At 37.4% G+C, this 202,567-nt stretch overlaps 2 protein-coding genes across 2 annotated transcripts; one reads left to right on the forward strand and one right to left on the reverse strand.

Annotated features, from left to right (window-relative positions):
- The first annotated feature begins 2,019 nt into the window (after nt 1-2,019).
- On the forward strand, nt 2,020-202,155 carry SYN3 (synapsin III). Its single transcript, XM_026694961.2, has 14 exons — nt 2,020-2,160; nt 19,187-19,601; nt 37,039-37,096; nt 38,954-39,045; nt 51,092-51,248; nt 55,424-55,513; nt 163,849-163,911; nt 179,586-179,728; nt 182,856-182,930; nt 188,435-188,537; nt 196,107-196,241; nt 199,063-199,135; nt 200,126-200,408; nt 201,537-202,155. The coding sequence occupies exons 2-14, from the start codon at nt 19,288-19,290 to the stop codon at nt 201,667-201,669; spliced, it is 1,719 nt and encodes a 572-aa protein (XP_026550746.2). The 5' UTR covers nt 2,020-2,160; nt 19,187-19,287; the 3' UTR covers nt 201,670-202,155.
- On the reverse strand, nt 60,146-97,791 carry TIMP3 (TIMP metallopeptidase inhibitor 3). The gene is made up of 5 exons (XM_026694962.2): nt 97,374-97,791; nt 69,446-69,528; nt 66,319-66,430; nt 65,563-65,684; nt 60,146-63,810 (listed from the first exon to the last, which is right to left on the reverse strand). Exons 1-5 carry the CDS (start codon nt 97,495-97,497, stop codon nt 63,613-63,615), a joined length of 639 nt encoding a protein of 212 aa, XP_026550747.1. The 5' UTR covers nt 97,498-97,791; the 3' UTR covers nt 60,146-63,612.
- Nucleotides 202,156-202,567: the final 412 nt, after the last annotated feature.

The following is a 202,567-nucleotide window of genomic DNA, read 5'->3' on the forward strand; positions in this document are numbered from 1 at the left end:
AAACTCCAGAGATGTTCCTGAGACAGGAAGTCTAGTCCTGCCCAGAATGTAATAAGGGTTAACGGAGAGGCAGTTTCTGTAAGCAACACCAGAATGTTTCCTTCCTGCCTTCCTTACAGGATTAGGCCAGTAATTTCTTCAAACAACCGGTTCTCCGAACTGCTTAGAACGTTAACTGTTTCTAGTGAATAGGTGTGAACTGGTAGAATCCCACCCCTGACCTACCCTATAAAATACATCTAAAGAACTAGATGGCCCCAACCATATTGTCATGCCCCTGGTGAAGACTGACTCTGAGGAAGAGGAGGAACAGCTAACAGGGTAGTGGAAGTGTGGCTCCAGAGGTGGTGGAGGAGGCTGGGGAAGGGCAGAGGCCGGCTGAGCATTCAGAGGACGTAAATCATTTATTTACGGTTTGGATTTTGTTACGTTTGTGTTACACTCTGGGTCATCACAAATATAGTCTTTCACAAAGCATTAAAGACCTGGCTGTTCTACTAGGCATTTAGGCAAGAAGTTTGACCAAGCTCTGTGGTTAATGTTGATTTATTGTTGATTGGAACTGCTGTTTGTGACCTCAGACAATTATGATTTGGATTGTATATCACCCAGAGTTACTTCCATGGGATGGATAACCATATAAATCATTTCAATAAATAAATAAAATAAAAATATTGACTTCTGATTAGAAAGATACATCATATTATTTGTTCAAAATACCATTATTCTGCAAAAATAGGAAGTTCATTTATATCAAATTAGATTATTAATATAACTCACAATTGATTAGGTACTAGGGAACACCTTTCAGGAGGTTTTACCTATAGTTTCCATCAGTGGTGGGATTCAAAAAATTTTACTATTGGTTCTGTGGCCGTGGCTTGGTGAGCATGGCAGGGGGAAGGATTCTGTGAAATCTTCATTCCCACCCCACTCGAGGGGAAGAATATTGTAAAATCCCCATTGTCTCTCCACCCCACTAACCTGCTTTCCAGCTCTGTTCTCCTGTGCAGGGCAACAAAGATCCAGTTGGGACTCGGGAGGCAGAGAATAGATGGGGACGGGGCCAGTCAGAGGTGGTATTCCAAACTACTCAAAATTTCCGCTACCGGTTCTCCGAACTACTCAAAATTTCCGCTACTGGTTCTCCAGAACTGGTCAAAACCTGCTGAATACCACCTCTGGTTTCCATAATCCTCCATTATTAGGAAGGCTTAGTCTACAATGCCAGGCAGCCTTTGTCCAGATTTCAAATTAGATGGTATGACAGTTTCCATATTACATCAATGGTTTATAGTCCTCTCAAGATCAATGAAGGCTCCAAATTTTGTAGATTTTTTAAATGCTCTAAGTTTTCTGAAAATTTTTTAGTTGGGTTTATCTCTTTCTTTCTTTTTTAATAACTCAAATACAAGTTTGGTAACAGGTCCAATAATCAATAATGATATAGTAGGAAATGTCATATCCTAAACTGTAATTGAAGGCATCCAACTTTGATTCAACAATTTCATTCAACATTTGGAATGTTGAATGAAAATTCAACATTCAAATTTGGAAAGTATTATGTGCAGAAATTCAATTAAATGAGCTTCAAGTTTAATCTCCAAACTGAATTTTGGCACAGCTTTACAAAAAAAAATGAGATACTGACTGCATTGTTCATAACATCCATCAATTGACATCCATCAATATATAATTTTCTTTTTTTACAAAAAAAAGGCTAATAAAAAGTTTTATAGTGCCACTGAAACAGAATCTCAATATCCATTTTTTCATTGCTATTACTCAATGCCAACAGCTCCAGCCTAGCCTACCAGTAAGGTGACTTCCTGCATCTATCAGTTGAGGGCTCTTCTAATGCAAAAGTCTTTAGGGAAAAGACTTCTCTTTCCCTTTCCAGCAGCCTCTGTGATATTCTGCCTGCCCACTTGCTGTTTTACTCAATAATTTATCCTACTCCCATGATCATCGAGATATAAGGAGGGGCCTGATTTAACTTACTGCCTGCTTTGAGCCAATCAGGCAGTCAAGATGCAGTAAGGATGCAGGATGACAGTGTACATGGCTAGTGTGCAGCCTGCAAATGTGAAAGAGAAGCAGAGACGTGCAGATTAGAAAAGAAGAAACAGATGCAGAGGCAGTACATTGGCAAGCTGGAAGGTAAGGCTGAGGATGGTTGTCTCAAGGATTAAACAGAACAATGCAGTCAAGTGCATGAGAATCGTTTTAGCCAAAGAATGTTTTTTCTATTACGGGGCTTGAGGGGAGGGGGAGGGATAGGTGGGTGCCTCATGCATGCAGCTGACATGTAAATTTATACTGCCTTTGTGTCTTTGTCTGCCTACTTCTGTTCTAAATTGTGAGAAGATAAAGAAGCTGTTATGCCCACCACTGTTTTCACTGTGTTATATATTGCATGTTATCTATAAAATTAAAAATAAGAACAATGGACAATCAAACCCACCTTAAGGCTAATAGAATGAGCAACTAGAGTTTTTTTTAAGAAAATACAAATTATTAAAGTCCAACTATGCATTTTTTTTTTTTTACATTTGTTACCATTTCTACCCCCAAATTACAAAACAGGTCTTTCTTTGAAGTAAGACTGTATAAACTGAGGGATTTTGTAGACTAAATTAAGAAAAGGAAGAAACTGAGGAGGGCAGGAGACTTGGACTGACAGACGAAGCTGCAGGTCGGATTTTACAGCCTCGTTCCAACTGCATTTTTTCAGAAGTCAGTCTATTTGCTCTCAGTGGGGTTAGTAGCATAATCCTATGGATTATACTCTTTAGTGTTTTCAGCAGAGTTAGCCTCAAAGTGTGGTTCCTTTCTCCCTAGCAAGTGATCTGTGCTTAATTTTGCACCTTTATAGTAGAAATTAACCTGGTGAAACAAAACTAATACTAATAGAGATTATCTCCCATGATTTACACAAATTCTAGACAGGAACCCCACTGATGCAAAACGAAGTCTGTGTCATCTTCATGACCAACTAGGGCATTGCAAGAACCTAATCTTCTACTTGAATATGAGTAAAATTTAAACTTGTGAGAACCTGAAAGCTCCACAGATATCATACAAGAAGCACACAGAGTGAACAAAATGAATTAAACATTGTTGTAAATTTTTCTCTTTTTTTTCTTTTCTTGTTTTAATGTCAGGCAGTATATCTCTAAGGATGACTCCCTGGCATACTGTATATGCCTGACATTGTGGGAATTTGGAAGCATAGTCAGGGTGCAATGGACTCTGACATGATAAGTGCATAAGCTGTATGGGTGTGCTTCAAAACCCATGGAAAGTATGGGAGCATGTATAAAGTGGCGCTTTTTGAATCTTTAAAGAAACTTAAGTCTGTTCCCAAATGCAGTATTGCTACTTCAGAAACCGCTGTTGCTTTTGTCATAGTGCTCTGTATGTTCTGTTATATATGCTCTATTATGACTATTTTAAGGATTTGCAGCACCCTAGTAAATAGATCAGAACATGAGCAGAAGAAAAGAATAAAGGGGAATCATTTCACGACACTACAATTCAGGATTATCTAACAAATTCATGAACAAGAGGACTGTGAGTTAAAAGAAAGTATTAGTTGCTTAACAACTGGAATTCATTGTTGCATGATGTGGAAATAGCCATTTGTTTAGAAGGCTGTTAAAAAAAAAACTGTTGGTCTATTATCATAGCCTTAGGAAGGCCACATCTGGAATACTGCATCCAGTTTTGGTCACATTGTTACAAAAAAGGTGAAACTTTGGAAAAAGTGCAAAGAAGAGCAGCTAAGATGATTAAAGGCCTGGAGACTAAAACATATAAGAACAGATGCAGGATTTGGGTTTGTCTAGTCTAGTCTAGAGAAAAGAAAGACTGGAGGGACATGATAGCAGTATTCCATATTTGAGAAACTGCCACAAAGAGGAGGGAGTCAATTTATTTTCCAAAGCATCAGAGGGCAGGATAAGAAACAATGGATGGAAACTAATCAAGGAGAGAAACAACCTGGAATTAAGGAGAAACTTCCGAACAGTGTGAACAATTAACTAATGGAACAGCTTGCCTTCAGAAGTTATGAGAGCTTCATCACTGGAGGTTTTTAAGAAGAGATTGGACAGTCAGTTGTTTGAAATGATATAGGATCTCCTGCTTGAGCAGGGTCTTGGACTAGAAGATCTCTAAGGTCCCTTCCAGTTCTATTTTGATTAATATCCCAAAGGTGCTTTTTAAAAGAAAGCTGGACTTTCTTTCCTTTCCTTTCCTTGAAGATGCTTCTCATCCAAGAATCATTTTCACCAAAAAGGAAAACAAAGATAGTCCAGTTGCCTTTTGCAAAGTACCCTTGGGACAACCATGACCTGTATGACCTAGAATTTCTATAGACATTTTAGTCTATTAGTGATTAATCATGATAGCCAAAATAAAATGTCCCATGATCCTGTGTATTTTTGCATTAGAGAATGACAAATATTAGCCCAACTGAGATCAAACTACAACGTAGCTTTAACAAAAAATCCAATCACAATAGCTCAATATTTAAAATTGATAATATTAATATTTCATAAATATATGATACACATACAATTTTTGTTTCTGGTCCACAATTACAACACAAAGTCAAAAAGCTTTTTTGACACTTTGTAGGTCCCAGCATTTTTCTGTTTTTGCTATAATCTTCTCAGAGTTTAAGACTGATTCAAGACATTGAAGATTTTTTTTCAAATTTTACAATGCAACATTTCATTTAAAAAGGAAAAAGTATGCATTGTGGAGAAGTATGTGCAGAAATGTGTATAATGATATTTTATAATATGCACATTGCATTTTGTTCAGCAAAAACACTTGTATAAAGGTATGTTTATTAGAAAAACTGCAAAGAAAATGTATATATTATGAGACAAGTATGCACAGTTTGTGTAAACATAAAAAAAACTGAAACAGGTGTGAATATGGGTTGAACTGAAATTAAACATGGAAAAAATAGAAGTGGAATAAACCAAAACTGACAGATCCTGTTAGGTAGGAGGAATTAGCCAGGGAGCTGTCCATAATAAGCATTTCTGCAGTAGGATGCATAGTATCATCTAGAATATAATAGCTATTTAGCGGAGTGATTGTAATTTCATAAGTGTTCACACAGTTTATTTTAAATTGTTGTCTGCATTCCACCTGTATATGTTCTTTGTTTTGACAACTGCTCACTATTGTACAGGTATTTGTATTTGCATTACTCATTAGTAACCACACAGGTACTGATCACCAAATGTTTTTTCCCTGTATTTCTCAGCCTTGGAAAACTTTAAGATTATGTGGACTTCAACTTCCAGAATTCCCCAGGCAGCTGGGAGCTGAAGTCCATATATTTTAAAGTTACTAAGGTTAAGAAACACTGCTCTAGAGGGATTAAAAAGTTCCTTCCAAATTTTTATTTGGGACCAAGTAAGTAGCATCAAATTAAACTTAAGTAAATAATGCAAGTGAGTCAGATAGTAAGGAAAGCTGAAAGATTTTGTCACACTGTACTTGATTTTTCAAAATACATCTTGAAAACATCAAGGTTAATCAAAATCTTCCAAGTCCAGCCCAAGTTGAACCCAATATTAGCAACTCTAAGTTCAATCCAATATTTATTTTCTGTGATAAAATGTGGGTGTAATGTGTGTCAGATGGTCACTCACTCAGCATGTAAAGATAGATTCGCTTATGATCAGAATAAGTAGCATGGTTCCCAGAGTGAAAACTCAACTTTAATTCAAGTGAGTTCAATCTATCAAGCAACAGCAACAAACTTTCAGCTTGTTAGAGAAAGGTGAACACCAGCACACTTTCCAGAAATAATGTCAAAAATGCAACAGTTATATCAACACTATCAATACAATCTTTAGCTGCCTAAAGTTAATAATGGGGTAGACTCGGTAGAAGAGTGGAAGATTCAGTGAATCATCTCCATGTATAATCTCATTCCATGGTGTATGGAAGATGTCCTAGCAATTTACAAACTTTTCTGCCTCCCTTATATATTTCTGAGTGGCAAACTTGTGTATGTCTTAGTTGTTACATCTCTGTTATGCATTACCTAAAACTACCAGGAATCTCATAAAAATAGCATTCTATAAACCTTGTGTGTTCAGGAGAGAATTTAGCTTTCTACTCTTCTTCAAAATGTGTATTTATTATAAGCTCGGTTTCCTACTGCTCAAGTAAAAGTAATCAATCTGAAAGGAAAGACAAAACATCTTGATTTGGTATTATGTAGCTCAAGAATCATTCCTTCCTCTGTAATGAATAGGGGCCAGGACAACCTAGGCATTGTGCCTTGGCAAACAGAAATCAATGCTAAGTGCTTTGTGCAATCAGATTCAATAACATGGGGGAGAAAGTGTAAATGACTAACAGTGGGATTTATTTCTGGTAGTTGCTGTCTTATGTATCATGTAATCATTCTAAGTGGTAATTCAGCAGAACTTGTGTTTCAAAATAAACTTTCTCCAACTTGGCAACCTCCAGATACATTGGGACTATAACTTGTAGAATTCCCACAACCAATTGGCTGGGAAATTTATGAGTCACAGAATAGAAAAAGCTGTTCAAAATATTTATGTCAGCTCAAGTAATATAGAGCTTGTGGGATTTCACACAGGACATAAATTTCATTGAACATGGGAAAAAATACCATACAAACTTTGTACTAACTTACAATTTAGGATTTGTAGTGGATGGGTTTTGGATTTTCTAGTTAACCTAGGATTGAAGAATTCTGCATAACATGACTATAGGGTCAAGGGAAGTAATAGGAAGAAATATAACCAAGTTAGTATTGCAATGTATCTTTAATTGCTTCTTTCAATTTTTCTGTCATACCCCAAATCCCAATGAAGTGTTTTACTGTTGGTGGAAAATATGCAGATAGGATTAAAGGATATGGTATTGTAACATCTGCAGTCCAAGGGATGTTAAAGCAGGAGACAGAAACTAGAAAGCAATTCCCCCTACTCTCTTATAAGCGTTGGCATAATTTTACATCCTACTTGCAAAAATATAAAGAAAAGTTGTTTTGAGGCAACAAAAGTTGTTATCTGACCACTGTATGATGGAAAGAGAGGAACCTTAACTTTATCCAACAAGATTCTTATTTGTTCTTACATTGGTATCTCTGACTGCCTTGTGGATTTGAACAGGATAAAATAATTGGAAGGGCCTTGGAAGTCTTCTAGTCCAACCCAATGGTCAAGCAGGAGACCGTGGCCTATACCATTTTAGATAAATGGTTGTCCAGTCCTTTCTTAAAAGCTTCCATTGTTGGAGCACCCACAACTTCTGAAGACAAGCTGTTCCACTGGTTGATTGTTCTCACTGTCAGGAAATTTCTTTTTAATTCTAGATTGCTTCTCTCTTTGTTCAATTTCTATCCATTGCTTCTTGTCTTGCTTTCTGGGCTTTGGGCAGTAAGTTGACCCTCTCTCCTCTGTGATACCCCTCAAATATTGGAACACTGCTATCATATTTCTTCTGCTTTTCTCTTAGTTGGTTTGTTATTTTTAACAGATTATTTTTAAAGTCTTTAAATCTGTTGTTACTTATTGTTTCATCTATTATTTTATATTATATTCACATTCAAAAGATTATTGTTTAGAATATGCTAAATGGGGTAAAATAAACAACTCATAAGAAATAGAAAAACTACACAAACACTTAGATTGAAATCTGAAAAATATATGAATTAAAATAGGTTGGGTATTAATAAATTCTGCTGCAACCTTCCATATTCTCTCATACTTGAGAGTAAATCCAGTTGAGCATACTAGAGCTTATTTTTCCTGTGTAAACAAGAAGAGATTTGTGTATATTTGTAAAAACAATAATGTAAACATATTGCATATTTTTTTCACAGAATTTTTATGTGCCCCTATGTAAACATTTAAATAATATTGAAATGCTGCTTCTGCATCACTTCCATTAACCAGGAAGAGATTTGCATTAAAAAGGAACATCAAATAGGTTTAAGCAAGCAATTAGAGAAATAATTTCTCAGCTCTTGAATTCTACAATGATATCACCTGTAGAACAGTGATGCTATTTCAGGAATGAAATGAAATTATGTTTGTTCAAGGAATTAGTATGATGTATGTTCTTCTAATATGTACTTCAGTTTCCACTTTTCACCATCCTTTGTCATCTTCATTTTACTGTTTAGATTAAAAACTTCTTGGAAAGAATTGTTATCTTCCTATATAAATCAGTATATGAGTAATAGTAGTACATAAAGGAGTAGGTAACAAATTATTTTTGCGATACCAATTAATGTGATTTCTCTGATGTCATTATTTTAAATATGGTTAAACTATGTATTTTAATGTCCAATAATTTTTGAATTTCTGCTTTGCTTTCTTCATTCAGGAATGCTTGCAGAGCATAAAAATACTTAAAATGGCGGGTGCAATTCCACAATTAAAGCCACACCCCTTTTTAATATGCATTCACTACCCATAAAAGGGGGTGAGACTTCCACTGCACACAATTTCACCTACCAACTTAATGCTTTTTATTCCCTTGAGGAAACCTCCTCTGCTCATCTCTTGCATTTTAGGGCATTTTCTCCTCAAAAACATGCTTCTTCCATCATTTTTATTTTTGTACCATACAAAATCTGTTAAAAAAGAGAAAACTTAAATAATTATACAGAATTATACATAACACAGAATAATACATAATTCTTTGGTTATGCTAGGAATGTTAGAATGTTAGAACTTCACAAATCAGGAATGTCTCCAAAAATAATTTTGACCAATTAGATCAATTATATTAAATCATGGTTCATTTTTTTTATAGTTGACAGAAGTGAACACTATTTGTAGAAGTCATGGTCACAACATTCATGTAACATTGATGTAAGGATTATGTCCTTGTTAGAGAGTCAAAACATGATGCTGTTCTTCTACATATCAGTCTCACTATGAACAATGAGTTGAATCGAATGAAAATAGGCTGTTATATTATCACTAAAATTGCATTGCTACTTTCTCTTGGAAAATTTATCAAAGATAAACTGATAAAGAATTCAGCAGCAATTGTAGCTTGGTCATGAGATAAGAAATTTATTACTGGCTGGCTGCATCCATTATTTACCTCTTCCCTGGCATAAGCATTATGAGTAAAACAGGCACGTTGCCAATGGTCCCTAGGAAACAATATTATTACCAACCTACTTGTGTTCATGAAATCCAAGGTCATTATCCCTATTAATTGCTGTACTGAAGCTTTAACTAAATGTTGCTCTAGGCTGCAGTGACATCAAATCTGTAGTTACAAGTAGTATACAAAGCTGTACTAATTATGGTGTCTACTTAGGAATTAGGAATTATGTAATTGCTTGTAAACTATGCAGCTTAGCTACTCTACACATGCTCAAGCTCACAAAAACTTAATGCCTTTCAAGAAAAAGTGGAAAAGGTGCTGCTGAATTTTTATTTTATTTCTGATCACCATATACTAACATGGTTCTTCTCCTACAACCTATAGTACCTCTGTTTGCCAGTGTTTTTCAGCCTGGGCAGTTTTGAATGTATGGACCAACTCCCAGAATTCCTTAGCAGGCATGCTAGCTGGGGAACTCTGGGAACTGCTCTATGCTTTCTCAAGCCAGCTCAATCAATGTTATAGGAAATCTAAGTACTATATTGAATGTGAATGGTTCCAAACTTCAGAGAGATTATTTTTGCATTCAGCATTGTTTCCTTCTCCCCCTGTAACCATTTGGGGCCATATTTAAAGCCCAAGAGTATGATGTCATTATATATGCTAAAGCAATGACAAAAATAGTGCTATCAGGCAAGCATGTGGGCATAATTCAGTCAAGGAAGGTAGGTGGGAAGATTACTTTCACTTAAGGAAGAGAAAGGAAAGAATATTGTTTGAAGTTACAGATTGGGATATGTTATAATTTTGAATATTATCAACTCTAGATGCATTCCACTTCCTTGAAATATACATATTGAGTATGTAAATGATGAGGTAATATAGTTTTCTCCCTAATGTACTACCTACTGCATTTATTGAATGGAGCTGTTTCAGTTTTTATAGTTAATATACAAGAGTAATGACTGTAACAGTTATTTCACAGTAGTGAAATTCACAATTTTACCATCCTCTCATGGTTTCTGTCTGTGGTTACATGGTTCAGTGTTTATGAAAGTACCTCCAGCAAGGGTGTCTGTAACTTTTACTCACATAAGATCTGGTTTTTTATCTACCTTAAGGGATACATAAATTGCCAAGTCAAGGGAACAGCACCATTCATTCATCAACAACAGTTAATGCCTTCATATCCCACTCTTATATATTCACCCATAATTTTGTTTCCCTCCCTCCCAGTGATTCTTAACAGATCACCCAGAGAATCAACAGCTCTTTCCCCCCAATCTACAAATAATCAGTTTGCAAATTTCTTGTGTCTCATTGTGGGAAAATAACCATTTTAAACATTAGTGAGAGAAGGAAGTCAGATAGAAACCTACTTTCCTAACTCACAGAGGACAAGGGGCAGTAGAATAGAAAAAGTCAGGGACTTCTTTCCAATTCCTTCCTTGCCTACTTTGAGACTGTTACTTCAGGATCCGACCTTCTGATTTTGTTGTCTACCACACAGGCAGAAGCTGCAGACCCTTGTATTTTGCCTCTCCTCTTGTGAGATTGTAGGTGAATACAGTAAGGCTGATTTCATCTAAATAAATTGGTTTCCCCCTGCAATGTACCTCTTAGGGCAGGGGTGTCAAACTGATGGCTTGTGGCACACTTGTTTCCTGGCCATGCCCACATCTGGTTTAGCGAAGGGCAAAAAAGTTGTGATACATCACATGACAACATGAATTTGATACCCCTGTCTTAGGGTATCTTAGCTCAGGATTTCTAGATATCTGCTGAAGTCTACTGATTTCCCAATGATATTAGCAGCTGGAGGTCAGCAATCTGTTCCCCACTTATTCAGCCAACCAGCTGATCAGGTTAGAGATAGAAAACTGGCAGAGTACATTTACTCACCTTGTTTATTGCTGAAGCTTCTGCCTCTTTTAACTCTTCTATCACTAAATCATTATGTTTATATAGCTTAAGGATTAATTCTGTAACAAAGAATACAAAGCTGCATAAAAATACAGCTCCATTCTGATCTATTTTGCCATTTTTCACCTATCTGAAGAAAAAGCAATGACTCTGTAGTCATGCTGCTTTCTATCCTGGCCTTAATTCTCCAACCATCATTGGAGGGTCTCTAAGGGATATTTTTCCATTCTCTCTCTTTTGCAAATTTAAGAGAAAAAAAACTCAATGAGCAAATACAAACAGTTTTACTATCTGTGGTAATAACAGAAAAAAAATGTACATCTTGTAATAGCCGGTGGTTGGCAAATAATTTTAGACGGCCCCCAATGGGTACTTCCTCATAGTTCCTATTTGGGGCGGCGGAAAGCCCTCTTTCCCACTCCGTAGAACTGCCTCTTGGCTTGTGCTCCCCATCTATTTCTGTCCCCAAAGTCGGATCTGTCCAACCGCTGCCCTTGTCTGTATACTGATGTCCTCTGATATCTTGAATAATAGCCCAGGACTGAGGACTGCTCCAATTGAACCAGTAGAACAGGGGTCCCCAAACCTGGCAACTTTAAGACTTGTGGACTTCAACTCCCAGAACTGTTGACTGCCACAGCAAGTTCCTACAGTTTTCTTGGCAAGATTTCAGAAGTGGTTTGGTATTACTTGCCTGGAAAGATTGAGAGAATGATTAGCCCAAGGTCACCCAGCTGGTCTTGTGCCTAAGGCAGGATTGGAACTCATGGTTTCCTGGTTTCTAGCCCTGTGTCTTAACCATAACAAACCAGCTCTCTTAGACACCTTATCCTGACTGTATTTATTGGAATCATCCATTTACAAGGAACCCACATATGAGGTGCCTCCCACTTCATTCTATAAATGCAGTAGGGATGATGCTGGTAATTTGGGCTGCATATGCTACCATATGCATTATCAATAAATGCTAAATAGTTGTCTGTCTTCTATTTTGATTAGTTGCTGTACTTAGCTGTACTGCCCACTATTACATGAAATAATAACAATCCAACTCATGAACCAGTGAAAAGTCAGTATGTATTGATTTGGTATGGTCAGTTCTTTTATTTCAAGTATAGGAAATCTCATTGGGCTTTTTCTTCAGAGTTGATTCAATGATGGCATGTAGAGTAGCATGACATGTGAAAAATAACAGGTAAAAAAAGATGTGAAAGGGATGATGAAATATTCAATAAAAATAAAGCCCAAACTTTGTGAACCCTTCTTCCTTTTCTCTAGTTTTGTCTATCTCTACTACTTTGCTTCACAAAATATGAACAAATTTCAGATTTAGTAGCTGGTCTAAAGAGATCCGCTTTTGTATTTATCATATAGGTAGAACCAAAGTCCTTGCCAATCGTTAAACTCACAATGTTTTGGCCAGTTCAACTTTTCTATAAATACAATTTCATATTATGTAGTTATATAATTTGTTTTTGCATTTACATAGCTCAGTGCATGTCTAATCTATTGATTATATTATACAATAAACTTTTCTTCCTTGTCATACCATTTAATGACTTAGACAAAAAATAATAATTAGCCATTCAGTAATAAATTGTAGGAAGGAACAACCTGAAAAATATTGTCCATTGTGCAGCTGAATTTTTGCTTTCATCTACAATGGGATTGTAAATCCAAATAGAAAAAAGAAAGAAGTGGGTAGGGTCCAGGAGCACAGCAATATAACTTGAAAAACATTTAGTAAGATTAAAAAGGAAGAAAGCACCATAATCAAAAAGGTAAGAAAATATAGATCCTGCCAGCACATCTCTCTTTTTCATTTATGAGCTACCTGGATTGCCCTGTAGAATGCAACATTGTTATTACCATTGTCTCACGAATAGTCAGAGGTCTATCCAGGTCAGTGGTTCATTTAAGTCATAGACATAAACTTTTGCAGCTTTTCTTTGGACAATCACAAATCAAGCACCATTTTGCAGAAAGTAATTATTATTTTTTAAACTGGTCATCAATAATTCTGAAAATACCTAATCAGCTATCTCCCAAGTGTAAAATGTTTCTAAAAATAAGAAAGTTTTGATGAGCAGCATTACTCCTGTTTTGTCCTCGTCAACCCCTAGAAAAGTTTTCCCGTTATCTGTCAATCTCTCTTGGAGATTACAAAATCTTGGATTTCAGCCCTGAAGTCCAGCTCTAGCTAAATCTGGCAAGGTTGGGACTAAGAAGAAGCTTCTAAGAGAGTACCTGTAGTGATATAATCATTAACAAACTCAGCGGTTAAAGACACTAACTTGTATGCTGGAAAGCTGACAGCCCAAGTTTGAGACCCAAGCATAGTGTGATGGGTGAGCTCTCACCCTTGCCCCAGTTCCTACCCACCTGAAAGTTCAAAAGCATGCAGCAGATAAATAGGTATCAGTTTGGTGGGAAGGTAACAGCATTCCATGTACCTCTGTGTATATGTCATGGGGCCTCCGTCCTGGCCCCATGACCACAGAAATGTCTTCAGACAATGCTGGCTCCCTTGGCTAAGAAATGGAGATGAGCACCACCTCCTAGAATTGGACACAACTGGACAAGAGAAACCTTTACCTTTAACCAAAGCAAGGTGAACCATATCAGGGCCAGTAGGAAGTATTGACGGCTGAGAAACTGTGTTTCATTCTGTACCTAGCGTTTGCCTTAGAAGATTCGGAATACAGTGGTGATAGTGGCAAGAAGAAAAATAGTTTTTTGAAGGAAAAAGGATAGAATCTTGCAAAGAAGATATATCTTTGAGAATAAGAGAGGTCAGGTGTAGAGAAGAAAACAATGCATGGCATGGCACATCATGTTCTCTTTAGTTAGAAGAGTCCATTTTGATTGTGATATGAATGTAAATGGAACAAGGGCAGGTAAAAGGAAGAAAAAATATTGTTGACTTGATCTGTCACTGAGCTTCAACCTATGGCTGTGGATTTTCTTACACAAGAAGTTCTTTATACCTATCAATTTTCCAAGAAGAAGATAACAAATGTGAAAAACAGATCCACTTGCCAGGAATCTTTAGGAGATGGGAATTGGGTTGAAGATCTTAGTTATCTTTTTAGTCTGATATGTATAAATGCATGTGCATTAGTAATGCAGCATTAAGAAAGTCAGTGGATGACATTGTCCCGAAAATAAGACCTGGTGCCTTTTTATGGCAAAAAAAATAAAATAAGACAGAGCCTTTTTTTCAGGAAAACATGGTATACTCAAACATATTTTGTTGAAGTTCTATTATATTCAATTTTTTATATTCTCCCTGTAAATGGAAAACTACTATAGCATAAAAGAAGCTAGAGAAGATCTTTGGGTTATCTTCCCATCCCTTGGGGGGGGAAAACATTACTTGTTGAATAAAGCAGTGAAGTCTACTCTCTCTTCATCTAGATTCTACCATACTGTTCTGCTGCATAAGTAGACTAGGCCATATAACACAAGACAAAAACATAGTTTATTATAGACAAACTTTGAAGTTTGTAAAGTGGGTGAATAGAAGCTAAACGTTCTAATTTTAAACACTCTTATCCAGAATTTGCATTACTGGAAAGGGAAAGATAATGTTAACTTGTGCATCCATTTTAATTTTGTAATTGAGACATGTCTGGAAGACTGGGTGAGTTAGTGGAGGGACATAGTGGAAGACAAGATTTGAGATTTCAGTGTGGCAAAAAAAACCAAACAGATTTCTATGTACAACTCAAAACATTAAATAATTTCTCCAAGGATTTGCTATGAAATATTGCCTGACTTAACCCCAGCAATGTTAATAATTCAGCCAATAATGAAATTGTATTTGTACTCCCTTGAGGCTCCTTTCTATTTTATGCATTAAAATTCCTTTATTGCTTCAAAATAAAAGCCCCTTAGAGATTAGAAATTGTGGCCTATTTTGTTGTTGTTTGCTTTTCATTTTGCTTTCTGAGAATTTCAGTTTAGAAAATTGATTCACAGGAGACTAAAGGAGTGGGCAGTAGGGGGAGAACCCTGATGATTTGTAAAAATATTTGTAGCAGTAATAACAGTAATAATTCTCCATTTATGATCAAACAATCTGAGGACAGGGAAGAAGAAAAGAGTATGGTAGTTTTTTAAAAATGGTAAGCAAGCAGTGAATATAATAGAGGAGAATATAAACAACAGCTGTTTTGGGACTCTACTTGGAAAACATATAGTGATAGAATGATATTTATCTGGAATAATTCAAATTCCAAATAAATATCTATCCACTGTTGATGATAGGTTGCATGTTCAGCCTATAAAACAGAATTCTGTCTTGCCACTGCAGGAATAGAAAATGTAAATAAGCAAAACTATGATCCATTTATAATAAAAGTTAATGTATAAAGGAGTCAATTGCTCTGTATTAGCGTTTTCCCAAAAATCTTCTAATCTTTTGTCCTCAAAAGCTGGTCTGACCAAAATTTTTAATTACCTCAAAGTATCTGGCATTCTGTCACATCATTGCCTGAATTCTGGTTGTCTTGCAGTAGGCAACACTTTACAAAAGATACAGGGAAAAAATCCCTCTGTTAGGAACTAAAACAGATTTCAAATCCACTCTTATGAATAAGATCACTAGGGAAGAATGGACACTATTTCTAATGTACTTTTCATTATGAAATTGTTTTTATCACTTCTTGAATACCTGAGGCATGTTGGATAGCTCCAAGAGAGAAAATATTGTTCTCGCTTACTTGTCCACTGCCATAAAGACAGCAGTATATTGATTGTGTGCTGGGGAATGGTTGTTTATTAGAAATAGATTTGTAATGTAACACATGGACTGTTTGCTCATGGGAAAGCAGTACTGTAGGAGTTTAGTCAGAGGGTGTAACTGAGTGAGTGAAGTTGAGACAAGGCCTTTCCCATCATTGCTGCCTCCAGACAGGTTGGATTAGCAATTGTTTATGGGAATTGAGATTCAGAACATCTGGAAGGAATTAGATGGGGAAATATGAATAAAGAATAGAGTTGCTGGTTGTGGACAGTGTATACATTTAACAACAGGAAAAAAATAGAATACAGACTTAATTGATTGAGAGTTGTTATGTAAGATGTTGCCTAATACAATAAGTGAACCAGATCTCTCACTCTTTCAAAAAGCAGTGTAAATCAGAGAATGCTGTTTCCTCTGGTTGGAGAAAAAAAGATTTTAGTGATGAAGATCTCACTCAGGAAAAAAACGTCTTTTTTCATGTGTGACGAACTGGCAGTCTTGTAATGGAACTAGCTCCATGGAGAATTCTACCCAATGTTCATTATTATTATGTTTGTTACTATAACATTAAAAGCTACATTATTTGAACATACCTTTTGATTGGTTTTAAAGATGGATTCTTCTGAAGGTGGCAAACACTGCTTCAATCTCAATTACTAATGCTGTAATCTGGATAAAATGCATCATTGGGATGGGAGAGAGGGTGAAAGGGACAGACAGAAAGAGAGATACAATGAGAAAAAACAAACAATAATTAAGTAAATAAAATAGTGCGCCTTACTTTCTGTAAAAGCCCTCTCCAGAGCATCCTCTTTTTCAAAAATTTAAAAATTTTAAAAATTTAAAAGAGGGCAATCCTACTTTAACATGCCTCTAGAATAATAGAGATGATAGATAGATAGATAGATAGATAGATAGATAGATAGATAGATAGATAGATAGATAGATAGATAGAGATAGATAGATAGATAGATAGATAGATAGATAGATAGATAGATAGATAGATAGATAGATAGATAATCAAACAATCTTCCAAGCAGGACCATATAACATGGCCTTGGGTAACAAGGCCAAGACTAAAATAAGGTGAATCTAGAAAGAAGATTATTATAGGAGAAAAACTGAAAGTCTGTAGAGATGCTCAATTATCCAAGTCATGATTATCCCAAAGGTGCTTTTTAAGGAGGCAAGTGTACTTTCTCATTTTTCCTTTGAAGACATTTTGCTTCTCATCTAAGAGTTTCTTCATCTTTGATTAGATGGTGTGGAATGGAATGATTTATATTCCTTGCAGATAGCTGGTCATTTGCATCTTTTTAGAGCATTGATGAAGCACTTGGAGGTTTATCTGTGTCCTCAGAGTCACCTGAGTAGTGCTAATGGTTCTTGTAGTCTGCATTTTTTTCTGGAAATACATTCATATTCCCATACCATTCGAAGGGTGTTCATCCCAAATTGAATAGCTAAAAATCTGTAGAGATTCTCAATCATCCAGGTCATAGTTGTCCCAAAGATGCTTTTTCAGGAAGCAACTGGACTTTTTGTTTTGTTTTTTCTTTAAAGACTCACTTTTTATCCAAGAAGCTTCTTCAGCTCTGACTGGATGGTGGGGAATGGAAGGGTTTATATTCTCTTATTACATACATCTTTACCTTTTGTTTCAGTGCTTCTCAACCTTAGCAACTTTAAGATGCATTGACTTCAACTACCAGAATTCCCCAGCCAGCATGAAGTCCATGTATCTTAAAGTTCTTAAGAGTGTACTTCAAAGGATAATCTCTCCCAATAAAGGAAGACCTTGTCCTATTGTGCCAACCATGATTCCATATGAACTTTTGCTTTAAGGCTGTTGTTGTTCAGTCACTACATTGCTGTCTGTCTCATGGACCATGGCATGCCAGGAGTTTTCCAAATTCATGTTCGTTGTATCGATGAAATTATCTAACCGTCTCATCCTCTGCTGTCATATTCTACTTTTGCCTTCCATCTTTCCCAACATCAGGGTCTTTTCCAATGAGTCCTCTCTTCTCATTAGGTAGCCAAAGTATTTAAGCTTCAGTGTCAGTATTTGTCCTTCCAAGCAACAGTCAAGATTGGTTTCCTTTAGAATCAACTGATTTGATTTAAGACTAGATCTCAGCAAATACTGATTACGTTGTATACCATCCAACACAAAAGTTAGAAATCAGAAATAAAAACAACATGTTTGTTTTCAGATTTTTTAAAAAAAAATGTACATATTTGTTTTTCTACATTAGATTGCATCCATATCTTCTATTTTCTTCTATATTTTTGGGATAAGAATGCCTTCAGCATGTTCCATCTTAAAAATTGAATTTTTATTTAAGAAATGCAAAGGCAAAAGGGAGTGACAAACAATGCATCATTTTAGGCAGGCTTTGAAAAATGTAGATAGCTTCTGTAATTTTAAAAGATTTATTTCTCCGGCACTGCTGGTTTTTATTGAACTGCCTCTGGCTTCCCTGATAAGTAGGCATTACAAAAGGCCTTTGCAACTCACTAAGTTACCAAGATAGGATTCTTTTATCATCAGAAGAGAAGTTGTTCCTATTGTTAAAAAGTATTTACAGATTCAAAATTATATACCAAAATATAATAGCCGGAGGATGTTTCTCTTAAAAAATGTTCAATTTCATGACTAACTATAATTCTTTTCAATGCAAGAAAGATCAGCACGTTTCTAAGTCAACTTAATGTTTCCTACATTCAACAGTGAGCTATCAAAATTTTATAAAAATATACTTGGCAAAAAAGGTATAGTTTTGGGAGCATAATTGTTCTTGCAAAATGTATGCTAGTGCATCGAAGCATTAGTGTCTTGCTTTTATATCAGTCTATATGTTGAGTCTAAGAATAGACTTTTTATGCCCAGTATATGAGTGTGAGCCAAAGAAATCATTAAATACATTTTGCATTTAATTAATCAAATTGCTTATCTATAAACAACTATTCATGACTTTAATTTACCTGTACAGTCTTGTGAAATACCTATATATTTTATTAATTTGCCTAGATGTAATGCATTACTTTTCATTTTTAGCCTGTTTTTGAATGTTTTTGCTGTTTCTGTAATATGATTAAATCCATGTTTCTTTGCACTGCCAGTGTATGGTGATCTTCTGAATTTTACTAGAAGTGCATGGGAGCATTCCCCACAACATCCATGGGTAACAGGTGAGCTAAGGAACTGCGGGCAAGACCACATGGCCTACATCACTTTATCTTCCTTTGGAAAATACAAAAAGAGCTCTTACTGCTATCTTTTTCAATCACCTGACTCCTGAAACAGTTGTCTTATTGGCCTTCTGGTAGGGCTCGCCTGCTAGTGATTGATTTAAAAGGGTTTTCTCTTACATTTCACAGGTGAGAATTAAAGAAAGGGACATCGTACTTGTAAAAACTCAAATAGACCCTTTAGAACCTATATCTGCATTCTTCGACCTTGCTTTGGGAAAGTTTTCAGAATGAATTTCCTGCGAAGGCGTCTCTCAGACAGTAGTTTTGTGGCTAACTTGCCAAATGGTTATATGATGGACCTTCAGCGTCCAGATAATTCCACCAGCAACCCTGTTTCCCCAGCAACAGAGAGGAGGCAGCAGCCAATACAGCAACCAACTGCTCTTTCTTCTGGTACCAGCATCTTCAACTCCATCTCCAGTGCCATGAAGCAAACCACACAAGCAGCTGCAGGACTCATAGAGCAGTCAGCAACTCCTGCCCCTGTAGCCCAACAGAAACCTCAAATTCTCTTGATAATTGATGACCCCCACACAGATTGGTAAGTAACCACATTTTGTGTCTTGTTTGTTTCAGCTGCAAGTAACCCTGATAGTTCTGAACTCAAATTGATTAATGCCTCTGGAATGCACGACTCAGATAAATTTATTTCTTTTGCATACCACATACCATATTCTGAATGTGGATCACAGTGCCTTAGAAAATGTAAAGCAATGTCTAAAATATATAATGCAAATGAGAAATAACAGGTGGCCATTAATGTAACAGCATATACAATGTCATTTATTTCAAAAGAAATACGACATTATTAACAAAGTGATTGAATATCTTGGAAAGGTAGCTACTGGGATTCGAAGATACATAACAGATTGCAAGGTTATAGTGTCTGTACTGCTTGCAATATAAATAATTATTTTATAAACAGCAGTTATCTGTTGATATTTTTCATTTGAAAATTGGCCACTTTAAAAATCTAAATGACTTTAATCCAGTAATATTTGAAGTGCCACTGTGCCATCTATGAGAATATTACTCATTGTTATTTAAATTCTTTGTATCCTTTGTATTGTAGGAGTCTACTTGGTGGATATTTAAGGCTGAACCCAACAACTTGTTTATTTTATTCTTTCTTCCTGGCCGTCTATCAAATGCTTTTTAATTGTAATTTGACTCATAGACTGAAAACTATCAGGAGCCAGAATGCTTATCTTTCTGTTTTAGGGAAAAGTAAGGAGAGACAGCCACCAGTATTTTACCAAATACTTTTGGAAAAAAAATTATGCTAATACTTGAGTTTTCTTAGGATAGATTTGTCTGCTATCTTTTGTAAAGGAGGGCAAGTTTGTGTGTCTCGCCCCTCCTAACCTGTTTATGATTTTTATGCTCCATGTAATTACATTAGTAGGGCACCAGGTGTCAGTACTTCTTCAAGTACCTCCTCATACAGGCATACGTATAGTAACTGCGTATTGAGGGCTCTGCAATCTCTTATCTTACATATTGTCCAATGGATTTTCAGTCCAATAAGCAAAATGAGCAAACATGCTTTTCTGCTTGGTCATACATTGAAATGTATGGCCAAGCTTTCCATGGATCATAATATCATTTATTCACAATATTCCTAAATATAGGAATAGATTAAAATTCAAATATTTTAAAAAGCTTTTCACATGTGACAAAAGCAAGAAACCAATAGTTTTCAAAATGTGCTAAATTAAAAATTTGGTGACCCCATATCTCTTGGCCAATGGGTGAGGTACAATGAATGTGGTAGATCAGAACATCTGAAAGACACCCAGGTTTCTTTTCCTAGCTGTGACAGAGCTTACTTTTCAGTGGAACAGAATGCATAGCAGGGATATTTATTTATTTTTGCTCATTTTTATATCTTTTAATAAACTAGCTATTCATATGTAATACATCCCTGTAGTTCAACTGCAGAAAAGTGCACACTTCTTTCTGCTTGAAAGGTTTATTTTGGAGACTTTAATTTCCTAAGAGTACCTGTCAGAATAGGATTTTAAAAGTCCAGGGAAAGGACTACAGATGTATATTCAAAGCATCAGGAAACAGAATGGCAGAACTCCATGTTACTGCATGTCAGCCAAATCTAGGCACGTGACCCCACTCAAGAGGAAAAGTTCCACCTCTGGCAATTTCCTTGCCAGCACTAAATTAAATTATGTTCTTTCTAGACTGAATTCTGACCACATATTAACCTTTTCCAGCAAAATCAGATTCTGGTTCTATCATTTTTGAGGGGTCCTTGGTGCTCTCTTGATTGTTTTCTTAAAGATGTTTCATTATCCAACATAGGTAACATCAGTGCACCAAGTGAACCAAGCTCAGAGAGCACCAAGGACCCTTCATTTCAACTCTGAGCTACAAACATAGATAGTTTCCCCTGGGAAGAATTCTTACAATTAATTACAATTACAATTAAGAGTCCATCTGGATTCTTAACCCATTAAAATTTCTAAAATTAACACTCTAATCACCCTTTTGCTCAATGTTTTGTAAATTTTTTTGCAAATACTTAAACTCATAGTTAAAACTCCTTTCTTACAGGAATGAAGAAAACTCATTCAGTAAATCAAATAAAACTTGCCATTCCAAAGGTTCTCAAGCTTTGCAGAGAATTTTTTTAAAAAATTCAATCCAAAGTGATTAAGAGATGAGGCTCGGAGTAATCTTATGTCTCTATAGGCTACATTGATGGCCACAAACCTGAAGAAATCTCATACTCTTAGATATTTACAAGCCAGCCACAAAAATCTCAATTCCTTCCATCTTCTCATGAAAATCAACTGTCAGGAACATATATGGGCAATTTCAAGATTTCTCCTTTGTCCAGGGAGATTACTGCAGTCTCAGTATAGCATACAGATACTGTTTTCAGCCATAATATGGTCCCTCTCTTCCAGGGATGTTAGTTCATCATGTCCTTACCAAAAGCAATCAAAAGCTTGCTATCTAACATTTCAAACTGTTGCCAATTGACTTCTTGTAGGTGTGTTCATGTAACATCATGAGATTCATATATCTTTGACAGGTTAATTGAATGGAATTTAAAAACATGCTTAAATATAGCAGATCATACATTTATTTTGGACTTATTAATGTGCCCATAGCATAAAGTACTAATGATACTTTTTGTTCCGAACTAAGCAGGCTTGTAAGCCTGCAAACCTGACTAGCCGTTTCCAAGCAGGCTCGTAATCCTGCACTTTTGATTGGTTCGTTGACAGTGAGTGGCGATTGGTCAATTGGGACTGATCTGATTGGCTAGTTAACGGGCTGCCGTGATTGGACGCTCCAAGCGCGGCAAACTTAAACCATTGGACGCTTTGACAGCAGCCAGCTCTATAAAAGGAGCTGCTGTTGCTATTCTTTTTGCTCTGCTTCCTGAAGTCACTAATAAAGAGTTGAAGTCACAATTCGATGTCTCGTCTCCGTTATCGCGCCTACCCTCCGAGATAGAACATTGGGACTCGTATATGGACAGGTTCCAAATGTTCCTGGAAACCAATAATCTGAAGGATGCTACGCCTGGAAAAAAACGTGTGGTGTTCCTAACGGACCCGCCGTTTTTAAAATGGCAAAGGCATTAGCGAAACCAGCTGAAGTCAAAACTATGGATTGGGACACCCTCGCTCCCATTCTCAGGGCTCATTACGCCCCAGCGGTTCCAACCCTCATCAGAAGACACGAGTTTTACCAGAGGGACCAACGGGAAAGCGAGAGCATCAGGGACTTTGTAGCTGACCTAAGAAATTTGGGTGGACTATGTGGCTTCGCGAATCTGGAAGAAGCCATGAGAGATCGGATTGTCCTGGGTCTAAGAGACCCCACCATCCAAAGCAAGATTATGGCAAAAGGAGATATCACCCTCGCAGATGCCATAGCGGATGCTACTGCAGCAGAAGCAACCAGGAAGTCAGCGGCTCAAATGCGCCGAGCGACTGGATCCAACCGCCATCTCGCCAGCGACATCACAATGCCCACAGAAAGACACACAACAACAGCCCACCACGAAGACATCGAGTCCTCATCAGAAGGTGAAGAAGAAGAAGTCAATAGACTCAGATCAGAGCGCGACCAGCGAGACCAGCGAGGTCGAAAAACCAGCTACCAGTGCGCCGGATGTGGGGGAAACCACCCACGAGCAGATTGCAGGTTCCTAGACGCCATCTGTCGTACCTGTGATAAAAGGGGCCACATCGCCAAAGTCTGCAGGAGTAAACGGGTATCCAGCCCCAAGAGGAACGAAAATACCTTCCGGCAGACAGCGGGCAGCCACCCATCAAGCCGGGACTGCCCGAACACTCAGTGGAGCCCGTACAATAGGAGCCGAATGCTTGCCGCCGCTACCAGACGAGAAGAGGCACATCAGACCGTCATTATCGGCCACGCATCATCAGTGGATGCAAAGAAAATCCGGGTAAAGGTCACCATCGAAGACAGACCATGCATCATGGAAGTCGACTCCGGGTCGTCCCTATCAATGGTCTCCTGGAAAACTCTCAAGCAACTGATCCCTGACATCCGTCGTCAGGATCTCCGCACCCAGAGACTCATTTTAAAAGACTACCAAGGCAATCGGATCCCAGTTGCTGGTTCCAGTCACGTCCACGTCTCGTTTAAAGACCACACCGCAACTCTACCTCTCACCGTCGTTGACAGAGACAGACCCAGTCTATTGGGATTACAGTGGTTCACGCCATTAGGAATCGAATTGGCAGGCATCAACCAGACTGTAAGCGAGGACTGGGAGGCGGCCCTCATCCGGGATTTCCAAGATGTCTTCTCCGAGCAACTAGGCAAGTACAAGGGGTCCCCCATTTTGTTTAATCTCCGCCCTGACATCGCACCCATCTGTCTAAAGCCATGCCGAGTTCCCTTTGCCCTCAAACCGAAAATTGATGAACAATTGGACAAATTAATAGCACAGGGCATATTAGAACCCATCGACCACGCCCGGTGGGAGACCTCAATAGTAACCCCCATAAAACCTGACGGGTCCCTGAGAATTTGTGGGGATTACAAGGCCACCCTGAATCACGCGCTTCAACAGAGCGCCTATCCAGTACCCGTGGTCCAACACCTTCTTCACTCACTCAGGGGCGGAAAGGTATTTGCTAAGCTTGACCTGGCCCAAGCGTATCAGCAACTACCGGTAGATGCAAAGACCGCAGAAGCCCAGACTATAGTCACGCACAGGGGTGCGTTCAAATGTAACAGACTCCAGTTCGGAGTAAGCGTAGCACCTGGCATTTTTCAAAGTTTGATGGAAAGATTGCTACAGGGCATAAAAGGAGTCGTACCTATTTCGATGATGTATTGATAGCCGCCCCTACACGAAGTCAATTAGAAAACGTCTAAGAACCGTCCTACAAAAGTTCCAGGACTCAGGACTCAAAGTCAAGAGGGACAAGTGCCAATTATGCACTGAGAGGGTTGAATTCCTTGGCTACCTTCTTGACAAGCATGGTATTCACCCTACCGAAAAGAAATTAGCAGCTATCAAAAACGCTTCAAGACCCAGAAACAAGACAGACCTCCAAGCCTTCCTGGGCCTCATTAACTTTTATAACATCTTCCTACCCCAGAAGGCGACTGTTGCTGAACCCCTGCATAGGCTCCTCGACAAGAAGGCTTCCTGGTTTTGGGGACGCTCGAGAGGAGCAAGCCTTCCAACAAGTCAAAGACCTCCTCACATCTGATGCAGTATTAATCCAATATAACGAAACACTACCCTTGACTGTGACGTGTGACGCTTCACCTTTTGGAGTAGGAGCCATCCTGAGCCACGTTCTACCAAACGGTACAGAGGCGCCTATCGCATTCTTTTCAAGAACTTTGTCAAAAACTGAAAGGAACTATAGTCAATTGGATAAAGAAGCCCTTGCTATTGTATCCGCAATTAAAAGGTTCCACGAATACGTATATGGACGATCCTTTTCTATAATCACAGACCACAAGCCATTGCTTGGCATATTGGCAGGGATAAACCAACTCCCACATCCTATCACCAAGAATGACACGTTGGTCGGAGTTCTTAGCCGCATACGACTACCAGTTAAGACATCGACCGGGAAAGCCATTCCCCATGCTGACGCCTTAAGCCGTTCGCCATTGCCTGAGTTCCTAGATGACCCAGCTCCTACACTTTCCACGCTACATATAGAGATGCTTCCCTCACCTCCACTAACTGCGCAGGATATCGCGTTAGAAACAAAAAAAGACCCTTGTCTGGCACGAGTCCTCAGCTGGGTGGAGAGGGGATGGCCAGAAATCAAAACCAATGACAAGTTCAAACCCTTCAAAAACAGACAGACAGAACTATTCTCCCAAAAGGGGTGTGTGCTATGGGGAGACCGAGTAGCCATTCCAGAAAAACTTCAACGCAGAGTCCTGGAAGTGCTGCACGATGGACACCCGGGCATCGTACGTATGAAAGCGCTGGCAAGGAGCTACGCATGGTGGCCAGGCATGGACAGACAAATCGAAGTTTGGGTTGCCACCTGTAACAAATGCCAAGAAACGCACGCAGCTCCACCAAAAGCACCCCCAACGGAATGGGAAACGCCCAGGGGTCCATGGTCCCGCATCCACATCGATTTTGCGGGACCTACAAAAGGCCATACCTTTCTGATAACAGTGGACGCCTACTCGAACTGGCTCGAGGTGAACAAGATGAAGACCACAACCACAGAAGCAGTCATAAAAAAACTAAACAGATTGTTTGCAACACACTGTAAGAATTTTACAGGTGACCCTTTGTGGGTCCCTGCCAAGATAACACAAATTACAGGCCCCCGTTCCTACCGATTAGAAACCACAGATGGAAGATTGTGGAAGCGCCACATCGACCAGCTGCATTCAAGGCTACTAACTACCCCCTCCACGAACTCTGACATCGAAACCAGAGGGGGAAGGGAAACCGAGGATTTTGAAAACGAAATAAGACCTGCCCCAGGACTCGCTAGCCCGCAGTCAGCACATCCAAGCCCAGCATACTCACCTGATGACGAGGACCCATGGCAGACGGTCGTTTCCCCAGGCAGCAGCAGCCAAGTGAGGTCAGCAAGTTCGGAGGACCCAGACGACAGGGACATCGTTGTAGGCATCCCTGAGTCACCTCCAAAGATACCCAGCATAGAAGCCAGGTCACCGTTAAACAACCCACCAGAACCAGCATCCGAGCTAAGGCAGGTTGAACAACGCAAATCAGGTAGACAGGTGCGAAGACCTGCCTACCTGCGCGAATACATCACCCCTCCCCTAGAGGGGAGGGGTGTTCCGAACTAAGCAGGCTCGTAAGCCTGCAAACCTGACTAGCCGTTTCCAAGCAGGCTCGTAATCCTGCACTTTTGATTGGTTCATTGACAGCGAGTCGTGATTGGTCAATTGGGACTGATCTGATTGGCTAGTTAACGGGCTGCCGCGATTGGACGCTCCAAGCGCAGCAAACTTAAACCATTGGATGCTTTGACAGCAGCCAGCTCTATAAAAGGAGCTGCTGTTGCTATTCTTTTTGCTCTGCTTCCTGAAGTCACTAATAAAGAGTTGAAGTCACAATTCGATGTCTCGTCTCTGTTATTGTGCCTACCCTCGGAGATAGAACACTTTTCATTCATTTCATTCAATGATCATGCCCACTAACGGGTGGAAGTTTTACAGAGAGAGATCCAAACTCAAAATAAAAAGGAATATTAGTGGAACAGTCTGCCTCCTGAAGTCATATGTGCTCCATCACTGAAGGGGCTTCAAAGATTGTACAGCCATTTGTATAGGATAATTTGTTCTGCAACCAGAAGTCTTCCAAGGTCCCTTTCAATCATATGATTCCACAATTCTGGTTGTTTATATTAGAAAGTGCTATTATTTGAACTCAGCTAAAACTAAATTAAGCTCATTGCAATGACTAGAGGACCTCTGACTGGAAATGCTTCATTCAGAGTATAAATTTTAATCGCTGCTCATCTTACATGTCTACATATGGATTATTCTGAATAGGGAAACAAAAATGCACACTTTTTTCTACCAAAAAATAAAAAATAAACCGCAGAGAAAGTCTCTGTGGAATTCTAGGGGGAAAAAACAATATTTAGAATTTCCTTTCAACAAGCATGTCAAAAGAAAATAAATCCTGAGTTGTAGTCCTTGAGTGTTTGCCATACAAAAGAAAAGGTGACTAGGAATTGTTACAAATGATGTGCACGTGCACACAAACACATACACACCACAAATATATCAGATAGTAGCTCTGTCTGGGTGTATCTCCAAAGTCATGAACTACTGCACGTCTTTTGCAATTTTTCCTTTGTAAATATTATTAGTGTGAAAATACTAATAGTGTGCTTAAATATATACTGACCAGGGTCATTTTGATATGAGAACAGGTTTAACCTAAAACTAACTGATCATTTTCAAAATGCATTCAGTAGCACATTTCTACCCTGCACAATATTAAAAACAAACCCACTGCAGTTCTGAACAAAGCAAATCAGGTGCAGAATTACCGCACATGACAGCTGCCTAGAGATTTTGAGCCTGGTATAAAATTTAAACTATAATCAATTAATGCCTTTGATTCCATGTAATTTTGTCAAAGTGTCAAGACCAATAACACTTCTCACATAACTGGGTAGAGTTTCATAAGTCTGCTGCCACTTGTATTTATACTTTTTTATGTAGTATATATTTAAAGCAGCATAGGATCCAGTTTTCCTCGCAAAAAAAATAGCCAAGAACTATAAGGATTAACATTGATACAAAAATAGGCTTTAGGAGTCTGGAAAATATTTCCTCCTAGGTTATAAATACAGTCATGTGAGTCAAATTTGGTAGCCTAATTACTTTAGCAGAGTTTCCTTAAATGTACTACATTTAACCCCCTAGGGTCTTGTTTGGAGTATGCTACTGGAAAGTAACATACTTTGCAATGTTTCGCTAAAATAAAGCTATCTGTTACGTAGGAAGCATAAGAAAGTGGTTCATTATATATTATTAAAGAAATCTATTATTAAACCTTAAGAGAAACTAGAATTCTGAAAACATTACTTCTAATGTTTTAGTTCTTGAACAACTATTTTATATTGACATTGCAAAGCAGCTCATATATTATTATAACACATTATAATCTTCTCAATATTTTTTAATACTGCACAGTAGTAAAAATTACCCATTTTGGCCATAACAAACATGATCCTAGAAACTCTTGCTGTCAATTTAAAGTTTACAAAATGATGTACCATGTTTCTCCAACAATACCCCCACCCCCCATAGGAAGGCCCAGCATGTTTTCTAGGCTTGAGGTGAAATTAAGCCCTCCCCCAAAATTTAGGCCTATTTTAAAACATGTGAAATGGAGGGGAAGGTGGGGAGGAACTTGCCATTAGGAGCACCCCGTGGGCAGCCATGCCTTGCCGCCAGCTGCTCCTAACAGCCAATCATGGCGAAGTGCAGAGATCTCCCTACCCCCACCAAGTGCCTTTGCTGCAGACCCAGGTATGGTGCTGGCTATAGGCTGGGTCAGTGGGCGGGTGGTGGTGGCGTGGATGTTGGCCGCGATGGCGGCGTGGCACTTTGTGTCACGGGACCTTTGTTGGCCACTGCTGGCAAAGCGATGCTCCTGCAGGAGGGCAGGCAGTTCTCATTGGCAGCGGGGTCTGTCCCACCGCTGTTGCTTCTGCTGTTGGAAATGGCGCTGGCGAGAGAGGTGCCACTGCCAGCAGGAACCGTGGAAGCTATGGCGGCAGCTCCCTTGCCTGAGAAGCGGCTGAAACGCTGCCAGTGGAGGAATGCGCTTGAACCGTTCCTTCACCCACTGGAAGAGCCACTTCTCCACTACTGCTGGGCCGCAATGTCCAGCAGGGACTTCAGCCTCTGCGTCTTGCTCAATGGCAGCACTCCGAACGTGGCATAAGCTGCAGTGAGGGAAGAAGGGAAAGTGACAGTGGTGGAGGAAGCGGCAGCGGCAGCTGACAAAGGTCCCATGACACAAAGTGCCCTGCCGCCACCAAGGCTGACATCCACGACGATGACGCCCACCCACTGACCTGGCCTGCAGTCAGCACTATACCTGGGTCTGCAGCAAAGGCGCTTGGCGGGGGTAGGGAGCTCTCCATGCTCCGCATGATTGGCCATTAGGAGCATCTGATGGCGAGGCATGGTTGCCTGTGGGGCGCTCTAGGTGTGTGTGTGGGGGGGAGAATTAAGTTATCCCAGAAAAGATGGCCTAGCCGTTTTTTCAAAGGTCAAAAGAAAATAAGGCCCGGCCTTATTTTCTAAGAAACACTGTAGAATGTTTTCAAACTTTCAAAAACTCTTAATAAAGTAGGTGTATGAGGTTACATTAATTGATGTTTATTCTCCTACTCTTGGGTTTTATTAGTTTAACTGTACTTATTTTGGTTCTTAAATCATCATGGAGTTTTTAATTGTTGTCTTGTATGCTATCCAGATTCACATATTTATGAGATGGGTGGCTATATAAATCTGCTAAATAAATAAAATAAAACATGATGTTTAAGAAAAGTGATGGTAAAGCATCTGCAAGATACAGATAGAGACCACTTCCACATGGTCACTGTTATCTCTCTTTGAAGATGCCTCAGAACATTATAATTGAATGTCTTATAGTGGGTCTATGATTATATTCACCACACCAATTATGGAAACACTTGAGTTAATGTACATTAATTAGGGAACACAGAAAGTTCCCTCTGGCCAGAAAACCCCTTTCTGAATCTTATACTGCCATGTTGTTTATTACAAGCAAAGAAAAGAGTGATGGCACTCAGTAGACTTGATGGTTGAGAAGAATGGAAAAGCAATGAAGTCAAGAAGCAGGCTTTGGTAGGAGTTCCTGCCAATTAAAAAGCATTCTCTACAGGGGTGGGCTTCAAAAATTTTAGCAATGGGTTCTCTGCCCAGTTGCTGGATGGGTGTGGCCATGATGGGCATGGCCTAGTTGGCCTCCTGCACCATGACAGAGGGGCATTTTTGCCCTCTCCGGGCTCCAGAAGCTTTCCTTTCCAGCCTTCCCGAACTTCCAGGGGGCTCGTTTTTCACCCTCCCCGAGCCGCCACATGTGCCCTGCACTTACCTTCATCCAAAACGGGCTGCGTGAGGACTCCTGGGAGGAGCAGGGTAGGATGGGAGGAGCCACCCAGGAGTGGGATTTGGGGGTTCTCCGAACTGCACAAAATCTTAACTAGGGGCTCTCTCAAACTCCTGCAAACCCCCAGCAGCCCACCCTTGATTCTCTACCCAAGCATGCAGAGATTCAAATGTTTTAAAACCACAGTATTTCTTTTTTTTTTTTTTTTGAGATTTAGGATTTTTTGGGAACTCCAAAAATGTTTTGGTTGGGGAAGAACAACAACAGAATAGGAATGAAGGGCTGCCATAGAAATTTTGTACCAAACTTTTGAAGTCCCTGTAGATAGATTCATAGAACTGTTTTTCAAGGTGCAGTAGTGAATCAGTTCTGAAATTTTATTTCAGAAAAAGAAAAATGAAATAGTTTTATTTCTAGAAAATAAAATCCAGCAGTTAAAATCAACCTTCCAAAGAAATAAAGTTAAAAAAGAAGAAAAATTGGAGAAACTGTTTTCCAGGAGCCATGAAACAAGATGCTTTGCTTCAAAATGTGAGGCAGCTGGCCTCCTAGAATCTCGGTTATCTGCTTTTTCTCCTGGCTCTTCTACATGGATGGTATACTAACAGCCAGACCAATTAGGCACTCAAAGCAATTTATTCAGAAGCTCCAGGCAGCTCCCTGACTGTGCCAAGTCTTGGCACAAGATACGAGCTACTATATGCAATAAGTTACACCATTTCATTTTATTCATCAATGAGTTGGCAGTTCTATGCAATAGCACTAAGCATAAATTGGAAGAATGTAATTTATAGTTGTCAAAAGCCTTCATTCCACTCTCTCTTTACTGAACATCATGTGATTTATTGCTGAAAAATCCAAATGGTACACAAAACATATGCCATATTTTGGGGGAGACTAGTTACATGTATTTAATTTATTTATTTAAAACATGTAGCCACCATCTGATATAAAGTTCCTAATATAATATAGGAACAAACACTTAACATAAAATTATAATATGAACAGCAGTGGCATGAGTTGCATTCATAACAAGCTGTGAAGATATTAAAATTTTAACATTTACATGCACAAAACAAACCTGAAAAGGTGGTCATCATTTGCATCAGAACATTATGATGCACATGTCATCATTTGCTACCTCCTTTTTTCCCTACTCTCCCCATTCCAAGACTGTGGATTAGTGTGTTCATAGAAATAGCCTTCCAAGATAACATTATGATTATGCAAGCCAAAAGTGCAGCTGAACTATTAAAAAATAAACTATCATGGTTTAGACATCTGACAATGATATAAAGAAGCTATAGAAAAGATAGGCATAACTTGAAAATTAGGCTTATGCTATGGGAGAAATCTGAAGGCACAATGACATATAAAGTATTGCTAGCAGCATCTGGAACTGGAATTCAAAGTGAATTGAGCCAGAGCTCAAAGTGACTAAGGATTGGGTGACCAGATAGCTTTCTTTCTTCATCTTTCCTTCTCAGCAATAAAGGTAATGATTGAAAAGGGGGTGGTTGAGAAGACAAGAGTGGATTTTGGCATTAGGAAAGATAGATAATGCTAATCCACTCTGCGGCTGTCAGGTTGTGGTTTCCTTAGCCTGTTCATGTCTGCTTAATGAGCTCCTTAAGTGAAGTGTGTGCAGTTGCAGATGGCATAGCTTCAGGAAATGACTTGCTTTGGCTGTTAGCATACACATCATTTTATACACTGATTATAGCTGAAGTGGATTTATAAGTTGAACCACCTGCTAAAGCAGGTCGGGCATGTCACCCATGATAATAAAGCAGATATAGTTTGTAGTGGACATGTGGCTTGAGCCCCAGGAGTGAACTTCAGCTGTTTATTGTCCTCATGGGGTTTTTAAGTTTCTTTGTTTCCAAATCTCAGCTGGATTGTTTCCACTGAAAACAAATGCATTACAAACATTTCCATGCTGTGTGGTGTTATAACTATTCCTGATGTACTGTTTATAGCAGGGGTGTCAAACTCGTGTCGTCGCAGCGGCGTCACGTGACGTATTGGGACTTTTTTCTCCTTCACTAAAATGGGCTGAGTGGGGCCAGTACGTGACACACCTGGCCAATGGACTGTGAGTTTGACACCCCTGGTTTATAGGGAATAAGCAAATGATATACTAGAGTAATCTGAATATTATATAAAATAAAGTTGTGTCAGCATGGTTTTCTGTTCATGCAAAGAGTTCACTCAGCCAAGAGAGAATAATAGCACTTTAAGAGCTGTCTTATCATTTGTCCATTTAGTTCAGTACTTTCTGATATAGAAGCTTCCCCAACTGTTACAACCTATAAACATTTAATAAGATGAGAAACTGGTCATATTGTTGTGCTATAGCTTCATTTTCACTTAATCTAGATATAGATGCAAAAGGATATGGGTGACACTAGTGTCAAAGGAAATATGAATTAGTCTTCCTTCTCCACATACAGTGCATTGCCAGCCCAATAGGCTGTTTAATTCAACTCATACAATACCATTGATTTTCCTGCCAACCAGCCAAAGTATTCTTATACCTCTCTATATCTTTTCTTGAAGTGCTTTTAGTTCTAAAACAATGGAATTAGATCCCTAAAATGAGTAGGCAGATTAGCTAAAGATGGTTATAACTTAGAACAATTGTAGCTTGTCATATGGATTCTATCTTTTATTCATTTTGTATTGCTTTACTGTGCAAATCTTGCATTCCTTTTCTGCTGATTTTTTTATATTGATGGTTTTTATTAGATATCAACAAAGCTTTTTTGCCCCAACATAAAGATGTCCTACTTACTGTTTGCTAAGAATTTATCCTCACATTCTCATTGCTATCTTGTCAAACATCACCAACTTTTCTTAAAATTGGCCATGTCTGAATTTCAGTAAGGAACCATCAACACTGTCCTAACAGAATCACACACTAGAGATGTATACACAGCAGCAAAGCATGATTCTATTTTGGATGCATGATAACTGTATTTTGGGACCATCAAGATTTTGAGTAATAGAATGGGAAGAAAGCTTTGCAAAACAGGCTACTTGGGTGAACTCAATATTTAAATTTTTATTATTAAAAAAGTATAATTACAAAATAACCTACAATAGTAGAAAATATGGACAGGCAAATAAATTACAGTGTTTATTACAGTGTCATGTGCATCAGTAGCAGCCAGTTCTGCAAACATAGGGGAATGCAATACTGATATCATCAAACTTTTTTTCTGGAGAAGAATAGAAAACTTGTTGATTGATTGATTTCATGTCATTTCTATAGCTGCCCCTCTGAGCAAACGACTCTGGACAGCTCATAATTCAAAAATATATTACAATTAAAATATTTAAAACATTTTAAAACAGTAAAACCCATTAAAACATTTAAAAACATCTAATTCCAGTACATACAAAACAAATGTGCACAGTGCTCTCTGAGGAAGCTTGGTTAAGAATAGCACTGCATCCATCCATGCATTCCTTTTCAACTCTTTCATAATTCTCTTCATTCATTGCAAATAAAATAACAAACAGAAGTGGGGGGAATAAAGCAGAAAATAAACAGAGCAGTACACCAAGAACAAAGTGACTATCTGACATGAACAAGATGATTATTGATAAAATATGAGCAACAAACAAAGAATACATTTTGTTCCATATAAATAGTCCTCTCAGTTATACTATTTGAAGTTTGTAAGGAAATAAAATATTAGCTATATTGATTTTTAAATTAAAAAACAGCATTACCCTACAGGCCAGAAGACTGAACATTATAACTGTCTGCAGTTAATCGAGGAATAAGAATTTCCATTCTCCACAGGAAGTATTTTATAACTGGTATCCCTCTAGCTCAGGATAACAAACTCAAGGCCAGGGGGCCAGAACAGGCCTGTAGGGTGCTTAGATCTGGCCCGCAGGGCCACCCTGGAAACAATGAAGGACTGGCCAGCGGTGCCTCTGCCAATGAAAACAGAGCTTGGGAAGGCCAGACACAGTCCTGTTTTCGCTGGCAGAGGGTTGCAGGAGGCAGTCACAGCAAAAACAGAGCTCGTGAAGGCCATGTGCGGCTCTCCCAAGCTCTATTTTCAATGGCAGAGGGTTGCAGAAGGCCATTGCAGCCAAAAATGGAATTCGGGAACCCATTTTTGGTGGCAGAGCACTTGGGCCACCACAGATGCCCCCGACACGAGTGACGTTGAACTGACCACACCCATTATGGCCATGCCCCCCCCCCCAGTCCCTTCAAGGTCAAACCCAGACGTGGCCCTCAATGAAATTGAATTTGACACCCCTGCTCCAGCTACTGTGCCATCCTATTCATATTCTTATGTAAAAATTCAGATTATCATTCCTGGTCTTTGTTTTACTCTTAATTTATGAATTATTGATAACAATAATAAAGAGAACTAGTTCCAAAGAATTTTACCTACAGCCTCAGGAACATACTGAAAGAAAATGATGGGTTAGATTACAAATAATAGAGGGTTGTTATTAAGATGAATGAATAAGAGCTATCAAATAATTGGAAATATAGCATTATTATAAAACTTAATGAGGGCAATTGGCAAAAGTTAATACAAGGCGCTAGCCTGTGAGAATGAACCTTCTCTTCTTTTGATGTAAAAAATGCTGGAGAGAAGAAAAAATCCATACAGATCAGCTTCATAAATGCCGCCTAGATGGTTCCTATGAGGTTATTTTAGACTAAAACTAACAAAAGATTTAAATTGCAAAATGTTTTTTAATATGTAAACAAATCAGGAAATTAAATTAATTTAAATTCAATTCAATTCAGGAAGTTTAAACAAACGAATTGAACAATCCAGTTGTCCTTCTTTGTCAATGGAAGGATATGTAGATTTGCTTACAAGTTCATAATCAGCCAGACCAATGTTCTTAAGTTCCTTAAGATGCTAAACATTTCCTGCAGGCAATCAGTTCCAAGCAGTAACACAATAAATGAAACCACATGGTTATGCTGAAGTACTCTATACCAGTCCCTGAATCTGCAAAAAGTAAAATAAAAAAATGCCAGCATAAAATTTGCATCCCTATCTGCCTTAGTATGGAGGCTAGTGAGTGAGAAAAAAAAAAAGAATCCCTTACTATAATGTGGGGTAAAGTGGGTTGAATAAATATATTTAATTCTAAAATGGAAATGTCTCACACTGAGATGTTCTGTGGAAATTATTACCATAGAAAGAGCCAGAGCAGAGGAGATAACAAACCAAGAGCTATAATCGATTTGTCTATGGAAAATATACAGTCAATTAGTATAACAAGACAAAATATAGTTGAAGGAATGTGAATTTCCCTATAGAAATTGCTTGAGAGGGCTAATTTAAGTTCTTAATGTATGACCAAGGAGTTTACATGGAATAAAATTAAAAAAAAATGTGAATTTAATGCTAAAATCTATATAGCAACTCAAGAACATGGAAGAGGAAATTACAGTAGAGAGAACCATGTTGCTGCTAGAATGCAACTTCATGCTGTAGTATGTGTCAGTCAAGCTGATTGATGAATATCATCACCACAGCAGGGAGAATGTAGGCAAGGAGTCAAAATGGGATAGTTCTCGAGCACCAGGGAGGAACAGATTGAAAGAGGCCCTGCACTGTTTTCACAGCAACAAAGCAGGGCAGCTAGAGAATGACTGCTCACTCTGGTAGACTGAGGATCACAAGAGGGGAACTGCTGCAATGAAAGAGGTAGTGAAAGCTACAGCTAGTAAAGGGAAGAGAACAAATGTCTATAAGTCACAGTGGGAATGCTTCAAAGCAATCAAGGTAGACAGTGAACCCAAGGGTACATAGATTCTAAGGCCAGTGGAAAAATAAAGCAAAAACAAAGAAATATTTTTTTTCAGGCTCTGTTTTCACCAGCAGAGGGCTCTAGGAAGCTGTCACGGCCAAAAACAGAGCCTGGGCAGGCCGGGAGTGGGCTCCCCACGCTCTGTTTTCACTGACAGAGGGTTGCAAGAGGCCATCATGGCTGAAAATGGAGCCCTGGGTGGCGTGTGGCCCTCCCAAACTCCATTTTCACTGGCAGAGGCACCATGGGCCGGTCCTTTGCTATTTCTAGGGAGGGCCTGCAGGCCAGATCTAAGCACCCTGTGGCTACATCTGGCCCATGGGCCTTGAGTTTGATACTCCTGTTCTAGACATATATAAAGCAATGTAATAGATTTTTCTTCCCCTATTCCCTCTAGTGGCTTTCTGCTATTCTGCTTCACCACAATGAAACTGGACATAATATCTTTCGATGTAATTCATGAACCAAATAAAGATATTTATTTCTTATCTTGGAAAATCTGAATTCAGCTAGACTCATTTTTGCTAATGGAAAGCAACAGTTAAAGAAAAGACAAATATAACATTATGAGGAAACAACAGAAAAACCGGCTGCAGCATGTTTGCACTATGGATAAGGAGTCATAAGGATTGAGTTCATTGATCCCCATCTCCTTATACTTTAGCCATGCTCATGTTTCAAGTCAAATTATATTATTTAAGGTGCTAAAAGAGCCCATGGTTACTATACCATATGGTATGCTATGGTATATAAGTATTAACTATATATACTATAAAGTTACTATAAACATCAGTCTCGCAATAACATAATCATTTCCCCTCCATTTTAGAATGTTAAACCAGGCAGTTTATATGGGTTAAATTAAGATTTCAGAGAATCTGTTTTTTTTAAACGTCTTGTCTAAATCATCCAAAGCAGAGAAACAACACTAAACAAACTTGTAAATCATATATTTTTTCAAAAAAGCCCAGATGAATGGGGACAAATAAACTTATTTAACGCATACTCTTCCTCTTTCTTTCTCCCCTCTGTTTTTTTCCTATAGGGCTAAGTATTTTCAAGGAAAGAAGGTGAATGGGGAATTTGAGATCCGAGTGGAACAGGTCAGTGAGGGGAAAAACCCATTCTCAAAAAGCAGTGCAGGCATTTCATTCACTCCTGGCTTTGCAGGTGTCAGTTAGGAAGAGATTTTTATCTGAAAGAATACTTTGGAGCTTGCTTACCTCAGATTTAATTGACTTTTCTGTTATGGTAGAGTACAGAGTGTACTGCCACACACCTACTTAACCATGCTGGAGAATGTTATACTTTTGTTTGATGCTGAGTGGAAATGCTATCTTACTCAGAAAAACAAGTTGTTGTTCCTATTAGAAAAACTACTCTGTTCTGAAGGGGGAAAAGTACAATGTTTTATAAGTGAAATGTCCAAACAATTAAACCTTGTGGAAAATAATTTAATATTGCTTCAAAATATTCTGGGAGAAATTTGTAATACTATCACTACTACCTAACTTCTATCTTCCCAGCATGGCTAGCTTATAATTTGTTTTTGTTTTACTTCATCTCTGATGTGCCAAACCTCACACTGTTGACGTAAAACAGGTCAGGCTTTATTTCTGACTTTTTGCTATGAAAAAAGGTTTTTTAAAAGCTATCTTTTTCCTCCCAATAACACAGAACCTAAGGCTAACTGATTTGGTGATTCTGGGAGTTGATATCCACACATCTCTAATTTGACATGGTTAAGAAACACGGTGTCAACTAAAAAATATACCTCTTTGGTCTTTTTAGTTGTCAGCAGAAAGGGAGTTGGGAAAGTAGGGCACTCCTTAAATGCTTCAGATAATTGCTCTGACAGCCGAAGCTGTTGGTGAGGAAGATTATTACTGGAGAGCATGATTGATGACTCTTGGCTATGGATGTGTCCCATTGGAGAATATACATCCAGAAGTTGGGGGAAGACCAGGGTCAAATGTGAAATGAATGATGTGTCTTAGTGTCGGCTACATCCAGGTAACGCTGACATGGTCCCTCCTAATAAATCATTTTTTTTACTCTGAGAGATGCGGTTAGAGACTTACTATTTGAATGGGGGTGTATTGTCGGAGCCCTGACACATGGGTCCTTGGTGTCATGTGCTTTTTTTTGTAGTCCAAATTGGGTAACTCTTCTTCACCATTCTACAAGATATTTTAGTCTACACAAATGCATTAAATAATCTACAAGCCTAGCGAGAGAAAAAGCCTAGCCTTTTGTCCTGTCTATTCCACAGTTCTCAGGTTCGATGAATTTGCTGAACTATTTGTATAAGTAAACTATAGATTTGTTCTAAAACAACCTTTCCTGATCTGGTGGGCTTGTGGGATGTGGATTAAGGTTCTTGAAGTACAACTGAACTGGAGAAACCTATTTGGAATTAGTCTAGCCTGCAGTCATTTTGCAATGTTGTTTCTTATGGTCAGGCATGAAAAAAAGGTTATTTTTGAATGATTATATAATGCAATGTACTGCCCAGATTCACTACGCTCTAAAGTTGTTCAATGTTTTCAAATGGAATTCTCTCAAAATATAATGAAAATTTTGGCCAATACCACAAGCGCAAAACTTTGTTAAGTTTATAGCTGGTCAGTGAAGCCAGATTTCAAAAATAAACCCAGATGTGATGTTTCAAGTCCTATTTAAAGATTTTTCCTGTTGGATATGATGATGATGATGATGATGATGATGATGATGATGGTGATGATGTTGATGGTTGCAGTAAACCTAATTCAGTGTCCACTTATTAGACTATAAACACTTCTTGAGTGTTTCCTGTGCAAAACAGCACTAATTAGACATGCCGCTGCTGTGGAAATCTTGAGGCAAACATTCCATTTGAAAGAGAATTTTGCAAATAGGTCACTCTATTCTGTGTGTTTTGTTATCAAGTAACCCTGTGTTCTTTTATTCTTCCACTTCAGGCAGAGTTTTCAGAACTCAACTTGGCTGCCTATTCAACTGCTGGCTGTATGGTAGACATGCAGGTCATCAGGAATGGCACAAAAGTGGTCAGGTGACAAATATTAGAGTTTTTGTTTCCTTCCAATTAACTTCTTTGTCCTTGCTGTTTTTTTAAACAAATGTGTGTTTCTCAAGTTCTGTCAATAAAGAATAGATAGTTGCAAACAACTTGCTATGGCCTTTAGCAGTAGAAAAAAGATCAGTCCAGTTTGTGGTGTGTTGATTGTTAAAAGGGATTTTTCCCCCAGAAACAGTTTCATTTGTTCAGATCTTGGAAAATGAGTACAATTGTTGTGAAACAAGTGTCACAACCATGCTGGTAAGAAATCCCATACCAATATATAATTATATAATCTCAAATGCTGATGAGGACATGTGCATCTCTTTGGATTAAAAAATATAAATAAATGTATTTTGTATTAGAAAAGTAGGCTGGTGTCTTGCTTTTATAAGCCAGAAAGTATTGTTGAAATATGATTATGTCACATAATTACAGATAGTAATTGAGCCCAACATTTATGTTGCTAAGTGAGATATTTGTTCAGTGCATTTTGCCCCATTTTACAACCTTTCTTGACACAGTTTTTAAGTGAATCACTGCAGTTGTTAAGTTAGTAACATGGTGGTTAAGTGAATCTGGCTTCCCCATTGATTTTGCTTGTCAGAAAATCACAAAAAGTTATCATATGACCTTGAGGTACAGCAATGGTCATAAATATGAACCAGTTGCCACGCACCTGAATTTTGATCACATGATCATGGGGAATGCTGCAAAGATTGCAATTGTGAAAAAGAAAAAAAAGTCGTCTTCCGGTTTGTCGGCTTCGCGAGCGGCAGGGATTTGCGAAGCTGCGCGATCCCTGCCGCGCTAGTTGTTTTGGGGCTCCGACCCAGCCGGGCACGGAGCTAGGCTGCCTGCAGGGGCAGCTGAAGGTAGGGGGATCCGGAGAAGGGTTTGGGGTGCTGCAGACTCCCTCCCTGGCCGGCAGAACTCCCTTTTCCCAGGACGGTGCAGCGGCGGTCTGTAATGGCCGCCACAAAGAAGCTGGCAGCCGGGTAAGAATGCGCAGGAGGAAGTGGAGAAAGTGCTTGAAAGGAGAAAGTTTTTCTTGGCTCCTAGGACTCTAAGACATATCTAATAAAATTCCTGAAAAGTATGACTTTCTGAATAATACCTGCCAGAAGAGGAAAAAGCGGCTGTGAAGGTGCTGAAAGGATAGCTTTCCTCTTTTCCTACGGAATAAATAACTGGATATTAAGAAACCTATTTCTTTTAGGTGAAAATTGGTTTTAAGCGATGAGTGGGAAGAGAGAGGATTAAAAGAAAACATTTGTATGCTAAGATTTGTTGGAGCAGATGCCTTAAGGATTTGAAGACTAGAATATATTGCAATAAGATTTTAAACAGATTTGGACTTTCTTTCTCTTGGATTGATATTGCCCCAGAAGGAGAAAGTGAGAATTCTGCCTTGGTTTGGACTGACTGATAACTTTGGGACTGTTTTTTTTTTATTTTATTTTCTTTTGAATATTCTGGTTGTTGTAAGAAGAAAGAAGGGGAAAAGAAAAGAAAAGATTTATAATGGCTCTTTCTGTTGAGGAACTAAGAAAAGAATATGAACAAGCAAAAAAAATGGTAAAGATGGTGTGGAAGAAGCTTTCCTTTTCTTAGAAATGGCGCTTATTAATTATCAACAAACATTACAACAGATGAAGACAGCAGAGGAACAAGAAAGAAAGAAAGGAGCCATCTTTAATGAATCTCAGAACTTGATCCAGAAAGAAGGAAGAGAGAAAGAAAAGAAAAGAAGAGAAAAGAAGAAAATTAAAGGACTTAAGGACTTAAGATCTAAAAACATTTAAGAAAGGGAAAAATAAGGTGCAAAACCAATATGATGATAGTAAACAAAAGGGAAAAGGAATACGACAGAGAAGGGAAGCTGGCAAGGCAGAGGCTAGAAGAAGGGGGTAGAAAGGTTTGTTGGGAGAAGAAAGAAAGGGAAAAGGTGGAGAAAAGCTACAATGTCTTGAAATTAAATGAAAAAGAAACTTTTTTTTGGATAATGGATAAAGTATAATTTAAAAAAAAAAAAGATTTTGCAAGGTACATAAGATGAGATGGTAGTATTGTAATGATTTAAGAGTTGATAAGAGATTAAAATGTTAAAATGTTTAAAAATGATTGGCTTTAAAACTTAATAATAGGGGAGGTTTAGAATATTGTTTTAATTAAAGAGTTTAATAAGACTATGGTATTGATGTTATTATAAAATTTTATTATAGTATTTTTTTTTAATATTTGGATTTATTGTCTAATTATGTACTTAATTATGTTGGATGTATTAGTTAGATAGAATGTACCAAGCAAAATCGGATTGGGTATTAGATATTATTTTAAAGATTAATTTGATTAACTTAGGGGGGAGATAGAAAGGCATCATACTCTGATTAATGATTTCAGGAGAAACTTATTTTCTTTTTTTTTTATAAGGAATGAGACAAAGGGATGATAAAAATGGACAAAAGATATAAATATAATGATTCAAATTAAGATGATTAATTAAGATAGAAGTAAGAAGTGTGAAACATGTGGGGAAGTTAATATAGAAGGCTTAGAATGGTAAATAAAATAAGTAATGATATGTAAGATGAGCATGAATATAATTGAAGTCCATGAAGAGAGAGACACCTGGGTCCAAGTTACTTTCCAAAAAGATTTTTTTTTATGTTTTGTGTGTTGTGTGTATATGTCTTTTTGGGGGAGAATTAGTTAAAAATTGTAGAAATATAGATTGAGAATAATGGTAACTAAGTCAGAAAGAAACAGATGAAATAATAATAATGATATTGAATAAGAGTAAAGAGAAGTAAAGAGAAATTGAATAAGAGGTTTTGGTATTTTGTATGGAAATGGTTTAAAACAGAATTATAATTTATCTGACTTGTTAAATTGACAATGAAAAAGGTTTAAACATGTAATGAATAATGACAATTTGTGTGTTTTAAAAATTAATAAAACTTGTTTAAAAAAAAAAAAAAAAAAAAAAAAAAGGAATGGCACAAAAGTGGTCAGGTGACAAATATTAGAGTTTTTGTTTCCTTCCAATTAACTTCTTTGTCCTTGCTGTTTTTTTAAACAAATGTGTGTTTCTCAAGTTCTGTCAATAAAGAATAGATAGTTGCAAACAACTTGCTATGGCCTTTAGCAGTAGAAAAAGATCAGTCCAGTTTGTGGTGTGTTGATTGTTAAAAGGGATTTTTCCCCCAGAAACAGTTTCATTTGTTCAGATCTTGGAAAATGAGTACAATTGTTGTGAAACAAGTGTCACAACCATGCTGGTAAGAAATCCCATACCAATATATAATTATATAATCTCAAATGCTGATGAGGACATGTGCATCTCTTTGGATTAAAAAATATAAATAAATGTATTTTGTATTAGAAAAGTAGGCTGGTGTCTTGCTTTTATAAGCCAGAAAGTATTGTTGAAATATGATTATGTCACATAATTACAGATAGTAATTGAGCCCAACATTTATGTTGCTAAGTGAGATATTTGTTCAGTGCATTTTGCCCCATTTTACAACCTTTCTTGACACAGTTTTTAAGTGAATCACTGCAGTTGTTAAGTTAGTAACATGGTGGTTAAGTGAATCTGGCTTCCCCATTGATTTTGCTTGTCAGAAAATCACAAAAAGTTATCATATGACCTTGAGGTACAGCAATGGTCATAAATATGAACCAGTTGCCAAGCACCTGAATTTTGATCACATGATCATGGGGAATGCTGAAAAGATTGCAATTGTGAAAAAGGGTCATGTCACTTTCTTCAGTGCCATTGTAACTTTGAACAATCACTAACCAAACTGTTGTAAATCGAGGACTATCCATCTTTCATTCGCAATTAATATAACTAAAATGTCAGGACATATCATCTTGGAAAAAAGCTATGTGGTAGCTAAGAGTGGATTCTGACCTGATAGACCTGACCAGATCGTATTTAATCAAACAAAAACAGGTTGAGAGAAGAGAGAATTAAAGCAAGTCTTTCTTTTCCCACACTGACCAATGTCTAAGCTTTGGTTGTTGATGTTAATTTTGCATTCTCGGTTGATCTGCTCAAGTCTAAGCCCCTAGCAGTAGTGAAGCAGCTTTTTTTTGCAAGCTAAGTGCTATTATGCTTAAATTACCTGATTTGGAAGCTAAGCAGAGTTGAATTTAGTTACTGCTTAGACAGAAAATGACCAGGAAACACTAGATATGTAGATATAGCAGGGACTTTTTAAAAAACACACATCCTGGAATAGTAAACCACCAGTGTTTCCAAGAAACCAACATGGTGGTGTCTATGTAATTCCTCAAGAATCAAGCTAATTTTGAGGGCATTTTACCTTTTCCTTACTCCTTGGATAAGAAAGAGTTGTTTTGTACATTTATGACTGTGATCATTACAACTGAGCTGAAAGCAATCTTTCTGTTCATGTGTTAATTTCCATGTATGCTACAAGCCTCCTAGCATCACTTTGTAGTGTTAGATGGGCAGCACATAAATTTGATGAATAAATAAATAAAAATAAATAAATAGCACCTCCTACCAACAATTGTTTGTGCACTATTTTTCTTAGTCATATTTTCTTTCTTTTTGTGTTCTCATATTCTCTAGCTTTGTGTACCTATGTGCCCACTACTCCTGCTGATTTTGATGATATACCTTATTTTTCACTCCATAAGATGCACCTGACCATAATACACACCTAGGTTTCGAGGAGGAAAAGATGAAAAAAATATGAATATGGAGCACTGTCTCACTGTGAATATGGAGCACCAAATATGGAGTAGCAGTGTAGTGAGGGCAGGAGGCAGAGCCTGGGAGGACCACAGATAGGTGTCCTCTCATGTGCCAGCTCTATTGACTCCTGCACTGTGGAAAAGAGACAGAAGAGGTGGGGTTCAGCACTGTAAAAGGACCACGCCCCTGCAGCCCGGCTGCTATTCACCATATTTGCTCCATAAGATGCACAGACATTTCCACCCACTTTTGCAGAGGGGAATGCATTTTATGGAGCGAAAAATACAGTAAATGCCATTATACTATGGATTTGACTTGAAGATCTTACAGAAGAGGAAATTCTGATTGGTCACCATAGCCAACTAGATAATCATATAGTACAGTATATTGCAGAATGTAGATAATACTAAGAAACCACAAGGGAGAAATATATGCTGATTAAAGAAATAGGCAAAGAGCTCATCCGCATAGCTAGTTATTGCCATACTTTCCTCCCATCCTAGAACTAAGAGGAAATCCTGACCTTAGATTTTCAGATTAATACATTATGCCAATGATGGCACATGGTCATCATAACAAAATGCCTTATTGGAGTTTCATCTTGCATGTTTTCCCATTGCTCCAGCTTAAATTATGAATAAGAATGACAGCGTAATGTTTCAGTCTGATCATCTTCCATTCTCTATTGTGTCTTCCCCACTTGTTTCTAGGGCTTCCTGTTTGCCACAATTTTCTCTCTCACTGCCTCATAATCTTAATGATTTACTGAGTTAAGACCCATGTCTTTATTTTACAATGAAGATTGCTAATTTCAATTTGATGAATATTTTCAAGATCCAGAATTTTCTCAGGGAGAAGACCATGGCTGTTCCAATGCGTGCTTTAGTTGTGTCTTCCCAATATCTTTTTACAAGCCCTGAGGTTAATCTAGTCTTACAGATTGACTGGACCTTCCTGTTTTCTCATATTTCATTACACTCCAAAGTTCTTCAGTTTTTCAAGCCAAAGGCCAATTTGAAGCTCTGATGCTTTTATTCATAGTTCTCCAGACATAATCAAAAGTATCTGTCTGTATTTCTCCCTCCTGCTCATTATAAAAGTCCTTCTTTTGATTGTAACTTCCAGGACACAGTTTCACATTCTGGGGTTCAGGGATCTGGCCTTGGAACTCTGGAATCAGTTCCTTCCCTTCCTTTCCTTTGTCTCTATGAAAGAAGTCTGATTTGGCAGATTACTGCAAACACTCAGCATTTGGTCAAAACAGTGGTGATTTAGTCCCTGGGACACTCAATACATCTGTCTTAGGTTACTACCCTTGAAGTAATGTGGTAGACATTAGACATGAGTGAAGGTAGATAGGGGAGATGTTTGGCAGTGTCAGTATAAAAACGTACTTCTAATGAACCCTTTAGAAAGACTCCTTATTTCTCCTTCTCTCTTCTCTAATTTATCATTCCTTTCTCATAGTATTCAGATTAATCTCCATGGATCTGTCCAGTGCTTAATCCCTGACCTCTTGCTGCTCATACAAACCACGTCCAATCCATAATTCCAACCAAATGAAAAGTTGCCCCAAATCAGTAGAAAGTACAGAACCATCAGTATAATAGTTTCTAAATCTGAACAGATAGTGGTAATAAATAAATGTGACAAATACAATCAAGTTGATTGGTCTAAGGCAGGGGTGTCAAACTCACGTCACGGTGGCAGCACATGACATATCGGGATTTTTTCCTCCTTCGCTAAACTCTTGTGTGGACGTGGCCAGCATGTGACACATCCAGCTTGTGGGCCAGTTTAAAGTATTGTCCTGTATCATGTTTTTGAGTAAGAATGAACACACACACACACACACACACACATCTACCCAGAAAGAAAATCAGCTGTACAGCATAGGAGAGCAATAACATACATCCAATAAAGAGCAATAAAACATAAGATTTAAAACAAAACTAATGGGTAACCATGGTAAAAGTTCAGTAGTCTTTAACTATCACTAGAAAGACATTCATATTGCTTTCAGATGAATCTCCTTGATGAGGACATTCTATTTCAAGTGACAGATTAAAAGACATTTCTCCAGATGGCACTCATCATTTCAGAAGAAAATGATCATGGAGCCCAAAGGAGAATAAGCTAAAAAAATAAAAGTACTTATGATGGTCTAGAAGTGATCTGTATGAGTGCCAGAAAACTTTTATAGCCTTCCTATAAAATGTATCTGTACCAAATATTTGAAAGACTGGACTAATCATATCTCAGATGTGCAAACTAAAATTTCATTAGTGTTTTAAAATCAGGCCACAGGTATAATAAACCAGGTGTGTAAAAGAGTTTTGAAGGTGACATTTTGGTCAAAGAATTCTACTTAGTCACAGACTGACTTTCTTTATGTGTTAGTTTGAAAGGTTTTCAGATCATGTTAGCTAAATTGTGATAAAATAAATTATGAATACATTTATTATAATATATTCAGTAGAATCAATTACTTAGGATAATTAATCTGAAGAAACCTTTGAGGGATTCTTTGGGTCTTCAAGAGAAAATAGATTAAATATAAGAGTAATTATTATTCTGAAAGTACGGCTGCTTAAATGGGAGAACTGAGTCAGCCTGATAAAGTAATGCCAGCTAATAAGGAGCAAATTAGAGTTACGAGGATGCTAGTAGCAGGGTGGAATAATTTGATGCTGTATGTCTGAATTTCAACCCTTTTGCCTAACAGCATTTATTCTTTATCCTAGTTATTGAGTAACAATCACTTGTCTGTCACTATAATGGAGAGGGCAGAGGTTGTTCTGTTTCCTTGATATAATCATACTCATTCTTTAATTAAAACTGACTTGTCCCATTGATTCTTGTTGTCAGTCTAATTGGGGATCTTGCCAAGGTTGACCTGTTGCACTATAATTCCAGATTAGCTGTAATCATTTAAAGTCTACATTTTTGTACTTTTTAATACAAAGATTCCCACATCACCTTCTTGTTCTTGTTTTATTGGTTTCTTCTTGTTTTTATACCCTTCTAAACAGAACTCTACCAAACATGCTTAATAAACTAATTCCATGGTAGTTTTATATTCCTTTTGCCAATTTTCCATTTGTATAAGAAAAAAATACCATGTTTCCAGTTGTTAGGGTCAGATATAGTCTTTCTAGTCTTGTCAAACAAGTTTCACAGTCACTCTATATTTTAAGATTCCTTCAGCCTTATTTCAGCCCGACCACTTTTCAACATTTTCACAGCATTAATTACTTCCTTTTCATCCATTTTTCTTGGATGCTAAGAACTGTAGCATTTATTTGAATTCTACTCATTAATGTATCATTATTTAAATACAACTCTCTGAAATTCCCATTCCAGTATTCCCTCACTTCAGTTTATTTCAGAATCATGTCATCACTTTTATGTTTAGTTCACTTCATTCAGTAGAAGTTCCTTTTATAGTTCTTTTCAATCACTTCCAGTTTTTAATTTCCATCATCAAAATCACACTGAATTTAGATGCCTCTTTTAGTCTTCGCAGGATTGCATTTAAGTTTCTTGCTATTTTTGATTATATTCTTTCAACTATGTTTTTCTCTATGTATATGCATTATACAATATCCTTTCCTCATATTTGTCTTTTCCACCATTTTTACTTATTAATTCTATCAAGCAGTCTTAATTCTACAGAATTCTTTTCTTACTCTTCAAGTAGCTTTTATATCTTCTCTCTTTTCTTTCACTTGCTATTTATTCTTTGGCGGAATGAACATAATATATTTTCATACATGACCTGTATTAAACAGTTATCCATTCTTAACCACCATGACACTAAAATGACTAAAATTACATAACAAAGCAAAGTCCAATTTACTTGAATCACAATATCTCTCAAAAATACATAAAGGAGAGATTTTGCATTCTGAGGCATATTTTGTCATTTTTCCATACCCCTCACACTCAGAATGTACAAGTCTGGAACTTGTACATTCTCTCCTTACCACCATACTATTTTAATTATAATTTCTTAATTATAGAAGTATTTTATGCTTGATTTTTTTATCATTCAGTATGGCAGTATTATGTTCAACAAAACTCAGGTGTGAAGAGATTAAAAGAGAAAGCAATGGCATAATTCGGTAGAAAATACATAAATAAAGCACGAGCAGCAAAGTATTCGTTTATTGCCTTAAGATAGAGAATGAGCTAAACTGCTGGGTAGAACTTCATAATTTGGGCATTGCAGGACAAGAAACAATGGATGGAAACTAATCAAGGAGACAAGCAACCTAGAACTATGGAGATATTTCCTGACAGTGAGAATAATTAAGCAGTGGAACAACTTGCCTTCAGAAGTTGTGGATATTCCAACACTGGAGATTTTTAAGAAGAAATTGAACCATTTGTCTGAAATGTCATAACAGGGGTTAGGACTAGGAAACCTCCAAGGTCCCTTCCAACTCTATTATTCTGCTACTTAAAATACTTGGCTTCAAGTCCTTGTGTGGTACACTTCTTAAGATGGTTTCTTATATAATAATGACATAGGGCAGGGATATTGTTTTATTTTTCCTATCCTAAATGTTATAAATCTAAAAACAACAATCTCTTAGAATAGAATTCTTTATTGGCCAAGTGTGATTGGACACACAAGGAATTTGTCTTTGGTGCATAAGCTCTCAGTGTACATAAAAGATATAAGTGATAAATCATGATCATAATCATAATCATCATAAATACATTCATCATGAATCATATGATACAACACCTAGTGATAGTCATAGGACACTAAATAAGCAATAAAAAATAATAAGCAATAAAAAATAAAAATCTTGAATTGACCCTGGAAATAAATTAAAAAGTATATTGCCTAAGACAAGAATGGAAGACTTTGGGATATTTGGGAGTTGTACTTTACACATTTTTAGGGACGCAGTGTTTCAGTGGCAAAGACGCTGAGCTTGTCGATCAGAAAGGTTGGCAGTTTGGTGGTTCAAATCCCTAGCACCACGTAACAGGGTGAGCTCCCGTTACTTCTATCAGCTTCTGACAACCTAGCAGTTCAAAAGCATGTAAAAATGCAATTAGAAAAATAGAGACCACTTTGGTGGGAAGGTTACAGCATTCCATGTATCTTCGGCATTTAGTCATGCCAGCCACATGACCACAGAGACGTCTTCGGACAGCGCTGGCTCTTCAGCTTTGTACGGAGATGAGCACCGGCCCCTAAAGCCAGAAATGATTAGCACGTATGTGCAAGGGGAACCTTTACCTTTAGGAAGTCCAGTCAGGGACAAGGATTCTTAGTTCTAAATAAACCCCATCTTTGAAACCAGTCTGTTACCTTAGGAAATATTTTGCTTAAAAAGTTTTTTTCTGTGTTTTCATTTCTTCACATAAATGTTAAGCCTTTTTGCAGATATCATTATGAATCTCATGTTGTGAAGAGAAACAGAAAAGCTGAACAATCTCCGCAGGTAGCTGTGGTCATTGGTTTTCCCCCCTCAAATTTGTTTGAGAAGGCCAAGAATGCCACAGCAATTTATACCTTGTCACAATTTTGTACCTAATTGTTTATTCTTTTTGGAAAAATAGTCCAATAATCACTGTTTAAGAAAATCTGATTCCAATACAGCACTTTGTCACTCAAAAATCTCAACTAAGACATAACCAGCCTTTAACTATAATAGACAAATGAGGATTCCTTGAGAGCAGAAATCGGTTTTGTATGTGTAAAATGGTCTTCCTCCTTTATTTATTATATTCTCATTTTACTTCCCTTGTTATGGAGAATTTGGCAAATTTGGCCCAATTTCCAATAAGCAATAAGCCAAATGAAATTCCTGTATGTTATTTCTGTGCTCTGTCTAGACAGGGGAGATGAACCAGACTTGTAAAAACACCACATAGGCCAGATAGGATATGTGGCAAGTCTTGCTTTTATAAAATTACCAAGGTTATAATGGCTTGTTAGTTACTTGGTTACCTATTAAGTTAACTGCTTCCTTTCCTTTAGAATATCAAAGCAGCACATACTGTAAAGTGGCATTAATTTTAGATACTTTCATGGAGTACAGTGTTAAAATAGACTACAATTACATTTTTCTCTGTTACATAAAGTTGACTAATAAGGAGACAACAACACTATCTATGATTCCATAGGTTTCTTGCCATGAAAAAATGTGCCTAAAATTTAAATTAAAAAAGCCCATTAATATACATCCAACAAAATTAAATGCTATCTCTGCCTTGTTAAAAGTAATCTCTGAATAAGGAATAGCTGAAATTGTAGAAGCGTTCAGAAAAAAATACATTCAAAATGTATCCATTTGCAAGGAAAGGAAATTAGAAAATGAAAAAATCAATTGAAGACCCTTCTAAAGATGTCTCACTTACTTGGATATAAAGATGGTAGACTCAAAAGTCCATTTTCTTTTTTGTTCCTGAGAGTATAACAAACATTTTTATGTGATTGTTTAATGCTGTATTCTGCAGGAAAAAACCTTCTGCAACAAACATGTGCACTGCATTCAGAAATAGTGTTATAATTTTATATACGTTAATAATTTCTACTTCCAAAGATTTAGAAACTGACTTTTTTCATCTGTACAGAACATTGAAAAAAATCTCATGGGGTCTATCCAAAATTCTTAGAGAACAACTTCTGGTTGACTTTGTTATACTGAAATAATATATTTAGATCTTATCTCATCACAGAACAATTCTAGTGTGGCATGAGTGCTAGTGGATTATATATAAGAAATGTATTCAAAGTTTTAAAACTCTATTGCTGTAGGCCAGGAGTGTCAAACTCAAGGCCCCGGGGCTGGATCCAGCCCACGGGGTGCTTAGATCTGGCCCACGGGGCTGTCCTGGAAACAGGGAAGGACCGACCTGCAGTGCCTCTGCCAGCAAAAATGGAGCTTGGGAGAGCCACACGCAGCCATCGCAAGCTCTGTTTTTGCTAGTAGAGGGTTGCAGGAGGCCATTGCAGCCAAAAATGGAACTCAGGAGCCTGTTTTCTCTGGTAGAATCCTCTGGCCACCACAGGTACCCCCAACTCGAATGATATCAAGCTGGTGACACCCACTGTGGCCAAGCCCATCCCGGCCCCCTGATGTGACCCTCAATGAAATCAAGGTTGACATCCTTGCTGTAGGCAATGAAAGTTTAAATGAAGTTTTTAATATAAATCTGTAATGAGTATTAAGTTTGAAATTTGAGAAATTGTCAGAAGAGGAAGAATCAGAAAAAAAAAAATTGGAATTAGAAGATTCAATTGACTATTACCGTAAACGTATTCTTTGGGTTTATTTCTCCTAGATCTTTCAAGCCTGATTTTGTTCTCATCCGTCAGCACGCTTACAGTATGGCCTTAGGAGAAGACTTTCGCAGCCTTATCATTGGCCTCCAATATGGTGGGGTCCACAGTGTCAATTCACTTTTCTCTATCTACAATTTCTGCAGCAAACCTTGGGTGGTAGGTGATTTTTTTAAATATCCTCACATAAAATAAAAAGGGAGTTCTTTAGGTACACAAAGGAATTTGAAAGTCAACTTTTAGTGCAAAATATTTTTAAAAAACTTAAATCAAATTCTTTATCTTTAGCAGTAATGAAGATTTCAGTAAATAATACAGTTATACAATTTCTCAGCTGTTTAATCCATCTCAGCACAAAATGTCTCATTTCATCAGTTCTAGAAAATCCCTTTCTTCATCTTTAATAACATTGTCTATCCTGAAAGGGAATAATGTATAGCTGGGAATTAAGTCAAAAATATTTTTAGGGTATATGTTTTGTTTTGCTTTTTTTGGAAAGCTCTATTTTGAGGTTCTTTTTTAATTCTGGGAAATTCTAAATTGCTACCTCCATCACCCTATCTCAGGTTGTTTTCTTTACTAAAGAAAGCAGCTAAAGAACTGTCATCATAATAGTTTAAAAACTATAGAAATACACAGTAGTTATTTCTGCATGAATTCATTTTATTGGAAACATATAGTATTCAAATTCCTTGTCAAAGAAAGGACAGTAGCTAAAGTAAAAATATAAATGTGTAGAATGGCATTGCATAAAATCTGCAGAGGAAGAGGAAGATGACCTTGAGGAAGATATGCAAGCTCTGTTACTAAAGCAACAAAGGGCAAAACATATTATAAATCCACAAGGACAGAAAATATGCAGAAGAGGCCCAGGCAGATGTTTTCCTAATTCACAGGAGTATAAGAAGGTGGAGAAAGTACAACACAATCACATTTTCGGATTCCACTATTATAGCCACTCTCATTAAAAATAATTCATATGTACACAGAAAGGGTCTTCGTATGTGTGAAGGGCAGTAGTGGGATTCAATTTTTTTTACTATCAGTTCTATGGGCACTCAGTTCTATGGGCACTCAGAGGTGGTATTTGCCAGTTTTCTGAACTACTCAAAATTTCCGCTACTGGTTCTCCAGAACTGGTCAGAACCTGCTGAATATCACCTCTAGTGAAGGGTATATTTTTAAAGAGGTAAGATTAGGACATATATCTGTATTTATTCCTCCTGTTTTTCACTCTGTTTGATGGGTCTCTATAAGTCATCTAAGTCACGGGTGTCAAATTCGCCATGTCACTTGCCGTCACATGACATATCACAACGTTTTCATTTCACAGAGCTTGGGTGGGCATGGCCTGCACATGACATATCTGCCCCACAGAACTCCAGTTTGACAGTCCTAATCTAAGTCATCCAAGAGAGCCTAAACACCATAATCACTGAGTTGAACATCACCTGACTGAGATGTGCTGACAACCTCACTACCCCGTTTGTTGTTAAACAAATCACTGTGGTTGTTAAGTAAAACATCACATAACCAAGATTTATGGTTTTACTTCTGCCTTCTCTATTAACTCTGCTTGTTGCAAGCCAATTGCAAAGCACACAAGTGGCAATCATGTGACCATGGGCTGCTGCACATGTATGGGCCATTGAGGAATGAGGCATTCAGAGGCTCTGAAACCTAACACTCTTCATCTAATTCTTTGGATTCAAGATCTGAGTAGTGGTGCAGTGGTTAGAATGTAGTATTGCATGCTAATTCTGCTGGCCGCTGACTGCCAGCAGTTTGGCTCGATCTTGACCAGCTCGAGGTTGATTCAGTTTTCCCTCTTTCTGAGGTCGGTAAAATAAGGACCCAGATAATTGAGGGCAATATGCTGATTCTGTAAACCACTTAGAGAGGGCTGTAAAGCACTGTGAAGCTATATATAAGTCTAAGTGCTATTGCTATCTCATCACTTTTACTTGTATTATTTAGTTGTATGCTGGGACAGATACACTGAGCCTGTATTTCAATTTATTTTATTTTATTTATTCCATTAATTTAACTAATCAAATTCAATTTGATTCAATCCTTATCTTCCCCACTTTACATAGGGTGGCCTTGGCATATCTAAGACCATGTGCAATTGCTTATGCCACCCACCCATCCAGATTGAACACTCTTGCTTTCTCTATATATTTTAAACAAATTCAGAGCAGAGATATAAACATATATAATTACAGAGGTCATCTGTCAAGACTCCAACTAATGAAACCAAGCAAATCAGAACTCTGAGAATAGAATCCTCCTCAGAGATCTTCTTTATAACGTATTGGCACTCCTTCCCCGACCTTATCCATTGCTAGTAGAGATGACCTTGGTTCCCATGAGAAAGCTCTCTGTTGTGTCTAGTGAGGCATTCCAACCTCCTTCCCCGCTTCTCCCTCTGTGTGGCAACTGAGGAACAGAAAAATGGCTGCTGCCAGGTTTGATTCAAAGTTGACATCATCTTTGTGCTGGCATGCACACATACACGTTATGTATGTATGTGTTACAAAACTGAAATTTACAGATTATAAAATTAAATGCTGCATATTGTAATTCTACTAACCAGATATGCAAACATGGGACTCAGAACCTAGAAGATTGAAGAAAGATTTGTTCAAATTAGTGTCAGTGTTCTATGTCAGAAAATAAAGCAATGATCACTAAAATCTTCCTGTGTTAATTTTTAATTTACGTGCTTTTTAAGAACATTTCAATGTTCATGAATATTGAAGACACAATTCTAATTGAATATTTTATTTAAGGCCTGTATCTATACATTAATCCCCAAACTTCTAGATATTTTATCATTTCTGATATATAGACTTGATTTAGACATGAAAAAAACAAAACAAAACAAAACAGAATAAAACCCCTTCGATACTTCAGTAGGTTACAATTCCCACTATATGCAATAAATTCTGTTTATTTTCCTTTATTGTATTCTAATTAGGGTAAAAATATTATCTATAAAATACTGAATTCTTTGTTGCACTTCCAATAAAATAATAACCATTAAAGCTTATATAGATCATCACCATGAAATATATTTCGTATCGAGTCGTCACCCTCTTGTGGGCATATTGTTAATGTGGATAGGATTGATATAGAACATATTGATGAAATTATCATTTATAATAATGTGTTCCTATGAATGAGCAATCATGCAGAAATCTGAACTATTTTAACTCCTTATTTCTCTTTTATTAAGCAAAAATAAGCTACAGAACTGCATATTTGCTAATCTATGTGAATATGGACTTTAGTTGGGGGGAGCTTGCTTTGATTTATATACTGTTTCATTAACATAGATAAAACAAGATTTTTGGCTTTGTTTTGTAATCAGATATTTCAGTTAGTTGTGAGAAGAGCCAGTCACTCACCCTCAGTACTAAAAAAGGAAGCAGTGGCAAACCACTTCTGAAACCTTGCCAAGAAAACTGCAGTGACTTGTTCAGGCAGTCTCCAGAAGTAAACACTGATTTGAAGAGACATGCACACAAAATCTTCTCTGTAATGACACGTGCCATTCCTAAAGATCACTATATAATTTTAAGATATCTTGCTATATCATTTCTGCATCTCTTTAGGTACACAGAAGATGAGCACTTTAATTTTCCAGCAAGGATAAAGCTCTGTGCAAAATATAATCCAAAATATAGTTAACTTCTTCCCATTATGTACTTGCAACCAGAGGCTGATCTGAAGTAAGCGCCTAAGCCAGAGGTGGTATTCAGCAGGTTCTGACCAATTCTGGAGAACCAGTAGCGGAAATTTTGAGTAGTCCGGAGAACTGGCAAATACCACCTCTGACTGGAGATTTTACAGTACCCTTCCCCTGCCACGCCTGCCAAGCTACGCCCACAGAACTGGTAGTAAAAAACTGTAGTGTGCTAGGCCCCTCAGCATGGACAACTCAAAGGCAGCTATAGTGATAAACAGTCGGTAGAGATTTCAGACTGGGATTGGAGAAATAGCAATCATATCATTTGCATAAACAGAAGATGGATGTTAGATGTTTGCTTGTTTAAACACAAAACCTGACATAATTTTAAGATTGTGTTATGTACGTGCAGGCATGTAACCAAAAGGATTTTCAGCAAGCATTATTATTGTTATTAATGTGTAGTTACAGAATGTATGATTGACAATCATACATTAACAAATATTTTGGATGAAACATGAGGCATCTGAGACATAACTCTTCATGTTTATTTGTATTTGATGTTTGTCCATTTTACAATATTGTTCCCAAGTGATTCCTCTTCTTCTTTTTTCCCTCCCTTCCTTCCTCCCTTCCTTTCTAGTTCTCTCAGCTAATTAAGATTGTCAACTCATTGGGTCCAGAGAAGTTTCCTCTTGTAGAACAAACATTCTTCCCAAGCCATAAGCAGATGGTAAGTAACTTGGTTTCTTTGTTTCAATGGTACAATGTTTTGCAAAAGGAACTGAGATTGCATAAATCACTATCCTACAGAGGCAGAGTCATGCCCCTTCATGGAAATGTTCATTCCACTTCCTTCTCATCAATAACTTTTATATACTTTCAGGCCTGGTTTATGATAGCCCTAATCTTCCCCAATATTTAGTTTCGTTATGGTTGCCAGTGCACACTCTTGATCAATGACTTATTATACTGTAATATAAAACAACACATTTCTCAGTATTATAAGGAAATATTGTTGCTGGCCACTGAGAAGAATGCAAGTGTAATGCAAGGACAGAGGATTATTAGGTTTCCCAGAAGCTTGACTACAATGTTGAACTTATGGATGTGGCAATGCATTGCCATATCTCCTGAATGATATCAGCATGTTATGTGGAACACATTAAATACAGATGTTGGTTGCTATGTTGGACTGTAAAGTTCTTATCTGAGCAAATTCAACATTCAGTCTGACACACGTGTGTGTGTGTGTGTGTGTGTGTGTGTGTACACAGAGAAAGAGACAGTGGGGGGAGCTAGGAAATAAGGAACTAAAGTACAGGATAACTTTATAATATATTTAAGGTTGTAACACTCCTGCAATGTCCATATTACTCACTGAAGCAAATTTGAAAATTGTCACTCACTGGCTCCCTTTGCAAAATTATTTGCAAAGTCCAATTTTCTTTTCTCATTATACAAAAAAAGAGTTCTTTACCAGTATTCCTCAAGTTTTGACCACTTGTTCAAATAGCATTCAAAATTACAACAGCACTTGAATGAGGGACATCTGCAACCAGTTAATGAAATTGCAGCCGTTGCCGTACCACTATGGTTACAGGATTGTTAAGTGTCCAGCTCGCAATTATATCACAGTGAACCACATTATAGTCATTTGTGACTTTTCCTGAAAACACAATGGGGAAGCAGTGAGAAGGTCCAAAGTCATTCCCATAGGTTGCTCCCAAGAAGTTGAAAGTTGCCTCTACTTCTTCCACATTTCCCTTCCTATGGTCAGTCAGTGTAGAGAAAAAAATTTCTTTGAAACAATGACCTAACCATTAATACTAATGGTCTAGTATGTTATTAAAAAAGATTGAGAATGTATCAAAATCTTTAAAAGGTTGTTTTGACTCATTCTATACAGAATTAGGCATAATAATCAGCAATATTATGAGAAGCAGCATTTCAACTTGTCTCTTTTGTGTTGACTTTTCATCTCATCTCTTTTGGGGGGGAGGCTGGTAGCCCTCCACCTCGGAGAGACTGCTGGACTTGGGGGGGACAGGGGACATATATTGGGCTCAACTGTCCGAAGGAAGTTGTGGGAGCACCATCACTTGAGACTTTCAAGCCTCCCATCTGTCAGAAATGGTGTAGGGTCTTCTGCTTGGGCAGGGGGTCGCACTAGATGACCTTACAAGGTCCCTTCCAACTCTGATTATCTGTTATCTCTTATCTGATTGATAGCTATTACCAGTTTGTATTACCATGTTGCTCAGAATGAATAATAGGCATGGGTAGATAATATTAGTAATATTACATGGTGCAAGAATAGAAGGACCGAGTATTGGAAATACTGAGACTTTATTTAATTTTTCTTACTTTTCCCAGTGGCTTCCACAGAATCCAATTTCATTAAAATAACAAAATAAGAATTGTAACCTCTGCCCCTTTTGTGCATGGATGAGATGTCATGATGAATATACAAGGGAAGCTTGCATAGCAGCAGATCAATGCTTCATTTGGAATTATCTTGACCCTCCCAATTATTTCCTGCTATCTCCAAATTCTCTTAAATTGATTGTCATGTTAACTGGATATGAAAGAGCAGGGGTGTCAAACTCAATTTCATTGAGGACCACATCAAGATTGTGTTTGACCTCAGGGGGATGGGGTGGGTGTGGCCACTCAACATCACTCACGTCAGGAGTGCAGGTGGTTGCCTGAGCACTCTGTTGGTGAAAACAGGCTCCCGAGCTCCGTTTTCAGCTGCAACAGCCTCCTGCAACCCTCTGCCAGTGAAAACAGAGCTTGGGAGGGCTGCATATGACCCATTTTCACTGGTAGAGGCACCATGGGCCAGTTCTTTGCTGTTTCCAGAGCGGCCTCATGGGCCAGATCTAAGCACCTTGCAGACCGAATCCAGCCCCTGGGCCTTAAGTTTGATACCCCTGTGATTAACATTGCTATATTTAAGCTTAAAACAGTAAATCAAAAATATTAAATAACGTTTTAGTTTAAGTCTTCAACAAAAATCTATTGGCTATATTTTAAAAAAACATACATTTAAACTTTTTTAAAACACTAAAGGGTTGTCAAATCCACCTACATATATTTAGGTGAATTCATATAAAACATAAATATTTTAGAGTCAGGCATTTCTGGGCAATGAAATGTATACCCTTATTCAAGAAGCAAAATATGTTGTTTTCTATTTTTGTCTCAATAAGGAAAATAACATGCAATGAAACAAAAATGTATAAAAATGTTCCTTCCTTGGAATTATTTATTTACATTGTTCCAGGACTTCCTTCTTTTATTGCTTGAGTCCATTCATAATTTGCCCTCGTACTGGGCTATCAATGGTAATGCTGTTAAGCAGGTTTTCCATTTTAAGTATTTAGGTATTCAATTTCAGAACACTGGTGCTTGGACTAGACATCGAACCCAGGTGCTGAATTCGGCCTCCTGTAGTCACCAGCAGATTTTAAGATTTTTTTATACCCAAGGAGGCCAGTTTATTCCTTCTGCTCTGCGTATTTACAAAGCCAGAACTTTGGATCAAACTCTTTATGGAATTCCCATATGGATATGAGGCTACAATGATTGTATTGAAAGAACCCAGGCTGTCTTTCTTAGAAACTTCTGGGTCTTCCTCCTTGTGTTGGCTTTGCTCCGATGTACCTGGAACTGGGCACTCGATCAGTCGAATGTATGGCGTGGATTAACACCTTTAAATGGTGGTTTCGGGTGCTCTTTCTGGCAGCTACCTCTCTGTGGCATTTGCTCTCATATTTCTCGTTGGGAGAGGGAGCTGATGAAGAAATTACACCGGCTAGGTTTTATGGGGGATGCCCTGGGAGATTATGGCCTTAAAGATGCCCAATTTAGGGTAGTCCAACGGCTTGTGGACATTGACTTGCAATATCTATGAGCCAGAGCGAACAAAACTTGCTCCCCTCTGATCTTCAGCCAATTTAATAATTACGGACTGAGGATGGCTTCCTATTTTTACACTCTAACCATTCCCAAGTATAGAAGAGCTTCCTCCCTAGCTCGCTTTAATGTCTTGCCCTCAGCACTACTGGATGGGCAATTTAAGAGGCTCCCGATTAATGAGCGGCTATGCCCCTGTGACAGAGCTGAGGTTGAAACTGTGGAGCATGTCCTTTTATATTGCCCTATGTATAACGCAGACAGATCTAAGTTACTGTCTCTCCTTGAAACAGACCCTTCTAGACCCAATGTTAGTAATTTGTTCTTATATTGTCTAGGGGATGGCTCCTCATACATCACTTCTCATGTTTCCAATTTTTTTTTTTAAGAGCTGTAACCATCAGAGGAGAACACTGTAATTCTCCTTAGTCAAGTTTTTGGTGACCAATTGTTCATGACTAATTTTCCCATGTCCTTCTTTTGTTGTACTTGTGTTTTGGTCTGTGACCGCAAAAAAGTATTATTATTATAATTTGCCCTTGTAAATTTCAGGAATACAAATCCGTAAAAATTACATGCTCTTGATTCCGTCAGTGCTACATTAGGGAAATGGTTTAATTTAGGATCCATACATCTTTTTAGATTACTGTTAGAGTGGAATTTCACTCTGGGATATACTGTACTAACTAAAGTAACTTTTAAGAACTTGTTTTAAATACCTATAATTTTTCAGGAACTCTGAATAAGGCAAATACCAAAGCTATTTTTTTCCTCTATAGAAACTTTATGTTAGCATCTACAAGAGTGACTAAATAAAAGTTCAAGATGTATTGCTTTGGCCAGGAATATGCAAATATTTTCAACCTGAAAAGTTCCATCCTTAAAACATTTTGAATGCTTGGAACTGAATAATACTAGAACAAAATACTTGTTTTTAAGTGACACCAGTTTAAATGTTCTGAACACAATGGTTGGGCTGCTCTATGTAGCCTACTTCAGCCTACTGAGCAACAGAAACAAATCACGATCTTGCTACTAATGGTTGGGTTGATAAGAAACTGAGTGTGGAGAAAATAGTTATATTCATCCACATTGCCAGATAGAAGACCACTTGCAACAGCATACCTACCAGACATTACTAATGTTTTTTAAAGTTATCTACAGTATTTCATTTTGTAGGTAGGTAATTGCTCATATGCTATTCTATTTCACACAAATAGTGCTAATAATGTGTAAATGGGAAAGCTGGGAATAATTTAGGTTGGTGATTTATTGCGATTTGGTTATTCGTGTGCATGCATTCAACTTAAATATGACAAACATAGATAAAATTTGCCTGTAAAAAAAGACTATCTGATGCATATCAGCAGCGTACTTGCTGCCAACAATATTCAGCTGGATACCTTTTTATAGAGCATAATAAGTTACAACAGAGATGATAGAATATCTGTGGTAAGAAATAAAACACTTTATTGTTTAGAATAAAAGTACACTATAAAAAGTGAACATTATTACCTTAAAAGACAATATACATTCAATGAATATAAAATTTATAAATAACAAAACAAGGAGGAAAACTGTAAACAGTGCTACTAAACTAAGCAAAAAGTACATTCCTTTTGGGAGGAGTTTTCTCCTAGATTGTATTTATTTCCGCTCTAATGTTCATAATTGCTAACAATGGTAATGCAAAAAAACGAAACAATTTTTACACCTTGGTCCTAGGCCTGTTTCTACAAAAAAAAGAGTTGAAATCACTAGGTTTATTATTAAGGTATAAATAGAATTAAATCCTAATTCTGCGGTCATATGCATGCTTTTCCTGAGAATAGCCTCCCTCAAATTTAATGCAACTCCCTTCTGAAGAAAAAAGACATGCTAAGTTGAATCCCTTGCAGATGAGTTCATAACGGGACATTCCAGGTCTTATAATTTCTGGAATCAGTGGAAAGACACCAGTTGACTTTAACAAGAATGGCTCAGGCCCATACATTAAATACAAAACTAACCAATCAGGGCATCTTGCTGATAAATGCACTGGATAAACGCACAAGTCAGACTACCATTTCAAATCCCACATTACAGTCTGTATAATAGGAATGATAAAAAGGCCCATCTTTTATTTGTTTCCTTAAAATATTTATATAGCCACCCATCTTGCACCAAACTTTGGATGGCTCACTTTTCTTTTAAAAAATAATACTGTAAAGTAAGTTTCAGCACTGGAAACTTTGACGGCGTCCCAAAAGAAATGTATTTTTTGCTGGGTTTTTCCCCCCCTCTCTTTTTGCCTCCTTATTAAAACAAAACCAAGAACCAAGCCACCCTGTAGGAAAGGATTGTTGATTGAGCTATCACTCTTCCTCAAATAACTCTTATCTTCTGTGGTGTACAATAGAACACCTACATAGAGAAATATATTTCATTGGATGGGTATGCTATTTTATTTCTTACAGATACATTACAACTTGAATAAGAACACGTTTTTTTTCTTAGCATAAGAGAGATTTTCACCATTTTCTGACTGCAGTATTATGGTGACTCAGGTATGACCTTAATAAGTGAAAATAATCTAGAGCTGCCATTCAGTTGAAAGAAGAGAGCAAATACAGCTGCTGTCTTCTTGCCTTTAAGATCTGAGCTTAAATCAAGTTTGTCTCTAGAAATGGGTGCAATTCATATTGCTGGCTTTTATGATTTTGGCTGATCGTAATATAAACTAGTCTTTTTTATGGAAACATCTCTGAATCTACTGTTAGCAACATTTACACTATACTTTATAAACATAAAAATACTGTTGTGGAAAATATAGCAGATACTTTTCTGAAACCATGTGGTTTATGGATCTGCAGTGAGATTGTGATAGATTTCTGTGTTTGTGTATCCTCATTCCTGCTTAGCCATCTCTTTTGGGTTGTGGAAGCTCTATCAAATAATATTAAGCTCTCTGTTACAAAAACTTATTTGGTTAAAGTGAGGAGAAAACTAGGGAAATTTTTCAATTATATTATAGAACAATTTTGAACTTATGGCAGCTCTGTTTTTTAGGAGGAATGAATTGAAAGTAATGTTAAGACAAACTATACCAGCACAAAAGGACAAAGCATGTGCTTGTAGTAAGTGTATTAACCTTTACCCCATTCTACGGTCTCAGTAAATTATGCAGTTGCCAACCCCAATAGAAACTTCACTCTTAAATTACTTTTAAAAGATTTTTATATTACACCTTTTCATAATAGTAATAAAGACTGTAGTGAAAGTGGAATAGCCAGTTTCTTACTTCTAGAAAGCATAGTGAGCCCAAACCATAGGGCTGTTTAACTGTAGTCAACAGTGGAATACATAATAATCTCCCTAAAAATATTATTTTAGTTAATACATCTAGTTCTTTTAAGAATTACATTAAAGGCTGGAAAAGTAGGTTTTAATATATTCTCTGCCCATCTTCTCTATTTTCACTGTGCCTACTGATAAACACACTATTAATGAGTAGGAAAATATTATGAAGAAGCAATCTTTCACTGCTGTGCCAATATTCACAGGAGAATAAAGTATTATGAAAAGATTTCTATATAACAGAATTTACAAAATACCGCATCATGAAAAACTATGAAAAAAATTAAATGTTTTTCAAAGTACAGGCTGACCCAGTTTTCATACAATAGTAAGGCCCTTTTACAACACCATTCTATTGTATATATTTAAGGGAAGGGGATAGGGGATCATGGAAATATTTTAGTCTTAGAACAATTGTTTGCATTGGCCCTTATTTTGATGGCAAGAAAGAAAACAAGCATACAGGGAAGGGAATAAAAACAGATTATTATCACTGCTTTAGAAATTACTGGAACTCCAGTATCTTTTGAACTAAAAAAACAAAATAGTAACTAATGACTTGGAATGTGAATGGTTGCTCTTTTGAAACAAAAGCATGAAACTTTTATTACTTATAGCATGAAACAGAATCATGCCCTGTCAAAAATAGCTTATATCATTATATCTATATACATTTTTGTTCAGCAAAAGCAGTGTTTGGGCAGCTGGTTTCTTACATCAATATGTCCCAGGGAAGTTGTTTCTTTCCTCCTGTGCTCCAAATTTGTCTACTCTCCACAAAATTATGGGAAAGTTATGTGTAAAACAAATATTGAAGAAGCAGTTTTACATCCACATCAAAGCCACAATCTGGTGTTGATTTGGTTCTCAACAGGTTTGTTCCACATTTGTATTTAGAAAATGTATTAGCTTCATTTTAGTTGATTTTGATTTTTTAAAAAGAAATTTATTTTCTGTGCAAACCTAGATATGCCATGAAATTTCTACATTCATATTGGAATGGACATGCATTTTGAAGTATGCAATCTTTTAAATTCATGCAAAGGAATTTTCCCAAATACTCCATATTCCATTCTATATAAATGTGATGACTTTCTTTGCATCCCTTCATTATGTGGCTCACAATGGTGATTAATCGCAACTGGCTGCTTTTGTAGCTACCTGCTCTGAGAACTGAATGTGAGAATAAAACAGCAGCACAGGAAATGAAGAGGAGAGAATAGAATTTTAATCAGAAAGTTTTTGAGATTTGTGTTTTCCTACAAAAATATATATTGCTATATGTATAGTGCTATAAAATCTTTAAGCAAAAGCTCCCTTGATCATCTGGGAACTTCTGTTCACACACCAGATAAATATTTGATCAACATGGGATGAGAGCAATTTTTTAAAAGATAATTTTAAAAAAGAGTTAAGACAGCATAGATTTAAAAATCACAACAGTTCGAAGTGCTAAAAGTTGCAAGAAACAGGCACTAATATCATGGTTGCCATCATGATCAAATATGCGTTAGTGTCCAAAGAATGCTCAGCCACATGGAAGAAAAGAACAGGAAAGAAAGGACAAATGGAATTTCAGGGGTCAGTTGCATTGATGATGGTTTTATCAGGAGGTGCCCATCCTCTATACCAGCTGCAATAGCCATCTTTATGTTTGATGCAAGCATAATGCTTTGACTGGTACCCTGGTTGACCAAAGCTGGAAAGCATGTCTGTCCAGAGGCATTCATTCTTGGAGGTCACAAAGCAAGGAAGATAGTAGCATGGCTTAATCTACAATTACAAAACAAAACAAATGAAAGGTATTGAATTAATCAGACACTTTAAGACTGTATAAACTTTTGTGCTCATACATATCTTCTGAGCCATGGTGGCATGGTGGTTAGAATGCAGTATTGCAGGCTAATTCTGCTAACTGCCAGCTGTCGGCAGTTTGATTCTCATCAGGTCAATGCTGACTCAGCCTTCCATCCTTCTGAGGTCGGCAAAATGAGGACCCGATTGTTGGGGACAATATGCTGACTCTGTAAACCACTTAGAGGGGAATGTGAAACAATGTGGTATATAAGTCTAACTACTATTGCAATCGCTATTCACATATACAAAAAGTAGTATGAGGTAAAGAATTATTTCAATCCATTTTTAATCTCATTTTCAATATTTTAAACCATCTGGTGATTTATTGAGTCTAGAAATCCTAATCCTAGTATGAGAGCAACATTATAAGTTCCTGGAGCTTGCAGGCCTAATTTTCTTCCCCAGGTTTTCACCAAGGAGTACAATTCCTTTTTGTTGCCTTTTTGAACCATCCATCCCAAAATATTAATCATGGTATTTTAGTATCATAATATCTTTTTGGATTGGTTCAGAGGATTGGGAGGTAGAAACAGGGTGTTGTACTGTTCTCATCCTTCATCAGGGGCCAGTTCCATTCAGTTATTGGTCAGTGGCAAAGATATGGCTGTTACAGGCTGTTCCAATCTGAGTCAATCACCTGTGACCAACCCAGATTGGATCCAGCAACATTAACCTGGGACATATATATTCACCTTCATTCATCATATGGCTTTTACTTTATGAGGTTTCTCAAGCAGTATTTATTTCCCCATTTCTGCTTAACATCTACATGAAATCACTCGGTGAGGTCATCCATTGACACAGGACTAGACATCACTCAATCTTTGATGCTGGATAGGGCTGCCCTACCTTAAACAGTGAGTAATTTGGCTCACAACAACTACATGAAGAGCAGATGACAGCTATAGTGCAAAGGGATATTGACCAACTCCATCTTATGCAACAGTTTTAGGTCAGGAGTACCTGTTTATCCTCAAGTGTGCATTATTCATCTCACAATTAGACTACCTCAGTATGCTCTATAAGTGAGGCCATACTTAGATGACCATTCAAAAGCTTCAACTGGTCCAGAGAGCAGAAGCATGGTAGTTACTGATATACATCAGCACAGACATGTACTTCACAAACTGCAGTATTTACCATTGTACTTCAAGGTGTCAGTTCTTTCTTATAAAGCCTTTCATGGCACAGGGCCAGGTTACATTCACAACCTTCTATCCCTGATCATTCCTGTAAGATCTGACAAGACAAACATTCTCTTGGTCTCATTATTTGGCAACATCAGCTAGTTGAACCAGGAGATAAGCCTTTTCTGTGGCTTCCCTTGCCCTTAATAAGAGTATCTCCCCAACCAAAATTTGGTTGGACCTGCTCCTATCTTCATTTTGAAAAGTATTAGTGCTTTTTTTTCCTTACTGGCATTGCATCCAGGAGTGGTATGATCTTAGGTGATTTTTTTCAGACCATTTTATGTGTCAGCATTCCAATGATGTGTTTCTGTTTGGGATTATGTTAACTATTTGTTTTATTCTATTGTTTTTATTGAGTTGAGTTGTTTATTAATGATGAATGGCACCCTGAACCATGTGTCAAGTATACAATTATATGCCTTGATTAAATAAATAATAAACATTTCAAATGTATCAGGGTGGCAGAGACATCTCTTACCTTGCAGCCACAACCTAGATGGTAACGATGGTTTAGTCCTTTGCGCTGAGACAAGGTCAATCGATCCCACTTTTCATTCAGATTACACAGTCCGGTATAAACCTTTCCATCATAAACTCGACCTACAAAACATAGGCACAAATTGTCCATTCCAGTGTCATTCATTTGAGAGCTCAAGATAATTTATTAAAGACTGTCCTTTTCTAATGCAAAATTTCCCAACATTTCCAATTATAGTAAGTTTAGAAAGAGCAATTACATAATTTGTCATAAGGAGTATTTTATTAATACAATTCTAATAAAAGTCAATTAATCAGATACATTCATTAAAAACAAAGAGATCATCAGCATCAGAGAAAAATAATACTTATGTTGTTAAAAAAAAAGCCCAGGGAAAGAAGATATTTTAACCTGTAATTAAAAGGAGGTTAAAATATGCTGCCTCATTTATTTGGAATGCACTACCAGCTGAGTTGAAAGTCCTAATATTTTCTGGGTTTTTAAAAAGCCTTAAACACAAACTCTTTAAAACAGGTTCTTAATGATATACATTAATTATTTTTAGGATTTCTAGCTTAAAATCTGACCATGTTAGTGAAAAACAGATTAATGTACGCATGACAATAGACCTCAATATAGTGACTGGAATAAATACTTGTAAATTGTACCCACTAATGCTAGACTTCAGCCTCTAAAAATAGCTGAAACTGATATAGCCTGTAAGCTTGCCATAGTGGAAAATTTGTTATGTTTTACCTGTAATCATATACTGATACTTGTTGACCTCCAACTTGACTCCACAAAGACTTTCAGATGCCTCAGTGTAGATGTATTGAACATGTGGCATCTTGTCAAAACCTCTGTACATCTACAAAAAAAGAGCAAACACACGAGAATGAAATGCTGTGCAACCAAAACAAACAAACTCCCAAACCCATCACTTTTTCAATTATCCAGGTACTTTCTCATCTGCCTTTATATTATGAAGAATGTATATCATTGATGATTCCAGAATCCTGGCCTACAGTTTCCAATATCTCAAGAAGCAGAGCTAAGATAAATGGTTTAGAATTGTAGAGTACACAAATCTTGACTCCATTCAACAACTGTCTGTCGCATCTAGCTTTCTGTGTACTGGAAAAAATTGTAAAGTCTTCAAAAAACAAACAAACCCCCAAACCTTGTTTCTTCAAAGGATATAGAATAGCAGACAACTTTTATTAGCCTTGAGCAGAATCTTGTAGAACCTGTTCCATCCTCAGATCTATTTAAAGAACGGGTTTTCACAGGTTCATATTTTTGTTAGAGTAGTCAAGGTGATATTGCTACTCATTGGATCTGTCATTATAGGGTAAAAGTCTACTCAAAGGTAATGGGGAATGTCAACACTGGTTTGTAATGGCCTACAGAACCATCTCTGCTTGCTCACAGCCTTTATACTAAGATGGAAAGACGATAAACAGAATTACTGTTAATAGGAGACAGGCAAGTGGCTATTTTGCTCAGTCACTAAATTACTTTGTGTAATATGTTTCAGGTTTCTACAGTCACTGCCAAAGTCTTTTTTTTTTTATCCTCATTCTTCTAAAGACATTAAACTAGTCTTATGACTGAGATGTAACAGCCAAGAAAAATAAACCAGAGCAGATTTTTAACATTACATAAGAGGTCAGTTAACAAAAGAATGTCCAGAGCAACAGGTTCAAGTGAAGTCTGTTTATTATGCGGGGAGTACAGAAAAGAGCCAACGTGAAGGAGAAGGAGGAAAGTTTTTTTTTCTTCAAAATGAGCAAGTCAAATCTAACCAGGCTTCAAAGGTCCTATTATTTCTAAACTACACAAGGAGTTTTCATGTAGGTTTCTATCAGACTTGTTGGAAAACAAAAACAAAAAACAAATGGGACACTTGTTAACTCATTCTGACAAAACAATTAAAGAGTTTCGTAGCTTATTTTCTACGCAATTTTAGATTCTTTTGTTTGTTATAATGATCAATGCTACAAAAGTCTAAGACAGGTTAAATAATACTATTTCCTCAACATTTATTCTCATAACAATCCTATGAAGTAAAATATTCTGGGAGATAAGTGACTGGCATGAAATTACTATTATGTTGCCATGGTTGAAAATAGAACTGAAATTCCCTATCCTATTCTATCTCCCTAACCACTGCATCACACTGTCACAAACTAAGCAGTATTTCTTCATGAAATAACATGTGATGAATAAATCAGTCATTTGTTTCAATATGTTTCCATAAATTATAATCTAGAATATACTGAAATACACATATAATTGCAGAACATCTACTTTGACCTCCATGGAAAGATGTCTGATAATGAAGTTCAATTTTATTATGCAGAACAGGCTTTTTAAAAATTGAAACATTATAAGGCAACCTAGTCAAGGAATACAATTTCTATAAAATCTAATGGTAGGAGGCAGGTTGCATGAAGAAACACTATGCATGAAATAGCTGTCATTTTAATGTTCCTATCCTGCCTCAGTAAATGTTGTACTTGCCCCACTAGGAGCTGGTTACTTGCATCAAATGCATAAAGTCAAGCAATAAATTAAGAAAAGATCCCTTGCATTAAACTATAGAAAAGAATATTTGTACCTCAGATTTGAATTGTGGGGTCCTTGGTACTTTCTAACCTTGGTTGTTTTCTTGTAGATTTTTTCATTACCTAACTAGATAACATCATCAGTGCTAGTAGGGGAATGTCTGCAAGAAAACAACCAAACACCAAGAACCCCACAGACTAATATATCTTTTCTTCTGTGCAAAATCTTCCTGCTTTCAGGTTGTTGCCTATAACTAATTGGTGAAATTTTCTCAACCTACCAAACCTTTTCCCCTCTCTTTTAATATCACTACTATACTTACCCGATCTGTTGAGTATATGAGTATTAGGAAAACTTTGTTTTATTAGTTATTTTTTCTCCTAACTCCTCGTGGGAAACCTAAAATGCCTTTTAATATAATTTCTATAATGACTGCAGGGTACATTTAGTTATTAGTTCATTCTGTAGACTTAGATGGAGACAGATGAGATTTTGGCTGTCCTATCAAGGGTTGAATTGTGAAGAATATTTCCCTTCAAATGATTATAAAAAGAAATTAAGCTTCATTTAAATTATTGTATAGAAGGAAGTGGTAAATACATCATATGTATATACACACCTGATCCATCTGGCAGAGCAGGGTTAGTTAACAATGCTAAATAACAAGAAACTTTAATCTAGCCCCATTTCACCAAAGTCATGATGTTACTTCTCTCCTAAGCCAATGTTTTTCCATTGGAATATAATGCAAACAGAAGGAGTTGGAGCAAAAGATCAAACTCCCATATTCTCCTAATACTCCTTTCTATACTCAAATGTTTACGGCAAAAATGTTTGTCTATTTTCATCTAATTTCTGTTAGTCATATGGAATTAGATGATTACAGTTAAGATTTTGTGCCAAAATCAGTAATTTTTAATCATAAAATTATTATCTGCTTTTTACTTTTAGGGGAGACGGATTCCTCCTACTTCTAAGGCTATGGTAGAAAAGACTTATTTTGCTAAACTGTTAATGAGTACAAATTATAAACAATTGTTTCTATACACCTGAAAAATTAAACATTTGTCAAGTTGGAAGGAATCACTTCACACACATAGCTAGGTATTCCTATGTATATGTAAATTAGCACAACACTGCATAGAGAAAAAATGATAGCTTAGATGTGGGAAATCACCTTTGCTTATTCACAAAATTATCCAAGTCATTCATTATTTGGGATAAGTATGAGCTCAGGGGATTGAATGACTTACCTGATGATCTCTGAAAATGTTTTGTTGTTTTAACTAAATATGATTGGCATCTGTTCACTCACCTTCATTTGTTTGACAGTGTATCGCATTGTCCCAAATGGCCCATCTTTCATAAGTTTCTTGCCAACTACCTTGGCCCGGATAACTACAATAAAAGAAGATAGGTCAAGTGAATAGCATCTTCTTTATCCTTAGTAATAGCTCATTTTCAAATAGCATAAATGAAAAAAGAGAATAGTAGGCTAGACTTTTAAAATTTCAATTTGCCAAATGCAGTGTGGAAATACTGCTTGATTTATACTTGAAACATTACTACTGCTAATAATAATAGCATAACTAACCATAATTATTATAATAAAATAATTAGAAGTTAAACTGCTCTGCGTACTGAAACAGACAAGAATTTTCCACACAACAACCCAGGCATAATAATTGTTCAGAAGACAGACAAAACAAGTCTGGGTAATGGACATGAGACAGCAAAATAGAAGACAATGAACTGGAGAAAATAATCACAAAATATAAAGACCTGAAAAATAGTTGTGACTTGTGGCAAAATAAAAGCAAAGGAGGACCAATATTAATAGGAGCTTTGGGTGTAATCACAAAACATCCGGAGCACCACTTGAACACCATCAACATTGCCGAAATCACCATTAGTCAATTGCAAAAGGCAGCTTTATTGGAACAGCTTACATCTTGTCACAATCTATTTAATATTATTAAACAATAACATCTGCCTATCCCCAGTCCTTGGGAAAAATAGATGGATAAAAATGCCAAATCTGGTTATGCAACCAACCATAATAATATTAGTAATAAGTTCATGAAATTTACCACTTTGTGTAAATTTCAGTGGCTATAACCTTGAAATAGCTAGTGATCTCTTCTTCTAGTAAATAAGTACACAAAGATGGGATCACCTAGATGCTACAGAGTGTGGTATCAGTATGTTTCCTTAGTACTTTCTTTCAACATGTCATATTTGCCATACTTGCCTTTTCAGCTCAGCTAGTACAGTAAGTGGCAAATGTAGCTCTTTAGTGGAATAGTGGAATGTTGCTGAAGACAGGAGGGAATCATTATACAAAGCCTAGAGACTGACCATCAGGCCCAAAACCAAGAATGACATGTGGGTGATTCTTCTATGCTGAGTTCTTTATGCCTATAGGCAAAATCTTGCCAGACTGAGCACTCTACTATTTGCACCTATAATATTTTTGGGAAGCTATTAGAGAGGGGATGTCTTCACCCTCTTCCTCTCACACATCTGGGCTGAGGTACCTCTTACTCCTCTGAAATCCATCTCCTTACTACATTCCATCACACTAACAGTCCAGAGGTGGTATTCAGCAGGTTCTGACCAGTTCTGGAGAACCGGTAGTGGAAATTTTGAGTAGTTCAGAGAATCGGCAAATACCATCTCTGACTGGAGATTTTACAGTATCCTTCCCCTGCCACGTCCACCAAGCCACGCCCACAGAAGTAGTAGTAAAAAAATTTGAATCCCGCCACTGTAACAGTCTCTAAGTAGTAGATAGCAATTTGATTTAAGATTTGAGCTAGTCATTCTCTCCCAGCCCAACCCACCTCACAAGACTGTTATGGAGCATTATGGAGTAATACAAATTAAATGTAGTACAAAATAAATGCAGGATAAAAATCTAAATTAATACTTTATTAACTTGTCAGGTACATATCGAGTCAGAACATTTGAGAGGTTATAATTAATTTATGTAAGAAAAGTCAAGTCTGTGGAGGCTTATACATCCTTAAACTCTTTAAACTAATAACAGTTAAAACAAACTTGAACAATTTGGAGGAGTTTGCTGTAACTTTAATGTTTTAATCATTTCTCTTTCCCTGCCATTACTATTTCATCAAATACTGAGTAAATAGCAGTGATCTAGATTTTAATTGTACAAAAATATTTATCCAAGAAAAATATCTTGATAAATTTCACTTTGACTCAGGAGCAGGCATGTGACATTTTCCGTCAACAAAAAAAGAAAACCAATGAAACTCATTTACTTTACTCCATGGCTCATTATGTGAGCATATTTTCCAATGTTGAGATGGGCTGAAAGAAACATATGCAGCCTGAAAGAATAGGGATGCATCCAATGTATGTGATAATTCATAACTTTGACAGCTTTTCTGCTTTATCCTTTTCAGAATATTTTTTAAAATGTGTCTCACTTCTAACCTTATTATTTCTAATCTAAGTATTAGTTTGCAACTGTGCCAAATGAATCAAATGAGGCTATTACAAATACTCTTATAGCCAAGGAGTTGGAGCTGCTAGAATTATTGTTGGAATTGAATATTTCTTATTTCAAAGTTATTTTTTTTCTTTTAAATAATGGATATATTAGCACAATCTGCTTTGCTAAGCCATATCTGCTACTAGGAAAAAATATTCTAAATGAAGCAGAATCCTGTGGAAAGAAGTGTATGTAACTGGATATTCCTATTATCAATGTGTTATGCAAGTAATGTGATCACAACTATTAGACAGAATCTATAAGCAGCCATGCATTCAGTGATAATTTGAAGAGGACCTACAAACATAGTTGGACATAGATACATACATACACGAGAAGGAGCCGTCATTATCCACATTTCTCTTAATGATGGCCTATGTCTGCTAAATATAAATACCAAATAAGTTATTGGGGTGCATGTTCAGCAGGTACAGGGCAAGGTTATGAAATGAGTTACGGAATATCTGAAGAATATGTGCATAATATGATCCACCAGGCCAACATAACTAACGAGCTGTGCATGGTGGCCCATAAGGGGCACAACATTCATTTTAAAACCGATATATAATCTGCTGTAAAAAGCCTACTACTTGTGATTTTTTTCTATCCACTGCTATGATTTCTGTACTTATATTATCCAGAATTACTTTAAATAGAAATATTTCTAAAAGTTATTTCATCAGCACATATGTTTTCCAGAAAAAAAGTACCTTGAACATTCTCTTTATCTCTTCAATTTTATTTTCCAGTGTCTTATTACAGTCTTACTATTACTGATGGGAAATTTCATCCCACACAAGTGGACACCAAAATAGCAGCATGTTTTTAAACCACAGTCACTTTGAAGTGGTGCCCATCAAAACATACTGTGAAGAATGTTTCTGAATACTTTGGGGTTTAGGGTCAAATTATTTTGTGGGATGAGAGCAGCTGCTAAGGTCTCACAGATGATTTGTAATTGTTTATGCAATATTAATTTGGATAAGCATATAAAATTCTAGTAATATAAGCAGGCCAGTTAACTTATAATACTAAACCAATCCCACAGACCAATTGAATTGTCATGCAATTATATAGATGCAGTTATTTTAATTTAAAAAATAACATTTTCCATATGCTTGTACATATGCTATATTAAAAAAGCCTTTTTGCTGGGAATTACTTGAAAACATTAGTGTTTTGCTTGAACCAGCTGTCTTGAAAGCTATAAAACACAGATAAAGAGATTAAAGCCATTATATCTTTATAATTCAACTTGCAAGTTTAGTGAACGTAGAAATATGAAAAATTCTAAATGATGCTCTAGAAAATTACATCTGAGATTTTACCATGCTTTTGCATGAACAACCAACATGTCACCAGTTCCCCTTTATAAATAATGTCTGCCTGCCTGCCTTGGAATTTAATAATCCAGTTCTAAATAACCATTAAGAACTTTTGGTGGTCCAAGAAAAAGAAAAACAGAAAAATCTTCAATCTATGTCATCCATTGCTGCCATCTTGGGACCTACTTGCATGCTACTACTTAAGGAAAAGAATGCAAGAAGAATCAATCCCAGCTGCAACCATAGAAAAAGCCTCCATAACAGTAAATTACCAGAAGGTGTATGTTCTTAACTTTCTATAAGCATAAATTCAACAATCTATCTTCAAAAGGTTCCATACATAAGAAAAGCTCTACTAGCTCAGTAACTGTCTGTATTTTCTTGTTCCTCTTTCACAACTTTTCCTGGGTATGCATTGGGACAAGACCAATTGAATTTCATAGAAGATCTGTGCTGGATGTAGACTTCTATTAAAGCTAATTGGAAAAGACAAATTCTCCTTTTCAATAATCCCTGAAGCTATAGCACAGGCTATAGAATAGAAAAAATGCTATAGAATAGGAAAAATGCAGCTGTGTGATGCTTTGAAGAGACAAATCTTAAGATGATTCATCATCATAGATTTATTCAAGTTATATCCTGCTCTTTTGTCCTGGGGGCTCTCAAGGAAGCCATCCAAACTTAAGCCCAGAAAAATACCAAGTAAGGACTGAGATAAGGTTTGAATAGAGGAGAAAGAAAAAAATTAAGGCATAGTTGTTTGATCAGAATAAAGCTACTACTACTACTACTAGTATATATTGTTATTATTTATTATTATTGCTATTTCTGTATTATAATCTTTCCGTATATTTGATTTTTAGTATTTTCAAGTTTTTCAGATTGGCTTGAGTTGGAATTATGTAGAAACTAATTCCACATTCTCAATAGAAAACAGGAGAATATAAAGTGGTCCATATAACATTTCTTCTTCTAGAGGCCTTTGAATCTGCAAGCTTGACCATCTTCTTAACAACTTTCTTCAGGATAGGAAGGCTTGGAGACATGTTGGAAATTATCTAATACCACTGGATCAAGCAATAAATTCTTGAAGAAATTTCTTTAGAGGAGATGGAACTACACTCTTGTTCAAGGAGGAATTGACCACCATTTGGACACAATCACACATAACACATAATGACCTGAAATGACCAACCAGAAGAGATGTGGACCTAATAAATAGGTGACTGTGTTCAAAATTCAAGCCTTTTGGTATATCTTGAGAATCAACACACTCAAACTCTTACATACACTGAATTACATGCATAGAATAACAGAGTTGGAAGGAACCTTGGAGGTTTTCTAGTCCACCCCCTTCTTCAAACAGGAAACCCTATACCATTTCAGACAAATGGCTCCACAATGCCTCCAGTGATGGAGCAACTACAACTTCTGAAGGCAAACTGTTCCACTGGTTAATTTTTCTCACTGTTAGGAAATATCTCCTTAGTTTTCATTTGCTTCTCTCCTTGTTTAGTTTCCATCCCTTGTTTCTTGTCTTGCCTTCTGATGCTTTGAAAAATAGGTTGAGCCCTCTTCTTTGTGGCAGCTCCTCAAACAATGGAACATTGCTATCTTCTCTCCCATGGTTCTTCTTTTCACTAGACATATCCAATTCCTGCAGTTGTTCCTCATACATTTTAGTCTCCAGGCATCTAATCATCTTTGTTGCTCTTCTCTGCACTCTATCTAGAGTCTCAACAGGGTCTTTTTTATATTGTGGTGAACAAAACTGAATGCAATATTCCAAATGTGGTCTTACTATGGCTTTTTAAAGCAACAGTAATACTTCACATGATCTTGATTCTACATCTCTGTTAATGCAGCCCAGGATTGTATTGAAAATTGTATTGGTCTTTTCGGCTACTACAACGCACTGCTGGATCATATATAAGTGATTGTCCACTAGGATTCCAAGATCCTGATACTGAGCCAAGTTTCATCTCACCTATACCTGTACATTTGGTTTTTCTTGCCTAAGTTTATGTATGTATATATGTGTATACGTATATACACACATACACACATACATACACACATACATACATACCCCACCAGGCTATATCTAAAGCAGGACTTATAAAGCTAGGTTCCAACTCAGAATGAATCCAAGCAGTTTTAACGGATGCTTCAAATAATCCTCACAGCAACTCTTCAAGTGTTGTTCTGAATCAACCTTCCTAAGAGGACTAGATCACCTGAAACAGAGCAGCCAGATGGTATCCACAAGTGCAGTGAAAATAGTATATTTGGTGCTCTTAAGGTTAGACTCTCAATAATTTGTATCAAGTCTATGGTTGCAAAGGTAACTATGAACTTCAAGGCTGTACTATAAGTCTAGGAAACTCTCCTGCTAATCTGGCCATAGTATCAAGAAGTTCAGGCAAAGTAATAGCTATGTAACAGGAAGACCAGTACAGTAGCAGCAATTTCATCTGTTCCTTAGAGCCCAACTTCACAAATAGACTCCTGCGTTCAGTTATTTCTGAAGCAGCATCTCTGAAAGACACAGGAATCTTCTGAATAATAATAGCCACTCTCACTGCCTTACTGGTATCTTACTTAAAACATAAGCGAGCACATTTCCAAGACTGAAACCTCCCCCAAGTTTATCCAAGTCTTAAGTGATATACTGTATATCAGGTTGGCCCTTCCACCCACAGTAAAATCCTACATGAGGAACACTTGTTACAGACCATCCAACCCAAGCCAATCACAAGCTAACCAATTAGATATCAGAGATTTGGTCCACTTCTGCTCATCTATTAGTCAATGTTCAATTAAACTAGCTGCATCTGCCCATACATACAACCCATATAGTGACACAGACATACATACTATTCCTAAAAACAGACCTTATCCACTCAGCTGTCTCTAATTCCAAAAGGACATTAAATGCAATCCTCTTAAGTCACAGACTTAAAGCTGCTGCCCTCTCACTCCCAGCTTACTCTGATGCTTGCTAATGTAAAGAACATAAAAGGCAGTGCCTCCTATCAGAGCAAGCAGCTTACAATCCACTTCCTTGCAATGTGAATGGCACAATATGAGAGCAAAAAGGGTGCCAAGGTATCATTCATGAAAATAGGAGTTGGTGCACTGTGTTGACAATATTTTACTGCCTTGCTGAAGAATGGAACTTACACTGATCATTTCCCATAAACCAGAGCTAATAAATCAGACTAGATTTTTAAATGTTTCATCATTTGGGAGAAAAGACAAAATTGTTTGTGCCCATTAATATCATATATGGCCTGAACTTCAAAGCAACTGGCAAACCAGGTAAAGACTGGACAGCATAATCATGTTGCAGAAACTTAGCTAAGTATTGTGATTTTTTTCATTTAAAATTTACACTTTAATTAAAATGTAATAAATATAAAAGTTTTATTTTGACCAATTAGCATTTAAAATATTAGATGCTATTTTGAAAAAAAAACCAGCTAAATTCCATGTCACATATGCTCTAATAAATTTACAATTGTTACAATTGTTTTGTAAGATGATTATTGTATAATCTACTCCCTATTAGCTGAAATTCTCCCAAATAGGTAAAACTAATTAATCAACCATCACTGCAGCAGTACTTTAAAGCATCCAAGAATTTCTATTACATTTTACAAAACTAGGCCATCTTCTTAAATTTTTGAGTATGATCTTTTCCAAGACAGAGACAGAGCTCCATGCTTTGGCTAAGGGCAGTACTTCATGGGCATGTCAAAGATCCATCTCTCCTTTCTCAAAAACTTCATCCCACTGGGATGAGTGCCAGCATTTTAGCAAAGAGGCTAAGACTTTAGTGATCACATGGTTTGCACACATTTTTGCATGTAGGAGCTCTAGAGGTGTTTGGAAACTTATGTTGACTTCGTGGGAACTGAGTGGGCCTCACAAATTCTTTCCTGCATATTAGAAAACCCGACCAAGTTGATTGATTAAGCAGCTGTCCAAGCCAAAAAGTAAGTGTGTGTATCAACACAGAGAAAGTATATATTGTTACTGATGCCACCCTTTTCATATTTTCTTTGATTAAGCCAGTATTTTAACATGCTTATTATCAACTGAAATTATTTTTCACATCTCTCTCGACTTTTCTCTTGAGTGTAAATTCAGAATACCAGGGAGACATGAATTTCAAACCTGTAGAAACAGAATGCATAACTTAAAAAAAAAAAAAACTAGAAAAGTTTGGAACAGTTTTGTTGTGTCATTTTATCAACTATCTAAAAAACAACAGGTGTAGTTCAGCTGTACTCAGCCTACCTAATCTCTTAAAAATTAAACAAAGCATTCTAAATATTGCACATTTTTAAAGATCATAAAATGAAGAAATTACTAATCGACTGCATTTTTATTTCGTAAAAAGAAAGATTGCTTAATTTGAATTGCTCAGTGCAGCAGGATGCACAGATATCTCAGAAATGAAGAGAATAAATCATTTTTAATCTCTGCAGCAATGGTTCACATCTGTATATTCATGTTCAGTTCAAATGTATGCAAAACAACTTGGATAACTGAGGCAGCAGCAAATTTTGCTTATTTATGAATCTGCATAAGTTTTTCTGACTATAATGTCCAGTATTGCTATTAGACCACAAGCACAAGTATCTTCGCATGCATTTAGAAAGTCTCCTTCAGCCAACAAATACAGACAAAACAAATTATCCAGTAGGGTTCCTATGCCAATAATAATCTCATGATATGATTCTTTTCCAGACAGAGGCCCTACACATTTATCAATTCTGTATGAAACTAGATTTTCATATTTGAAACTTATACTGGTTCAGATACTGATATTCTAACTACTAGTGATGCAGTGGTTAGATTGCAGATTGCAGGCTAACTCTGCCCACAGCCTGGAGTTTGATCCTGGCATGGCTCGAGGATGATTCAATCTTCCATTCTTTCAAGGTTGGTAAAATGAGGACCCAGATAGGTGGAGACAATATGCTGACTTTATAAACCTCCCAGAGCCTGCTGTAAAGCACTGTGGGGTGGTATATACATACAGTAAGTCTAAATGCTATTGCCATTGTGCTAGTTTAACCACTGTTTACTAAATAAACCCAAATAGATCCATTTGCGCTAAGCTATATATTATAACTTGATCCTTTTCCCTATCTTTTTTAACATGTATAGAAAGCTTTTCGATAGGTTATCTAACAGTTTGGGATATACTAGTATCATTGATATGCTTATGCAACCTTGCATAAGGTTAGATTGCATTATGCAATCATTTAGTCCTGATTGAATGATAAGTTATGACTTAGTGCTTGGATAGAAAGGACAGATTGCAGTCACCTGGACATTCCAAATGATGAAGTGGCAGTGACAAATTGAAGCAAGTTCAGAGGAGAATTCTTAAGAGGACAGTCTTGAAACCAAGTCCATAGGGAAAGGTTAAAGAGTGCAATGGTTAAATGGGTGCATTTACTGAAGAGTTACACACAAAAGAGGGATTTGGATATATTCTCTACTATTCTAGAGGGCCAGACCAGAAGCAGCATGTTAAAGTTATATGGTTGTAGATTCAGTCAAACTATCAGTGAAAAAAATGCCACAAGAACTGGAGGTCTTCAAAAAAAAAAAAAAAGGCTGAATGATCCTAGTGGATCCTGTATTGAGGATTGCACTAGGGGTGTCAAACTCAAGGCGCCCGCAAGCTGGATTCAGCCTGAGATGTGGTTGCAGGTCATCCTGATCTACCCAATACAAAGAGGAAAGATCGGCCCAGTCTACCTAGTGAGAAAAGAAAAGAGCAGGCCAGGGCAGCTTCGCCCTGGTCTACCCAAGGCAAAGTGGAAACATGCCAGCAGTTTGGGAAATAGCATCAAGCTGGCCACACCCAGTCAGCCACACCCACCTGCCCCCCTGAGGTCAATCACAGCCCTGATGCGGCCTTGAGTTTGACACCCCTGGACTAGATGACTTCTAAGGTATCTTCCAAACCTATCATCCTTTGCCATTACCTGCATCAAATGCACAGTGCTAAATTTTCTGACAGTAGCCAGATGACATAAAGAATGTCATAAATCCTTCATTTCATGATTCAACATTCCTCAACAAAGACAATCTTGCAAAACCATGTGCTGGAACATTGCCAGTGCTTAATTCTCAAGCAAGAAGCATAGGACTTAAATCTGTTTGGACATTTTTAACATGATCTAAAAGCTCTTCCCACTTGCTTTGAATGAATGTGAGCTGTAAGTAATGAAGAGGGAAAGATCTTTCCACACAGAATCACACACTACTTTATTATGTCAGAATGTATTAGAAAACTAGAGTTGAAATAGTCCTTGGAGCATTCAATGTTATTTCCGAAGCAAAATAGATCTTGCCTTGTAATCTAGCTGGATGAGATATCTTAAGCATAAAAAAGTACGATTAAACCAAGGACAAGCCTTTCATCCTCCAGTCTTACTATTTGAATGAGCAAATGTACAAAAGGAGAAAGGAAAGGAAAAAAAGGCATACTGAATCTAAGTGCCTCAATTAATATATGCATTCAGAAAGGACAGATATTTTTGAGGTACACAATGACCTGGAAACCATACATAATATCTTCAAAGAGTTTTTTTTTTAAGTTCTTTTGGGACAACTTGACCTGCAACAATGGCAGATGATAATACATCTATTGATATTGTTCTATGCTGCCCCAGATGTTTCAGAGATTTTCTTTTCAAAATAAAATTGATAAGAATGCAATTTGGGGACTAGGAGTTCTGGTCAGTTAGTATTTTTATCTCAGTAGAAAAAGAGAGAAAATACAATTGAAAATAATTATAAAGCACAATCACGAAATCAATGAACTTTAAGGATAACAAAGATGATTCATTTCTCATTTATAGACATGGACAGGTATTTCAAGAATACAACAGAGGAAGGAAAATAGCTATGTGATTGTGTTTTTGACTAATCATTCAAATCGAGACATATTCACACATGCAACCTGCTACGGCAACAAATATTGTGCTCCAAATAATCTATAAAAGATCTTAATTACTTCAGAATAGTTCAAGAAGCACCGAGTCCACAAATATTTTAAAAGTATAATAGAATATTAGAGAATAAAGTGTGCATCATAATTAAGGAACAGTTATGTCGTTAAAGTGTATTTATAGATGCAGGCAGTCTATTCTGCATGGCATACCAAATTCCAAAATACAGGTAGTCCTCGACTTATGATCACAATTGTTGCTAAGGAAGGCAGTTGCTAAGTGAGTTTTGCTCCATTTCACAACCTTTCTGGCCACAGTTGTTAAGTGAATCACTGCAGTTAAGTTAGTAACATGGTTGTTAAGTGAACCTGGCTTCCTCGTTGACTTTGCTTGTCAAAAGGTAGCAAAAGGTAATCACATAACCATGGGACCTTGCACTCCTCATAAATATGAATCAGTTGCCAAGTTTCTGAAGTTTGATCACATAACCCTAAAGACGTTGCAACAGTCATAAGTATGAAAAACGATCATAAGTTTTTCCTCCTTTCCTTCCTCCTTCTCTCTTCCTTCCCCCCTTCCTTCCTTCTTTCAATAATTCAACAATTTCATGCTGAATTCTATCATTGAGGAATATAGCATTCTATGTTGTCTTGAGGAGTAACAAAGTAAATTTCAATACATTTGGCTTGCTGGTTGGGGTCTGTAATTAAATGTCCAATGTAATGATGGATTTTCCCTTGAATAATCACAGAAGGAATCCTTTCCTCGTTGGAAGGATTTCTTTGGCACCAAAGGATGTCTTCTAGAAGAGGCAACTATATTGTCTGATGTTCTTCCTGAACCGATTTGCGATTGGATCATAATCGCTAGATGAATTCAGGCATTCATTAGGTAGATTGCCTATCCCAAACTTTCCCTTCACATAGCAGAAATCGGTGGTTTCTTCAGAGAATAGGAATGGAGAATAACGTGGGTAAACTTTGGCAGGGCACCAACATCAGCAGAAATAATACATCATGCAAGTTGTGAAGTTTGCTATTGAGTGCTGAGGAACTCTCAAAGTAATTAGTGTTTGCCACATTTTGATCTTTCCTGTCCTCCATCTTTTCTTGTCTCCACATTCTGCATCTTGTATTTCTGGAGACATGTAGTCCTTTCATCCTCCATTTCTTAATCTCTCCTCCTTGCCACTTCCTAATGTTTGTTGTAATCTCATGATGATGATATCCCTCTTCTTTTTCCACATGGTATAATTATGGTGACAATATTTTATTTTATTTTTACTACATTGGTGTACTTTGCCATTCTCTGCTCAGAATAGTTTAGAATCCCTGCTGGCTTCATAGAACATAGAATAGTAGAGTTGGAAGGGACCTTGGAGGTCTTCTAGTCCAACCCCCTGCTTGAGCAGGAAACTACCATTTCCAATAAATGATTGTCCAGTCTTTTTTGAAAACCTCTAGTGATGGAGCACCCACAACTTCTGAAGACAAATTGTTCCATTGGTTGATTGCTCTCATCGTTCTTGTTTGCTTCTGCCCTTGGTGTTTCCACCCACTGTTTCTCATGTTGCCTTTTGGTGCTTTGGAAAATAGTTCTCATTCCCTCATCTTCGTAGAACTCCCTCCAATATTGGAACACTGCTATCATGTCTTCCCTAGTCCTTCTTTTTATTAGACTAGACATATCCAATTCCTATAACCGCAACTTCTAAATAAAGTTTAACTAATTTCGAAAGACAGTCTAAAAATAGGATCATGTGACCTCCTGAGGGCTAGGGCAGGACTGAGCTACCTGTTCTGTGGTAGCTGGAGGAGGGCCAGTCTACACTCAGTTTCTAAGTAGGAAGCAGTTTAAAAATGAAACAGGATGGACAAGGACTAAGGTATAGTGGCTAATGTATTTGACTACAGAAGAGAGATCCAATTTCTACTCTAGCTGCAACCATAGCAGCTCACTTGGTGGTTTTCCATTAAATCTACTTCATAAGGCTGTTGTGAAGAAATATAGGAGGATGCAACACTATGTATGTCTTGAGTTCCGACAGACAGACAGACAGACAGACAGACAGACAGACAGACAGACAGACAGACAGATAATCTATCTAGATAGATAGTTATAGAGAGACAGACATATAGATTATAGATAGATAAAAGAGAGATAGACAGACAGATGGCAGACAGCTCTTTCTTCATAAATCTTAAAAGTTGTTGCTTTTTAAAGAGCCACATTAGCCAATTCCTTGTTGCTGGTGTGGGAAGGATTATAAGACTGGCAGGTAAACTGTAAGAATGTTCAGAATGAGCATCATGTGACCCCAGCAGCAGACCAACCACAGCCCAGCTGAAACAGCCACAACTTCCCCAAATTTCATTCCCTTGGGAGTCATGAGTGCAGTATTTTGAACACATACTTAGCTATTTGAGGTATTTTGATTAAAAAAAAATTGTCCTATCCCAATTGATGGTAAAAACAAGAGTTATAATAGTACACTGCTCAAAAAAATAAAGGGAACACAAAAATAAGATATCCTAGATCTGAATGAATGAAATATTCTTATTAAATACTTTGTTCATTACATAGTTGAATGTGCTGACAACAAAATAACACAAAAATTATCAATGGAAATCAAATTTAGCAACCCATGGAGGTCTGGATTTGGAGTTACACTCAAAATTAAAGTGGAAAAAAACACTACAGGCTGATCCAACTTTGATGTAATGTCCTTAAAACAAGTCAAAATGAGGCTCAGTAGTGTGTGTGGCCTTCACGTACCTGTATGACCTCCCTACAACACCTGGGCATGCTCCTGATGAGGTGGCAGATGATTTCCTGAGGGATCTCCTCCCACACCTGGACTAAAGCATACCCCAACTCCTGGACAGTCTGTGGTGCAACGTGGCGTTGGTGGATGGAGCGAGACATGATGTCCCAGATGTGCTCAATTGGAGTCAGGTCTGGGGAACGGGTGGACCAGTCCATAGCATCAATGCCTTCATCTTGCAGGAGCTGCTGACACACTCCAGCCACATGAGGTCTACCATTGTCGTGCATTAGGAGGAACCCAGGGCCAACTGCACCAGCATAAGGCCTCACAAGGGGTCTGAGGATCTCATCTCGGTACCTAATGGTAGTCAGGCTACCTCTGGCGAGCACATGGAGGGCTGTGCCTAAAGAAATGCCACCCCACACCATTACTGACCCATTGCCAAACCGGTCATGCTGGAGGATGTTGCAGGCAGCAGAACGTTCTTCATAGCATCTCCAGACCCTGCCACGTCTGTCACATGTGCTCAGTGTGAACCTGCTTTCATCTGTGAAGAACACAGGGCACCAGTGACGAATTTGCCAATCTTGGTGTTCTCTGGCAAATGCCAAACGTCCTGCACAGTGTTGGGCTGTAAGCACAACCCCCACCTGTGGATGTCGGGCCCTCATACCACCCTCATGGAGTCTGTTCCTGACCGTTTGAGCAATCACATGCACATTTGTGGCCCACTGGAGGTCATTTTGCAGGGCTCTGGCAGTGCTCCTCCTGTCCCTCCTTGCACAAAGGCGGAGGTAGCAGTCCTGATGCTGGGTTGTCACCCTCGTATGGCCTCCTCTACGTCTCCTGATGTACTGGCCTGTTTCCTGGTAGCGCCTCCATGCTCTGGACACTACGCTGACAGACACAGCAAACCTTCTTGCCACAGCTCGCATTGATGTGCCATCCTGGATGAGCTGCACTACCTGAGCCACTTGTGTGGGTTGTAGACTCCATCTCATGCTACCACTAGAGTGAAAGCACCGCCAGCATTCAAAAAGTGACCAAACCATCAGCCAGAAAGCATAGGAACTGAGAAGTGGTCTGTGGTTACCAGCTGCAGAACCACTCCTTTATTGGGGATGTCTTGCTACCTGCCTATGCTTTCCACCTGTTGTCTATTCCATTTGCACAACAGCATGTGAAATTGATTGTCAATCAGTGTTGCTACCTAAGTGGACAGTTTGATTTTACAGAAGTGTGATTGACTTGGAGTTACATTGTGTTGTTTAAGTGTTCCCTTTATTTTTTTTAGCAGTGTATATAGACGGACAAGAAAAAAACCTCATTTCTCTTCCCAGTTATATCTACCATAAAATAGTAAATAGAAACAGGAGAGTTTCAGGAGAATTTACTTCTGATAGCATGTAGATCACTTATTCGCCTATAAAGAATACATTTATGCCCAAAGTATATATGCATAAGGAAAGTAAATATATTTAACTTTGTTTGTCAAGTTGAGCCTCCTACTCCTAAATCCCTCTCTAAATTTACTGTTTCCTGATTCTAAGATAGAAGGAAAGAAACAGATTGTATACTGCAGCAGATATTAAACTCAAATATTTTACTATAAAAGATATAAAAAATGTCAAAAATTTAAAAAGTAATTTAGAGGATTTTTCCAGTTGTTACATAATTGTGTTAGCTAGTTTTCTGCTTATTAACATCCAGAATTAAAGTTCAGAAATACTGCTAATTCTATTATTTCTCCTATGGAGAAAACCACAAGCTATTGAATTGAATGAAGTTCTTCTTTGTTCAGAAGTTTGTGCCCATGTTGTAGTGTACAAGAGTTTGTTTTGTGCACTGTATACTAAAACTTCATCAAAGACTTGTCTGTTCAAGTATCTCCAAACACGGGCAGAAATTATAGTTCCCCTAAGCATGTGACTGATATTTAGAGAGGAAAAAGTGTATTTCTCTCAGGTTTGCATTTAAAACTAAGGCAATGTAATCCATTTTTAAGATAATTCCCATACATACATCTGTACCACTTGAACTAAGGACAGGAGGATTGCTTCCTTACTTAACCATTCCACAAATATACTAGTTACCATGGAATGGTCACTATTCCTCATTGGTGGAGATGGAAGGTGGAGTAAATTTATATTTGGATTACTGAATTTTTAGACACGAGTTAACATACACTTTCCTCATACAGTTCCCTCATGGAAGTAGAACTGGAACTTAAGATTAATTTATTTATCTGGTATTTTCTTTAATTTATACAGCCACCCAATTACCAAACAACTGTGGGTTGCTAACAAGGGATTAAAAAATATCAAATACAAAAGAATGTGATAATTATATAATAAAATAGTACATATTAAGGTAAAAGCCACAAACAGAATTCATATATTTACAAATGGACTTACATTTAAATTTATTAATTTTAGGATTACCCTGTATTCCAATTATCTGTAAGAGTAATAAACAAAAAACTAGAAACAGTAGCCATGGAACTTTTATTTTATTGTCCAATCTGAAGTGGCAATCTAGTGTGCAAATTAAGTCTCAGTAAGGCCCGGTTTTGAATAGACATACAACATAGGATTACTTTCTAATCAGCAAAATTCAAGCTTCTACAAAAAATGTAAATCCTTAACATATTTTCAGAGCACTCCTCCTAACTTGGTTAAGAAAGAACTGGAGCTATATTTTAAATTTACCCCAATATCCAGAGAATTGTTGTGAGTGTTGTTTTTGCCTTCTGCAGTCAACCCAATACATCTTAGCCACTTCCCTGTCATGAATACAGCATGCTAATTCTTTTCAGCCTAGTTTTCCCACAATTAAGTTTGCACCACTTTCAGCCAAAATGTTTTTTTTTCCCCTCTTGGATTTTCCTGGGGACAAGGCATAAAGATTTATTCTTTCTACCACATTTCTTAAAAGGATTATTTGAGTAAGATTAGTGTTTATAAAAATAAAAGAAATCCACAGTTAGAGCTCAGGTCCAGTGTTACGAAAGTACACACAATGCTACAGTATCAACCCTAAGACCTAAATGCTAATCCATGTTTCAGATTTAGATTTACTGCATAACCTTGGGAACATAAGCATATTAAAAATTTTATAAAGCAAATAAGCTACTGAATGTCTCACCACCCAATGAGACAGGTCAGCAAAGTTAAGGCTAACCCCACATAGCTAGCAAATAAAATAGTGAAAAGAATTGTTTTTAATCAGTGGGACTGAATTATATTTGTCTAATTTAAAGCATTCTCTGCCAAAGGCTACATAACTGATGAAGTATTAACATCATATTTGTCGATAAGAGAGCATCTATCTGCATATTATAACCACACTGTATAAAATAAATGTAGTTAAATTGCTTCCATTGAACACTACAGGGACAGTAGATTAGCATTACAAGTTCCCATTTTATACAGTATATTGCTGTAACCACCTTTCCCAATTCAGTGTTCCAAATGTGGTTGGTCTGGACTATGGAAATTGTAATCTCTTAACATCTGGAGAATTGCATTTTGAGAAAGACTAGGTCCTCACAATCCATTCCTTTTGCTTCAAGAGAATTCAAAAGACATGAGTTCAGATTTATTTCTGAACTTTCCTTAGGACTTAATTCCGTTACCAGGAAAAATGCCAAGTGCAGAAAACAGTCAAGACTGTGAAAAATATTGTATTATTTTGAGAATTAGTGTCCTATAATGTGAACATAGGAATCTCCAAGGAGAAATAACATAGCATAAAATAAGCTTTTAACTCAATTTAATTGCTTTTAAGTCTTATTTCCAGAACTTTTCTTATTACAATTACTAGACATGACATTAGCAGAATTCTCAATAACAGGCTTACTGATTAGATTCACAAATCTCATCTGAGATTTTATAGTTTATTGATTACATCTGCCCTATACCCAGACAGAAAGAAAATGTTTCTAGTTCTCAGAAACTGACCTTTATAACAATATTCCATGTTCTTAAGCCCGTGTTTCATCCCATATGCTGAATTCAATTATATGAGATAGAGCTAGGGGCAATTTACAGTGCTTTGAGAGGTGAAGTTAAGAAACCTGGCACTGCATTTCTCTTCGGGCATTAATGCAGTGTAATGTTGTCTTCAGAAAGCTCATCCTGCCATATTATTATAGTAAGGAAAAATGTAAGGTATTTAACTGAGAGTGATACAGCAATCTGAGAGAAGGCAAGAAAATGAAAGAATGGCTTGAATAAAAAGCTTGGGATATACGATCTGGAGAACTAAGGATAAGGCTGCCAAACCTAAACTACATGAGAAGACTTCTGTCTCTAGGAATTGCACAGAAGAAACTTTTCTGTGGATTTATTAACCTTCCCAACATTTAAAGTGGTAATCCTAAGGGGATGGAGAGAGTCAAGACTTAGTAAATAATGTGGGATGCTACATCATCAGGGAATCTTTTCAGCCAAGATTCTCTAATAGAAACAAATTAGTTAACAATAGTAAGTGACTGGTTTGCCAAAAATAGAAAGCCTTTATTTTCTATGTTGGCTCAGGAGAAGAATTCTCTTGTTCCCCAAATCAAAATACAGAAACACTTGCAGTAGCAGGATGGGATTCTTGGTAGGAAAATATGTTAGTATGGAGAGTGGCCTTTGCATACAATATTTCTAATATATACATTCTTCCATGATATTATTGAATGAATTCAATGAATATCATTGAATGAATATGGCATGGTAGTTAATATGTCAGACTAGGCTGGGAAGATTTTGCTTAAGTCACAAAAATGACATGAAAAAAATATAAAGGACAGGGAGATTACAATTGTTCAACTGAACTAAAAGTTCAAAGAGGTGTATAGTTAATACCTGTAGGAAAAAGGCTGAAATCAAGGAGGAGGAGGAAGAGGAGGAAGAGGAAGAAGACGAACAACAGCAACAACAACAACAACAACAACAACAACAACAACAACAACAACAATAACAACAACTGAAGTAAGATCATAAGCACAGTGGCAGTTTCACTTAGTGGCCACTTCACTTAATGATCCAATTGTGAGTCCCAATAGTGGTTACTAAACAATGACTACTTATATCAAATTTTCAGATAACACAAAGACAAAGATCTTATAGGAACATATCAGAAATTGGGAGGATTTTGAGGATACGGAATTTGAAAATGAAGCAAAGCTCTACATTTGAGCATGGAAAATCAAACCCAGGACTGTAAGACGAAAGACAGCAGCCAGATAAACAGCCAGCTGCACAGGCTGAAGAAGAGGCTCAGCCGCAGCCAGTCAGTGAAGTAGTGGATTTGCCACTCCCACCCGATCCCAGGTCACACAGAGTTGAGCAGAGGGAGGTGCAACAGGTAGGTGAGTCTATTCATGTGAAGACAGCCTCAACTCTCCTAATGAGGCATACCAGTCGGCACCTATTTACTTCAGCGTTTGGAACCATTCATAATCTGTCAATACATGGATGCTATTGACACTTTGCCTTGAATTCAATTAGACGTGTTGCCATCATCATGCCTTGCACCCATTGAAGTCAAGTTGCCTTTGCTTTGCCTTGAAGCTGTGAGAGTAATTTTGCCTCCATTGTGCCTTGAATCCATGAAAGCCAAGTTGTCTGCACTGTGCCTACAGCCTGGAGAGTCGTGGTTGCTTTCATTGGGCCTTGCAATCAGTGGTTGCAGTTGTCCTGCCTGAAAGCCAATGATTCACCTTTCTGTCATCTTGCCTTAGTTCACCTTACTGGCATTATGCCCATGCCCACACCTTTTCTTTCCCTCCCCCCCCTTGCTTTCACTACATCTGATCAGCATTTTTCAGAAAGGCCACTTGAAACTAATTCTAAAAACTACACACAGAGTTGAGACGTGGGAAATGACTATGGTTGGTTGTGTGAAATAAACATGCTTAAGCCTACTCATGCTATGTGTGTGTGCGGGGGGGACAGGAACAGGACCCTAGGATTGAAAACATTATTCTAGTAGTTGAGCTGTAGAAGCCCAGTGGTTAGAATGTAGTACTGCAGGCTGCTTCTGTTGACTGCCTACCTGCTGCCATCAGTTTAGCAGTTCAATTCTGACTGGCTCAAGGTTGACACAGCCATCCATCCTTCCAAGGTCAGTAAAACAAGGATCAAAATTGTTGTTGGGGGCAATATGCTAACTCTTTACAGCTTAGAGGGGGCTGTAAAGCACTGTAAAGCGGTATATAAGTCTGAGTGCTATTGCTAGTAATGCTTTTATTTTACTGCTAATTCTTTCATGGCAAGCATAGGATGAACGGAATTCAGTGTTAGCATGTAATGTGAAGGAGTAAGAATCTGCTTTATGCACAGATTCATGCAGATGTGTTGAGACTGTGTCAAAGAAATAAAAATTTAAAGACAAACACTATCAGAGGACAATAGCATCCACCCATTACATCAGCAAATTCCTTGGTTAACATGAGACATATGTTCATAAATTCATCAAAACATTTTAGTTAAGAAAGGCTTGGGAAAGTGTTGACACTGAAGGGTAAAAAAGCATTGCTCCAGGACTTTTTTCCCCTTTATATGTACAGTAATTGAGTTTTTAGTCACAGGAAAAATGATTAGTATTTAGTATAATTTATCAGTAAGAGAGCAAGGAAGGGACTTTCCGGATGTATATTTTGCTTTCTGAAGAGTCCTAAACTCCCATATAAAAAAGATAACAAACACAATGAAGGTCACATCTTAGTAATATATTTTCAGAATTATCTCATTCAGGAAAACAAAAGAAGAACAAAACAATTTTGTTTATAAGAAAGAATTATCTTCACAGAAGTTTTCTTGGCCATGTCCTCCCTTTTTGTTCAGACATTTTGTTCCATTCTTCAACTCAGAATAGTCTGTTCCTATAGTCACTGTCATACAGATTTAGAACATAAAACTATAGGGCTGGAAGGGACCTCGGAAATCTTCTAGTCCACCCCCCTGCTCAAGGCAGGATCATATAAATTACATGTATTCTATTCAGGCTAGCTTATAATGTATCATAATTTTTATCCCCGTACTCTGTGGTTGCATCATAATATTTAAGAAAGAAAGAAAATAAAAAGATAGAATACAGCTCCTCAATAATTGATATACATCATTCTAGCCTAGCATAAGCATAAACTATTTCTATTCTATAGTATAGCAACAAGAGCCAGTTTGGTCTAGTTATTTCCTTTAAGCATACATAGTACAGTACAGGTAGTCCTCAACTTATGACCACAACTGATCCCAAAATTTCTTTTGCTAAGTGAGACATTTTTAATCAGTTTTGCCCTATTTTAAGACCTTTCTTGCCACAATTGTTAAGTTAGTAATATGGTTGTTATGTGAATCTGGCTTTCCCATTGAATATGCCTGTCAGAAGATTGTAAAAGGTGATCACATGACCCCGGAACATTGCAACATAAATATGAATCAGTTGCCAAGCACCTGAATTTTGATCACGTGACCATGGGTATGCTGCAACAGTCATGTGTGTGTGAAAATCAGTCATAAGTCACTTTTTTTTGCTGTTGTAATTTCGAACAGTCACAAAATGAACTGTTGTAAGTTGAGGACTACCTGTATTGAAGCATAGCACAACCAAATAAAGAGATATTACAATGTCCCAAGCTGTACATTTAATAAATTAGGATATTAGGATTTCAACCTGTTATCTTGTAGAGTTGCATATGCTTCAACAATTATTCAAAGGTGCTTCAGAACTTATCCTGCTATACATTAAGGTAGCCTGACTTTCTTCAGGTTTGAAGGTACTGCTTTTTTAAAAATCCATGGTTTAACATTAATGCAATTCTTAAAGCAGTAAAACCTTTTTACCTATCAAATTTATACGCCCTCCCGTCTCACCAAAGGTGACTTGAAGCAGCATACAATAAAAAAATAAAACAATCAGCTTTGCACTAAAATTTTAACTTTTTCAGAAAGATGCAGCAATACAAGATTTATAGTCCTTCTTCCACAATATGTGTCACTATAATCACAAATGTGACACAATTTACTCCACTGATGAGCCACCCTACTCACCTGATTTTTTTTCAATGTTTAAAAATATATAATTCTAATTGTAATGTAACTTCTGAAGAAATACTTTACAGAACTTCAACATATCCTTCAGGCTTCAACTTTCTCTTCCTAAAGTCCCTAAAATTGGCTAGCCTAGTAGCAGTCCCATTTCTTGGGTTAATTCTGCTGCATTGTATTTAAGATTTCAAGGGGTTTGCATGCAGCCAATTCATATGATGCAGCTGCTCTCTCAAGTGACCGCAGACTAAACGAACACAATAAAAGCACAGAAGAATTAGTCCTCATCAAAATCTCCTTACTGCTAGAAATAGATTTTGTAGTTTAGGGAGTCTACAGTTCCATAGAGAAGCAGAATTAACCAATATGCACCCTGAAATAAACTACATGTGCAAAATCAAAAGTCCATGAGAGAAAGGAGAATCTGGAATTTCAACTGAGCATCTTGCAACTAGATAGGAAAACCCTTAACAATCTAGATCAGGGGTTCCCAACACCCAGTCGATGGACCAGCATTGTGCCAGAAACTGCTCCGTGCAAACAAGCAAAGACCATCTGTGAGATGGAGGCAGCACACAAAACCATGCCCCCTCTCTCCACGGAACCGGTCTCTGGTGCCCAAAAGGTTGGGGGCCACTGATCTAATGAAAGTCTAATGAAAAACTGGAAAAACTGGAAAGAACTAGGGACAATTTTCTTTACAGTAATTTTACATTGAATAGGAGTCAGACTTCAAGCTAAGCTATAGTTTATTAAACCTTATTTGACTGAATAAACTACAATTTGTTGAGTTTAAATTGCTATACCAAAAAACATGATTGAATTCATGTAGCATTCTAAGCCCAAATCAAACTAACCATCCTATGGGTTAGTACAAGGCATGACCTGAGCAACTGTAACGAATAGAGAATATTACATGACAATTTAAAATTACTCTGTGTCACAGTATAAAACAAATAGGAGGTGATTGTATCATAGGTTCTCACTTGAGGAAGTGGGCATGTATTTCTTTATGATAAACATGTTGCTATCACAGCTCTATCACAGCCAACAGGATAGACATTACTTCTTCTGATGCTTCTTTTTATTTATTTGTCAAGTGATTATAAGATATCAGGTAAAAGTATAAACATAGTTATGAATACATGAAATGGATACATATAAGAAAAATAAAAAGAAACAATAGGACAGGGACGTTAGGCACGTTGGTGCGCTTCTGCACGCCCCCTATAGACCTCTTAGGAAAGGAGTGAGGTCAATAGTAGACAGTCTAACATTAAAGTTTTTGGGGTTTGGGGAAGAAACCACAGAGTCGGGCAGAGTATTCCAGACATTGACCACTCTGTTGCTGAAGTCGTATTTCCTGCAATCAAGTTTGGTGCAGTTAACCTTGAGTTTGTATCTATTGTGTGGTATTGTTATGGTTGAAGCTGAAGTATTCATTGACAGGTAGGACATTGCAATGTATGATTTTATATACTATATTAGATCGGACCAAAGACGGCATAGTTCTAGGTTGTCTAGGTCTAGAATTTCAAGTCTGGTGGCATAAGGTATTCTGCAATGAGTAGAGGAGTGTAGAACTCTTCTTGTGAAATATTTCTGGACTTTCTCAACTGTGTTAATATCAGATACGTAATGCAGGTTCCAGACTGGTCAGCTGTATTCAAGTATTGGTCTAGCAAATGTTTTGTATGCTCTAGTTAGTAGTGTGATATTACCAGAGAAAAAGCTACGTAGGATTAGGGTAACAACTCTTAATGCCTTTTTGGCTATGTAGTTACAGTGGGCTCTAGCACTTAGATCATTAGAGATGAGTACTCAATCATCAACAAGATCTTGACTATTCCACTTGTATTTTATTTTCTGATATATATTTTTTGCCAATATGTAAGACAGAGCATTTATTAGTTGAGATTTGAAGTTGCCATTTGTTTGACCATTCTGATACATAGTTGAGAGCCATCACTTGAGACTTTCAAGAAGAGATTGGACTGCCATTTGTCAGAAATGGTGTAAGTTGGACTAGATGACCTACAAGGTCCCTTCCAACTCTGATTATCTGTTAAATCTGAGGTCTTTTTGAAGGGTAGCAGTATTGTCTGTGTTATTATTCTATCTATCTCTCTACCAATCTACCTACCTACTTATCTATCTAGGTTAGTTATTGTCAATAACTAACCTAGTGTACTCCAGATTTGTTATAATTGGTATAGATATCCCCACCCTTATGCTGTGTAAATAGGATTAGTCTATTTTTTATGCATTTGCACAAAATACTTTCATCTTTAAGGTCTTCCAGTAAAAAAAAAATGACAGTGATCCTATCTTTATTTAGATGTTAATTCAAGGATAGGATGGCACAACAAAAGTAATAAATAAAAAATATGTAATACAAATAAAAGTAATGAATGACGGCACACTAGTAGCCAAATTTGAGCAAACAGTTTATTTCAAGTTCAGACATTTCTTTCCGTTCTTTTTGAAACCATAATGGCATTTCCTTTAAAATAAAATACAGCAAATCCTTTTCAAGGATTCTATTTTGCCATTGTATTTAACTGCAAAGAGAACTATGAATAGATCTGTTCTGGCAACCTTGTGTAAGCATCAATCCCTTGGGGCATTGACTCCTCCCTTTAAGACATGCATTTTGTCAGAGTTGAAGAGCTATAAAAAGTTACTTTTTTTTGTAAACCAGCATGCAGTTTAGTCTGCTTTAGATAAAGTACCAAACTGCAACAAGTCTCCATGGAAACATTTAACTCTTCATCAGCTAGAAATTTGGATCAGTTTCTTCCCCTTTTGATTCTAGAAAAGAATGGCAGTGTTTACTAAAGAGGTGCTGGCAGAGCTGGTGGCTTAAGGAAGACTTTGCTTTTTCACAACTTTGTACTCCACAAAATGAGGAATCAAAAATCACCACTCATTAGAAATTCTGCTGCTGCTTAATATATTGTCCTCTGAAGGATACATTAAGTTCCAATTTCATATCTAATTCTATTTGTAAATAAGATTCAAAAACTTACATTTCAAAATAAAATATATTATAATGAAAACTGTGGCACCAAATAGACAAATCCACCTGTTGATGATTTACTGACATCATACCAAAGTAGTAATCTATAAAGCCAAATACAACACTTTAAAACACCACTTTGTAGTCTTACAAAGTGCCTCCTCTTCACAACATGATTAATTTGCTGGCAAAATATTCTATTTTAGTAGTGCAATTTTTAGCCCCCCCCCCTTTTTTTGGCTACAACTGGTGGCATGGGTCATACATGTGCACACATAGCACTATGCTTCAATTTGTCCCACAAAACCAGGAATATCTATCTATCTATCTATCTATCTATCTATCTATCTATCTATCTATCTATCTATCTATCTATCTATCTATCTATCTGGATTCTTTAGGGATTCCATATCAATAAACTGTAGCTGGAAATAGATGTACCTTTAAGATTCAGGTGCAAGTCCAGAAACAATTTTATGTCCACTATTATTTTCAAGCCATTGCGACTCATATTCTGAGACATCCATGAATTTAGTTGCTTTTCAAAATTATGAAAACAGTCATGACAACATGACACTAGCTCAGCCCCTTTCATATATGTGTGCAATGTCACAAAAAGGGGCAGAGTTTGCATCACATCCACTGAATACAACTTCTATCATTTGATTCTTTCATAGACACTTCTTACATTACTCACTATTTTATATTTTTATTTTATTTTCTCTTCCATACTTCCTAGTATAATAGATCTTGTTCCTTTTTAGCTTCCACCTTTACTGGCTATGAAAACTAGCAAGGTGGGAAATTCATAGCCATAAGTTAAGGTTTAGAAATCTAGTCAAATATTAGGGACACATGGGAAATTTTCTGGTAGAGACAGACAAATTGTGTTTTCAAGAAAAGGCCAGCTACCTTTTGGCAATGAATTGACATGTCTACTCCTAAAGAGCAAATAAAGGACCAGTAATAAAAGTCCTTTAAAGGACTTTGAACTTCTCCTTTACCCTTGTGAATCTTCTGGTATATCATTGCCAGAATATTGTAGTCTTAATATTACTCAAGTAAAACAGCAACTCTCAGAATTATTTCCGTATATAAGATTTTACTGGTTTTCAGCAGTGACAAGAGTACTTAAACTAAACATGAATAAGGGTCCTTGTCTAGAATCTTTAAGTCCCAATTTAGAAACAAACAAACAAACCTTTCCATGGGAGTTACCAAGTAACTACTTTAGAACCCAAAAGTTAACTAATGCCACACACAAAGTAGCAATGAAATGTTAGCTAATGAAAATATCTACAAAATACTTCCATGCAGGCAGCATATTGAAAAGAATGTTTACCATTAATCTATGGGTGTGTCAGAGGCTTCTATAGTATAGTTTTGATTTTATATTTCGTTTTAGGGGTCAAAACTTTATTTACCTGAAAACTACTACCTTCATGCTTGCTTGATTCCTAGTCCATGTAAATGCTTCCACCCATATGTTTTCCTCTGTAGTTTGTTCTGCATGCCTTGCATGCCATTTACTTCCCATGTGGTTTATGGTTTAAGCTTGCAAAGATTTCACTAGCTGGGAACAAACTGAGATGGCCGGATTTCAAATATTCTGGAAGGTTTTTACACCAATATGAAACTAGCACAACTTTGGGATTAGGAAATTGTATTCTTTGTAAGCACTGTCATTTCAAGAACCTTTATACAAGGATTTTATCCTAGTTTGGAACCAGCTGCATAACTACCTAAATTTAGAGTTAACCATTCTGAAAGCAATCCTACCTGTGGCTACTGTTTACTAGAAATGGAAGCAAACTTCCTATGTTCTTTGCAACAATATGACTGTGGATTCTGTTGAGTACTGGCCTGCTGGCCTCAAAGCATCACAATTCTGTTTCTGGTGTCTTTCCATAGGTATTGTTTAGAATGTATCTTCCTTTCTCTCCTATGAGAGCTACCATGGCAACAAACAACTATGATTCATCAACTATTGGAAAAAGTCCTAGTTTCAAACATTCTCAAATGTTAATCATCTCCCTATCACATTGCAGGCAGAATGGCAACTTTACCTTTAGGAATATTGGTAGCAATTGCTTAAGATTTTTTTTTTATTTTTTTTTTGGAAACCAATAAGACAAATGTATACAACAAGCACTGAAAATATGAGTGGAATAAATATGTGGCCAATATCTTTTACTTCCTATAGAGTGATAATAAGGGGATTATTCCAGGGTACCCATTGACTCAGGAAAATGATTGACATTTTTGTATTGTTCCCTTGGTCACCTAAAGAAGGCACGGATTGGCTTAAAATGTTCTCTACCAGTCTCAGCATTTTTGGCGGGTACAGAAGTCACCAGGTCAGCTTCAAAGTGATTTGTGGGGAATGGAAACCTTGTAGTTTGCAAAAGCTCATAAAAATAAAAGATTAATAAATTATTTCCAGTATTATATGTTGGACAGACAACCATCAAATTAAAGGTTAAAACTAATGAGATGACAAAAACTTTCATCTGAGACCACTCAGTAACCAAAACTTATTGCAAGCAAGGAGTTAATAACATGAAAATAATTTTGGGGAAGAAAGATCAATAGATGGGGTTGATGCTCAGAGTGATCTTGAAAAGACCAATACAGATTTTAAAAAATATGTATCTGTTAGATATATATCCTGCCTTTTGGTAAAGAACTTCAAAGTACTGAAGGAAGTACTGTAGGGTAACACTTTCATATGTTTTTCCACAGAAAAATCCTATAAATAGGATAAAGCTGAGAAAAAGGCAACTGAACCTAAGTCAGTTGCAGAAGAGAGCTTCTATCTGAAACTGGATCTCCCAATTTTAATCTATCATTTAACCACTATAGCTAGCATACCATCTGGATAAGTAGCAACTGTGCCAAAAAAAAATTATCATCCCATTACATATATTTTACATATGCAGAGAAGTTAGACATATAAACAGAGGAATCCTGCTTAAGGAAATTTCAGATTCTTTTCCATATTTAATCTATAACCTGCAGGTAAATAAACTGGGTGGAGCAGTAGTATTCACATATCTTGTAAATTACAACTTTAAAGCCAGCCTATGCAACACTATTTAGAAGTAATAGCCCCTGAAAACAATCAGACAAACTTCCAAGTATTGACATTCTAGGGCTGAAGAGATGTTAAAACTTTTTTTTCTAGGTTTTTCTCCAGAAAAATCTGCCCTGACTTCACAAAAGTTACTATGCTGCGTTAGAGAACTTTCCAGCTACCATGAACCATAATGCCACTGCCACAAAGTAGGTGTGCCATTCATATACGTGCAGAAGGACAGAACCGAGTACAAACAATTCGGATTTGTAAGGCTGGTTTGTTAACTATTTTGCAAAGCAACCCCAAAGCATAGCGAGGGAACAAGTCATTTGGGCGGTGTTTTCGTTGTTTTAAGTTCAACACTAATCCGTTCTGGACTGGAATTGTGTAAACCCACCGACAATTTTCACCCCCATGCTTCAAACGAGAACACACGGCTCTCGAAAATCTGACAATCGGGAATACGCCGCTACAGAGGCTGCCGAGTGCAGTTAGCGAGAGGATAGTAATACGCCACACTCACCGATGTCTGAGTTACAGAAGGCATCCTGGGGATGAACTGGGACGCAGGTACAAGCTTCGACCAGCAGCTCAGTCAGGCTCCAGCTGCAGAGCAGCAAGAAAATACTCAGCGCCCGCCCTGACATATTGTGTCGCGCAGGAGTACCCTACTCCTCGATCTCCACCCACGTGGAGAACAGTTAAGAAGTAGAGGGAGATGCTTTTAGAAAGAAAGGAAGAAGGAAAAAAAAAAGCGTAGTTGCAATGCTGCTTCGTCCGGATGCTCCTTCCCCTGTTTGGCGAGGCAAGCGAGCGAGTGCTGAAAGCAAGGAGCTTTTAATTTTTTTTGCGCGCGAGGTTCCGCTCCTATTAAAAGTGCAGCCTCGACTTTCCTCTCCGCGCGTTTGACGCTCCTCAGCCACTCTCGTGCGCGCCTCTGCGTTCTTTGGCGGCTGCAGGGAGTTATAGCCTTGAGCGCGCCCCACACGGCTATTGGGGTGCCGCCTCCTGGACCAATCGGAGCCCCGCATTACCTCATTCCTCAGGAAAGGGGAGAGGCTACCAAAAAAAAAATCTGGTTGGAGGCGGGGTCCTACCAAGGGATTCAGTTCCATATAGGGAATAATCTGTATTCTCTGTATGTGGCAGTTGGGGCTTAACAAGCAGGATTTCTGTTGACAGTTACTAAAGGGAAACAGGAAGGACAAGTAGATACTAGACTGTGGCAGGGATGATGAAGAACGTTAGAGGAAACTTTGATAAATACACTCAGGAGAAGGAAACCAGTAATTGCTGGTCCTTGTTGGCTCTCTTTTTATCTATATATTCAAATATTAATATTCCTCAACTTCACAGCAGTTTACACTATCAAATACGGCCAGGCAGATTTTCCAAAAAGTTACCACATAAAATGAAGGGGGGAAAAAAGCGGGGGGGGGAAAAGCAAGAACACTCACATCAAATAGTCAAGTGCTGTTCATCTGTAGAGCTGAAAAGTCTGAAAGGCATCTTAGCCCTAGTTGATAGTATTTTATTGTCTGTCCTGAATGGAAAAGCTATAAATGAATCAGATTGGAAAATAGCTGGTTTCTCGGCTGAGCCAAAAAATGGCTCTTTACTAAGATGGTTGAATGAAAACTAACACCTCCACTCCATATCCTTAGTTTAAATGAAGTAAAATAAGAATACTTTAATAAATGAAATAGAAATACTCTTTTTTGTTACCTGTATTTCTTCCACTGCACAATTCCCATCATTCACTACATATTCCTGCCAATGATGGACAAGTTCTTAAAAACACCATGAAAGAACTTCATGTTTTTGTCTCTTCAATCAGATCCTGACTGTTTTTTTCGTGTCTTCATTTCAGCCAAATAGATGCCCACAAAAAGGCCCCTCAGTTTGAATGGTATAGCAGAGATTTAAGATGGTGAGAGTTTTCAATTCCCTCTTGACTGTCTCATTCAGCCTACCATTGACATATTGAAGAAAGATTTATTTATTTTTTTGCTTCTGAACCCTGTTTCAAAGTTTTGAAGGTTGCTGTCATGCCCCTGTTGGAGTCTGACTCAGAGGGAGAGATGGAACAACTGACAGGGAGTGGGAGTGTGGCTCCGGTGGTTGTGGAGGAAACTGAGGAACGGCACAGGCCAGATGGCCATTCAGAGGAAGACCCAGGCCCATCCCCTCTTCATCCTAGGGCATGCAGGGAGGAGTGGATAAGGGAGAAACGTGAGTGGCATGGTCTATGGGAGAAGAAGGGGCCCTGATCTCCTTCATGTGCTACAGCTGAACTGTTTAAAAGGACAAACTGCACCCAGCCAAGTATATTTATTGTCTGTCATGTTGCTACAAAGAAATGTCTCACTTTGATTCTCATTGCATGACACTATTTGCCTGCAAATTTCAATTCCATCTATGTGAAAGGAATCAATTGCAAAACCCTTCTGACATTGAAAAATGTTAATAAGATGATCCTCTGACGAGCAAATCTTAACAGTAATTTCCCTTTGACTAATTTGTTCATCAATTTTTCTCATGTGAAACTTATTGGCTACTATCAGGTTGTCACAGGTGGATCACACAAATCAGTACACCATTTTTACCCCTTTTGCTCCAATAACAGTATTCCCATTAGCTGTCATCAATAACCCACAATTGGTGGTAAGTTTCAGTTGGAGAGACTCTTTCCATAATCAAAAATCAGATACCTACATTTCTTAAAGCTCAAATGATGAGTTCACTCACAGGCTTTCATTTCATAAACAACAGCAACACAAACTTTTCTTACAACAACTTCATACTAACTGAAATGAAAGCAAAGAACCCATCCAACATTCTAGCTTGTAAGTACAGGTAATCCTCGTCTTACAACAGTTCATTTAGTGACTGTTTAAAGTTACAACAGCACTGAAAAAAGTGACTTATTACCATTTTTCACACTTACAATATTGAGGCATCCCCATGGTCATATGATCAAAATTTAGACACTTGGCAACTGACTAATATTTATGACACTTGCAGTATTCCAGAGTCATGTGATCCCTTTTGTGAACTTCTGACAAGCAAAGTCATTGTGGAAGCCACATTCACTTAACAACCATGTTACTAACTTAACAGCAACAGATATTCATTTAACAATCATGGCAAGTGAGGTCATAAAATGGGGCAAAACTCACTTAACAAATGTCTCACTTAGCAACAGAAATTTTGAGCTTAATTGTGGTCGTAAATCAAGGACTACCTATACTTCCATGAGTTGTTGACTTGTACCATTGGAGATTATTTTTCATTTAACCCTTGTGTGTACATATACAGTAGTTAGAGAATTCTTATGTCATATGTACTATATAGGAAGGGTGGCTTCTCTGTCCCACTACTGGAAAACAATTTTCTTCCAGTACCATTTGATATTACCCTCATCTGATCCCATTTGTCTGAGCGTGACTCTTCTGTTCTTATCATTGAAATGAACATCCCAGGAGTACAATGGTGGTTTCTGGAAGAAAAATGACTTCCCCAAGGATTGAAATGAGAAATATAAGGCTGTAATAACAATTTCAGGAACCAAAAAACAACACTGAAAATAGAGAAAAGCTCCTGTGACTGGAATTATTAGGAATAAAATTGCAGTCATTAGAGATCCAAGCCCATAATTTTATTCCCAGGGTCCATTGTTCTACTTTCAACAGCCACATTTCAGTCTCAGGCTTAGTTTTTTGTTTTGTTTGTTTTGTTTTCTCATGTTCAGTAGCAGGAACTGCCAGTCCAATCCAAAAGGCTTGTGCCATTACCAAACAGCTGTCCCAGGGAAGCTTGACTGTTGATAAAGTAGCTGCCATAGTGACCATGCTAGACTTACAATATCTATTTATTGGTGGACAAATGAATGCTACCCATCTCTCCATCACTTCCTTCTGTTGCTTTCTGTATACAGATATGTATTCATACAGCAGTGTCTGGAGTGAGGTGGTTATAATAATTGACTGAGTCTGATGAAAATGGCATCTTACTGTAAAAACACAAACCTCACCTCTTTTGTATGTGTATCATATCTTTGCACACAAAGGGGTAGAGTTCATGGCTCAACTGCACAAGCTGATTAAAGTGGCTGAAACCAATGAATGTCCATGCATCTAGACCTGCATGCCAGAATAGCAGCCACCACATAATTTTATTTTCTAAGGTTGCCTATATAGGCCCCAAGCACATTATTGGAAATACAGATGATGCTAGAATTTGCTCTGCAGCATGTTATTTATTCCATTTATTTTCTAAATCAAAAGACTAAGAGGAAAAAAAAGTTAGCTGGGATAGAAAGTCAGAAGCACAAGAAAACAGTCTGTAGACCTGCAGGCACTAGGTTCTTTATCCTCATTCTAGATTGACCACTGTCCAAAAATGGATTTCGAGGAACATCACACTGAAATTTAGAAATCCCCAAAAGAAAAAAGAAATTAAATAATAAATAGTAAATGTACAACCAACCTAGGATATTAGAATCACTTTTAATAATTAAACACTTTAAAATATTTTAATCTAACACTAGAAAAAATATAACACCTTTGAAAGGTATTATAAGGTGGAGGTCACCAGCATAAAAGGCTCTTTCCACTGTTGCTGTCAAGCTCATAATCTGATAATCTTAATACATGATTTAGTAGAAAACAAGATGCTTCAAATATGTATTTAGAGGTACCTGCTAGCACTAAGGAATGGCTTCATGAGTAAATATGGTTCAGACTGTAAACTAAAATAGCATTGAATGAACCACACTGACAGTATTTTATTTTGTCTCAACTTTTACTAAAAGAGGCAAGATGGAACTATACATGATGATTTTATAACCATTTAATTATATGTTTTCTCAAGAATTTTAAAAATTGTAATGTAATGGAGATGGGTAGAATTTTATTTGATATTATTTCTACAATCCTATTATAATACTGCAACTCAAAAAGTTCCTTGAGAATAAAGTTCAACAATAGAAACAATATGTATTTGTGCTCATATATTCACTTTAAATAGTTATAAACAGGTTCTTAGTCTGAATTAGTGAAAAAGAATTTCCATTTCAAGTGTTTATTTTGCATTTTAAGAAAAAAAATTCATCCATAGCAATCTGCTACTGGAAAAATGGGTACCATGTTTCCCTCACATTGAAAAAATATTTATATGATTTTGAGTTAGGTAATCATTTATACACTAAATATAAAGTTTCTTGGTCGCCCTGAGTGACTAAAGTAAAGTATTTAAAACTAAGCTTGGAAAAGCCCTATCATAACTTTATACTGTAGGTACTTCCAAGTTGCATATTTGGATTCTAGCAATTGCAATGCTCAATGCAATTTATATAAAGAGGTTTTCTTTGGGTCGTTTTGCTTTATTTCTCTCTGCCAGTATAAAATAAGAATAGAATTACATCAAAGGGAATTGTAACATGAAAGATCTTACAAGATAACATTATTACCCTGGAAAAACAATGGGAACTATTAACATTATTAGATGTTGGGATTTCAAATCTCCCACACAGAACTTTAGAAGACTTAAGTTACTTCCAGAACTTAGACTTGCTTTCTTCTATTTTAAGATTGGCTCCAGGCTCAATTTTTTCTCAAGAGCCAATTCAGTCTTTTTTTTTACCATCTTCCTAGCCTCATCAAACCTACGACTGATCAATTTCTAGATTAGATCATAAGAAAATATTTTCTACAAAGTAGTATGATTTCAGATATCCTACATCTCAACATTGATATGCTTTGATCTGTAGTGTTTCAGCCGATACACACAGAAAACTGACTTTATTTTAATTATGTACACCAATTGGCACTAGCCACGGAATCATATGATGTTTTCATTTTAGCTTGTCTCTATCCCTACAGCATGTCACTTTTCCACAAGAGTTATTGTTTGTCCTGATATCTCCATGTAGTTTAATATTAGTTTTAAATCCTAGCCAAATTGAAATGCCATAGTTAGCTGTGAACACATTTAAAGGCAGAATTGAAGCTAAGGTATGAGTGGAAAAATTGCTTCAAGGATACGAAGAACTGCTATGAGATTGAAAACAAGTCCATCCTAAATATAGTTATTTCTCTGCTGTTGATTTGATTCATGTTCTTTTATATTTTTGCAAAAGCTACAAGGAATATTATATGGTTAATAAACTACAACATTTCATCTACCCTGGATATTTCTCCAGAAATTAAAAATAATGTTAACTGTTGAAGGATATGGATCAAAGAAATATTATTTTGAATTATTTTAAATAATTTATATTATGTATAACAAGGGGGCGGGGGGTGGATTGGACAGTTCCTTCTTTGCTAAAATGCTTGCTCATAATGGTTATGTTTAAACACTTGTTTAAGCTGAAAAACATGTAACCACAAATATTTCCTACCTGGCTGCTTGCTGTAAGGTTTCCTGTTTCGATAGAATACTTGAACTGCAAGTTCAAAAGGACATTCACTATAAATTGTATTGAAAAAGGAAGTGCTTGGCTCTTCTGACTCCAACTCAACAGAGAGGGATTCAGAATTGCCTGCTTTTGCAAAAGTATAATAAAATTCTTGTTTGTTGACTTTATCTCGTTGTCCCAAAAATTTAAGAATTTGGGGTCACCTAAATCTGACACTGTGGTCACAAAATAGTCACCATTATCCCTGTATCAACTCTAAAACACTAATGTCCTAATATGGGAGAGTTCAGCAAAAAATCTACATCACAACTGCACAATTAATTCCTCCCTCTGCTTTAGCTATGCAGTGTTTTAGCAATTCATGCAAACCAACTTCATCTTGTCTCTATACTATTTTGAGAGGACATAACATAATCACACCTGGAAGGAAAGTTACCCACTGAAAAGATTTCACTTCCTAAGACAGTTTGGAATGTGTCTAAGTATTATGCTAGAGGGCACTGTGTTGCAAGACACTAGCCTTGGGGGGGGGGGGATGTTCTGAAGAGAAGAAATGCTCACCACTTGGAATAATTAAAAATTATGTTTGTATGGGTGGGGTTCTCAGTTACTCATGATGTCTGTTTTTGCTAAATTCTAGATCAGATTGTCCCTAAACCACCTACCATAACCTCAACCAGTTCTATTTAGATGGCTCTTTCTGACTCTAGAGTCTAGTTCAGTGTGGAAGACTTGAAATCAGTTCCCAATTTACTCACCTTAGCATACAGGATACTATTATACAATTTTAAATTGGGATTTTAAAAATATCATATGAGTTCTGGGATCTAAAGAAAAGTCTAATGCTTAGTGGATTATTTGTGTGTGTGTGTGTGTATGTATGTTTGGGGGGGGAACCCACCTCTTTGCCAGGGTACAGATGTTTTATCCTGTTTGTTATCTTTGGAGACAATTTTTCTCTATGTGTCTTCTTATCACAACTGCTCTCTTTCCATTTTTTTACATTGGTGCATCATTTTATTTCCATCATGTATCTCATGTGACACAGAGTTAACATGTGGACAGGAATTTCCTGGAGGTATTGGACATCTATTTGAAATCTACATGCTTTTATGAAATGTATCCTTTAGTAAGGATTAGTCAGAAAGGTGATGCTGGTGGTGGTAGGGAAACATGGAGATGAAGCCTAGAAAAGAGAAGAAACCCAATTCATTTATATTTAAATATATAGTGTATATATGAAGGAATAAATTAATGACTGCATACTGTATTATATTTTACAGCGTATTACCAAATTCATATGCAGCAAAACCTTGAGTCTGTCTATCTTGCATCCTTTTACTAATACTGGGAAAGAAGCATCTTGTTAGCTAAATTTTTTTTTTCTCCTGATATAAAACTGTGGATCTTCTGTGGCCTCACACTGTGCCTTGGCATATGAATCCCTCAGTAACAGTTTCAGGTCGCATTAACAAGAAGCAATGCTAATAGCAGTTACTCTTACACAAAGCTCTAATACTCTGAATTATTACAAGATAGCTTATCTGAGACTTTAGAATGCATGTGAGCTACAATTTATTTGCAGTTACAAAAGCTGATGATAAAGCCTCCCTAAATGCCTTCTCTGTACTGGTATTCTTCATAAGTTATGCTCTGGTAGAAAATTGCTTCTATGGCTAATTCCCATTCTTCTACTAACTTGTAAAATTTCAACAATCTCTCAACTTCTGTGAAGTTAGACAAGCAATGAGTCATTTTCTAAACTACACGCCAGAAGCAGGTGAAATTCCACAACAATGTCTAGTATTACATATAAATTATATTCACATAATCCTTTATTTCTAATATTTCCATAACAGCTACAGCATGACACATAGCTTATAAAAATAATACCCTTCCGTTCTGATGGTATTAAAGGCATCGTTGCAAGATATACAGTATGCTTGTTACTTGATCTGTAATAACATCTCATTATTTCTTTGCTTTCAATCTTTGTATATCTGCATTGAGTAAAACTCTTTTCTTCCTATAGATCTGCAATTGGTGGTCCTGGTTGCTCCGCCAACAGAGTTTTGTAGCCTATTTGTCACCAGATGTCCAGCAACTCCAGCACCTAGGTAGTGTAGTCCTTGTTGACCTGGACAAAGACAGATCCAGTATGGGGTTCTGTAAATTATGTCTTACTATATTGCTTATGGGAGTGGGAGTGGCTCCTCTGATGAGACTTATCCAGTATGGTTGAACTGCTGACATAGTTCTGATCTTCTTCAGAGCACACAAGCCCCATAACCATGTCCATGATAATGCCTTGGGTGCAGGATGGAAAGTATTATCATTATCTTTAAGGAGAGAGGGCAACATTCATGGACAGAAAGAAATCTGGTTTCTCCTTTTTTTTATTGTGATTCTGACATAAATCCACACTATAAACAGCTTTAAGGAAAATACATTTGATGTAAAATGTAATTTAGCTATATATTTTTCTGGTTTCAGTGGAATATTTCACTATCATTCTGTGAACAGAGAGAAACGGTCTAAAGATTATAGTGGGCAACATGTGCATCAGCTATTAAATGAGTTACAGAAAACTGTTGAGCTACTTTTTATTTATTTTATTTTGTTTAGTTTGTCAATTGCTTACAAGATAATAGGTATAAGTAAAAACATAGTTATGAATACATGGATACATGTAAGAAAATAAAAAGGAACAATACCTACAGGGACGGGTGCGCTTATGCACGCCCCCTATAGACCTCTTAGGAAAGGGGTGAGGTCAATAGTAGACAGTCTAACGTTAAAGTTTTTGGGGTTTGGGGAAGAAACCACAGAGTCAGGTAGAGCATTCCAGACATTGACCACTCTGTTGCTGAAGGTGTATTTCTTGCAATCAAGTTTGGTGCGATTAACCTTGAGTTTGTATCTATTGTGTGCTCTTGTATTGTTATGGTTGAAGCTGAAGTATTCATTGACAGTGGGACATTGCAATGATGTTTAGTGTGACAATTGGGCAAATAGAGGAAAGGGAGGAGAAGGAAATACCAGAGAGGGAACTGGCATGTTGGGGTTTCTAACAGCTTAGTATTCTGGAAGTGAACATTAGGATCAGAGCTGTGTGCCATATAATTTAAATACTCTTTCTATTATGCTGCATCCATATATAAATATCTACAAACTCCCCAAAGATAATGATACATCCTGGACTAGTTAGGAATCTGGTTCTATCACTCTCCTTTTTATTTTTATTTTTTCACAATTATTTAATATTGGAAGAGCTAGTTTAACATTAAAGCATTCAAAATGCATTAAGACTTCAGTAATTTATTTATTATTAAACAAACAAATTTCAGATAAATCAGATAGGGTACTTTAGAAAAGCTATTGAAAATAGAATTCCTGAGGCTTTATATCTGGAATAAACAAGGAGTAGGGTGGTTAAAAGTTGATGATTTGTTGTCCTTTTCATTCCTTTCCTGTGAATAACCTTTGCTTTACAAATATTGAAATTAAAATGCCTGAAATGCTTTGTACTTTAAAGAGTACTTTCTAACAAATGTTTGGCATTGGATTTGCTGATGAAATTTATGAGAAGGCATAGCTTCAGTTGAAGTTGTATCTTATAAAAACATCTTGAAATAAATGTTGTCTCCTATGTTATGAAGAAAAGGGTTTCAAAGACTTTTGAAGGAGCACAAGTATCTTCCATAATATATACAGTATGTGAGATAGAGATAGAGATAGAGATAGAGATAGAGATAGAGATAGAGATAGATAGATAGATAGATGATAGATAGATAGATAGATAGATAGATAGATAGATAGATAGATAGATAGAGAGAGAGAGAGAGAGAGAGAGAAGTGGGATTCTACCAGTTCGTACCTATTTACTAGAACTGGTTGTTAACATTCTAAGCAGTTCGGAGAACCGGTTGTTAGAAGAAATTTCTGGCCTAATCCTGAAAGGAAGGCAGGAAGGAAACATTCTGGTGTTGCTTACGGAAACTGCCTCTCCATTAACCCTTATTACATTCTTGGCAGGACTGGACTTCCTGTCTCAGGAACTTTTCTGGAGTTTTTTCCCCCTCCTTTGCTGGTACTTGCTTGTGTGGAGTGACCATTCAAAGTTACAGTGGCACTGAAAAAAGTGACTTATGACCATTTTTCACACTTACGATGGTTGCAGCATCCCCACAGTCATGAGAGGCCAGGCGAGGAGATGCATGCCTCGATGTGAGTGATATTGAGTTGGCCACACCCAGCCAATAACATGACCACCAAGTCATGTCCAGCCAGTCACATAACCACCAAGCCACGCCCGCTAACTAAGCCATGCCCACAGAACCGGTTGTTAAAAAATTGGAATCCCACCCCTGGATAGATAGATAGATAGATAGATAGATAGATAGATAGATAGATAGATAGATAGATAGATAGATAGATAGATAGATAATCTCATATAAACTTATTATTATAATATCAAAATATATCTAGCCAACACATATCCAAATGTTACAAAATAGTTGCCATTCATGCCAGAAAGGGCACCATAAAACTTAGGAAAAGCCCAAGGTTTATTTGTACATGAATGTATAGCATACATGCTATACATTCATGTACAAATATACACAACAACAATCCTTAAAGTAAAATACTGTAAGAAAAAATGGAATCCAATACAATCTAATTACAATTTAGTGTGCTCGGTAGTGAGTAAAAATGCTGCTGATTATTAGAAAGACTGGGAAGTAGAAGGCTAAGGATACTTTCATGCCAGTTTTTTATCTACTTCAGAATTATCTCCAAACCTGAGCGATATGATAGTGACATCTGGTTTGGGAACCTGAGTAAATTTGTTTTTCATTCTGTACCACTTTATTGGAAATAGGGATGTGCATAACATTTTGTGCATGAACCAACCTATGTACTAAATACCTGGCTTGGAATGACTCATGTCTGAAGCAAATACTGTATGCACAATGCAGATAGTTTGGTCTATGCATGGTATGTAACAGAGCTGGTTAGTTTCAGATAAAGTGACTGGGAAGCCAAGTATAGTAATAATTGAAGAAACAAAGGGGAAGGAAGACCCTGGAAAGATCAAAGGAAAAGTGAGTTTGTGGAATACAGATAGTCTCCATTTAGCACCTGGCTCAGACAGTTAACATTTGCAAATAGGGTGCTAATAAATGGCAATAAAAGAAATTCTGACCAATGTGCATATCAGCACCCAGATTTCTGCACCTAACAACAATACATGCCAGAATAAGAATAATACAGGTTCAACTAAAACTAATCGAGACAGTGATATTCTCTCTCTCTCTCTCTCTCTCTTTTTTTTCTCTCTCTCTCTTTCTTCAGCCAAAACATACTCAAGTGTTGGAAATTAGTTGCCATTCATGCCAGAAAAGGTACCACAACACTTAGGAAGATCTCCAAGTTTATACATCGTATACATGCACACACAAACAAACATTTACATCTTAATGACCATTTTTCTGAATTAAATGCAGTTTGTTCTGTCACCAGGGCAAAGCAGACTCGAATACCGGAGTTGAAATCAGCTCTTTATTAGCAACTAGTAACTTCAACTGAAGTTGAGCCGCGGCAGCCCTTTTTATAGCGGCTGCTCGCGGCTCGCAACCAATGGCATGTGTTTAAACTTCCCGCCGCTTATGCAGCCAATCGGAACCCGTTGTTCTTAACCAATCATTACTCTGTGTTAACTAACCAATAGGAATGTAGTATTAGAAGTCTATAAGTGAATACACTACACCCCTCCCCTCTTGGTTCGTTCCAACGTTACATGACATAATCGCGCAGGTAGGCGGGGCTTTTGTGAGTCCTAGTTGACCTGCGCAGTTCAGTCTCTGTGTTGGTCTCCACCAGTTCGGACAGGCCTGCTGTCCTTCCCGCTCTTCTCCTAGGAACCTCCTGGAAGGGTGCCTCAGCCATGCCGCTCCCACCATGCCTTGTTGGGTTGATTGGACGGTCTCCATGGTCTCCCTGCATTGTGTGCGGGCAGGTAGAGTCGGCTTGGCTGCTTCTTTCCTGGTGTTCCTTCAGTTCTCTTTTCTCGGAGTCTTCTAATCGTAAGTAATTTTTATTTTTTTCTGTGTTCTCGGCTTCTGGTTGGTGGTCTGTAACCGGGCTATTTTCATTTCCTTTATTATTTAAGGGTTCCCCCCCTCTGGTTTTCTTATTACTTTCTGGGGGTGCTTGGGGAAGTGTTTGTTCCATGTTTCGGGGAACGTTGGTATTGCGTTCGACGTGTTGTGACCATAGTTGACCGATGTGTCTTTTCCACGATCTGCCGTCAGCTGTTTCTAGTCGGTATGAACGAGGGCCTGTGATTTGTGTGATTGTTGCCGGCCATCTCGTTGGTCTTTTGGCTATCATTGCCACGTGCTTATGGTCTTTGTCCCTTCGATCCCATCCTCGTCGCCAGTGTTCTGTCGCCAGGACAAAGCGGACTCGAATACCGGAGTTGAAATCAGCTCTTTATTAGCAACTAGTAACTTCAACTGAAGTCGAGTCGTGGCAGCCCTTTTTATAGCGGCTGCTTGCGGCTCGCAACCAATGGCATGTGTTTAAACTTCCCGCCGCTTATGCGGCCAATCGGAACCCATTGTCTAATCATTACGCTGTGTTAACTAACCAATAGGAATGTAGTATTAGAAGTCTATACATGAATACACTACACAGTTGATAAACAAGGGCTACCTGTATGGAGTCTGTACTGAATTATTACAATAGTTTCAGGTAGACACATTAGTACATTGTTAGTAGTAGCTGAAGATAAGAAATGAAGGCATTGACAAAATGGTAAAGAGCAGTGGAATATGTTATCGTGGGACATCAGTGAGAGTTGATTGGAGGGAGGAAAGGCATTGGGAAGATCAAGAATAAGTGAGGCAGTGGGAAATTCCATACTAGGAGCTTTTGGGGGAAAACAGAAAGATAACTGTGTGTAATAGCTTCAGCCTATTCTCTCTTTTCAGAGCATTTCATTCAGAGCAACTAAAGTATGCTGTATTTTGATTCTGAAAAACCATGATTGTTTCAAAATGATTTTACGGAAAAGTTGGCTATATGTTATACTCTTATACTGAGCAGGAAAGAAAGAATGAGCACTGGTTTCTTGTGTTGTTCTTTGTGTTTCAAGAGAGGTTGTGTTTCAACTGAGGAACTGAAGGATATAGCCCATAGAAGTGTGGAAGTATCTAGAGAGAATGAAATTGATTACCCACAAAAAGAACATGAGTATAATGGAGTAAAACAATGAACAAGAGTTCAGTAATATGTTGCAGACCCCTTTTATCTATAAAGAAGATTCCATTTCAGTTTCATGAGCCAGATGTTTTCCACTTTCAAACATAGCATTGCCCAGTTTCAAAACAGCTAACAACATTTTAGTAACTGGGGAAATTTTCCTTTCTTCTTCCCTTTTCTGTTTTTGTTTCTTTGCTTCTTTTTTCTTTTTTTTCACACTATAGTGTTAGTATTTAATACATTTTCTATGAATATTCATGAATGAAATAGTGCTAAATTGCTATATCTTTTTGATTTTGCTTTTTGATATAAAAAGTGCACAAAAGCGCCTTTTCAATTTAGATCTCTAGTCAATATAACTCTGAGGATAATATTTTATTCCTAATATTTTTCAGGCAGAGATTTCTAGCATAAAGCTGAACATCTGTTTCCTCATCATTGTGGAATTTCCCTTCCCCACCCCCTTACATTTTTAAAATACTGTATAGTGTGATGACAAGACGATAGCAGATATATAACCTGAAGCAAATATCTCACATCACTCAAAACTTTTCCGATTTCTCTTGCATTAAGAATATACATTGATCAAGAGGAGACTGAAACACATTTCTGTGATCTTTACCTTGCCAAATATTCTACATTAATACCAAATTTAAAAGATAATCCACTGCTTTAGGTGAAACCCTTCATCATTTTTAGAGTGAAATGTAAATAGATTCTCAAACCATAGCTAGGGAAGTTAAGAGGTAAATGGGACAGGTAGCTTATGTGCAAGGCCATCTTCAGTGTAACATTGAATGCTTACTAGAACAGAAAGACCAAACATGCATTAAATAAATATATAAATTTTATGATTGTAAATTAAAAGCAGGAAACTCCTAGAATAAAACTATGCTTATATTACTATCCTTTCAGTAAGTGTTTCTAACAGTTATAAGTTAATTTTTTTCCAGTGTAAGACCATGAAGGGATAAATTAATTTATTGTCCTATTTATATCACCTAAATGGGCTCTTGATATATGAACTGCCACAGAACATCATTAGAGCTGAAACAGCTCTTGTTTAATATTTATCATCTGTAAAATTGGCTAGTCATATTCCATGAATGTTTTGTAAGGTATCACTGATGGTGTACTCTTCAGTGAAAAATACAGTGCTACGAGAAGCATTGAACTTGCAGTGCTCACAGCTCTTTTAATGAGACTTACTACTATAGGATGTTTCTTCTTCTTCCTTGCTACCACAAACCACTCCATTTCTTCAAGGCTATGATGGCTGGGAATGATGGAATTGACATCTGTAGGTCACAGGTCAGAGAAGAGTAAATTAAATGTGTGAAGTGTTACATAGGACTAGAATAATAAGACAGAGTAGTGGTGCATATATGTTAGTAAGAAGACAGCAGCATAAGGTATTGTGGACACAGCTTTTGGCACCATGTGATCTTTCTTGCACACATAAAATTTGCCTGCTATTTGCCATCCCATCCATTTTTCAAGGAGAAGTCATTATTCAGCCCGGTATGTATACTTATATGTATATACTTATTAAATTTCTATACCACCCAGTTCACCTAAGTAACTGTGGGCAGTTTACAACAGCATGATAAAACAATAGGAATATGCAAATAAAATCACAGATTAAAAACAGAATTAAAACTAGTTAAAACGTACAAATTAAAAGTAAAAACCAAAGTTAAACAATGTAGAAGACTATAAAGTTTAATGAGGTGGTAAAGTGCCTTCAAGACACCAGCCACCCATGGTCGCTTAACCTTCTTAGGCTAATTGGTAGAGCCAGATCTTGACCCTCTTCTGGAAAACCATGGCTTCAATATGCAGAATATGCAGGATGGAAGGATAGTATCTTTTCTTTCGCCTTAAGCCAGGGGTGTCAAACTCAAGGCCTGGAGGCTAGATCTGGCCCGCAGGATGCTTAGATCTGGCCCACAAGGCTACCCTGGAAATAGCGAAGGACCGGCCCATGGTGCCTGTGCCAGCAAAAATGGAGCTCAGGAGGATCACGGGCGGCCCTCCCAAACTCCGTTTTCACTGGCAGAGGATTTCAGGAGGCCATCACAGCCGAAAACGGAGCTTGGGAGCCCATTTTCATTGGCAGAGTGCTCAGGCCAACACAAGTGCCCCTGACACGAGTGACATCAAGCTGACCACACCCACCCTGGCCCCCTGAAATCAAACTCAACCCTGATGCGGCTCTCAATGAAATCGAGTTTGACACCCCTGCCTTAAGCAAAAACAAATCTTGACCAGTTCTTCTTCTGTCCAGTTTTCACAAGACTATGTGAAGTCAGGTTCACAAACAAGTTCACTGAAGAGTGTAAGACACTGTGTTTGTGAGAAGAAGCTTGAGCATCGAATCCCATTCATATTATACCAATCATTATGTATGAGATACGTTCTGTTGATTATTTTCCTTTCAGGCTAGGTTTGCATTTTTAGGAGCAGTTTAGATACTAATGCTGTACAAATAAATTTAGAATTATCTGGTTAGGCAATATTTTCCATACCGCAGTCTGAAAAGAACAGAATATAAGAGAAGCAATGTAGCAAACAACTCTCCCTTCCAATAGTCTGCTGCCAACTCTCAGCCTTAGCCACCTGAAACAGCTTCATCACTCTGCCTGACTCTAGTTGCTTGAATGACTAGTCATGCTAGCAACTGACAGGCAAAACATAAGTTTTAACTCTGAATCACAGGCAGTAAATTATAGCAAAATATTTAAAAACAATCTGGTTCATTTCTACTTCGGTCAAGTTTATTCCACTACATCAGCACTTTACTCTCTCATCTGAAAATATCTGTCATGACTACAAGATAAAGAAGGATCTAGGATACAATTCTTGTATTTAAGAGAAAAACAAGTGCAATAAGTTTATTATACTGTATTTTAATTTGGTCTTTATGGGAAGCAGTAAGTAATTTTGGAGATCTTGCCAGGGTTAGTTCTCAGAAGACTTTTAATCCAGTTCCACAATTTATCAGTCCCCTGTCGATAATTTTTCCTTCTAGGCTATGGATGCATGGGAATTTTTTTTGAAGAAGGGCTTCAGATTTTGAATATAGGGATAAAATTCCTCTGTTATTCATTGAAGCATGCTTCTCTTTTGGAGGGGCTTTGCATGAGTGTGAAAAAAATGTGACTGTTTTAATGAATCAAATTATTAAAGCAGTATATATTTGAAGCAACTCTCAAAGCTGAAAAAGCCCACAGCTTAAAAAATGTACTATGAGAGATGCTGCACATCCAAAGTGCTTCTTCCAAATAATTTTGTAGTTACAGCCCTAATATTTATTTGTCACTCAAAAGCTATACATAAGCTTAAATACATAAGATCCTGAAAAGACTAACATGAGAGAAAAAAAGAAATCATATTGAATTTCACCTAATAACTCAGTACGATTTTTCTTGTCCTATTAAGGTATGTAATGTAAAATTATTACCATATGAAGGAAGCAACCTTCTCTGTAGGTACAATTGCATCATATCAAAAAGCTTAAGGTTGTGAGCTGTTTCCATTTGGATATCTACAACTTTATTAGGACTTCCTGGCCACATTGACTGCAGTTTTAAAAAAAGAGGAAAAATGACAAGTTTTTTTTTTCCCTGACTAGATCCATGTATAGCTGAAATTATTATGGGTGGAAAGAAGGGCTTTGTACATAAGAATACAATGAGTGGGAGTTTAAGTTGTTCTAATACAATGTCCCTCAGCATTCCTTTTCTCTTTGCTAATTTAGTAACATTTGATTGGCCTGTTCCATTTTATACCAATTTTTTGGCTTTCATGCTCACCAAACTATGTGAATGACAACATCTGTGTGGGTGTTGGTCAGAAAGGATCCAAGACAAGCCTGCTTTATAACAAGTGTACCTAAATGTGAACATGAGGCAATTTCACAAGCCATGAGGATGACTAGTTAATTATTTAATAATCAAGGATTATGCAACAGGAATACATTGTTTGTACTGAAATTATATCCAAATCAAAAAATAGCATAGAGATTATTTTTAGGTTGGGAGGGACAGAATCGTTAAAGCACATTCTTTAAAAGTAGAAGATCCCATAGATTCAAACTTCTTCAAATGGGACATGAAAATCCACTGCCATTAAGATAAGGATGGTGTGTCCAAGAGATGAGAGCCATGGTGCATGATTAAGGTATCAAGTTAGAAATCAGGAAACCATTCATTCTAATTCCATCTTGGGCATGAAGCCAGATGGGTGATCTTGGGCCAATCATACCCCTTCATTCCCAGGAAGGAGGGAAAGGCAAACCACTTCTGAAAATCCTTGCCAAGAAAGGCAATAGATTTGTTTCTATAGAAAATCTTTTTCATTTCCAGATAAGTATTTTGATAGCTGTAATTTCCTCAGCCAACTCTAAATATTTTATGCCAGTAAAATAAATATAATATGTAAGAGATGATCTGAAATAATAGAATATGCCATTTAGGAAGGTAAAGAACTGAAATTGGCTTGTTTTCTTTTGAAGCAGAAGATGCAATTTTTGCCATTATGCCTATGGAATTAATTATTAGAATATTCACCATACAAACATATAAAAATAATCATGATATGGAACATCTGGAGATTCTATCATAGTTATATTTTTTACTTATTGTCAGCATTTCAAGCTAAGTCAAGATAGAAAGCAAACTTTGCAAAGATTATAGGGATACTACCAATAATTATCCTACAATAATTAGTTGTAGGATGGTAACACTAACAGAATCTTAAAAATCTGCAAAATTTCTGTCAGCCTTTTCTTATACCAAACAGAATCAAGGCAGGGATACTTTGAGTTTCTTTCTTGCATTTATTTTTCCTTTCCTGGGACTGAGTTACTTTATTATCTCTCAGTTATTTCTGCATACTGTTGTCGAGATTACCTTCACAGATTAAGTTACAGTCTGAAATGTATTTATGTCTATTCATTACATTCTGTTTTCCAGTGAAAAGGTCATGCTGTGGCACTGGGCAGAAAAATAAAAGACCCCAATTCCCCAAATTTCATGGGAACAACAAAGCAGGGTTTCACATCTACCTGCCATGAAAAGATTATGAAAAGGATCTGGTTATTGAACAGAGGATGATGGAAAGTTTGAATAGAAGACTTCTGTACAAATGTTTGAATTCAGTCCTTCTGGTAGGATGAACTATCATTCATACAGAACTATGACCCACACATGCAGAGTTTAAGATAACTTTTTTATTATGTTCTGCCTATAATACAGGAATCTTCAGCCTTCTTTTGGGAACAAATAGATAAGGCTCCATGGAACATTGTGGAGGGGGGTGTCAGTCCTAAACCATTTGCAGTCGCACAGTGATGCAGGCTAACTTCGTGCTTGAGCCCTCCTCCCTGCCAGGTTAGGTGCTTGGCAACAGTACTTGTTCCTTTGTCAAGAATGTCAAAAAGTAATATTTACATAAAGGTTTGTACAGGTAGTCTTCAATTAACAATGGTAATTAACGTAGCTGCAAAGCACAATGTCATATGACCACACCATCTTACGATGGCAGTTCTGGAAATTCCAGTTGTGGTCATTAGGTAAGACATCATATGGTCACTATTTGCAATTTAGTCCTGGCTTTCCTACTGACTGTGTTGGAAGCTGGCAGTCGAGGTCACAAATAGAATAGAATTATTTACTGGCCAAGTGTGGTTAGATACACAAGGAATGTGTTTCTGGTGCATAAGCTCTCAATGTATATACAACAATAGTGATAGATCATTAACATAGTCATTGTAAAATACATTCATCATAAAACATTAGATGCAATACTTTGTGATAATCATGGATATTAAATAATCAACTAACATAAATCATACTAGGATACTAAGTAAGCAGTATAAATCATAAGATACAAGCAACAAAGTTATAGTCATAAGAAGATAAGGAGATAGGTAATAGGGAAGATGAGAATAATGATGGTAATACTGTCTTTTTAGATAGTTTGACAGTGTTGTGTAGTTGTTTAGCAGAGTGATGGGATTGGAGGGGGGAACTGTCCTTGGATCTAGTTGTTCTGACCTGCAGAGCCCTATAGCATCATTTTGAGGGTAGAAGTGGAAATTGTTTATGTCCAGGATGTGAGGGGTCTGTAGATACTTTCACAGCCCTCTTTCTGACTCGTGCAGTATACAGGTCCTCAACAGAAGGCAGACTGGTAGCAATTGTTTTTTCTGCAGTTCTAATTATCTGTTGAAGTCTGTATTTGTCTTGATTGGTTGCAGTGCCAAACCATACAGTTATAGAGGTGCAGATGACAGACTCAATAATTCCTCTATAGAATGGTGGTCATAGGACTGCAGGACAGTGCAATTATTATAAATTGCAAGTCAGTTGACAACCATCTGAATTGGAATCATGTGATTTCAAGGATGCTATAATGACTGCAACTTTCTCAAACCATTCAAAACTTTGAATGGTAACTGAACGATTGGTCAAGCTAGAGACCAGCTTCACTGAGTACTACCTGTACATGCTTTCTAAAAGACCTGGCTGAATGCATTTTTTTCCTAAACATACAAGATAGTGCCTTACAAAAGTTGATGAGACTTTTAATATCAATGATTAAATCAAATGTGTGTGTAAAGCCTTCCAACCTGCCTGAAACGTTTAGATTTTGTCTTTTCCTACAAGCTTTTGACTGCTATTCATTTTACTTCTATTCTGTTTAATTGCATGGCTGCCTCGCAACAATTATAACTCCATCTTGTACAGAGAAGAAATACATTTCTCATGACATATTTTATCTTTTATTTAGTGTCAAAAAGTCTTCCCTATATGGGGACTTAGAACTGTAACTACGGTGGCTGTGTAAGTAGATAGAAAATTAGCTGACTAAGCTGGAGAGAATGCTGGAAAGGCTTAGGGTTGAGTCCATCTGGGACTGTGTTGCCATGCTAACCAATTAATTATTATTCATTGGTCCCCAGGGTGGAAGTCTTGCATTAGTAACACAGTCATATAGAGGAAACTCTATTTATGGTTTTTCCTTCCTTCTCTAATCCATAAATTTAACAATAAGGCATTAACTTTAAAGAAAAGTTATTCACCATTGCTTGTAGTCTTTGGTATGTTTGAAAATGATTTGCTGAGACTTTTCCCTTAGTTTTTTTGTAGCTTGGAAGATTTCCACATGCCATAGCTTTCGCCCCATTTTTATCTCCTTTTTATCCTTCTTTATCATTTTGAAGCCAACCTTCAATCTGTTTTGCTTCTGATGACCTTGAAAAGACAAAACGTTTTAGTTTTCCTTTTAGATAGGGTAGTTGAAGCAGCAACAAGATTCAAATCATGTTGAACTGGCTTTGTTCTTGAGATTACAAAATATTCTAACCTTCAGTATACATAAAAGGAAACAAATGCCAAGAATACAAACAAAGGTATCCACATTTTCAATATAGGTTGTGTGCATTTGTGTGCCTGGATATTTGCATAAATAAATATACAAATGAGCAGTTGTTCATACAGAAGTCACCCTGATATAACAATCTATTGTTTATGTTAAAAAGCCTTTGCTAGCCATAATTCTGATGATTAGTCAGGTATTTTTTGCAACAGCTCAGACTTTGACTATATTGTACAGCATTTTGCTTGGGGCCAAAGACAACCAACCTTTTTCAGACCTAACTAGATCTTTCTAAAGTTACTCATGTAAAAGTATTGCATAGCATTTTTTAGTCCTTAATGGATTTTTTTCCCCTATGTGTATAGTGAAATAGCTGAAAACAAAAAGAAAATGCTTTTTTTTATTAAAATAGCTCTGGAAAACAAAGAATAAGAGACAAGAGTGTTGTAAGAGGAATAATTTTCTCTTGCTTTTACTATTTTTAATTTATAAATAACTCAAAGTGGCAAAATGCTCCTTCCTCCTATTTTCTCCATGATAACAACCCGGTGAGGTGAGTTGGGCTGATAATATCTAAATCCGCATAAACTTATATAAATGAGCAGGGCAATTGCATAATTAAAAAAAATATCCAGAAGAAGATTCTTTAAGACCTGATTGAGTTTTGACAGAAAATTGGATCACAGCTATGTATTTCACAAGTAATGAAACAATGTAACCATGTTAAGAGAAATAAAATCACACTGATGACACATTAATAACTGTAAATAAATTTGATCTCAGTGATATAGGTAATCTGAGTAGATACAGTATTATTTACTGTAACTGAGCATCTTTGCAATGGAAGCAGTAGATAAAATGTGGGTTAATGAGGGGTCCTTGGTGCTCTGTGAGCTTGGTTGTTTTCTTGCAGACATTTTATTACCCAAACTAGATAACATCATCAGTGCTAATGAAGCATCACAAGAAAACAACCAAGCTCAGAGAGTATTCAGGACCCCACATTTCAACTTATAAATATTCTCTTACATTTATGTGGATTAATGTCTCAGGACCTCCTTCACAGGTGCAAAACCTTTATTCAAATGAGATATCCCATAATCTCCTCTCAAGAACAGTTGCATTAAATCTTGCTAGAGTTAGCACTATTCTGAATTTTGGAACTGTTATTTTACATAGATATATAGCCAGTCTGCAAAAAAAAAAAAAAAGATGAATTATTGTCCAAGTACATATATCTGTGTAAGGCAGTCAGGTCTAAATTCTTGGCATTCAATGAGAAATCATAGCACTTCACTTTTTTAATGTTATATTTTACCCTAAAATGAAAAAAAAATCATTGCATGTAACACTCTCCCTAAATACTTGAACACTTTAACAATGGGAAGGAATTTAGAACTTAATACATACATTTAACTGTTGTGGAGATTGTACATTCTTAAGAATATATTTTTTACCTGAAAAGTTATCATGATTTGCTTCATGGCTATCAAGAATGCACAACTCAAAGCTTAAAAACAAAGTTAATTTTTAAAGTATTCTTATTTAATCTTTGAATTCTGTGTAACTGGCTGTTTGGAAAGAAAGGATTTCTTTTTGTGAGGTTTTAATTTGCTTGAATGAAAAATGTCCTCACAAAACAAGACCTGAGATTGGCATTTCTTAGTGGAATCTTTTTATCATACAGAAGCAGATATGAGATCCCTATACAGAACACTCTGCCCGTGTCTACATCCTAACACCCTAGACTGTTTCTCACATCCAGACTGTTTCTCACAGCAATGTTATTTTATTGTCCTGTCAGGAGATATATATATATGGCTGTTGAGAAATGAGGACTACTACTTTGACTGGTGCAGCTTTCAGAAATAGTAGGCCATTCCAAGGCTATAAATGGATTACCATTAATGAGGGCTCACACATTGTCCAGTAAACCTTCAAGTGCTTGTTTGTCTAGAGGGTGGAGATGAAATGCTTCTTGCATGTTGTTGGAGGGTGGAACAGTGTGGAGAGAAGGTTAGTTATGATTTCAACACTGCATTAGGTGACATCAGTGTAAATTGAATGTCTTAAGAAGCAAGTCACTGACCGAAGGCACACTCAGGGCTTCAAAAATTTTAACAAAGGGTTCTATGCCCGATTGTTGGGTGGGCGTGGCCATGATGGGTGTGGCCTAGTCAGCTCCTACACTACAGCGGGGAGGGGCATTTTTGCCCTCCCCGGGCTCCAGAGGTTTTCCTTGAGCCTCCGGGAGGGTGAAAATGGCCTCCATGGGCTCTGGAGGCTCTCTGGAAGCTGGAAATGGGCCCATTTCCAGCCTTCCCAAACTTCCAGGAGGCCCGTTTTTTGCTCTCCGCATGCACCCTGTACTTACATGCATCCAAAACGGACCACGTGGGGACTCCTGGGAGGGGAGGGGAGGGGTGGGCAGGGCCAGCCAGGAGTGGGATTTGGGGGTTCTCTGAACTGCATAGAATCTTAGTTAGGGGCTCTCCTAAACCCCTGTGAACCCCCAGCAGCCCACCCCTGGGCACACTGGCCAGATCTTCACACATAGTACATTTTCTATATCCAATTACCCAAGAATAGTGCTGGATAAAAATGTATGTTCAATGTTTGATACAGAGTGGCCATGAATGTTTGATATAGAGTGGCCATAAATGGCATATTGTCAAAGACTGCCAATGCATCTAATCGAGGTCAGTAAATTGTCTCAGCAAAATCTCTCTTTTTTAATTGAGGTTTCCTTGCCACAAATATTGGAAGTCAACTAGAGTGAGGCATGTTCTATATTTTTCCAGTCTTCTATTCCTAATTCAACACAATGTAGAGAATGTTAAAATATCTGCTGCTTTCTTTTCCATTGGAAATTATTGGTTCATATTGCTAGGCAGCAATAACTCAATATCAGTTTACATGAGTAGTAGTCAGCCAACAAACATGACAGAATGTTAGTTTTGTCATTTGCCATTGTTTTTGTGCATGTTGGTTGACCATGAGTTAACAAAACAAAGCAACCAGAACTGAAATTATTTTTCTCATCATTAAGAATTGGTCAAGAGATGGAGTTGCAGTTATGTTAGCTAGTTAAATAAGAAAAATCAGTCCCTCCTTTATATTCCAAATCATTTCTCCGAGTAAGCAGTTTTTTCTTTGGTGATAACTGAAATGAGTTTAACTTCCTCCTTATGTAGTTATCTCAGTTCTATTCCATGAAACTCTGTCTAACTCTTTTGACTTTTTAACAAATTTATTTTGTGATGCTTGTGGTGATAAGTGCTCATAAATTATCTATTATCCATCCATCCATCCATCTATACATACACACGCACACACAGACCCACACACACCTACAGGCCTATTTCCATTTCATTTTCCACCACTTGTATAATTGCTGCATTTCCATTCCCACAGGTTTGATTTTGCTGTAGTAATGTTTAAATTCCCTGCTAGGAACCTTTAATCCTCTCTAAGATTTCTGGCACTTATTTATTTTACTATGTTATATGCTGCTTCAAATACCAGCTTTTAGCAGTGTTCAATCAAACATATAAAGAAAGTTAAGACAAAACACTCATGGCAATTCCAAATATATTCACCAGCTCCATATATATGAGTCTACATGACAAATGACAATTTTAGATTATTATTATTATTATTATTATTATTATTATTATTATTATTATTATTATTATTATTATTATTATTATTATTATTATTAGCTATTTTATGGGTAGGCTGCAGCCTGTCCTAAGACATATTACATTACAACAACAGAAATTTGTTGTAAGCCAGATCTCTTGCATTGTAAAGAAACACAATATAGGCAAACAACAACAAAATTCTCTTTGTCTCCAGCAACTATAATGTGCTATAATATATTAGTTAGAGATTAGAAAGAAACTATTTAGTCCAGAAAAAGAACTCAACAGTCTCCTTGGGAAATGAAGAATTACCAAGTACTAAAATGACTGCATTCAATTAGGCCAGTACTTTTAATGGGATATTGAATTTTAATGAGATATTCTGGTTCAGAAAGGCTCAGGCAACAAGCTACTAAATCAATTCCTTTTGCAACTAATGGATCAACAATCAGTTGATCCCAAAAAGAGAACTTGCACTTGTAGAAAAACACCAATAAGAAGAAAAAAGTCTTTCTGATGGATTTTTATTATCATTCAGGTTCTGGATTATCTGACTATTGACATGATCACCAGACTGAGTATCTCACCTCTTGCCAACTTCTGACAAGGTGGATGCATGTGCTCAGTTTTGAAAACTGGGCTATAAAATTCTGGTCACATTCAGACAATTTATCAGCATAAAAGCTATCTTAATTTATGTAGCAGCATTTTTTTAAAGAGATGGATACATCTGAAGGTGCAGTAAAAATTGAAAACATATCCATTAAGTTGGATGAGCCAGTAGCTATTGAGGGAGTAAGCTTAGAAAAATGAGATGACAGGCCAGGAAGTAGGCTGTTTGCCAGACAAGGTAGCTGAGTATTCTTATCCTAGATGACAGTTCCAAAAACTTAGCAATAGCGCATATTAATAATTTCAGTGACAAAATGCATTTTTCTAATCAGCATGAAACTCTTGAGAAGTCACCAGTTATTTGCCTTTTAAGATGAAAGGAGCTGTGGAATGTGCTGGCTTCAAAATGGAGTCCCTGTCTTGTCAGCATTTTAAGGGGTTTCCTGCTCTAGTAGGTTCAAAGAGCAATTACAGGCTCCAGCAAAAGTACAACAAATGGAAAACAGATGGTCTGGCTCTCCCCAAACCCTGGAGAATTAGCCAAAGCTAGACCCAAGACCATTTAATAAGCCGAAGGGAAAGTTATCTTCCTTTACTCCCAAGGCAGGAAGTGCTGTTACATTGAGGGAGAAATTCAGTGGCTACTACCCTTTTTGTACACTTATCTCAAAGCCCAACACTGAAGTCCACAGAGGAAGAGGATAAATGATACTAAAAAGCTGCTTTCTTTCCTACTTTCATGTCTCATTTCCCTCAGAAATCCTTTGACAGCCAAGAATGGGAGGGTAACCTTTAGTTGTTCTGCATACAGTATGCTTGTAACTAAGTTTTCATTCCAGTTGTTGATTTAGGGGCCTACATATACTTTGCCCTTGAGAGGAATATGTGACAGGTTAAACAGCATGAGGTCAAAGATTTGTCTTCCTTTCTCAAAGGCAATTTTCACTTCTAACCCTCAGATGTAGGATTCCAGATTAAAGTTAACTCTAACATCTGGAAGTCTAATGAATGGGAGCTCACAACCTCCTTGGTTACTGGGTCCACTGTCAAGCTTTTCTTACCTTTTGGAAGTTTTGTTTAACAGCAGATGCTCTCAGAAAGCTCTACTTTATAGCATAATTTGTCTGGACCCTCTCTCTTTCCCATTATTCAAGCTTTGGCCTGTTTTCAAAAAAACTGTGTTTTGAAAAGTATACTTTTAGATCATTTTGTTTGTGTTCTTTCCATCTTTGGCTGCCTAATTTGTAGTCATAGCCAAACATGGCTGCATAATATCAATATATGGAGTACTCAGAAAATGGTTTTAATTCCTTGCTGCTGGAATTGATTTCGTTATGTACTTTGGAGAGTAGAAGCTTAAGTCATTAATTTACCCATGTTCTGAAAATTCTACATCTCATGCAGCAACATTTTATTTTCTACCTTTCCTGCTAAGATATCAGAGGGTTTTTTTACGATCATATATGTCCCTTTCACCTGCTGTCTGACTCTTCTTACCAGGGTGTCCTCAAGAGGGATTGCCAGGAGAAACTAAGACCTTCTGGAACTGCAGTTCTTACAAGAAAGCTATTGCTTAAGCAAGTACACATCTTTCACACTCATAAAATCTTGAGTGTCAACATCTTTGTACAAATACTCTCGTCCTCAGTGTGTACAAGCAGTGGAAAAAGATTTCTTTTTTTTTGAAAAAGGTCAGAAAAAAAGTGTGGGTTGGAATTAATAGGAACTGTCATGTGTTCTGGGAAAACTGAGCTTGCTTTTAAAACTCTTGGACTTAGTACAAAGAACCAATCATTTACTAAGCCTTTCGCTGTCTGCTGAAGATTATAATGACTGAATGGAAAATAAATAAATGTGGCCAAATTCTAACCAAAAGGGAGCAAACATTTGAAGAAAGGTGATGCTAAAGTTGCCAGGTGTGGCACAGGATGGTGTACATACAAAAACTAGCCCACAAGCATACAAGCTGCTAAAAAGCTGTGGCAACAGGCTAATGTATGCAAACAACAGATTTTTTTTCACTGAATAATCAGCCTTCAGCTCAGATATTGCTTTGTTTTCATGTCTGATGAACACAACTGTGAGTCTGTCCTTTTAGTTCCTCCCTCATGCCCTTTTGTATGAATGATTTACTTGCTTGTATAATTGTTATATTTCATACATTAGATTCTTTCATTGAAAAACACAGGCATATTTTAGCTTTACAAACCTTGGGACCAATTTGATTTGTTTCATAAGTATGCTGAAGGCAAAATTAGTCACGTCTGGCACAATTAAATGCTACTGGATCTGTTATAGAGTCAGTGGGTGCCTCACAACTATTCCAGCCTGGCTTCTTTCCTCTTAATATGTTGGGATTACAATGCCCAACATTCCCTGCAAATATTGAAAGCAAAGCAACTCAAGCTATTGCTTGATGGAAAACTCATCATTGGCATGCTTGGAATTCAGTCAAACATTATTTTTTTGTCTTATGCTTTGGGAAATACATGCAAGACATTGAGTACTTTTGGCACAGCATGGGCTGCGGGCTGGATTTTTAAGTTGATGTCATTCCTTCTGCTTAAATCTGTAGGAACATATTGTCAAGCCATTGCTCACCAAATCTTTGTTTTAGTTGGGCAAAAGTAATTTAGCTCATTATGGTTTGAAGAAACTTCTTCCTCCTTCTAACCACAGCTAGCTTTATGAATTCAACTGGCTATATATCAATATTTATTTTGTAGCACTTGACACATTCCAAAAAATCATTCCTAGATTCCACTGCAGGCTATAGGTTGCTTTGTGTTTGTTTATTGCCATCTAGAAATAAGGCTATTCCATATAAAATAGCAATCTGTCATTATTCTGCATAGAATAGTCTTTGTTGTCTAGTGTTATTATTTGCCTGTCAGAATGGTTTTTCTTCTCCCTTATAATTTAAGTAAAGTACAATTCGTGCCATTTGATTATAATGACTAAGGCAAGTTCAGACTAAAATGTTGCTGCACACTAGAAAGCAAAGCAATAGTTCTGTCTACCTCAGATCCGTTCCAGCATGTAGAAGCCACATTTAAAAATTTTGCAAAATACCATGATGCACCAATTTAGTTTCCCACAATCCTTCTAACACTGCTGAAGGAATTTAGACTGTTGATGCTACTAAGTAAACCTTCAGGGAGCTTTATAGCAAAGGAAAAAGGTTGGCCTTCCAAATCTGGGCTGCATAAATCCAGTGGCTAATAGATAGGGGCAAATAGTTATAGTTGCTGGTCTCTCTTTGCTACCATCTAGTGATCATCTGAATTTTTACAACCTGGTAGCATTACAAGATTACAATTGGAAACCATACTGCTGATTTATATATTGATCGAATTTAATGGGGTTCTAAGTGATGTATAATGCTGAGCACACCATCAGGTTTAAAATAATCCCTGCTGATTGCTCATAGAGCCATTCCAGACACCAACAGGCTTCCTATCCCATGCTATAATAGTTCGTACCTTCCTTTTTCTGCCTTCAAACTTGCCTTTTTGGGACAGAAGCCTAATACTTGCATTTACCCCCTTTTTTTGCCAAAAAATACGTACATACACATAAACCTCATGAATCTACTTAAACATGTAAGCATTTAACAACTTCCATTAATACCAATTTTCTCCCCAAAATCCTTCATTCCCCACTATTTGAAAAAGAAAGACCAGGCAATCGGGTACTTGACACAAGAAGGCTATCTTCATTTGCTGTTGCTGTGACTGGCTAGGAAACTAAGTTATGAGTATCCTGTCAGAAATATTTGAAAAGGGACATTCTTGCAAATGGCCAGTCACAGAACAAGTATGAGCTCATGCAAGTTTTATTTACTCCCACTTGAAAAGAAATGCTTTGCCAGTGCTCCCCTGCATATATGCATTATAAATTTTAGAAAAAGACAGTCCACGCCAGTGAATATTGTCAGGGGAAAGAGTGTTCAGAAAGAAATGCTGCTAGACCTCCCGTTTCCAATTATTTTGTTTTTAATTTAGATTCTCCTTAGGAAAAAAAATCAATGAATCAATATAGGTCAACCAGGATCATGTCACTATTATTTCTCTTCTTAAAAAAGACATTTTGATGACAATCAGAGTAATTGGGGGGGTCACTCTTGCTTCACACCTGTCCCAAACATTCAACATGACACATGTAATATAATGATTTTTAAACTCTATATTGACCTTATCTTTGTTATGCCATCTGTTAGAAGAAATATCCTTCTGGGTTCAGTTCCAAGTGGGGAAAAAGACACTGGATTCATGGAAGTTGCTTGGAAAGAAGGTTTATTGATGAACAGGTTCACATGCCTTAGAAATCTTGGGTGAGGAAAAGGGAAGAGATGCTGAAAGTCCCTAGGTTTTATGCCCTCTCTGGGCTTTGAACTTCCTGAGTCACAGGAAGAGTATCCTGATTGGTTGTCAGACTCCCATGCAGGGGTAGCTTGGTTGAATCTTGCTGGGTGATGTAATCTTCCCAGGTGCCATGTGGTGAGATGGGTAGAGGGCTAATCCTATCATGTCCTGAGGGCCATGTCTTAATCCCATCACCCTGGAGCTGGAGGGGGGCAGGGAGCTGCAGGAAGGTGTTTTGTCTTTAAAAACATGTTTCTCCTTTTCTCATCCAGGGGAAATGTAATATTCTGTCTTTTTAATATTTCCTAGAATATTTAATTCTTCTAGGAGAGGAATGGGTGCTAACTTTCTACACATCCAAATAGGCATGCCATCCAAATCTCAAATCCTGCCTTCCAATTCCAGCAACCTCCTATTGCTCAAAATCACCCACTCTTTTTCTGTACCTGACAGAAAGCAACAAAATACAATTTTAGATCAGGTAGTCCTAGCCCACTTCTTTTTTTAACATCTTGCAACAATTTATTCTTGATTTTTAACTTGCCATATAAATTTAGAAATATCTTTTTGCCATTGTCTGAATGGTACAACAGTTGTCAATATCAATATTGTTTGAAATAAAAAAATAGCACCTTAGCTAAAACATGCATCTTAGTCACTGAAATTCTACCCAACAACAGATGTAATTTGTTCCACTTTAATAAGTCTTTTACACATTGTTCCACAGTTTAACATAGTTATTCTGCACCAATATAAAATTCACATTGGTCACTATAACCCATAAATGTTTAGCTTCTTAATTTTAAAACCAGATGTTTTCATCAGTCTCTTGATCCTGTGTATTCTTATTCTTAATTCTTATTTTTTGTTTTTGTTTATTTACTTTAAAACCAGCTAATGCCTTCAGTTTCTTTATTAAGAGTTCAATACCACTCTGAGGCTCTTGTAAAATCAAAACTAGATCATCAGCAAAACTCCTTAATTTTTAAGTCTCTTTTTTTAGTTTTCACTCCCATTATTTTCTCATTTTGTCCAATGCCTTTGTTCAAAATGTGTGTGTGTGTGTGTGTGAATGTGTGTATAAATACATAGAAACACTTCATTTCTTGAGTAAAACTCTCCCCAAAGTCCACATCTTCATCTGATTTCTTTTCTAACATCTTTTAACAGAGACAAGAATTCCATGTATTGCTAATGGTTGCAACTCTGACAATGTGAACTAGTCAAAAACTGACTCCAGCCAAAATGTCCAGATCCCACATTCCAAACACAGGGCATTCCACCACGCTTGGCTGATGTTATTTTCTTTTTGGCACGTGGACACACACATGCACTGTCCACAGCAGTCAGTTCTGAGGTTTCCTTGATGATGGGAAACACATGTTTTCGGCCATGTTACTGTTGTTCTGTCCCTAAAATAAGAAAGAAAACAAGAGTTTGTGTGAGTCATTGCAAGAAGTCCCATTGTCAGGTTTTTAATCATGTCCTGTATGAGGGTTGGTTTTTTTTTTTCCAGCTAATATCAGAGACTTTATTCAACAGTCATGCCATGAGATAAAACCCTATGGAATTACTCCAGGCACTTTTCTCTTGGCCTTTAAATTCTTTTCTCATGCAGTCTGTTGACTGAGTAATTCAGAGATACTTTGGGCTTCATATCCAGATTTCTAGAAGGAAGATGAACTGATGGGCATATAAAGATGGAAAATTGTATGCTTTTTATGTTAAGAAATGTGCCTTTTATTTACAAATAAGCTCCTTCTGCAACAGGAAAAGTAGTGGAATAAGAGATATTATTGTATACCTGTTCAATAATTCTTAAAATTAACCAGTGCAATCCTAAATGCACAATAATATATTTCCTAATTTTGATATTTATGTAAGCAAATGTTTTAGGACATTGTGTTAAAACTAGAGTTATTTCTGTTCAGAGGTTATTGATATATAGGTGAAATTGCTGGATGCATCTGAAAACCAAAACCTGTCCACATAAGTAGCAGCTTACAATGCTGTTTTATGGATGTGTAGTCAGATGTCATTCCTACCTTTTATGGGACTGTTTCCATTCAATTGTGACCTCAGAGCCTCTCCCTTCTGCTGACTCAGGATAACCCATTTTCTATCTCATTTGTCACTCTCTATCCTATCTCTATTGTGTTTCTTTCATGTCACCGTCAACTTGTTTTGTACTGATCGGTGAGTATGCTGCTTATTATAATGATATTAGTTTTCTTTTCAACACCTCGCTGACTAGCAATGAAAGCATCCCCCAGTGAAGACACTGCTACAGAAATAACAAGGCTCTGACTTCAGAATTCTATCTGGGTTTCCCTGGGCTGGTTGAGAGGCCTTTCCCCTCACATATTTAGACATCTCATCATTTAAAATAATGAGAATTAAAGAAATATAATGGAAGATATCAGGGTAGAACTAGCCTGCATGAGAACAAAAGACCATTCCATAATGGCCCATTATGGGAGAAAGTGGCAAGAGGGTGACAAGCAACAGGGAGAAAACAGAACTGCTTAGCTCTTTATTTGCATCTGTCTTTACACAAAAGGAAAAAAAACAATTCAGCCTATCAAAAACAGTGCCATAAAAACAGATTATGAATACAAGTTAAAATAGGTAAGAAAATGGTAAGAGAGCACCTGTCCACCCTAGATGAGTTCAAATAACTATAACCAGATGGATTACACCCGAAGGTTCTGAAGGAACTGGCAGAGATGATCTCAGAACCACTGAAGTATATCTTTCAAGGACTCTGGAGCATTGGGGAATTACCAGAGGACTGTAAAAGAGCTGATGTAATTTCCATCTTCAAAAAAGGAAAAAAAATTAGATCCAGGAAACTACAGACCTATCAGCCTGGTCTCAATACCTGGGAAGATTCTGGAAAAGATAATCAAGCAATGAGTATGCAAATACCCGGAGGCAAACAAAGTCATAACCAAAGCCAACAGGGTTTGTCAAAAACAGATCATGTCAGACATATCTTATTGCATTCTTTGACAAAGTGATAAAGTTAGTGTAACAGAGAAATGCTGTGGATATAATTTACTTGGACTTCAGTAAGGCATTTGATAAAGTAGACCACAACCTACTACTTGATAAAACTGGCTGACCAATTGTACTCAACATGTACTCCTCAATGGAACTGCATCTACATGGAGGGTAGAATGTAGATGCAGTAGGATACCCCAAGGCTCTGTTTTAGGCCCATTACTCTTCAACATCTTCATCAATGATATGGATGAGAGGATATATAGGGAACTCATCAAATTTGCAACTGATACCAAGCTGACAGGAGTAGCCAATACTCCAGCTTAAGATACAGGAAGGTCTTGACAGACTTGAACGTTGGTGCTATCTAACAAAATGAAATTCAGTAGTGAAAAAAAGAAGGTTCTACATTTAGGCAAGAAAAACCAAATGCACAGGTATACTATAGGTCAAGTGTGTCAAACTCATGGCCCACGGGCCATATGCATCACATGCTTGCCATGCCCACCCTCGGTTTAGCGAAGGAGAAAAAAGTCATGATATGTCACGTGATGACGTGATGCCATGAGTTTGATACCTCTGGTATAGGTGGTAGCTGGCTCAATAGTAGTAATTGTGGGAGAGATCTTGGAGTCCCAATGGGCAATCACTTAAATATGAGCCAGAAGTGTGCTACAGATGCCAAAAACAATCAGTCAAACAACTTGCCTCCAGAAGTTGTGAATGCTTCAACACTGGAAGTTTTTAAGAAAAAATTGTACAACCATTTGTCTGAAATAGTATAGGGTTTCTGTCTGATCAGGGGGTTGGACTAAAAGACCTCCAAGGTACCTTCCAACTTTGTCATTCTATTCTGTTCTGTTCTGTTCATATAAGCACTAACTAGTTCTGAAACTATTTTCTTACTTCACATGGAGGAGTAGTTAAAATTGACTAATAAGAAATCAAAGCCCATCTCAACATTTCCATTATTTTGTGGACACATACCTAGCACTTATTATTATTATTTTCCCCATAACAACAACCCTGTGAAGTGAGTTGGGCTGAGAGAAAAGTTTTCATGTATAAGGCAGGACTAGAACTCATGGTCTCCCAGGCTCTAGCCTTGTGCTTTAACCACTAGACCAAACTGGGTCTCAGTTTATTATAATGTTATAAACCATATTAAACACCACCAGACTAAACATACATATCTATGATCACACCCTATAATGGTTCCATGGCTTTGCTTTCAAGATAATGAGTGGTAAAACATAATAGAATGTATACCTTGTGAGGCTCTTTTGAATAGTGTTGGAATAAAGCATAAACATTATTTTTATATCAGTAGAGCAAATGTCGTTTTAAGGCTGTGTCACTGAAGGGCTAGGACAATGTAAATACAACTTTCAACAAACAAAAGAGGAAATTCTGATTAATTACATCATGGTTAAATGCATATGAAAACAGGGTACTTCCTTCTATTGTTATAAAATGGTAATATTATTGAGCATATTGTCATTTGGAAAGTAGCAGTTATGAGGTCCTTCATATATCAGATCTGATATTGCAAGTTAACAGTGAAAGCAAAGTATTTACTTTTAATACTTTAATAAAATAGAAGATGAAGTACCCAGCTTCTGCTAATCCTTTGTTTTAGATGCAAATAAATAAAAGTAGCAAACTATATCACTCAGAGCCTGGGTTGCTTTATCTCCTGTCCTACTAATGCATCTAAACTTAGTTTACCAAGTCAAAACCTGGCTATCTTTCTCTCACACTGAGCTTATCTGAGCAATTGTTCCTGGTGGCATAGAGCAGGGATCTCCAATCTTGGCAACTTTAAGCCTGAATTCTGCGAGTTGAAGTCTTCCAGGGTTAAAGTTGCCAAGGTTCGAGACCCCCGGCATAGAATATGGCCTTAAATAGGGGTCTCCATTGTCCCAAAGCAAACAGCTGACCGTCCATTTCAGTATTGCTTCCCTGTAATGATTCAAGTGGCAGAACTCAGCCTGAGACCTTTTGCAAGCAAGACAAGAGCTAAGATTCTTTCCTTACTTTATGCAACATTGTTAAACATTAATAATTCAAATGGGGTGGGCAATATACATTTTCCAGATGTTGCTGGACTCATCCCTCATGACTAGCTCATTTTAAGATTGCTACAAGTTAAAAGTTCAGCAGCAGAGCATATTATGTTGCTTATCCAAAGGTGGTATTCAGCAGGTTCTGACCAGTTCTGGAAAACCGGTAGCGGAAATTTTGAGTAGTTCAGAGAACCAGCAAATACCACCTCTGACTGAAGATTTTACAGTATTCTTCCCCTGCCACACCCACCAAGCCACACCCTCAGAACCGGTAGTAAAAAAAAAATTTGAATCCCACCATTGTGCCTATCCCCAAATCAATGGTTATATTTACTACTAAAGTTTTAAAGGTTCTTATCTGGAGAAATGACTTGCCTTGTTAATACTCCTACAGTTGTTTTAAAAAAAGACACTGCAAATGTCCTCTCTCTGTCTGACCTCTTGATTACAAACTAGGCCGTACAACTAAGGTACAGGGGACAACAATCTTCTATCTCTATATAAGGATTATTTTGCTCATCGGTACACAACATTCCAAGATAAAATACTTGTTAGGGGAAGTCTACGCCTCCTGCTTGGCCCATAGCCAATATAAGCCACTCACTATTTCCTCAGTGCAGCAACACATGACAGTCATCTTCCTCTGATTCCCAGCCCACTGCAAAATGCACTCCATACCATATTTTTTCAGCTTGATTCAAATCTGCTGTTTTCTGACGTAAGCCGTTTTAAACCCCTTCAGAACAGATGCCTTTGGTGTTTTATTGCATTCTAATAGCAGCACCAGTTCTGACTGTTTGCAATGCTTGGCACGCCCCTCCTGCAACTGATCACTGGCCCTGAAGAACCATTTCACTTGGGCTTATGGGCAACAATTTCTCTGCTGACTGGTAATTGTAGAGTGTTTTGTGTATTTATGTAGGAGTGTGTTTTAAATATTCTTGCAGTTGATCCAATGGTTGTCTGTTAAGCCTTCGCCCCTGGAAGTTCAGGCCCCATTCATCCTTTCCATCTTTTTCAGCTTTGCTTTCCTACACCCTGGCCACGATATTGCAAATCCTCCCCCCCCCCCTTTTAAAACTTCTTTAAGTTTCAATGAAGGAATGCTGCTACTTTGTTCCTAGGAAGCTGAACTATCAGTTCTTTCTTGATGTAAAGTTTCCATGGAACTAGAAGCTAGAACAAAAGGCTAACTTGTCCCCAGTTGCTTTGAAATGATAGAATCAGAACAGCAATGGTACTGTAAGGGAAAACAAAAGACAAAAACTAAAGGATATGTTTTAGTGTCAACGGAAATAATATAGGAATAATATAGAAAGGGGGTGGATGCAAACATCTGAGAAAAGCAAAGGCAAAACACAGGGACTATCCAAAAAGAAAAAGGCAGCCATTGGTAGATCAGTCCAAGTTTAAGCAGGCCAGTGACCCTTGTATTCTTTGCGTTGATGGGAAAGGCAAGAAACACGGGGGCTACTTATGATAATCACAGTCTGTTGCCAAACCACTGCAATTGGGACTGGAATTTCTGAAGTTGGCTTAAAAACAACTGGGAGAGCACAGGTGATAAAGTGGCTTATATTGCAATGACATATTAGTGACATATCTGAAGTGTATTGACTCTTTTTTTTACCCCCTTTAATTCTCTGCTCAGTTATCTCTAGCTATTTCTAGCTACTCCCACTAACTAGCTAGTTGGTTCACAGATACAGTATAAGTGTATACAGTATAACACAGTTGAGAAAGTCCAGAAATATTTCACAAGAAGAGTTCTACACTCCTCTACTCATTGCAGAATACCTTATGCCACCAGACTTGAAACTCTAGATCTAGAAAACCTAGAACTATGCCGCCTTTGGTCTGATCTAAGTATAGTATATAAAATCATACATTGCAATGTCCTACCTGTCAATGAATACTTCAGATTCAACCATAACAATATAAGAACACACAATAGATACAAACTCAAGGTTAACTGCACCAAATCTGATTGCAGGAAACACAACTTCAGCAGCAGACTGGTCAATGTCTGGAATACTCTACCTGACTCTGTGGTTTCTTCCCCAAACCCCCAAAACTTTAACCTTAGACTGTCTACTATTGACCTCACTCCTTTCCGAAGAGGTCTGTAGGGGGAGTGCATAAGCGCACCAATGTGCCTACCGTCCCTGTCCTATTGTTTCTTTTATTTTTTGTTTTATTTTTCTTATATGTATCCATTTCATGTATTCATAACTATGTTTATCCTCATACCTATTTCTTGTAAGCGATTGAGAAATCAAATCAAATCAATAAATAAATAAGTGGAAGCAGCAGAGGGGGAAACATACCAGAAGGCTGATTTTTCTTCCTTCCCTTACCCATAATCATTTGAGTGGGGTGGTATAGAGATTTTGTAGACAGATAGAAAGAGATTTTCATTATCATCTCATCCGAAATATTTCCATATTCTTTTTGGAGAGAGATAGTTTGAACACAGGGCAAGGAAAATGCATATAATACAATGTATTATATGCATTTTTCTTATATTATATTATATTATATTATATTATATTATATTATATTATATTATATTATATTATATTATATTATATTATATTATATTATATTATATTATATTATATTATATTATATTATGACTCTGTGGGTTCTTCTCCAAACCCCAAAAACTTTAACCTTAGAGTGTCTACTATTGACCTCACCCCTTTCCTAAGAGGTCTGTAGGGGGTGTGCATAAGTGCACCAACGTGCCTACCGTCCCTGTCCTATTGTTTCTTTTATTTCTTTTATTTTTCTTATATGCATCCATGTGTTCATAACTATGTTTTTTACTTGTACCTATTATCTTGTAAGCAACTGACAAAAATAAATAAATAAAATAAAATAAATAAAATATATTAACCCACTTTCCATTGACAAGGTAGAACCCAAATGTTCAAGCTACATAGCATGTGTCTCCATTTATTTTTAGATTGGTAATGAAGAATGTAGACTTACAATATTTTTGTGTTTGAGGGCATGATGAAACTGACAACCATTTTTGCCACAGCTCATGACTTTCCCTATGAGGATTTGGTTACCGTTTTACTTTCTCACATGCTGCATCTGTATTGTTCTTTATAGCAATTTACTGCCCAATTTCACACATGCACTGTCTCTTTCTTTGTTAGTTCTGCCTCATGTAGTTAATATTTAGTTAAAGCTGTTGCAATTTGAGACAATTCTTAAGGAAAATGTCACTAATGCTCTGGTGCTACAGAGATCCAGATGTGATACAGGGCATCTGTGGCAATTTCTAACTTTGATTGAAAATACCAAGAGACAACACAGGCACCTTTTGTATATATATATTTGTCCCTGCTCCTCCCCATCCAAGCAGCTGATAGCAATTCAAGAAAGCCATAAGCCAGGAAATCTAACACACAGGAGGATGAATCTCTTTCAGTCCTGTGTTCCTAATCCAAATTGCTTCTTCCTTGATCAAAGATAAATGTGTAGAGATATCCAGTTATGTCATGTCTACTTATACCCTCAAGCTTACTGAACCCAGATGCTCTTCCAAATGTAAAAATATCTCTTGTTAAATCTGGAAATTCCTTTTCTGGCTTATGAAGTTTTGGATATGACTTAGCTAAATGCCTCTTACACTTATTGTAAAATGGTTTTTCTGTGGTTGATCCTTATCTGCCTTGTAAAAGATATACAATTGTATTTATTTCTGTCACTTAAAAATATAGAGCTTTTGGAAATTTCTTAATTGTGTTTTATTTGAGGTATTTTTGGGATATGCTTTTTAGAAAGCTTTTAGGCTCTTTTTGGAAAGAAGAACAGCACATAAATGAATAGTAGTACTATCAATACTACAGCGACTACAATTAAACTAAATTAATGTCTTCATATATATATATATATATATATATATATATATATATATATATATATATATATATATATATATATATATGGTTTCAGGTATTCCCGTCAAGTAGTGTGCTTTAAAGTTGTAACGTTTCAGCAGACTCATCTGCCATCAATTTTAACTATTAATTGTAGTAGTCGCTGTATTATATATATATATCCCCAAATATATTTATATATATATATATATATATATATGTATGTATATATATGTTTCCCCAAAAATAAGACCTATCCCAAAAATAAGTCCTAGTTTGATTGTTTTACATGTGCACCCAAAATAAGCCCTACCCCCCAAAATAATTCCTAGTTAAGACCCCACCCACTCTGGTATGCACAGGATGGGGCTAGGTGCATGGGTAAAAATCAAGCGAGGGTGGGATGGGGTTTGGAGCTGCCCTATTTACCTTCGGACAGTTTCAGCCAGGCCTTGCATACTCCAACAACTGCCTTGCCTTGCCAACCCACTTCTTCTACAGTCACTTGCCACTGCTTGTGCACATCAACTCATTTTGTGCATGCATCAATCCAGAGCTCTTTTATCGGCTGCAGAGGTCTTTCCTGAAGGCCTCTGATTGTGAAACGAAGCCAGGCCGATGCTGTGCACAAGCCGCGGCAAGCAGCCGCAGAAGAAGTGAACTGGCAGTGGGCTCCTTCTGGGCAGGGCTGTTGGTGCTGCCACTGCTTGCTGAGTTAATGGAAGAATCCCCCCAAAATAAGATCTGGTGCCTTTTTTTATGGAAAAACTTATAAGACTGGGTCTTATTTTTGGGAAAATATGGTATTATAAATACATATATTATTTTATATAATAGAAAAGTATAGCTTTTATTTTATTTTGTTTTTTTTCTGGAATAGAAAAATGACATATAAAATATTTTAAAAGGCTGTAGAATAACATTCAGTTACACACACACACACACACACACACACACACACACATGTATTGCTGTCACAGCAGGGCTGAGGTCTTCTTCCAAAGGTTCTTTGGGTCTGCACACCTGAGCTGTACCTTCTGTCTTGGTGTAAGGACTTTATAAATGCTGCCACCATTGCATCTTTTACCATGGATAGAATAGAATAGAATAGAATAGAATAGAATAGAATAGAATAGAATAGAATAGAATAGAATAGAATTCTTTATTGGCCAAGTGTGATTGGACACACAAGGAATTTGTCTTGGTGCATATGCTCTCAGTGTACATAAAAGAAAAGATACATTTGTCAAGAGTCAAGGTGCAACACTTAATAATAGTTATAAGGTACGATGTTTTGATCTGGTGCCATCCTCTTTAACCCAGCATGCATGAGAGATAGGACTCCCATTAGCTATACATCTTAGGGCTAGTAAAAAGGCAAAAGATAATGAAAATGAAATAAATGTAACAGAGGCATCTGTAAACATTGAAAGATATAAATAATTTCATATTATTTAAGATAATTAAATTAAATTAATTTTAAAAATCATGTTTAAATAGCAACTTGTAAAACATTCCATAGTGAGGAGATCAAAATACAGAATTAGGAAAAATATTTCTAATAATTTTATTAAAAATTATAATTAAAGCAATACAATCTAACACAAAGAACCCAAAGGGAAAAAAAAGAAAAAGCAGAAAAAATAAGAACAGAGAAAGAGAAAAGAAATATAGAAAGAAATCCCCCTCAATTAAAAGTATAAATAATCCATAGACATAATTGTGTTTTGTGATATCTTCACTGAAAACCAGCATTTACTTCCTGGTTTTGGCAATACTGCGGCCATAGTGAAACATTGATTCACTTGAAAACTGTGGCATTTGTCTAACAACCATGGCGATTAAGCACTGCAAAAAAAAAAAAGGCTGGACACATGACTGACTTGCTTTACAACCATCATGAGTTGTAACCATGATGGGCAGGCTCCAATACAATTATAACTTGACAACTACCTTGAAAAACTGGCAAAAGGAAATGGTAGTAATACAGAGCTTCCCTCATTCTTTCTAAGAATAAAAATTCAAGTGGAAATCCACAGTATTGTTCTGCTGAATAATTAGGGTAGATGATGGTTTATACATTGCATTTTTGGCTAAATGAAGTAAATTTTAAGGAGTTTTAAGTAGTTTGTGTACATATAATCTTGCATAACAGTAAAAAAAAATTCCTATGCCAACTTGATACTTGTGTAGTGAATAAATGTTTTCAAAATAGTAGATTAAGATTTGTGCAATAATAAGAAAATAATGTTTTTCTGCGATACTACTGGTTGATTGTTCTCACTGTCAGAAAGTTTCTCCTTATTTCCAGGTTAAATCTCTCCTTGTTCAGTTTCCATCCATTATTCCTTGTCTGGCCTTCGGGTGCTTTAGAAAATAGCTTGACCCCCTCCTCTCTGTGGCAGCCCCTCAAATATTGGAACACTGCTACCATGTCTCCCCTGGTCCTTCTCTTCACTAGACTAGCCATACCCTTAACCATTCTTCATATATTTTAGTCTCCAGTCCCCTAATCATCCTGGTTGCTCTTCTCTGTACTTTTTCTAGAGTCTTTTTTATAGTGTGGTGACCAAAACTGGATGCAGTATTCTAGATGTGATCTTGCTAAGGTTTTATAGAGTGGTATTAGTACCTCACTTGATCTTGATTGTATCCTTCTGTTAACGCAATTTAGGATTGCATTAGCTTTTTTGGCTGCTGCTGCACATTGCTGGCTCATATTTAGCTGGTTGTCCACTAAGACTCCAAGATCCTCTCACAGTTACTGCTGTTAAATCTGGTTTCACCCAGTCTGTGTGTACTTTTGGTTTTTCTTGCCTAAGTGTAAGACTTTACTTTTCTCTACATTGAATTTCAATTTGTTAGATACGGCCCAGTGTTCTAGTCTGTCAAGATCCATCTGGATCTTAAGCCTATCTTCTTGGGTGTTAGCTGTTCCTGCCAGCTTAGTATCATCTGCAAATTTGTTAAGTTCCCCTTCTATTCCCTTATCTAAGTTGTTAATGAAGATATTGAAGAGTACTGGACCTAAGACGGAACCTTGTGGCATCCAGCTGCTTACTTCCCTCCATGTAGACATAGACCCATTAAGGACTACTCATTGAATATGGGTTGTCAGCCATTTGCGAATCCCTCTGGTGGTGGTGCTATCTATCCCACTTTTTTCTAGCTTACTATAAAGTAGGTTGTGGTCTACTTTGTCAAAGTAAACTAGGTCTACTAGTTGAAATTCCTAGCAAAGATATCCAGCACCCAAAGTTTTAATGACTATATTATAAATTTGATTAATAAACATAAATAAATATATGAATAGATAGGCAGACAACATAAACCATATATTGATTATATGGTTGATTATATTAATTGATTATATAAATATAACCACTCAGCAGTTTTCATGCTTCTGTTGAAAGAAATCACTTATCCATTCACCATAATAATAATAATAATAATAATAATAATAATAATAATAATAATAATAATAATAATAATAATAATAATAATAATAATAATAAAATCTATTGGAAAATGCTATGAATACTTTGTTGGAGAATCTTGTCAAACAACCCATTACATTTTCTTTGCATAAGCTAGAGTGGAATTCTACTCTGTCTCACTCAGCAGTCTGCTAGGTGTCATAAGGTTAGTGTGCTGTAGGATGGGACACAGCCCTCCCTTTTCCCTTTTGCATCTCACCATCTATTTACTTTTTCATTTAAGCAGTAGAATTGGGATAGGAAAAATTGCACAACAGGAAACTGCTCTTTCCTACACCTGTGGCAGTGTAAGATAAATAGAATAATATTGCACAGTCTACTAATGTTTTAAATTTAAACATCCACTGATTTGATATGACTGGTAGAACATTTTGCTCATGCCGGAATTTTCCCAGCTGTCCATATCCCCACTACAAACATACTGCTGCCTGGTAATATCATTAGTCAGTGTGTACATACCAAGTGTTCCGCTCTTCATCCAAGGATGTTACTTTGGCCACCATTGAATTCCCTATTAAGATGAGAGTCAGAACATGAAATTAAAGTTATTGTAATTTAACTCTTACTCAGCTTGCACCTCGATGTTCAAATTCATCTCCGGTTCTTATCTATAACAAAAGGAAACTGGAGGCCACTACCCTATCTGGTTGCAAAAATCTGAATAGACTGTGGATGGCAGCAAAGACACACAGCAATCCCTAGCACTTTGCTTCCCTCTAGTGGTTTTCAGGATTTTTCCAGTCCAGAAATGATGGTTCTAAGATCAAGACATAGTAAGACAGATATAAAAAAATGAGGAGAGAAGGTTATTTCTTTTCAAGCAACATTTGTAGGATGAGAGTATAAACAGAACAAGTTTTTTCCCACCACTTGTTCTCTTTTCTGATTACTTAGATATTTAGCAGTAGCACTTAGCCAGCATGCTGGCTGGAGAATTCTGGGAGTTGAAGTCCACAAGTCTTAAAATTGCCAAGTTTGGTGTAGTGTCAAAGAAACCATGAAACCATGAGTTTCAATCCTGCCTTGTGTACACAGTTAGCTGGGTGACTTGGAGCCATTCACCTCCCCACCTCACCCCTTGAACCTAGGAAGAAGGCAAAAGCAATTCATTTCTGGAAAAAGTATCATAAAACTGAATGTCCACATTCATGTAATCACCAATCAAGACTTGATTGAACTGATGTCCCTTCAGCATGCAAAAAGGACATGGAGTGGAACAAAGCAGGATTCCATGAAGAGGCCCCATCTTCAGTAGTGCTGTTGCAAGGGAATTGCACTGTGTGAACCAGAAGACCAATTCTGTCTTTGTGGCTTGAAGTAACCCAGAGATGGTGATCAACCTAGCATAGAGTGGCAAAATGATATAGGCCCTCCATTCAAGGAATCAAAAAACAGTAAATAATTGGTCATATGAAACCCATAATTGTCAAAAGCAAAAGAAAATATGAAATGCACTCATGTTTAGTAGAATCTCACTCTCTTTTTTATTTATATCAAACTTGTGTGTTGCACTGAATACACTTTCAAAAAAGCTCTAGAACAGGTTTAAAAAACTAGATTTTACACTCTTTCAGAAGATCATTACACCCATGTTTATATACTGTATAACCTATGGAAAGTGCCTGTCAGAAGCAACATGGGCTGATACCTCTGGGAAAGCCAAGTGCCCTATTTCTTGTGCAGTGGAAGCCAAAACAGCTGTGGATGAGAGTTCTCATTAAGTGAAAGAAACCACTCATGCCCCCAGCGGTATAAAATGGCCAGTAAAAGCTGGGCCAATTCCAACTCTAATTATGTCAGAAACCACACTATCAATGAACCTTGCAAGATAATATCCATGGCCAAAATTGTGCCAGAAGAGAGAAAAACACTACTTTAAAACTGGAGCAACTAAAGATTACTTTAAACTCCCTTGGCTGGTAAGGAAACAAGGGCAATGTCATGAAGACATGACATGAAAACTTGTAACGTTGGCAAGTTTGTGCCACAGTTAAGAAGATAAGCTCAGGATGGTAACCTTGAAATGAATACTGTCCAAGAACAACATCTATCCCCCAATTTCATCTAAAAACTATGCATCAATCAACAAAACAAGAACACAAAGGCACCCCAAGAACCATTACAATAAAACATTAAAAAAATAATTCAGTGCTAACAGATTGGTCCAATCAATAGGCATCACAGTGGTTCACAAACCTGCAAAAAAAGCCACCTACTACTGTATAAGGAATTCTGGACAAATGAAAAGACTTCAAGCATCAATAAGAGAGAATCAAAATCATATACAAAATAAACAGGTGGCTTACAATCTGCACTACACACAGGGCAGGCAGGGTGCCAGTTGCATTGAAGAATTAAAGAACCCATAACTGCAATGAAGAGTAGGGATTGCACATACTTAAACCACACCCCTATTGCTTTTGACTGGGGAAACACAGAAATAATAATAAATAATAATACCAATTGCAAGAGAGCCATGAAATTTGTAGAATCCTGGCACTCACATGGACCACTGGGAGCCACCCAGTCGCCTTGCAGAGAGATGGGCAGTGAACAAATTTAATAAATGAATAAAAAAAATTAATAAACAGATACACTGTAACACCCAGTCAGGTCATATATTCAAATGATCCAGACCATTCATAGCAAGGGAGACTAATTTAAATGGAGACAACATCACTTCTAGCAACCAATTTACCAACACCTCCCAGAAGCCTCCAGTCACCAACCACCCTTTTGAATCCAAATCTTACACAGACAAGAAAGAAAGAAAGAAAGAAAGAAAGAAAGAAAGAAAGAAAGAAAGAAAGAAAGAAAGAAAGAAAGAAAGAAAGAAAGAAAGAAAGAAAGAAAGAAAGAAAGAAAGAAAGAAAGAAAGAAAGAAAGAAAGGACACTTCTGAAGTGTTAGATATAGAAAAACTTACTGGGGTGTGGAATACAATGCTTGAAAACTTGGCAATGATCTACCAAATTTCAGAAAATGCAACTGCTAAGTATGTATAGGAAACCTGGCCTACTTTTCTTCCAAGAAATTCTCACTGACATCCTGCAATAAAAACTATACATCTATTAAATTTAATTAACAAAATTCAGCTACACCAGAGTTTGACCTATAAGATGTCATGCAAAATGAAGTACACTGTGCTCACAACTAGGAGCAGTGACTTCATTCTGCTTCAAAATAATCCCACCGTTTGATTCAAGTGTCCAGGATGTAGGGAAAGATCTTCAAAGCAAAGGATGTGATTTTCGTCTTTCTTTACCTCTGACTGAAGCAACTGTGAGACTCATAGCTGTGTCCTGGACAGAGAAAGAAACTTTTGTTTTACACTAATAGCCTTGATTACTGGAAAGGTGGTATAAAGCAATTATGCAACTGCAGTAAAACCAAACATGTCATGTCTAAAATGCATGCCAAGTGATGTTCAACTACGCAAACACTACACTCCAAACATTGAACCTACTACTGCTTACTGACACCGAGGTGATTTTGATTGCTGGGCCTCTTTTGCTGTGAGACATCTTTTTTTCTTTAAGAACAAGAAAAAGAGAAAAGAAACATACCGTCAACTCGCAACCCACAGAGAGATAGCAATCAGCTGATGAATGATCCACTGAGAACATTCCCATCACTGAAGTGTGGGGTAACCAACAAACAAAGGAAAAAAACAAAAAAGAGTGGGGAAGGATGAGGAATAAAGCAATAAACCGATGAACATGGCTTACGTCTGTACAAAGAGGAAAGTTTACAAAAACATCTCAGACACCCACATAATCCACAAAAAGATTTTAAAAAGGGAGGAGGGAAAGCACATTCAGATTTGCAAGATTCAGTAACAGAATCTTGCAATTTTGATACAAGTAGTTTTAGACATATGTGGCATCTGTTTCTTGATCTGCTCTACTCTGTAGGGCTGACATTATAGAAGCTTCATATTATTTATTGGATTTTTATCCTATCTTTATTACTTTATAAGTAACTGAGGGCAGCAAACAGATATTTAACTGGAAGTTGTTGAGAATAACACCAATGCTCATTTGGGCCATCCAACCAATGCAATTTTCATGTGATTTTTTTACTTGAGTATTTGAAAGATTGGGTAGGACATGGTATAATATGGATTTATTTACTACTGAGAGGCTGGAAGTAACCATAAAGCAGATATGCTTGAAAATGCCAAGAATGTATGGCTGGAGAATATTTGGTAGGAAGCTGAATTAATCAAAGCAACAAATTCAGTAGGAGCCCCGAAAGGACAAAAAAAATGTGATCATTTCATCAAGAAACATATTTCATTTATCCAGTTTTAGAAGATTTATTCAGGAAAGCAAACTGGAAAAGTGCAAAGATAAACAGAAACACTTTGCACAAAGAAAGCCTCTTCTCAAAAGGAACTGCAAAATAGTTTTGCAATCTAAAAGCACTGATTTTGCAGGATGACTGGAATTTCTTTTACCAACAAACAATGAAGGGATTGAGGTGAAGACATAGATGACTTCTTATAGTGTTATCATGAGGCTTTTGAACCTATAGAGCCCAAGGAAATGAACAGTTCCCTGAAATCTTATCTCCACCACTCATGGATTGAACCCTGGATTATCTTGGTAATATCAGCTAGTAGGAAACTGCAAGTTGGATGCAGACAATAAACAATATCAGTTTTCAGTAACATGAAATGCATGGGCCGGTTAAAGAAGCATTCGGTCATCCACATTTCAAGAAGCCAACAAAGCGAACAACTACTGTCGTATCTCTGATCTTCCCTTTGAAAAGGTTAGTGAGTAAGTGGTAGAGCTTGAGCTTACAGACCTAAGCCTGAGGCAAAAACTGCATTGGTGATTCTCATGGATTACCTATGGGAAGACCTGGATGGAGGTGGTGTGACCATCCTTGTCCACCTAGATTTTTCAGAGCTTTTGATGCAGTAACAGTACTTTTCTTGACTGCCTGTGAGGGTTAGGAGTTGGGGACATAGTGCTATGGTGGTTTGGTTCAGCATGCAGGTTATTGGGATGCGAGTTAAGTCAGGTACTTCATTCTGGAATGCCTCAGTTTAGTCCTTTCTTATATTTTTATATTTAAAACATTTACATAGCCACCCATCTTATAACAAACACTGAGTGGTTCCCAATCAAAAACTAAAGTAAGTATCTTGTTCAACATCTACACCAGGGGTGTCAAACTCATGTCGTCATGGTGGCATCACGTGATATATTGGGACTTTTTTTCCTTTTTGCTAAACCGGGCATGGGCGTGGCCAGAGCATGACACATCCAGTGTGCAGGCCCAGAGTTTGGCAGCCTTGATCTATACCAAAATGATGGATAGGTCCGTTATGGCAAACACATGGCATGCGTGCTGGAAGTGGCATACAGAGCCATCTTCACCGTCATGCGCCGTCACCCCGGAGCAGGTCCACTGCGCATGCGCGCACACCGCCCACCCACCAGCTGATCGTTGGGTAGCTGCAATGTGCAGGGGGCAGGGGGGGGGGGAGTGGCACACACAGCACAGGGGAGGGCGGGGGGGCAGGCGGGGGGGACATGGATGTGCAGAAATGCATGGTAATGGGGGGGGGCGGGGGGGGGGATGCAAAGTGCAGCGTGCATCATGCATGCATGCGCAGGGGACGTGGGGAGGCCCTGCATGCATTGCCTTATGAGTGTTGGCATGCATGCACGCACTTTTGTCACACGAGGACAGAAAGTTTAGCCATCACTGGGATAGGTTATCTATATGTTCAGAATGAGGTATCATCAATATGCAGGTGATACTTCTTTATTCTGGACAGATTAGCTTAGGAATATGGGGGAAGCCATGAACTGGTGTTTGGAGATTGAGGGATATTGCAGGGAAAAACAGGATGAAACTCAATTCAAAAGCCATTTGATTCCAAGATTGCACTTTTTTTTTTAATGGGGTTGTGTTTTCCCAAGGAGCATGGTCACCAGTATGGATTCATAACTCCGTGAATAGAGAGTTTTTACATTTATTTGTGGGTTCCAGACTGATGAACTGTATTCGAGTATTGGTCTAGCAAATGTTTTGTATGCTCTGGTTAGTAGTGTGATATTACCAGAGAAAAAGCTACATAGGATTAGGTTAACAACTCTTAATGCCTTTTTGGCTATGTAGTTGCAGTGGGCTCTAGCACTTAGATCATTAGAGGTGAGTATTCCAAGGTCCTTTACAGAGCTTGGGTCATCAACAAGATCTTGACTATTCAGCTTGTATTTTATTTTCTGATTTTTTTGCCAATATGTAAGACAGAGCATTTATTTGTTGAGATTTGAAGTTGCCATTTGTTTGACCATTCTGATACATAGTCGAGATCTTTTGTAGGGTAGCAGTATTGTCTGTGGTATTGAACAGCTTTACATCATCAGCGAAAAGAACGCTAATTGCTCTTAATATGTTCACAGAGGTCATTTATGTAGAGTATGAAGAGAGTTGGTCCTAGAACACTGCCTTGGGGGACACCACTATTGACAGGTACAGAATTTGATAGGACGCTCCCAATTTTGACCATTTGTTGTCTGTTTGCCAGGAATGCTTCTATCCAGTTATTCAGTTGTCCAGAGATACCATAGGATTTTATTTTTAGGAGTAGTTTGTCGTGTACCACTGAATCAAAGGCTTTTATTTTTAGGAGTAGTTTGTCATGTACCACTGAATCAAAGGCTTTACAGAAGTCTATGTAGATTGCGTCTATTGCTTTGCCCTGGTCGAGTTGTGTCGTCCATATGTTTTTGCAGTGTAAGAGTTGCAGATTACAGGATAGTTTTTTTCTGAAACCAAATTGTTTATTGGAGAGTAGGTTGTTTGTCTCTAAGTGGAGGATGATGGATTGGTTAATAATTGATTCCATGACTTTACAGGTGACACAGCATAAGGAGATGCTTTTGGCTAGTAAATCACAACTTTTAAAGGTGGCTTTCTTTGGAACAACATACTGTACCTATACACACTACAGAAATAGTAATTATGCACAATGTTGCCTTTGATGTTCATTAACATAATTAGGTGGAAATATGCCTAAAATAATGACAAAGAATCCAACTTCACAATCCTTTGCACTTCTACTCAGAAGTAAGCATTCTGAACACAGTGAGCCTTATTCCAAGTGGAGTGTAACCTTAATCATTTCCGCACATTCTCTAATAAATAGTACAATTCTTTTCTTGTAGCTCTCAAAAAGCAAAGGAGTCTGATGAAGGCAGAAACAGCATTGTTACTATTGTTTGAATAGAGCAGTTCATTCATATTTGTTTAATTTAGCCTTGTGTAGTATCACCTCAAAGAATGAATCAACTCTGCCTCCCCAGCTTTTTACTTTCCTGTCAAAGGAGGGGTAAATTTTTCCTTTCTACGTCAAGAATGACTTACCAAGTGGGTTTAAACAGACCACAGCCACTTTACAACCCCAGACATGTGCACAGACAGAAGAAGGCTTCTGTGCTGTTCCCAAAAGAATTTCTCGATTTCCTGCTACTCACAATTCCCAAACCTAGTCTGTCTTAACGTATTTATTTAAGAAAGAAAATAATGACACTAGTTAAGGTAATGGTTGCCGTAGAGGGTGAGGAGTGGGGGGGGGATAGTGTTTGGCCAGAGCTTTGGGAAAGATATTTTCTTGAAGAGTAAAAAAGGGAGAGGAGAGATAGGGAGTTTTCATATGTTCATTATTCTGAATTGTGCCTATTTCATAGATACAGTATATGTTTTCCAACATTACTTAACTGGAGGATATTGTGATTATCAGCTGTGCTTCCAAGGTACAAAGCAGTTTATATCAGGCTTAAGTTGACTCCATGCTGATTTCCATTACAATCGTACAAATTATAGGCTAGAAAACATAGAACATGGAATCATAGGACTGGAAGGGACCTTGGAGATCTTCTAGTCCTGTGATGGCAAACCTATGGCACACGTGCCACAGGTGGCACACAGAGCCATTTGTGCCGGTACACGAGCCGCAGGAAAACTTACCTCATTGCGCATGTATTACAGGAAGTGACAAAACGGGCCTATTCAGCCTGCAGAGGCTTTTTTCAAGCCTCTGAGAGGCCAAAAAAGACCTCAAACCAGCCAAAAATCAGCTGTGAGGTGCAGTGCAGGTAAAGGGGGGAGGCAGGGGGATTGCGTGCGCATGTGCAGGGGGCTTGGCATTGCCTTCTGGGTGCTGGCATGTGAGTGCGAGTGCGCCAGCTTGCACACAATTTTTGGCACAGGAGCCCCAAAAGGTTAGCCACCACTGTTCTACTTCAACCCCCTACTCAGAACAGGAGACCTTAACCGGCAGAAAAGGTTAATGCAACCTGATGGCTTTCTGACTTGGAATTATGTTGATGTGTTCAACAAATCTGGAGGATACTGGATGGATGGCTGCTGACAAACAGGTATTATCAGGGTCAAATATCATACTGTAAGTGTAGTAATCATGAAATACCATGTGTAGCTGTGGTTGCATCATTTTTAAAGAAGTAGAAAACATGCCATAGTGGGTACCAGTGGAGATCAGTTTGACCGCAAGTGATTTTAATCTCCATTCTTTAGAGATATTTAATAGCAAAGTCTGTATCTGCTTATCAACCTAGTGACCTTTACAATTTCATAAAAGTGTTCAGCCCAGGATGGAGGGGGCCTATGAAAAAAATGCACACAGATACAGATTATGAATGATAATTTGAGGAGGACAAAACATTATCCTAACTCGGAATACCAGTGCTGTGATTCACCGGCAGCCAGTGTGGATGGCAGAGGTATTGGACAGTGAGGACAAAAGGGAACCAGTCAGGGAGTCTGGCGAAGACTTGGACGAGGGTTCTTCATCTGATGCAGGGATGGGGTCAGGACTATTTGAGAATGGAGTGCTGCCTTCTGAGCCTTTGGAATCTGGCAGCAGTGAAGCAGAGGACCCCGGGGAACCTGTTTCTAGTGCGTGTGTGCGCAGGGCTACTAGTAGGAGAGAGCAGCTGAAGCAGCAGGGGCCACTTGGGAGTAAGGCTGGGAGGTGATTGCCCCTCCCATAAGGGATAAAAGCCAGCCTTCGCTGATGTGCTCTTTGCAGGAAGCAAAGAAGTTCATTAGATTCTGATTCCTCATCGCAGCCCTGCAGACTCTGGTTTGTCTTTGCTGGAACTTCTGTCAGTTTATCTGCTAATTAAGTGAATGTCTGTTTCTTGCCAGCCTTTTACAACCCTGAAAGGCATGCTCTTATCTCAGACAATTGTGTTTAATGAGTTTGGCTGGGAATGCAAATAATTCCCAGCGTCACATTAAAAAAGGTTTGCTTTTACACACAGCATGTGTTTTCTTAATTTGAATGAAGCCTGGGTCAGAACAACCAGTATGTTTGATTGTTCCAGTCTTGACTTCCTGAAGCACTTTTTGTAGTGCTATAATTTAATGAATTCATTAATTCATTCAAAAACTATGCACTATTTAAAGCAGTTCATTCAGTTTGGGTGTATTCACATTCCATATAGGCCAGGTAACAAGTACCATTTAGTGGTTAAATTTGGACAATCAAAGAAGATTAGATAATACATGTTTCTCAAAGCTTTTTCCAAAGGATTGCCCAGCTCTCAGATAGAGTGATCCAATTCTTTCAGGTGCCTGGGAGACTACGTAGATATCAATAGCCAAAGTGTCTCAACTATTAAAAACAAAACAAAACATCAAACACTGAAAAGTGTTAAAAATATGTATCTGCAGTATCTGGGGAAAATGAGTATGCCCCAATATACTGTATTATCTCTAGAGGTGGTATATTTTATTTTACTCTCATTAGCATCAATAAGGGGGAAAAAAGTTTAAACAGGTGGTGAAGAGAAGCAAAAGAAAGGAAAAACAGAATCACATTTTTTTGTCATTACCCCGCTATTATGAGCCCAGGAGGTGGTTTCTCCGTTCACCTATTTCTCCAATCTCCAGTAGTAGGATTATTCTGACAAAACCAATAATTTACCAGCTAGATGCAGCATTATACATGCACGTTACATCTTAACAGTCCAAACCATTACTCCCGTTTCTAATACTCTTCATACCATTGGACATTTACAGCAAAAGAATTAATGCAATGCCAAACTCGATGCTTGGTGTCCTTTTTTCTCTTCCTGCTTTTTATTTCAAGAAACCCGTCATCTTGTTGAAAATAAAAACATAATGGGCAGAAGGGAGCAAAACAAAAAGTTCCAATGCATAAAAGTGAAAATAAATTTCTCTCCCACTGTTCTTTCACTCGCTTAAATAAAGCCGTGTTCCCTGCTTGTTTGGTAATCAACAGGTTTCCTCCATGTTCCTCAGTGTGAATTCTGCACATTTAAAAAAAATGATATGTTCTCCTTACCCTCAGTGCTGCTTTTAAAGAAAAAAGAAAAGAAATGTTTTCTTTATTTGGCAAGTGGCAGTTTGGGATTTGATTGGCCCAAACTTATGACTTCATGGGCAGCTTTTTGAATATATGATCCATTTGCCATTCATCTAGTGCTTTTCACAATTCTTCTGGCTACAAAACTTTGAGGATTTCTTTTAAACAGACTTTTACACTGAACTTGAGCTGTATCTTATGTCACAACTGGGAAAAGTTTCTTGAGTCATATAAAAAGATTTAAATGACACAATCTTGGAAAGATAGTAGCAAAAGCTCTGTGTCTAGCCAGGACCCACTAGCTGCTACAATAGCATGCTCTAACTAAAGCAAGTATTATGAACGGAGGCCTGTGGTCTGAGGTTTCTTTGTTCCAGAAGGAAAGAGACACCACAAATTATCCTCCAGCTTTTCAAGGGCAATTATGGAAACAATAGTTAATGTATTGGGTAGGTCTTTTTTGAGTGCTTGTTCTCCATTGTGGTTTACTATGGAGCAAAGAGACCACCAGCTAGCAGAAACTTTAGCAATCAATTTGGTTCTTAGAAAATTACACCTCAAGTCCATATTAACTTCTTGTCAGTTGTTAATCCCTATGAATAAACATATTAGAGCTCAGGTCTTTAAAATAACTATGCTGCTAAACTAACAGGAAGCATGCCAACTCATGTTGCTAACTGAGAAAATTGCGTCAGTGAAATTTGCCCACCAGCATGCTTGGATATTCCACCATTCTTATTTCCCAAGGGCAGGTTGAAGTTTCTGATACTTGATTTTTGCAAATGATTATCTATGTTTTTGCTTTATTAAAAAAATATTGGTGTGGATTACCTAATGTCGTCACTCCCTTTTTCAGGAGGATAGTTTTTGTAATACATGAATACTTACATGTAGTATATGTAACTTGGCATTTCAGACATTAGCAAGTGAGATTTGTTTTGAACTATTTCCAAAAGGGAGAAGGACCTTAGGCAAGATACTGTCTGAGGACTCTCTGTTGAGCCTCATTTTCCCTATATTTCCTCATAAGGAAGAAAGGCTTATTTTCCCCCACTGTTATCTGCCAACAAGCCATAGGTTGTTGAGTGACACTAACAAGGTCAGGAAATCAGGTAAGCTGTTGCTGGGAAAGGATAGCCAGCTAAATCCTTTGTGCAAAGGCCTCTGTTTGCACAGCATTGAGTGATGCCACTGTTCTTCCTTGAAATAATATATGACACCCTCAGCAAGCCCATCTTGCACCTGGGACATATGAGATTGTAGTGGTTGCAGTGATGGATGTTAAAGGTATGCAAGGCCATCATAGCTGTCTTAGGTTGTTGTCCTTCCAACTGAAGTGTGATAGTGTAAAGCAAATGTAACATGGTGAGAAGAAATTAAACTGATACATGGGGTAGAGGAGATGCAAAAAGAGGAAGGTGAGTAAATCTTACCAGACAGTGTTGAGTTGGGGAAAATACAATGGAGGGCCTAGGTGGGCTAATTTAGAAAAGAAGGACTGTCATTTAATGGCAGTCTTCAATTATGGTTGTTTAGCTCCAGTCTGCATTTCAGTCTCTGGATCACTGGAGGCCTTAGACCAGGGGTGTCCAACCTTGGCAACTTTAAGACTTGTGGACTTCAACTCCCAGAATTCCTCAGCCAGCAAAGCTGGCTGAGAAATTCTGGGAGTTGAACTCCACAAGTCTTAAAGTTGCCAAGGTTGGACACCCCTGCTTAGACCCATAGAAACATACAAAACTGACAGCAGAAAAAGACCTAATGGTTCATCAAGCCTGCCCTTTAAGGCTTTGTTGTTGTTGTTTCTTTTTTAATTTATTTATTGTTTATTATTATTTAATTAGTTTTTTTATTTTATTTTTAAATTTTTGTTGGATAATAGACATGTGTTTATCCCAAGCATGCTTAAACTTAGTTACTGATGATTGACCCACTACCACCACTAGAAGTTGGTTCCAAGCTTGTGTCTTTCTGTGAAGTAATACTTTCTAATGTTATTTTTGAACTTCCCTCCTGTTAGTTCGAAATTATGTGTTCTTGATTTTTGCTTAGTATTGAAAATACTGCTCTCTAGAATGTTATTCACACACCCTTCATATATTTAAAGGGTGGTATGTTTTTTTTATCATATCCTCTCCTTTACTTGCTGTGCTCCAAGGTGTACATACTCAGTTCCTCCGATCTCTCCTGATATGTTTTGTCTCTCAGATCTTGCACCATTTTTGTAGCCTATCACTGGACTTGCTCAATTTTATCAGTAACTTTTTTAAAGAGAGGCTTCTAGAACTGGACACAATATTCCAAATGGGGTCTGACTGAAGCCCTATATAATAGGATTTTTCCTGCTGGTGAATCCTCTAATGACGCATCCCAGAATTTTGATTGTCTGCATGGATTGCCTGGCCACTCTGTTTACATATTTTGCAGTGTGTCTCTTATAAGCACACCTAAATCCTTTTCTTCTGTTTTTCTAACACTTTACCCCAAATACTGTACCCTGCTAGAGGCAGGGGTGGGATTCTCCCATAGTAATAACTGCTTGCTAATTGCATGCTTTACATGCGCACACACATGCCTAACACACGCTGCGCGTGCTCGTACACAACTATCACAATTACTTCCCTTCAATGTTACTTCGGGGAAGTAACATAGCTGAGGTGAAGCAATCCGCTCTGCGAATCAGTTGAACAGATATAGGTAAGTACAGCGCAGGGGCAGGTGGGCGGGCCCACATGATCATCAGATCAAACTGGTTCGGAGCCAGCTGATGATCGCAGCTAGGGGTTTACCCGAACCAGTCCGAACCAGGAGAATCCCACCTCTGGCTAGAGGATTCTTTTTCCCCAAGTGGCTATTCTTACATTTAGAAACATTGAACTATAATCTCCACATTTTGACCAATTTTCCAGCAATGTCAAATTGTTTTCCACATTACAAATACCCTCTGTATTACACACCTTATGTCACCAGCAAAAAGCCTTACCTAGCAATCCTTCTGTTATATCACTTACAAACATACTGAACAGACAAGACCATGATTTCAAATCTGCTGCTGGTAAATGCAAGGTTTGTCCATAATGAGACCCTACCTCTCATGAAGTATTTTTTCCAGTGAAACCCGTCTATCAGGGAAACCCTACCCAATTATGGGACGGAGCATACTGCTTCCGATTTATTTATTTATTTGTTTGTTTGTTTGTTTCTGCAGTATGCTCTGTCCCATGACTTAGAAGTTAATACATCTACCTAATATGCAAGTAGCCAAGGTTCAAATCCCAGAAGGGTATGGCTAACTAATGAGAGCTAAATAGCTTGAAACAGATCTGTGCTAGTCTCCCTTTATTTCTTTGTTGGTAAAGCATAAATTCAACACTACATCTCATGACTTACTAGAGAATGAGTGGGTGGGTGACATGATAATGCTGCCCTCCCAGAGATCTTAGTCTTCTGGGTTTGGGGTCTTTCAACTGCGATAGGTTGAAGATGGCAATGATCAATATATATATGCACCTTGCTCCTGCTCCTGTGGGTACTGGGATAGAAATGCATGTTAAAACAGGCCATAAGGACCCAATTTCTATGCCAGCTGTCCTACTGCCTGCCAGTCTTCTGAAACAGGGTGCTTGTGTTGGAGTCCCTTATCCTTTTGGTGTTTAGTGACTTCAGCCTCTATGAATTGGGTGATAAGTTTGAGAATGCAAATGCATGAGAATTCATGATATTCATGGCAGCCATGGGCTTGACTCATGCAATCTGAGATATAATGGATAAAATTTGTATTGTCTCAGAGCAAAACTTGGACAAAAGTTCTTTCTCCTAGTACAGTGGCATTTTGGGCAAAAGCTTTAAAAACTGAATTGTTGATGCTCTGGTGATGGTTGTTGTCATTTTGCTTCCTTGGGTTTGATTAATTGTGTGGTTTTTTTATGTTACTATGTGCGATAGTAGTTAATTAGTCATGTTATGCATGTGATGGGATTAGAATTTTTATTTTTACTACAGATGTTTTAATTTTGTGGTGCTGATGCTGCTAGATTTATTAGGTATATTTTGCAATTTTTAGATTTATGTTAGGCTAGGGATGTTTTTCATTTTGTTTTAAGTTGCCATGACGCTGCATAGAGCTGGTGATATATATTCAATGAATGAAATTCCAGCCCTGTGGTTTGGGCAGTGATTATAAGGCCATCTGACCCTAACCCAGTGGCTCAATTATAAAGTATTGTTCTCTTTATAGTATATTTTAGGATAATTGTGCTTTTAACACATCTTTTTAAAAAAAAATACACTCATGCTTGGCTTTTAAATTAATGAAGGACAGGTAATTTACAAATAAATTAATATACAAACAGGAACAAGGCACTCAGCTCAGCTGTATTTATCTCTAAAAGATTAGAGATAGGGGTTCTTTTTTATCCTTTTCTTAAAAGACTCAGTTTGGGAATAAATCTAACAAACAGAAATGCTGCTTGTGAAAATACTTTTGATTTTTCCTCAGTGGCTAAGAGGCTGAGCTTGTCAATCAGAAAAGTTGGCAGTTTGGCAGTTCGAATCCCTAGCACCGCGTAATGGAGTGAGCTCCTGTTACTTGTTCTAGCTCCTGCCAAACTAGCAGTTTGAAAGCATGTAAAATGCAAGTAGAAAAATAGGGACTACTTTGGTGGGAAGGTAACAGCGTTCTGTGCACCTTCGGCATTTAGTCATGCCGGCCACATGACCATGGAGACATCTTGAGACAGCGCTGGCTCTTCAGCTTTGTAACGGAGATGAACACCACTCCCTAGATCCACAAACAATTAGCACTTATGTGCAAGGGGAATATTTACCTTTACCTATGAAATGAAAATAGTCATGTCTTATTTTACAAAAAAAAAAAACAATTTTCTGCTTGAAGGGCTATCCAGTTGAGGTCAACTTTGAAAATTAAGAAACATGAAAACAAAGACCTGGGTCTTTAAAATTGTTCATCTACATCAAGGGTATCAAACTCACATTGGCATGGTGTCATCACGTGACATATCGGGACTTTTTCCCCCTTCGCTAAACCAGTCGTGGGCATGGCTAGTGTGTGACACATCTGCCCGCAAGCTGGGAGTTTGACAGCCCTTATCTATATGTTCAAGCTGCATCAGGATCACATCTTGAACTAACACAGGAAACAAATCCTGGACTCCTATGCAGAGATGCTTTGTTTTATTGCTATGACTAGAGTAAATATTCCTGAATATACATCTCTACATAGAAATAAGCACATATCAACTTTATACAAATCTGTGGTCTCTTGTGTATAAGACAGAAAGATGAGCTCCAGAAACTGCTAGCCTAAATGAGAACAGTTGTCACTTTATTGCCCCATCTTTTAGACTGATCTTAATCTGCAGCAATGGTTTCAAGTGGCATTTATGAGGTGCAGATTTCTGAAAAGTTATAGAGGGCATTGGAGCCCACTTTGGTAAAACTTAAGTTCTATCTTCATCAGGCATCAAATTTAACCAGCATAAACTGGATGTTACAATGGCAGGTCTCATATCTACACCCTTTCCAGAGATGGAGCTATCTTAATTCAGTGCCAATGCAAGTTCCATTATCAATCCAATTGTCTTCTGTATGAACGCTTTATGGCAGGGGTGTCAAATTCAATTTTATTGAAGGCCAATCAGAGTTGTGTTTGATCTCTGGGGGGGGCAGAGTCAGTGTAGCCAGCATGACGTCACTCGTGTTGGGGGCACCTATGGTGGCTCAAGTGCTCTGCCGGTGAAAACAGGCTCCCGAGCTCTGTTTTCGGCTGCGACAGCCTCCTGCAACCCTCTGCCAGTGAAAATGGAGCTTGGGAAGGTCACACGTGGTCCTTGTGAGTTCCATTTTCATTGGCAGAGGTACTGCGGGCTGGTCCTTCGCTGTTTCCAGGGCAGCCCAGCAGGCCAGATCTAAGCACCCCACTGGCTGGATCCGACCCCCAGGCCTTGAATTCTTACTTGGATGAACTTTGTATTTAGTATTTTTTAGTATTTAGTATTTATTTGATTTGTCAATCACTTACAAGATACAGGTATAAGAATAAATATAGTTTTGAATACATGAGATAGATACTTATAAGAAAAATAAAAAACAATATGACAGAGACGGTAGGCACGATTGGTGCCCTTATGCACCCCCCCTACAGGCCTCTTAGGAAGGGGGTGAGGTCAATAGTAGACAGTCTAAGGTTAAAGTTTTTGGGGTTTGGGGAAGAAACCACAGAGTCAGGTAGAGTATTCCAAACATTGACCACTCTGTTGCTGAAGTTGTGTTTTCTCCAGTCAAGTTTGGTGTGGTTAACCTTGAGTTTGAATCTATTGTGTGCTCTTGTCTTGTTATGATTAAAGCTGAAGTATTTATTTGCAGGTAGAACATTGCAATGTATGATTTTATATACTATATTTAGATCGGACCAGAGGCGGCATAGTTCTAGGTTTTCTAGGTCTAGAGTTTCAAGTCTGGTGGCATAAGGTATTCTGCAATGAGTAGAGGAGTGTAGAACTCTTCTTGTGAAATATTTCTGGACTTTCTCAACTGTGTTAATATCAGATACGTAATGCGGGTTCCAGACTGGTGAGCTGTATTCAAGTATTGGTCTAGCAAATATTTTGTATGCTCTAGTTAGTAGTGTGATATTACCAGAGAAGAAGCTATGTGGGATTAGACTAACAACTCTTAATGCCTTTTTGGCTATATAGTTACAGTGGGCTCTAGCACTTAGATCATTAAAGATGAGTACTCCAAGGTCCTTGACAAAATTTGGATCCTCAACAAGGTCTTGACTATTTAGCTTGTATTTTATTTTCTGTTTTTTTTTTCTGCCAATATGTAAGACAGAGCATTTATTTGTTGAGATTTGAAGTTGCCATTTGATTGACCATTCTGATACATAGTCAAGGTCTTTTTGGAGGGTAGTAGTATTGTCTGTGGTGTTGAATAGCTTTACATCATCAGCGAAGGGAATGCAGTTGCTCTTAATATGATCGCAGAGGTCATTTATGTAGAGTATGAAGAGAGTTGGTCCTAAAACACTGCCTTGGGGGACACCACTGTTGACAGGTATAGAATTTGATAGGAAGCTCCCAATTTTGACCATTTGTTGTCTGTTTGACAGGAATGCTTCTATCCAGTTATGTAGGTGTCCAGAGATACCATAAGATTTTAGTTTTAGTAGTAGTTTGTCGTGTACCACTGAATCAAAGGCTTTACAGAAGTCTAAGTAGATTGCGTCTATTGCCTTGCCCTGGTCGAGTTGTGTCGTCCATATGTTTTTGCAGTGTAAGAGTTGCAGATTACAGGATAGCTTTTTCTGAAACCAAATTGTTTATTAGAGAGTAGGTTGTTTGTCTCTAAGTGGAGGATAATGGATTGGTTAATAATTGATTCTATGACTTTACAGGTGACGCAGCATAAGGAAATTGGTCTGTAATTTTCAACTAGGCTGGGATCTCCCTTTTTGAAGATGGGGATGACCGTGGCTTGTGACCATAGGTTAGGTAAGGAGCTGGTCCTGAAAGATTTTTCAAAGATTATGCTTAGAGGTTCGGCTATGGCAGTGGATAGCATTTTTAAGAAGTAGGCATTTATTCTGTCCAGTTCAATAGATAGGGATGGTTTTAGATTGCACAGTGCTTTTTCAACAATGTCTTCTGTAAAATCAATATGTATTAGATCATTGTAGTTGTCTGTGGTTTGACTAGGAAGTACTGGGGTTGATCCATTGCTGTTTACAAATACTGAGCCAAAGAATGTGTTAAAGTGTTTTGCTTTGATGGTGTCGTCGTTACAGTCTTTGCCATTAGGTCCTTTCAGGGGTGGGATGGACCTTGAGTCTTTTAGTTTGTTGTTTACAAAATTGTAGAAAGCACAGGTGGAATTTGTGCGTAGAAGGTTTTCCTCTTGTTTAATGTGATAATTAGTGCATTCAGTTTTTATCTGGTGGCATAGATTTTTGTATCGGCTTTTGAAGTTGGCAACGTGACCAGATTTGTTTTTTCGCCAAAGTGATCTCTTTTTGGATTGAAGCTTCCTTATTGTTATGGGTAATCTGTTTTTCCTGGTTTGGGGAGTTGTTATTGGTACATATAGTTTGATGGCTCTTTTGATTTCTAGTAAGAATATGTTGTAATGGTCTTCAACATTTGTCTCTGAATTCTGAATGGAGATGGAGAGTTTGATTGGAATGCTGACATCTGCTGTATGACAAACTTTGGTCAGCCATCCAACTAAATTTTGTTGCAGGCAGGAAACTATTTCAGCTAGGTCCTAGCTATACTGGGAAAACAGGAATAACTAAAAAATAAAAATCAAACATTCAATTGACCAATGTTTTGTGCAACTGAGATTTGGAGAGTTCACCATGTTGCTTTACTTATAGTGAATAGATCTTTTGTCTCTAGTGTGACAGTGTCATTTCCTATTCCATAACTCTACCAGCCTCTGCTTGTATGATCAGTAAAGGCAATTTTGTAAATTCAAATAACTTTATCCTGTTTGTTTTCCTGTTTCTCATAAGAAAACAAATCTTAACTAAACAAATACTCTGGAGTTCCATGGTTTATTTTATCCAAGGTTTCAGTACAAACATGTTTGTTCTAGTTAAACTCTTGCCATATCCTTTCTTAATTATATTCAACACCTTCCCACGAGAACTGTGACTGGGGTTATATAAATAGCCTGCTTGGGTTCCAGCTTCGCTCTTGAGGCTGTTATGCCCTTCATGCATATAGCACAAGCACTTCATTAAAGTGGAAATCCTACCACATTTATTCTGCAGTAGAATTGTCGATAGCGACAAGAAGTATCTACAAATGAATATACATGGGAACTGGATTATACCAACCTTCACCCATAAGGACCATAAGATTATTTTGGGGAGCCTTGAAGCATATTTTCTTTCATCGAGCAGCACAAAAGCATTTCCCATAGGAAAGGTTGTTGGTCCTCATTCCAGCTTCCCTGATTTCTACTGGAGAAGTACATAGTGCTAAGAATGGAAAGAAGGAAAGGGAAAGTCAGGGAGGGGAGTGTTTGAATGGACAAATAGGGAGGAGCAAAAGTACCTTTCTAAGTGTAACAGAAATGCATGGAAAGGGAAGAAGAGATGCTGCCTGGGAAACAATAACACAAGAGGGACAGGAGGCTGCAATCCCTTAATGATCAGAAAAACAAAGGAAGGACCTGATCTAATGGAGCAAGCCTTTAAATTGGAGTGTGGGAAGTTCATACCTTCAACCTTGCAAGATCTGTCAATGTAGCCTTATAATAAAGTAGATTTAACTCATAATCATTTCTTGTCTGGTTTACTTGGCAAGGTTGACACTATGACTGGAAGTTCACTCTTCAAGTGAGACAGGTGGCTACTAAAAATAAGAAGTGTTTTAGTGATGATGCCTTATGGAATGCTTCCTCAGAGAGTCTCAATCAGTATCTGATTCATCCATTTATTGGTGAAACCATAGCATTCATTATTCGTTTAAATGTTTTCTTTTCAGTGGCTTGACATATGACAAATCTCTTCTTTAGAATGCGGTGTGGTGCTTAAATAGACATTTAGTGTCCTTCTAAGCTACATTTATTTGTGCTGTAGTGAGTTGTGTGTAATGAGAAGTCAAATGAAAATGAAATAATAATAATAATGTTTCATGGATATGCAAAAACTAATAGTCCTCGACTTACAACCACAATTGAGCCCAAACTTTCTATTGCTAAGTGAGACATTTGTTAATGACCTTTCTTGCCATAGTTTTTAAGGGAATCTCTGCAGTGGTTAAGTTAGCAACACAATTGTTAAATAAATCTGGCTTCCCCATTGACTTTGCTTGTGAGAAGGTCAAATTTGATCATATGACCCTGGGACACTGCAACTGAGTCAGTTGCCAAGCATCTGAATTTTGATCATATGACCATGGGAATGCTGCAACAGTGGTAAGTGTGAAATCAGTCAAAAGTGACTTTTTCAATGCTGCTCTAACTTTGAACAGTCACCAAAAGAAGTGTCATATATCAAGAACTACCTGCGGTATATTAAAATGTTCAAAATATTTTATATGATATATTATACTCCCACAGCAAACCTGAGAAGCTGCTGGAGTTGCCAGGAAAGCCATCAGATCCCAAATTTGCTCTGACATCTTGTAAATAAATAATATTTTCAGAAATTTTAACAAGGCTTTGACATTCTTGTATGAGATCTTGCACAAGATTTTAGCACCTGGTCTTTTGGAATAGGAAATCTAATGAAGCTATCATAGGAAATGTTCCTATTCTAATCACCGCTGTGTATGAAATTGTCTTGTACTAAGTCAGATCATTTGTTCATCTACTCCGGCATCTTAGTAAATCTGAGGATCCCTAGTTAATGTGGCAAGAACAAGTTCTGGAGTCCAAAAACATAAAGGATACCAGACTGAGGGTAACAATCCAGGTAGAATTACTAATCTTCTAGTAGATCTTCTAAGACATTGGCCAGAAATATTTTCCAACACTGCAACTTAAAATTATTTTTAAATATATACAAAAAAATAAAAGTAGTATGCTTAAACTACTTACTGCTATTCTTTTATGGGCACATTCTTTGTAATGTAATTCTCATCAAACTATTATGGCTAAAGATGTACAATCAGAGTTGGATCTTATACTGTATGTAGCCATCTAAAATAGGAGTCTTGGATTCGCAGCCATAGGCTGCATACAAATCTCTGGGTCATTTTGTGCAGACCTTGCCTTCACAGTTTAGGTCAGAGATAGTTTGCTTTATAATCACTGTAACCATTGCTGCAATTCCTCCTTGCTCTAGCTTTAGGGTAAAAAAATTCAGCTCAGGCAAGACAATCCAAGAATGTGACCCATATCACGCAGGGGTGGGATTCAACTGGTATTAATACCGGTTCGGTCAGAGTGCGTTTTGCCTGATGCACACTGTGCACCCATGTAAAACAATTGCAAAAAAAAATCAGCTGTGCCACCCAGATAGCTGACAAGCACTGTGCGCAGGTGCGCAGTATTTGAAAATCCTCTTCTTTCCTGCCTTTTCAACCTCAGCTGTGCGCGCAAAGCAGCTGAGGTTGAAAAAGCAGGAAATAAAGGTCAGCCAAGAGCCCAGGCGGGCGGGAAGGTGGGCCAAACAGACGACCAAAAGGTCATTGCACCGAACCGGTTCGGTGTCTGCTGCTCTTCAGAGCTACCAGTTCTATAGAACTGGGCCGAACCGGTAGCATCCCACCCCTGACGTCACGTGAATCTCTCACATGAAATGTATGAGATTCATATATGAGTCATATGAGTCTCATAACCAGGAAGAATTGTCAGCAAAAACATTAGCGATGAGAGAAACAGGTCCCAACTTGGCCCTACCTCTGACATTTCCTTACTGTGGGGCTAAGTGTGCAACCACCCCTCAGTTTAGCCAGCCTGGATGCAAAGCCATGTTTCCCATTCTAAAGCTATATCAAACAAGAGTGGTAGTGGCAATATTGCTGAGGAGACCAGGTCCAGTCCCTGGCCGTGACTATGATAACCTTGCTTTTTCACCTTCCCAAAGAACTAGTCCTCATGTGGTCTTCATGATTATGGGAATTTGGAATTCTGCACTATGAGGTATGCTTAATTTCAAGAATAAAGTAAGATATTGGAAGTTTGCCACCTTGCAACCTTTCTTACTAATCAACATAATGGAACAGAGAGCTTCAGTGAAGAATAATTTCTTATATATAGAATTGCCACAGATGGGGATAACATTCTCCATTCTATATTTAGATCTTACCAGGTTTCTCTTTAAAGAGCAAATTAATGATTGAACAGGAATAATATATTTTATTGGTTTTTAAAACTAAACATAATTTGCATCACTGTATTTGATGAATCAAAAGTACTAAATTTTAATATTTATACTTTTCCCATCATGGTGGTCAGCTTCAAAGGAAAACAAAGTTTCAGGAATTTTAGCAGCTCCAATCTTATTTATTTTTGTAAAAATATTTATAAGCTGCTCCAGCCCTTACAGACTATGGGCACTATGCAGCATACAATGCAATAAAAACAAAATGATCCACAAATAACAATGGCAGTCAGTTAACTATTATAATTCGCCAAACAGTTTTTAGGATAAAAGCTTGCTAGAATTGCTGTGATTAACTTTTCCTAAAAGCAAGGATGATTGGTGTTATTCATATTTCTTAGGCTAAGGTATTACAGAAAGTGAGGGCTACCATGAAGTCCAAAACTAATAACCTTACAAAGGAGGAAAAGATCCTCAACAGGTTACAGGAGAGGTTCCAAAGTTCTGTTTTATTCCTGAGGCTATTTATCATTTATATGAAGCCTTTGCATGAGATCACATTAAGATTTAGAATAAAGCATCATCAATATGCTAGTGACATCCAGCTCTGCCTCTTTTCATCAGATGTAGTACTGGCAGTGAAAGTGTTGAATCAACATTATGGACTGGGTGAGGGCCAACAAACTGCAGCTCACTCCAAATGAGCCTGGAATACAGTTAGTGGAAGGCTTATCTGTCCAGCAGAGTGGCATTCAGCAAGCCTCTGAATAATTATGTTTATAGCTTCTAGAGCTTTCATGGTCATTAGAGGCCTACTGTGACACAGAGTGCCTTTTACCACAATATACTGATCTGCCTGTTATCATTCTTTTCGGACAGAGATAACCTTGTACACTAATTAGTGTCCTAGCAACAACACATTTCGTTTACTTTAAAGTATTTACAGTACATGTGGGATTGCCCTTGAAAGGTACCCACATACTTCAGTTAATAATAAAATAAAAGTGTAAAGAGTAGAAATAAGCATTATACACACGTTAAACTAGTTTTATAAGAACTTTCCTGTTCATCTCTGATCCCAGTTCAAGGAGGTGGTATTAACTTATAAAGACTTTCACAGGTACAAACTAAAGTATCTGAAATCGGGGGTTCTCTTGGATGCATAGTTTCTGTTGAAGGAGCAGGTAGCAGCCAGGGCCAGGAGAGCTTGTACTTTAATTCCCTGTGTACCAGTTGTGCCCATTTCAACATCAGGAGGCACTAATCACAATTGCAACGTGTTCTATATGAGACTGTCCTTGAAGAGCATCTGGAAACTTCAGGTTGTCCGGACTGCCACAGCATATGCAGATTGAGCACACTGCAGCGCATCTGTATAACACCACTGCTAGGAGACCTACACTGGCTGCCAGTGAGCTTCGAAGTACTATTCCAATTGCTGGCTGTCACCTTTAAAGCCCTCATGGCATGGGACCAAATTAATCCCCAGGGGCATTCACCACCCTACCAGATTTGGCAGAATGGGCCTTGTCCAGGGACCTTTGATGAAACAATGTCAACTGGTAAGTCTCAGGAAACGTTCCTTTTCTGTCATATTACCTGCCCTATGGAATAGCTTCCTTTCCACAGACAGTCCCAACTCTATTAGCTTCTCACAAGGACATACCTGGTTTTCCCCTTAGGCATTTAGTCTAAAATGTTCATTTGGGGGCAGGTGGGGGGGAGTGGCTCTAGTACAGGTGTACCTGATTGTGCCTTCACTAAGCCTTGATGGTGTTTTATTTGGTTTTTATTTTACTTTATTTATTTTGTTCATTACTAAAGTTTTTTTTTTTTTGAACAGATGGGTAACCATATATATTGGTTGGATAAATACATTAATTTCACTAAGTTCTTACATGTACACTAATACCTTCAGAGCCTTGATATTGGAGCCTTTCCTTGTTGATGACATCAGTGGCTATCCAAAACAACTTTTTCAGTGATAGTCCTCTAACTCTGTTTTGTCTTTTCCCAGCATGTATTCCCTTTTACTGCCTTTCAGCATCTTAAAGTACATTTTTAATTTGTGTGCTCTGAATAAAGTCATGTGCTAATTTCAAACAAAAATGCTGTTAAAGCTGTTTAAATGAATATGTTTTTATTGTTTTATAGTAATGCAAACTGTTCTTACATTTTTATGTTGCAATTTCTATTTGTTATGAAGTCTCCTGGAACAATCTGCTTTTGAAGGGTGACATGCCAAATTTAACAAAAAATAAATATAATGGCTCAAATAGAAGTTGGAAGACTTGTACATGACAGTTGGTGATCGCAAACTTAACATATTTTTAGATCCCCAAATAACTTCCACCAATATCTGAGCAGAGTGTATGGCAGCTGCTTAAAAAGTCTGCACATCTGAAGAACTCCGTGAAAGGAAAGGAAAAAAAGCCATTCATGTGCACTCATGTGCATCTGCCACACATCTAGTCTTTGTTCTCCAGCAGATACTTACAAAAGTTGTTGGGAAGTGCTTGTTGAAAGCTTCATTTTCCATAGGACTATCAGACATATTTTCTTTTGATCATATGATAACCAAATGCTTTCAGGATCTGTTGAATAGATCCAGACTGAAATCACAACACTGAAACCATCTTTCATGTTCTACTTTGATAACAATTCCTTTCCTCTTTCAGCTCACAACTCCAGTTTTTCCAATGGTCATCAAGCTAGGACATGCTCATGCAGGAATGGGAAAGGTAAGGATGTGCATAGACATTCTCACATGAATATGATAGTGCAGAATCACTTCAGTCCAATAAGTCAAACTTCTCTAAAATCTTTGTTTTGGCCCTTCATTAAAAGAGGTAAATCCCTATATTGATCATGTTGGCCAGACCATATGAAAGAAACAGATGGTTATTACCCAGAGTGCAGGATATTGAAATAAAAAACATTTAACAGGAAATTTAATGTGATGAGGGCAAATATATTTCTTCCAGGGTAAATTCACAAAACCTGGAAACATCAGGGATCATTGTTTCACAGGAAAGCTTGGTTCTGTCTTTCATTGTGTATGCAGAATTTTTAATTGCAGAGCCTTTAACAGCAACATGGCAAAATATCCCTGCTTTTTCCCCCTTTTCTTGCACATATGTCTGTGTGCATTCGGTTTTAATAAAATAAAGCAAAAAAGAAACACTAGGATATCCATTGGCATTGAAAATATTATTACTGAGAATAATTCTCAGACAAAGCTACAAAAGATTATTCAGATCTGGCTCAGCTGCTAGAAAGTTGTTAGGTCATCATTTTTATAACTATGTTTTTCTGCCTAATTAGCAATTTTTCCTGGAATTCTATTTCTATATGAGTATCTTGTTTATTCCAAGGCAAATAAGAACTTGGATTTGAACTTAAGTGACAATTCATTTGTAAGGAGAAAGTTAAGACCTCTTCAATCTAACAAGCACTTTCTCTGCTTGGCAACCAACCTTGTAAGGAAGAACTAAACTAATCTGAGCAACAGTTAATTACCTGGTTTATGTGAGTCTTGCTTAATCATGATTTTTGAGGAAACCACAATAGCCTTGGATCAGCTTATACAATTAAAACTCTGCAATCCAGCATTGTCAGAAGACATTTCTGTGGTCATGTGAGTGCACAGAACTCTGTTATCTTCCCAACAAAGTGGTATCTATTTATCTACTTACATTTGTATGCTTTCAAACTGCTAGGTAGGGTAAGTACTGGAGCATACCCCATCATGCAGTGCTTGGGTCTCAAATTGAGGCTGCCAACTTTCCAGCCAACAAGTCCAGTGTTTTTAACCGTGGAACCATCATACCCTATGAATGCACACACATATGCATATGCACATACAAGATTTATTATCAGCCCAATCAACCCATTGCAGAATAAAGGCTTCATCTGTTTTCCAGCTTCTTCACAATACTTTCTAATTGAATTATATCAACTTCACAGTATTTCTTTGGACATTTTCTATGTTTCTTAAGGTCAGCTCATATCTAATCAGGGATTATTGTTTTCCAGCACTGATATGCTCATCAAATGATATGGCCAGCCCATTCCATTTCGATGAGGCAACCTATTTAGCTGTGCTATGTACTCCAGTTTTTTGGCAGCCCTAGATACTTAATTTTTTTTTTTTTTTTTTTGCTACCTTATGCTATGTTAAGCATTTGTCATTTCATGCTATCAACTATACATCTTTTAACTTCTGCATTGTCTAAATTTCACAATCTTATGTTACCATATCAATTGATCATATCAATTGATCATATCAATTGATCATATCAATCGATAGATTAAGCAATTGATCAATTAAGCAATCTTTTAGGGTTGATATATTGGTTTTAGGCATGAAATTGTCCAAGTGCTCTTCAATCTAGTTCAAAATTTCTTCTATAATATCACCTTCTATGGTAATTTTTTAACTGAAGGGCAGAGACAAAGATGATTTGTTAATGCAATGCATATTTACTTTATCTAATGCCAACTATGTACTGAACTAGCAGGAAGGAACTTCAGAACTACCTGGCAACAGATCAGGAGTTTAGAGCAAATTAGAAATCAGATAAGTTCCTGTGTTTGGCTGTCATAGCCAAGGTTTCCTGCTGTGCAAACCTTGGAATTCTAAAAACAAAAACAAAAAAACTAGTTTTCTGTGGTGTATTGCCACTCTGATGTATTCTGTTACATGTTATATTAAAAGGAAGCCAGTAATTATGATGCTCCCTTTTAATTGGATGCCACATCTTAAGAGGTAAATTCAATCCTTGGCAAGTCCATTTATTATGTTCACCCATGCAAAAGCCTCTACAGTAATTCCATGTTAAGTAACTTAAGATAACTGCCTTTCCTGGATCTAATCTTGCAATTTATCTATACTCAATTCAGAAATATGCACTGAAAATATCTTGCTGGTCTTCAGTTTTATATAAACTAATCTGTGAAATCATATGAGAGGCAGGTGCCCATAGAGTACATAAAGCCATCCATATCCACACAATTCTCTCAATTTCAGTGGCATTTTTCTTCACTACTTTGGTTGTGTGATCAATCTGTCAGAAGTAAAAGTTTAGTATCTTCAGATGATTATGCTTATATACTTCACTTCTTAATGGTAAGATTTTCAGTGTACCTGTGCTCACCCAGGCTTATTTTCTGAAAGGATTCATTGAGGTTTTCGACATTTCTGTGGTATAGTTTATATACAGAGTGAGAAAGACTGAAATAAGATGAAGGTTTACAGCATTAGCACTCTTCCCCATCAGATTTTTAGGAGAATCATATTACTATTGGATTTCTTGCAGGAAGCAAATTCAGTTCTCTGCCTTATTTTCCTCTTCCTGGCAAACAAAGCTTGTACCCTTTGTAGAGTCCATAGTGCTCTCTGAGCTTGGTTGTTTCTTTGCAAACATTTTGTTAGCAGACGAAGTAACATTTTCAGTGCTAAAAAGGAGTGGAATTTGCTCTCTGTTTATATATTGTAGCTTGTCCTTTCCTTGTTACTAGAGACGTTCTTTTCTCCTTAGTATTTCATTGATTAGGTTATTATTTACTGCTTGATTATTTGTCCGATTTTGTCTTTTGGTTTATTTAAAATATTTTGGAAGGTTTGAGTTTGTCTGTGTACTATAGTGATGATGTGTGATTACAATAGTCTTTAGGTTGTTTGAGATGTTTTTGGTGTACGGCAGTATTATTAGTCTTTTAATAGCTTGTGTTGGTTGTGCAGTAGTAAGTTGAATGGTCAGGTACTTTTTGATAAACTTGCATGGATATTCATTTTGTTGGAAGACATGTATATACTTATTCTGCTCTGGACATCAGAAAATGGAAATGAACACCCACACAATGAAAACTCCTCTAATACCTACTGTTAGAGAACACCCAAACTGATCATTCAATCTATAGAACTACGGACAATGACTGAGCTGGCAAATATTTTTTTCAAAGAAAATATTTTAAGAAGGAATACTAAGCATGGGATTAAATATCTCTCATAATATAGCTTGAAGGGTTACTTTCTAATTTCTCAATACTTTCCCAGTGCATACTTGCTGTTATTTGTCACAGGTATCTTTGTCCCTATTCTCACTCTCTTTGCCTTTTTCCATGAAATAAAATACAAAACACAACAGAAGGATTGTTGGTGACATAATGTGACCAACCCTCCAACTCATAATAATGTAAATGGTGTCATGTAAATGGAGCATTTTTATTTCACACCAGCATCAAAATTCTTCAACCAGCCACCTATGCACTTTGAATTGTATTAACGAACTTAACTACATTAATTATATGTAAATCAAGAAATTTCAAAAGGTATAAACAGATTAATAACAAATGCTACATATTCTTAAGAATGAATCTGTTGAATTTTAACTTGTCCCACACCATATTTGTGTAATACTAGCCAGGTTGTACAACCTGCCATTAAAATCTCCCAGGTATCCTGATTCATGTTCCAATTAAAGTATACACTCATTTTCTAGCAGTTTAGTTAAGGCCAAAATATGCCAGCAGACAAGGATTGCAAGCCAAAGCAGAGTCTCTAAAAGAAACTTACCTGAATGGATTTTATTTAACAGAAGTTCCAAGATATAGGTCAGAGGTCTCCAAACTTGGCAACTTTAAGACTTGTGGACTTCAACTGCCAGAATTCCTCAGCCAGCCATGAAGTCCACAAGTCTCAAAGTTGCCAAGTTTGGAGATCTCTATTATAGGTCAAGGTTGTCAGACACAAACAGTATGCAAGACTGAAAGATCAGGTGGTTGTTTTCAACAAGGAATCATGGGTCAGGGCTGCATCTTAAATCAGGCTATATAGCCAGCTGTCACTGATCAAGATATTTGTTCCTTTGCTTGCTTGAAGGAGCCTAATAGAATGTCACTAATCTGTTCACCCCTTTACTTCCTGGATAAAGGGGCTGGGAGGCCTTACATCATCATCTGACTGTCCATACTGCTCAGGGAAAAGTAGGATCAGGGGATTTTTTGACTTTGCATCTCCTGAGGCTGACATTCCACAGGTCCTGCTGAAATAGCTTCTTTACCTCAGTCATCATTTGATTCCTGGATCATGACATCTGCCTGAGTCCTATTATTAATCCTATTTTATTGCTGCCACAATAAAAAAAATACTTTTAGCATCTCACATAGAAAACAATATAATACTGTATAAACAAAACCCCATAACAAAATTAAAAAATAATACCACAATAAAAGATGCAACAACTCAAAGCACTCCGAAGAAGCTCCTTTTTAGAAGCTTGTGGAAACCAACAAAGTTGTTCTGTAGACCTATTACGGACCAAATGAGGGGAGAGCATATGTGCCCAAATTTCTCCATATCTATATGAAACTTAAAACACTCATTGTGAAAATACATGCCAGTTATATGGTAACTTGGCTCTCAACTGTACCATATCCTTTCAAACAGAGTCTTCACGTTTCTTTGACCAGATCATGGAACAGTATTGTGCCAGTTTTATAGTGAAGGGAAAGTACATTTCCTATTTATGGGTAATGTGTATTTTTGTAACTTTAACTTTGTTTTTAGGCCTCTAAAATTAGATCAAATAAAGAGATCTCCGTTAGCCACATTTTTTTAAGTACCTATTTGAAGCAATTCATGGACCAACACTTAGTTGTTTATAGCTACTATTTGCATTATTTAGGGTGGAGTATTTTCATGCTTTGGGGATTTGGGGTTTTTGTTTGTTTTTTTATATATAACCAAAAATAAGGAGGACCATTAAACATCAAGTCTTTTAAAGGAGAAAGTTTTTTCATCATTATGTTTTTTCCAAGGCTAGAAATAAGTGATTCTGAAATATGAAAAAGGAAAAGAGTAAAAGTCTTTAGTTGACAACAGGCAAATATTTTCTTTAAAGGAGGGCAATTAAGTTCAGATGTAACACAGGTTAAGCTTCCCATTCACACATATATTGATTCATTTTAGCAGCTGCACTCATTGCTGTAAATTACAAGCTTCTCAATGAGCTCAATTATTAAATCTTTTTCTGAATATAAAGACATTGTGTCACAATGTCAGTATCTGGAAATTATTAGTAATGTGGATTGTTCAGAATAAACCTCTTGTAGATGGAAATAACTGAAGCATTGTAATTGAGTTTTAAAATTCTTTGTGTAAGGAGATTTATAGCTTGTTTCTTGGCAAGACCTCTTTGCAAAATAATTAAGTCTTTCTAAATGGAAGCTCTTGGGAAGTCGAAATGAAAAATTAGTAGAACACATATCACACTGAGCTAATGGTTGTGTTCTTTCAAGAAATTTTTTTAGTGATATTTAAGTTTTCTACCCTTTTTAACTATGTCCGTATGTGTATGTCTGTGTATATGAAATATATATTGTTGAAAAGAACTTCATAGTAATGCAAATCAAAATATAGTCCAGAAAAGACCTCCAAGTTCTTTTCCAACTCTGTTATTCTGTTATTCCAAACTAAAGATTCCTAGAATCTCATATTTAAATCTCAAAACATTTAAAAGTCGCTGTCATGCCCCTGTCGGAGTCTGAATCCAAGGAGGAAGACAAACAGCTGACAGGAGTGAGAGTGTGGTTCCATTGGCTGTGGAAGAAACTGGGGAAGGGCAAAGTCTGGCTAGGCAGAACAGGGGAGAGGTAGAACAAGGGAGAGAGAGTTCAGAGGAAGACCCAGGCCCCTCTTCATCCTAGGGCACCTAGGGAGGAATGGAGAAGAGAGTAACATGGGTTGCGTGATTCCCTTCATTAGCCACACCTGGGAAGGGAGTTTAAAAGAGATGCATGCTGAGTGCGGCATCTGCTGGGAATAAATGTGAGTTTATCTTGTGTTGACTTTGATTATCTGTGTTCCTGGCATCCTCCCAACCATATTGAATTACTATCGTTCCTTCACGTCTGGAATTCCTTCTCTTGCCCTGCCAGACTAATTACCTCATCTTGCCTTGATTGGACTTATAGTTACAGTTTTTGTTGACCACGTTTTGGACATGATTCTCTGCAGCAAAAGGCTGTTCCTGGGAGAGTTTTTCTCCAGCCCAGAAGGTCACCAGGACATTGGGGGCAAAGTTGAAGCTAATAAAGGGACTCCTACTGATTATCTGTCTGTGTTGCCTTTGTGCCACGCCCATGGTCATCACAGTTGCATACTATACATTCGCATATCTCCAACGGGAAAACAATGCTTAATTCAGACTTCTTATCCATTATTGAATATTCATACCAAAGTCCAGCATATTGCATCTCCTTCTGTCTCTCTTTTTCTTATTTATTAAAACTAATGATTACTAGCACCTGTAGTTTGAGTTCTACAGATTACACTTTTTGCAATTAATTAAATAAATAAAAATTCCATACATCTTTACTAATATATGAGTCTGATAACTGGCCAAAAGCTGCTTCCTTTTTGTCAAACCATCCCTTACCTTTTATGAATGGAATCAAAGTCTTTGCTCAGTTTACTGAAGATTTGCTACCTCTTATCCACAAAACTCACTAAATTATTAGAATCTAAAGATCTGTCTTAACATAGAGCTGCTTATATTTAGAGAAAGGAAAAAGATCTATCAAATTTGAAATCAATTTCATAATTTCAGCCGTAGTGATTCCAACCCCAAATACAGTATGTAACACAAAGTTCAGAAATGTGTTTATTGAACACCAAATTAGGAGCACCCAGATTGAACATGTAACCTAAGATTTATGAGATCCAAACAAAAAAAAACAAAAATAACCCTGCAATGTGTGTTCCATGGAAGCAAACCCACTCTTTAAATTTCCATTCCCTCCTATTTGAAAGGAGCCAAAGTATACATCTGTAGTCCAGATACTTTCACTTTTCATTTATAACCTAATTAAGTTTTCCCCCTCCCAAAAAAAGTTAATGGAATTGAAGGGGAAGACAGTGACCTAGGAAATAAAGCCATGAGCAACATATGAACTTAATTTCCTGAGCTACAGATAAGGCTGATCTTTCATTGTCTTTTGCCTTGATTTTTTCAATACTTTTTTTAATACTCAGATTTAAAGTGAGCTTTTGGCCTCTGCTGAATTTTCCTTTCCCAGCTCTGACATATGGGCACTTCTATCCAGGCTCCTCACTTCAGCGCAAAGATGTCCCATCGTTCATGCACTGTTCATCAGCAGTTGCCTACACATTGCACAAGTGCCTGCAGTTGGCATGTTGACAGATCAGCCAGTGGACTCTGTGGATCATGCTGTTGATTACCCACCCAAAATTATTTTTCTATTTTTTAAATAATAATAATAAAAATTTAAAAAACAGCCGGTCTGTGAATTGTCAAAGTCTTTGCATGAGGCAGCTAATATCAGGTGGAACTGAGACACCAACTGCCAATAACTTTCTAATATTCTAACATAATATGTTGAGTCTTTGGGAAAAGTTCAGAGAAGAGCAACTAAAGTGATCCAAGGCCTAGAGACTAAAACATATGAAGAATGCCTGCAGGATTTGGATTTGGCTAGTCTAAAGGAAAGAAGAATTAGGAGTAATATGATAGCAGGATTCCAGTATTTGAGAGGCTGCCGCAAAAAAGAGGGGGGTCAAATCATTCTCCAAAGCACCAGACAAGAAACAATGGTTGGAAACTAATCAAGGAGAGAAGCAACCTGGAATTAAGGAGAAACTTCCTATCAGTGAGGACAATTAACCAGTGGAATAGCTTCCCCTCAGAAATCGTGGGCTTTCCATCACTGGAGGTTTTTAAAAAGAAACTAGACAGCCACCTATCTGAAATAGTATAGGTTCTCCTGTTTAAGCAGGGGGCTGTACTAGAAAGATCTCCCTTCCAGCTCTATTCTATTCTATTCTATTCTATTCTATTCTATTCTATTCTATTCTATTCTATTCTATTCCATTCCATTCCATTCCATTCCATCCCACTCCATTCCATATATTCTATTCTATTCTATTCTATTCTATTCTATTCTATTCTAGTCTAGTCTAGTCTAGTCTAGTCTAGTCTATTCTATTCCATTCCATTCCATCCCACTCCATTCCATATATTCTATTCTATTCTATTCTATTCTATTCTATTCTATTCTATTCTATTCTATTCTATTCTATTCTATTCCATCCCATCCCATCCCATCCCATCCCATCCCACTTCATTCCATATTTTCTATTCTATTCTATTCTATTCCATTCCATTCCATTCCATTCCATCCCATCCCATCCCACTCCATTCCATATTCCATTCCATCCCATCCCATCCCACTCCATTCCATATTTTCTATTCTATTCCATCCCATCCCATCCCATCCCATCCCACTCCATTCCATATTTTCTATTCTATTCCATTCCATTCCATTCCATTCTTTGTTCTGATGCATGCTATAGAGGTAGAGTCAGCAGTGCAGAGCATAAGTGTGTGTGGCATAAGGCGCATTATGTGCAACAGGAAACTTAAGGCAGCTTTGGCTCCTCTAGCCAGAAGATCTACCAAGCTGTCTGGATTCAGCCTTGCCTTGCCTTGCCTGTTAATTAGAAGGCAAGCAATCTATGAACTGCGTGGGGATTTAAATGGGTATGTATAGGTAGTCCTTGACTTACAACAGTTCGTTTAGTGAGTGCTCAAAGTTACAATGGCATTGAAAAAAGTAACTCATGACTGTTTTTCACACTTACAACAGCCTCCCCATTGTCATGTGATCAAAATTCGGATGCTTGGGAACTGGTTCATATTTATGATGGTTGCAGTGTCCCAGGATCATGGGATGCCCTTTCTCAACCTTCCAACAAGCAAAGTTCACTTAACAACCGGGTTACTAGCTTAACAACTGCAGCGATTCACTTAACAAATTTGGCAAGAAAAGTCATAAAACGGGGCAAAACTCACTTAAGAAATGTCTCACTTAACAACATAAATTTTGGACTCAGTTGTGGTCGTAAATTGAGGACTATCTGTATAATGATAAAATGCTGAGGGCTCCTGGGTACATCCAAAGTTGTGGTGGAAAGTACTCCAATGCCTTTCCTGAACTCTAACTTATTGAAGATGTGAGATGTAAGAAGTTCAATATGTAAATTCTCCTCAAATCTGCAACATTTCTCTGTAGTTACTTCTTTTGTGTGTGGTTGTTTCAAGGGAAAAAAACATACTGCACACAAACTGATTTCATGCAAGCATAGAAGACCCCTCAGCAGACAAGGATCAGATACAATTATGCTTGTATTTATTTGGACTTCAGCAAATCAGCCCAGAACACTTTTATTTGGATGCTCATATCTGCTAAAAAAAACAGATACATGAAGTTGCAAAAGGCATAGTGAGACCATTCATTTCCTTTGTTTGTTTGTTTGTTTAAATATTAATTGCTCTTGGGGTCATTTGGCTCAAAAATATAGGAAAGAGTTCAAAGAAATATTCAAATAGAGACAACATAATATTTTAACATTTTCTGGACATGAAATGTGTAATCTTTTTATCTCAGCATCCTGGATTATTAGATAGCATCCCTCACAGTACTTTGTACTGTCACTTTTATTTGGCAAAAATGCCACCCATTAATAAAGCTGGAGGGCATAGACTTGAAAAGAGCACGCATGCACATACACATACATGTACACATTTCAAAGCTAAGAAATCTGTAATCCACAGAATAAAAGGGTTCTGCTCTTTCACACACTCTTCTTTTTTGGCCATTGTATGAGACAGGACTGTGTTCACACAATATTTCGAAGCAAGATGCTTACTCCTTGGTTATAACATTGCAGTCTGGTCAAATACCAATAGCAATAACACTTACTTAATAATAATAGCTGTTATTGTCATTGTACATCATGTATACAATGAAATTGGTTTAGCCTCTACTGGTGCAATCCATAACAAAAATACAAAACATGAATAGTATACAGAATAATCCTTATACAAATAATTGGGAGGGGAACTAGTCATACGTTTCCATATGTACAAAGCTGTTTTTAAACCTTTGTCCAGCTGGCTATACTTCGGTGTCTTCTGCCCGATGGTAAAAGTGAAAAGAAACATTAGCCAGGGTGTGAATCATGCCTAAGTATCTTCCTTATTCTACTGAAACAGCGAGACCTGACAATGTCATCCAGTAGTGTTAGGGTTTCTTGTGCCAAATTAATCACTCACTGTAGTGCCTTCCTGCCTGCAGCTGTTAAACCAGCATACCATACTGTGAGGACACTTTCTATCATGGACCGATAGAGAGAAGTCATCAGCCGTTGTTCCACCACTTCATAATGCTTTACAGCCTCCTCTAAGCAGCTTACAGAATCAGCATATTGCCCTCAGCAATCTGGGTCCTCATTTCACCAATCTCAGAAGGATGGAAAGCTGAGTCAACCTTGAGCCGGTCAGGATCAAGCTGCTGGAAGGAGCAGAATTAGACTACAATACTGCATTCTAACCACTGCACCACCATGGTTCCTATATTTCCAAAGAGAAGGAAACCATGAGAGTCTGCCCTTACTGGAAGTTTCAGAGGATTAGATTAGCTAAATTCCAATCATTGTGACATAATACTCCCAAATAGCAGAATTGTTCTGGAAAGAGTAATCAGGGAGCTTCTAGGCTGTATAATAACTATGGTCCCTCATCTTTTCATAAAAAACCCTCACATTGGGGAATGGTCATTTAGGCCATGAAACCCAAAGTCAACATCCTACTGAGTACTGTAGTCCAGATTAAAGAATTCCTGAGATGCGAGTACCATGTTTCCAACAGTTTTTGGCTTGCCAAAGAAGCTATGTATAAATAGCAGCAAGGTTTTTTTTTAATTCTATATTACTGTAGATAGATAAATGGACTTCAGATTTTATCCTCCTTCCTCAATCTGATGATTTCCAGCTGAATTCAGACTGATACATGATACATGCCAGTATTTAAAATTCTGGAAGTTAAAATTCCAACACAGTTGGAGGTCACCAGTTTGAGGATTAATAGGTTACATCGATGACTGATAATAAAATGTATTGTCATCCTGCTTCAACAATCACAGGGAAAAAAACCCACTGAGAATGCAAATGGTTTTATATGAATAGATTTAGACTATCAATTTGCATCTGCACAAATAGTTCTCACTGAGATGAAGGAATCAAACTACTGTCAAGCATGCCACACTTTTCCATTTTGTATTTATGTAGACTACCAATCATAAAGGGGAGACAAGGGGATCAGCATTCAAGAAGAAAGAAAATTGAATCAAAGTTTTGGCACAAATAAAGTTGATTTCCAACTAATGTTTCCTAGAGCCTCTAGATGACTTTAGAGGCATCTCTGCCCTGAGAGGATGTCAACAGCAAATCGCCTCTTAAAGCCATGTATCAATTTATTAAATGGGCTGCAGTACTCCAACAATAACTTTAGAATTCAAATTGTGTATCTGGCATAAAAAATAATGATGCCGTCCAGTTAAGTACAACTTCTGTTGACCACATAGGCAGTTTTCTTGAGGTTTTTTTTGTGGTCCTTCATCCACATATTTGACCAATCCTGCTTCACTTCCTAGCCCAAGAAGTTACCAGCTTGAATCCAAGTGGTCATAAGATACCCATTTACTAGAAGACTAACTGGTGAAGTTGGTCCTTGTGACTTCAAGATATTCTGCCATTTCAGCTCTGTCTTCTTGGAGCAAGTTAGTCCATTTCCAGATGAAGTCCTCTTTTATTTTGTAAGAATGCATTTGGGAGTGAGACACCAGTAAAGTGAGACCCCAGCACTTTGCTTTTAAATTTACTATAAGTATTTAAAAAAAAATAAAGTTAGATAAAGGAAGAAGCTTCATAGCATCAAGCTTAGTGGCACCAAGGTGTCTATTTTGTCTATCCAAATGCAGCTTACCATGCTTTCTTCTTTTTATTTTTTAAAATTCAGTACTCCTTATTGCTGAATACAAGTTGATAAGTTTGCTCAAACAAGGTCATAGTCTAAAACACTGAGGAAAAAAACAAAACAAAACAGGAGATATATTTGTTTAATCAGGAAGAGAAATGTGATTATTTTATTTACACGTTTAAGTTTAATGATAGAAGAGCATCCAGTTTTACAATATCGAAAGTTAATAGCAATGCAGCCAATAGTATAATTGTTACAAATGTCATGCACCATATTAAAATGATAAGTAGTTTGTCATTGGGGTTTTTTTTTTTTTGGAGGGGGGGGTATTAGCAGCATCTAAAGTATATATTTCTACATAATATATTTACAGTGGTAAAAGTTAAAAATGGCAGCAGAGTTGCTTTCTTTTCCACATAGACATTCTATATCTCCAGCAGCTGCACAAACAGGCAGAAGCAACATGGATCCACTCCATGCCAGAAAAATGTTTGTTCATTTCTCTTTGTCATGAATTCTCAAAAAGCACCCATTCCTGTAAAGACAAGGACAAGCAAACAATGCTTGGTAAAGAAGCAGTCCGGATAAGATCCAATAAGCTTTCTGATCCTAAACCTACTAGAGCTACCAGATCTGGCACTGCCAATGTCAAAGAATCACTAAATGGCACCAAAGCAATAAAACCCCTGAACTTTTACTCTCTCTGCCTCCCCCCCAATTCCAACACTTACTCTTTAATGCTATCAAGCAGTTATCCTGATTTTTGCAGACCATATCCCATATTTAGCTAAATCTGAAAACTGCTACTACATACATACACTGGTGTCTTTTCAACCACATACAAAACCAAACAGAGTCAGACAGGGCCTCCTTCTGCAATCTGGTACTTTCCAGATGATATGAATGAATGCAGTTGTTATCACTAGCTTGAAGATGATATGGTTATAGGGTGTGACATGTTAAAAGCATCAAGCAAAATTGAGATAACTTCATTTTTTAAAAAAATTCTGTATCTTTAGGAATCTCATAAAAGATTATACTTCATGATGCGCATAAATTAATACAGTAACATGCAAATAATACTTTTAAAAGCCTTAAACAAAAGGAATCATAATATAGATACAGATTTTCAGAAGGAATAGTAGAATGTGGTCGGGCTATGTTAAGGCTGCAAGGGTAAAAAGGAAAATACTCAACTTACACCAAAAAACCGCCAAGAAATATTGTGCAATATTAGGGAAGGGCACTTGAAAACTTGGACAAAGAAAGAGGGAGGAGGAGAGAAAAAATAGAGAAAGCCCTCTCCCATCTTCTTACATCATGCATATCTCCAAGGCACAGGTTTTTTAAGAAAGCTTTCTTCCCGCTTCAGATACGTATTACTGGAACAGATACTCCTCAGACATCAGGGTCTTAAACCATTTAAGGCTTTAAAAGTTATTTTGAAAGATCTGAAACTTGACCTGTAGCATACAGTGTAGTTCCTTTAGGATGACTGAAGCAGCTGCATTCTGTACCAGTTGTAACCTCCAGCCAACTGCAAGGCATACTACAGTAGTTGTCAGACTTTGTGCTATTGAGACTATTGGAAGAAAAATCCAGGTCCAGTTCTAAGCCAGAAATAAAATGGAGACTGGTTGCAAAGAAAGATTCTGTTTATTGGTGAACAGAACCAACACATACACACCGTGCAGTTCTGGGACAGCTAACAAAATGGAGTTGAGAGTGGGTGAGGTTTTATACCTACTTTGGGCTTTGTATTTAAGCTTCCTGTTCCTGTGCAAGAACATGTCCTTTAATATTCTAATGGCTGTTGTCGGATTCCTATAGGGTCATGGCTGGCTCTATTGGCAGAAGGGGAAATGCAACTCCTAGGTGTTTGTCTGAGTTAATCTCATCAACCTAAGGTTCTATCTGACCCAGCCTTTCTGAATGGATTATCAAATCTGCATTTCTAAAAGCTGGCCTCCTCCGTTTCTGCTTGGGGCAGGGAGACTGGTGCTGGTTTCTGCCTCCCTAAGATTTTTTTTTTTTTTTGATCCCTCCTTTAGGGGAAATATTCTATTCTGCCTTTTTAATATTCCCCAAAATATTTCATTCCCTAGGAGGGTGAGTGGGTGGGTGCTGACTTTCTACAAGACCCAGCCAGGAAAGGTTGCATCTGACAGCTGAGCACAGCTGACCAAATGTACTTTGGACCACCAAGGTCTCTTGTGTCTCACATGACAGAGGCAATCTTTGATATATTTATTGAACTCCATGCAATATGTATGGAATCCTATGACAATATCTGTTCTAAATTCCATAGCTTAGATTGTACTTCTGGTACTGATGGGATCATCAGAGCCTCAAATGGAACTGGATTTAAGTGAGAATCAACCCATCAAGTTTTCAAGTTGGAGGGTAGATATTCAGTTCCACAACAGAGATTCAAATTAGTATCCCCCACCCACATCTGCTCTATTAATTTCTGCACTCTAGGGATATTTCCATGGAAGACTTTATGCCAATTCAAAAGCAGCTCTGGATTTCTTGTGATTCCATGTTAGCTGAGTTTAGTCTACGCCTATTTCTGGTCTAGCTAAGTTTTAATCAAAACAGCGATGATGATGCAAATCATAACCTTTTTCAACAGGGCGATTTTGGAGAGGCTATGGGTATGTTTCTGCTGGAAGGATCTCTTGCCTTGTCTTTCTTCCTCCTTTCTGAGTTTCAGCCCTCTTAGCTAGTCCAGGAAGGGGGATGCTATTTTTACATAAAAGGGTGAAATTGGCAAGAGGCCCTTCTGTTTTTCAGTCTTTTTTCCCCCCTTCCCTTTTGGGATGGAGGTGGGAGAATTGATTTTGGTTACCCCAGTGCAATCAAGTTGGCAGTTGTTCCGGTTTTGCAACATAAACATTCTGCAATTGTTTTAGAATGCACTAAGGACATTCTGTGTTACCCTTCCATTTTAAGGTGATCTCTAATAGAGGCGGAATGGTGCTTTGATAGGCAGCTTTACACCATTACACACATCAGATTGATTTATATATTTTGCAAACAGGAAAATGGACAGAATACCCATTTTAAAACATGAAAGAGCAAACAACCATGTATTTCATTTCCTTTTTCTGTGGAATGATGACAAGGATTGGAAGAGGGGCATTGCTTCAAAACTTGCAGTAGCGTTGATACAGTAAATAGTTATCTAGAACAAATAGCAATCATGAGAAAATAGCAAACATGTATTGTGATGATTGATTTGTCATTTGTCTTCTTATTCTACTCCTCTATGTAGTTCTAATATTCTCAGATTGATAGGAATGAAGATGATTAGTACATTTATTTCAAATTGCTTTGGAGGAATTGAGGAATGGACAAGACTAAGATTCTGTTTCTCTCAAAGGAGTGAGTGTTGTGCACAGAAATGTCTTACAACTCTCATCCCTCTGTTTTTTTAATGTATTCCCTCCCCAGGGCATTTCACCCAACAAAATGATAGTAATTTCTAGTAATCCCTGACTGACTGCACTATTTTTCTTTTCTTTTTCTTGTTTTTTTTTTTTTTTCCTATTTTGGAACTTTTTCAATCATAGGTGAAAATTGAGAACCAACATGATTTCCAAGACATTGTAAGTGTGGTAGCCATGGCCAAAACATATGTCACGACAGAGGCTTTTGTTGACTCCAAATATGACATCCGAATCCAGAAAATTGGCAACAACTACAAAGCTTACATGTGAGTTTATGTACAGATATTGTGACTGTGTTGAAGAGATTTTGTTTTCAATTGAAAACAAAAGTAGTAACCAAAGAAATGCTAGAATTCTAAACGCATGTTATATTCTAAATGTTGCATTCTTCTCTTGTTTTAAAGGCTAGCCAAGAAAAGTAACGTATGTTAAATGAAAAGACAAATAATAACTTTGATATAATGCATTCCCTTCTGGGGAGGCTTTAGGCAGCTGCCAAACATATTGTCTTAACAGGATTCTGAATCACAAGTTAAAGAAATGCACACATGTTGTGGTTGCTTTGCTGTTCAGCAGCCCATAGAATAAAAAAGACATGATGGAAGGTCTATTAAAAGAAGGATTAGGGCAGTGGATTTGTGCTCTCCAGATGTGAGAGATGCAACTCTAGAGTTGCAGCCCCAATATACCTGGAGGGCAACAGCTTGCAAGTTGCTGAAGGCTAGAGAAAATAGCAACTGAAAACTATTGGGCTGGATCCTGGACTAGATAAGTGTTAAATAGCAGCAGCCTGTTACTATGCATGTGGATAACAAGCCCTTTTGTAATGAGTAGTTACTAATTAAGACTAGGAACTAAAAAATAACAGGAAAAGCAAAATTGGAATTTAACCACAACTAATCCATGTTATAATTGTATCATTCTTAGAATATACTCCTAAATGCTATTGTTTGTTCAATTGTTTACAATATAATATTTTCCTAAATGTATGTCAAGCAGAATGTAAGACATTTTGTCATCAGTAGCATATCAGAAATTTTTTCTACATTCATTTTACAAGATAGGACAAGAAAGAGAGAGAAAGAAAAGAAAAGGGAGGGAGGGAGGGAGGGAGAGAAAGAAAGAAAGAAAGAAAGAAACTATTTTACATGATTTACCAATATCAGCATAAGTGGCTAAGTAGAAGAAATGAAGTAAAAAGGTACACATTTTTTTCTGAAAAAACGCATTTTTCTCTTTTATTAATATTTTTTAAAACTAGATAGACAAAAAAATTAGAGCAAACATTGAATTGGTAGGTGGACAGAGGGACTGCAAAATTGTACAGTTGGTGCTCAATATATTGTTGATAATAGATAAAAAGCAAAATGTACTAAGTTGTTTTTAACAAAAAGGAAAAGGATTATAAGTTTCTTTTTTAAAGTCTGAGTTGAATTCCAATATCTGCACTATTTATTATTTGAAGATAAATCACATGAGAGAAAAGGGGGGGAAATCTGCTAAAAGCACTATTGAGTAAATATTTAGTTTCCAACTTCCCATTTGTACTCTAACTGATATTCAATATTTATACAATTCAATTTTTTATGTATTTCTAACTTCAGTTCTTTAATCAATTCTTTTCTCCTCAAAGTGTACTCTAATGTTTACATTTGCCTTGCTATGTAATATTATAATATGCATGGAAACTATTTTGCTTGAATGTAGGCAAACTTCAATTGTGAATATATGCTGCTAATGTTACCTCTGTTGATTATGCTTCCCATTCTGATATCATCAGTAATATGTCTCTTTGCCAATGTTGTGTTAAACTTCTCCTTGAATCCATCATTATGCATCTTAGTAAATTGTGGTTTTTGTGTGTGATATAAAATGTATATAGACAACATGTAATGATCTAAATTTCTGTTCAAGTGATGCCATCTTTTCTGAGGGCAGAAGAGATGCTAACTTTAAAAAGTTAAGACTGCACAAGTAGGAGACCTCAGCCAAAATTGAAATGTAGATTCAGCTCTTGATCTGAAATGGTGTTTTTTTTTAAAGTCCAGAAAGATTAGCACTTCCTTAGCTTGTCAATATACCATTTCCCGAACTGAATAGTCACGTATTTGAAAGAACTGGACTTAGCCTTTGCTGTAAGAATTAAAACACATTGTGTGGTCTTACCCAAGCATCATTCAAAATATAATTAAATAGAGTGGTGTGGTGGCCTAGAGGTGGAGTGCCCTCCTCACAATCAGGAGGCTATGAGTTTGATCCTAGGTAGAAGCAGATATTTTTCTCTGTGGGCACAATGAGAATATATCTGCTGACGACAGGAAAGGTATCCTGCCATTAAACACTCTGCTAGCTCCATTCAGTTGCCCAGACTCCATCCCACAAGGGATTATGGGGTAATTAAAAGATGATGATGATGATTCAAAATGTAATTAAATGTACCTTATAACCAGTTCTTTTCCAGCATGTGGAAAAAGTATTTGTATCACTATAACAAGTGATGTGCTCAACGTTTGAGTATCATGACTGGTACTAAAATTAAAATTCTGAATATTAGTTTCAAAATGTTCTACTTTTCAGCAGACAACTATATTCTCATACCCTTCTGATGATGCACATCAAGAGCCTGTGAAAGCTGACATTTATAGTATCTGATTATGTAGCTGGGCAACTTTATGGATGCTACACTCAAAATGTAATTTCAGAAGACCAAGTCTGCAAGCGGCACCATCAGCAAGCACAGGCATTAATAATCAGTTACAAGAAAAAAAGACTCAAGTCCTTTAATACCAGGAATCAGTGGGAGAAAGCCAGTGGGTGGTTTTTAGTGCCATTCAATCTCCGTCAGCAGAGATAGCTGTATTTCTATCACAATAGGAAGCAGACCTTAATGAAAGCCACTGGTTTAGCTTTTTATCCTATCATATCCCTTTTTTTAAGGCCAATTCTAAAGCTCAATGATTTCTGTGGGAAGCTTTTGCTTGGCTTTTCTGGCATAGAGCTTCACGAGCAGTTTAAATTCTATACTACAGTGGCAAGGTTAATTATTCCACAGCCTTTTCACAAACATTTCTACTGTACAATGCCTGGCATGCCCTGCAGAAGAGTTCATAAGGCTGATATAAGAACACCCAACAAGGATTTGGATAAAGATGTAACTACGTGGGAGGTTGCCAGCATTTAGAGGGCCATTTCCAGCTTATGGATGGTGTTACACATCGACTGAATCATCAGCAACTGTTAAAAGCTTCGAAGACAGCAGGGCTCTGAAAGGATTTTGTGCCAACTCAGTCTGTCCTGCTTCCCTCATTTCTTCCCTCCTTTGTTCAGTTTGGAGAGGAATTACAATGTTTGGGAGCATTAATTGTTCTCATATGGCTTGTTTGTTTTTCCCAGGAGGACATCAATCTCTGGAAACTGGAAAGCAAACACAGGTTCTGCCATGTTGGAACAGATCGCCATGACTGAGAGGTATTAAATAGAAAGAGCTACTATTACTAACATACAATCTTTGGGGGTAGAACTGATAGGCTTAATACTTAATACTTTAAGTATTATCTCAACAGCCAGCAGTAGTGCGGAAACTCAATTTGCATTCTTGAACATTAAAACATGGCACCTGCTGCTTTTTGCTTCTCTTCCTTATCATTTAGCTGGTCAACTCTAGTGTTGCTTTCTTTCTCTGGAGCGAGAGAGCACAGTGGGGTGATATCTCCTATTCATCCTAGGTTGTCATGCCAAGAAGGCAGAGTGGGAGGCAGGCTGAAAAGAGAATATGCCTGAGCTTTTCCATTTCCAGTCAAGGCAGGTTTCCTATACCAACATTTTCTGCACAGAACTATTCAGCCTGCAATCAGGTTATTATATGTGTTTACTACATTGCCGTTGTGTATTTTATTACACATAATGGCAAAATAATAGAGCACCTATTTGCACACAGAAGGTCCTAGGCTAAGTTGGACTGTCTTAAAACAGGTTTAGAAGACCTCTGTGTGTGTACTTGCCTAACAGTGTATATAACATTGAATTCAATAAGCCAACATAAGGCAATGTCTTCTGTACACATTCAAATGCAAGTCTGTAAAATATGATATATAATCATAATTAACTTGAAGGTGTTTTATAGTTTTTGAAATGTGTTGTATTAATATTATACTTTTAAGTACCCCTTTATAAAATATGTGAGACACATGAATCTCACTGGGTTCAGCTAAATCTTGGTAACCCACATATTATAATATGAATGCAAAACAGAGGCCCAAGTAATTGATCAGCCTACTATTGACCCCTTATGATGCCATGTTAGCTGTGTAGCTGAATTTTAAACAAATCCTATGAAGAATACTGACATCAATCAATGTGAATGTTTTGCTTCCTACAGATCCTAGGCAGGACTGATGCTAGCCAGAATGAATTTATTAAAGGAGAATATTTGTAGCTCAGGGTTGAAATGAGAGGTCCTTGGTGTTCTCTGAGCTTGCTTGTTTTCCTGTAAATGTTTCATTACCCTAACTAGATAACATCATCAGTGCTAGTAAGGAGTGCTGTTTGCTGTCAGTTTATTTTTTGGTGTCTTGCCTGTCTGTGTGGGTGGAGGAGGTCTTAGAGATTCTTTGGTTGGGCTGTTTATGGATAGTTCTTTGGTAGTTTCTTGATTGGGGTATTGCTTACTTGATTGTTGGTCTGAAGTTAACCTTGTACTTAATCTATGGTGATCTGGGTGCTGATTACTGGTGGAGAGGTGCTGGAATCTTTTTCTTTTCAACTGAATGAATTCAGTTAGTTCTTGTTCCCCACCTCCCCCAAATTTTGAGGTGGAATAGATTATGAAGCAATTTGAACATCTCTTTTGTTTTTGTTTTTTAAAGTATTTGAACAGACTCCTATTCAGCACTTCTTGAATGATCACATGACCATGAGAGTTTCTTTCAGGTTGCTCTGAAGTATTCAGGATGGGCTTATTATACCCAACTACTATTGCATTCGAATCTTGTTTGAGATTGTTGAATTATTTCCTATCTACACTTAAGTTGTATGCTGTTTTTCCAGCATCTTCTTGTTCATTCTTCCATGAGCAGCCACTTTGTTCCCTTCCTCCAGGCCTAGATTTCCATGAGGTTCCTTGTGAATTAGCATGGGCAACATGTTTGATTCATGGGGTTAATCCGCAATGTCAACAGCACATTCCTAGTACCCTTCTCCTCACACAAACCCAGCGTGGGAAAGAATTAGCTCACCAATGATAATTTATTCTAATTTTAAAGTTTTTCTTCAAAAAAGATATTCAGATTTTCACCTTTGTCTCCATTGTTTCTGCCTTACCCTAATACTTTGTCACCTCTCTCGAGAAGTACAGTGATGACTACAATGGCAACACTGTTAGGATGATGTCAGTCAGAAATCAGTATGAGCCATTTCTCCATTAGACAACAGATTTCCACCATATGAGGGCATTCCCAAGGTATTTCAGAACAGAAACTGTCTGCAGTATCACAAGTCTTTTCAGACTTCTGAAAAGCCCTCAGAATGAAGGGGAAAAACCACACCCAAAGTTTTTATAACTTGTATCTAGAGTTAATATAACTAATTTTTCTCCTACTGTAATGGATGAAAGAAAAGAAAGTTTAAGGAAGAAATAAAAGTACATGAAATATTCTCCTATCCATTGTTTGGTCAGTATGAGTGAGTATGCAGCTTTGTTTAAAGCTGCAAACTCACTCATGCTATCAGATTTTGCTATCAGATTTTTTTCATTTTTAGGATCAAATAACTCTTTGCTCCCTTTTAATGATTCACAAGGTAAGCTATCCAAGTTGTCTATTTCATTAGGCTTAATAGGTAGGGCTGGCCCTAATAGGACTTTTCTTTTACTTTAATTGACTATAAACTACAGACAGAGTATTTAGCAAGTGCTATTACTTATACAGAGATATGGAAAACTCTAACTCTACCTTTTACTCATGCTGGCTGAGGAGGCCTGTTATGGTCCCTATCAGCCTAAGTATTCCAGCTGGCAAGGTCCAGGAGAAGAGTGTCATCTGCCATTGCACCTGCCCTTCAGAACATCTTGGCCCCGCTCCCAGAGTGAGGTCCAATCACCCTGACCTTCCATAAGAGCCTAAAGACCTGGTTCTGCCTGTTAGCTTGGGGCTCCAATGAAGAAGCATCACAGTGGAGGTGGTTGATCAATTAACAACAGATCCCACTTCCCTTCCATCCCATCTTTTAATTGGGGTGCAATATTTGGCTCTTCATTGTACTTTATTTATGTCTTTTAGCTTTGTATAGTTTTTATTTTTTAAGACTGTAAGCCGCCGAGAGTTACCTTGAGGTAAGATGGCAGTCAATAAATTTTACAAATAAATAAATAATAAAAATACCCAAGACTACAAAATCTTATCCTGGTTTACATCTATTCGGCTTAGATTCAGGAAAGCAGCAGACTATAAAGAACCCCTCTTAAATTCTCTTAAAAGATAAAACATAAGGAAATACCCCTAAATACAGAAAGGATGAAATACAGAATACCTTTTTTTTTTGTTTTATAGGTCTTTCATGTTGACATGACTAGAGAAAGCTCATATGCAGCGTTCAAAAGCAATACATCATTCGTGTCACTTCTATAAGTGACTGACAACTTAGATATAAAAGCTAAAATCAACATAACAAACTGCAATAAAATGTAAAATAAAGAAGCCAAAGGAATAAAACAGTTGGCAGTAGCTTAGTAATTAAATTGCACTGAAATCAAGTGAAATGGAGATCATCTTTGACCCTGCTTTGACAGACATGTCCATGTGCTTTCCTTGGAAACGATACAGAAGTAGTTTTCCAGGGTATTCTGGATCTTTTTTTCATTATTATTTTCAGTCTTGCTTACAATTGAGGAATTGCGGACTCTCACCCAATTCTAATTAAGTCTAATTAGAATTAGAATGAATTAGCATTAATTAAGCTAAGGTTGCCTAGGTGCTATCACCCAGCAAAGCAAAAGCATTTTACCTAGAGTTACAATCAACAAAGAAGATTTTAGGGGCTAGGAAGACAGAGTTCCACAACCAACAACACCCAAGTGTTACTGCTGTTCTTTTAATCACTGTCATCTAGTTGTCCAATGTGGGCAACAAGGAATTAAAGCCACTTGCTTCTATGATCCTTTTCACTTTGAGCAGTGATTGACATAAGGAGAACAAGCACCAAGGGGTGGAAATGAGGAGTTATTCCCACTGAAGGCATGTCAAAATATGGGGCTGCTTTAAACTTTATGTCCATGAAAGAACATAATAGTCAGGAAGATTCCTATGGTGATGGATCATCTTCAGATATCTGAAGCCCCAATCCTTGCTGCAATTGTCTACAAAAGAAAGGAAAGTCCCTTTTGTCATATGGTCTGGAAACATGAGGAATTACATTCCACGTTCTTTATCCAGCCTGGGTTGTAATCTTCTCCGCAAATTTTTGGAATTTTTGACATTTGCTTCATATTCAAGAGAATAGAAACATGCAATTAAAAATTCCTTTTGCTTGTTTTATTTAGACAAGTGTTGTGAGACCATGAGGATTTTCTTCTTTCTTATCATCTAAAGCAGAAGGGGTATTTAGTAGAAGCTCATTTTCTGCCTACCATGCCTCTATTCTTTTGGGATGCTGTTTTAAAAGGATTATGTAGGGAAAGAACTGCATGGGCTAGTCATATTGTTGCTTTTTCCAAACAAAAAAAAAAATAGGAAGAATAGGCATTCCAGCACTGAGAACTTTTTCCTTTATTAGAGAAAGCAGCTCATTGAACATTTGGTATTGCTTGATATAGTAGTAAGAATGAACACATCTATTAAGAAACAAAATAGTACACAATCTAGTCAAAATACTCAGTACTGAACTAAGGACAGGAGCCATTCTTTGTCCAGCTTTCTCAAGAAATGTAGCACTTAGCCTTATATACCACTTCACAGTGTTTTACAGCCTTCTCTAAGTGGTTTACAGAATCATCATATTGCTCCCAACAAGTTGGTCCTCATTTTACCCACCTCGGAAGGATGGAAGGCTGAGTCAACCTTGAGCTGTTAAGAATCAAACTGCCGAATTGCTTGCAGCCAGCAGTCAGCAGAAGTAGCCTGCAGTACTGCATTCTAATCACTGCTTCACTACAGCTCTTAATTCTTATAATTCTCTTTCTTTTCCTACCAAGATCCTGAGGACATGATTATTCTATTTAATTATGTGTTATCAAATTGGTGTTAATTCTTAGTCACCACATACATAATCTTCAGAGTGACTGCTTCTCAACCTGGTTCTTGAAGTCTTCCAATAGCTCACCTATCACCACAGCAATTAAGTTTTTGGCTTTCTTTCCATTTTCTCAGCTTTATAAACTTCTCAATAGAGCTAGGTCTTTGCACAATGGGTCCAAAATATGGTATTTGTGGACATTTGTATGATAGTTTTTTGTTAAGATCCATATTTTTTTTCCTTGGCTATTCATGATATTCTTCAGTTTTGATGTTGAATTTTCTCTAGCATCAAAATTAAAAAAATGTCAACACTCTTTCTATCTTGCAAAGTCCAATGTTTACTTCCATTGAGTGTCACAGAAAAAGCCATTACACAGATTTTTTTTATGTTTCCAGGTATAAATTCATAGTGCATTTAATACCTTTTGAATACTTTCAATACTTTCAATGCTATTCTACCAAATGATAACCTGGAGTTATCGCATGCTTCTTCCAGAACTGTTGACAGCTAAATGTAAAATGAAGAAGCTATACAATATATTAATATTTGCATTGAAAATGTGGATATAATCAGAAATATTTTAATTTAAGAAAACATTTGGGTTATTAGCATAAAACCACTGTAAAACAAAGCTATCCATTTTGTGGAAAGTTAAGAATATTTCCATCCCTGAATAAGAAGTTTGTTTGACTTTTTTTCAAATCATATTTTAAACAAATAATAATACCATCTGGTTTTGGCAGATACCGACTCTGGGCAGATTCTGTTGCAGAGATGTTTGGCGGCCTTGACATCTGTGCAGTCAAAGCTGTTCACAGCAAGGATGGCAAAGATTATATCATTGAGGTGAGGAGAGCTGAATGAATAGAATGTAAGTACCATTTAAACAAAGAGATTCAGCATGGCAACCCATCACTTGCCTCTAGCTCCTGACCTGCCCACCCAGCAGTTCTAAAGCATTATTGTGAGTAGGTAAATGGGCACCACTCCAGTGGGAAAATCTAGTTGCATGAAGAGAATGTGGGCTGATGTTGGACCTGGTTGGATGCGAGATAAGATTGGTGGAAGAGGTCCTGGAAGAAGTCACCAACCCGAATGCTACTAGGCAGATGGTACAAGTTAGTTTACTTGTAAGTTCATCATGGATAAGTTCATCATGGATAAGCGTGCAAATGCAAAACTGAACAAACTAGCAATTGAGCTGTCGGGATACTCTGTAACATAACATTGTAGAGCTCCCTGACAAATGTATGCCATACGAAATTAATAAAAAACCATGGCAACACATGCAGTTATTTCAGCACTTTGCCTACATATCTTTTTCACCTATTCCATCTTGTAACTGATTCATTTAACTGATTTCATAGAAGACAAAGCACTTGGCTTCAGAATATTAGGGTAAAAGCTATTCTCTGGTTTATACATCTACGTCAAAATAATTAGGAAGCACCTTTCCATTCCAGTCTGCCAGCCCCTTTCAAGCACCTTCTGTATCTTTAAATTACAAGGAATAGGGTTTTTCCTCCTAGAATGCCCTTTGAAACAAGGTGGATGCTATGAATGGAAATAATAAAGGGCAGGGAAACTAAACCTCATATTAACTTGAAAAAAAAAATAAACCTAGCAATTCAATAACAATGTTCAGGATGCTAATTCCACTCAACTTCCTTTTCCACTTGCTTCATTGGTGTAGATGGTAAGTACATGATCTAAAGGAGAGAGAGAAAGAGGCAGAACAAAGTTGAATGCCCTGTAATAGAGAGGGCTCCTGTCTCTTTTCATTGCCCAGCTTTTATAGACTGCACCACAATGGGATGTGTAGACTGAACTTTGTGCTGTTTTCATTAGACTTGGGAAGCTAGCCAACTCAGAGGAAGGAAAGAGTAGATTATGCACATCAAAGCAGTGATATAAGAAAAGAAAAAGTTTAAATAAGAGAGAAATGGAACAATGCTAATCAAAGGCTGGCGGAGTCTAAAGATAAGAGAACCAATGACCTTGTTGGCGGCCATTAGACAAGAAAAAGGGGTCTATTCTGTTCCTGTGTCTTTTAACAATTAAACAAAAATTAGCAGGTGCATGGTGTTCTCCAGATGTTTGCTATAATTCCCACAATCCCTCACCATCCATCAGGATAATTGAAACTGATAGTTGAACTCTGAACACCTGGAAGGCACCAGCTTATCCAATTGGGTTAGCTTTCTTCAGATGCTGATTATAATATTTCTTCAGGAGGTTCTAATATGTAATCCTGCAGTTCTTCTCTGTTTGGCCAAACCCCAAAACGAAGCCTTGAATCAGAGCTGCAGCTTTTTTTTTTTTTCTTTCTTTCTTTCTTTCTTTCTTTCTTTCTTTCTTTCTTTCCAGCTAAAACAAAATAAGGAAATTCCCCTGTGGGTGGCGTGAATAATAAATTCTTCTGTCCCTCTTTATCAGGGACACTCTAGGTCTAAAAAAGAAATTGAAGTTTTTTGAAGTCAATCTTGCCATGCTGAGAGAAACTTATTTGTCAGAGTGGAGAGAGTCAGACCGTGGAGAGGGATAGATATTTGAAAATCATCAAAGCTGAAATTCAAGACCTGCTCAAAGTGGGGGAGAGAAGATAATCAGGGCAACTGGAGAAAAAAATGAGCAAGTGTCCTTGGTTACCATATGAGGATGCTGGAATGGAGACTCAGTGTCTGCCCTGCTGTAAACTCCACCAACACAGGGAGGTGGATAAAGCCAGCCTACTGCAACATTCAGGGCCACTGACACATCCAAATAGATGCATGTGGGAGAGCATTCCCACCCACTGAGCCTTGGGAAGCTGATGAGAACCACATGAGCTCTCCAGGACCAGCACATTCTTCTGCCGCATAAATGTCCTTCAGGAATCAGTGACAGGTCAAGGGTTATGTGACACAAGTGTGCTGCCAGGAAAGTGGGGGGTGGAATATCTCTGCTTTTTCTGTTTCTTCTGTTGCTGTAAATCAAGCAAGAGCAACTGTCGTGTGGGTCACTTTTAATAGTGAACACAAAATTGTATTCACCAGAACCTTCATATGGAGGTGGAATATATACAGCATAAGGTGGCTTCAGGACAAAATCAAATGACCTTTTTTCTGATTAATCCCAAGTTATAATTTAGAAATCCTAGGAGTACTGTTGCTACAAAGCATTTAAAAGCACAATCTAGGAAAGTTGAAAGCAGCACAGGATATTAGGCTTTTATTGTACAGCTGCTCTGTTTCATTCTAGAATTTTACAAGATATCTAAACGATATTCTGCATTTCTGATTCTCCCATCTTTTTCCATGGCTGTTTCAGCTATTTTCTTACCAAAACAGGTAGTGATTTAGAAGAAAAAGGTAGAATAGGTGTATGATTTTTTTTTAATTGCTGGACATAGGAATCCTCTGTCTGAAAATCATTTCATTTCTGGTCCTACCTTCATGTACGATACTGGTTGTCTATTTACCGTCATCATTGCAGCCACTGAAGATAACTTCCTCCCAAACCATAAACTGTGGTTATTCCATCCCCTATCTCTAAGGAGAGAACATATATTAAATAAATGAAGGGAAAGCCAAGAAAGAAGGGCTGTTCTTTAAAAGTTGATCAATTATTTCTGTTAATAGTGATTTCATTTGTGATATTGTGAAATCTTTCCAGTAAAAATAGAAAACCAAGAAAAGTTAAATCACTCATTCTTTTCCCAATTGAATAATCCCAACCATTAATATAAAGCACTATTTTCATTTCTCCACCTAGACCACATAAGGATGGAGATTTACTCCCATGCATAATTTTCCATCTAGTTTGTCCCTGCTCCTGAATTGTGCACATATAGATATGTCTCAGGATCCTACCTTGTGGTTCTCTGCAGAAATACAATAACTATCTACTCCTAAAACATACGATTGGAAAGGCCAGTGCCTAGTCAGCCATACAAGCAGATAGTAAGGAAATTAAGACAACCCAAATCTGGATAATGATCACTGGATGGGCCAAATCAAAAGCAATAGCAACAGTACTTAGACTCATATACCACTTCATAATGCTTTACAGCCCTCTCTAAGTGATTTACAGAGGCAGCATATTTCCCCCACAATCTGGGTCCCCATTTAACTGACCTTGGAAGGATAGAAGGCTGAGACAACCTTGAGCTGGTCAGGATCAAACTGCTGGCAGTCAACAGAATTAGCCTGCAACAGATTCTACCAGTTCGCACCTATTCGCTAGAACCAGTTTTTAACATTCTAAGCAGTTCAGAGAACCGGTTGTTAGAAGAAATTACTGGTCTAATCCTGTAAGAAAGGCGGGAAGGAAACATTCTGATGTTGCTTACAGAAACTGTCTCTCCATTAACCCTTATTACATTCTTGGCAGGACTAGACTTCCTGTCTCTGGAACTTCTCTGGAGTTTTTTCCCCCTCCTTTGTTGGTATTTTGCTTGTGACCATTCAAAGTTACAATGGCACTGAAAAAAGTGACTTATGACCATTTTTCACACTTACGACTGTTGCAGCATCCCCACAGTCATAAGAGGCCAGACAAGGAAATGCATGCTTAGATGTGAGTGATATTGAGTTGGCCACACCCAGCCAATAACATGACCCCCAAGGCATGTTCACCTAGTCACATGACTACAAAGCCACACCCACCACCTAAGTCACGCCCATAGAACCGGTTGTTAAAATAATTGAATCCCACCCCTGGCCTGCAATATTACATTTTAACCACTGTGCCACTCATGGACTCTTAGTAATGGGGATAGGGATAGCTGGGAAATAATTGCTTTTAACTCTGCCCATTTATCTTAAGTGAAAAGAGAAAAAAGCCCATAGAATTAATTCTCCTATGCTTCCAGTATCTGAATTTCCTATGAATATATATAGGATCACAACTATTTACTAAGCCCACCCTTTTTAAGCACTGCAGTGAGAATTACCTAAGAAGATGAGAAAGAATCACAACCCAGATCCAAAACATGAATTTAATAAATAAATAAAAAAAGAATTGCAGCAAACTCTAAAGGATGACTGTAGAATTGCAGCAAATGCTATAGAATGAAACCCTATAGAATGAATATTCCTATTGACATGCTTCCCAAAAGCAGCTGAGGCTTTTTTAAAGAATCTTTTAAATAACAAGGAAAATAAGATATAAATCAGAAGATCAATCAAATAAATAACAAATCTTTTTGAATTATATAATTATCTCCTTCTGAAATTGTGCATACTGTAGTTTGAGTTGACATTATTTTGAAAGATTCATGTACGGATATTTATTTCATATTAATTATATACTGTCATAGTTGTGCACCTTTAGGTGGCTCACAAATCTAAAAGCCAAACTATATAAGCCTATGGGAATACTCATTAAAAATAATGTACCATTAGGATAGTATACTGCCAAACAGATAGCAGGCAAAGTGCAGGTGTTAATGTCCAAAGGTTGTTCATTTGTTAGATCCGGTATATGGGAATTTATGGAACAGCCATGTTTTAGCATCTTTCTGAAGATAAGTTAAACCCAATCAGATTTCCTTAGCAGATAACTAGATTGAGAAAATGTTCATCTTTAGATTAGCTGCTTATATAGTAAGCAGATGAAGAGACGTTTTTTAGAATCAGTTGTCAGTTTCTCCACTTCAAAATATAATCCTTTCATTGTTCTTTGTATTTAGCCCTACTGCTTGATGTAAATGTCTAGTTAACCTTATGCTACTGGACATGCTCATATGATGTTTTTAATTAGCTTTTGTGATAATCCAAATTTCCTGACTCATGAAACTCATGGAAGCAGCCTACAGATTTCATGGAATTAGGGAAGTAGTTTAGCCTACAGATTTCATGGAATTAGGGAAGTAGTAGAAGAAAAGGGGCTTTCCATGTAAATTCCTCTCTTTGACCATATCCCTCCTTTCTCTGAGATACTTTTATCAGGAGAAAAACAAGTGTGATACAGACAGCCACAAACCTTGTACCGGGTAAAGATCAGAACTGCATAGCTGGGTCAACCTGTTTTTTCTCAGCTGCTACATGAATGTCTTGTTCCCAGAAACAAGGAAATCAGTTTTGCACTGAGTTTTTTGTGTTTATCTCAGTTTTAGAAGGTCACTTTGTGTCAACTCTTTAGACTATAAATTAATTTTAAATAATTGCTTCTTGTTTAATGCAGAAAATTTTATTTTCCAATATACTTTAATGATGTGGTAAAACTTGTCATTTTTAAGTTTCTATTGCTGCTTCTTCTTGTTTTGATTTTATTTTACTTCCTATTTCTATGCTGTATTATCTTTCTACTGTTGAATTTGAACTGCAATTGCCCTTTAGATTTTTAATGGAAAGCAATATACAACTAACAGCCAGTTTGTAATAATTAAGGCATCGGGAACCAGGACACTGTGAGTCCTATTCCCGCCTTGAGCACTAAAGCCAGTTGGGGTAACCTGAAGCTAGCCAGTTTCAGCTCTAGGAAAAAGGCAAGGGTAAACCACTTTTCGAAAAACTTTGCTAAGAAAATGCAGGGAATAGCAGTCATCAAGAATCAACACTGACTTGAAGGTATAAATAAAAATAAACTATTATTTCAGATAGGTAGAAAAACTGATGAACTTCTCATGGTCACAGCATTCCTCACCTGGGCCTCCTAGAAGGCAGTTTTCTAGAAATTATGAGCTAATTTCCCCAATCTTGATTTTATAAGAGCCGTGTTGGTGCAGTGGTTAGAATGCAGTACTGCAAGGCTAACTTACTGCTCATTCCAGGAGTTCAATCCTGAGCAGCTTGAGGTTGACTCAGCCTTCCATCCTTTACAAGGTGAGTAATATGAGGAGCCAGATTGTTGGGGGCAATATGCTGACTCTGTAAAACTGCTTGCAGAGGTCTGTAAAGCACTGAGAAGTGGTATATAAGTCTAAGTGCTATTGCTATAAGGTCCACTCCATCTTTTGTAACTGATATATAAAAATAATAGTTTAACCAGTTTCCTGCAGCTTTGGTTATCTACTACTTTAGAATTTGAAACATGATACCCACAGGTGGAGAAGGTGGCATACGACAAAATGTGGGTTACAATGTTGGGACACAAACCACACAATATACATATTTATGTGCCACATTGGGATACAAGTAGAAAAGGCAGAATTTGTGTTGTGGTGCCATATTTCATCATTTTCACATTATTGCAGCCTTCCATGATTGGCAGGGTTGCTTTCCAAGTCATGAACTTGTGTCCTTTCCTTTCAACATTTTGGTACATCTTTGGTCACAATGTAAGATATCAGGAGGAGGTGAACACAATTTTTGTAGTTTTAAAAACGTTTGCAATTTCTAAGCCTCATGGTGTTTTCTTTTTCATGGAAGATCCTCTGACTACATATGGAGTCAAAAAGAGAGTAATTTGACTATTAGCACTGATGGAGAACATCCCAATACCTATTTTATTGAGTAGAACTACAAAGACTTGGGAGATATAAGAGCACCATCTTGTGGTCAAAATAAGCATATAGATATAATTTCAGGAGAAATATTTTTACATGAAATTTAAAACTATATATAAAAATTTAACTAAAGAGAGAAGAAACATGCACTTGGTTAATGTATAGTGATTTGTGAAGCATTCTATGTCATTCTTGCTCATCTTATATGGTAATTCAATTTTTCCACCCTGCAAATTTACATAGCATTACAAACTTACCTTTGTTGTCAAATCTGGGCCCTGCAGCATGAGTGATCTTGGTTACATTGATTATGTAATGTTATGGTTCTCAGCTATTTATGCCACTTTATGCAGAGTTGTTTATTTTTTTAATTGTTGGTTGTGTTTTTACTATTTTTATTTTGTTGTCTGCCTTGAGTAATTTATATTAGATGGGCAGCCACATAAATGTAGTAAATGAAAGTATCTTTCATTCATCTTTCATTTTATCTTGGCCAGCTTCGTACCTGATGCCAAAATGTAGTGCTGCTTTTAAAAAACTGCACAAACTGCATAAATCCATCCAAGTAAGTAAGCTATCATTAAGCGAACCATGGCATAGCATATTACATATAAAGGAGCAATGAACAGGGAAGATTTTCAGCCAAGACTGAAACTGTTAAAATTTGTCAAGGAAAACCTAACATTTTCTTTCAGCTATTTATCCAATAGTTAGATCAGTTGCAATCCCATTCTTGTGAAATATGAAGAGCTTTTATTCTTTCCTGTTAGGAAAAGTTGATTGTGTTCTAACTTTAAAAATATAAGTGATGTCATTGAAACAGTCACATTTTTAAAAAGCTTCTGGCTTGTATGGAAACTGATACACAAGAGAGCAAGAAGCAAAGCCACCATGTTCTTGAACATGTGTATTTGCAATGTCTGAGCTTTTCTGCTACACTAGCAAATGCAACCAGATTGAAAAGAATGTTTTCCTTGTTTAAACAGGTGATGGACAGCTCAATGCCTCTGATAGGAGAGCAAGTGGAGGAAGATAGGCAGCTTATAGCTGATATGGTGGTCTCCAGGATGACACAGACTTTAACAACTGTGGGATCTTCTCCTTCTCCTCTGAGGCCTTGGGTAAGAACAGGAGGCATCTTTCAGAGAAATCAATCTAACCAGGTGCCTGGTTTTCAAATGACATCTTAAAAACATAGACCTTCTCAATACTTTAATAAAAAAAAATCTTACTCTGAATAAAATGCTATGCTCTTTTTTCTACGATCCCTAAGTACATTATAGACAAGATGTGTAATTCTGTACTTTTTAAACAGTATAACATAATAGCTGAGGCTGCAATCTGAAGTATAAAGCTGAACAGAGGGGAAAAGGACTTGAAAATTCCTTAAAGTTGTTTTTACAACAGCATAGACAACTGTGTAAGCGACATGCAGTGCTATTCATTCAACAAGTGCAGAATACTGTAGATTTATGTGTGTAACTTTCCTTTATGTCCATCAAGGTTTATCTTTAAAAATTCAAGGTTTATCTTTAAAGAGGCAGATGGGAATACTATTCAAAAAGCAGCAATGCAAATTGCTGGAAATATTAATTTCATATCTTCTCCGAATAAACAGGTGATACAAGGCATACTTATTATCTTTTTGGACAGATAGCAAAAATCAAATGGAAGATGTGCAGAGATATCTGTATGAAATCCATTCCTCAATGTAGTTAATTCTGAAGACAGCAGTCATATTAGCCATCCCTTTCACATAATGTAAGCTGTCAAAGTCCACTGAGCCAATCAGCTTCTGAATTAAGGCTAGAAAAATATATTTTAAAGCTACTGAATGTTGAATAGTAAATGTTCTTGACTCAGAAACACGTTTAATTGTTGCATTGTGTTCAATCTCAAGTCAGAGGTAAGTGTCCTTATTTTAGAAACATACTCAATCACAGTATAAATTGTTCTCCGACCTGACCAGAGTCTAAGAGTGTCATACAACCCTGGAGAAGATTAGTGGACTGTCTTTTCATTTTGCAATTGTTCCTTTTAACTTTGCTTTAATCTTGTTTTTAACTGTTTTTAAGTATACTGCAGCTTTTATATCATTTTACTGTTTTATCTGTAAATCACCCAGAGCAGTGGTGGTATTCAGCTGGTTCGTGGTAAGGATTTGGCATGGGTCACGAAACTGGTAGTAACTTCTGGCTGGGTTGACCCTCCATTCCCCGCCCAGTCAGTCCTTATTGGGCATACACAACATCGTGCGCATGCCCGACATCGCTGACTGTGTCCTTCCCTGCCCAGTCATTCCTTAACGTATTTTTTCCCTTCCCGACAATCAGCTGTTCCTACAATCAGCTGGGCTGGGATTCCCCTTTCTGTCTTACTGCTTTGCCCAGGAGGCTTCCCTGAGGTCCAGGAAGGCAAAAAACGGAGTGAGGGGGGCACAGCCACCGTGCCTCCCGCACTCCATTTCTTGCCTTCCTGGGCCCCAGGGAAGCCTTCTGGGAGCAAAACTGTTCCCCCAGGAGGCTCCCCTGAGGCCCAGAAGGCCCCAAAATGGAGCATGTGGTGGGGTTGGCCCAGATCAAAATCCATATGCAAGTTTCTAAACTAAAAAAAATAAATCCAATATATTTAAAAACTTAACATTATGATAAAGGAGACATTTTCCTTTAGAGAGGCTTCAGTAGGATTTCCCTGAAAGGCCATTATGGCACTTTAGCATGTTACCATCCTGAGGCTCTGCAGGTTGTTCAGATCCCTAAAAAAAGACACCAGACAGGTCTCAAGATTGCAAAGTTTGTCCTAATCAGCTTTTAAGATAGACTCTGTGATGGGATCCAACCAGTATAACCACCGGTTCTGTCGCTCTGTGTTGTGTGCGCATGTGCGCGCGAATCGCACGAGTGCAATTTACGACCTGCTGAGCTGCCCGGACAGCTGAGCAGCACTGCATGCAAGTGCAGAGTGGTTGAAAAAGCACTTTTTTCCTGCCTTTTCAACCGCAGCTGTGTCGCGCAAAGCAGCTGCGGTTGAAAACACAGGAAATAAAGGTCAGGTAAGAGCCCAGGTGGGTGGGTGGGCCAAAACAGCAGCAGAACAGGTTCTATGTATGCTCTCTGTTTGCTGTTTTTCACAGCAACTGGTTCTACAGAAGTGGACAGAACTGGTAGAATCCCACCCCTGGATAGACTGTATCACAGTTGTTATGCTTCATTAAGTGAACCTGGCTTTGTGAAGTAAAGAAACATTAGGAATAGGATTTGGGCTTATTAAAGGCTATGCAAAAAAGAAGTCAGCTTTCCCTATTGTTTTGCATGAATCTGCACCTACCTAAATTCTTCCTTTTACTCTGATAAGGAATAAAAGTTCAAGAAAGTGTTACACATTTTGCTAAAGTTACATAGTTTCCGTGCCCATCTACAACATATTCTCCCCATTTATTCCACCTAGAGTCAAGGGTTAGCTATAGATAGAGGTTTATGATATACTAAACAATTGGGTCATCGTTCTAGAGATATTTCCTTACCTACTGACCTATATTGGTAAAAAAGCAATGCGAGTGGGAATGACTTCCAACTTTCTGTAAACTTTCCCATTGACTTTCCTTGTAGAAAGCAGGCAGGGGTGTTGGAAATGATATCCATGTGATTGCAGCTGAGTACAAAGCACAGCACTACCAAAACAGCTACAACTTTGCCAACTTTCAATCCCACAGAAGTCCTGAGTACTGTATTTTAGACACATTATTTAAGTTAGACCATTTAAGATATGTTAATTTGAAAATGGTTGCCCTATGATGCACTATCTTACCCAGTTTAAGGTTACAAAAATCAAACAGACACAAGAGTTTTAGCAGTAGTTAATTTGAAATTGCTACGGGCAATACATAACAGACTTCTGTTGATTCCCTTTGTGATGTTCTGATTGTACTGTCTTTATTTCAAGCCTCAATCATTGAAATCACAAATGTCAGGACCACATCTTGGACAGCTTTCCCAACCCCGACCACCACCTCAAGGTACTACGTCTACCATGTAATTTTTAAGAGTGAGGTATTACTTTCCTTTGTAAATGTATGAGTAATGAAATGTGGCTGTCAAGATTTCTGCTGATTTTTTTGAAGGAAATATGGCGACAGGGCAGGGTTAAGCTGTATTTACAGAGAAGGGGAAAAGATTAAGAATATATATTTCTTCTTAGACAGTCCATCCTGAAAAAATATTAGACTTAACATCCAAACTTAATAAGGAAACAGAAGCAATGCCAACAAAAACTTGAGAAACGTTGAAATATATTTCTGTTTCAGATGCGCAGCTCGCACACAGATTGAAGTTACAGATTTCAAAAATTAAAGAGCAGAATTTAAAATGCAGCTTTATTAGGGGAAAGTTAGCGAACTGAGACAATATTTTCTTAATCTTTTGCTAAGTTATGGCAAGGATCTATAAACATCTGTGCCAGTGGGTATGTGTGACAAGTGAGTGTAATGGGAGTTCTCTAAGGAAGTGGTTTTCCTGAGACTTACCATTTACAAAATGGCTGTTTAAGAGTTGGCACCACTTGACAGAAAACACTAGTTTGCCAGAAGAAAAGTAGTGACCCACTCTTCTTTTACCCTTTCAAATTTAGTGCATTTGGTATCAGCACCAGTTAACCTTTTGGCAGTTTCTCTGTTCATACTTATTGATTCTTAAAGAAGTTAGCTATCTAGGGGAGTTCAATCTCCTTTATAAAAGTTTTCCAAAGTTGACTATGAGGGGGAAAATGCAGAGATATTCATGGGAACAAGAGACATTTTAAAATCCTTGAAAGTTTTCATATTTCTTAGAACTCTCCATCAGTTATATGTGATGGAGTGATTATATAAGTGATTAATAATCCAAGGAAAGGGGGTGTCCAATCTTCCAACAAACTTGTATCAGTTCAGAATCATAATATTGATGAAGATCAGTCCTTTTATAAAAACTAATCTTGTTTTACATACAGTGTCTGTATTCCTTTGCTCCAGGTGGCCCATGGCAGCCTCAAGGATCACAGCCCATACAGCCAGGACCTCCACCTCAGCAAAGGTTGTCCCCACAGGGTCAGCAACCACTGAGTCCTCAGTCCACCTCAGCCCAGCAGCAGAAATCACCTGGATCTCCCCAGCAGACTAGATCGTCAGCAGGAAGCTCACCAAGTCAGCCTTCCAAATTAGGCACATTTCCCGCCCAGCAACCTCGGCCTCCAGCACAAGGATGGGCTCCTGGCCAAGGATTCAGTGAACCTTCTAAGCAGCATCCTCATCTAAAGTATGTAGGAATATTTTTTTTTTTACAATGGACAATTCTTGCAATTTAAAGTTAGAGTCAAGCCATTATCAGTGTCTCCAAAATAGAACACCAAGCAAATGCATACACAAGAAGAGACTCAACAACTGAACATAAAGGGAAGACCACATCAAATCTATTTTTTGGCATAGACTTACATAGGAAGAAACATTTTCCAGCTTAACCACAGCCCACCCTGAAAATTATATTCAAACCTAACATAAATCCCAATGATACAGTAGTGTTAAAAGTTTGTGAACCCTTTTGAATTGTCATTACTGCATAAATATGACATGAAGCATCACAGAAGCCTTAACCCTAAAGAAAAGCCTATTAAAGAAATAAGTCAAACATATAATTTGCTTTAATCAAACATTTTTTTTAGGAAAATGATCCAAAGCTATACAAAAGCATGTGAGCCTTTGCTTTTAGTAATTGGTATGCCCACCTTGATCAGCAATAACTGTAACTAATTATTTTTGATAACTGATCACTTCTGAACCATTAGCCTGAAGGAATTCTAGCCCACTCTTAATTACAAAACAGCTTCACCTTAAGGATGTTGATCAGTTGTTTATTTTTAAAGTGAACTGGCCACTTCCACAACATTTCTATAGAATTAAGGCCAGGACTTGGACTTTAACCATTTCAAAACTTTTGGATCATTGATTTGCTGCTCATCTTAAGCTTTACCTCAGACAAATATCCTATTTGCCTGTACAATTTGCTGATACAATCTGAAATTCATAGTTCCATCAATGATGAGTCGCCTGGTCTAGAGACTGCAAAGCTGGCATAAGGCATAACATTGCAACTACATTTCACATACTTTTGCCACACAAAAATGTAGCTTAATTCATTGTTTCAATAAATGAATAGACAAGTATGTTTTTCATTCATAGCTTTAATGCTCTATCTAGTTTTTATGATTTATGTGAACAGATCACATTTTAGGACATATTTATGCATATTGAAAACTCAAAAGGGTTTATAAACTTTTAAGCATCACTATAAATGTCCAACAACAGTAGTGACCCACTACTTCCTAAAGCTTCTAAATTTTATAAAGGAAATAACCAGATTTTTATTCCTTTTTCTTCTTCTTTTCAGCAAATCACAATCCTTGACAAACACCTTCAACATCTCAGAATCTTTACAGCGAGGTATCACAAATGAAGATGAGGCAAAGGCTGAAACCATCCGCAACCTGAGGAAGTCATTTGCTAGCTTGTTTTCTGATTAGCATCACAACCCAATTTTGGATATTTGGGTCTTCTTTTCTTGCAAATCCATAACTCGTTTTATAGTTCCCTATACAAATTTGTCTTTAAATGTATCGATCATTATAGTTTCTTGTATGTATTCCTATATTCAGCAAAGGTGGAAAAAATCAAAAAGCAATCAAATCAGCCTCCCTCTGCTCTGGATCCCACTAGCATCTAAATGCTATCCTCAACTTAAAGAAAGCAAACACATGTCCATCATCATCCACACACAGAGGTTATCTCATGCACGATCAGGCCTATAAAATGCTGCAGTGTGTATAAACTGCCTTGAACACTTGCTATGCCATTTACGGCAGATGTGCAGAAAAGAGGCACATGAGGCGAAACATATAATCATCTCACTCAATGTTCATTTATCTTAACTATTTTTATCTACTAGCATGATTCTTCATGTCTTTTATAAGTCAGATTCTAGTTTACTCTTTTAAAAATTCAATTATAAAACTACTCCTCAGAAAATGTGTTATCTATGACATCCCCTTGACATCCAGAATTATTCCTTCTCAATTCAAATTTCCTGGACTAAATAATTGCAATTCTTAGGTAGGACACAGTTGAATCATTTTACTTTGATTGGTGTACAACCAGGATGAAATCCATTCTAATTCCCAGATGCGGCATTGTATAAAAAGATCATTTGGAATTAAAATCCTTTGCTCGCTGTTACAATAGCGCAAATCACCTAAGATTGTCCTATTCCAAAGTAATAATTTAAACTATAATGATATAAGCCTTTATATTGAAGTACCATGTGTATGGAAACAAATATACAGGTCTTAAACTATACAAGCATGTCAGAATTCATCTTTATAGCAGTGTATCATGCAGTTCAGAAAAAGGTGATTGAAGCAAACA

Source organism: Notechis scutatus, chromosome 6, assembly GCF_049901735.1.
Source record: "Notechis scutatus isolate UNSWTSFEM ecotype Mainland chromosome 6, rNotScu1.2, whole genome shotgun sequence".
In the NCBI taxonomy this organism is placed as follows: Eukaryota; Metazoa; Chordata; class Lepidosauria; order Squamata; family Elapidae; genus Notechis; species Notechis scutatus.

Coding starts and splice junctions, on each gene's coding strand:
- TIMP3 (XM_026694962.2), bottom strand. CDS start 97,497: ATGTCAGGGCGGGCGCTGAGTATTTTCTTGCTGCTCTGCAGCTGGAGC. Junction 66,431..69,445: donor ACACTGTCAAACAAATGAAG/GTGAGTGAACAG, acceptor CTTTTTTTGTAG/ATGTACAGAGGTTTTGACAA. Junction 63,811..65,562: donor ATCTAGGTTGTGGCTGCAAG/GTAAGAGATGTC, acceptor TTGTAATTGTAG/ATTAAGCCATGCTACTATCT.
- SYN3 (XM_026694961.2), top strand. CDS start 19,288: ATGAATTTCCTGCGAAGGCGTCTCTCAGACAGTAGTTTTGTGGCTAAC. Junction 179,729..182,855: donor AACAACTACAAAGCTTACAT/GTGAGTTTATGT, acceptor TGTTTTTCCCAG/GAGGACATCAATCTCTGGAA. Junction 182,931..188,434: donor CAGATCGCCATGACTGAGAG/GTATTAAATAGA, acceptor TGGTTTTGGCAG/ATACCGACTCTGGGCAGATT.